Here is a 275,072-nt window from a genome sequence, read left to right as displayed (position 1 = left end):
GATTTTTTGCATTTAATCGATCGTTGTTCCCCATTGATAGCATAGCAGCAGCGCACAGGGGAATCTTACCGACGAGGCTAATTTAAAAAATTATAAATACGACCTATTACAAGTCTTTACGTGTGTATTAACTAGGTAGTTGAGCAAATGAAAGTGATCTGATATAAAATAACAATTTTTCGTCAAAAACCGAATTAATGTTTTTATAGTAAACACCAATGTTTGTTTTTTGTACCGGTGGTAAATAGTGTACAACAGTCTATGAAGTCTCCATTATAAATTTCTATAGGTTGTCTTCTGTTTGTAAAAGGATGTAGAATAATGGCAATAGTGGTGAACCCTTTATAAGACAACTCTGTTCCTGCAAAACTTCATTATACTATTGCAATGGTTCAAAACATTACAGCTTTTTTCCACATAAGCTTTAATCTTGTGTGTGGTGAAATTTTGTAGCATGTGAAAAATGCCTGACTGGTATTGTAATCTGGGAACTATGGATGAAAGCATAAGATGCTACCACTCTACCACAGAGGCTAAGGTTATTTTTGATTTAAGTCATTACCTCCCTGCTTTGAACCATAAAGAAAAAAAATTGTTACTGATTCTTAAACCAGCTACTCCTGAATGTACTACTAGTAATACCTTTATTACCAGTTGTTGACTACGGCTTTTCTTTATTTTAATAGGTTAACATGTATCAATAGTTATAAAACAAACATATTAAATTGAAATTAACAGTTATTAATTATGAAAATTCTTTTGGATTATTTTGAGAATGAACAATCAAATGGGTTTTAAATAATTTTTTTTTTTTAATTATTGATATGGTTACAGAAGTAATAAAATTATCGATATAGTTACAGAAGTAACAGGTATACAATCATTACTCTTACAAGTTTGGGAGAAATTGACAATGAATGAATCTTCTGCTATTCTCTTCTTTATTACAAGAGGTTTTGACAATGTTTCACAAAATAATGATTCAAAAGTTGCATAACTATAAAAGGGGCAATGGACAAGATTTGATGGCTAGAACTACATGCACCATATTCGAATGATAGGAAAATGATTTTAATTGTAAATAATAAACTTTTGTGCCTTAATGACTTTTGGTAATAAAAAAAGTTAATTTAGGGTATTTTTAAATAGATTAAATTGGCAAACTTTTATAAAAAGTTTAATAAACTCTGTTATTTAATTGGAACATCGACAATTGAATATATAAAAATAAATACAAAAATGTTTTTAAGAAACTGTGTTTTATAGGGAAAAAACATTTATTGACTTATAATAATTAATTTATTGTGTGCTGATAATTGCCTATTATAACAGTTAACTACTGTGAACACTGTCAAAAATATCAGCAATCCAAGAGATTAAACAAAAAATACTACTTGCAAACCACAGAAGAGGAAGTTAACATTTCTAATTAAAGAGATATTGAGGTAGTATTTCTTTTTTTCATTTCATTGTACTAGTTCAGTAGATTAGATAATTATACTGAGCAATTAAACTAATGCATCATTACCATAAGAAAGACTATGGTAGCTAATGTACAACAAATTAATGTACTACCTTATGAAGAAATGCATCATACCACTGCCTCAAATCAAAATGGCAGCCCAACTTCTACAAAATTGAACTTTGGAAAGTAAAAAATCTCATTACACTCATACAATAGTTATTCTAATGCTTATTTTGAGTATGATATTTATTATTCTATAAAATATATAATTAATTTTCCCAAAATTTAACTACAGTACAACGGTTTTTGAAAAAAAAAAAAAATTTAAATGTGAAATTTTCATTACTCAAAATCCTAAATAAAATGTGCAATTCCATCTGTTTGCAATGTTGTCCATGAAATTCTGCAATGAACATAAAATTCTTATTTAGTACAACAACTCTTCATGAGACTTATCTTGCTCCATTATCTGCCTCCAAGCCAATCTAATTCCATTAACAAGTCATTCTTCAGAGTCTTGTCCACTTTTCTTTTTCTTTGTTGAAGTGCTTTCTTCCATATCCTTTTCAACAATATTGATTCTTCAATTATTACAATACACTCCCAACTAATTTATCAAGGTGATTTTACATACTTCACAGTATTTTCACCCTTCATCAGATCTTCCAGTTTTTTTTTTTTAAAAACCTTTGCAACTTTCCATCCATCATCCTCTAAAAACAGATCAAAATAGTTTTTTGATATCTTTCTTGCAAAAATGTTTAGATAATTTTCAACTATGTTCTGTTCTGAGAAAATCATACTTTATACCCACACGACAGGGCCTACAAAATTCTTATACTTTTCCATTTTATTTCTCTTATGGTTCTTAGAATTTTTGAAGATTTAAATGAATGTCTTTCTGGAAAACAATTTACTATTGGTACACTTTCTTGAATTGCATTTTATTTTGTGATTTACATTATGGGGAATGGTCAGGTATTTAAATCCTTTATTTCTTCATATTGCCATTCTCATATTCAAACAGAACTCTTGTAATCCTGAAGAGGATTATACTACATATTTATTCTTAACATCATCTGTACCAAGTACTACCATTCTTGGTTCATGTTCCATTCTTTAAAAACATTTTTAAAATGTATGTCTCTTCAATTATGGGAATATTATTTACTAATCATAAATCTGAAAATATTTGTAATGTGTAAAGAATCCCATGAAGAAATAGATGTACTTGTACATCTATTTCTTATTTATAAATTTTTATTTTTTATTTATAAAGAATATATTGTAAAAGAAAAAACTAAAGAAAAAATTTAAATAAACATACATCTAAAAAGTTTTATTTTCTTGTAATTGTTCAGAAATGTTTTTCAAAATTTGTTCTAAAATGTTAATTAATACCATACAGTACATTTCTGTGGACTCTAAATATGAAGAAAATTTACAGCATTAAGCATAACTTGACTAAAAAAAATTTTTATACTGTGTTTCAAAGCTGTATTTTGATATTATCCAACAATATTCTTATTTAACTCAATAATCAACTGTCAACAAAAATACTTTTTTTTTTTACAGCAATGAATTTCGTTACATGTCAACAGAAATTAAAAATGTTAACAAAAAATCTACTGAAAATTTAATTCTTAATAAACTTATAAAATAAACGTTAATAAAGAACTTATAAACGTAAATAAAGAAACAAAGGAGATTTAAAAAACCAACTGTTACTGAAAATGAAACAAGTAATGGAATGATGAAAACAGGTATAAATATTAATTTTAATCTATTGTTTCAGAAATCAGTGAACCATAGCAAGATCTATAGTAATAGTGGCTTTAGAGGAGGGGTAAAAATTTAATTTTTTCCCATTCTCTAAAGTAAGGTTTTATTAAAAAATCTGATATTTACACCACCATGACTTCCTTGTATGCCTATTAAATTACATATGCACATTTTTTTTTAAATTAAAAGTGCATAAAATTTTATTTCATTAATAACATTTGATATTTTTTCATAATTTTTTTTCTTTATTGTTATTATTGAATTTATTATTTATTGTAAAACTTTTTTTGGAGTCAGAGGGTTAATATATATTAACAAATCAATATATTTAATTTTAAAAAAAGTTAAAAAAAATATAAATGTATATGAAGTCAGATTCGAGCCGATGTGCCTTCCCCTACTAAGATGTAAATATTTCATTAATTAAAATCTTATTTGGTTATAACTCTGTAACCAATGAAAATAATATAATAATAATTGCCATATATAATAATTATAATTGCCATATAATATAATAATAAAATATATAATAATAATAATAATAATATAATAATAATTGCCATTTATGATATATATTTAGAAAACTCTAATGAGGGCTTATTACTGCAGTTAAGAAAAAGTCCAAAATCCAAATGTTTCGGATTTTGGGCTTTTTTTTGCAATAAAAAGTAGAGGTGCCCAACTAATTGTTACAACAGTTCTAAATCCAAAATTTAAACATCCTACAGCTAATCGTTTTTGAGTTATGCGATATACATACGTACAGACATCATGCCGAAGTCAAAATGGATTCAGGGATGCTGCAAATGAATATTGCCGTTGAAATCTGAAAATTGAAATTTTTCATGATCACAATACTTCCTTTACTTCATACAAGGAAGTAAAAATGCCAAGAAAATTGATAACATTTCCTTATATTCTGTTTTTTCTCTTCTTTATAATTTTACAACAAAAATAGCACAGATAAATGGCATTCTGAAACATTCTATTGTAAAACCCAGTATCAACACTATTTTGTGATTCATTTGAAAACAAATATTCCTGTGTAAAAAATGCTTGCAATAAAATCAATTCTTTTTATTAACTTCTTTGTACGAAGTAAAGGAAGTATTGTGTTTGTGAAAAATTTCGGTTTTCAGATTTCATCGGAAATATACATTTTGACCATACCTGAATCCATTTTGACTAGTTTCAGTGTGATGTCTGTATGTATGTATCTTACATAACTCAAAACGATTAGCTGTAGGATGTTGAAATTTTGGATTTAGGACTGTTGTTAATATCTAATTGTGTATCTCCCCTTTGGATTGCATTGACTGTACCAAAAGTGTCCAAAAAAGCACAAAATCCAATCTGGATATTGGACTTATTCTTAACTGTAGTAATAAACACTCATTGAGAGATTTTCAAATATATATCATAAGTGGTACTTATTTTCATTGGTTCCAGAGTTATAGCCAAATGAAATTTTAAAATATTTGAATCTTACAAGGTGACGGCACATCGTTTCAAATCCGACTTCAAATACATATATTTTTTTAACTTTCTTTTTTTAATTTAAATATATTGATTTGTTAATAATTATTAAACTCTAAATGTGAAAAAAATTTTACAGTAAAAAATAATTCAATAACAATAAAAAAACCAAAAAAATTTGAAGTTATTAGTGAAATAAAATTTTATTTTCATTAATATAATGAAAATGCTAAAAGGTGTAATTACTTGCACGAGTTTCGCTGATTACTGCACCCAAGGAAACAAAAAATCGTGAAATAAATTTTTTATTTTCCTTTTTCGCAGAAAAAAAAATTTACTATAAAATGGATTTGAATACCAGATTGCGGATACCAGTGTTCATTAGTGGTTGGGTTTCAATTAACCAAAACTCTCAGAAATGGTCAACCTGAGACTTTATAAGACTACACTTCACTTACACTCATATATTAATTTTATACTGCAAATATTATTAGTGAATTAATTGTTTATATTTTTAACTATTATAAACATTAATAATTGTTGGACATTAATGAAAAGTAGTAACTCAGAATTGACATTTCAATGGCTGCTTCGCACTACTGTGTGGGAGAGACGTTAGTGCTCCGATCTGGAATGAAAATTGCATTTACAGCAACAAATTTTTTTCAAAAAATCTGGCTAGAAACAAAACAAACATCAGCATCTCACCTATTGCAGAATTTTTGAGAAATTAAATACTCAAAGAAAATCTGGGTCAGTTGTTCATTCTTGACTCAAATTAAATTAGATGAGTTGAAGAATCGCTCTGAATAAACGGTTGACAACGAAGTAGTGAAGTAATTAAAACATGATTCTCGAAAGTGAGGACACACTGTTATTTTTCCCGTATTTAAAAATGCTTTCAGAGATTTGAAAACATGACCTCCACTTCCCAGTAGTATTATATTCACTATGCTGAAGAGAGCTCCATATCTACAACAAGAATATTTTCAAGATCATGAATATTTTAAGTAATGAAGTATAAACTTGCCCATTAATAACACTGATAGACAAAAACAAAAAGTTTTTAATGTTTCTCTAAGTGTGATACCGTTTCTTGAATTGCTTTTTTGCATACATTACAGATCTGCAAGTACAATTTTTCTATCACCCTTAGTTTTAAATGAATTATGCTTCAAAAAGAAATTAAGGGAAAATATAGTTAAAAATCTGTAAATTTATAATTCTGCATGGCCATTCCTGTGTTAGAATGATTTTGCTTATACTTTTCTTTTATAAACAGCTTCAGGCATATCCCGAATTAATGTCCAACAGTAAATCAGCTAGCATGTTAGTATTCCATTTCCCTTTATAGCAGCTTACCAACACCAAAATGTCTTGGTGAAAATGTTCACTGTGTTCGGCAGTTACGTAGCCGAGGTTGTCCGGGAAAAAATCCAGATGTGAATGGAGGAAATGTATTTTCACAGACATATTACTACTTTCCATAACTCTGTATGAAGTAAGAAGTTGATTGTGGAAATTGTCGGATTTTTGTTTGTCAAACAATTTTTTGCAAACGTCTTTAAATGAAGCCCAAGCTGCACTTTCTGCATTATTTAACATTGAGTTATATACATCATCTTTGACCAACTCACTTATTTGAGGATCAACAAATATTCCTTCACTTACATTCCGAAATTTCTGCCTGATGTACAAAAATCTGGGACTACCCTTCTTCACTGCCTTTACAAAATTTTTCATTAGTCCTATAGTTTGATATGGCGAGGGGGTAAAAATATTTTTTGGGTTCAACTAAGGGCTCATGAATAATATTTTTACCATTTGGAGTTAACTTGTCTCGTTTCTCCCACTCTTTGGTAACAATGTTTATCCTTAGTTTGGCTGTCCCATTCGCAAGAAAACAAATGTACATAGTACAACCTAACAAAATAGCTATAACTTTCAATCACCCCTATGTTTCAGCTATGTTTTTTATAATTTATTTTTTCAAGAACGTCTTTCTTCACATCATATGTCTCTTTGAAATTAATACCATAAGCGATTGATATCGAAGGATATTTGTTACAGTTTTGTAGTAGAACTACTTTTAAACTATACTTGGACAAATCTATGAAAAGGCGTCAGTCCTCAGGTTTATGAACTTGTCCTAAGTGCAACATAAGCTCCTCAAAATTTGTGCAATAAACCAAATTATTTTCATCAATGAAGTACCGAGAAAGTTTTTTTTGTTGGCTTCAAAAGCCTGAAATTTTTGTATTCTTTTTAAATAAATTTCAAACTTGCAGTCTTGATTCTAACAATTCGGCTTGATTTTTTTGTAAATTTAAATCCTTAACAAAGTCCTTTAATTCACCTTGTGATGATATAAGATGTGGCTCATTGGAAGATAATTCAAAATCAAAATTATTGTCTTCTTCAGTACTGCCTGATTCTTAATCGCCGATTTCAAAACATACATTCTCAGGAACTGGAATAATTTCACTGTAGGTACAGGCCTGATTGCAATGAAGGATATTTTACAGTATATTTAGATTTTTTAGAAATTCCAGATACAGTTGTTTAACAAAAGTAACAATCGGTTACATGATCCTTTGGTTCACGCCAAACTATGGGTACACCAAATGGCAAAGCCATTGGTGTACCTTTCAGCCATCTTCTTAAATATACAGCACAATTAGTGCATACTATATGAGGAGCCCACTTCTTATTTTGATCACAAATTTTACACTTAAAGTACAAATGATATATGATTTTTTAATTAATGGTGTAATGTTTTTTCTATTTGATTTTACAGTAAACTCAAAAAAAAAGGCATCCACATCATTTACACAATTTCAAGGCCTAATGACAGTGCACTGTTAATAAACTTAAGACATAAATAAGATTGAACAAAATTAATTCATTCCAAAATCCAGTTGTGTGTTTTGACCTGCACAGACATGATGAATGTTGTCCATGAAGGCTCACTCTTCAGTATTATATATTATGTCATAATATGTGACTATGATATGATTTAATTATTTGTCTAGTATTTTTTATTTATAACTTACAAATTATGTTAACAAAGTTAAACAATAAAAATTGAGCTAATAAAATACAATATAGGAGCTTAAAATGCTAACTATATGTTCAAAAATGAAAAAAAATCCTTTAATTAAAATTTAAACATTTTCAAATATGGTGAGTGATAGAAAGATTCTGAGATCATATTCGTTTTCACATCAAAAACAGATTAAAATCATATATCGCATGTTAGGAAACAAAAATTACGTTTATCAGTATAATTAAAAGTGAAGGTGAATTCGTAAGGAAAACGGTTCAACCAACTTCGACAAAAGGTATGTACGTTCGTTATTTTATGCCCCATTCATGTAACAGAGTAATAAATTCTCAATTGTTTTTAACAGAATTAATTAATATGGAACAGTTTCAAACAAAACCATTCACCTTGCAACAGTTTTGTCGATAAATTGGTATTTTTGGCTTATTGATATCAATAAAGTTAAAAGTTATATATTTTATAATTTGTATAACTTAGAACATAACAGTAAGCAATCAGCACGTATTGATTAAATGCCCGTCGGACGGTCTAGCGGTTAACACGTCATCGCAAATCAGCTGATTTCGAAGTTGAGAGTTCTAAGACATTCAAATCCTAGTAAAAGTAGTTACTTTTATACAGATTTGAATACTAGATCGTGGATACTGGTGTTCTTTGGTGGTTGGGTTTTCGGTTAACCACACATCTCAGGAACGGTCGACCTGAGAATGTACAAGACTACACTTCATTTACATTCATACATATCAGCCTCATTCTTCCTCTGAAGTAATACCTTATGTTGATTCCGGAGGCTAAACAGAAAAGAATTTACTATTTATAACTAAATTTTTAAATTTCGTAAGTATTTAAACTTACTGGCATAGCATTAGAAAACATTTTCTAGATATTTTCAAATTGTTTAATCAGAAATTTGATCGTTTTCGGAATTCCTCCCCTCCCCCAAAAAAAAACAAACAAGTTTTTAACCAATCGGCCAAAAATCAATGTATTTTTAATATCCAATAAGAATTAGGTGGGAATAAAAAGTCAATATTGATAGTTTTTCGTTTCTCATCTCCCAAAAGTTAGCAAGTTTTTCATCTGGAGATAACTGAAAATAGTAAGAAATATTGATATGAGTAACCATATCCAGGTTGGAGAAATAACCAGATTTAACCATTTATATTTATTTTATAAATGTAATCTAACCAAACTTAACCTACGCTCGCTAACCTTACTAATAATAGTAATATTTTGAATATTTAAATAATAAATTCAGTATAATTATTTATTATTTAAATATCAAAACACTGTTAATTAGTCGAAGTTAGTGATCGAAGCGAATGTAGATTAAGTTTGGTTGATTATATTTATAATTATAAACAATAATGTTTATATTTTTTATATGTAAAATGTTTAAAATGACCGCATTTAAAAGAGCATGTTAATGTGTTATTTCTCTAATCTTCTTTTTCCTGTTTAGCATCCGGAATCACCGTATGGTATTACTTCAGAGGAAGAATAAGGATGATATGTATGAATGTAAACGAAATGTAATCTTGTACAGTCTCAGTTCACATTCCAGAGAGTGTGGTTAATTGAAACCCAACCACCAAAGAACACCAGTATCCACGATATAATATGCAAATCCGCATATTTCTCCAGCCTCGTTATTGTTAATATCAATATTTCCTTCTATTGAAACATGCATATTCCCACCTAATTCTTATTGGAAATTAGAATACGAGGTCTGTTCAAGAAATACGTAGACTCTTCGAATTGCTCGGGGTCTAGTCAAATCCGCTTGGCGTTGCCATGTTCGTACAGATCAGCTGATTACTTTTTTTAAACATCATTATTGATTGCTTACCTACGGGGTTGTTTGTGAAGTGTGTTTTTTCGTTTGGCGGATTTTAGAATGAGTGTCTTGAACGAGCAAAGAGTTGCTGTGAAATTTTGTGTTAAAACTTTTGATATGCTCAAGACGGCTTACGGCGACGTTGCTATGAAGCGTGCGACAAGTGGCATGGACGTTTTAAAAATGGTCGTCAGTCGATTGAAGACGATGAGCGTACTGGATGTCCTTCCACGTCAACTGACGACTCGCACGTCGACAAAATAAAACACCCTAGTTCGAGCAAATTGACGTCTGACCATCAGAGTGCTTGCTGAAGAATGTGGGAAATCAATTGGATCATGTTACGAGAGTGGCGACTGGTTTTTTCATCATGACCACGCTCCAGCCCATTTAGCCCTCATAACTTGAGTTTTTGGCTAAACACTCGATCACTGTTCTTCTCTACCCACGACCTGGCCCTTGTGACTTGTTCTTGTTCCGCAAACTCAAAAGACCTTTGAAAGGAAGAAGATTTGAGATGATTCCCGAGATTGAGGCAAATGCGACGAAGGAACTTAAGAACAAAAGAAGCGTGGAAACACCGTTGGGATAAGTGTGTGCGTCGGGATAGGAGGGTGCTTTGAAGGGGACCCAGACAAGTAACTAATAAATAAAGTACATTTTGTTTTATGACGTTAGTCTACGTATTTTTTGAACAGACTTCGTACATCGATTTCTGGCCCAATGGTTAAAAATGAAGTGTTTATTCTGCGGGTGGGGGGAATTTCGAAAAAGAAGCTCATTCATTCTCATTAGTAATCCTGACGGTGGTTGAACAGAAACATAAAAAACCATCAAAGAACACCGGCATCCACGATTTAGTATTCAAATCCGTATAAAAGTTAGTCTTTACTAGGATTTGAACCTGAAAACTTACGACTTCGTAATCAGCTGATTTACGATGACTTGTTACCACTATACAAACCCGGTGGGGTATATTGGTCAATTATTTTATCTAAGAATAACTGTAAGATAGTAACAAAACTGAATTTAAAAAAAATTCTCTGTAGACGCTTTTTTTCTTTTACCTTTATCCTTTTTTTTACTTTTTACAACGCTTATCGTCCCGTTTTAATTTTTACTTTAATACTTCATATCAGTTGTATATAAATAAAAATTTTAACTACTAGCAGTAATGATTGGGTGATCTAATAATTAGCTCTTATTAATACTCAAACTGGAATTTTTTCCATTAGAGGAAAACATCTTGAATACTTTTATTTTTATAATTTGAATTAGATTTTGTTCTTGTTATTTAATTATTTTATAATAATGTGTATGTTTAGAAATTTTATTTAATGTACGATAAAATTCAATGTAGATTAACAAAAATTCTATAGTCATGGAGAGTAGGCAGGAAAACATTCAGACTAAAGGGGGAGCCGAAAAATCAACTTTCAATAAGAACACCTATATAATATGTAGTTCTGTTCAAGATGTAGAAAATGTATACAAGCAGTGTCCTCACTTCCTGCCGTCTTATTTACTGATGGTCTACCTCAAAATCTCTTGGCTACTCATTGTTAAGTTGTGAAGACAATCATATATAAGCACTTTAAGATAATTATTTTAAAGTACTAGAAAATTCCATAGCTAGCAGTTCAAAATTATTTGCTGGATTGATTGTCTAACTAAATATGGATAAAATCATTGTGTTGTACTTCTCAAGTATATGTAACATCATTAATAATGTAAATATACAATATTGTACTATAAATGTGAGATTTTTAAATTTCTTCTTGGATAAACTCATACATACTCAAGGAACAATGAAGGTGATTTTCTTTTCAACATCAAATCATACCGATTAGGTTCGCAGTGTTTTAATAAAACACTAAGCTTATAATCATTATTAAATATTTATGTACAGTTCAAACTGAAATGGAATACCATTTCTTGTGATTCATTCAAAAATGAATGAATTCTTGTGATATGAAAATGGGCAGTGGAGACCATTGTTTGGCACTGGTATAAGTTGATATTAGCAAATTAAAAATTTGACTTATCAACGCATTTATGTTTACAAACGTGCTTGTTTTCTGCTTAAAAAACAATCTGATGTGGACACCGCATGACTTCCTCCTTGTACTTATTAAATTACATATACACATTCTTTTAAAATGAAAAATACATAAAATTTTATTTCATTAACTTCTGATATTTTTTCAATTTCTTTTATTGAATTATTATTTATCGTACATTTTTTTTTACAATCAGAGGTTAATAATTAATATATTTAAATTAAAAAAAGGAGATTAAGTCTGATTTGAACCAATGTGTCTTTCCCTTGTAAGATCCAAATATTTCATTAATTACATTCTTATTTGGCTATAACTATGGAACCACTGAAAATTCACCACTTATGATATCGTTGAAAAGCTCTCAATGAGGGCTTATTACTACGGTTAAGAAAAAGTCCAAAATCAAATTGGACACTTTTTGTTCAATCGATTGCAATCCAAAGAGAAGATGCACAACTAGATGTTACTGCAGTCCTAAATCCAAAATTTCAACATCCAACTGCTAATCGCTTTTGAGTTATGCGAGATACTTACATAAATCACACAGAATCTAGTCAAATGGGTATTTCCGTTTATATCTGCAAACTGAAATTTTTGCGATCTCAATACTTCCTTTACTTCAAAAAAGGAAGTAAAAAGAAAGAATTACAGGATATAATTTTTTGATATATTCCTAAAAAAATTGCAATACCCACCTCTAGCAAACTAGACAACAGAATCGTTCCATTTAACTTGCACATTACTTTGACATACGTGAAAAAATACCTGACTGTTTTCATATCCATTTTTAGTCAATTATCGGCCCTTTTAAAAGATCTCTCCACAAATTTATTTAAAATAAAATTGAAGGATTTTCTTACTTATATAATCAGTTATAACTAATATTAATTTGTCAGTGAGTTTTTAAATAATACTTATATATATTTTTTAAATCCTGAATTAACTTCAGTTTTTTCTACATCAATGTGTACAAAAATTTGTACATTCTACTTCTCATTGTTATTATTAGAGCATATATCAGGGCTTAAATATTGTTAAAATCTTCCTAATTCTTATTTTTTTATGCATATTTACTATCTTTACACATTTACTTTATCATTATTCTTGTATTTATTATTTTAAGTATAAACATGAACTTAAATGTTTACGTAATGTAATGGTTTTTCTTTTCACAGAGATGAAAATGCTGTACCTCTATCTATTTGAACATCTTTCATGGCTCTCTGATGGTTCAACCTGTTTTTAATACAAGACCATGAAGTCATCTTTGTAGAATTTTTAATAATCTTCATGAGAATGGTTCACTTCTCAACGCTTATTTTTCATCTGAACGTCAACTGGTATATGGTGATGAAAGGTAAAAACCGTTCTTCAGGTGGTACAGTGTAATCCTGCAAGCATGTGAAAATTTCTACACCACTCAACATTCCACAAAATATAGTATGGAGGATGTTACATGCTCACAGACTGCATTGTTATCTTGTTCAGAAAGTTCAACACCTCCAGCTTGGTGATCATGCCAGACAACTGCAGTTTTGTCATTGGGTTAACAATAATTACAACTGAATTCTGTTCATACTATTTTTGGATGAAGCTAGTTTTATCTGTAATGGCATAAAATATGGAATTCAGATCAGTGATCTAAGAAAAGCTACATTCTGTACTTGAACCAAATTTTCTGTGAATGTTTGGTTTGGTACCATTGACAACCACCAATTAATCAGCTCTTTTATATTAGAACATGGTGTGTCAAAAGGGAAAATTATCTGAAATTTTTAAATGCATTTCTTACAGTGCTTGAAAATTTCCTATCGGTGAAATGAATTGAAATATACTATCAACTTGTTGAAGCAAAAAGACATTTCATGAATGAAATAAGACAATTCTTAGACGAAAAATTTACTTTAAATGGATTTACCAGAGAACTGGTAAATTGAGCAACTAGATCACCATTTACACTCTCAATGCTGCTGCCCTCGATCAAGGAATGCAAAGGTATTACAGTGTTCAAAAAGAGATGCAATCTTATGGGAAAATGAGTAAGTTACAATAGTTGTTGAAAGTGGCCTCCACTGGGCGATTCACATAATTAAATATGATGCTGCATGCTCTTAAAAACATGTAATGTTTGTTGAGGAATTGCAGCAATACATCGTTCTGCAATTTGGAAATGGTGAGGATAAGTTTTGTAAGCAGCAACCTTAAGGTATCCCCCAAAAAAAATCATGTGGAGATAAATCAGGAGACCAAACCCCTTCAAAATCATTTGTTTATGAAAACACTGATTTAATTAAGTCATAGTGTTGTTGGCTGTATGTGCCGTAGCACTGACCTGCTGAAACCACCACAAGTACTCTAGCTGGTCAACAGGTATAGTGTTTACAGACTGTTGCACCATCAATTTTGCAGCGCTCACTGTCACTGTGCTATGAAAGAAAGTCACAAAGATTTTCCTGTGACATTGCACACCAAACACCCACTTTTTGTCCATACAGCTGATGTGGATTTTCTTTAAACCAAATTATGTGAACTCTGTGCATTCACATATCCATCAACATGAAATTATGGCTTGTCAAATCGAAACCAATCATAAAGTTCTTCCCCATCTGGTGTTAGAGATGACATGAACTGACAGAAAGCTACACTTTTTCAGTGTCTGTAGATAACATGAATTCTATACAGATATATCTTTAAACACTTGTGTGGGCACTGCCAATGGAGAGACCAGGACTGGCTTGATAGGTTTCGCACAGACTTCTTGAAACTAACAGAATATGTAGCTTACACATCGATCAACTTTTCTGTTATTAGCACTTTTGGCTGCATCTGCCACATTCTTGGAACTTATACAGCCGCTTGATGGAGAACTTGTTTGGTGCAATTTAAGCATACTTTTTTGTGAAGGCATACTGGGTTTGGGCATAACTAGCACAATTAACGTATCAGGAGACAATGAATATTCTCTGCTGCATTGTGTAACCCATTTTTCCTCAATTAATCTGGCGACATTCTTCCATAAGGTTGCACTTTTTGAACATTCTGTATAGGTTGGTGAGAAAATCTAAGGAAACAAGTTGAAAATTGCATCATTGTCAATGGTGGAATTTTTTAAGTAAATTTAAGTATTTTAATTTTTTATTCTAATTTAATTAAGTATTTTAATTTATTCTAATAAAGAATGACAAGAATTAACAGAAAAATGTTATGAATTTGTAAAAATTCATAACATTTTTCTGTTAAGTTTGTTCTGTTTTGTTTTTAATAAGTTAATTTTTTTTTTGTTTTTCAAACATTTTATTACATAAATTTTCTCAGAATTAAGTTCTTTATAACTGTACTACAAATCTAAAAAAAATTTTCTGTGTTACGTTGGGTATTATGAAAATTATGGGAGATATAGTAGCGAGATTTGTTTTATTCAATTTTTCATTTCATATACCTAAGAAACCATTATATTATACTAGGAGTATATTATATTACATTATATTAGGAGTAAACTAGACTCCTAATATAATGTCTTAAAATTTTTTTGTACTTTTTATTGGAGGAACTGAAATCTGAATAAAGTTTTTCAGTAGTAATTGAATAGCAAATCAATCTCGGATATATATCTGTGTGAACTATTTTTCATATTTCAAGCTCTATAATCAATTCCCTTATTATCTCCCTTCCTCTTGAATCAACTGTATCCATGTTAAGATTCTTGAAATAATTATGTATATGTATTGTATTTTCTGTTTTCAACTTACTGTTAACTCTTCAAATTCAGCTGAAGATCAAAGGGCAACAACTATACTTAGTCTTAAAACTGCTATTGGATAAAATAATTATTTATTTATATATAAACATGTAACTGTCTTTGTGTAACTAACTATAGTCATAAACCTTGATTGTTAAAATTAAATCCTTACTTACCATCTTTTTAATTTCAAGATGCTACCTTCTCAGACATACTGGGTTCTGCAGAACCATCATTTTTATGGGATGCAGTTTACAGTTACATCAAGGCCTACAATGACCTGTTCCTTTACTTCCACTGTATGCACACGTACTAAATGTTAAAAGTTCATCTGAATAAACTCTAAATTGCTTATTTCTAAAGTATGTTGTTCTACACTTTCTTCTTTACATGTGACGACAAATGCAGCCATCAGTTACATGGCCTATCTCCCGCTATTGTCAGTATTTATAGAAAATGTAAAAAAATCACACTAATTCTTCACTAAGCATAACCAAACTGGTTGAATAATAATAAGATAGCTTTATAAATAAGTAGAATGGTGAAATTTTAATGTTACTCAACTCAACATTCTTTTGTACACATTCCCTTACCCCAAATATTTCAAATTATGAAGGTTTCAGTGAAAATCTTAAGCAATACTTTATATATTAAATAAGCTTATGCAGTATGCAAAAGAATTAAGTCATCTAAATACAATAGTGTTCAAAAGGCATGCCTAATCCATAAACTGTGATAGAGCCACTTTGATGCCATAATAGTAATAATGCACATGAAATGACATGATTTAAAATGTAGTAAAACTCTGATAAAATTAAGTGAGACTTAACTATTAACACAGGTCATAATTAGCAACAGCGATAATATGTACAATTACTGTTAACGTCTTGGGTAGATTTTAATCACATTATTAACTTCACTTATTAGTATTATTATTATGATGCTGAATTTTGGGTTTTGGTTATTTGGTACAAGCAAAGGTTTCAATGTTCAATATTCCTACAAAGAAACATACGAAAACCTCTTTTTGGAGAATTTTACCATGGGAACGAACACATGTTAGTAGAATTATTACAAGTTTAACATTTCATTACATTATCTCCCATTTCCTAAAAGGGCAGCTGTATTCTTTGATATCATTAATAAAACATTTCAATTCTGTTTTATCACTTTATTACTAGTCTCAGAATAGTGTAATTGAATAGAGATCGGTATACAATATAATAATTTAAACTATGCTGTTTTATTTATCTCTTTATTCATTGAAATTAATTTAACCAAATGTTTAAAATCATTAATTTAAATCTGCTCTTTTTAAATATAAGTATACATGAAATGATACGCAATTTTTGTTTACTTAAAATTTTTTAAATAATTACAGAATAATGTTTTTGTAAATATCACTATCATTAATTTTTTGTTTGTTAATTATAGTGTATAATTTTTAGACTACTAATAAGTTTTTGAAGAATGAATTTTACTATAATAAAAAAAACACACACACACATTTTTAAATATGAATAATTCTACAGAAAATGTACATTTTCAGGTTTCAATAGTTTATAACAAACTATACTTTCAAAATTTATAAAATTCATTGTAATAGTGATGTTTGTAACAGTAAATAATTATAACAAACTGCCAAGTTTCTCAGAGTACAGATGTTATTTATTACTAGGAAGGGAACCCTCATCCCAACCCCATAGGGGAAGACACCCGCCTAGTGATGTTCTGGTTGCCACACCCCACCCCGTTCCTTGACCTGATGGGCTTTAACAGGAGTCGTCTATCACCCTCTGACTTTTTACATCTCATAGTAATAAGCCTGGCCTCATTGGGATGCCACTGATGTAAATACCTCGGTAGACATTTACATTGGTGATTTATTAACTCAGCTTTTGCCTTCTCGCTGTAGGCCTCGTTCAGATCTTGAATGTCCTACATCAGTTCCCTCTGAACTAGCTAACAGAGTTCGTGAAAGCATGAACCCTGTGCCTAGTTCTACCTTATTGAGCCAATTTCTGTGTATGTCTCAAAATTCAAGGCAAATTTAAACACAAGATACCATCAAAAATGTTGCTCGCAACAATGGAATTTAGTCCTAGTTCCCGTTCTGAAAAGGGAACCCCCCTCAATCAAAATTCAAAAAAATATTTCATGAAATTTAAATAAAAAAGTTATTTAATTTTGTGTATGTTAAAATAAAATAAAATTCAGCCACAATATGTAAATTACAAAAACAATTGTCCCAAGATGGGAAAGGATCCCTTTTTGAAGTTTTAGAAAGGTTTCCTGCAAAAGTTGTATACAAGTTTACTTGCTTTAATTCTTGTTTTTATACATACATTTTTTTTTTCAATCTATAGTTCAAATAAAAAAAAGTTTTATCGATAGATAAGCAAATTTAATTTCTTGCTCTGTAATTTTTTATTTTTAATAAAGCGCATTCTACATGAATAAATGCAAAACAATTTATCTTCTTCAAAAAGGAAAGCAAAAAATATCAGAAGAAATAGTAGTTTGTACTTGATTTCGATGATGTAAGCTGGTAAGTCTAATTCAATAAATTCTCATTCAGACACGTTATATTGTTCATGCGTTAATTTCACACAAACACAAAATGTGAGTTTATGGGCAAACCAAACCACTGAAACAACACTCTTTATTATTTAGTTTTATATGTAATTATCATTTTACATTATTTTAGTTAATAGTAATTATTATTAAAGATGTAACTTATGTACAAAATAGACAGTACCTCAAGGTAGTGTATTAAGTGCCACCTTGTTTTCTGTAGCCATAAACAGCATTACAAATTGTGTACAGGCTCCTGTCTCATGTTCTCTATTTGTTGACGATTTTGTTATTTACATTGCGAGTTGTTCAACGCCCAACTGGTTTCACATTTTAATCCGACAAAACGAAATGTGTAGTCTTTTCTTGGCTACGGAACCCTTCTATTTCGCAGGTTTTTCTGAAGAGAGAGCTTGTTGCTATCTCTCCTTACATCAAGTTTCTAGGTTTGCTTTTTGATAACCGTCTTACTTGGGTCAAACATATAAAGGAATTGAGGACAAAATGTTCCAAACTTTTAGATATGATGCGGGTCCTTAGTAACACCAATTGGGGAGCCGGTCGGTCATGTATGTTACGTTTTTACTATTTCCTTGTTCGTTCCCGTTTAGATTATGGTTGTGTCGCCTACTCTTCAGCTCGTCAAACCGTGCTTAAAATGCTGAACGGTGTACATCATGCTTTTCTTCAGCTTGCCACAGGTGCGTTTAGATCAAGCCCATCGCAAGCTTACTTGTAGACTGTGGCGAGCCATCACTTTGGGATAGACGAGACCAGCTTTTGTTATCTTATTTTGCCTGTCTGAAAGGGCAGCCAAATCACCCGGCTTTTGACCCAGTTCTTAGGAATCCTAATTTAAGGAAGTATGAGAACCTTTCATGCTGTACTGCACCTGTCTGTACCCGTCTGCTGCAGCATATAAATGTTGATAACACTCCCTCGTTCTTTCTATCATGTTCGTGCTCATATCATATCCTCCATGGAGAATAAACCTTGTGAATTTTACATTTGACTTTACAACATACGATAAACAATCAAGGACATACGAGGATCACACACGAATACCTAATATCAGGAGAACTCCAACCCCTATGCACACGATGCAACTGCCGCATGACTGTGCACCACATTCTCGTGGACTGCATATGTTATGCGGCGTTGCGTCGTAAGTTTAATCTACTTAGAAACATCCGTGATATCTTGTACAATAATAACGAAATTTTGGACCGGATGTTTCTGTTTTTTCATAGTACCAGGTTATATCAAAAAATTTAATATTATCATATATATTTTTATGCTATAAGAGTTGATAATTTTTAACCTTTAGTTTTGATTCTGTCTTATTTTTATTATCCGAGAAGGGAGCCTTTTGCAACAACCCATCGGAATTAGTTAGGTTTTATATAGTTTCTTTATTTGATTATTTTAACTTTCATATTTTAAAGACTTCGTCTGCGGTATTAGTTTTGAGTTTAATTTTACTTTCTTGACTCTTAATTTAATAAATTTTTATTATATGTTTTAATAAAATTTACGCCTTATAAGTTTTATTATTTTGGAGTTATTTTACCCTTTTATTAATAAAATTCCGGGCGATGATAACGCCCAGGCGTTTTCGCCCACGAATAAAAAAAAAACAAAATAGACAGCACACGCTACGAATGATTGTATTACTCGCCTACCTAGGAAAAGTGTGATACAATAAAATTCTCTTTTTAATAACAGACAGGAGTAAAATAAATGAAATACGGAATTAGAATTCACTTCTATGGTACCTGTGACTGAATGTTTAAATCTGTTGGAACCATAAATCTATTTCTTATCCTGCGACTGAAGATTATGCAATAAAATAGGACAGATTCTTGTTGACTTAATAATGGTGTTACCTGATTAAAATTCTTTAACTATCCTCAAAATTCAATAAATATATTGCTAACAGATTTATTCACCACATCCTATGGTTCGTGAGATTTTAGTGAACAACGGTCCACCCACACACATTATATAACCTATGACAACTGTGCATGGCTTTACTTTACATTGGGTTCAGCTTTTTCAAACTTTCAAGTTATTTTAAGGGTTTATTTTTTCATATCTGTAACGTGCATTTCTTTCTATTTAAATTAATTTTACTTAGTTACTTGTTTATACATGGCCAAACCAATAGACAAAATGTATAAAGGACCCAGGTCCAGTACAGGAAAAAATAAAAAAAATATTTTTTTATTTTATCTAGATTATGATTATTTTTAAATATACAAATAAATATCATCATATAGTAATAGACAAAGTAATAAAATTGGATTAGTGCCAATGTCAAATCAAGGGGGCCGTGGCCTCTCCTTGAAGTAAACATGGTGTTATCTTTTAAGAAGATAAAAATAAGAATACCTTTTAAATGTGCAAAAACAATTTTTTTTTCATTTTAAGATCAAATAAAAATGAGAAGGCGGTCATTTTGTATTTTTTTGATGCCGAAAAGGGAATTTCTCGACAACCATTAAATTTCTGTTAGTACAAAACTTACATAATGGAACCCCAATTTAAATTTTGCCCAGGGCTCATAGAGGCTTAATCCAGTGCTGTGTAAATATATTCTGAGTGGTGAGGAATTGCTGCATAAATGTATATAAAACCTGTGTAAGTTACACCTTTTAGATATAAATTTGATACTTTTCTAGAACCATACAGGTTTTTTAATATATTTTTCGTAATAATCAGAAAGAAAACATTTTTAAATAGAAAAAAACCCTGTAAGACTGAAATTTAACAGACTTCCTTGTCACTAATACGTAGTCTTTCCATAGAAATTTACTTTATTACACTGAGTGACAATAAAACATTTTAACGTTTCTACATTAAAGATCTGTAAGTACAAATTTTCTATCACCCTTAGTTTTAAATGAATTATGCTTCAAAAAGAAATTAAGGGAAAATATAGTTAAAAATCTGTAAATTAATAATTCTGCATGGCCATTCCTGTGTTAGAATGATTTTGCTTATACTTCTCTTATATAAACAGCTTCAGGCATATCCCGAATTAATGTCCAACAGTAAATCGGCTAGCATGTTAGTATTACATTTCCCTTTATCGCAGCTTTCCAACACCAAAACGTCTTGGTGAAAATGTTCACTGTGTTCGGCAGTTACGTAGCCGAGGTTGTCCGGGAAAAAATCCAGATGTGAATGGAGGAAATGTATTTTCATAGACATATTACTTTCCATAACTCTGTCTGAAGTAAGAAGTTGAATGTGGTAATTGTCGGATTTTTGTTTGTTGAACAATTTTTTGCAAACTTCTTTAAATGAAGCCCAAGCTGCACTTTCTGCATTATTTAACAATGAGTTATATACATCATCTTTGACCAACTCACTTATTTGAGGATCAACAAATATTCCTTCACTACCGTTCCGAAATTTCTGCCTGATGTACAAAAATCTGGGACTATCCTTCTTCACTGCTTTTACAAAAAATTTCATTAGTCCTATAGTTTGATATGGCGAGGGGGTAAAAATTTTTTTGGGTTCAACTACGGGCTCATGAATAATATTTTTACCATTTGGAGTTAACTTGTCTCGTTTCTCCCACTCTTTGGTAACAATGTTTATCCTTAGCTTGGCTGTCCCATTCGCAAAAAATCAAATGTACATAGTACAACCTAACAAAATAGCTATAACTTTCAATCACCACATACGAGGTGCGACAATAAAGTAATGAGACTGATTTTTCTTTGCAAGATGTGGCAACCCTGCAGCTTGCGTAGGCACACCATATTTGACCTTGGTCTACAAGCTACTTCTAGTCCAAGCGGCACATGGATGCAACTGCTCAGTCGTGAGTTATGCTGTAATAAGTGAACACGTGTTTGTGTCTCTAGTTACAAAATTGAAAGCGCAAAATATTGCGCAACGGTGTGCCATTTCTTTTTGCGTTAAATTGGGTGAAAACGCGACGACAAAACTTATGGTAAGCTTCAGAAGGCTTTTGGAGAGGAGGTTTATGACAAGAGCTCAAGTTTTTCGGTGGCATAAAATTTTTTGTGAAGGCAGAACGAATATTGAAGATGAAGACCGCAGTGGACGACAGTCAACCTCACGGACAGATGTCAACTTGACCAGGGTGCGTGAAATCGTACGATCTGATTGAAGATTATTCGTGAAAATGATTGCAGAAGAACTCATCAATCGAGAAACGGTTCGTCTAATATTAACTGAAGATCTTGGTATGAGAAAGATTTGTGCAAAAATGGTCCCCAAAAATCTCACACAACAGCAAGAAACACGGAAAAATGTGGCAACCGATCTGTTAGAGCAAGCGGAAATCAATCCATTTGTTGAGCCGTGATGAAGGTTGGTTTTTTCAATACAATCCAGAGACAAAATGCCTAAGTTCGCAATGGTGATCAAAGGGATCACTCAGACCAAAAAAAGCTCGCATGTCAAAGTCAAAAGTGAAATGTATGCTTGTGTGCTTCTTTGATTCCAAGGGAATTGTTCATAAAGAGTGGGTGCCTCCTGGACAAACAGTTAACCAATATTTCTACAAAGAAATTTTAGAAAGACTTCGTAAACGAGTTCTTCGTGTCCGTGCCAACATTGCTGATAATTGGATTCTGCATCACGATAATGCGCCATCCCATACTGCTCTGTCAGTACTACCACAGCCACCTTATTCACCAGATGTCACTCCGTGCGACTTAGAGTCAAAATGGCGGTGAAGGACACCATTTTCAAACACAAGATGTCCAAAAAGCTGTGACGAGGGTCTTGGAGGATATTACAGAAGATGAGTTCCAGAAATGCTACCATCAATGGTAGAAGCGCTGGAATAAGTGTGTGCAATCAGAGGGGAACTACTTTGAAGGAGACAACACTAAACATGACTAAAACGCTAAGCAACATTTTTTTTCACATCAGTCTCATTACTTTATTGTCGCACCTCGTATGTTCCAGCTATGTTTTTAAAAGTTTTTATTTTACTCGCTTTAGCAATAATCAAATCTTGCAGCTGCTATATCTTTTTATCTATCGAATGAAAATCAATGAAATTTGGTACACGTATGTAACTTCGATGACAATACAGTACTACGGTGTCAGAATTTGATATGATCCACCCTCACGCTAAATTCTTTCATTTAGTTGAAAATTTTCATGTCTCATGAAATATTGTATGAAAATGATTGAAATTTGATACACGTATGTAACTTCGATGTGTAAAAATAAATATTTTTATTTTTTGGTCTTAAAAAATATTTTTTAAAAAAGCTTTTATTAACTAATATTAATAAAAAAAAGTAAACAAATTAAAAAAACCCTCTAGGAAACAAATTATTAAATTTTAAAATTAAAAGTAATGAAAATATTAGTTAAATAAAAGCGTGGCCTAGTTTTTATAACAATGTTTTCGAATAAGTAATTATAGACATTTGCTGTATTTTAAAATAATTTGTTTGTTTAGTATATGTATATACTTTATTTATCTGTAATAAAATAACTGAAGTTTTAATTCTTTAATGGTTCAAATTTGCACCGAGATGACCTTTAAGGGTTAATAAGATTAAAAATAAAAATTAAATTTAGAAATCATGCACAAACTTATTATATTCTGACGGTAAACTGAAAAATTATTAATTATTATCATTATAATTGTAATCGTAATTATGAATTCATTAAATAAAATGAAAGTTTTCCCAGAAAGAGTGCGTTCAATTTGGATTAGATTACAAGCAGAATTCGAAGATTAACTTCAACTATGTGAGAACATGTACAAAGAAAGCGAGTGGGTGTATTTTCCCAGATTGCTACTTGTAGCTAGTCAGTCTCAACTGGAGAGGTTCCTGCAGATCTTTCCGCCACCTTGCGTCGTTATTGAAAATTAATTGTTGTAAAAATAAATGTTGTTGTTTTAATTAAATTATAAAAACTGCACCATGCTTTTATTTAACTAAATATTTTCATTACTTTTAATTTTAAAAATTAATAATTATTACATTTATTTATTAGATATTTATATAATTTTTTTTCTTTTTAGTATATTTTTATATTTAATATATTATACTTTTTTGTTTAAAATTCTCAATTAGATTTAATTCTTATTTTTTACTTTTTAGAGGGTTTTTCTAATTTGTTTCCTTTTTTTATTAATGTTAATAATATTAGTTAAATAAAAGCTTTTTTAAAAAAACTTTTTTATGTGTATTCAAATATATTTTTGTAATTTTTTATAATTTATTTTTTCAAGAACGTCTTTCTTCACATCATTTGTCTCTTTGAAATTAATACCATAAGCGATTGATATCGAAGGATATTTATTACAGTTTTGTAGTAGAACTACTTTTAAACTATACTTGGACAAATCTATGAAAAGGCGTCAGTCCTCAGGTTTATGAACTTGTCCTAAGTGCAACATAAGCTCCTCAAAATTTGTGCAATAAACCAAATTATTTTCATCAATGAAGTACCGAGAAAGTTTTTTTTGTTGGCTTCAAAAGCCTGAAATTTTTGTATTCTTTTTAAATAAATTTCAAACTTGCAGTCTTGATTCTAACAATTCGGCTTGATTTTTTTGTAAATTTAAATCCTTAACAAAGTCCTTTAATTCACCTTGTGATGATATAAGATGTGGCTCATTGGAAGATAATTCAAAATCAAAATTATTGTCTTCTTCAGTACTGCCTGATTCTTAATCGCCGATTTCAAAACATACATTCTCAGGAACTGGAATAATTTCACTGTAGGTACAGGCCTGATTGCAATGAAGGATATTTTACAGTATATTTAGATTTTTTAGAAATTCCAGATACAGTTGTTTAACAAAAGTAACAATCGGTTACATGATCCTTTGGTTCACGCCAAACTATGGGTACACCAAATGGCAAAGCCATCGGTGTACCTTTCAGCCATCCTCTTAAATATAGAGAACAATTAGTGCATACTATATGAGGAGCCCAAGTCTTATCCTTATCACCAATTTTACACTGATAGTACAAATGATATATGATTTTTTAATTAAAGGCATTTTTTAACTAAAAAAAAGGCATCCACATCATTTACACAATTTCAAGGCATTCTGACAGTGCACTGTTAATAAACTTAAGACAGCAATAAGATTGAACAAAATTAATTCATTCCAAAATCCAGTTGTGTGTTTTGACCTGCACGGACATGATTAATCTTAATGTCATATGTGACTAGAATATGATTTAATTATTTGTCTAGTATTTTTTATTTATAGCTTACAAATTATGTTAACAAAGTTAAACAATAAAAAATGAGCTAATAAAATACAATATAGGAGCTTAAATGCTAACTATGTGTTTAAAAATGAAAAAAACTTTGTTAAAATTTAAAAAAAATCTGAGTTCACATTCGTTTTCCCATCAAAAAACAGATTAAAATCATGTATTACATGTTATATGAAATACAAATTTAGCTTGTCAGTGTTATTAATCTATTTCAATTAATTTAAAATAGACCAGTGAACAGGTCTTTTTATCGTGACAAAATTTTACCCGGTAAACGATTCGGTATATTTTGAAGTACATTTCGTAGATGAAAGCATATATGTTTTAAACTTGCAACTCTTTGTAACAATTGTTTAAACAATGCTTTTGTTTGTAAAATGCAAAAACCTGACAAAAAACTTTAGAAAATTGCAAAACCTGTAAAATGAGACCTTATGCAATTCCTGCAGAGAATCAGGAAAAACTACTAATAATGGTTACTTTTGTGAAAATTTCCAACTTTGTATTTGAAGTGGACCTTTGGGGAAAATATGGGTAATGTCTTATAAAATATGTGTGCAGAAGCTGGATTCTATCAGATTCATACTTTGGGCACAATAGACATTATACATTTTTCATGCCTTTTCCTGCAGCATTTATTCTATCTCATATGATTGCTTAAATGAAAATTTCATGATGGATTCAGAAACTAGAAGTTTAACTCCATTCGTTTAAATTCTGTTGAATTAGTTAAAAATTCATCCAAACCTCAAGGTGGTGGAAGTGATGGTATACTACAGCAGCGGAGAAGTGCAGCACTGCGCTCGTATCAAGCATATATCCCCCAAATGTTAATTACATTTTACTGAACTGTATAGCATGTAGGAAATTTTTATGATTAGATGATGCAAGTAAAAATGTTATCTATTATGCAGAATGTAAAAAATTTGATTAGAACTGTGTACATAATGTTTCACCTATCTAGCATCAAAAAGACAAATTTTTGAAGAATTAGCTCCTGTCAGAGCATGTTGTTATACCATTTTAACCATTAAATGAAGTTATATAATTATCAAAGTAATTCATAGTTTTAGTAAAAAATTATGATACGCAAGTACAAGCATACTGTAAAAATCAGACAGCAGAATGCCATGACCCAATTTGTAAATATTGTGAAAAAATTGTAATTCACAATAACAGGTAGCAATATTTGCTCTGAAAGAGTAAAGAGCAATGTATTAGAAGAGCTTACTTACTTCCTTGTGCAAATATACACAAAAAAAGTGATTTAACAATTATTGATGCTCATTAGTGTGTAGAAATTAAAATTAATAAACTAAAAACTCAATAGTTAGGACACAACATTTTTTGGAGAGACACTAAGAAGAAAAATATTATCAGAACGTCAAAATTATATTGATACATCAATTATAATTCGATTTATTGAACGTGTTTGTTTACACATAGAGAACAGACTTCCAGATGAAGAATTAAAAGATTAGCAAGCATATGACAATGAAACAATAATACAAAATTTTGCACAATTTGATTTTTTAATAATTTTTTTGTGGCCACAATTAATTTTTGTATGTACAACTATTAAAAAAATTAAAGGGACTTTGATGTGACCATGCTTCTTTGATTGTCATAAAAAAAGAATGGTCCAACATTGCAGATTATGAGTGCACACCACATTGTAACCTTCGGAAAATATGGTTTTTCATGCAACTGAAGTAGACTTACAGTGCTTCGATATAAATTTTTTGCTTATTTACACAGCTGTTTAGGTAAACATGATCTTCATATAACATAAATATATAGCAGATTAAGTTTTCATCACAATCCAAACACTGAAAAATTTCTTGACAAAAATTCATGCGAGCAACCAAATCAGCATCTTTTAATTCCTGAACAATATGAATTTTATAAGAAGAAAACTTAAGTCCTTATGTAAGATTCAACAGATTGTGTGAATATAGTTCAAAGATAAATATATCTCAAGTGTTAGCTTTTCAATAGATATAAATAAAATCTCATTCCTTTTTTATTCTTAGGGCAAATTTTTAGATCTGATTTGCAGCCCAAACTTCGGCTAATTATTATAACTCGCAAAATATTTTAACCAATTTGTTTTAAAATTTTAAGTAGACTCACTGATATTTTTTTTGTTGTAAATCAATCTACTTAAAAATTCTTATCTATAGAATACAACAAATTTTATTAAGTCCACTTCCATGGCATTTATACTCAAACCCAACTTTATATAATATTTAAAACATCATTATCTAGCTACCTACTTTTACAAGTTTCGGTCAAATAAAAATATTTTTATTTATTGTATAATTTCCCAGGAATTTCAGGTTTATTTAATCTGGTTCACTAGTGCTTTAGTGATGATGGTCTTCTCTAACATGCTTTCAATTTATCTATTCTTTGCTTATTGAAAAAATTTTAATTTCTTGAACCAAGATTATAAAATTTATTTTACTAAAACAATTTTTAGTTTAAGTTTTGTAATTTACACCAATTTGATGAAAAATAAAGAAAACTGTTGACGTATTACACAAGAATAAAATTTACCTTTTCCCTGCAAATTTCACTATATGTTCAATTTTTATCACTTAAAACAGTACAGTTTACTTGGAGATGAATATGAAATTAATTTTGGCATAATTATCTCCTCATTATTTTGCTATAAACTGTTGTTAATCAATAAAGCTCAATCAGTAACACATATAGTAATTATGATAATGATGGCATCTTCTTAATGGCAGTTTTGTTTTGCAAAATATTCTTGATGGTTGTAATATATGAAGAGATGAGTAATATAAGTGAACTTATATTATTTGAAAACTTTTCTACTTTTTAGCAAGAGTATTTCATCATAAAATATCCTTCAAAAATTAAATGCACTCATTAATATGAGTGGTGTTTGACAAAAGTTTATGTTATAACACAAATCACTCTTTTATCAGTTTTTACAATTAAGATTATCAGCTTAAAAAATTCATTTTATTAAGTACGATTAGCTAATTAAACATCTCTTGTATTCCTGATATGTGTTAAAACTATACAATTTTTGCACTATTTTATATATACATGAGATATCTTTTTCTTCACAATTTGTCTGTTCCATTGTTAACTGAAATTACAAGCTTCATAAGTACATTAATAGTGTGGTTAAAAAAGATGGTGTTGCGTAGAGGAAAAAAAATAGCCAAAATAACTGACAAATTAAAGCAAGACTAAAAAAAATAACCACAATATTCAAACTGACCGCCAGAAAAATTCTTTCATCTTCATTTTAAACATGCTTCTAGAAAAACATTGCATGGAAATTTATTGGTATAATTTCTATAAGTTTTCTTAAAACAAACTGCTGTTCATAAAATCAGAGAAAAAAATTTTAACATGATATAAAACTAAAACATTTTCCACTAAGTATTATAATTCAACACAGACAACCTTTTTTTGTAATCTATACTGATATATAATGTTAATAATATGCAATTAATGTAATTATTAATCAATAAATTAAGTTATCATCACATCTATTAATTTATATTGTGAAATCTAGGACACTTGATTTTAATATTTAGAGTCCTACTGTGATATAGAAAAATCAAAGGAACCGCCTCATTTTTTTATTTTAATAACTTAAGAAAACTGAAAATATTTACAAAAGGTAACTTCAGTGAGCATATTATATTATGGTAAAACAAGAGGCATTTGTTATGGTACAACTCTGTAATATTTATTATCAACAATATAAGTTATATATCTAAAATAAGACTTATAGGCCACATACTAAGGCATCCTGGAATAGTCGCTTTAATATTGGAAGGACAGGTAGAAGGAAAAAATTTTGTAGGCAGGCCACGTTTGGAATATGTAAAACAAATTGTTAGGGATGTAGGATGTAGAGGGTATACTGAAATGAAACGACTAGCACTAGATAGGGAATCTTGGAGAGCTGCATCAAACCAGTCAAATGACTGAAGACAAAAAAAAAAAAAAAAATCTAAAATAACACACTTATTTTTATCTAATACAATTTTTTATAGGCATTTCCCCATTCTGGAATTGCACTTTCGTAATAAAACTCCACTTCTATCTCTCTAAGAATCTTAAAGAATGCTGGCCGAATACCTTTTGCACTCCATGTTTTATTTCATGTTTAAAATATGATGACTATATACAACTGATCTTGCATATTTCAATACTATAAAAAAGCTCTTCCTCTTTTCAATATATTTGTAACAGTTGTGATGTGCTCTAAAAAACTAAGTTCTTCAATTTCATGATATGTAAGCTTTTCATTATCACCTGAACTGCGCTGCTTTTGACTACCTACTGAATGCAATTTTACTTACTGATTTAGTCATATTAAATAATGCATGACTGAATACTATTTTTCAAAAGTGTTTCCCAATAGGAGGGTGCAGTGCTTTTATAATTATATGTAGTATATGTGTTTCAACTAACTAGTAAAAACTTCTTAATGTAAGAAGGAGATAATTACTGGCTTTGCTTGTATTTTTGTAATGACAGTCAATCAGTATGTTTTACCATAATTTTTTTTTTTTAAAACTGAAAGCAATAGACAAAAAATATTTCATAATTATTGGATGAACTCATAGCCCGAATTAACATTTCAAACACAAGCACCAATTAGTATTCTTAAATTAATTTTAGAACTAACTTCCTGTAATTAGTGGCTAATTAGAGATTGAGTTGAAGCAAACCTTTTAGAAAAATTTTTTATAAAAACATGAACCATCAAATTTGAAGCAAAAAATTTGTTTTATCTTTGAACATAAATCATGATCAGAGACTAATATTATTACACTAAGATGAATTAAAAAATTTTAAGTTACTATCAATTTTATAAAATATCTTTTAAAACAATTCTCAACACTACGGCTTGTTTTGATAATGGCCAGAAAAGTTCTCAAAGAGAAAGTTTTCAATCTTTAATCTGTTGTAAGCAAGATATTTTATTACTGTTGCATTAAGGTAGTAAAAGGATGATTGTTTTGTATGTTGAAAAACATTAAAGAAATAGAAAAATAAAGATTAATTCAAAGACTTTTTAAGCAAAGTTTGTTTAAACATAAAAATATATATTATTAGTTTGTAGACATCCAAAGAGCACCTTCCATGTGGGGGGGGGGGGGGGGTTGGCAAAGAATGATCCACCTAGAGCCTCCTCTTGATCAATACACCCCATCAAAACTCTTGTGTTCTGCATCCCAAGATGTCAGTAAACATGCTGCATATCATTAACTACTCCTTTCCTGATACGTGTTATAATTGCTTAATAGTAACTCTGCACCAGTATTCTAGCACGCTGGTGTTCTTGATTCATTCTCACAAAATCTTTGTGTAATGCTTTCATCACTATCACTGGCACCCCTCAAGAAAGAGTGAGGACTCTGGCTGCAAACCATAAATCTAAGAAAAGAAGTTCTATAATAAATATATCCTTTCTCTTTTCTGTTTAGCCTCCAGAACCACTGAAAGATATTACCTCACAGGACAAAATGCATGAATGTAAATTAAGTGTAGTCTTGTACAGTCTCAGGTTGACCATTCCTGAGATGTGTGGTTAATTGATACCCAACCACCAAAGAACACCGGTCTCCACGATCTAGCATTCAAATGTGTATAAAAGTAACTGCCTTCACTACGATTTGAACCTTAGAACTCTAAACTTCAAAATCAGCTGATTTGCAATGGCAAATTAACCACTAGACCAGCCCAGTGGGCTAATAAATTTATCCTGGTGTGTCTTACACCAGGCAAACCGAGAAAAGCTGTCAATTTGGTGCCATTTAACTCTTAGAAGTAAAGAAGCTGGTTTGTGTTTCACTAATGTGATCAATATAAATTAATACATACATAAATGTAAAAATATGTTTATTTCCTAATTACATATTTTCAACAAAATTCATAAGAAAAATAGGGTATTTTTTTACTATATTTCAATGATGTAAACACCACAAAATAATATAATATATTTTATTGTATAAATTAAAAGTTCCACTTACCAACAGTTTTAAAAATATATATCCGAGTACTTTCAGAGGGTTACTTCATCATCAGGGATTTCCCATAAGAAGCTAATTCAAATTTATAATCATGTTTAGATTAAAAATTGTTACGTTGATAATAGTTGGTTATCAAAAAATAAAATAATTTGTAAGTCAATAAGAGTGTTAACGTCAAGTCTGTAAGATGTTTATGACTATTATGAGAGTTAATATTAAATGATACTAACCTATTAATAATTAATTATTATATAATTTGTTTATGAAGGATATCATTATCAAATTTGCCTTGGATCATTCATTAATTTATTATTATTCAAATATATATGAAATTTTTCTAAAATACTGGTTTCAAAATAATTATTAGTGTATTCTAATATTTTAATATATTCATTAGGGTTATAATTATATCCCGTTTCTAAAATGAGTTTAGCGAAATTAGATTTTTCTTTTATTTATTTAGATCTTATTTCTTGTCAACTGACTATTAAAATGTAACAATTTTTAATTTAAATATGATTATACATTTGAATTTGAATTAACATCTAATGGGAAATCCCTGATGATGGAGTAACGACTCCAAAAGTACTTGGATATACATTTTTAAAATTGTTGGTAAGTGGAACTTTAATTTATACAATTGCATTAATACCAACGGTGCTAAATGCTTAGTAGATTAAATACATTATAACTAAAAAAGAATGTTAATTTGCTTCAGATAGAATACTAAGAGGTAGTAGTTATAGATGATTTTTTTTTATACTCTTATATAGGCTGCATCAATGTACTTTGGTTACAGTATATTATTATGTAGTACTAACGTAAAAAAAAAAATTATCACTGAAATTGTATCTTATCAACAACTTTTTGGAAAAAAAAAATTCTTTTTATATATGGTTACAATAGATCTTTTATAAATTATTGTTAAGTTCAATTTATTAAATGAAAACTTATAGGAAATATGGAAAATTACACATAAAATATAAGCCTTTATTCCTAAGTTATTTTTTAGAAAATAACATGTTTTCTTCCAGTTTTCTGGTAATGAAATTTTAACATTCTATTTACTGTTACAGCATTTCACAAAGTATTTGTGTTTTAGTAAATTAAACAAATTTACACTGTTGTAATTAAACAAATATTTTTTATGGATGTATTTAATATGGTGGACATTAAAAAATTCTATTTCACCTCCCAATGTAGAGAATTTTTTTGCAATGAACTAAGTTTTTTAATTATATTATCTTCTAAAGATATTATAAAACATTGAAAACTGATTGCTCAAACAGATGAAGAACAAAGTACTTTTTATGAATAATTTGCATTTATTTTATGGAACCTTTTAAATAAACTGATTTAAGTTAGCGGAAAAGGGCAAAGTTTAGTTTGGTATAAAACATTTTTAAATCAGTATTTTGTACAATATAGGTAATATTATGTGATACAGTTGTATCTTATATAATGCATGTAGAATATTGTACTAGTATTAATTTTTATATTTTAATTTAATTACCATTAATTGATTTTAATAATATATTATGTCATTAATTAATAATGATAATTTTTATATAGGTAAAGATTACTTATAGGTGTTGAACAGTTTATAATCAAACTCATAAATAAATTAAACTAGATTAACAAAACCATTGGTGATTTGGAAATAAATTGCCCATTCTACACACACTTTCATATTATGTAATGAGGAGCAATTCATATTTCTTTTTATAAATATAAAATTATAAACTTATGCAACAAAAAACTGAACTAAATGTTTTAACATAATGTTTTTAAAAACTTACCACCAACATTTTATTGTATAGATTGATTTATCATAAAAGTAATATTTTTCAATTAATATAATTTCTGATCGGCATGGACATAAATACAGCAAAGTTACAAATGCTGTTACATTTTGTAATTTTTAGTTAATGATTTATTTTACTTTTTTTTTTTCAATTTCGATGGCCTCAGAGATGAAAGAAAATTGTTACAAATTTTTATTTTAGTGATCCTCATATTGAATGGGAAAAAATGTAATTTTAAAGGTTTTAATCAGACATCACAGCCTGGATAAGAAAAAAATTCCTGCTAAATAAAATCAGAAATCTTAATTTTATCTTCTAAATGAAAGTCATATTACATATAATACAGATTAAAGTTAAGTTAAGTTGATCAAAATTTACTACCGCTCTCTTATACTTCTTATCCTTTTATCTGAGATGATTAAGAGTTAAAGGAAAACTATATAAAATTACATAAAAATATTTTAAAGAAATTGACATGTGGTTATTAAAATAAAACATATAGACTGAGATAGAAATTAATTTCATTGGTAAAAAAAAAATCTTTAGAAAAAACTTCTTTAACCAGAAAATTGCTAAAATAATAATAGTGTTTATTACAATAATAAAAATAAAAAAATAAAATTTTGAAAATAAAGTTTTCTTTTTACCAAAGTAATAGACTATATTTCTGACAAAAAAACCGATAGAACAAAACAGGACAGCAATAAAAACTAGAAACAAATGTCTACTAAAGAAATAAAGTGTAATACATAATTCAGTTTCCTAACGTTATATGAACAAGAACAAAATTTAATATCTATTGTATAGATTGCAGATAAGACGTAAAAAAATGAAAGTTTAAATAATAAAACAAAATTAATGTAAAAAATAATTTATTAAGTACTTTCAAACAAAATTACTACAAAAGATAAATCACTAGGAAAGAATTCACAAAAAATCAAATTTCACTGAAATGTAAACACAAGATAAACATACCTCATGAAAAATACCTGGGAGAAGACCTACAGAACTCCAGTACAAACTGACTGCAACTAGTAATAATACATACACAGAAACAATAATATGTTAAAACCATAAAAAAGAGGTTTCTTATCTAATGTACACACAATTTCTGGTTTAACCTGTTAAGAAATAAAAGTAATGCTCACACTAATCACAATAATGAAATAAGCAAACAGAAATAAAATAAATATATATTGATCAATAAAAATGATAACCTTGTAGACAAACATAATAAATACTAATATAAAATAATGATCTGTTTTACCTTAAAAATGTAAGGATTAAAAATTACTGCAATCTACTTGTAGATCTAACACTAACAAACAGACTTTAATTATCATCAACACAAATTTAAGCAAAGATAAAGTATTTAAAGACTTCAAACCAGAGAAGACTTACTCTAAAAAAAAAAGGAATGGTAGACCAACCCAGAAAAGGTGACGTACATATAAATTTTGTATTAAAAAAATACATAAAGATCTTTTCAAAAAGAATTGATGGCAAGTGATAAAAGTATATGAGGTAATACCAAGTGAGCATAAATGCCTAATATACACACTAGGTATTACATACTTAAAGAGTGCAAGAAGGTCTTTGCAACGTAAGAGTATGTCACTTGTCCAGCAGCCATTGCATGTTACTGTAATGTGACCTTGTTACCTCTTATATCTTGTGCACAATTATTAAATGTGTTATAACACATTACTGTATCAGGTTCTACAAAGCTTGGCGATACCTACAGCAAAACAATTTATAAGATTAAGCAGCTTTCAGGAACAAAGCTATATATGTGACACAAATTAATGGATATTAAACGATTTTCAAAATGCCCACTGAGGAAAAGTGAAAGTGATGCAGACTGTTTTTAACTGATTTCTGTGAAGCTGAGCAACACAAATGCTGGAAAGCCAAACTGTCAACAAACAGAACTATCTGAAGGTTCTGAGTTATCTTTGTGATACAGTTTTATGCAAGAAATGAATTATGTGTACCATGCAAATGCAGTTGCATCATGATAATGGACTCATCTAATCCATAATCTCTAGTCAAGCACAGATCCTTCTGATTTTTGACTGTTCCTTAAACTGAAGATGCCACTAAAAGGGCATCAGCCCATTTCATAAGAAAACTACAGAAATTTTCTTTTTGTTTGGCTTTTTCTGGGTGAAAAGCGCTTCAGCGCTTGTGTTTTTTAAAAAAAGAAGTAAATGTTAAAATTCTACAATTGAAAACAAAAACATCTTTAACAACAATTAAAATATATGTTAAAATGAAAAAACCTGTAGCGCATGCTAAGATTAAAATAAAAATACAAAAATATATCATAATATGATTAAGATAATAAAATTACCATATGCTTTATGGCAAATGGCATAAATAGCTGTAACACAGTAATTCAAATACATGATCATAAAGTTGTGCAACCCAAATTTTTCTGCTTTGTAGAAATTACAGTTAAATTTGTGAAAGATATTTGAATTACGGTAATTTTTTATGTGACAGAATAGTGCGTGGTAGCAGTGTTAGGTCACGCCTCTGGGACAGTGGACGTGACACCAAGCAGTTTGATTAGTCCAAGCAGCCATGATTTTACGCAGTAACAATGCATCTTTATTGTTGTGAGTTACTGTGAATCAAAATCATACGCGAAGTGTCAAAATGAAATGCTTTTCCAGATGCTAATAATGTGCCAAACAAATCTAGTATATGTTGTTTATTTCGTTTTCGGGATACAAGTAGTGTGCATAACCAGCGTACCGGCTGTCCAAGTGTTTTAATTAACAACAGTCTGCAAACGATAAATGAAACACTTCTTCGTTCTCAAAAAAAGTCTCTTAGAAAAGTTTCTAACCAGACTGGGCTATCTTACAGAAGTGTTTATAATCATAAGGCTACTGAAGTTCTAAAATTACATCCGTACCAGATTAAAGTAAGACATAAGCTCCAAGAACCAACCAGATAAGGAGAAAAGAATGCAGTATTGTCGGTGGTTAGAAGTTCATTTGAAATGGCATATCTGTTAAGAAACAAGGTTTTTTCAGTGATGAAGCTTGATGTTTTCATCATAACAGTCAAAATAACTGTTAGAAGTGTGTCATCATTACCCAGGACTACTTTTAAAGAGGCTAGAATTGGTAAGCTACTTTTTTCACATCTTATAGTTGATACTTTTTGAACAGGTCTCATAAAGTTCCACAAATTTGCATTCAGGACGATAAGAACACTTACCCTACATTGATCTTCAGTAGATATTCCTTTATTTCTTTAACATACAAAATTATTAAAATTCTATGACAGCCTAGAAACAATTTTTTGAATTATGATTTATTGAAAGATAAATTCTACTTTTTTATAAATTAATTTTTGTACTGAAAAAAAATTTATACTGACAATTTATTGAATCGTATCCTTCAGCACTACATGTTTAATGTGCAAATAATGCTAGATTTACATCAACAGAGGATCAAATTTATCTGAGATATACTCAGAGATACAATACATGAATGTAGTTGAAAAAAGTTTAGTCAAAATGGTTCTAAATTTTATTATTATACGTTAACATTAATTTTGATCTGCAAATTTATATGACTACAGTGGCAGTTTTTTAAGAGTATCTTCAAAAATTTTTATTTATAAATTCATAGATAATTACAATTTATTTTTTCATCATCATATAATTATTACAACTTAGTACACTGCTTTCAAATGTACAGAGTTTAGATATAAAAACATGACCCGTATAATCTCAGTGCAGATTACTATTCTAGTGTTTGAATCCTGGTCAGGTCTGGCATTTTTTATGTACTAAAATTCATCCCAGCACACAAAAAAAAATCTTTACTTCATTCTGTTTACTATATGGCTTGTGTATTATAAGTTAGGTACGGAGAAATTATAACATTTTTAATTGTTATTACTACAGGGAAAATCTAACTAAGAATGTATACATGTGGCATACATTCAAACTGTGCAATTTACATGAAATGACAGTGAAGAAACCAACTTTTTTTAGTTTCAAAACAGGTTTTTATAAAAATTTTTAAAATTCTACCAGCTTTAATTGTCTGAAATTTTTCACTAAAATGCATCTTATACCAGTAAATCTATAAACTAGAAAAGGGTCTTTCATAAAAATGAATTTTTAAGGAATCTAGTTAAATTTTCTGCACGTCGCATTCTGAATGAGTAATACCAAAAAATTAGTTCTCATCAAGGCATGACCTATTGGTAAATATTACACAACTGTTTTATATACATTTCAATCTTGTAAACTGCTGTCTGGGTTATTCATTCTGCAAGTTTCATTAATGCAGGTTCTATTATTCAAGCATAATCTTGTACAAACATAAAAACAGTTACAAACTGAGATGAGCTAACATGGTAACATGCACAAATTGAAATAATCAATTATTGTGATTACCTTTCACCAATCATCAATTCTGTTTTATCTCAAATTTTTGTGAAAAATGCGATGAGAAAATAATGCGCATTTTTGGAAATTTTATGTACATTATCATTTTAAAGAACTCTATAAAAAATGATGTTACTTGCCTTACTGTGATAAAAATAAAGTAATAAGATTTCTATATCCGATAAATTTAATACATAAAAAGTTTTCTCAGTAAAAAATATCTGTAGTAGGGAATAAAAGTTTTGATTTTATATTAGTCTTTGTCTGTTAATAAAGTATGAAATTCTATAAAATTTCTTTAATCTATTGTAGAATATTATTTGTTACAAATTAGTGATTTACTTTTACTACAATTTGGTTAGTTACTAATATTATTATACATAAAATAACAATGTGAAAGTGTGACACTCTTTGTTTAAAAAAATAGTAGTCTGTACAAACTTAGACAAGTTCAACATTTACAATGGTAGAATTATTAAGACTGGTCCAGAAGTTTTAAATGAACATTGGTACAAACAAATGGAGAATCATATTAAGGAATAATACTGAAATGATTTTTCATACATGTGCCTGAGATCATGTTTAGTGTCTACACTTTTTTAAACCTTAGGAGTAAGAGACTCAGTATTATTATTTACTGGATCATTACTTGATGAAATAATGTATATAATGAAGGGACTTCATAGTAAAAGAAAATTAAGAGAAATCAGGTATTTCAAACTACTGTAAAACTACTTTATCTGGTTTCCATTCATTTAGATTTCAAGATTACTCGGGAAAACCTTTTGAAGTATTAAATTTTAAATATTTATTTTTACAAATAATGTGATTTAATTATTCACCATAAATAGATGAATAAAGGTTATCAAAATATTTCAATTGAGTTATATTTATATGCACTTGGTTATAATGGGTATTAGTATTATTGTTGATGTGTATAATTATAAACATCATTAAATAATATGCCTATACGTTACAAATTATAATAATTTATTAATGGCCTAGTCATTTTACATGTTTTCATAGAATAGCTGTCATTTTTTTTTTTTTTGCATTGTTGGCTAATATTAATATTAAATATTAGGGTTTACTTTCCATTTTTAATAAACGCTTGAATTCAATTCGTGATGTGCTCCAGTATGAATGGTACAGTTGTTTCCTTCTACAATGTGTGACATGTTAGTTAATGTTTTGTGTGTATTAATGAATTCATGTTTTTTTTTTGTGAACTTATTTCAATGGTAGAATTTTAATAGTTAAGAATAAAAAGCTCCATAGTCAAGCTCATGAAATAGTTAATAATGTATACAATTTTATGAACGAAGAAGCTATAAAGTTAGGAAAGTTGAAGATTACAAACATTTAATAAGTATTCACAAATGTGAAGAAAGAACCATTGCAGCTTCTGGGATTTCAAGATCACAAATTCAAAATCAAAAGAAAAGCAGGATCTTCTTAAATGCAAATCACAGTCATGCTTATTCAGCACACTAAATAAGTATTAACGTTCAAACCAGTTAGCAGGTAAGAAAGTTTCGATCAAGGCTCTGTAAGAAGAACAGTTAATGAGTTTCATGCAAAACATAATGAACTGCCTGCATTAAATAAATTATTTGAAGAACTTCAACAGAGTGTTCAATTTAAAGGTTCTAGAATTATACTAGCAGCTATACTGAAAGCATTAAGGTTTAAGTGATGTAAACTGATAATAGGAAACCTTTGATTGAGAAAGATGACATCTGGTGAAAAAGTATATAATTTTGAAGAAAAATGACCGATATTTTAATGTCTCGTTCAATGACAAAATTGTGTTCACATGATAGTGGTGCAGGAGTAAACTGCAGATTAATAAAGGTGATCAGTTAATCATAATTCACGCTGGAGAAGAAATGGGGTTCATTCCAAATGCAAGGTTAACTTGGAAAACAAGTTCAACAATAGCGACCATCACAACAGCATCAACAACAATTTCATGAAGAACCATCTGAAAAATTAATTCCAGGTCTTCTCTGCTCGGTCAGTGGTTGTTATCAATAATGCGCCATACCACAATTCACTTCCAGAAAAGCCTCTGAATTCCAATGATAGCAAAAATGGCACGATTAAATGGTTAGAAAAGAACAATATTTCATTTAATAAAGTATAATTAAAACCACACTTGTATAATTAAATCACATAGGGATTCAAAAATAAAGTGCCATTTTGATGAACTATTAAAAAAACACAGGGATCAGGTTCTACAACTTCCACTTTACCACCCCAATTTAAATTGATCAAGATGGTATAGTTTGCTCTGAAAAGATACATTAGTAGTAATAAAACAACATTTTTAATGTTGGATATTAAAAAATTAGCTGAGGTAAAAATGAATGAAATGAATAAAAATGATTGGAAACCATATAGTGAAATGTGTAAAAAAAAAGTTCAGGTTTGGTAGTAACGCAGCTCACTCAACCTCCTCCAAGATAAGCTTTTTATTTTCATTGTATGTACTGTACTTACTTTTAATTTCTAATAAGAAATTATTCATCGGTTTTAATTGGGTCTTTTTACACATTATAAAGTCACCATAATCAGCAGAATTAAAAATGTTACATTATTTCCTTAATGTAATTATTCTTTACATTTTGATTTTTTTTAGTTTAACCATGTTTTCATTAATATAGCTGAAAATACTTCTATTGATTATATATTTTGTGCATATTCTTGATTTTTTTACTATACTTTTTATAACATTGTATTATAGTTATAAACAAAAAACTAGTTTTTGTTTCTAACAGAATGATAAAGAAAAATCATTAAAAAATAGTTTTGCAGATTTATGAGTGATAATATGTTGTATTAAACTGAAAAAAAAGGTAAAAAAAAAATTAATACTTAGGTGGCAAAAGTTTTTGTAAAATTAATTATTTTTATTTTACTAGCAAGGGACAAAAACCATTATGAGGCAAAAACTTCAGGTTTATTCTATCCTGCTAACACAGCATTTATCTTCTGAATTGTTCTGGTCTCCACTACCCACATGCCCTTTCAAGAAACATGAATTTAGTCAATTATTCTATTTCCTTTCTTGAGAAATATACCTCTACTTGAGACTTGTTCTTCTTGTTGAGAGACTTGAGAGAGAGAGAGAGAGAGAGAGAGAGACTTGTTCTTCCACATTTCAGGTCGTTTTTTTCTTATTTTTTTAAGGAGTTGAGCAAGGACCTCAAGGTAGTAATGCTGATTAATAGTTTAACCTTCAGGAACTAAGTGACTTCAGTGAACCCATTATTGAAAGGGCGATCCAGGCAAACATCATCTTCAACATCTTCTCAGCCATCTTGGAAATGCTTAAAACACTCAAAAACCTGCGCACGTGATAAACATTCACTGCCATATACTTTTTTTTTTAATACAAGATAAATTTCAGTAGCAGTTTTTCCAAGTTTCATACAAAATTTCATGACAAAGATCTAATAAAACATTAATCATTTTTTCAGCAAAACAAAAAAAAAATAGATGTTATCCAAACGAAGGCCACGGCCAGAATAATATGTCTACAGAAACTGAAGTGACAACAATCGGAAGAGAAGGCTTCATGCTACATAGCTATCAGTGGTATGAATTTTGTACATACACAGTTCTTCTGTAGCAGCATTAGTCTTGTTATTTAATAGCCACACCTCATATGTAAATTGTTATTGGTGGAAAGCCTTAATGTTCGGAAAGTTTTTATGAAAGTTAAGCCATAACATCTATGTCCACCAATTCGTATGTGCAATTATGCAAGTGTATAAGCTCATATACAAAAAGGCAGAAAAAATACATAGTTTTCCCTTTAAAAATCTCTATTAAAAATGACTGGAACACAGCACAGTTTTCTAATGACCTCAATATCTTTGAAATTTCTTTATCAAAATCATTTGGGTACAAAAGTTTCCATCTGCACACTGCTTTCCACCATGAGTTATTTACAGTCAACGGAAGTATTAGTACTACGTTCAATAATTTTTATCTGTTGACTTAATAAAAAAAAGGCCCCTTTTCTTTGTCTAATAGTCAATAAGTTTAGGACTTTAGTTTAAAAATCACAGAGCTCCAGATGAGGAGTCAAAATACAAGTAATTTTTAACCAAATTAAATGTTTATTTTTGAAAAAATAATGGGCAAAAATGCAAACAAAATTTGTTATATAAACATCATAACCGTGAATAAGAAAAACATATTAAAAAGTAAATAATGTTGCATTGTCAAAACAATGGGCATTTATATGTAAACTGGAATGCACTGTTTGTTTTTATTTTAATATATAGGTTAACATTATGTTTTATCTTCAGATCATAAAGAGAAACAATAAAGCTTCAATTTCCTGCTAAAGAATCATAAGTTTCAAATTAATCTCAAACAGTGACTGCAAAGAAATATTGATTTCATAAAATTTATTAACACCTGAAACTGGCTCAACATATCTCCCACTATGGCTTGAAATTATACCAGATTTTTTTCCAGTTACGCAGAACCTAGCAGGAATATATGTAATTTCCTTGGTTGTATGTAATTGGACATAAGCTCTTTTTATAGCACAAAGATATTTTTTTTAACATAATAAATACAATGCAACTGAGCAGACATATCATTTAGTGGGAAAGCATTTAAAAATTGAAAAAAGGAAATGAAAATTTAGGACCTATGTAGAAAGTGCATCACATCCAGACAATATTTAACCATGGTCAACATACAGTGACTGCTGAAAAGTAGTTACAAAAAAATTACAGCTGAGGAACAAAAAGCAGTACTTATTTATTGACTGTAATTACATGACTAAAATTTTGAGGGGAGACTTTATGAGGTTTTGAAATCTCAAACTCCAAACTCCAAAGAGAGCAGAGTTAAATACCTTACAAAATGAAATCATTGAGATTTTAGGAAATGAAATGAGTTGCCACTAAAAATGATGCTAAGAAACTCTTTACAGTCATTTGTGTTTGCTCAAGTTACATTTGATGCTGAAATCTAGTCATAAAAGTTTTAGAACAAAAAGAATACTATGAAATGGGGGTCATCAATTATGAATTTATGACATAAACATAGCAAAAACTATGTTTATGTGCATCATTGAGAATGCAGTCTCCAAATCTTATTGGTAATATTACAAAGAACAAACAACCATTCGCAAAGATGGTCATACTGTTGGTCATTAATAAATAACATTTTCAAAAATATGTATTAATAATGAAAACACTAGGAAGGAACTAGCAGAAAGTGTATGAAGAAGCCAGTGAACTACTAAGTATTTATATATTTTTTTATTATGGGAGGAGATATTATTGAATTTCCAGATATCCCAAAGAAATGTTTCCAAGAGTAAATTATGATATCTGGACTTTATAAATATCTGAACACATCACTGATAATTCTGTAGGAATTAACCATTTTATCCACTGTTTAAAAAGTGTACTGCTAAGATTTACAAGCTTGTCTGAAGACTTATCTTTATCAATTTTGATCTTGTAGGGCTAAAGCTGAATTATATGCTAGGACTGACAATTCACTAGTGGATGTAATTGACTACAAGAGTTTATTTGTAGTGTTCACTAAAAGAAGAAATATCTTTGGATCCAAGTACGACTAATGCATTAAAATGTTTTGATATCTAATCTTTAATGGAGTTTTTACTTTGGCAATAAAGATACTGATGTTTAATACATATAACTAAAATAACATTGCTCTCTATCTTTGAAATCTTTTTATTTTGAATACCGATCTTGTACTAGAGGGTAAATAGAATAAATTACTTATATTAAAGATGTAACAATAGAAGTTTACATTTTAAATAAAACTGCTACAGATTGTATAACAAAAGACAAAAATGTATTTAAATCAAAATAAGATTATAGACTGACCTATCTTTTCATATAAAATTCATTTGATTATTTACGAAGTATCATAATTTCTATTCTCTACCACCACGATAAAATGTGTAAGTCTGTGAAACCCATGGGATATGTCAACTGTTACAGGGAAATTCTCTGGTAATACAAATGCTAGTAAGTATTTAAAAATTATAAAGATCTTAATAACATTAAGATTAAATATTGTTAAAACTGAAGACCTGTTCTCCAATCAAGCAGAATAAATTCTGATAAAATGTATAAATCACAAAAAACATATTCACGAGAATTTACAAAGTAAGGAAGTACTTACAGTATTGCTTCTGGAAAATAAGCGACTTCTTTTCAGGTTTCATCAGCAATATGATATACTTAGAAAATTACAGTTATGATAACAATGTAAGTATAATTTAGATTGGTTTTTTCATAGTTAACTATGTGAAAGATTTTTAAATGATTGCCTTTAAAAGCAGTTTTATTTGTTAAAAATGCTCTATAACATGAAGAGCAAATATTCCATGGCTAAAGGACTACTAGAAAGAATTAAATATGACTACAAAAAGAAAAGGATATTTTTAAGATCTATAAACATTAACTCATTTAGATAATTGTAATATACAACAATGAAAAAAATATGACTGAATAAATCTAGGTAACAAATAGTTGAAATAATTGAACTCAATGCGATGAAAATGTAAGAAAAAAAAATTTGCTTATAGAACTATTCCAGATTCTTCAAAAAAGAAAAGGTTGCTCTCTGGAGTAGACAACATTGATTAAATTCTTGGCTTCTAAATGGTAATGATTATAAAATTTTCACAAAAAATGAAAATAATTGTTATAAAGACCAAAAGAATATAACCTAAGTGATGAGGACAGTAAAATCAAGGTAGAAAATTGTAACATGGAAGTAGCCAACCGATCGTTAAAATACTTACTTAATATCCTTTTATACAAAACAAACCATTTTAAATAAAAACTTTTAATATTCACAGCTAAAATAGTGATCCACTTGTAACTTTTTATTTTTTGAACAATCTAACCTACTAAAAAAATTATTTTATTTTTTTGTTAATCTGAATGTTTTTTTAAGTTATTTACATGTTTATTCAGACGATTTGATAATGTAGCAGATGTGCATTGTTTTCCTTTCTTTCATGGAAATGAGTGCAATATTAAGACATGCTTTAACTGATTGCATTAAACACAGGAATTAACATACAATAAACCATGCACAATTAACATTAAACTTTAGAATTTTCAATCTCATGTGGTAAACTACAAATCAAAACTTAACTGGTAATTATAATAATAAAAAGAGTAAAAATACTTACTTGAATAATTTGGAGAACATTATCAAGACAAGTCAATGAATGGATGGAAACTGATACAAAATCTACACAATATCTAAATGCAATATAAAACACAGCACAATAACATTAAAATAGAAATATGTGGCAAGGTTATCTGTACAAGCTGACTGAATATTTTTCACAAAAACAATCTTTTAAACAACCTATTTATCTTAAGTTTAGTAAAAAAAAAAACTACTCATTCAAAAGATTTAAAGGATCAGTTTCAGATTTTAAATCTGAAACTGATAAAATGCTACTCCATCTGCATGCTAATTGTGTTTAAGTTTGGAAATCCCCTCTCTCAATCCCATAACCAAACAAAATTCAGGGTTTTAACTGCCTTTAAAAAAGAGGTTGAAATATATCTGTACTATATACACAGTAACAACAGTCTAGTTGAGTATGAAGTGAAAGATAAAAATTAAGTACAGCTAAAAAACACTTGGAATAATGGTGTTTTCCACAAAAACCATAATCAGAGAAACTAAATTTAATCATAAAATCAGGAAAAATACATTAAAAAAAATCCTTAAATCTGTGGCAGACTCAGATACATGAGGTAGAAAAACGTTACCTACGATCTGAGTTATGATTCTTAATATTTTATTTACTGGAGCCAGTATCTGCTTATGTAGAACAATGTAAAATAATTCAATTTCAAAGACCAGTTATCACTCTTCAGTTTTAATAATCACATCATTTCAATCATAATAAAAACGATCTTCAAATTAACTTAGCACCAAACCTAATGTCTACAATCTAAAAATTCTTTAATGGTAATTGTCAAGTAGTATTTTATTACAATTTTTTTTCTCTTACCATGGACAATAAATACAAAAGTACAAATACCCAAAGGAATGTTTGGGGCTGATTAAAAAAATAAAAAATAAAAGTGAAAATTAATCACTGTTACAGACTTCATTAATATGATTATGTGTGTGTTATATATTACAAATATATTAATGTAATATTACAAGTATATATTTATGTATATGATAGATAATTTGAATATTTTGTAAATGTTTCTTGAGCATTTCCTGTAATATTTTATTTGAGTAAGATTGGAAATATTGGTGAGGTAGATTTAAAAAAAAAATACTATAGGCTTTATTGTCGTTTTGCTAGTTTCTTTAATTTTTATTACAATTCCAATAAAAAATATACTGGAATTTGGAATGGATAAATATGGAGGAAGTGTGTATGAGAGGGAATGTGGTGAGTGTAATGGAGGAAAGATGGTCCATGGATCAAGGCAGGTGGAGACATTTTATAGAAGGCCCCCAACCTGAGGAAAGTTGGATTAAAGGCAACTCATCAAGTGATGACACTGTAATTTGAAAAATCATTCAAATGTGAAAAAAACAACTGAAAACTAAAATTGTTTAAACTGGTTTTGTAATTATAAATTTGCTGGTCATTTTAAATGTTTTTATTAAAAAAAAAAAAAAAAAATCTGATTAATATGCAGAACCTCAGACACAAACTATGTATATACTCTTTGTATTCATATACGACTGTACTTTCTAGCATACACCAGAGCTTAGTAGAATATCCAAGCATAAAAAGAGAATTTGAAGAGTTTTCTACAATATAATATTTTTGGTAAAGACAATGAAAACTACAAACATAAAATAATTTTACATAATTAACCAGTGTTTTATTCATAAATTTAAATATTAAAATGCCACCAAACACTACTTTCTGAAGGGTAGAAACTTATTGATAAAAACTATATCATTATATTTATTGAATCATCTCAATGACCAATTAAAATGGTGTATATTCTAGCAGTGATGAAGAATGAGTAAACATTAGTAATAATATTACATATCTTTTGCAAATAGCAATTCTTATGCTTTATTACTTACTGAGAAAGTTGCCAGATTGGATATGTAAGTTGGTATGACTTTCTTCTGATAATCACTAAAATGATGGTAATAATGTTTATTACCTGCTTTCAAAAATTCATTATATTCACCAGGAGGACATTTTTTGTAAGACTAGGATCATGAAATATCTAATTAACTAATGTTAAAGAGAAATATTGTTATTTGTTATTTTAAAAATGTCTTCTGCATTGATTGATAGTTAAGAGCTTGAAAAAAAAAACCAAAGAAACTTTGAAAGCATTTCAGCTTAACAATACTCTGTATTGGCAGCTTTAGTATTTCACTAAAGCTGTGAATACAGGTAACAAATAAAAATTACCAGAAATGGCTTGAAAATATTTAACTCAGTTTTATTTTTACATATTTGCTAAAATAAAAATGTTTGTTAAAAACAACAAAATTTTTCCCAAGTAAACAAAATTAATTTTTGAAAAAAGTCCAATAAAAAACCAATAGTAGGGATTGTTTCATTTTCGCTTTTCAGTTTTAGAACACATTATTAAACTACAAAAAATGAGAAAGCTGTTTTGGGTGTTAATAAAAATTATACTTTTCAGACAAATTACTTTTATTAATAAGTTTCATGCTTCGTTTCACAATGTCCTCCATTGACAAATTTATACTGTTATTTTGAATAAGAAATTACAAAACTCTAGAAAATTAAAAAAAATAAATAGTACAAAAAATTTACTTCAGTACAGACATAAAAAATAAGCTTCGCTGTAAATTAAATCCATTTAAATTAATGAGCATATAACAAAGTCATTCTATACTTCTTCCTTACTATACAGATTGGAACCAGATTCAAAATTTGTAATGTAATATAATAATGACAAAATATTAATCAGTATTTGTGTTAACTCTTAAAAGTATTAAAGGTATCGAAATCTACAGAATAAATGTTATAGAGCCCAGGAACTGCCTTCAGTTAGAAATAGTAATGAACAAATAAGAACTGATTGATTTTAATTATAAACAATGACAATGTAGTCAATAGATAAAAATATGATTCTAAAGGAAACAGCAGAATCAACAGAGCTATAGAGAATTGCCAAATTCAATTAGATTATCTTTGGCAGATTACAGGTAGTTTTAAAAAAAAATATCTTCAATCTTTCTTATATATAGATTTCATTCTTAATAACCGATCAGCACTTACTGATTGATGCAATTGATAAAAATTAGGTAGGGATCTTACTTTAAGCCAAATTCCCAACGCATACTGATCTTGTGCAATTTATATTTTATGTAATACTTAAAAGGGTTTTTTTCACTTTAGATTTTGGATTATTTAGATCCAATCTATTTCATTTATATAATCAACAACCTGCTTGGATCACTCTGACATAATAGTCTTATCTTGAATTACTTGAAATAATCTGCAAAAATTAAATTTGGGTCATTCTTCACAAACAAATGAAATAAGAGCAGTACCTAAATTTATTTGATTCTGTGATTGTAAACTTTAGGAAGTTCAAATATAAATGGAAGCTTTTTAAAGGGTTCTTTCCTTGTAAAGAAAATTCTAAAAAATACAGCTGTTGGGTGATGTGTGCTATTCTCATTCTTCCAAAACATTCAGAAAATAGAAGGACTTTTATTTATTTCAATCATTATGATATTTTTAATGAGGGGTTTAACTATTATTAAAATTCTCCAGTTAAATAAAAATTTACCCTTCGGCAAAATTTTTTTTTATAAAGAAAAATCAATCTAGGCAAAGTGCAAAACTTCAAATTCTAGGACCAGAGGTTTGGAACATATTATGAGAGAGTGAATGAATAAATAGCATTGAATGTTTTTAACAACATATACAATTATACTAAAAGCACTGATGTTACTGCTCTTTTTATTTTCTAAGTGCTTCCTGTTGTAACACTTTATCAATTTAATAATAATAATTAAAAAAAAAATACAATTTTATCCTGTCAAGAATCGGCAAAAACTGAATTCTGCTACTATTAATATGTTAGCTGTTAGTAGAATTAGACACTACTTAGTCGTTTAAAAATCAACTGATGCTTACAATTTTAAACAGTAGATTTAAATTAAATCTGTAACTGGCAGATATATCTGTAAGTTATATATCTAATTTAGAAATTTGAATGCTTCCGTTTGTTATTAAAAGTATATGCAATTATTGAAGTGTAAATGATCAATTTTTACTGTTATTCAATTTTTAAAGAATTACATTATTTCCGAAGTTAATTTATTACAGATATTATGTTCTCTACATCTTATCTATTATTTTATTTTATGGACAAACTTGTATAATAATCTGTCTTCTATGTGGTATACAAAATACTTCTAACAAGAATACTTATGTAGTCAGTAATGCCTACTTGTAGTATATCAGTTAAAGAAAAAAAATTTGTTTTATAGAAAATTTTCACTTTTGTTACAAGTTAACAATCACATTATTCCTTATTAAAAAATGTATGCACTTAAGTTTTTATGTATATTTAATATCCCTTTAATCTGAATTTTAATATTACGATACAAACAAATTCTTTATTTATTTAACAAAATTTTAATATATTTTACTTCAGATTCTGAACTTTGAATTATTTCTTAAAATATTTGATTAAAATTTTAAGTTTTTAATGCCCTTTTATTTATAATTAACTTAAGATTCAAAGTTTTTATTCATGAAATTTTACAGATTTGTAAATTGCAAAAATAAAATGAAAATCTAAAGTAGTTAAGACTTTCATGAAATTTATGTGTGTAATAAATATACACAGTATACAGCCATTTGTTGTACACATTTGGTTTAAATGTGAATGAGAAACTTCTGATTCAATACACCTTTTTAAGTATTGCCTACAATAATCATGATTAGTATTTTTAAAATTTAAAAAATATGTGAAAGTAAAAAAAAAAAAACTTCTTTTAAGTTACAGCATTATGGAAAATAACGATTAGATTTAATGGTACAATGTAAAAAAAAAACTCAAATTAATTATGTAAAATAAAAAATTTGAATTTGATGCAAAAGATTGTATTATGGAATTTTCTTCAGTGATACTGTTTTCCTACAATAAACCAAAACTGCTCTGCTTTCTCATATCTGTTTTGGATTTACTTAATAAATTAATTATGTAAGAACAGACCAATAAATTAAATAATCAGGTTCAATATATGAACTTGGAGATATTTTTCAGTCTATTTTCTGTCTCTTGTCATGAATGGTTATCATATTACCCTTAATTATATATTAAATTTTTTTTTTTAATATACATCGACCATATGTTCAGGAAGTTTCTGCCAAGCTAGGCACAGTCCTCAGATCAAAATAATGAAACAAGTTCATATAAACATAGATTTTAAAACCCTTTATTTTTAAGTTATGGCTAGTGAAAGATTTTTTCCCAATTTGTACTAATGTAATACAAAAATCTTATAGTTACAAATTAATGACTAACATTAGCAATTTTATATGCAATCTCAAATGACAAATTGAAAAAATGCATCTCAGAACTATAACTACAGCATTTTTTAAGAACATTGTACAACTAAAAAAAAACCTTTTTAGGTTTTGTATAAATTTACTTCATTAAATTGCCAATGACCAAATAAAACTAAGACAAAATTTAGAGGATTTAATTTGAAACATTTTGTATTACAAACAAAAAGTTTAGGTACAACTTTTCTCAAAATAACCTTATAACAAAACTAAAATTATATTTTTATTTTTCTTATGAATATCTCTGAAGCCTCCATAAATCTTATGCAGATTTCTGAATTTGGGCCCTGCAGGCATCCATTTCCCTTGTTTGTGATGTGTGGTTTTGAAACCCAACTACTAAACACCAGTGTCCACGATCTTAACATTCAAATAAAAGCAACTAAACATTTATTAGGATTCAAACCTGAGAACTCAAATAAATTGTAATGTTATTAATTATACATATATTGTTTTCAATGTAAATGTATTAAACAAAATTATATAAATTTTCTCTACTTAAATTCTCCACAAATTCTGTTCTGAAGCTTTATTTGGTTGTTGACAATTTTACAAAATAAATTTTTGCCGGAAAAGACTGTTTTTGCTCTTTTATTTTAGCTTTCACAATTTTCTCAGCTACTATTACAATTCTAAGAACCATTAATTTCAATTTTTCATGTGCACATAAAATCATTAATTTTGATCAAATAACTTGCTTTGAAATTTTAGTACAATATTATTTAACCATTAGAACAGATATCCGGGCAAAATCTTTTGCTAGCCACAACTTGGAAACAAAAAATTTCTAGACCTATGTTTATATTGTTTTTTTAAAATAATTATTTTGATGAGAAGAATATAGTTACTTATCAGTAAAGCTGTGTGTAATGTATATACATACATAAAATTTGGATAGAAATGCATAACAGTATTGAGGGAATTTCTAAACCTGTAGCTTAGCAGCATCGCTGTTTGGTAGTGCAATAGGTAGCATCTTTGAGTTAATTTTGCTGTGCAGGGTTGAACCGTGTGTCTCCAATTTAATCTGTTGTGGCTACTCAACAAGAAATCTGCAGTTTAAATCAAATGTCAAGTTTGGTTCTTCACACAAACTTCAAGCTACTCAAAGTTTAGAATTACTTATAATATAAAACACGCTGCAGGAGTGAAACTGTCTGAAACACTTGCAGGAGGAAGAGTTAGATTTTTATTTTTACAAAATTCATGTAACCCCATACAAGAAAAAATTACTAAGAAAACAAAGTTGAAAACTGTACACTTTTACCTATTTGTTTCAAAATTAAGTCCGATAGGATGAAGCAAATTGTCATTTTGATGTTCAGTTAGTAGAAAGAATTGCTGCTAGCTAGCAGTTGAAAATCTGTTTCACCAGTGGCTTTAGCATGGTCCAAAGTTAATTGTTTGGCATGCTTGTTGAAAACTTGCATAAAAAAGCAATATATCTTACAAGATCATGAACAATACTAAATGATGATCACTTACAAATTTAAAACATTCTGGACCGCAAAATTAATGCTGGTGGCTAACTAAGAGAACTGTGGTTCCAGAAAGATGAGGCTATACTCCACACGGTCCAAATGAGGATGATCATTGTGTAGCTTGTTTACAGGTCATGTCAATTCACAATTAATCAAGCGAACTGGTAACTTTACTCTACTGATTTCTTTCTGAAGGAATAGTTAAAAATGTACTGCATAGAGTGCAAAGCCTGATTAAATCAATAAATGTTATAATCATTTCATATTTATTTAAAATTATCTTAAACAATGTAGGACTCAAGAGATTGATAACATTCCACATGAACTTGCTTGTTGTGATGAGTTTTAAAATTTGACCAGTATAATTTACATGGCATTAATATTTTATGAATGGAAAGCAGTGGTTTTTCTTTATTCTATTTTTAAAAGTGTCAGGTGTTTTTGCTCAATCTATATTTTATTGAATCCCATATATATATATATATATATATATATATATATATAAGATGCAGTTCAAAAGTTTAGGACTGATAAGTTATAAATAGCAATTGGCTATTACCGATTGGTTTGCACATGCACAGTAGCTTTAAGTGGTCTGTTGGGCATATAACCACAACATTGCCATTAGTTAATTGTTATTTGCCTTTGTGAGATTGTGTTTTAAAACGAGTGCAATAACAAATTGGACCAATTGTGAAGTTTGACCAGCGATCAGATTTCTAAAGGCAAGAGGACATGATGATGAAACACATGGGCCTATCACATAAATGAAATAATGGTGTTGTAGTTTAATAAGGAAGGCCGTATAAATGTTCAAGAACAGTGAAGTGGCAGGCCTGCCTAGTGTCTGGAATGATGATCTCAAACATGTGAACGCAAAAGTGAGAGAAAATTATCACACTTTAAGATTAGTAATCATTCTCTAGAATTTTCAGAAGCTTCTAAGACAACAATGTTGAGAATCATGAGCGACACTCTACACCATAGTAAATTGTATACAAAATGTTAACTAGTGTTCACAAACATCATAGAATGACATCTGCACACATGCTTACCTCAACCACTTTAACTATGACAGAGATGATTTTTTTCTCATATCATCACTGGTGATGAAACGTGGATGTTATACATCAGTGATGAGATGAAACAATCCATGCCAGTGACATCTTTCTAACTTGCCTAAACAGAAAAAAATCAAACAAGCTGTCTTAGAGGAAAATCATGGGCTCTAATCTGGGATTGATTTCATGGAACCTGGAACAACCATCACATCACAAGTCTATAGTGAAAAACTTTATAAACTGTCATGCCATTAAAAATTGATGACGGGGAATGCAGAGATCAGAAATTTTTTTTTTTTTTTTAATGATAATGCACGTCCACACACAGCTGCATACAGAAGAGAAACAATTTAAATATTTGGAAGGCAGATTTTTTTATCATCCCATTACAGTCCTAATCTCATGTCCAGCATCTACCATCTCTTCCTATACCTCAAAAACTAGCTAGTGATTAGATTCGAGGAAAGTGAAGGGTAAAAAATATTGATGCAAAAGTGGCAACAATCCCAAGCATCAGAAATGGATTTGAAGAAGCTTGTTTCATGATATCAAAATTGTGATTATGTAGAAAAATGAAATAAACATGTAGGTATTTGAAACCAATAAATTTCTTTTTTTTTTCCAATTGTTCTCATATTGTTACCGATTGGCCCTTACTTCGGAACTGCTCTCGTATTATTTTATTAACTATGTATGTGGGAGGACGGACAAGATCTTCTAATTTCTTTGTGCTATAAAAATCAAATGCAACAGAAATTAATAAGTCCATAAATTAATAATTTAAAACTATACATTCCAAGTCTTCCAGACCTAATGATTTCATGTAACACACATTCCAAAAGTCCTTTGGCTATGATTTAGTTTTTTCTCTAGATACCTTTCCTTTATTTTTATCATATACCAAGATGCAGATTTCGCAGACTTATGTTCCTGCAAAATGGTTTGCTTTTCTCAGGAAAGTTTCCGTACAACTACTTTTACTTAAATAACGATAAAATTTAAAATGCAAAAAAATAATACTTTTTCAGATGTTTAATGAAAACTTTTTATAATTCTACAGCATATTAAGGGGTTAGACAAATCTCTGGTAGTCAACTTCTAAAAATAAGTATTTAATTTTACTTAGTTTACCTGTATTAATTTTACTTTTGATGTACATTTGTAAAGTTTACTTAATTTTGTTTTTAAAATTTATTCATTTTATTAATTTATTTTTGTTCTTTCCTCTATTTCACAAATAAATGCGGTAGTATATAATTTCCATGCCATGTCATTTTGATAAACATATGCTGGTAACGTATACATTGTGTATTCAGGGTGCCTTGAGAAAATGGTTTCACGTCAGATCAAAATGTGGCTATATTTTTTTATGATCTTTTCACAAGTTTCTACAATATTTTATGGCATTTGGCAAAATTTTACGGTTTTACATGCAATTTGACTTGATATTCAGAAATAGATGAATACTTACACTGGTGTGTTACTGTTGATGATATCTCAGCCACTGGTCTTGTTTGAGACAAAGGAACAGTTCAGTGGGCAAGGAATAAGATTCCAAACAAAGCATCACTATCTGTAGGAAAAGTTATGCCCTTTATGTTTAAGGATGCAGTGTAATAATTGTTTAGAAAAGGAATTGGGGACTTGACATTTTTTACATTCCTTTTTACAACTGTAAAAAGTGAACAAAATAAATATTAAAATCTTCTTTACTACACGTTTCTGATTTTAATAACTATTTTCTCTACTAGGAGTTAGTTACATAAATGTACATTTTGTTTCATAATTTTTTTCAGAAATTTTTAAACATAATTTTGATATGATTAAAGCACTTCATTGTACATTTTATTCAGCAAATGCAGGAAGTTTTAATCTTCATTAATTTTAGATAAAATGTTTGACATACTTTACTAAGGATTGGATATTCTGTACTCACAAAAGAAATAAAACAAAGAAAAGCTTGACAGATAAAGGAAATTCACATATTAGCTACCTAATCACATCAAGGCATGTCTTTGAAATGGGAATTATATTCTTAAGCTAGATGAAACAGTTTATCTCAGAGATTACAAACAAATTTTAATATGTGTGTAATTAATAGTAAAAAAATTAAAACGACCAACAAAATTACAAACTGAACTTTTGATGCCTTGATATACAGAATGTAAAATGTGATGTCAGCAGTAACAGTATCAAAATTTGTTAACAAATCAGCCATCAATTTTTTTCCTTTTCTTACAACCAAATGAAGTGTAATCATCACCACCACAACTGATGTATAATAAACACAAATATAAGTTGTTACTAAATTTACTATTACCAATATTCTATTAATTTACAATTATAAATTTAAACAAAGGAGGGGCAGAGATTAAATATTTTTTCAAAAAAGATATTTAAGAAATGCATATGAACTGTACAATCATGTTATTTTTGAATGGGGATTAGGAGGCATGAGAGGTTAAACTGGTTAACATTCCCTACCAATCAAAACAATTTAGAATTAAATTTGAATTTGAATCATGGGTACAGAAGAGTTGCTTCTCTTACCTGAATTAAGCTGGAGAATGGGGATGATCTAGAAAATGGAATTAAGTTTTAGAATAATTGTGGTAATGTGGGGGTTGGTTACCCAATGACTGTATAGATATATTAACTTAATAAATAAATGTATTAAGAATTCAGCTAGTAACAAATTAATACTAATATGTCATAACATCAACAAGTAACTGAACCTGTAACATCATTATAAATTTTCTTAACTGTCATCAGTGTAATTGATTAAAAGAGAGTAAAGAAACAAATAAATAGTTTAACTTGAAATTTAATGTTCATTAAAGTATAATTTTGGATAATACTTTTAAAAGAACATCTCTTTTTAAAGTGAAATTCTCAGATTTTATAAAACTAATTAAGACATTTTTTGTTAAAATTATATAATTTATTATTAAAAGTAAACAATTGTAAAATTTAAAGAAAAATAATTTAAGATCACGTTACAATTCACAATTTCAGATTCAGTTTATGGATAATTCTTCTTAACAACAGGATACAAGATTTTACAGAATTCATTTAATTGTAAGAACATATGGCGGCTTTTTATATCCCAGGATTCCATATGATAATGTAATTCCCAGAAACATACAATAAAGCAAATTAGTTCAAACACAGAAAATTTCAATGTTGTGTCTTTCTTTCTTTTTCCTGTTTAGCCTCCGGTAACTACCGTTTAGATAATACTTCAGAGGATGATATGTATGAGTGTGAATGAAGTGTAGTCTTGTACATTCTCAGTTCGACCATACCTGAGATGTGTGGTTAATTGAAACCCAACCACCAAAAAACACCGGTATCCACGATCTAGTATTCAAGTCCGTGTAAATCAATGTTGTGTCTACACTGCTTGATCACACCCATTCTAAGTTGTCTCTGCAATGTGAAGTTATTTAGGAATTTTCATGTTATAGTGTGTTTTGTGACAGTTTATTTCATTTTTTATTGCAAAATTATATTTTCATATTTTTGCAGGTCTTTAACATACGAGGTGTAAAGTAACAAGAATTTTTGTTTTTTGGAAAGAATTTTATTTATTTGTCAACATTATTATCCCCTTCAAAGTAGTCCCCATTAGATATTATACACTTACGCCAGCACTTTTCCAATCCCCAAAACACTTCTGGAACTCTATCTTTGAAATAGTGTTTAGCTCTTTTAGTTATTTGCTTTTAATCTCATCTATGCTTGTAAAACTAAAGCCCTTTAAGCTTCTTTTTATTTTGGGGAATAGAAAGAAGTAAAACAGGGCCATGTCTGGTGAATACGGCAGCTGGGGTATCATTAGTGTTGTTTTGGGTAAAAATTGATGAGCAACAATGAAGTGTGAGCAGGCACATTACCGTGGTGCAAAAGCCATGAATTGTTTCGTCACACCTCTAGTTGTTTTTTCAGATTGCTTCATGCAAATAGCGTTGAACTTATAGGTAATACTCGCTATTGATTGTCTGACCTAGTGCAAGAACTCATGATGCACTATGCCATTAAAATCTAAAAACACATTAAGCATCACCTTCACATTCAACTGTACTTGTCGAGCTTTTTTCTGGTCTTGGTGATCCAGAATGCCTCCACTGGGCGATTGCGCCTTAGTTTTGACATCATACCTGTAAACCCGTCTCATCACCTGTTACAACATGTTTCAGTAGTTCTGCATCATTGTTGACTTCATTTAGCAACTGCTGAGCAACCTCCATTCGCCGCTGTTTTTGCTTGAAATTCAACAATTTTGTAACAAATTTTGCTGTCACACGTTTCATACTAAAAACATTTGAAAAAATTTTATGGCATGAGCCAATTGATATCCCAATATAATCAGTGACTTCTCTGATTGTGACTCGGCCATCATTCAAAACCATTTCTTTCACTTTTTCCATGTTTTCATTGATTGTTGATGTGCTGGTGTGCTCATCATCTTCAATGTTTTTATGAGCTTGGAAATGCTTATACCACTCGTAAACCATTGCTTTACTCATAGAAGATTCACCAAAAACAATATTTAAAATTTTTAAAACATTGCTACACTTTATTCCATTCTTATAACAAAATTTAATACAAATTCTCTGATCCATTATTTATACAAATAAAGAATCGCTGATCGTACCAAAACATGTGTTATCCTTTTGAAAACTGGCAACAGACTAACCATGCAATATAGCTAAAAATGTACAGATACTTTTCAGACATGTCTACCAATATAACAAAAATATCCTGAGAATCTGACTAATGCAACCTGCTAAATTTCAAAATTCCTGTTAGTTTTTAAACACACCTCAAAGAACAATTTAAAAAACTAGTTCCTTTTCATTTCAAAGGAAAGGCAAACGTGTCTGTAAGAAAATAACTACTCCATTACAGAATCAGTTATTAGTGAGAAAAAGTAAGCTGGATTCAAAAGTATCTCCTGATTTAATTGAGAATTAGTAGTCAGTGGAACAAATTTTCATGTTACAACTTTTAGATGCAGACTTCTTGCAACAGGATGGTAAGCTCATCGGCCAGCTAAACAGCAGCATTTACCACCAGCAATGAGGAAAAAAAGGCTGAAGCACACAAGAGCCCTTAACTGCTAACTGGACAAAAGAAGAGTGGACAAATGTTTATGTTTTCTAGTGAGTCACATTTTTATGTTCAGGGGCAAAGGGTTCCATACATTAGAAAAGCATCAGATGAAAATACATCACCAGCTTATATCTAACTATTACCTAAACATCCCAGAAAATATTTGGGGCCCTTGTTCATTACTTCCAGTAGATAGATAGAAGCTATGTTGAAAAGTGATGGATGTATCAAAGATTCATGAGAATGTTATGACAAAACTTCAAAACAAATTCCCACAAAGCAACAGTGTTTTAACAGGATCTGAAGCCTTACTTCAGATCTTGTTAAAACATATCTTGTCTAAAGTGGATAACATTTTCAAAGAATGAAATATTTAGCTCCTGTGGTCAGGAAACTACCCAGACTTAAACCCAATTTAAAATATTTGGGCAATAATTCAAAACACTTTCTCAAAAATGAATTGTACCACAAAAATTGACTTCATTAAAATATCGATATGGTTTCAAGATAAAATCAAAAAATGTTAAGTATACTTGTTAAATCAATGACAGATTGTGCTTGTGATTAAGAATAAAGGAGAATGTATTAATTCATAGATATTATAATCTATAAAGATCTGATTTAAAAAAAAATAAAATTACTTTTTATTAAATAACATCTGCATTAGGATTAATTTTCATGCTAGTGTAATAGTTATTTTACATACTATTAACCATGCATTCTACATTGCATAATGGTAATCAAGAAAGTGCTAAAAAAATCAAAATCTACAAAATATGTTGTTTCAGTGGGGGATTTATAAAATATAACTTCTTTCAAAAGGATACCCACATCTTTAATGATTAGAAGAGTAAATTAATTCTTGATTTCTCCTGATACAGTTACCTATACAACCTCGTTTACCTCCCTACTCTTAAAATTAATCTTATGCAGATCCCATTTTTGTCCTCCCTGACCTTATCTTCTTTGATCACTCTCTCTCTCTGTTTTCAGGATATCAAAATAATGCTTATAATATTCATTTCCTCTTTATGCACCATACTTTCCATTTTGCAGGTTTTCCCAAATTAACTTGTTCTTTATATTAACAAACTCCTATTCATAAAAAGGTAAGTGAACATGAATATTTAGACATATGAATAATTTTATTGAAATATTTAAGATGTACCTACATAGCAACACCACTTTCCACATTCAGTATAAGTACCATTCAGTTTATCTTGAAGATCAAGTAAATTTTAATAAAAAAATTAATTTCTCCTATCCCAAACTTGAGCTCCATAAGAGGCAACTGCCCTATTTACTGAAATATAAACAACCTGTTTTACTGGCAAATGCACCTCACTCATCATTCATATTTCATTTCTGCCATATGTTAATAACATATTTTCTTCCCAATACTCAGTTCCTAAAATTTTTTCATTTACAATGATGATGTAAAAGTTATATTGAGTACTTTACTACCTCTACTTGGGTCCTATCATAATACCTGTTCACACTAATCTATAATTACCTCTCGTTTTCTAAACACTTTCATCTTAGATCTTGAGAACATTTATTGTATTCACAATAAATTTTAGAAGTTATTTATCACTCAACCTATAAAGTACCTTATTATCTGCCAAAATTACTATCGTCATCTACATAAAGGAATTGATCCTGATGTCCCCTACAAATAAACCCTACCACCAATATCATGTACAGAAACCCCTGGGGTTAATCCCAACTAATAAAAATCGTGGATGTTCAGAACACAAAATTTGGATTATTGAGAGTTAAACTTAAAAGTACAGGATAAGGTATCGGTATCAAGGCGACTTTTTGGAAATAAGCACTAAAACTTTCTTTTAATAAACAAACAACACTTTTATTACAGATTGATATTTACATTGTAAAAATGCATTTATATTATTTCTTTAAAAAGTCTGTGATTATTGTCTGTTTCATTGATGTTAGTGATATTTCTAATGACTTTTCTTATTTTTAGCAAATATAAGTAGGAATTGTGTGGTGGAAGTTGGTCTCTGTTGCCCACTGAATACAACTGATAAATAATTTACAGCTTCTTCATGCTTTATGCTCTTCGCTCCTACTTCATCATTGTCATCTAGCCATTGTTGTACTGCTTCAATAATGTCATCATTGGATTTAAGTTGGAAACATTCTTTGGTGTCTACATTAATCCAACTTGCAATATATTCTTTTGTTATTTCCAGTTCAAGATTAACAGTTCTAGTCACATATACCATGCTTTCTATTTGTTAACTTAGACAAGTGCCTACATTTTCATTATCTTTTATCATAAAAGGTGAATGTTTTTTCCATGATTCTTAAATTAAAGCCTTGTCATTGAAATTCCAAGCAGCAGCAAGAGAAATCACAACATTTATCAGATTAATTACTTTTAAGCACACTACTATGTAATCATTTTGAGAAATGACTTGGGAAAGGTCTTTTTTTATTTAATTTTGAGTGGATCATGTTTTGGTCCACTGGTTGTAAAATGGCTGTAGTTTCAACTGCTCTACATCCAGATTTCCTGGACAATTATCAATTAATAATGGTTTCTCTTCTACATTTATAGATTTCAAGTAATTTTTCAAAGACAGTACAAAAACGCTGTGAAACCATTTGTAAAATATGTCAACATTCATTCAATCATTTACCTGATTTCTGTATTCAACTGGCAATAAAAAATCTTTAACGTCGTTGAATTTTTAACTTTACCTATTACAGAAAGCTGTAATTTATGATTACCAGAAATGTTAGTGTATGGCATCAATTTAATACATTCTTCTGTTATTTTTCAACCTGTAGCAGAAGTTTCAGCTCTATGAGCAAATGTTTTGAGGCAGACTCGCCACAGCAAACCACTCTAATCTGCGACATAAATTTGTTCTTCTGTCAATTGTACTTCTTCAACAATTTTTTTGAGTTTATTTTAAAATGGCTCGACAACACTAGGATTGGAAGAATGTTTTTCACCTGAAATCGATAGACAAAATATTGCCATATCCTTTTTTAAATCCTTACAACCAGACACTACTGGCTTTAAATTGCTAGTCTGGGCAGAGTTTGGTTTGAAAAAGTTACTTCAAATTTTATGATTTCTCCGAAGGCAGTAGTACGACATTATCTTTTCTTTAAAAACTGTAACTACATGGCCTCATCTACTGCAGTCAAGTCACCAAATTTCAGTGTTTGCCGTTTGCTAGGTCCCGATTCAGTTGGACAAGTATAACAGAACTTTTTTTCTTAGTTTTTTTATATCGCCAATAGTTGAGTTATAAATGTTAAATTCAACTGCTACTTTAGTTGACGACTGTCCTTTTTCAAGACATTCAAGAATTCTAGACTTACCGGAAAGTGATAAAGTAACGTGCTTTCTTTTTGAAGCCATTTTAAAATTTAATTAAAAGTATGGTAAAAATCATAATTATGTACTTACATAATTATGTCTAGTTAAAATGAAGTAAGTCACGCAATTTCAGTACATATTGCACAATAAAAATGTTAAATTTAATTTTAAAAAAACCACTCAATTTATACGAAAAATAGCACATCAAACTGATTAACAGAAGATTTAAAAAAAATCTGTGCTTCTTTTCAGTTTAGCAGGCTGCTGAAATCACATTGAAGCAAGATAATTATTTTTATCTGCTACGGTACGAAATGTGATTCTAGAGAGGGAGTATTTGTTACTGTAATGTGCTATAAATAAACAAGTCACAACAATAAAGAAAAACTAGTCAAAAACTCAATGTAGAGGGACGTTTTAAAATGCATAGCAATCTTATGGCTTCTTGTAGATTTGGAAAATACCAATATAAAATTAATTTTTTTTTGCACTTTCTCGTTACGAGTTTGGATTATTCAGGGGCTTCTGTATTATCAGAGAAAACAGCAATGGAGACATCAATTATCCTTGTTTTACTATATCAAAACTATCATTAAACTCTTCCCCTTACACTAAAATACTGAAACAGTATTTTTATACAACCCTTTTATGTTGAGTTTAACTTAGGTTTATTCCAGTTACAGTAAAAAATTTATTAATACCCAACTCATACATTGTAAAAAAAATGAAAATGAATTTCATTGTCACAGGTAGCCTTGAAATTTATGTAAAAATAATTTTTTATTTTTCTGGTAAATGTTACTGCCTAAAATGAAAATATAATCTATAAGATTATAATATAATCTGAAGCTTAATTCCTTCTGAAGGTTGCTGATTCTCCCCAATAATTTTTCTATTCCTCTACCATGTAACTTATTTCTGCAATAAAATTGCAACAAAAATTGTTGAAAAAGAGTTTGTGAAAGAAATTCCCCTGTAATTATTAATGTCTTCTTCAATACCCTGGCCAATCTTATGAGAATGTTTCCCAGAATATTAAAAGAATTTACAAGAAATTTTTAGTACAGTGTTGGATTTTTAGTTACACAAAACAAATCGTCTTTCTAATTCAATTGATTTTAACCTGCACATTATTACTATTTCTAAACACATTACGCATTGTAAATATTTGGCTACTAAACTTGACATGACTCACATCACACAATCACTGACATCTGAAATGATATTAATATTACTCTCACTAAATTATATAAACATATTTGCATTTCATTTCAGTTTCAATGAAGCAGTACGTTTCTTTTCTGTAGAAGATTTTTTTTTAAAATGGCAACAAGCTTCAGTGTTATTTTGTTCATTTCAACACATATTCAATATTTTCTTTGAAGATCATCTTGCAAGGGTTAAGAAAACTTAAGAACTAGTTCAATAATGAAAATAAATCCTCCAATATTTGTAAATTATAGAATATTGAAACAATCAGGTTGCTGCATGAAAGATCTTTGACTGAAGAATTAAAAAATTGGGGTTATTCAATAAATCAAATATGACTGGACTAACTGCAACCATCTGCCAAAAATATTCTGCTATTGTTAATGGATGACAACATGACAAACACTATTTTTAACGGATGACAATCACGAGTAACATAGCATGATTTCATTTCTCATAATGCATAAATCTGCAAAATTTTCATTATTAGACAATTAAAAATTTAACAGTCTTCACAAGATCCCTCCACCCATCTGAATAACTTGTGTATACCAAAAACCTTTGAGATCATTTTGTTCCAGCAACAGTCAATGCACTGGGTCACAGGAAACTACTGGACGATTTACTTTTCTCTACAACTTCTTAAACATGATTCAACAACACCATGACCACCATCCCATATAATTCAAGGAATTTAACAATTTTATAAAGAAATCTTTCCTGGGCTTCTGTCAATCTACTTGTGACTATCTCTAAAAGTTTTTATCAAGGAAGCTAGCAAAAAAACTAGCAGTGAAAGAACTCTAAGCCAGTACTGAAGATAATTTGTGGCAATTCCAGTTAAACAGCAAAATGGCAATAGACCATGTATGAAATGGGGGAAGCCCCAAGGTGTTCTAATTTTCACATCAAAAAGGTATGCAGGCATAAATGGCATTTTTGGTTTTAAAATAGGGTATAAATGAATAACTATAAATTAGCTTAGCTTTACAATTAACAAAATCCTATTTCCCTATTGGATCTGTATGATCTTCCCATTCCAACAAAACAGTGCCATCAGATATTTATAATTTTTTTTGTTAAAAATGAATAAAAGACAATTTTTTTACTAATTGAATCAAACTTTAAATATTACAGAAAGTTTATTTTTAAATGTCAGAATATTTTCAGCTACGTAGGACTCTTTATCAATAATTACTAACTCTGCTGTTGACCATTATTCCTAGTTATCTAGGAAATTCAAACTGTTTAGGATATAAATTTAATTATTAGATCAAAAAGTTAATGTAAAGAGGTTGGTTTACTAAAATTTATTTTTTAATGCTATTAACTGTATGACATAAGTGATTTTCTGTATATATGAATTCTTAACTGTTGTAAATTTATACAATCTAGATATTATATATTTTCCTGTTTCAAAACACCACTAACAATAGCTTTTACTGGTAAAAACTATTGTTAGAAAAAATGTACAAACAGAATAAAAGCAACCGTCACTAATAAAAACTACCACTGGATACCTTTTGATGTGAATAAAAAATACACACATTTAATTTCACATTACATTCAGTTTGAACTACAAAACAATTTTATAATCATAATATTTCATAAAGCTGTGAAAATAATAGTAAAATGAAAGGGGATTAAAAGGGAAAAAGATATGAAAATTCTTTCTTCTTCAAACATTTGGTGGCTTTGACTTTTGCCTTCTCTAGAAAGGGTACTACTACAAATTACTGAACTGCTTACAGATCACTAGAAATCCCCCTAGTACTAAAAAACATTTTCTGATATCTGGTTGTGGTTGTTTCACAATACTGCCTCTATCTTTTCATGAAAAAAATTGAAAGAGACAAAGTATCTACAGTGAAAGCTGTTGAGGATTTATCTGTTGTTTTTTATCAAGGACCTATAATAAAAGGAGATAACCATTCTCAACTTAAAGAGGAAGTGGTGAGTTTGTACTAACTAGGAACCAAAGCCTCTGTAGAAAAAGCACTTTCCGTACTTAATTTATTGCTTACAGAGAAAGCATTGATAACCATCAAATGCATTAAATCTCTCTTGAATATTCAAATAAATTACTTAAAGAGACACATTGAAATGTACGAAAAATAAAGAATAAAACACCAACAAGTTACCTGCAACAGAGAAATATGATCGGAGTAAATCATCAACCAGCATCAGGAACTAAGAAAACTAATTAGAATTGCTGAAGAGACATATTTATGTTACTTTGGCAAAGACTTTTAACTAATATTTTTTATGTGTCATAGTTAGTTATTATTATTCAATACACAACACATTTAACATAAAAAAAAATTGTGAATTTATAAAACGTTTATAATTTTTTTGAAATTTTGTGAAGGCATATATAAAAGACTAAATTGGTTACTAAATTTGTTGTATTTATTACATAATATTTTCAAATTTGGATATGCATAGACAAACAGAAAGTGTGATTTATTTTATAATTAGCTATTAAGGAAATAAGTTATGTGGTGTTTTATGGGGCAAGAGATTTATATACGGTAATGTATTTAACAATCCAATGCTGCATAGGCAGTTTTCAGTGCCATACTGATACCTTAAAAAGTACAATGGTGAAGAAGATTTGAAGTCTGAACTACAGAAGTGGGATTTAGAGTACGAGTTTAAATGTCACATTGAATAATATTTTTCAATGATTACTTGTTGGTAATTACCATTAATTGTGGACAATTACTTCTATTATGTACATTGCATTTGCTACACATTACATTAATATCTTGAGAGAAGTAAACTGTTTCAAACAAATACATAAAATGGAAGGAGGTAAATATATATTTATCATGAAACCTAAAACTGTAATTTTAAATTTTCCTTTACGATTCCAATAACTACTCACGTGTGGGAATGAATAAACTTTATAATTTTTCAAATGATGAAAACTTTTGCTGATGCGAATTTGGGTACAATTTTGAGTCTACTCTGAACCCACCCTTAACACATTTTGCAGTAATTCAACTTTTCTTCGATATTGGAATGGGCAGTGTTGATATTTGCACTACAAATTTCAACTACTTCCTTTTATGGGTCGGTCCTTGCAAATAAGATCATTAATGTGACTGAAAAACGCTAGTCAAACTTCCCCTTCCAATAATATGAAAATTGATACTTTTTTATCAGATATAAAAATTTCATCAGCATAGTTTTTCCATGGCATACATTTCAAGTGGAGCCGATATTTTGAAATAAACAAGAGGTTATAAAAATTAAAATTTGAAAATTCTTTTCAAAAAGCTGATTTTTTTATATGTCAGGGGTGCCAACTTGAATTTTAGTTTATCCAATTAAATAATTTTTCCTATTGCCATTTGCTTATTTAATTACTGAATGACCCTTGTATAAATATACAATAGTAATGCAAAAAATACAAAATATCAAGTAGAATTGTTTAATTAAAAATAAAAAGTAAATTATTCTATATTAAAAAAATTATGGTGGGCATATAAAATATAAAAGCATTATTATAATTACATTTTTGTCAAAGTTATAGGCGAAAATAAAATAAAGAAGCAAAACCCTGTTTCATAAGTAGATTTGTTTTGCTGACACATCTGTTGCTGCATAAACTAGTTCTTAATGAAATAATGTAAAACTTAACATTTTTTAATTTGGTATATATCCATCTTCTTCTTAGTTACAAAACAAAGATTTCAACAGCTCTTAACTTAAAAATTTTTAATTAAATTGCTTCTTTAATTTGAAAAGAATGGTTTGGCCTTGAACATAAAATATATTGGTCCTACAAATTTTATGAGATACAATTATGTAAAAAAAAAACCAATGAAGAAAATATGAGTAGTGAAGTAAATAATTAAATAGCTACAGATTGTGAAAAAATTAATTCTCTTTAGGATGTAGTTTACATATTTATAAATATTCAATGAAGTAAGCACTCACTGCAATACACAATTAATTAAGCAGTCCAGTTTATAAATACTTCATATATTACAGCTTTAAAATAACAATGAGCCATTTCCTACACTTTTGTCACATCCTTCCACTAACAACTACCATCCATCAAAACGAGCCTACGTAGATAGAATTATACCTATTAATTCTTCTTAATGACCACCAGGATACTAATACATCACTTATCTGATTTAACTTTTTTGCAGTTTATCTCGTTAGAACACTTTTAAACAAAATTAAAGACTACAGTACTGTACAGACATATAGTACTGCTTATAGTACTTATGCTGTCAAAGAGTTTATCTGTTTCTGCATTAATTATGTTAGCAATGTGATTAATCTGAAATCCAATGTTTATTTTTTACCGATGATCAGCAACATTAAAGAACTTTTAAAAGCTCATAAAAGGATTCAAGTAATTGGTTAGCACCTAGTTTACCTTTCATTGTGAACTTAGTTTTGGTGTGCTGTGATCTCATCAGTTAGTAATTTAATATAGCATGTAGCATACACATGTATGTACTTTTTTTGTTATTTTCTTTACATTATTCATTAATTTAGTATTCATCTATGATTATTTTTATCTTTATGTCTGTGTGCATACATTATGGGTGGTTTAAATGGAACTTTCGCTCACCAAAAAGACAATGAAATTGACCAAGATGATGTTCTTTTAACAATGACAGTACCAGACAAGTAGTGATAGTGACTTAGATCAAAATGAAGACAATGAATCGGATATTGAACTTAACCCAGTATAGTGTAATGAGACCAGTGGCTTAGAAAAACCCCATTTACGAAAGAGAATAAAATTCTTTTTCATTTGGTGCAAATGAACTACTGATTAAATATTTGAATATTTCATATTATGTTTCTTGAAAGCATTAAAAAAATTATAATGCTCACAAATTGTATCCAAAGGCTCAAAATCATATTTGACATAGTTTAAAGAATTTACAGCAGATGAACTGAAAACACATTTTTATTGCATATTGGAACAATAAGGACGAACCATCTTTAAGAATATTGGAAGACTATTTAATTAGCCATGTTTTTTCAGTAGAAGAGTCATGAACAAATCCTTTTATTATGAAGTGTCAACATTCCATAAAAAATTAAAGATGTCACAAATTTTGTTCATTAAATAAGACCATTGATAGATCACTTTAACAATACATTGCACAAGATTAAGATTTACTCTCCTATCAGAGAACTTGCTATTGATGAGATGATGATTTTATGGAAAGTACAGTTGGTGATAACTACTACAAATAAAAAAAAAACTATAGGATAAAAATTATCTGTTGCTGGGGAAGGATCGTATAAAAAAAAGGATCATTTACAGAATTGCATAGATTGTGGTCATTCTTCTTTACGGACAACTTCTACAACTGCTTCTGCCTTGTGTCCAAATTACTGTCAAAAGAAATTTATTGCACTGATACTTGTGTGCTGATTGAAAACAGAACCTGCCCACAATGATTGGTGCAAACCTTAAGAAGGGCACAATATGCTAACAGAACTAATTGGTAAGTGGAAGGATAAGAGAACAGTTTTATAACAACAAAAATGAAACATTTGTAAATTAGTACCATAAAGAACGACAGAAACCATTTCTCAGAGTAAAGTATAACATCCTTGAGAAGAATGATGCTGATAATGGAAATCAGTTACTTTCTTACTATCTGTGGGAATGTAAAATGCTTAATGGTACAAAAAAAAATTTAATTCACATTCTTTAGATATTTGAAGTATGTAGGGAGTACTAGTCAGTAGCCAGTTAGTTATGAATTCAAATGATATATGAAGAATATCATTCTATGCAGGGAATGTCTATATAAACAAAAGGCAGTTAAATTATTTTTAAATTTAACACTTGTAAAGACAAACCAGGGTTATACCCTGGCAAATGTTTCAACAGTTGTTATCAAAACATGTAACAGTATTGTAAAAGGTGGTCAGTCAGGTTGTAGTTTTAAAAATAATATTTTTCTTTTTATTTTTGTAAAAGGTGGTCCGGTCAGGTTGTAGTTTTAAAAATAATATTTTTCTTTTTAACTTTTCTAATTATTAATATGAAACATAAATTATGAACTAAATAACAGTGTTTATGAGCAAATTCGGGTTATATAATAATAATAATAAAAATTTTGGCTAAAAATATTCCAAAGCATAATTTTGAGCATATGGCATAGGTTATCACGCATAAAGATAAATTATTTAAAAACCTATAAACATTTTTTGTATTTATTCTTACATTATATTACAGCATTATTGCATAATAGTATAATTTTAATTAGCAGCATATCTGTTAAGTACTTATCTTATTAATTATAAACAATTTATAATCATTTTTATTGTATACTAGCAGACCTGGCAGTGCTTCACTATTGCTAGATTTGGGTGTATATATATAGATTAAATGAACACAACTGAAAGTTTGATAAATCATTAAATAATGAACATTATGGAACTTCACAAAATTTAACCTTTCACTTTATAAAAGTCAGAATGTAAATAAATCCAATTGTCAAAACAGCACTACCTGTTATTAAGTCCAATAGACTTAATTCAAACTACTCTCTTGACACATTAGTAGATTCAAAATACCCTTAAACTTTCTATTGGTCAGATCAAGGATTTCAATGTGGACAATTTTGCAAAAACCCGCATGTAAATCAGTCCAATAGTGTTTTAATCTAATGCAGACACACATATAAACATTGCCTCTTTATATATATATATATATATAGAAAAAAGTCTGGCACCACCTAGCATTTCTGGGCATTGGATAGGTAGAAGAGGGGCAGTTGAGTGGCCGGCAAGATCTGCTCTTACACCACTGGAGTTTTTTTTTGGGTCATTTAAAATCAATGATTTATAAAGAAATTTGTGCTAACATACAAGAGTTGGAAAATAAAATTGTAAGAGCATGTAGGGATGTAACTGAACAAACTTTAATAAAAATAATATGTGAATTTCAAAAAAGACTATTACTGTTTACAGGAAAATGGGAATCATTTTGAACAATTTTTTTATTGATTTATTTTATTGAGGTAAAAAAAAAGTGTTTTGTATATTATTTCTTATAGACTTATTAAAAAACTTAAAAATCATTAAAAACCTTCAGAACAAAATTAAATAATGGATGATTTAAGTTTTATTTTTTCATTTATGAAAATTAATTCATAATTTATGAATTAATTTTTATTTACTTATTTAATCATTATGTTTATCTGGTAATAAATTTTTGAACATGTTACCAGTAAAGAAGTAGATACCTCATTATTGGTTTTTCGTTAGTTTAACTGATGTTATAATGTTGAGTTTACTGGTACATTTTTTCAATGCTGGAGAAACCTAACCCCCATATTTTTAACAAGAACAGACAATTTCAGACCTAATGTTTTGGGTCAGTAATACTGTATCCCAACATAACCTAAAAAAAAACCATATTTTTTTCATAACTTCAATACCAGAGAACCAATTTTTATTTTATTTGTATTAAATTACTTCTCATTCAAAGAACCTTCCAATGAGATGTCAAAACCTATAGTCTCATATGGTTGTTCGCACCTACCGAGCAAAGGGGTGGGCAAATTTTAATTTTATTTTCACAAAATTTCATTATTTTTTTCAGGTTGTCAAGTAATGTAATTAAATGTTACCATTGCCATTTAAGATTTTTTGTTGGAATAGGTGTAGCAGAGAACGCGGATTCCACCCCTTTAAAAATAATTTTAAAAAATTCCCCACTGAGAATGGTATACATGCCTGCAAACAGTATGATGCGACTGATAGCTGAATAATAAATATTTTATTCTTGATACTACATAAATATGAGAGCTGTCCAGAAAGTAACTTACATTTAGAAATAAAAAACCAACCAAATAAAAAAAAGAAATTTTATTATATACATTTGAAAGGGACAATGTTAAACTATTTTTCTACATAGTTTCAATTTAAATTGAGGCACTTAGCGTAACTGTTCACAAGCTTTTCAATTCCTTCTCTGTACAAATTTTCTGCCTTACATTTTTGGCACCCATCTTATTTATACAAAACTTGTGATAGCCAAGCCTCCACAATCATTTCATGCAGTAAACTTCATGAAATTTGGGGGAAATGAAACGAGAGTTCCGTAGTCATATTGCGGTCATTTTCATGAATTTTATTGTTGATTTTCTTCATCAGTTAATCAATCACAAGGCTAGGCTGTCCACTGTGGTCCTCATCATGAACATCAGTATGGCCATTTTTAAACTGAATGCACCACTGCCTCACTCTAACTTCACCCATTCTTCCACCACCAAAGTTGCCAATGAATTTCAATTGGTTTGAGGTTTTTTTGCCAGTAAAAACTTGATCACTGAACGCATGTCAAAACTAATAGGATTTTCTATTGAAGCGCATATTTCAATATTTCACAATGAACAAAGTAGAAAAATCACAGTCCACAAGCTACTACAGCATGATGCGTACTGAGTGTAGAAATGTTTTAATGCCAAGATGGTGGCCCTATCCCCATCCATCTGTGTGCTAGAGACAAATGTAAGTAACTTTCTGGACCACCTCATAATAAACACAAATTCATAAACCTCCGACAGTAACTGAGAAATATCTTGACTCTTAGAAAAACATATTTAGGCTTAAATTACAGGGAACATTCAATAATTAAAGAGACATTGATATAGAAATGAAACAGTTTGCAAGAGTTTTGTATTTTCATGACATTAGGTTGGCATTACTGGGATGAGCTGAGAACAGCTGACAGATAAAAATTGTTTTGTTTATAACCTCAATGTTGCATTTAACAATGGCGTGTCCGCGTGAAGTTTCCACATTCAATGATATTTTTATAAATGGATATTATTAATATCCACAACTGTGCATATTTTTATAAGTGGGTAGAACAGTTAAAAAACGGTCAAACCTCAGTGACTGACGAGCAACGACCTGGCCGGTCAGTTGAAGTGTCAACTCCTTCGCTTAAAACCCGCACTGACATTATTGGTGAAGACCAATGTATTACAGTTGAACAAACGGCAAAGTGTTGGCACAGTTCATAACATTATTAGTAACAAGAAGCTTAAGTACAGCAAAACAAGTACAAGGTGAGTCCTGAAAGAGTTAACTCAAGTGTGTACAGACTTGAAAAAACACTATGAAAGGGAAGGTGACTGTTTTCTTAACAGGATTTTTAACGTGTGATGAAACTAGGGTTCACCATTTTGAACCAGAGTCCAAAAGAAAAAGCATGGAATGTAAGTGCACCAGCTAACCTATCCGAAAGAAATTCAGAATGCAAGCATCAGCAGAAAAAGTCATGTTGACCATCTTTTGGGATGCCCAAGGTTTGTGATTATTTGGAAAATCAGTGTACAATAAACAGTATCTACTACTCAGACATGCTAATGATAAAAGTAAAGCCAGCAATGAGAGAAAAACATCTCGTATCTCAAAGAAAAGCCATGATATTGTTACACGACAATGCTCACCCTCACACCGCCCAGCTGAGCCAAGAAACCATTGGAAAAATGGGTTGGGAGATACTATCACATCCTTCTTAGAATCCAGATTTGGCTCCCTCAGATTTTCATTTTCTCCACTCAAGGAGGCATTACATGGAAAAAAAGTTCAGCAACAAGAAGGTCAAAATATTTTTGGGAAAGAGAATCAAACAAGAAAACACTTCTTTGCATCAGATATACTAATAAAAAAAAACTAGTTCATCGTTGGGACAAGTGTATTAATATTGGTGGGGATTATGTTGAAAAGTAGTAGTCTCATTTTGTAAAAATACCCATTTCTTTATATATAAATTTGTCTCTTTACTGAATGTCAGTCATAGTATATTATTAATGCAGTAATAAACTGATCATCGCTTGAGTTACAATTTTAGGATATCCCACTAATGACATGAATGTGTACAAATTTCCAATATGACAGAGAACTAGCAATTGATTACTAATATTAGCAAAAATATATTACATATCTTTATGCTATTGAAAAAAAAAGTAATACATTAAATTACATGTTAAAAATTATATCAAAACTGGCTGAAGAAATGGTTAAAAGGCATTATTATATGCATTTGTTTAGTGAACTGTATTCAAGTTACTATTATTTGGAAGGTAACTACCATAGAAAAAAATATGTAAATTGTTTAGGGTAGTATTCACTAATAAAATGAAAGAAAGTTCTCATATGCTTGGAAAAATCTTTTATTTTTAAATGATAGCTATAACTACCAAACTGTTTTTGAACATAAAAATCATTAATTCTGAAGTTAAAATTGGCATAAATTTATCTCAATCACTAGTATGCTAAAATTAGGAATACATTTTTAGTTCAGCTTTAACTCTGAAAGTAGTAAGAGTTAAAAAAGAAAAATTGGATGTCAATGGAATTTAGAAAAAATTACAATTAGGAAAGCAGTAATAAGGGAGAATTTTGGCTCTTATATTATTCAGAAAAAATGTAGAAGGCAACATTGGAAATGAACTCCAGGTGGATATGAAAGATGCCATAAAAATAAACAATTCATAAAAGAAAAGAGAAGTCATGCATTTCTTTCTTCTTTTAATGATTGAGAAATTCAGGGACAGAAGAAACTGCACAAACGGATAGGATGAACTTAATGAGGCTCAAGAAAAAATTAAATAATGAATTAAGAAAAGTATCTCAAAAAATAATGGAGAATGCCTCATAGACAAGTACTCAGTAAGAAGATTAAAAAAAAAAGGCAGCATGAATTCATGTTATCAAAAAATGGTAACACAGAACAAGTAGCAGAGAAAAGGCATTAGTACTACCAATAGAGATAGCAAATTGCAAAAAGTAAAAGGTATTTACAAGGTAAACAGAATATATGAAGGAATTACATCAGTCTAACAGATTTCAAATCATCTCACCCCATAGATCAGAATGATATGAAGGAATGAGAGCAGCAAATCTACATTAACTACTAACTATATATTTTTTGATGGAATTTTACATAAATAAGAAAAAAGGTTGGCTCCAATGTTGTGCATAGCATTCTTTTATGAAAGTCTGTTTTCACAAAAGAATAGCTAGAAAACTTAATTTTTTGCACTTGTGAAAAAACAAAGGTAAATAAGTTTATTTTCAATATAAATAATTACGTTAGACGTTTATCTGTCTGCACTAACAAACTTTGTAGAGGTATTATTTTAACTCACGTTAAGGTAAAGATTGATAAGGTATTATACTGAATTTTTTCTTCATTGATAAATTTACTTTCAGCATAAAGTAGTGAAAAGGATTAGCGTTTTTGTCGCAGTTAAATAGTTACCTGATTTTTTTTAAATAGACAAAATATTGTTTAGATAAGTACAACACCAATCATTTCACTGCAGATATTAATTCATTTTTGGTAATCGTAATGGTCACACTAAACAAGGTATTGAAGAACTGTCAGCAATTTCTTAACTTAAAGATTCCTAATAAACAATTATTAACAAAGATTCACAGGTAACTACAAGAAAAACCATATTTTACAGCAACATCAAAATGTGGAAGAAATGATCATAAACAGATTTTGCTTTTGATGTAATATCTCTACATCAAATTTAAAAATTTAAACTTCTATATATTAACAGAATTAATTTTATCTACATGTTGACAAGTCCAAATATTATAAATACTGAACTAACAAAATGAAGGTCTGTTTCAGTTTTCATCCTCAACCTGTTCAATATTTTTAAGGTGAATAAATTTATGAATAGACACGTCATTGACTTATAGAAAACAGTTATACCTTGAAAATTCTCTTTCCAGTATATCATGTTACAAGTAAAGATATGAATGAGAACAATCTTCTCTTAACCATTGAAACTGATCTCCAATGTCATTTTTCAATAACAGCAATGTAATATAGTAGGCAATGCACTTATGGACTTCTTATGATCAGTAGACCACACACATAGCCAGTGAGATCCTTTGGTATTATAAATCATTTAGATCTCTCTTTGTGGGGACTAATGAAAATGTTAGTGTATGCCTGAGTCAAATAATGAATTTTTACAAAGGACCGCTTTACTGCCAAAAAAATTAAGAATGTTGGAGAATGCCATCTCATCTGTAACTTTCTAAGTTGAAATATTCATTCAGACAGTCTGTAAAAATGTTCAACAACTGATATAAAAATGTTAACTTATACTTTTATAAATACCCTAACTTATACACATTTTTTTCTTCTTAATGTAGATTAATTCCTGTGTTTTTATTGGTTTTTTGTTGAGGAATCAGCCTCAGCATCTTAATTTTTTTTTATGCGGGAAAAATAAAAACAAGTGTAGATCTTCTGGGTGGCCAGTACATTGTTTAACAAGATAAACCACCTTTGTTTACTATAGAATGTCTAAGAAATACAATCATGAAAATAAAATTAAAACACGCATTGTAGTTTATTATTTAAGAGCCTATTAAAAACTGATAAAAAGATGGTAAATTATTTTTACAATGCATGCAGATTTGGGGACTACTTAATTATTATTATCTTGATTAGAAATAGAACAAAGAATTGCTAAATTTGTCTTATATAAGTGAAAACTTATGAATAACTTTCTATGTTCAGGAAGTAAATTATACTGGAAAGTACTGCTTCTACAAAGTATTTTATAAATTTGAAGTCTGAGAACAAATTACTTTTTATTATTATTATTATTATTATTATGTTTGTATATGATTTGCCAATAAATAGTTACACATGAAACTTTCTTTTTTATCTCAAGCTCTCTGAAAAGAGAATAGATTAACTAAATGTGTAAGAGAATGATTAACATAACAGAATTATCAAGAATTTATTTCTAAAACTGAATCTCTATTTACAGTCTTTTCAGTAAAATAATACTGGAAATTTAGGATTAACCAACCAACTCCTGTACACTAAATTTATTGTTATAGTCTCTAATTAATACTATTTTAAAATCATAAAAATAATACAAACTCTTCCATGTACAACTGTAAAGTTAAAATTCTTTAACTAGACTGGCTCTGTAGTTTCAAGCATAGTATTAGTATTCATTAAAGGGTCAAGTAATCTCTCTACCATAATACAGCAGAATTAGACAGCTATTCAAAGACACATACCATTACATATCATTAGTTAAAACTGTAAGTTATAATAATATGAAGATATTTTATAGCAGAAGTATACAAATATTACTTAATTTTATTTTATTTCAGTGGAATTATTAGATGCTAGGACTTACATATTATATTTCTACTTAAAAGAAAAAAAGGAAGAAAACTATAAATTTATACATTCAAATAAGGGACAACTGTTTGTGTTAGTAGCCAGACAAAGATGCTAAGCTATTAATGCAGAGAGGATTAATAATGCCCACTTTCTTATTCTTAATGGTGGTCAAGTCTCACCAGGGAAAAAGTTAAACGAAGATAATCAAATGGATGAGCGATGGAGTGATCTATTAATTCAGATGAGCATTTTTCATTCAAAACTTTGATGGAATACCCAAATCAAGTCTCTAAACCCAGAGGCGAACAGTATGAATTCACCTGAATTGAATCTGTTAATTAATGGCATAAATCAAAGTTTTGCTAAATATTAAATAATTCTGTAATGATTTGACAGATCTTACTACCTCCTAATAACAAGTCTATAAATTTAGAAAAAACTATTACAGACCTGGGATTCCTCTTTTCATTTATTCTTAACATTTTGCCTTTGGCTGAAAAATATAACAACCAATGTCTACATTTATACCAGATAAAGCAAAACTCAAAAAGTTAAAATCGAATATGTTAATTCCAAAAATGAAAATAACACATTAAAAATTGATGGTTATCATGTGATCAATAATTAATCACCTTTGCTTTACAAGTAGACTTGCGCAAAGTAAACATCTTTTGGATGTTTGTAGTAGAATATGGACTATGTATATATCTTCTTACTCCAAAATTTATCAATTTCAGTTTATTTTGAAATTTTAAAAAGTAAAAAACAGCTAAGCTATAAATAGTATAGACTAATATCTTTCATTGTCCATTAGCATTTTCAGTATAAAATAAAAAAATAAAGGTTTGAATGTCAAATAGAGAAAATACTTAAATTATTTAGAGGTAGGATAAATGACCAGTGAAAACTGTAAGGAAAGTTTTTGACATATTATACAATTTCCACAAATTAGAAAAAAAAAATCACAAAAATATAAGCGTTTGGGTAAAAATAATTCTCAATGAACTTTGTAACCTATCCTAGCATAAATCGCCAAAAACACATTCTTTTGGTACAATGTAAATATAAAAGCGATTTTTCAGTTGATAAAGACCTTAACCATCACTGTTATCCAACACTTCTAAACTTACTAGTAATTAAAGTTTACAAGTTTTATGAAAAACAGTTCTCAATAATAAAATATAATCAGATTTCTTGACGTATAATTGATCTAACTTGGTCAGTTAAGACTCTCTATTTCATATTTTAATAAAGAGTAAAAATCTCTAAATAAACGTTACTTACTGAAAATTTCTTTCGCACTGAACTTTTGCAATCTGGGTTCATACTGAAATTTCACATAATTGTGATCCAATTTCCTAGTATCTGACTTGCTAAAACAGGAATTACACACTCAGCACTTCTATGAGTTATTCAATAATAAATCTAATAACAGTAACAGTTAGAACTATTGATGACTTCCCAACTAGAAAAAAACGGGTCAAAACACAAGTTGTCCAACAATATACTAAAATAAGTTTGCTTAAATTAAATTTTATAGAAAAAATTTCAATAAATTAAAAAAAAATAAATACTTCTCTGAAATGATGATTAACACTAAAATGTCAACAAATGTTAAAATTTTGATAACTAGATGATCACTCAAAAACTACATGAAAGAAAAACATTCCACACATAACAATGGCACATGAGCTTTTACTCAACAGAATATTGATAACCACCAATTTTTGTGTAAAAAAAAAAATACAGGGCCCAGAAGTCAAAAAAGGCATTTTTATACTTGCAATTTTTTTAAATTTTAATCCAAACAATGGTTGGCTATTTTTAGAAAAGTCTAAAATATTACATCAAGATTACTTGTTTGCACATTGTTGTGAAAAAAATTACTTATTTAACAATATATATATAACCTCTTTTGGCCATTTTTTTACACCACTCTCCATGCTGCAGATAGATTTCTTATAGACTATATTATAGCAAAAATAAACAAACATCTCAACGTTACCCATATAGCAACTTTGGTAACAGAATAATGTGGGTGATTAAGGGGGGGTGTTTCAGTTTCCTCATGCAGACACCATAATTATATACAATAATGTGTATGTCTAGTAATAAATAAAAAATTAAGTGGTTTTTTAAATTTATTTAATGAGATAAATTCTAATGATAGTCAAAAAACAACTAAAGTAAAATCTTGTTAACTACTTTACTGTATTATAAATTTTATGAAAATGAATTATTTCCTGCCATACCTACATAATGTAAAAAAATGTTGATAGGTTAAAATGATTATCACAAATGTTAAAAACTTATGTCTATCAAGATACATAATAGTTAATAAATGTATAAAATTGGGAACAATGGTAATTTAAAGAAATTTTATTATGGCCTCATTAAATAATTGTCAACCGGTGATGAGAACAAATGAATTATGTTATGATTATGCTAATTTCTGATGTTCATTTTATAATGTTTACAGATTCATAACATTATTCATAACTAAAAACGGTTCTCATAACTCATTTCAACAGACCTCATAACAACTTAATTCAACAATACATAATTTAAAGCGATACTTTTTCCATTTATTCTTTACAAGGATTTACATTTTCAAAAATAAAAAACTTGTGCCACCGGTCAGAACTACTTACAGATAAGGCGGATGACCACAACAAACATGGAAATGATGAAGTAAACAGTAGATCTATGTTAAAAATATAAACCAAATTACTGCAATCTTTGGGAATTTGTATTTTTACAGTGTGAGCAGCATAAGAAGCAAGCAGCACTTCTAATACTATATAGATACTAAAAAAAGAAAAAAAAAATACAGGTAGTTATCAAATAAATGAATACTAAACAGTGTAATTTAATTATCATTAAAATAAGAATGTCAATTACATAAACAACCTAATATGGAATAAAACACAAGCAAACTAATTATGGTGAAAATAAATACAAAAGAACAATGCTAACACCATAAGTAAATAAATAATTTCAACTGCTTCTGTTTTTAACCTAAAAACAGTGAACAGTAAATAAAATTACTGATTAGGCATGAAAAACATTAAACATATGTAAATTACTATTTAACTGAAAAAATAATTAAAACAAAATATTTATGAAAAAAATTAAAACATTCATAAATGGTATCAAATAAATTATGAAATTAGGCCCTTTTAACACTATAAAAAAAATCATACACTAGAAAATAAGTAACTAAGAACACTTACCTGACAATTGGATGAGAAAAGCTTAAAGTTCAATTATAGACATATTACAAGAGAAATAAATATTTCTTTCTAATTCACAAATTACATGATAATGTATTGTCCAATATTTCGCTACAATCAGCACTGAATCACAATACTTTTCTTTTTTTCTGAGCATATTTCAATAAAAGAAATTACTGGAATGATTATATATAGCTCTCACTAAATTTGTTATTTCAATGATTTAATACCCCAAAACTACATAAAAAAAGTAACATTGCACAGAGACCATATTAAACAGAACACAATAAATAGAAAATAGCAGACACGAATACAAATAGTACAATATGAATATACAAAAATAAAATAATGAACATAATATGCATCTTAATTTCAGTTTCAGTAAAATAAAACAACATAATTTGAATAACAATACCATAAACAAATTAACTCAACAAAAAATAATATGTAAATGTATACAATAAAAGAAATGAGTAAAAATTGAAATAATAAAAATAAACATGTATTCCTTAGATCAAAGTTAATCCAAATGATCTTCAGATAAGCTGCAATGGGCAAGTGGAGTAGAAAACTGTTATTAAGCTAAAAATTATTGCACTGGCTTTCACTACTTTCCACATACCATCAATTTCAAACAAATTGTAACATTCACAAAATAAATGTATAAAAACTATTTCGATGAATGTATGAATACTTCATTCAACATTTAAAATACATAAAGACACAAAAAATGAACTCCTTATATTATATGAATATATACAACTACATACACATGAATAAAATTCCATGTAAAATAAAATTTAGTAAATAGGAAAAATTAGTTCAAAATTTAGAAACTGATAATCCAAACATTACATACAATTTACATACATAAAATATTACATAATTTAGATTATTTTGGTATAATATTGTATTAACCAAAGCCATTACTAATTTATAACAAGCAACAGAAATGGCCATAACAATTTGACAGGCTTAGGTTCTAGTGATGTTACTGTAAAATTTAGACAATTAAAAACTTATGGTTCTTCCTTACATAAGAATAATGCATTCTAATTTATAATCAAGAAGTCAGTTTTGTTAAACTCATATCAATACTTCATGATTTATTACAGACAAAAACTTTCTAGACTTTTAACTTTCAATAACTTCAATCATTTTTTTATTTGTAAAATCAGAAATAAAAATTCAAAATTTTTTCAATACAAAAATCAATGGATACTTTTAAACAAAGATTGAATATAAACATTAATTTCACTTCTACTATAGAAATATTCTTAATCTTTTTCGTATATTTATCACCGAAGTCTAACATTCCCAACCATTAACAAAACACTTACAGCTAACATCGAAATAAAGTTGACTCAATTGAAACTCGCAATATAAGATAAACAGAATTCTTGCTTAAGTTCATGGCACCCAGTGACAAATTTAAGAAATAGGTACATGAAAATAATTAATTTGTTAGAATAGAATACTTTTACAATGCTGGCTTCTCTTATTTTTTTCTTTATTTAAAACAAGGTCTTTATATACTTAAAATTTCGGGTTTAAGCTGACTGAACTTTAAGTGCATAATAATTAGTAAAATTTCTACGGACACCATAAGATAGTTTTGAATTAACCAGATAAAAAAATTTGTAATAAATCTGATACCAAAAAAAAATTCATAAATTTCAAGACTAGGAACACTATAACAAGTGACAAATGAAAAACAAACTGTTTGCAACTAATTTATCTACATATACATTATGTCCTACTTCTGAAAATGGTAAATTATATATTGCTCCATGAGTCTAGCTAAACAGTTTGGGTGCTGTTATTCAGATCAGACCATTCAACTTAGATAGGGGCATTTAACATACTGCCAAAAAACCACAACAGTTTGCAGTCTCACAAAAACACTTGACGCATGTGAACAATTTTTTGGTCTCTCACAAATTTAATTCATATGTAAATGTAAGAAAAGTAATTCAATGCTGTAAGCATTTTCAACAGAAACTAGCTAAATCTATATAAAATTTCTCTCTGATGAAGCTATTCTAAGTAATAAAAAACTGGCTGGCAAAAGTCAAGATAAATACCTTTTACAATAAATACCTCTCTATAGAAAAGGTTTTGTAAAATTATCTCAAATATGCTACACACAATTCAAAGGTGAAACGGATAAAAATTCTGTTGAGTAGAATATCATATCTGAATAAGATGTAGATTAATTTAATCATATAATGACTGAGAAAATTGGGTACAAAACTACTATTATTTAAAACAAGGGATTCCCATTCAGAAGACTTCTGTTGGTTACCTCTTGGCAGATTTACACACTTCATCATATTTTATTGAACATAGAAATTATTCTCAAAATCTCTCTGAAGAAACTGTACTTTTCCTTAATCATATACAATTCTTACAAGTAGACATAGCTAAGTAAAAAATTACAAAATATAAAAACCTACCAGTGGCTTTAATTGCATTGAATTAAACAACCATTTCTAAATTAGACACAATGAACAAATTTGTATATATCATGTTACAAAAGAAGTCGAAAATAACTGCTATGTAAAATGTATTCAATAAAATTACAAAGTTAATCCTATTCTGCTTTATTATTTAAATCAATATGTAGCATTACAGTATATATCTTTGAGAATGAGTATGAGGCTTAAAAACTCTATAACAAAAAAAAAGCATAATGGTAAAAAATTGCAGGTGGTCTTAATTTCTTCTGAATCTGTTCACTGTTAACCTATTTCATTAATGAAATTTATATTTAAAAACTGAAGGAAATCTTCTTATTCCTGTATACTTTTTAACTTGACACAAGAGCAACCTGTGACGAAACACAAAAACCATATGTCCTATTAACTAAAATTTTCTAGGTGTCCTGCTCAGTTTGGGCATTTTAACAAATGGGTTTTCAGTTAATGGCCATTTTCAAAGGAATTTTAGGGAGAAAAAGTACTACTTGAAGCAAAAACTAGATTATGTACTTCATAAAAAAATATTCAGAGATAATTTCATTGCAAGTTACTATTACCACTGCCTGCTCTGGTGCAAAATAAATAATTAGATATTAATTATTAAATATAATTAAATTTATAATATAGTAATGGTTGTTTTTCATCAAATTTACATTCCCTCACTTAATTAACACTACAGGTTTTATGTATATATACACAGTAGAGCTTGCAAATAAATCCAACAGTTATTATTTAATAAAAAGTAATTTTATTTAGAAAAAAAATCAATCTGTACAATTTGTGAATATCTAGTAATTATGTCCTCCTTTATTCTTAATCACTTTGTATACACAATTTGGCACAGATTAACATGGAGTGCTACGTATGTTTTGATTTCTTCATCTGGAAACCATACTGATCTATATTTTTGTTTTGACGAGGTCAATTTTTATGATCCAATTCATCTTGTTACTATTGCCCAAAGATTTTCAATGGTTTTAAGTCTGGGGAGTTGCATGGCACCAATCTTGTTGGACACAGCTGCCTTGTTGAAATTTTTGTCATAACACTTTCCTTGAATCTTAATATATATCCATCAATTTTCAACATACCATCTACTGGAAGTAATGAACACAAGCCTTCAAATGTGAAACAACCCCCAAAACATTTTTTTCTGGGGATGTTTAAACTGATTGTTGGATATGAGTCTGTGATGTATTTTCATCTGATGCTTTTCTACACATGAAACCTTTTGCTCTTGAACATAAAAAGTGACTCATCAAAAAACCATAACATTTTTCCAGTCTTCTTTAATCCAGTGAGCAAGTGCTTTGGCCCACAAGTTTTTTTTTGCACATCACTGGTGTTAAAAGCTGCTTTTAGCTACTTGACAATCTTGCAGTCCAGCTGCAAGTATTCACCATTTAACATGTAAATCTATTTTCTACTGATTACTAATTCTCGATTTAAGTCTAAAGCAGATAATTTTAGATCAAGTTTACTTTTTCACAATAATAATCAATCCTGTTGTAGTAGTTTTCCACTGTGCCTATTCCAACATCACACTCAGAAAACTATTTGTTGTGTCATATGCTCAGAAAGAGAAATAATTTTTTAACACTTTCTCAGAATTGTGACCATTATTTATATATAATTATTGCAAATAAACATTTATATATTCAAGATAAACAAAACAAAAAATGTGATTTTCTAATAAAAAATGAAATAAACTTTCACAAAACACTTAAAAGAAAATTGTTAAATAACCAAAGAACAGTAACCTCTATTACACAGAGAACTTAAAGAATGACTGTGGTCAAACAGTATAGCCACAACATACAAATAAAACAAAATATTCCTTGTGTTCAGATAAATTTGCATACTACTGTATATATACAGAAAAATTCTTCCATAAACAGCAATTTCACGAAAAGTGGCCAATAACAAAAAAAACTTTATCTAAAAACATTCAATTTTGCAAAGACAATGAGAAAATATTTTTCATCAATAAGTTAAAAAGCAGTCAAAAGATTCATGTTCTTTTATCTAAAAGAAAATTTTCTCTAATTAAATGACATTGAATAAATAAAAAAAAAATGAATGGGAGGCAATATTTTCCCCTCTCACTATTAAGCAAGTTATAAACTTCAAACACAAAATACAGCATGTCAAATGTAATTTCAATTTATTATTATTTAGAAAGATTTAGCCACTAATCGTAACCAAATATTCTGAAGTTGCAGTATGCATACCATTTTCCCAGTAAGGATAAACTTTCTTTGAGATGGTTTAACCAATAGATACTGTACATTTATAATAAATGTACAGTATTATAAATACTGTATATGCAGGCGCATCTGCCTGCGTGTATTAGCAATACCTAATATTGCTGATTTCTACTTCTTGTGAAATGGGTTTTTTGTTACTTTTTTCTTCTAAAGTTTATTGTTTAACAAAAATTTCTGAGTTACAATTAAATCCTTTACTACTTTCCATAATTTTAAAACATACAATTTGAGCATATAAATACACATAGTGCCCTCTGAATCAAAATATTTATACAACTTGGGTAATTGTGCAAGAGTGATCATCTAAATGGATATGTCAATATTTATTGATGTATCCAAGCTGAGTTCATTTTTCATTCTGCATATGTGAATTAAAAATGTAGTGTGTTCCGACTAAACAGAATTTTTAAGTACTTATATTCTCATTTGTTCATACTATTAAAATATCTACAAATGTAACACTAGTGAAACTATCTTTTGAAGATCACATCATTAATAATTCTTTAAGTTTATAAGTAAATTACCCTATTATCACATTTTATTTGGCTGTATGAGTATTTTACATGAATCACATCTGAATAAAAATCAGTTACATAATATTTACTTTTAGAATATTTGTTTTGCTCCTACATCAAATACTTGAAATTAATTAATATTTACGACTTCTAGGACCAGTGTCCTGGTAAACTCTACATTAATGCACACTACTGGACTTACTAATATTCTTTTTCTTTTTCCTGTTTAGCCTCCGAGAATTACTGTTTAAGTATTATACTTCAAAGGATGAAATGTACGAGTGTAAATGAAGTGTAGTCTTATACAGTCTCAGTTCGACCATTCCTGAGATGTGTGATTAATTGAAACCCAACCATCAACGAACATCAGTATCCACAATCTAGTATTCAAAATCCGTATAAAAAAAGTAAGTGCCTTTACTAGAACCTGAACACTGTCACCGTCTACTTCCAAATCAGCTGATTGGGCAAGATGCATTCACCACCAGACCAATTCGGTGAGTGCACTTACTAATGCTACAGATAGGAAATTCAGACATTTCTGTTTTTTTTATTTAATGTTGTTTTAATCTTTACAGTGCATTCAGACGATAACTATGAACTTATGAATAAATAAGTTTACATCAGATTTAGGGCCCATGTTAAGTCATGTATTAGATTAATAATTTTGCTACTTAGGTTTTTTCTTTGTGAAAATGTAAAAATTTTAAAGAATAGAAAGAGAAATTGGATTAAAAAATAACATCACAAAAAAAGTTAAGATACTGATATCTTAACTTTTATATCAATCATAAAAAGTTAAGTAAAAGTTTGTTTAGAGCTTTCAATTGAGGATATAAAGATGTGAAATTATAAAGCTGAATAACAAAAAAACTGCAAAAAGAACTGGATGTAGATTACAATTTTCATACTAGATCCTATAATTAACAAAGCACTACCTTGACAATGTTGCACAATAAAATTGTTTACATCAAAGAAAATATCCCTACTATTTTAACTACATATAATCAATAATAACAACTAACATACTATGAAATCTGTCTACCTAATTTTATCTAACAAGATTATTTCTTTAATATTTCAACATTTTTTTTCTTAATTTTCATCTGGTTTAATATTTCTATAATATTTTTAAAAAATGACTACTAAAAAAAATGATGTTCATTCAATAATTTTATAACTTTCCGATTCCTTTTAATTGATATATCTTACTATCTGAAGAATGTATATATAAAAAGTTTACACAGTTACACTTAAAATTTTTGGTTTGATAATTATCTAAAACATTGTATGAGTATCATATATAATTATCAATAATAAACTACTACTATTGTTAAATTATCATAAAAGAAAGGTTAATTTTAGATATACTACATTTGAGCTAACAAAAAATAGACCTCGGTAACAGACACTGTTCTACATTTTTGGATGACAAGCTTTAATAAAGTTTGCAAATGATAGGTAGCAATAATTTCACAATTGTTTTCTCAACCATCACACACTTATTATTAAAATTATTTAATGCCTATTACTGCTGAAAAATACTTCTTTTTTGCCTTAATCATATCAGCCTCTCTTTAACCATAATTATTATTGTTAATTCATTGGTGTACTAAAAAGTAATACATTTTTTAATGAGAGCATTCTTTTACACAGATGTGCTTTCAGAATTTTTAATTGTAAATTTTTTTGTGATCGTGTTAAAAAAATAAAGAAGTATTTTATGGGCAGAATTTAGTTATTTATTATAAAGTTTTTAGTGTTTTAGGGAAATCTAATTGCCAAATAACTTTTATTATCATTATTACTTTTTAAAATGAAACTCTAATAGATAAAATGAAGCCATTTGATTTTTTTTATACGATTTATACAGAAAAAAAAATTAGTTTTGTAAAGACCAATTTATATTCCTTTTTCCTTCTACTCAAAGTAACATATTACTATAAAACATTTTACTTTCTACAATATTTATAATATACCGTTTAAGAAAAAAATCACTATATAAAATTTATTTAAGTATAGAACTCAACAAAGGGGCCAAAATCAGGCCAATATTACAATTTCAATGATGATGCTTTTCATAACATCATTATTAACAGGCTTTATCTTAAAGCACATTAAAATATAGTCACAAAAAATAGTATTTTTATAGTTTTGCTTTTGCAATTATCTTAACTAGAAAAAAAAAGGCTGATATTTTTTCAAGCTGCAGTCGCTACCAAACCAGCAATTGGACAGTGATAATGTACACTTTATATTTTTCAAACTTCTAAAATTCTCTAGGTGATGCAAGGTAACTTTAAGCATACGGACCTAGGACTGTTGCTTTTGTAAACGGGCACAATATGATTAGTAGAGCACCCAGAGAGACTGTTAAAATTGAGAAAAACTGAATGAGAATATATTTATACTTTTAATTCTTCACTAATTATATGAGATTATTCATTTTTACATTGAAAACCGTGAATTTAAATGATCTTTAGTTCAGTTGATAGCAATGAGATAAGAACTGTCATATATCAGACTGACGACTCTATAGATAGTTATTTTTCAGAATTATAGGAAGATTGCAAATTAGTTGTAAGATTAAATGTACTATAATTTCTACAACTGCAATAATTAATTAGCCACATTTCAGATCTGACATTATTAATACTTACCCAGATAGTGTATTTGAATTATGATCTCTATTTACTTTTCTTTACACAATTATTAAACCATTCCACAAACTATGAAGTTAATTCATTTTAAAAGGTTCATTAAAACCTGAGTATCATGTTATAACACTAAAACAGGATTAGTGATTTTTTTGGCATGAATTTGCTTTTAATTTTCTTAAGGCAAATCAAAACTAAATTATACTACACAAACCTGTAGAAAAAATAACCATACTTACTACTATACACACCTTCCTCAACAGACAATAGGCAAAAGAAATAAATCAGCTGTCACAAACTAGATTCAAGACAAAATTTATAGCACACCCTTGTCATCAAGAATTCTTTTAATGTATGTAAAAACATGGTGATCAGATACATGACTAATAGGTGTTAATTCTGGTTTTAGGTTAACTGAAAAATTATTAATAGGATTTGCAATTGTACACTGTAATTCGAATGAAGGTTTTTACTGATAACCAGATACCAACATTTGAACACATTAAATAAGCTTAGCTATTGCAAAATAATCTAAGTAAATTAAAAATGAACAGCCACTGAATTTACTAGTTTTATGAGAGAAACCACCACCAATGAGCAAAATATTTGCTTAACAAATGAATGCATTAATCTTCAAAAGTTGCACATTGATGTCAAAGACTTCCATTTGTTCCAAATAATAACAATTTTATAGATACAAACCTCCCTACTACCAACATGAAAAAAAAATCTGATCACTAAAAACAGTCAAACTGGATTTAAAATCCTACAACAGTCCTTATCAGGTTTTGTCTGTTAGCTACGTATCAGCACTTATTGCGAGAGATCCTAGGTAGTCTACTAAATCCTACAACAGAGATTTTAGTAATTTAGCAGTTTTAACATTTCAGGGGGCAATCAATCAAACAAAATCTTCTTAAACAAGATTAATGTCCCTGAACAAAGAAAAGTAAATTCCTGATTATCTGAACTAGTACTGTGCATATACAGGCCTACGTAATACTGTACATATTAGATTCTGAATGATGCTTTATTGCTCCTTATTTAACAAATAAAGCTATAAATTAATAGTGTTTCCTTTTTATTTTCAGAAATAATGATATGACATAGGTCACCAGACAATCTGTACTGTGTTTATAATTTGCGTATGCTTAATTTTTATGACTCCCTCTATGAATCATGAGACCTTGCCAATGGTTCGGGGACTTGAGTGCTCAGTGATACAGAGTAGCTGATTGAAGGTACAACCATATACGAAAGGTATTTGCAGAGAGCCAGACTAAGGAATGATTCCTGAAAGAGAGCAGCAGCTCTTTCAGTAGTTGTTAAGGGTGTAGGTCAGGAGGACTTAAACAGCCACATCAACATCATTCAAACTTCTGAGTACTGCGCAGCTGAAAGCAATAGAAAACTACAGCTGCTTTTTTCCAAGAAAATGTGACTCTGTGCATTTTCCTGTAGTAAAGATGAAGGTGCCTTCCTTGGTAAAATATTCTAGAGGTAAACTAGTACCCTATTCGGATCTCTGGGTGCGGACTACTAAGGAAGGGGTCACCAAAAAATAACTTTCTACGAGTCAAAGCAAATGTTAGTCTAAAAAAGATTGGTAGATTAGAAAATTTAAAGAGGGAAATGGATAGATTAAATGTAGATGTAGTAGGAATTAGCGAGGTTTGGTGAGAAGAGGAAAACGCTTTTGGTCAGGTGATTTTAGAAATGAACTCGATTCAAATAAAGGGAAGGCAGGAGAAAATTTCATAATCAACAAGAAGATAAAGAAGAGAGTAGAGTATTTCAAAATGCATAGTGGTAGAATCATTGTAATGAGGACAAAATCGAAACTTAGCTGACTATTGTTAACGTGTATAAGCCTGTAAGTGCCCGTGATGATGAGGTAGTGTACGTACAAAGAAATTGATGAAGCAATTAAACACATAAAAGAGGATGAAAATTTAACAATAGTTGGAGATTAAAATGGAAGCAAGGAAATATTGTAGGTGAATATGGGCTGACAAAAGGATTGAAAGAGGGGACTTACTTATAAATTTTGCACTAAGTATAATTTAGCAATTACCAACATTCAATTTAAAAATCAAAATAGAATATACACATGGAAAAAGCCAGGTGATACTGCAAGGTATCAGATATTTTATATCATCGTTAAGCAAAGATTTAGAAATCAACTCTACTGCAAAGCTTACCCTAGAGCAGACATGGGTAGCGACCATAATTTAGTGATAATGAAATGTAGATTGGGGTATAAAAACCTGAAGAAAAGGTGTCAGATGAATATGTGGAATTTAGAAACTTGAGGAAGAGGAGGTAAAGAAGATTTTTGAGGAGGACATTGCAAGAGGTCTGAGTAAAAAAGATAAAGTAGAAAATGTTAAAAAAGAAATTCTTAAATCAGCAGAAGTGAGCTTAGGCAGAACAAAGAGAACTGGTAGAAAACCTTGGATTTTAGAAGATATATTGCAGCTGATGGATGAATGGAGAAAATATAATGTTAGTGATGAAGAAAGTAAAAGGAACCATCAACAATCAACAAAAATACTATAAACAGGAAGTGCAAACTAGCGAAAGAAGAGTGGATTAAAGAAAAGTGTTCAGAAATGGAAAGAAAATTGATCATTGGTAAAATAGATTGGTGCATACAAGAAAGTTACTTTTTAATCTTTACATAGAAGTAGCAGTAAATGGTGTTAAAGAACAATTCAGATCTAAAGTAACAGTACAAAGTGAAAAGAAAGATGCTACAATTTGCTGATGCTGTAGTAAAAAAGATTTAGAAGAAATAATGGATGGCATGGATGAAGTCCTATGCATGAACTACCCCATGAAAATAAACAAGAACAAAATGAAAGTAATGACATGTAGTAGAAGTAATGTAGAAGAATTTTGTTATTTGGGAAGTAGAAGTACTGAAAATGGACAAAAATGTTGAATACCACAGGTGAAATGAGCCGTTTCTTTCAGAAATATAATTTGTTTATATCAAAAATTAATTTAAACTTCAGGAAAACATTTTTGAAAGTATTTGTACGGAGCGCATAGCTTTATATGCAAGTGAAACTTGGGACGATCAGAGTATTTGAGAAAAAAAGATTAGAAGCTATAGGAGTATGGTCGTATAGGAGAATGTTAAAAATCACATGGGTGGATAATGACAAATGATGAGGTGTTGTGGCAAAATGATGAAGAAAGAAGCATTTGGAAAAATATAGTTAAAAGAAGAGACTTATAGGCCACATACTAAGGCATCCTGGAATAGTCGCTTTAATATTGGAAGGACAGGTAGAAGGAAAAAATTGTGTAGGCAGGCCACATTTGGAATATGTAAAACAAATTGTTAGGGATGTAGGATGTAGAGGGTATACTGAAATGAAACGACTAGCACTAGATAGGGAATCTTGGAGAGCTGCATCAAACCAGTCAAATGACTGGACAAAAAAAAAATCATGAAAAAATAGTGTTAGGACAGGTTTTAATAAACAAATTCTGTTTAAATTATTTCTGCTAATAAACATTCTGTAATAGGAAATGGAATATGATAAGATATAGGTTTTTTTTGTTTGACAATTCATAAGTTCATTATAGTCAGTCATATTGCCTAGTCTGCTAGTAACTTCTTGTCCATGATATTAATGATAAAATTTGTGCACGTTTTTTTACTTACATCATATATACACAGTGTACAGGTCACAAGGTTATGCGTTGTTCTGTTAATGGTGTATGATTTCAGTAGTTTAGGTTTTAAATTTAACATGACATTTTTGTTTGTTTATTATCTTAATGCATGTGATAAAGAAAACATTTTCAATACTCAAAACTGTATGTTGTTGAGTTGTTTTAATTTTTTTTATTTAAAATGTCTAACAAAACAGAGGAAACGTGTTGTCCTTACTTTAGCCGAAAAATATAAAATTATTGAAAGCCTAGATCATTGGGCATTGTCAAAGTATAATTGAATACAGGGTATGAAAAAGTACCACTTCAGGTATAAAATCTAACAGGGAAAAAATAAAAGCGGTTTTCCTAAAAAAATGGATTCACAAAATAAAAAAAAACGTCTCAAAACCCGTAAAACTTAAAAAACCACTACTGGAAATGTGAATCTAGAAGGTCTGCAGGAGTTCCAATTCAGGGTACTGAACTAAAGCGAGCTCCTGAGAGGCTTGCAGAGCACCACTTGTCAATAGAAATTTTAAGGTGACCAACAGATGGCTGTGGTGTTTCTGAAACACCATGAAATCAGCCACGTTAAAGTGCAGACAAAGAAAGCGTAGCTCCATTTTGGGAAAAACTTCAAAAGGAAGGGTACAAGGAATCACATGTATACAATGGCGATAATACAGGCTTATTCTGGAAAACTTTTCCCAGACACTCAGGCTTTTAAAAATGAATAACGCACATCCTGTAACGAAAAACTGAAGCAAAGGCTCTCAGCTCTTTTGTGAGCGAATTCGGCAGGTAGCCACCAACTAATACCAGCGATTGTTGGAAAATCAAAAAATATCATAAAAACTTTAAGATCTTATTTTGGCGAATAAAATGTCCATTCATTACTCTGCACCAACAAACACATCCTTTACATAAAGGAGTTTTTAGTCTTGGTTTCATACAAGGTTTGTATCCAAAGTATATAGGTTCCAAACAGAAGATTTGATAATTGCTAAGGAAGACATAAAAACACTACTCTTCCTAGATAATTGCCCAGTTTACCCGGACCCATTAGAAAATCGTGATGGGAAGATTAAGTATATACTTGCCACCTAATGGATCAGGAAGGATAGAGGCTACAATACAGTCATACTGAAAGAAATACTTAGATGAGGTACAGGTTATTTTGGAAGATGGTAATGAAATTATTAATGATACCTGTGGTGAGCGGACACTGAAAAACACTGATTTGTACAACATAAGATCTGCAGTTTATAACTTTTTAGAGGCCTGTAAAACCTAGAACTCTTCAGAATATTTGGAAAAACTGCTTGTCAATACAAAAATGGAATAATTTTCAACTAGAAGTGGAGGACTTTTATGGGATTTTAAAGGCTGAGAAGAATGTGACTGAAGATGATGTTAGAGACTGGCTTGAGAGTGACGAAGGTGATCCCAGAATGTAAGTGTGCTTAGTGAAAAGGAGATAGCAGATGAAATGACAGCAATTCAAGAAAATAAAAAAAATTGCAATACTGAGAGCGACGAAAGTGATAAGGAATAAAATGTCAAATGATTGGGTCGATGACATTCTTGATTTTATCATAGAATCAAATAATTCATTTCACGAATTCTATGACCACATTAGCTCTCTTCATTCTGTTGTTATAGAAAAACAAAAAGGCAGTGAAACAGAAGAAATTTAATGATTTCAAAATTCCTATTTCAAGTAGAGGGCTGGTAGGTAATGATGTGTCGACATCTTTGGGAAGAACAGCTAATAATAAAAAACGTGGATGTGATGATCTAGTGATCAGGTGTTGCATCAAAGGATAGATGATAGCAATTAGCAAGATGTAAAAATTTTCTATATAAATTTGTTGGTTCTAGAATTTGAACTTGCAAAGTTCAGTACAGTAACTTTTTTTTAATTTTGTAACTAATTGAACTTGTTGACAAATTGAATTTTAAGGTTAGGTTATAAAATTGTAAACATGAGAAAGTTTGTTTTTTTGTTCTATTAATAAATAGTTACTTAGAATTATGAAATTATGTACAGTACCATTATTTCTTATTTTCAACTACTCTTTGGTGTCTCTTATGGTAAGACAAAATAGAGTAGAAGCTTTATTTGATTGAAATTTTTGTAGTCAAAAGGCTTCTGTATCCATTTACAGTCCTAGATGTACAGTATTACTGTACTGTGTTCCCCTTCACAATCCACTTTTCTAAAACCAATTTTCCTTTAATAAACGCTTCTTTCGGAGATTTTCTGACCAGTATAGTACTTTATTTTAGAAGGTTTTAAAAATTTCTCCATTATGGGAACTTTTCAGTAACCAAACCGGTTTCCACCCTCCACTTGGTTCTGATAATCAAGATTTTACTGAATCTACAATCAATAGATGTATTTATTAAAATAAAAATGTTGTTTTAATATATATTTAACATGACTATAAAAAGAATTATATTTATTTTTTCAATGTGGTACAAAGCTGTACAATTTTTTGCATCAAAGGTTACAATTCAAGTATAGATAATAACAATCAACTGAAGAAAACAATATCCTGATTTAACTTGTCTCTTAAGCAATTACAACCAAAGGAATTTCTGATTTAGCTGAAATTTTACAAGGTTCCTTGCTATTACACAGAATGATTGTGTGTGTATCTATTGTATATTAATACACACACACACACACACGGTGCAGTTAAAAAGTGAGGGATGGTGTTATAAATAGCGATTGGTAACACTGATTAGTTTGTACAGGTGCAGTAGCTGTAAATGGTCTATTGGGCATATATCAGAGACACTGCCATTAGTTTACTGTTGTTTGCCTTTCTGAGATAGTGTGTTAAAATGTGTGTAATAATAACAAATCCCACCAATTGTGGCTTACAGTCCTAAGGGTTCAAATTCTAGTAAGAGAGTTGTTTTTATATGGATTTGATTGCTAGACAGTGGTTGCTAGAGTACTTGGTAGCAGATGTTCAATTAACCACACATCTCAGGAATGCTCGGTCTGAGTCTGTACAACACTATACCTCAATTAAAAGTCACACATATTATCCTCATCTCAATTGGCTGTAGGAGGTTGCTTATTGTTCGTAGTTTAAAGACCGCTAATTACACAATAGGGAATTTTTTTTTTAAATCTACTTCAAAACAACAGCTGCTATCTATCTTAGATGAGGGAGAAGTTCAGTGAAGAAAATTTCCGTCACCAAGCTTACAAGACTGAACATATGTTCTTGTCTACACTCCTGATACTACAGACATCTTGCATGAATTTCACTCTGTTTCTCAGCAGCTACACATAAGATACTACACTCATTCATATTAAACTCTTTAAAAGACTATTCTATTTTTCTACATCATTCAATAATTTTTTGTTTTTCCTTCTACTGCCTTATTAAAAAATGGATGTAACAGAGGAATTATCTCCTCAAGAATCATATCACTTTTTCAACAGACATTTGACTGATAAAGAATAATTACAATATTACTAATACAGTAAGAACATTTCTTGCATTAGCTAATCTTCCACAACCTATTACAATCAAATTTTATACAATAAAATAATTTTACTTTGTTAATATTTAATTAAAATGTTGCATTTATTTACCTCATTGTTACAAAAGATATTCAAAATAACCATCCTGGGCATTGATGCACTTTTGTGCTCAACTGATCCTATTAAGAGTCGTCTGATGCATAACATTGTTATCAATTGCAGTGATTTCTCGTTGAATGTTCACCTTCAGTTCATCAATATTCTGGGGATTAGATACATAAACTCGCTCCTTTAAGTAGCACCAAAGGAAAAAATTCCAAGTAGACAACTCTTGAGAATGTGGAGGCCACTGTTCTCTCCATATGCTCATTCATTTGTGAAAGCTGGATGAATGCGATTCAGTGAAATGTTCGATGTCTAAACATATGGCTCAGTCTTGTTAGAAGAAGCTGTATTCTTTTTCATTATCAGTTAATTGCGCATAGAATTCTTAGAAAATTGTGAGGTAAATTTGTGTATAGACAATCCAGTCAAAAAAATATTGGTCCCACTACACGATTACTAGAAACAGCACATCAAATAACAATTTTCTCATCATGAAGTGGACGCTCAAATATCTTGTGAGGACTCCTTGCTATATATTACCTGGTGTTCAGTGAATTAACATGGTCGGATAAATGAAACCATGCCTCATCTGAGATGAAGTACAACATTGGGTCTATCTGTCCACCAACAATGTTTTCGAGAAACCAGTTACGATAACCAAGTCGTTTTGGTTTATGTCTCCTTCAGTTGTTACACAGAATGGTTTCAATTTTATTTCACAAAGAGTTTTAAAAGAGATGTGTATTTAACACCAGATTGTTGGGATAACGTGTAGTTATTTTTTTGGACTGGCAGTAATTCTCCTTTCAATATCGGCAATGACCTGTGGAGTACTAATGGAATGTTGCCTATTTCGTTTTGCATTTAAAACTGAACCTTTGTATGCAATTTTTTAACTAAATCGTGTATGCTACTCTTCACTGTGATACAAGCAATCGGAAATTATTCTGCAAATACCTGATGTAATTCTTCAAAAGATCCAGAATGAATATAGGCATCAACTACAGCTATCCTCTCCTGGATTGAACAAAGCATTTTCACAAACATAACTGCACTGCAACAAAACATATACTGCAGATACGTAACCACCTGACAAATGGCAGCAACAATCAGTAGTAACATACACATCCAGTAGTCGTAGTGGTATGAGCTAGTTGTATGAAAGTCTTTCATAAATAGTGTTGGGTAGCAATTTCATTATGGGTTTGGTTTTATTTTGCACACCCTTTATATTACAGTGACTAAGGGATTCAGCTCAGTTATAGACTGCAGATTCTAATAAATGGTTAATTTTGTCTTTAAAGTTATTGATACTTTATTTTCATACCTTGGTAATGACCACATAGTAGAAATGGCTATACTGTCCTACCATCTCTTATTTAAGTTTATATGAATTAGAAATAGAGTAATTTAATCTAATATCGATAATAATATATTTTTATGTAATCCACCTTCTATTGTCATAATGAAACGTGATAAGTATGTGCAAAGATAAAGAATCAGAAAATGAAAATTATATACTCTGAAAAACATGAGTACAAAAAAAATGTCAAATGTTGCAGAATAAATATTTAACTAGAAATAATCAGTGGATCAAAAAATTTAGAAAGTAATGTGAAAATTGTAAGTCAAGTTACAAAAAAAATAACCATATTATACTCGCAGATTTAAAAACTGATTTAATTACCCCTACGTTAGATCAGAAGGATTCATAACATCATTGTGATATAAATGGTAGCTGTACACTTATGTACTGTGTTATTCCCAGTTAATTACAGATTTAATTTTAATGATTAGCAATGCAATGTGCTAAAAGGAACTGTTTTATCTTCTAACATTAGACATACTTACAACGCTTTAAAAAAAATGAATTACATCATAAGTACCCAACCAAGATTCATAAGTCTAATAATTTTTTTTTGAACAGTAATCTTGTGTTACTTGTTAGTTTAATTCATTATTTTATTTTTGTATAATTTGAAATGTTATGACAAAGAAAAATGCAGACTACTAAAGATTTGAAGCAGTAAATAAATTTTAGATTCAGATAATGGACTAGAAATAATTTTGTTAAATTTATCATATGTCACAAATGGATGCACTTTCATTGATTGTTTTGTTGATAATGAACATTTGTTTCTGCATGAAATCTTATTAAAGGGATTTAATTTTTCTATAACTTTGGGAGGTAACTGCATTTCAAGCATGAGATTCTGCAAACAAAATATGTATAAAGTAAAACTCTAAAAATTAGAATATGAAAGAAATTGAGATAAAGCAAGTTTCTTTCTGAAAAAAAAAAAGCATATTTGAGAACATTTTTCTTCTCTAATAAATGAACATGCACCATGCGCAAAATGTTAATCAAATACTGAATAAGTAGAGAACAAAATATAGAATTTCTAAGCATCTCATATAATTAAAAAAAATTGTTATATTCCATACAACAGAGGATGTAAGCTTTGTGAAATTTTATCAAACATTTTTATGTCCAATAAACACCATTTTTCTACTGAAATTTACAAAATAACTCATTAGAAAATAAAACAAGTTTTATTTTTCCTTTAACCACTGAGCATTAGATTTTCTTTAAAGGATAAATCCTGGTTAGTTGTTAAATGTTTCACACAGATGTTACCATGACACCAAATGTCACTGGTTAAACTCTACATTTTGATAAGTGTGCTGTAATGTAAAATACATCTATCAGTTTAGAAAAGATAAAGTTCTTAATTTTGTTCAAATTTTTTTTAAATATCAGAGCTACATAATATCTATATTTCAGATCCATCAAAGATAAGCAGTAAGCAGTGGTAATACTACTAGATAATTTTTCATGGAGATGAGAGTCCCATAACTTAAAAATTATCAGAAAAAAAGTTTATCTTTTTTTAAGTCTGCTGAAGAAAACAAAAATTTGAATTACCAAGTGGAACTGATGACCTCAAACATAGATCAGCAACAAAGAAAACGAGAAATTCTATAAAAAAATACTGAAGAGAATCAAATACAAGACCTAGAATGCATATGGAATGGGCATATGCTTAATCACAGGTTGTTTATTGGTATAAATGGTGTACAAGAATGATGGCATGAAATCAAGTTATTGGATGGATACTAACATACTGGAAATAATAAAAATTGACAACAAAAAATAATAAAATAGACAAAGATAAACAGAAAATAATAAAAAATTGACTAACTATTTGGACATATGTAAACCAACTTAAGTTTGACCAAAATTGTAAATTTATTCTTACAACTGATTTTCTTGGATGTTTTTCTATAATCTAAACAGAATAATACACATAAAAAGGATTAACTGTTTATCATATTTTTTCATAAATTAATCTTCCCAAAGCATACACATCATAGCTGATTAAAATTTTATAAAAATTCCCCTAAAATACAATGCGAGAACATACATAAAGATTTTGTGATGAAAAAATTTATTTGTCATTTTAGGATTGCTTATTAATTATATCTAATCAGCTCTGTTATCAACCTTTTGTAAGAATTTAATTACATAAATTAGAGTCAATCAACAAATTATATTTGCTGTCACTAGATAAGCAGTAATGGCAAAATAACATAAATTAAATACAGTAAAAAAATTATCACATTCAACTGGTGAGGGGAAAATATTAAAAGAAAATCAGAGTTACAATAAAATGTATGTTAAATATATACTTTTAAAAGAGTGGGTTGATTCCAGGAAAATTAACAAAAATAACTTACCAGACTATAATTCTCAAAAGCCAACCAATAAGTTTTGTTGTTTTAAATTACAAAGATCAGAACTAACTTTATGATTGCTTATATGGAAACACTTAGGTGGCAAGTGGCACGCACATACCCATCTCAGATACTAATTATCTACCAATACTATCTTCTAACCATTAAACTTTTAGTTTTTATAATATGCATTATTTTTAGCATTTCAAAAATATTTTTGTTTCTTAACAGTTAGGAAAACTTTTTCAACAGACTAAATTTTCACTATATGTCAAGATTACTTATTTCAGTTACCTAATTTAATTTCAGTGCTGATTTCACAGTTTACTCGTCCCAACATGTTTATCTATAAAGGAAGATTCTAAATCAAATATTTAAATCCTCAGTCATCAAAAGAAAAAATATATATATATATATATTAAATGCAATTTAAAAAATATGCTTCACACAATCTTTATTAATATAATGAATAATCAAGGCTGATTATCACATTTTGAAAAGTAAAAATGAAAATGCACAGTGCTGATGTTAATCGCATTAAAATTGACACATTTCATTTCAGAATAAGGTTTGCATAGGCTTGTCTGACAATGTGAAATTCAGCTGTTATTTTAGCCTTTTTACAACAGGGAAAGGTAAATTAATTGTTTGCTTTAAGATGACTAAATTCTTTCTTTCAATCTATAAGAATAGCTGCCAATTAATGGGGACAATCATCTATCAAACTAGTTAAGACTATATTCATGATCGTATATTATGCCAAACACCTAATTACTATTTTTATATGTTTTTCTCTCTATTAATACAAAATTGCAAGAAAAAAAAAATGTATATAATTATTTCAAATATACTGTTAACTTTCAAACCACTTAATTTCTCAAAATTTGGTTATATTAAAAGCTTCATAAACTGTCTATTAAAGCTAGTTTTTTATGTTCATCAACACATGACCAATATTCGTAAAACATATAATTAAAAAAGTAATTGTGTGGAGAAAAATTACATAAACAATAATGAAACATGTTCATATACACACTAATAACTAGTAAATCCAGCAGCCTAATGGAATGTATGAATATAACCACACTCTTGCACTAGCTACATAAACACGCACAACATACACTCACCATATATACACAAATGCAAGTGCTTGAGTATGCTTGCACACATCAAAATAAAACCAATAACTGTGTAAAAATTCATTTTACTCATGTACAGACTGTGCTAAAATATTTAAACAAATTTAAATCTGCACACACCAACAATGAATCCTGAAAGTAAAACAGAGGGTAACAGGAATTCTGGGAATTTATAACAGATGATATAAACAAACACAAGAGAACAATTTTAATACATTTCTATACTATTGTTTTTTTTTTTTTAATTAAGAAATTTTTTCATTTAATTCATTAAAGTACATTATAATAATTAATACTACAATACAAACTAAGATAATTATCATATGTTAAAATGTAATATAAACTGTTAACATCTAAAATACAACTTAACTTATAAACCTCTGAAACTAATATAAATTTTGTAGTCCAAGTAAGGAAAAAATAAAATAAAAAGGCCTTAAAATAAAAATTGTTAAATAAAATGAATTAATGACAATATCTATTAGTTTCAAAGGCAATTTAAAATAATAAAATTTTCCCCTGAATACAAACTGGAAAACAGTACAGAAGAAAATCATTTAGTTATTACCTCACTGTATGAAAACTTAGTTGCGACGAATGCCAAATACTGTATCACACACCACATATTTACCACCATCAATAGTCTTATATTTTCCTTAAATTATCGCAATTATGAAGTGTGTACATAAAATAGGTGTGTTTAATTTCATCTTTCAACTGCACTCACCTTTGCTTTAAACGAGGAGGAGAGAACATAATTATTCAAAAATCACAGGCACATTCATAATTTATAACCATAGTGTATAACAATACTAGTAGTTCTAGTAATAGTAGTAGTAGTAGCAGCAATAATAATAATAATAATAATAATAACACAAACAAAAAATTATAATATAATGTGACATAATATAAAAACAAAATGTATAACAATATTATCAGATTATCAATAAAAAAGAAATCGACAATAATATTAAACAGAATTATTACTACTGCATAGATTACACAAAACTGAAATTTTTTAATTACACAAATATTGTACTAATAGATAGGATGAAAAATGAAGTAACAATCGTAACAGCCACTCACACATGGTCAAAGAGTAATAATGAATTAATTATAAGTGAAAAATTAATCATCATAACATAATACTATTTATATATACAAAGAAGAATATAAGGAAAAAATCAGAATGCATAAATATACTTTTAAAATAATAATAACAATAGTAATTAAATGAAAAAAAAAATATACAATATAACATTAGTCATCATAATACAAAATCAATATAAATTAAATTTTACTGGTGTAGTTTGTGACAAAAAGGAAAATATGCACAATTCACATGATAATATGATGAAAGGTATGTGCAGGACTACAAGAAGGAATAATAAAACAAGGGAAGAAGCAATGATCAGAGGTTATTATAACAAGCAAAGGTAATTATGCCGATACATACATATGTATGTAAATTGCCCATTAATGTTTCAATCATCTATAAATAAAAAGGCATTTTATCACCGCAATAAAAAGTTACCAATGTTACCTACAAAATATTACCATCTGGTAACATGGGTTGAAACTGAATTCATGAAACAATCATAGGCAAAGTTATAAATGGAAGCCAAAACATAAACAAAAAAAATAAATAAATAAAAAAGACATCATGTTCTAACATCAAGAACCTATCTGCACTGCAAATAATCAATCCATCGTGCAGAACTCACAGCGAACAGTAGTGAAGATAAACAGCAAAAGAATGTTGAACACAACAGCTTCTCCATCTGAAAGTACACACAAAACACAAACACGAAAATTTGGTAAAACAGGTAATTTATTATAATATTAGCCTTTCAGATTAATTTATCGAATATAAGCTAAATAAAATATTTATTGTTTTACATTTTATATATATGTATATATAGACAGTGGCTGCGAATACTTCAAGTAATGTAAATTTATTTCATGTAATCAACAGCTTTATCAGACATGATCAATTCTCATTAGAAGAAAGATCATTTTTCAATACAGGTTGTAACAAACAGAACAGACGAGAGCTTTACTTGATGTCCTTGTTCACTGCTGTAATACACACTGGTACGATGGGTGACATAGTATTCCTTGAACATACCCTTTATTCTGAAATTAAACACCTTTTTACAAGTATATTACAAATATAAAAGTAAAAAACAAAATCCATAACATGAATTTATTGAAAAATTTATTTTAATTAGTATAGCCCCATAAAACAAAGCTCCCTAAAATGTCAATACAAAAAAAAATTGATTGTATTTTATGAAGATAAGAGAATGATTCCTTGTCATCAGCAGACACTGTCATATATATTGATTTACACTTAAAATTAAAAGAAAAAAGAGAAAAACAAATACAGCAGAAAGAATTCTAAATTTACATCTCACACTCTTGTAAGACATAAAGACATATTAAAAAAACTATAAATATAAATGTTGTATAAAAATAATGGATGAAAGTTACTGATGTTACCAACAGCAAAATAATCTTTGACCATATTTCAACACCAATCATATTAATTAATGAATCCTGCAATATAAATATAATTTACCAAAATTATACTTTATACAAAAGATTTGCTATTTCATTCAGTCATTCAAATAATTATTGATCTGATAAAAATGCAATTTTAAGGCATATCTCAGAAAATTTAAAACTGTATATCCAGTGTTGTCTTAAATAAACATAAATTTTATTTTATTTAATTGAGATGAAACAACACTACTATTCCTACAGCTTAACATCAGAAATGCATAACATGGAAAAATTGTCATGTAGTATGCAGCAAATGAATGTGTACACATCAACACACAGAGTAATTAAATGATAATCACTATAAGGAGGATGAACTTACATATTTTTTACTGGCTGTCTGACTGTGCAGCATTAGGATGATAAGCTGGGTAATTGGGATAACCGGCAGGTGCAGGATACTGAGGCTGCCCAGGTTGTGCAGGAGGTTGAGGTGTTGCACCATAAAAACCAGCAGCTTGATATCCATACTGTGGTTGTGTGTAAGGATTTGGTCCGGCTGCTGGCTGAGGCCCTCCTGGACCAGGATTTGGTCCTCCTGCAGCCGCTCCAGAAGCTGGTCCACCCGCACCAGCTGCACCTGCTGCTGCAGCTGCTGCCTGCTGTAAATCACAAAATAATTCAATGCTAAATTCAAACCTACTTATGAACAGATGAAAGATGTCTTTTACTTTATTCTTATTCAATGCTTAAGCAAGAGAATTGGGAATAAAATTTACATAGGATGCGTTGAAAATATCACTCCTGATTAATATGATTTTAATTGTTTTTAAAGAAACAAAGATTACAAAATAATAAAATGCAGTTACATTCGAAAGAAAATTTATTCATTAAAGACGTATAAATTTTGTATTGAATGTTATCAATTTGTTATGACTTGGAGGTTTATTAATTATTATGCAACTTCAGTATTTAATCATTTTGAATGATATTTTTCTTAAGTTTTTGTTAAAATGTTGAGAACCTGAAACCAAAATGAGCATAACAAAATTTACTATGTAAAAGGTAGTTAGTTCATTTTTCTACAAAGAAAAAATCAGAAAACTATTAGCTAAAGGGTTATAAAGGAGCTGAAAAAGATAAAGTAGGTGAAAAATCAACTGCAGGAAAATTTTAAAGTGAATTATTGTATTACATTATCAAATATATTTATTTTTATAGGGGGATGGGCAACCGAATGAGCCATTATTTTCAAAAATGTGGTAGGATAAATGCATAAAATTTTCACTGTATTTAAAATTTGGCTCGTTGAGTTTTTTTTTAAGCATTTCTTAAGTGTTTTAAATTGATTTGCTAAATTCTAAAATTACTAATTTTCATTTTTTTTTGAAGGCAATATAATTTCAATACATTGATGAAATTTTACCTTGTATAAATATAACACTGTCAAATTTCTTACAAATTCAGTGTAATAAATTTTTTAAATGGAGTGAATAGATTTTTTTTTCATAATTGGCTTGGCGGGGATAGGCTCAATATTTCAAAATTCTTTTTATGTATTAAAGTAAATAAAGTCATCACTAATAAAAACGTTACTCCCTAAAAGGAATCTGACAACATTAAATACATTGTAAACCACATTAATACTGAAAAACGACCAAATTTGTAATGCACCCAACACAGTAAGTTCATTCTCAGTAATTTTTATCTTCAAAATAAGTGATCAGGAAATTTAGTTAAATTCAAAACTAATTATACACATATTTCAAAAGCATATAATATTGGAATATTATCATTCAAATTTCAAGCTTTTACTATTCCAAAAGTTATAGAAAGTAAGATATAAATGCTATGCGTTTCTTTGTAAATTTATAATTTAAAAAATGGCCAAGAGGTAAATTATCAAATACATATTTATGTATTTATGATAAACTTTAAGTTTTTATATTATTTAGATTAATATTCTGTACACAATATTATTTTGAGTGTTTATTAAAATAAAAATATACTAATTTTCATTTTTAAATCCAATTGCCTAATTCATAACATTATATGTATTTTTAACACATAATAATTATAGAAACAACCTATTAATTAAAAAGTTTGTTGTTATTGGAAATGAGTTATCAGGAGCTACCTATTCAGATCATAATTACAGCATTAATATATCTTTTTACTGTTCAGCTGTATAGCAGATGGTAGGTATAAGTGTTTTTTTCTTAAAATAAAATTATGATTTGTGTAATTTGAATGCCTGTTTCAAATTGGTATTCTTACTGAACTTGCTAATATTATTATTTCAATTACTTTTACTACTATTTTATTATTTGCATAATTTAAAGTTAGAAATCAAAGAAAAAATAAATCTGATACGTTTATTTGCATGTTAGTGATGACTATATTTGATGATTGGGGCAAAATTTCATAAATAAAGTGTCATTTAAAAAGATACAAATTTGTTAACTTGAGTGCAAAGGTATTTCAAAAAATATAACTCACAATGTAAAAACCAAATATACAGAGGAAAATAATACAGATATTCAACTATATGTTATCTGAAAATCTTCTGAACATAAAAATCATTGCAATAAAATTAAATACACTTACAACATTAATTTACAAAAAAAGTTACACTATGCAATAGCAGTTACTTTTATTGTTAAGAATGCATTTTTATTTTTAACCATCAGCCTTACAAAACTTGATTTACTTTCCAAAAATATTTACTAGCCATTTTTTCCATAGTTTTACACTACTTACACAATCATGTTTTGTATATTATTCCTTAAGTTCAGGCTATTTTTGGAGCTAAGTGAGAGATATTAGTATTTAGGATGGACATTTAAAATTAAAAATTGTATGTAGTGTAATATATCAGAAGCACATTCTTCAAGCACACAATTTCTTTGGCTTCTGTTGGGAATTCAATGTTGGAACAGTGTATCACTGGATCTTTTATAACTTACTTATAGACTAACAAGAACACCATATTAATAATAAAATCAGTCTTTGAACAGCTCATCCTTTTTTTGTACAAGACTTAATTCACAATTTTAGTATCACTTTGTTCTCACAGCAGCACCACCATTACAAAAATTGCGCTGGCACAATTTCCAAGTAATATTTTTATTTTTGTCTTTATATGTTGCTTAAAAATTTATTTTACAAAATGTGACATGTTTTTATTTTTAAGTGTCAGGCTTATCATGGTTATTTGTTTTTTCTCCTTCTCCCCTGTTAAAAAATTTAAATAGTTTCACACTAAAAAAATATTGACAAAAAACAAATTTTCAAATTTACTTAATTTTATACTGATATTTAATATACTTTTTGTTTTCAATAGATTTCAAAATATTAATGATTACATTGAGCTCCTATTTATCCACAACTTATAAAACTAAATTAGAATAAAGTACACTAAGAAATAAAAAATAACTTTTTTCTATTTGCGAGAGTAATAAATTAAAAGTAACAAATAACAAAACAAAATGTGTTACATTTATACCTTAGATTTCATCTGGGCCTCAATGACTTCAGCCTCCTTTATCTTGCCAATGGATCTATAATATTCAGCCCATTGTGCACTATAATCAGGTTGTCCATTTTGTGCAGCTGCCACACCAGGCTGTCCTTGAGCTGCTGCTGCTGGTACGCCAGGCTGAGCACCTTGAGCAGCAGGTTGTACAGCACCAGGAGTAGCAACCATTCCCTGTACATAATCACAATGTTATGTTAACTTCAAATCACCAGATTTAAAAAAAATCATTAAGGAAATTAATTACTTATCAATATGACTAAAAAATATGATACATACTAGTAAGGAAATAACAAAAATTATCATAGTATGTTTGGTGCAAATTGAGTCTTCTGTCACTTCAGCCCTGATAAAAGTTGCATCTTAATAAATCATTTGTAATTAACAATAAGGAATTTGTAAGGAAGTTTTTTTTATTCCTGCTTCATATTTTTGTTTCAGACATCAGAATATATCTGGAAAAAATAAATCACTGGAAGTTAAAAAAAATGAAGAAGGTGCAAGTGTTGCAAGATTACACCAAATGTGAATTTCTAACTCCCCAGACTACTATGCGACTGATTTTTGCGATTATTTATTGTATAGTAAAAACTATGCTGCTTAAGAAATAATTCTAGAAATCTGAGACATAACAATTATAGGTTTTATTAAACATTTCTCTTTTTTTTTAATGGCCATTAATCCACAATAACAATATTTCTCACACTTAACAGCATCATTTTTTGCATCTAAAGAATTTTTAACCTAATGATGCACAGCCACAACAGCTACAAGAAAAGTTTACACCCCCATAAAGAAAATAAAGACCATGATTTTGAGAAAAATAATTCGGAGCCCTTTAACAACAAAATACTCATTTAATTCCTTACAGGTAAGCGTTTATTAATGTGCAGCAACAACATGTGTCACCAAATTTATGGAAAAGGTCACACACTATATTCAAATTAATGGCTATGTATTAGGCATTAATCTATATGTTTATTTAATGTTGACAGATTAGTTAGTAAATGGCATTGGAGAGGCACTTCTTACAGAATAAGGTTCATATTTGCATGTGGGTAACAGTGGTGATCTTTATGCAGAGGAAAATACATACATACACAGAAAACTAAATATAACTGATGAAAGCTTCAAAAGTTTTTGCCACTTCAATGGTTTGATTATTTACTTACTGGACAAAGCACTGATACACTTACAGCTAATACTGGCTTGAAAATTCTTATGTAAAAAATTTGTTATTTTACCCATTCTAGAAACATATTCAGATAAATAAATGCCTAGAAAAATAATTTTATCATCTATAATATTTACTATCTTGTCTCTGATAAGATTATACATTCTATGAACAGATAATGTGATGCTCCTGTCTTTTGTTCTTAAGCAATTAAGAGCCCTGAAATTACAAGAAAAGATATTTTTTCTAACCAGTTTATACTTAAACCCGATCCTAGTCCCTAACAAAATAATAGTCTTTTTTTATTCAAAGTGCTAGAAGATGCTCCAAAATAAGTTTTTAAAACAAGCAGAATCTTATACACAGAAAAAATGAAGGATTAAGAGCGGCTTATATCGCACAGTTTTAATGTTCACAACATCCAATAATGTGTAAAACTAATATTAAATGTGTTAATAACTATTGCAAAAAAGTAGTATTGAAATATTAAATACATTGTAAGTTTAATACGAGTGTTATAACCTCCCCAAGGAACAGATATCTAGTAACTAAAGATATCAGTAAGTACATGACTTTTTTATATAGTCTAACAGGAAAATGAGTAACATAATGAAATGCTGTTTACCAAGTAGATGTGTACACAGCATAAGAAGGTAGTACTCACTTGCAGAAAGACCAAAGATTTCTTTCAGATTAGTATTCTCTTACAAGGAAAATAGTCCAAGTCAGAATAAAATAATGAGAAAAATTAATTAAAACTTACCAGATATTACCACACTAATATTAAAAATTATGTTCACCATCTATTGGGGATCTAAATGCAAAAAGTTTTAACGACGATCAAAATGCAAAAACTTTTAACGACATCTACTTTCTTATTCTCAACTAATACATTAATTAGTGTAATTCAGATTAATCATGTAAATTTGTTTAATAAGAAACTAGCATTAAATTCAGAACAGATATTATCTGTTGCAGCAAGTATAACAGAAAGCTCACTATTCAAAACTCAAAAATTTGTTTGATCATAAAAAAAAAATTTAACTCTTTACTCTATTGAAAGTAATTAAAAGAAATTTACCTTATTTGCTTTTGCCTGCTGTTCAATAAGATCAGCTTCTCTATGCATGCCAACAGATCTATAATATTCAGCCCACTGTGCACTGTAGTCAGGTTGACCTGTCTGGGGATTAACTTGAATCTGACTATTTTGAGCAGCGAACACTACGCAAAAAAAAATACAACTATAATTACAATAATGCTTAATAAAATCAGTAACTATTTATTTCAATTAGTGGCGTTACATCAATTCTATGTGTGAAAGCCAATTTATAGAGAGCAATTTTTTCCAATTTGCATCCATAATGCACAAATAACACCAGCATACTATCAATACTAAAAAAAATAAAATAAAAAATTAATCTACTGTTATTCAGCCTGATATTATTATTTTGTTAAAATTAGTTTCCAAAATAAAAATTTTTTAAATAATTTATAATAGCATTAGTGATTTTTACTAGTTTTGTTTTTTCATATATAAAATTTCAGTGACAGGAAAAAACATAATATTAGGACAAATTTATTTCAGCCTTCCTAATGAGTAACCATGCAGCTAAGCTGGAATTCTATAATTCTATTTAGTAACAGAGTACAGAACTTACAACTTAATGTTAAATATCTTGTAAAATTTGTGAATTTGAAATCTACGTCTCAAATGCATTCATGAATGGGTTGTTTAGATGTGTAGCATACAATGTCACAACTAAACTGCGTAGAACTTCAGATGAGATTCAATCTCTATGCCCGGTGCTGACAGTATCATCTTTGCTGAAATCATTCTCACCAGCATATATAAATTGTACCAACTTCATTTACATGAGGAAGCCGCTGAAGCGGTATGATTTTCTAACATTTTACAAATTCTTTTTAACAATCTTCATATCCTAAAACTAAATAAAACGTATCAATATTATTAATGTTTTCATCTCTTCATCTTCAGTTATTATTATAATTTTTTGTTTCCTCTTCAATAATCCATAAATTTTTCTACGCAAAGTAAATCCCATGTAACAAATTTAAGATTGGGTTTTATCCCATATCACTGCCTCTGATTTTTAGGAGAGGCTACATTATTTCCACGACCTTTGTCATCATTATGTTTTAGATATAAAGTTTGTTTACATCTGAATTAAGTTATTATTATTATTAAACTCTCCAAGTTCTTGAAAAAGTGTATTAAAATCAGCAATTGATTTATTCATTTAAAATCTTTACAAACAGCTTGTCTTAACAATTTAAAGCAATTACTACTTATTTCAAATACAATTTTTATAAAATCACTACTTGCAGTACCAACTGCTGTTATTCATGGGCATTTTAATTTACTTGCCTTAATAATCAAGAGCCCATCAACAAGATTCATTCTGCAATGCAGGATTAATTCCAAAATCAATAATCTAATCCTGCACTGCTGGCAGCCTATTTCACAAGTTTTATTTCATCATCTTTAAGTTCTTAACTGAAGTTTCTTTTAATATAATACAGTATAAAATTTCTTAATTTAATCAAACAAAAATAATTTTCTAATTCTGCTAATATTTTTCTTTGCATCATATTTAATCGAATTCCAACTTGTCCACTAAACAAAAATTTTATTCTGAATTTTAAATTATTCCAATATAAAAATTATAAGTATTGTAATTACAAGTAATAACAATAAACAAAATAAAAGATTGGCAAAAAAAAGCACTATAATTAAAAAATTAAAAGAATGAGGCAGAAATATGATATTAGACCATTACAGAAAAAAACATATATCACAGAAAAAATACATACATATAATCTAGTGGCAGTTAAGTTATAAGGAGTCAAATACAACGTTTTCTTACATTATAAAACTAAAAAATTTGAATTTTTAGTTTAAAATATATTACATTTAAGATGCACTCTACAAAAATGTATAATGTATTGCCTTAGAAATTTGAATCCATTATTAAAAAAAGTAGTGAAAAATACACAATTATAATACAATTTAGTATTTATATGAAATAAACTGGAGTGGGTTAAATACCATATAAATACAATTCAATTAAGTGGAGCAGCTTTTGAAGCCGACAAAAAGAACTTTCTCAGTACTTTATTAATGAAAATAATTTGGTTTATTGCACAAATATTGATGAGCTTATGTTGTACTTAGGACAAGTTCATAAACCTGAGGACTAGCATCTTTTCATAGATTCATCCAAGTATAATTTAAAAGTGGTTCTACTACACAACGGGTAACAAATATCCTTCTATACCAATCGCTTATGGTATTAATTTAAATTAGACATACAATGTGATGAAAGACGTTCTTGAAAAAATACATTATAAAAAACATAGTTGGAACATATATGGCAATTTGAAAGTATAAAGTGAAAAAAGTAGAGCAGAGCCATTCTAGCATGCTTTTTCCTTTTAAAGCCATGCATCTACTTTCCACAAGCACCTTGCTATAACTGCTTGGCTACAAAAATACTTTTCCTTTTTTGTGGAAGAAAAAATTTTTATGAATTTTCTCTCCAAAACAGTATTAACTAAACCAACAACAATAAATAAAAGTAACTTAATCCCATAAAACATATAAATATTTTTCAATTACATATGTTTAATTGTTCAATATGATTTTCTTTTTACAATTCTACAGTTTAATCAACATAAAATTATTCATTTAACAAAGAATACTATATTACTGTTGTGAATATCAGGCGGCCATTCAAAAAGTACTTCAAAACTGTCTACCAGATTTAGTTGAGGTCTCATTTTATAGAAAAATTTACAAAGTTTGTTCCCAACACTCACTTTGGTTCAATGTGGCTTCCATTTCATAATGCGACATACATCCCACCGGAAGTCAATTTCATTCCAGATTGTAGCCAGCAAATTGGGTGTGACCTCTGCAGTTGCAGAGTTAATTTGAGTCTTAGCTCTAATTTGTCTTAGCTCAGCAAGATCAGCAACCAAAGGTTGCTGATCCAATTTTTAATGAAACCCCACAAGAAAAAATAGCGGGGTCAAATATAGGGAGTGAGCTGACCACAACCATTCCAGTGACCTGGGAATCAAGTATCAAAAAAATCTCACACTTTTAGGCATAAGTAAAGTGGTAGCCAGTCTTGCTGATAGTAAAGGGGTCTATGTTAGCCATCATCATGTAACTGAATAATTAGAAAATTTTGAAGTATGTCCAGATAAACTATATCATTTACGATTGCCTCGTGGAAGAATGGGTACAATCTTTTTTTGCTGACACAAAAAACATTGACCTTGAGCTATCATGAATGTGCTGCAATGTTTCAAAAGGGTTTTCACTATCCCTTAATTAATAGTTATGGGTATTCATCTTGGGCCACTGATGTAAAATGTTCACTCATCACTAAAAAATTACATTGTCTAAATATGTATTCATCTGCAATCCTATCAGTCATTTCCATACTAAACTGCATCTGAGCAATTTTATTGTTATCTGTAATGTGTTGAACCACGGTTAGTTTGTACGGCTTCCAGTGCAATCATTTATGTAATACACCCGTCATTTGTGGAATTCCAGTCCCATGTAGAGTTGATTTCTTTGGACTACATGCAAAGCTTTCTCAGAGTTGTTTCATAGCAACTTCAGGGACGCGTGGGCATCCTGGTGAGTTTGCATCTTTAACAGAACTACCTATCTCAACAAAGGCTTGGTGCCAAAGTAAATGTATGCCTACTAGGAGGCTATCTAGTATATTCTCTATGAAAATTACATTGAACTGCAGTTGCTTACTGTAAATCATGAAACCATAACATACAGTGAGCACCTTCTGCACCAGTAAATGTATTCATTTTTAACAACACAGGTGGCCAAATTCAATTCTAATCAACTATGTAAATCTAAACTCAATATGTTTTGCTACAAAATGAGATCTCAATTGAGTCTAAGTTATCTAAATAAATTTTAATATTCTTTTAAATCTGTGGTCTTTTTGAATCAGCCAGTACTAGTACTAAATTGTTTTTTACAAACTTTGATCAGGATGGGGTCCCTGAGGATTAGCCCAAGGCTGCTGGAAGCCAGCTGGTCCTGCACCCCAGTTCTGTGGTGCAAAATGCTGTTGAGGTCCTGGTCCACCTGGACCACCAGGAACACCACCCATTGGAAACTGTGTCGGTGGTCCACCATTTGTTCCTGCTGCCATACCTAACTTCTCTGCTATAAGTCTCTTGGCTTGCTCAATCTGATCAGGATTTCCACGTATAACAAATATCTTTTCATTTGGATTTGACTGTGGCCTTCGATCCAATTCACAATGTGCACCAGTTTGCTGATTTATCTGTTTAATAGTCTCTCCACCTAAACAATGAAACAACACAGAACCAAACATAAAACTGTACATACATTAGTAAAATAATAAACATGTGTAAAGATAAAAAAAATGAAGTAAATTTTTTAAGCACACTGGCACACTTTGTGTATCAAAAAAATAATATTTATAAATTATTCTGATCCTACTATCCAGCTGGTTTAAAAAAAATATGGGATTGCAATTCAGTAAAAACAAGTAAGAAAAAAGAATAAGAAGCTTATTTATAATCATTTACTTCAATTAAATCATATGAACATAACTTCATTCTAAAAAAAAATGTATGAATATTTTTTATGATTGTCAATCATGAAGATTTGTTAATATGAAATGGAACATTAAATTCTTCACTGCAAAGAGTAAAATTATTTTTTTAATAAATATAACTTTTTAATATTAATTAACACATTTTAATCTACGAAAATCATAAAATTAATCATTTTTAATTTCACTTTTCAACTTAAAAAGAGGCCCATCACTCATTAAATGCATATTTTTGTTAAAATAATATGCATGCTGGTGAGAGATGGGTAAAATAATGTGGAAGATGTTGGTACAAGTGGAGCTGGAATGGGGAAGACGGCTGTTTATTGCTTGCAGATTTGAATACTGCTAGTCTTTGTCTAGCATTGGCTATTGAAAAAGGTTGTGTAATCGTGTGTTGTATGTTAAAATGTAGACAACTAATGAAAAATGTGTATTTTTGATGAAATTCTCATGTTGTATGCCTGTGAAAGTTCTGGGAGAAGTGCTGGACACAGGTAATTTTGTAAGCAGCAGTTTCAAAATGTTCTCATAAATCTTGACAGAGACTAAGCCAGGAAAAGAGCATTTCACTATGCTTACACTGCAGTGAAGAGAAGAATGCTGAAATGTTACCCACACCGAATGCAAGTTTTCTATGTGTTAACCAATGCTGATTATGCTAAAAATTCACTGTCAGCGGTTCAAGAATTTTATTAGAGGCAACACTGGCATTTTAGATAGTATTTTTCACAAATGAAGTATGGTTTCATTTTAGTGGGCATGTTAATAGTCAAGAGTTACTGGACCTGGGGTACTGAAAACCCTCACATTTTCTTTGAATCTCACCCACACCCACAAAAAACAGGAGTACGGTGTACAGTTTCAAGGTGATGAATAGGACCCTTGTTTTTTTTTTTGTTGAAAAAACTGAATTCTGTTGTCTACCAAGAAATTCAGTTCATAGCCTTATTTAAAGAGCATGAGCATGACTGCTGGTTACAACAGGACAACACCACTTGCCAGACAGCTTGTACAATTATAGAGATGTTATAGGATTTTTTCAGTGGAAGAATCATTTCTAAAGGACTATGGCCACAAAGATCCCCTTATCTGACCAGTCCAGGCTTCTTTTTGTGGAGTTACTAATAAGAGGAATTCACACAACCTGCATGAATTAAAACAAACATTACCAATGCAACACAGGAAATAAACAGTGTACAGCTAATAAGAGTAGCCAAGAACACGGTCAAATGTATTTACAAGTGCATAAAAGTGAGCGGACATAATTTTTAACACCTTCTGTAAATAATTATATAAGTGTTCCAATAAACTATTATTTATAAACTAAACTAAGTGATGGGGCTTCCTTCAAGTTGAAATGTTAAATGACTGTAGTCCTCCTCAACTGAATGCATTTGAAAAAGCACATAAATTTATTTCTAAAATATTGGTAGTATCTCATTCTTCAATGTTTACTACCTAAGTTTTAAATGAAAAATTTAGATTTTGTGAAAAAATGAAGAATTTTGGAACTTTATTTACTTGCAAAAATTATATCTGAATTAGATATGAATCACTTATCAAAAACAATTGAGAGAGCAATTACAATTATAGGCAAAAACTAAATATCAATTTGACATTTGCCAAATGATAAAGGGTGCACATATCAAAGTTTATTGGTTATGTAACAAACTTTAGATGAGAATTTGACATTAAAAATGGAACAATATGACTGTCAGTACTGTAGTTTTTATTTAAATCATGCCTTAAACTTAACCATTCTTTTATGATGAACTCATATTATAAAGATTTTATGAAGTCAAGCTATAATAGTTATAATTCTGTAAGGGGTAATCAATATTAAGCTAATCAAAATCCCCGATAATGGATTTTAAATCCCCACCATCTTCATGAAAAAACGCTGTACTGGAATAAAATACACTAAAGCAGAAACAGTAAAAGCAATTCTGTCATGAAAAAACATCCACTTAATAAAAGAATGAGTGAAGTTTGGACTTACATGTTTTAATGAATTTAAATTATTCAATTTATTAATTACAATTATTAGTAGAAAGAAAATGAAAATGTTAATTTATGAAGGAATTAAGTCCAAATTTTATTTTGAAAATTGAAGGAAAATGACATAAAATTATGAACCGCTCAAAAACAAATTTAAATGGATAGAAAAAGACTCTTTTAGTCAATAATTAAAAATTGGTTTCTCGTATGATTTTCAACCTGCTGATCCATGGAATCTTTAAAAACTTAGATATTATATTTCAGGAAAATGTAAATATGAAGCAAAACCTAAATTTAAAAGGTTATTCAAAAAATTTCTAATTGCAACCTATTCTACTATCAAAATTTCCTTAGATTCAAATATTTGGGATGGTACTAATTTGCTACCATGATCATGTTGGGAACGAGTAGGCTTTAATAATTCTCAAGGGTAAATACTGCTACTGATGCTGCTTTTCAGAAAAAGAACCTTGCATAAATTCTGAGGGCACTGTTCTGTAGAACTTGAACTTTGCCAGTCTGGCAATGTTCAAAGCCAAAAACAGGAGGTTTGGGTATGTAAAATGTATGCAACAAGAACAGGTGGTGATAAATGTTGTCTCATTTTTAACATCTTCCGATTACTGTAATACTTGAGTACACGAACAAGACTCTCTTTCTGTTATTCCCAATATTATTAAATATATTTTGTACAAACCTCTTCCTATTATAACACCACACTTAGCAGCTGGTACTGTAAATGTAGCTTCTGCTTTGTCTCCTCTATCACCTCTTGGTCCATTATTCTCCCAATTTCGATTTCTATCAAAGTCTCTGCCTCCTCCATTGCCACCCATTCTGTCAAAACCTCCTCCTGGACGGCCACCTCTTCCACGACCAGATTCATTATCCCTTCTCTGGAAAATGTAACACTCAGAAATTAACAAAATTACAAATAAAAATACTAGTTATACTGGAAAAAACCCAGCCTTAAAAAACACACAATTAATTTATATAACTTCTCCACGCATGGAAAATAAAACACAGTAATATTAATTTTAGCTAGTAACAAAAGTAAACTTAAAAGAGACTCACCTGCATTTCTTTCTCTGCAATAAGCTCGTACACCAATGCTTTTGCATGCTAAATAAAAAAATTAAAAACAAATATCAGAAAAACCTTTAACATAAATTAAGCAATATTATTAATAAATGGCTAATAGTACATTTTACATCTACCTGTTTAAAAATGTAACAATACTTGGAGTGATTTTGTAACTTAATAAAACCACACAAAAATTCAAAACTTTTACAGCTATGATTAACTATTTTTGTTTTTAATTGTTAATGGTTGCAATTACATCATATTTTCAAGGGACTGGCAGGAATTAAACATTTCTAAGAGACTTTATCAGTTAGTTGCTGCTGGGTTTAGTTCAATGTAACCCCTATGTTTAATTAAATGTAAATACTGCTGTTACAGTACGAACTCTTATGAGAAAGAAGTTATAAAAATAATAAATTTCTAGGTATAGTAATAAACTAATGTAAATCTAACAGTAAACATACCTTAATACTGAATTAAGGCTTGCTTACTTTAAGTAAAAGTGAGACAGTACTAAGTTATTTGTATTACAGATACCCTCTATTCTTAAGTTTCACTCTCTAAAGCAGTTTGAATTGGTTAGCACAATGTTGTATATCAATAGCAGAGGTCCCAATGTTCAAATCAAAATTTCTAGGAGCCATGGCATGCTATATCCTACCATGATTGGCATTTTTATTATACAACAAACCGATAATACTGATGAAAAGGTTACAAACACACATTTCATTGGCAAATGAGGTTATAGCAAAATTTCTGACAAAATAATAAATAAAAATTAATTTAACTGATAGATTTAATAAAATTATACCCTGCAGGAAAATGAAAAACTATGTTATAGAAAGCTTATTTTAACTCCGATTTATAAAATGTCATTCAATTTGTTCAAATTAAAAATCAATAATTTTATAAAAAATTAAATCGGTGAATAATAAGATTGTTGAGTTGTTTTATCCACAGAATGATTTAGAAGTAAAGGGAAATAATTTGGAACTGATTCTACAGCTTGAAATATGGAAAAAAGTTCTTACAAATGTGTCAGAATTACTTTGTTATAAATACAGCTAGCGAAAAAGTTCACCCAGATTTCAGTTCCAGCAGTAAAATGTGGTCATAATAAAATTTTTCAGTCGTTAACGGGTAAATTTGATTATTTCTTATGTTTTATGACCAGAAAAATTGAATAAAACAAATTTCATAGCTGTATCTTTTCCATAATGAAGAATGTTTTCCCATTCATGATCATTTACCAGCTGACGTTCAGATGAAACACGAGTGGCTGCTGGGAAGTGTACCATTCTCACGAAGATTACAAAAACTACATAACTTGATTTGCAAAAATAATTAAACACAATCAAAATTATGTCAAAAAAACCTAAACCACCTAATGTTACAACCACTATAAATTTTGACTAAAAAAAAAATAGGCTCACAGGGCTTAAGTTGGTTACTTTATTTGTATTATATACTTTTTATTTTATAAATTTTGTATTATATACTTTTTATTTTATAAATTTTGTATTACGTCAACAGACAATTTTAAAATGCGAGGTACATGGATTTATTTGGAGAAGACTGATAGCGGATAATCATGGCATAATTTAATTCTTATTGTACATTCTTGCTAAAAATAAAATTTTATCATAGTATGACATTATGCTCGCAATGGGAACAAACTTTTCCCACAGAAAACATTATATTAGTGTGCGTACACGCACTCACATAGACTTAAGTAATTCTCAGGAATGGTGGTGGGGGTTAGACTGGGAGACCATTGAGACGTAGTTTGTGTTCAGATTCATCGGTGTGAGCTTGAGTGCAGTGACTTTGTTCGGAAAACTGTTCAGGAGGTTTGCAATTTATGTTTTATTCTGGATACAGGTATGAGAAACTATTATTAAAGGCCTCTCTGCAAAAATACTTCAATAGATCCATTACAATATTACTAATCTGTCGACTATTTAATAAAGAACTATTAAAAATGTTATTTGTTATAATGATAAATTATGTTCAAAATTATAACTAGAATTAATTTTGGATTGACCAATTCCGTATTAGTATATGTATTAATGAGATGATTTGTGAAATTCTGATATGCAAATATCAAACAAAGTTTAAGTAGATAAATAATAAGGGTTCTATGAGTTTCAAGTAGTTTAATAATGGGTGTTCCAAGTCAAATATCCACTAAGCAAAAGAGTTTGTTTTATATGTTCTTTTTGTGAATTTATTAATGATTTATCTTATACATAGTACTAAAGAGTGTGATATCTTAAAGACAGCTGACCAGCTCATCACACTTAATAAATTGTCAACAAAAAAAATTAGAATGACAATAGGCAAGGAATCTGGACAAAATTAAATTGACTAGTAATGTCCCTGAAAAATCTAACCACAACTGTCAATGTTCATTTTCATCAACTACCTGTCAAAACTAACATGCTAAACTGTGCACAAAATGCCTGTATATATTTTGAACATATCAATATGAATACCTGAAAGTAAAACAAAAGCATTATTTGCTACCTTGAAGGAGAGTTCTCATTTGTTAGAGTTTTATTTGTTAGTCTTCACATAGGATAGTTTTCAAACTTCTCATATTGCAGATTACTACATGATTTCTAGAAAGAACCTCTTTTCTCAATTTTGCCACAACTCCTAAAGATTAGGAGATAATGTACACTAACAATTTAAAAATTTTTAAATCCAATTTCAAATAAAATATTACTATTAAAGAAATAATCTATTGAACAGTGTGCAATTATAAGGTTTATGACTTTTAATAGTCTTTTCTAAAATGTATTTTTTTTTATATCTATTTTGATACAAGGAAGAGTGAGTGTGATACCATATAGTAATTAATAAATAATAAATTTACTATAAAATGAAGTAAAATATCATAAACTTCTTTAATTAAAGCGCAACTAACTATATAAGTCAACAGATTGTTTTTAAAATTTAAAAAAAAATTTCATATCAACTTTTAAATAGAAAAAAAATGACTTTTGTTTTTTATAATCAAAATATCTTCAGGCATATAATATAGTTATTCCTATATTATTAATCACATGGACAGTTAATAAATAAATTGTTAATAGTAAATAAAATATTTATTAACTAGCATACTCTGTCGTGACTTCGCCCACAATATAGATGTAACTTCACTCGCAATACTTTTTAATAGAAAAATTATTTTTTTATAAATAAAAAATATTTAATCAATATTATATTTAGATTTTCATTAAATCCTGATAACACAAAATGAACACTACACAAAATGTTTTATGAAAAATACTGAAGGAATATATGATAAACAATGAATTGTTGCCCAAAACTTAAATAAAAGAAAACAAAAAAAGGAGGATAAGAAAACTGAACAATTTTTGTAACACCAATCCATTTTATGAATGAATTAAAATAGTTCAATAAAAATAAACAAAAAATTTATTACAATCCTAAATCTAACATCCCCATCATGGCTTCGTCTGTACTCTATGGTTACTTGTGCACCACAATCAGAAGGTCATGGCTCACTTTACTCTCACTTCCTGTTTTCTCCTGTTCCCCTTTCCTTCTCCCGCTTCTCTTTCCCTTACTTCCTTTTCCCCTTAATCTTTCACCATTTCCCTTTTTCAATTTTTCCCTTTTCTCTTCTTCATCAGTTTTCTATGAATTTCGGTATAGGTTCATTTTGCCACTAAGCAGAAATCATAGTAAAATTCTTTGTTATTCCTAATTTAAAAAAGCCTTTTATGGACACATGTTTATTATGAACTTTTTTCATTATTTTAAACAAAGAAATACAGCTGTAAAATTTAATGGGATTCTTCTAGAGCACTCACACACTCATTCTGTTGTTCTGCACGCGCACACCATGTATTAATATTACTTATTTGACAGATGTAATGAATTACTTCATTTCCATGCTTTACCTATGCTTTTTATCTCAACCAATTTTTTTGCATCTGATCTTCAATTATTTGCTTCACATATAATTTTTTAATTCCATTTTAATTAATTTATTTATTTTAAATTTAATTTAATATTATTTCATTTAATTTTAATTAAATTTATTTACTTCTCTTTCTTTACTTACTTTACTTTACTTTTATTTATACTTTTACTTTTTTTTTACTTTTACTTTTTTACTTTACTTTTATTTATTTACTTCTCTTTCTTTTTTCTCTTTTCCCTTTCCATTTTCTTTTCCTTGTTTTCACCTTTTTCTTTTTTAATTTTTTCCTATTTCACTTTCTCACCCTTCTTTCCTTTTACCTTTTTTCAATATTTTCCTATTTCACTTTCTCACCCTTCTTCCCCGCACGTAAATTGATCCAGTAGTTTTTTAGTCTACAAAGGATACAGATATCAGAAACACTGCAACGGAATCGTAAAATATTTAGTATAGCGAATGTTGCTTTTATGTCTTAACAGATAGCGCTGTTAACATAGATTTGAACCCCTTAAAATCAAAATTTCGCAAAATCCTTTCTTAATGCACGCCTACTTAAAGATAGTGTTTTTGAAATGCTACACTGACCTGTTGACTCATAAAATATCATATGACTTCTTGTTTCTTAAAATTATATAAATGATCGGTAGGAAGAAGCAACACCAACAAATAAGAGCCAGAAGAAATAAACAATAAATAACAACGTTAATAATAAATTTAAATTAAACTTATTAATAAATTTTACTACCGTAATCCATTCATTCAATATAGATTGATCTTAAAACACACATATTTTTAACACAAATAAATTGTTACTGAAAATATTATCGATTTTTCATTTGAACCCCTTAAAATCAAAATTTTGCAAAATCCTTTCTTAGTGCATGCGTACTTAAAAATACGAAGGTACCCTGAAAATTTCAAGTCTCTACCTATAATAATTTTGGCTGTACATTGATTATGAGTCAGTCAGTCAGGACATTCTGTTTTTTATATATAGATTTTCTTTATTACATAAACACAAATATAAAGATTTTATTGTAACTAATTTTATAACATCCACTTTTAAAACACAATATTTATTTGGTATCAAAGGTAATCCTATCACATCATAACAAAAGACCCCAAAAGCAAACCTGATTTATTTAATGAAGATTTAAATGGAATTAATAGTTTTATGTTCAGTACTCTTGACTAAGTTTAACTGTTATTCAACATTTTGTGTACACTTGTACAAAATTAGATTAATTAATCAGATTAGGATGCAAACAGTTAACATCTTATATTTTTGTACGAGAAAGTTTATTATTATTAGGTGCATATGCAGCATCTGATCCTAATATTACCATGAGAAAAATAAATCACTGTATTCTACTACACATAGTGTCTCATAAAGAAACTTTCAGGACATGTTCTACTGGTAAAAATAATGAAAAAAATGTATAAAAACATGGGTCTGGAAATGCTTTGTTTTCGAGTTTATGGCTAGCGAAAAATTTCACCTGGACTATAGCGCTTATAATAAAAAGAAGCCCTACTGTAATTTTTGGAACCCAAATTAAGGAGTTAAGTAGGTGGTTTCTAATGTAATTTGAGCTGAGAAATGGTATATTAAAACAGGTCCCAAAAGCTGTAACTCCAGTAGTTTTCATGATAGCCAATGTAAAACACAAAATTCAGTATCAAAAAACAAATTTCTTTAGGTTTGTAGTATAATAGCTTTATTAAATGACTAATAAAATGTGGAATATTTAACAAAACTTTTAGAGAATTTAAATCTAGGAAGATTAATATTAGTCAATAAAAAGTAAATTAATTGGTTTTTTATTGAAGCAAAACAAATAATAAGACAGAAAATCATATTATTCTGTATCTAATATACATTATTCTTAAAAAAGCAAAACAAAAAATAAAATACATGAAATTATAAATGGTAACAAAATAACAAACTGTAGCTACAATAATTATTTGAAATTCCCTGCTTCACAATGAACATAGCACTCTGCCTGATGTAAAGTATTTCTAGTGGCAATCTGTATCATCTTGGATCCTTTCCATAAATAATGCCACAACAAATATTGTGAAATTTATGTTTGAAACTAGTTTCCACAGTACCATGTGGATTGTCTTTGCTCTATACATGACTATTTTTAGAATTGAAGACTCAGTTTCTCGTAAGAGTGGTTTCATCAGTAAATGAAATTCAATTTACCTTATTGGTGTTTTCTAGAAGCCAATGGCCAAAGTTTACCCATGGGCGGTAATCTGTTGGCTGCAAATTTTGAACCTTCTGCAGGCAGAAAGGATAAAGATTTTCTTTCTGTAGGATACATCACACTTTATTTTTTGACAAACTAGTGCAACATGAAATTCACCTTGTACTAGTGCCTGGACTACACTGAATCACATTGGAAATGACTCTTACATTCGATATTCACTGAAGAATGTTTATTAGGTATAAGAAGAATAATAAGATTTTGTGTCAATTTTTCATCTGTTTTGCTTCAATAAAAACCAATTTTAAAAGTTTTTATTTACTTTATATTGGCTGCATTTACATTAATATCCTCACAATTAAATTCTCTACAAGTTTTGTTACTTACTAAATCTTCCACATTTATTAGTCATTTAACAAAGCTATTGTACTACTAAATTAAAAATAACTTGTTTTTTGACACCAAATTTTGTGTTTTACATCAGATATCTTAAAAAGTAGTGGAGTTAGTTCTGGGATCTGTTTTATCCTATTTCCCAGCTCAAATTGCAAAAGACACCACCAACTTTACTCCCAAAAATTACACTAAGGATTCTTTTTATTATAAGATCTGAAATTCGGGTAAAATCTTTCGCTAGCTGTAACTCAAAAACAAAGTGTTTCCAGACCTATGTTTATATAACTTCTGTCATTATTTTCACCAGTAGAACATGTGCTAAAAGTTTCTCCATTTCTTCGTGGGACACCTGTATATAAAATTATACAACACCTATTTTATTCTTTTGTTAAATATTATTTCTAAATCTTTCCAATAATCTTACTTTAAAAATTTATTTTATAAATTGAATAAAGAAATTTAACTAACTTTGCTTATCTACATCATATATTATTTAAACAAGTACACTCACAAATATTTCTACTTTATAATCTATTTTATAATATTTAATACTAGATTCTTGGGGTCTGTTTTTAATGTAACAATCACTTTTAAATTTATATACTTTTTGCCATAATTAAAAAAAAGAAAAAGTTATGTTTAAACTTACCTCAACCTTTTGGGGGTCCCCAGTAATCCTCAATGGCTTTTCATTTTCTTGAGAAGGACCATCTTGAATAACCACCATTTTTGCGCCAGATTTTTCTTGCAGCTGCTTTATTGTTTCACCTCCTTTACCAATAATTAAACCAACTTTTGGTCCAGGTACCATGATTTCAACCTGTAGCCACAAAGAAATCAAGACTGTTTTGTTGGTTTTGATGGTTTATACTATGTATTTATATAACTCACTAGAATTTTTTAATTTACATTCACAAAAGGTTACCATAAAAGATAAATTCTATAGTTGGGAAGGAAACAAGAAAATTATGGCTTGTCTATTTTCTACCATATCCAGGATAGGAGGAAGCATTAGTTTACTGAAAGGCCAGGTCATAATTTTAAACAATGACTGCAGCATTGTTCAATGTTTAACAATGACTTCTAAGAACAATAGATATTATGCTAAGCTTTGACAAGGTGAAAATTAAAATCAAATTTGATTCATTTCAACTTTCTATTATGTATCAAGAACTATCTCAATTACACATCTCAAAATAATAAAAGAATGCACAAGAACTGCTTGCACAAGTATTTAAATGCTTTGAAGAGATTTTAATAATAATATTCAGCTGAAATTTATTGCTTTATTTATAGATGATTTGGTATTTACATTTGAAATTAATTACTCCTGATTTTCCCTTTTTTTTTTTAAATTTTTATTAATTAAAATAACCACAGACTGAAAAGGAACAATAGATAACATTTCTGCTGTTTGTTGGCATTGAATAAATATTTTTTTATTCAATGCTAATAATAAAATACCCTCAAAAAAGTTGTATTTTTGCTTGTTTTTTTTTTTTTAATATTATTTTTGCTTTATTTCACAGTTGTCAGTTTTTACTCATTGAAAGTAAGGGGAGGATTTTGTCTGTATAATATTATTAATAACTTTCATTGTTGTATAAGATGCATATTTGAAATCTGCCTTAAGTGAAAGGGCTATTTTCAAGCAACACAGAACTCTACCTGCTGCTACAAGATGTAATTAAAATAGTCACAATGTTTTACTTTGGCGAACATATACACTGGTGCTGCAATTGGCTAAAGTAGGTAGGTAAGTAACTAACTGGCTAGAAGTTACACATTCCATTAATAATGATTGTAAACATTATCAATTGCTGGCTCAAAGGCCTTTTAAATGGTACATCCATTAATAAAAACATGTGATAAAATCACAATAGATTGTAAAAACTACATGTAGGAAGCACGGGCAAATGCACTAAGCAAGCAATCCATTGTTAAAATTGAAGGGTCAAACAAAATCATAGAGATTGACGAGAGTTGGTCATACTCCATAGAGAAAGAATAATACTGGTGTACATACTTCCACAGCAATGGATATTCAGTGGCGTTTCATAAAACCAACAAGTGTTTTGTAGTGATGGTACCCAACCACTCACAAGCCCTGTTTGGTGTGATAAAAAATAACAATGCCAAGAGAACAGAAATATATTCTGACTACTGGAAAGCATACTGCACAACAATTTGGAAAAAGCAAGATGTGCACACTTCAAACTTAATCATATGTACACTTTTATTGACTCAAAGAGCCCCAAACTCAAATGTTGAACATTTGGAGCAGTAAAATGACGTGAAACAAGTGACAGTGCAGCAAGGTAAAGAATCATTTGGTGAAGTAATTCTTGGCTGAATTCATATAAAATAGTGAAGTATGAAACAAAGATGACTGCGTCTCAGCCATACTTAGGAGCTCTCAAATTATTTTGGCCAATTAACAGTAACAATGATATAATCGAAGTTTATTAGAGGAAAAGTTGTGTGGCCCTCAATTATTACATAACTTCTGATTAATTTTTTTGTGTTGATACATACATTATTAATTGGATAATTAAATAACTGAATAACAGAAATTCCTTACAAAAACTTGCAGCCTGACGAATAATACAAACTAAACTACAAGGTAAGTAATTACCTCTTAATAATTTTTCATACAGTAATGAAAATAAAATTGTTAATTATATCCAATAATAATGTTAATTGTACAGGGTGTTCAACTTATGAGACGCCATCACTCAGTACTTTATAATTTTTTTTTCAGCCTCTTAAGTTCAACATCCTGTATCTTTTAACTATTTTTTTTTTTTAAATCTGAATGTTAAGAATTATTCTATTATCTATCATAATTCTTCATATTTTATAACTATTATTACAATTACTTTTACTGGTCTGGAATGTTTTTTACTGGTGTGAAATTGTAACAAAGCATGTTATTAGTAAACCAGGGAAATAATATTTATGAAACTTATACCAAACAAATTACATAATTTGTACTTCTAGATATGAATATAAATGAAGTGGTTTCTTTGAAGCATTTCATTAATTAATTTTTTTTAAATAAATACTTACTTGTCGTCTTATTTATACAAATGTTAATCTCTTAACTTTCTATTTTATCATGTTACCTATTAATAAATTATTAATGCATATGAAACAGTATTTTAAGGCAAATTAGAAATGCAAGACTTAAATAAAAACCAATTAAAGATATAGTTAAATTTATTAAAGTAAAGCTAGATTTTGAAGTACAAAGCATAAATATCAAATCATTGCCCGCATAGACTGGCTAGTGTTCAACAATCGGCCCAAATGCTCTAACGTAACTAATTCTAAGCAGCCCATGCTTAATTTCTACCTAGTATAACCCGTGGTTGATTCAACATACTATAGTTTTAATATCAATAATCATTAAATGATAATGGGAAACTTTTATAACAATAAGTGTAAACACACGAGGCATATTTTTTATATACGGGCCATTTTGATATAGAATTTGAAATAAGCGAAATTGGAAAAATTTTATTATAAGAAAATAAACTTACATATATAAAATATCTTTCTAGATATTCACCATTCACTGCAATATATTTTTGATATCGGGTTACCATCCCAACCCTGCAAAGGAAGACACCAGCCTAGTGACGTTCTGGTCACACCCCCCCCCTGCTTGATATCGGCTTACCAGCTTCATTCTCCTGCCTATGATTTAAACCAATTAATTACTTATCCGTTTTGCAATTCCTCATCCTTCACATGTCTGTAATGCAAGCCATTGTTTTACACAGGAGAAAAAGGTAATCACTCTGTGCAAGATCTGGATTGTAAGGTGGATGTTCAAATATTTTTCAACGCAATTGTTCAGTGGTTTTGTTTATCATGTGAGGTTGTGTGTTATTGTGCAGAATCAAATTCCAGTCGGTTAGCTTCCACACACATTTTGTTTTGAACTGAAGGTTTAATTTTTGTTAAGTGTTTTACAGTATGTATTGGCATTAACAGTTCTTCCACATTTAAGAAATTCAATCAGCAATATCCCTTCAGCGTCCCAAAAAATTGTAGCCGTAAGCTTTTTTCACTGAACATTTTTGGTTAAATTTTTTGGGCTTCAAGAATGATGAATGCTGCCATTGCATTGATTACTATTTTGTCTCAACATGTGAATAAGGTATCAATGTTTCATTCCCAGGCTTGACGTATTTCCATAAATCATCACCTTCATTTTCCTTGTGTCTCAAAAATGTTTGAGTTGTAACTAGTGTTTCTGTCAACATTTTTAATACCCATCTGGAACACAACTTTCTGTAACCCAGTTTTTCAGTTAAAATGTCATAATTACCAATCATGAAAAAAAAGTAAATACAATCAATAATTGAGAAACCGTAATCCTTTTGTTTTCACAAATTTTGCATTCAAATTTTCAGTCAATTCATCTATTATGACAGTCAGCTGACCACTATTACATTCTTTGTCACAAACATTCGTTCTTCCTCCATGAAAAAAAATGACAAACCATTGGCGAAATTTGCTTTCACACATAAACTGGGTCTTAGGTCAACCACCAGGTACAGCTGAACTATATAATAATGGGTCTGTAAACACTGACATTCTCTATGAATATCAGCAGTAAATTTTTCCCCCAATAGATAATGAATTTTGATCACACTTCATAACTTATTGGATTATTTATTGTAGGATTACTGTCAGCCAGGCTATACACAGCAACTAACGCAAATAACATTAACCTATTGTTGTAAAAGTATGATCGTTGATATAAATAAACATGCTACACTAGCTCCATAAATTTCTGCACCATCTAATGGCGACAAAACAAAAACAACCCTTACTTAAAAGACATGTCTTGTAAATCAAAATCTTGGGAATAAACATATGAAAGATAGACTTAAATTTTAATCACAGTATGACAAATGTTGTAAAGAGTAAACTAATCCATGTCTGCCTCACAATTTTAATGAGACTAATAAATTTGTTTACTTTTAGAGAAACGTTTAAAAACATCCTTAAATTTTCATTAACGAACCAGATTACTCCTTTCTTATAACATTGGCCAGTATAACTGCTGATGATTAATAAAATGTTTTTAGAAATGTAAACAAAACATAAGCAAAAAAAAACAACGAATGTTGGATGACCCCCAACACTGCTTTTACAATTGGGTGAAAAATAAGCCTTGCCTACCTAGTTCATTGGATTCGGCACTTTCCAGAGTTATAAGAAATGCATTTAACAAATTATAATTTCTTTTGCTATGACTATTCTTTTTTTAAAATTATTTTTATCACAAGGACGATATAAAAATTGAATTCGTGGAAAAGTTATTTCAAAATCAATTAAAAATTCTTTCCAGTCTTCATCTCTCTTATTTAGTTAGACCATATTTTGTTCATCTTAGTGGTAAAATCTTTACTACTAAATAATTTTTTACTGATATGTTCACAGAAAGAAAATTGTTTTATAAACTAGTTTAGAGGTCATGTAAAAATAAACCTTGTAAATTTTAGTGATCTTTAATGGAAAGCAAAAGTTTCCTAAGAGAGCTTCAATGGAGCACAAAAAATTGTAATTTAAATTTTTTATAGCAATATTACTAAACACAATCATATACTGAAGCGACTTGGATCAATCAGAAACACTAAATCTGCGATGTACATATATAAGTACATCATTGTAAAATTTTGTTGCAAACCCAGTTTTTAAAACACACTACTGCAGAGGCATTCTGTAGAAAATTAATAAAAAAAAATGTTTATGAGAATATAACCTTAACTTACTCTCCAAGACTGAGAAGGGTATGGTTTGGGGGCTGGACTGAATGTGATCAGTGGCAATTGGCACTAATCTTGTAGGATTAGATCTAGGTTAATTATAATTGTAGTGGTAATGATTTGTATTTAATGTAATGTGGGAATTGTTTCCAACAATTATCCTGTGACAGGAAGGTGACTTTAGATATGTATTTATTTCTTTTTCTATTATAAATTATGTGTTATTCTTTTATTTGGTATTTGATAAAGTGTGGTTTTAATGTGTATTAGTCAGGTAATACGGTTGTATGTTATGCTGATGTAATTTAGAACGAAGAAAACTAATTTCCTGCAGGCGCTATGCTGTGTGTTGACATACTACTATATTATGTTGGTATTGTTAACAATTTGTTTTGGTTTTCTACGGGTAATGAATCTTGAGTATTGGAAATGCCAGTTTTAGAACTGTTTAATTAATCTGGTTTCTTCATTTGTTCTCTTGTAAATTATGTATTGTATGAAATTGTATTTACTAAACTGTGGAAACATTAGTAGATTATTCAGGTAATATTGTGATATTGTATGGTGATGTAATCTAGAAAGTAAAACACTAATTTACAAACGGGCTCTTTGGTATATGTTACTTTACTATCATACTATATTGGTCTTTGTATTATTATTTGTGTTAGGTTACAATTATTATGGTTTAATTTATCTTGACTTTTTTATGTTTTAAAATTGTTCATGTAATTGCAGTATGGGTATTCAAGCCTTGTTTCAGAGGATTATGAACAAGTAACTCCTTAAATGAGTGAGCGATCTGGCGAGGAAGGATTTATGATTTATTCTTATGTGTAATTAGGTACTTTGTGACTCGGAGAAAAAAAACAACCAATTAGAGGACTTCAAAAAAATCAGGAAAACAGGACGAAGCATGGTGAAATCTAGGGCCAGGCAGGCAGCCTCCTTGCCTAGGACATCCTGGCTCGCCCACATGCAGGAGAGTCGAGAGTGTTTCTGATGATGGCATGGAGGAGCTCCCCTAATGGTATGAGGGTGTGCTGAAGTGAAGAACATGGAAAATACATGCCTGAAACCTAGTAGGTTAGGGTTGGGAAGGGCAGCTCCCATGAGGAGGGGATTTCAGCTATCCATAAGCAGAAGTCAGAATGTTCCTACAATCCAGGGGAGACCCTGATGGGCGGCCTCTGGGAAAGGCCAAGTCAGGGTGGGGTAATCTGCTACGACTTGGGAGCAATTCAGGTAATGCCAAGAGACAGATACTGGTTGTTCCTGGAGTGTAAAAAAACAAAAAAAAAAAAAACAGTAACTTACTCAAAACATTTTAATGGCACATGCACCTTAAAAAAGAGAAAAGGTTAGCGACAAGAAGACAAATGCAATGATTGTCTGACAGCTAGCACAGACAACATTACTACTGCCAAAAGAAATTTTCTATTTAACAGCAGAGCTAGGCATTTTTAATTTCAAAGATGTGAAAATGATTTGCCTTGAATTCCTTGTAATGAGAGCACAGAGAATAAACTATTTTCAAATATTAATTACACTTGCCACATTTATTGGATATAACTGAAAGAACAAAAACTTTCTTGATAGTAACATAATTGACATCTGGTGTAGTTATACAAACGTGAACATCTGTTACCAAATATTAGGTAACAGATAAATATCATTCATTTGATGATTTGCTCCACTCTATTTTATACTCCTGATGTTTTCTTTTTCCTTGATTATGGATACGACAAAAGTAACTGATTATTGTGGCTCAATCAATAACAATGGTATATCAGTATTTGGCACAAAATCAGGCCATGACAAGACTCCATCATACATTCTTCTTTGTACTCAATGTCTTCAGCTTGAATTATCATCCTTAAACTACTGTTACTCCCAAAGCAAACTTTGGCTAGTTGGGTGGGTCACAGATGGCAGACAGTAAACTATAGATTAACTTGAATAAAGTTTTATTAAATAAGTAATCTTATAAATAATAAACCGTTCTAAATTTCTCTTCCTTTTGCATTAAACATGAAATCTCTTTGGGAAAAATGTTCCAGTTCACAATCAGATCAATGGATGAATACTACTGAAGAAATTATCAAAAGATTTATGATACTGTTTGATTCAACAGTTTGAACTTTTAATACAAGTGCTTGTTTAGATAATTTTAAGTGAACAGAAAGAAGTTCTGCCGGCAAGAAGTTCATTTGGCAGAAACATGCCCACTTAGAAGTGGGCATGTTTCTGCCAAATGAAAACAAACTGTTAGTTTGAAAAACAGGTTAAATGATTATTCTGTCAATGTTCATGACTCAGTTTTCCATTACATTGCTAAACTGTTTGTTTTTGCATTTAAAAACACAAGTGTCATTTTAATATTTCTCAATACACTGGCTGCAAGCTAAGTTAACATCAGTGAATACCATATATCATTTTATCAAAAGGTTTAAGTTTAATTTCCCTTTTATTCTACTCTTTTAATATTACAGTACTTTCATGAATAAGATTTACTTGGTTTTCCAAACCATTCGATCTTAGCAGTTACCTTACAAAATTTGTAATATTGATAAAACAACAGTTAGCTGGGCAAATGACCTGTTCTCAGCAAACAGCTCTTGTTGATTCAACATATTTGCTGCAGTATTATTTGATGAAAAAAAAAAATAGTTTGTACTGAAGAGAAACAAGTTCAGTCGAACTTTTTGATATATTTTGACAAAAACTTAATTGGAATTAGAAAAAATGGCTACTCGAATCACATTATAAACTAAGTTTCTTTTCAAAAATAATCTAATTTGACAAAGAATTTTATATAAGTATAAATAGGATATATTTTGAATGTAAATAAGATAATTAAGTTTAAATGAGATAAGTATAGTAAAGTCGAGTACATTAAAATGAATTAACAAACTAAATACACATTCAGAATTTCAAATCATTATACTCCACATCACGAATCATTATGTCATTCCACCATTATTTCTACTTCTTCTATCTTTTGAAAAGTTACGTATTAATATAATAGCAACTATCATAAACAATTCAATTATTGAATAATTTCAATTTTCAAATTTGTTAGTTGGGAATTTCCACATTGGATTTCCTCAGGAGTACCCAGTTCTTATTCTTTTACAACCAAAAAATCGTAATATATCAAGAATGTGCTACGTAAATCTCTTTCACTGTTGTAACAATACTACAAATATTTTTATAGTTATTTTATTCAAGTATATAAGTGTTTATTTAAAATTTTAAGAATTATTAATCAGTTACAACATAATTTTATAAGAAATATGTCATTTGTAAAATGTGAGAATATTATTTTCAGACAGATCATTAATTATCATATATTTACATAGTAGGAATTACTGAGATATATAGACAGCAGGGTTTTATAAATCAAAAACAGAAATTCAATATGAATAAAAAGAAATTTAAAATTAAAACTACCTTAATATAAAAAAATCATTTTAAACAAAAATTTAAAGCTGCAGTCTACAAAATAATTTTCAATTACAGGCCAACATCTTCAAGAGAAGATGAAGACAAAGTAGACATAAAGAAACAAATGAAAATAATCAGGAAATCAAAAAGTGAGAAAGGAATATTATGCAAAGTATTGCCATCACCCATTTCAAAACATAAAAATAAATGAATGAGTCAAGAAAAACAAAAGTTATCAAGTAACTAGTTAAATTATATTAGATTATTCTAAATTGGTTAGTAAAGTTTAAAAAAAATTAAAGAGAACACTGAGAACGTCAATGGAATATAAACTAAAAAGATTATTATATGAAATTAAAAATCAGAAAACCAATACGGTTCATCCCTGGAAGTAACCATAAAGCAGATTCAGTTTCAGTATTCAGTAGAAACAAACAAATAAAAGCAAATGATTTAGGAAAAAAGTTAAAAATTGTTAGTAACAAGTCAGATATGAGATTTGATGATAGAATAGAAATTGTAAACACAATAGATTAGGGAAAAAATCTCATTAAGATATATTAAATAAAATTAATGTAAATGCAAAATAGCATAAGACTAAATAAAGGAAAGATGTAACAGTTCAGAATAGAAAATAACATAAGGAAACCAGTGTTAACAGAATAATTAAATTCTTTGAGAATTATAGCAAACTATAACAATTAACCAAGTCAAGTGACAGATCATTGTTAGGAATAGAAGAGAGAGCTAGTAGAAAATAAATACAGAAAGACTATACAGAATGAAAAAATTAGAGAAACTAAAACACAGTGATAATGATTTCAGGAAACTATAGAACAATCTAATTTTAACAAAGCTCTTTAAAATTTTAAGAAAGAATTATAACACACTTTCTAAAACACTATAAAAGCAATGAATAACACTATACTAATTAATTCAACAATAAGCAAATTTATTAAATAGTGAAGTACATCTGATTTCAATAAAACCACAAATTTTTCTACAAATGAAAGAAGCAGATAAATAAATGTGAGAAATCGCTCTACTAGAAGTTTAACATCTCTCGTTTCCAAATCACAGACTACAGAAATTTATTGAAGAATAAAACAGAAGTGGATGTAAGCTAAAGACCAATGTGGTTACAGAAAATTTACAGGGACATAAAAATTCTAGTTCTCAACTTAATTTTAGAACACAGGTTGAAGAAATACAAACTTTTAAAGGACAATAATAAATTTTGAAAAAAATTGAAAATGTAGGATAAATAGAATCTAGAAAAAACTCTGCATGTAAATACTGAGAAAGAAAAGTTACTTATAATTTACACAAGAATCAAGTAATAGCAATAGGAATAGAAAATTAGGAAAGGCTAACTGGAGTAGAGAAAGGAACTTCAGTTTCAGAGTCAAATAAAGCATCTATCCCACTACTTTAATTTGCACAGTCAAGAAATAAAAAAAAGCGGTAAGCCGTAAGGTAATAGTGCGGGACAAAGTAAAAAAAAAAAATTGAAGATTCACCAACATTATTTTGGATGAAACCAGGAAAAATGAACTATCGGAGAATTTAACAAGTTTGTTAGTTAAGCAGAAGCTATTAGAAATGAACAAAATAATGAAGATATGAAAGAAAAATTTGAAGAGCAGGAAAGCTTTAATATAGAAATATCAGCTCACCAACATAGATTTAGCAATCTGAAAGAATATTAATATGCATTGATCTTCATGAAAATAAAAAAAATACCATACTAATGAGAGACCAGGTTCCCTGACCCCAAGTGTAAGGCAAGACTGGCGGACCAACCTTGTTCTTACCATTCAGGGTTAATGAAATGTTTCCATAATCAACACTAAACTAAGATTTAATGAAATGGATAGTTGAGAACACCGGATAAAAGAGGTATATTGAGGCTATGAGAATGACAGATTGTAAAAAGAAATGCATCGAATCAATCTACATGCTAAAGAAGGAAAAAAAAATTGCCAAGTTTACAGTATCTAATATAATATAGCTTTCTTATTTTGGGACATATGGGCAGCTGCTGAACCTATAGCTTGGATCACTTAGTGAAAATGACTATAATCTAACAAAAGAAATACAAGTAGTTAATTAATTTCTAAGTTAATTAATTATAAACATAATTCTATCAGTATGCCATGCAGTTAGAGTTAAATCTTTATCTAACAAAAACAGCTAGTTTTTTTTATGATAGGTTACTCGTAACATGTTAATTAAAAACATATACTGACATGAGATAAATTGTTTACACTAACAGTGCTTCCACCAGTGCCACCAGCACCACCACTTCCGCCTGTATTGCCTGCCACTGGTCCTCCTACAAGACCTAATTCATCAAGTCTTGCCCCACCAGTACCTTCAGTCCTACTGCGTTGTGTAACAATGGCACCGATCAACTCTTTGGCCCGACTGAAACAGATCAACCACCTTATATTAACTCCCTCCATAAAATAAACATTATAAGACAATATCTGGGATTACTTGTAGTAGTGCATATATTGTACTAAGGAAAAAACTACAATATATTTAAATCCTGCTAGAATTTGGGGAAGAACTTTTCTCCAAAAATAATACTGACTGGTGAAGATATTTTTAGCAGTTCAGCAGTTTTTACAGCACCCCAATTAATGTTTTTATTACTTAGACATCAAATAAAAAATGAACATATACTAAATGGTCAATGATAGCTTTGAGTTTTCATTAGCCTTAATATTTTCATTTATATTCTACGTTAAACGAAACTTTCATTGAAAATACAATTTGAGAATTAAAAAGATATGAATTAATTAAATTCACAGAAATAACTTTAGTTTCTCTAGAACAAAAAGATGATCTAAAGTAAAAAGTTGACTACAATTTTCTATAAAATATTCCATGTAATTACTTCAACTCATTTCACAATAAAATGAATAGAAAAGAACACTATAAAAAAACCAAATTCTATAAATAAAAAAGGTACTGTCTACACTTTCGAATAAAGAAATTAGTAAATGAAAAAAAAACAACTGTATGAATACTTCATGTACTCTATGTTTACTAATATTATGTAATCGCTATCTTTCATTTAATCTCCAGCTCCTTCCCAAACATTAATAAACAGTTTTTGCTAATAATTCCCACTCTCAAAGATTGCAGGTATTTTTAATAGTAAACTGTTGTTTTCTATTTAATTCTTACAGATGTTAAATTTCATCTATTTATTCTAAGTCTAATTGCAGTGTACCAATAAAATTTTAAAATTATCTCTAATAATTTCCATTAGAATTACAATCTGCTTAGTTAACACTAACTGCTTCTGAAATCAGGTGATGCTAATTAATAAAATGTTTGTATAAGTAATTTTACAATCTGATAATATATCCTGTTTGGAAATAATTGGTTAAGAAAAGTGCTGTAATAATAAGATGCTCTATATGTTCTTAAATATTAATCTTAAGAAATTTCATATCATATCTACTTAAATAAATGTATTAAAACATTTATTCACATACTAACCTTATTGCTTGTGCATTGCCAGTGAGGGTACAAACTCTCTCAGGTGCCCCACCGCTATCAGGTGCCATCTGTATCTTACATCCTGACTCTGACTGCAACCTGCTTATCTGCTCACCTCCACGGCCAATAACTGCAACAAATAATATTAAACATGAAATTTCCCAAAAACATTAACTTTTTTAATGGCATGAGATATATTAACATTGGAACTGAAATAATACATATTTTAATGGCTTTAAAAATACATTTTTCCAAAAAAATTCATTTTCATATTTTTTTAAAATAAATAAGTCCAAAATCTTTTGAGCATTAAGATTTTTTAAGACCATAACTGAGCTTTAAAAATCAATTAAATTAATATTTAATTACCCTAATACAATTAAAATACCTATCATTTCTATTTCCAAGAAAAAATTTTCTTTTGATTTCAGCAATATCCCATCATGTAAAAATGCCTGTTCTATTTTAATTAATTTAATGAAACTGTGAACAATATAAAACACTAATCAACTTTTTTAATTTGATAACTTTGTTTTAGCTAAATAATAAAACTTTTAATGTGAATGAACAAGAATCTAAATAATCGATACTTACTGAGCCCAACCATTTTATCAGGAACTTTGATGTCTTCATTAGTTACAGGGCCACCAGCTATTTGCAATCCTGGCACTCCCAGGCCCTGTATCCCTGCCGCCGCTGCGGCTGCCACCCTCGCCGCCACTGCAGCTGCCTGAGCGGCTGCCGCCGCAGCAGCTGAGCTAGAACCTGCTCCTCCTGCAGCACCCGCACCCGCACTATCACCACCCGGTAGGACTCCTGTACCACTAGCTACCTTCTTACTTTCTGGCTCTGCCAACAAAACATCAACATTCACTACAACTCCCAAGACAACAGGGTAGCCCGATGATAAATAAATCTCAATGTCAAACGCAGTACTGCATTAAGCTTAGGCCTAAACAGAGTGAAATATACAAAATGAAATGTCCCCCGCCCGATTCTCAACTCCAATAATATTAACTACTCTTTCTAGAAATAAGCCGAAATTTTTCCATTAGGCCATTTGCCATGAGTTATGAAAAATTAGGAGATTAGATGAATGGACTTCCTACCTAGATAAATCTATCTGATATTGTGAAATTTTATACCTTGTCCTCATACTAAATGCAAAAGCATAATATATCTAACAAATGATAGGGTAAAAATCATGATACCAGAAACAGAATAAAATTCTAACTATTTCAAAATATGCAATCCAGCGACTTGTTTGTATAACAAATATATAATATATTAATGAAGACTGCACAAAGTTCATAGTAATAAATTATGAAAAATTATTAAATTTGCACTATAATATTAATTTGTTAAATAAAACTATGAAAAAAATTCTATTGTCACAACTGTCAAAAATAGTTGATAATAGAATCCAATGAATAAAAGTTCAAGGAGCCATAAAAATCTTTTAATCAATGATTATAATTAATTTTTTTTAAAGTTATTACAAAAAAAATTATTTGATATTTTATAATTCTAAAAAATAAAACTGCATAACAAAGTAGAATGTAGTAAAAATTAAATTTACAAATGGGATGAAAGAAACAAAAGGGCCAGTGGTCAGTTTACAATGTTGTTTATTGATGCCCTTTTGCAGGGTGGAAAGAGGGAGTCCTCTAAATCCAAATGCAGCTTCCAACTTAGCTCTCAAGTTCGAGTGTCATTTTTTTAACTTTTTTTTTTTTGTTAAAAATTGTTTTAATTTAGATTCTTACAAATTTATAAAAAAAAATCATTTTAGTATAAAAAAAAAAATAATCATTAAGAAAAAACCCAACATGGAGACTTCAACCAAAATCTCTTGATTTTAAAACTGGAATCCTCACCACTTGGCTGCTGTTACTGCTTAGATATACAAATAAGTAACTTCAATCAATCAAACATTTTTAAATGGAGTTTACTCAGAAATGGCCAGATTAGCTGCCATTTTGGAAAGAGAGGCAAGCACCTCTCCTACTACTCTGCAAAAGGGAACTATCAATAAGCTCCATCAGAAGCCGACTGCCTGCTCTTATAAGCTGCTAAAACGTGGCTAGTGGCCCTCTAACTCTGCCTTATGATCTTTGACATCAGAACATCAAACCCATGGTGAAGTTGAAACTAAAAAACTCACATTTAATGAAATCAGATGTGGACAGAAAGATGACATGGGGGTCAACCCATTAGTGTCTCAAAAAAACATAAGCTGGTTGCTTGACCAAAAAAATTTAAACTTACTCACTTGTTTCCTACATGTTTCAGGACATTAAAATTATTCTTTCTAAATTTTTTATCTAGGCAGTTTACCTGTGGCAGCCATTTTTGTTACGGTGCACACACCTATTTTTGTGATTGTAGGGGTTTACAGGAAAAATCATAAAAACCTACTGGTCCTGGAAGGATGAAGCAAAAAGCGATTTAATTAAGCATATTTTTTCAAGATAAAAGATTGGTCTAATGGTTTATTTATCATTCTTCTTTCAATTAAAAAATTAACAATAAAGTAAGAATTATTTTTTTATATGTAGGTATATATTTGTTGTTTTACCATAAATTATACTAATGGTGATATATATACTTACCCCTAAATTTTTAAGTATTTTAGAAAACTAATTTTTTTTTAAAAATTCAAATTTTGGCTTCAAATAACTTTGATAGGCTGGTGATAAAAATCTCAAATTTTCAGTGTTTTTGTAGATTTTTATGGCACATAAAAAAGTTTCTTGTTTATTGTACTGATAAAAAAATTATAGCCTCTCAAAAATCATGAAAAACCTGTTAAAAGTGACTCCATTTTGACTCACTAAATAAGTGCTCCAAGGAGGTTCTTGTCTTTTTTGCACTTTACATTTTTGTATATTTTTTTACTTAGCCCCTACGTTGTTGAACATGATGTTTTCAATATTTTTAAAATAGTTTTTTTTTTCATTATTACTGATAGATCGTAATTTAATGTGATAAATACAAGTAACCTAATACGATTTTAATTCAAAAATGCTTGTAAAACTTATCCAAACTGAGTTTTCAATGAATAGCCAGCCTACATCGTTTTTCAAGATTTATTTTTATAGTTTATTTTTATAGACACTACTGAAGAAAAAAATTGTAGCAAGATTTTAATTATTCTTCAATGAAATAGCCTGTTTTTGTAGCAATGAGATTGTTATTATTTAGTGTGATTAACCAACAACTGTGATAACTCTTCTGATAATTCTCTTGAAATTGTGCATGAACCCGTCACTGTAGTTAGTTCAAGTGATGTCAACTTTCTCAGGACTTTGCAGTTCAGTACCTATACTTTGTCTTGTTGAGATTTTTGAAATGATGTACGTGGTCCAGATGAGTGGAAAAATGAACCTGCACATCGTAATTTTCGAGGATAATATCTATCACTTCCTATCCACCATTGATTGTCATACACACAAGCAGTACTCTTTTTCCTTTAAGTGAAAGTGGTATAATACTTGACACACGATGGTCTTCACAGTCCTTGGAATCCGAGGTAAAGTAACATCTTACAATACTTTCTGATACAGGAACATACTTGTGGTAACTTCTAGTAGCAACAACTCTTTCACAGCAGTCAAAACGTTTTTTAGAGTTTCTGAAATCTTAACTAACTCATCTAATTTAATAAAAAAATGCTTGTGATTACAAAATGAATACATTTCATCAATGTTTAGTATCTGACTGTTTAATGTCCTTTGCAGGCTTGCCTTTGCCACCTCTCGTTTTGTTGTTCCTTCCACACCATCACAGGCGTTTTCCCCATGGGATGATCCAAAGAAGTGCCATTTGGCTTTAAGGCCGAAATCTTTTTGGTGATGCACAAATCAGCAAAATTCTTTTTATTTTTACACCAACTTGAAGCACTATCAGTAAAATAGATGTTCAGATGTACTTCCTTGATATGATATGTTAAAGGTTTTTGAAAGCAATATAATTTTGCTGTATTAAGCTTCAAGTGATCACTTAAAATACAGACACTTTTGTGTTGTAATATATAAATTTTCCTTGAGGTAGAACACAAAATGGTGAACTATGGCTTTGCTGTTGACCCAATGGAAGCTTTGTATCTTATTTTGAACAAGAAATGAAAAGTTTTCTGCAAATTTGTCAAAACCAAACATTCTTCTTCACCTAATTCTCATTTTTTTCTTTGTGAAAAAGTGACCTTGAGATTTTGACACGAAATGGTGAGCTTCAGCTTTTTCACAAATGATTTGAAAAACTCATCTTGGTCAGAAGAACAGTAATCATCTCTGTCCTATCAGCTGTTACACACTGTTTGTACATACATTACTATACCTGGCAACACATCATACTCTTTGGAAAAGTTGAGCAGGTCTGCTTACCTGGACATTTAGTGCTCACTTTCATCATACAGCTGTAGTTATCCTTGTCACAAACAAAGATATCTACTACGTCCTTATATTTGGGACCTTAATCCTATCAACATTAAGTTTGGGACCATCAATCATGAGTTTGATGTTCTGGTAGTAGAGGCAGACACAAACTGTATGAGACTTGGGTGGACCAGCCAAGATATACCATTTTGGAAAGAGCTTGCGGAACTTTGATGTTCCAATTTTTTCCTCAGGGTTTTCACTTTTAAAGGAGACATACAATTTATTTAAGTTTATCAAAACAAGGTGCTTTTGCTTATGCACTTTGACACAATCAACACACGTACTAACACAATCCTTTTTACCAGGACAAGCCTGCAATTATTGACAACACAATCCTTTTTACCAGGACAAGCCTGCAATTATTGACGTCTTCATAAAGTAAAACAAGTTGTTTAATTGTGTCGTTACTAATTCCTCTTTTATCTTTTACCTAACTACAGTAGAAAGTCTTGCTCATTAACTAATTCTCTAGTAAGTATAACCAAATCCTCAGACACATTTAACTCTGATTTTATTTTAGATCTGGTTCAAGATTGGGAAGGTTAACTGATAATTTTAATCTTATCGTTTTTAGAAGCAAGAACACATTTTTCTTTTAGTTTGAAAATAAGATAATCATATTCACTGAAGAAGATTGAGCTGGATTTTCATTTTCAGAAACTTTTGAGACAAAACACAATTCAAGATCTTTTATAATTTTTCAGATATCTTATATATTTTAAATTTTAATGCTGATTGCCTTTGATCCATGCTTAATTTTTTTTTCTAATTTTGATGGAAGTGATACACCCAAAATGTTACAAGCAGCATCTGCAATTGTTCAATATTGTAATGTGGAGCAATGTATTGCTCTTTGTTTTCGCATTCATATAGTTCTTTCTTCTGCTGAGAAAAATACTTTTGAAAGTTAAAACAGAGAATTTCCAGGAACTAAATTTAAATTTACAAAAATATGTACTTAAGAGCTTGCTCTAATGTTATTTGTCTTTTTTCTTAACTTTTTTTACGAGCTCTCAAAGGGTCACAAAACTGTCCATACACATGACTGAAGTTTGACAAAAACCTTTTTTATATTTACAAACAATAGTGGCATCTGAATTAACACATTAAAAAATAAGTTGGTTTTCATCACGAAATTAACAAATTTTAATGAGTTCTTTTGGTACTGTACCATACACTGTTTTTTTGACATTCTTCAGTCACATCAATTCCTATGAAACATTGTTCTTCCATTGTTTTATGATTATAAAATTTGCAATATATTAAATAAAATTTATTTATTTAATAAACACTTCCAAACACAGGATGAAAATTCGAGACACTCTGGAAAAATTGGAACAATTCACTGACTAATGTCAGACTGACCATTCTGTAACTGCAAAGCTAAGTGAAGCAACAGGCATAAATGAGCATGTTGCAAAATGAATTCTCCTGACAACTGGAAATAACTCCAAGTGCCTGTTACAACATGAACACCGCAGTTGAATGGTTCAAACAAGTCTATTTCAACTGTAGTAATATGTATAAAACTATTCAAGTGCAAAGAAGACAAGAAACCCCCCACTTATTTAGCAAGTAAAAATGATAATAGCTTTTAACAGGTTTTTTATGATTTTTAAGAGGTTATAAGTTTTTTATTAGTGTAATACACAAAAACGTTTCTACTTGCCATAAACATCTACAAAAACACTGAAGTGTGCAAATTTGAGATTTTTATCATCAGCCCCATCAGAGTTATTTGTAATGAAAATTTGAATTTTTTTAAAATTAGTTTTCAAAAATTCATAAAAATTTAGGGTAAGTATATTACCATTAATATTATTTTTGGTAAAATTACTAACATATGCCTACATATAAAAAAAAATAATTCAAACTGTGTTTGCCATCCCTGCCTCTTAAAAAAAATTACCAAAGTGAAATTTCACATTTTTCATGTTCAATTTTATTGGTTATTTTCTCATAGAAAGAAGAGAGGTAGATAAATAAACCACTAGATCAATCTTTTACCTTGAGAAAATATGATTTAATTGCTTTTTGTTTCATCCTTCCAGGACCAATAGGTTTTTAGTTATGATTTTTTCTGTAAAACCTTACAATCACAAAAATAGGTGTGTGCACTGTAACAAAAATGGCCACCACAGATAAACTGTTTAAATAAAAAATTTAAAATGAATAGTTTTAAGATTCTGAGACATGTAGGAAACAAGTGGGTAAGTTTCCATTTTTTTTTTTTTAATTGGTCAAGCAACGACCCTAGGCTCACTTTGAATGGAATGACCCAGAAAAATAAAATGAGACCTCTCTTGGAATTTTAAGTAGCTAAGAAAAGTTTTAATGCCATAAATTCATCAGCATAGAAACATAGTACTATCAGAGTAGATAGGTCATAGTGGCTCAGTTAATTTATTTCATCATGTACACTAACTTTCAGATGCATCTTGATGAGCAATTTTAAATGCTGAAGTTTTTCTCTTCAATAGTCTAATTTTTAGTACCTAAAAAATCCACAAGTGCAACATTGACACCAGTTGGACTATTAATTAACAAAACTAATTCAATTATGAAATGAGTAAAAATATACTCTAGAAATTATTAAGAAAAAATTATTTATTAAACATAGGTTGTCTATGAAATCTGTTAAGTAGATAAAAGATGCTTAAATACACTTAACTTTCTTTGAAGAAAGTGAAAAAATCTATTAAAATTGTTTGTCTCCATACAGTTTTAAAAACCGTTTGCTAGCATAACCAATTTAACACTACTATTAAACAACATACAGTTTATCAGTAATTAATCAGAAACTAAAAGCAACTTACACTAACGCACTGCCTTAGATTTCATCTAGAAGCAAAGTTAACGGTACATGATATGCATGTTAAAGTTATTTCATACCAAACAGTAATTAAAAAAGGCCAGGATTAAATAAAAGGAACAAATTTTAGAAAATAAAGAGTGCTTTCATTCTCATTTAAAAGGAGTGTTTATCACGCAAGAGAAAACTTAAGAGATTAATTACTGTACATAACCAGTAAAAATCACAAACATTTACTTCATTCTCATGACAAAATTTATAATCACTGATATAAGTTTATTAAAATCTGGTAACTTTTGTGTAAGGAGATAACATACTACAAATAAAATTATCTAATTCTGTGTTCTATCATTTCAGTTCCTTATATCTCATGATTTACTAACAACTACACAATTAAAATAATTAACATAATCATCACTAAAAGTAATACTTGCAAAGAAAAATTATATTAATTTATCAATCTAAAAATATATATATATATATATATATACAGCAATAATAAACATTAATTGACTATAATCAATTCAAACTGACACTTATTGTAATATTTTTTTGGTATACCAAAAGCAGAGAGTTATGACCAGTCATAGAAAATAAAACAATTTTGTGGCACATTAACTGTATCTCTTATTAGTTACTACTAATGAGTGTACTGGTCTACACAGTTCAACGACAGTTTAGAATAACAGTATAATGATGTACTGCAGGCCTATTCTATCACACATTCTATCACTTAAAATGATAAAGTCACTTATTACTCTCCAACTCATCCTTCTACCTCCCGAACTGAATTTAATCCAAGAGTAAATATGATTTTCTTGCTGACACTCAGCACTTCCTTAATGCAGCCAGATCAGGGGAAAAGAGAAACATTCAAAGATCCTTCTCAATTACTTTTTTTGACTCATGACTGGTCAACAGCATAACGATGAAAAGCACTAAAAGCAGAGTGCTTATTTAAAACCCATGATTACAACTATTTTCACTGTTTTGGGTCAGTACTTTGAGTATATTTTTAAATAAATTTATAAATCAAAGCAAGGATTATAGGTGAAAAAGGTTTTAGGAAATTTGCCATATAAAGCAGTGCAAAGTTCAATGTCCAGTCTTGATGCTGATGCTGTTGGATAAATTTCACAGTAAGTTGTAACTTTAGCTATAAGTTTAAATTTGCAAGTTGGTGCTAAAGACATGACTGAATTGTTAAAACTCGCATAATCGCAAGCTTATTTTCAATGTCTTGCTAGAAATGAAAATACAATGCACACTTGAAAAATAAACCAAGTTTGAGTTATTCCACAAAATAAAAAGCAGTTATTCCCAAAAAGCAATTGATTACGGGCCCCAAAGTTACTGAAAAACTTTGGCTCTTTCAAACAAGAATAAAAATCTTAAAATTGTTCTTATGAGAAGCAAGTAACATAAACAAAAGTAGGAAAAGATGTTAAACATGAAATGAAAAAAATAGGTTGTAATTTAGTTGGAGATTCCTTCTTAAACTCTGAGCTCCACTTTTGACAGATCAACAGTGTAAAACAGAAAGGCACTTAAACCAGAGCAGTAGTGTCTTGGCCGTTCATCCTGAGGTTCCGGGTTTGAATCCCAGTCAGGCATGGCATTTTCCCATGCACAAAAATCATCATTCATCTCATATTCTGAAGAAATACATAACAGTGGTCCCGGAGGTTAAAAGCAAACAATGAATCCTTATTTCAAATCCAAGACTACAATTATTTCAACTGTTTTGGGTCATTACTTTTTTCCTCAAAAGTATAAAAGTTCTTGCAAGAAAATCCTTTGTAAAGTATATTTTAAATAAAATAAAACTGGCATTCTCAAGTTTTTTTGGATAACTTTTTTTCTTATATTATAGTTTAAAACTCTCATAAGGTAAATAATTACCCGCAACAAAATCTTAAATAAAATTTTAAGTAAAGCAATACTTTTGTTTTTAAATAAAATATCACATGCTTAAACTGATTACAATCAAATTATTTAATTGCCAGCCATCATGGAACCAATTACAACCTTAAGGTGCAGATATATATGTGCACGCATGCACTAGCACATGCAGATGTGTACACAATCATATATCATTCACTTTTAATGGTGTAATATTCGTAATTAAGGTATCTGTGAAAGCCCTTATTTATTGTAGAACAAGCTAACAACAGGTAATCAATGGAATTTCTTCTTCCCAACCTTTTAAAATCACTTTAGTTTACTTTGATAACACCTTTATACAGGAGTATCACAATATTCTTCAGGAACTTTCATAAACTATTCTACTAGTGAAAAAAATGGAAAATTTCACATAAACATATGATCTAAAATGCTTCATTTATGAGTTACAGCGTAAAAGATTTATCTAGGATTTCAGCAATGCCGGTGAAATGAGATCTTACTGAACATTTAGGACACTTATTTAGGGGTTAGAATTAGTGATTTCTTATGGCTTTTGACCTGAGAAATCAAATAAAATATGTCGCAGAACCATATCTGCAATAGGTTTTTGAGAAATCTAGGAAGTAAAAACGAATAAAAAGGTCAAAAATCCTGTTTCTTATGTTTTGTGTAAACATAAGAAACACTGGTTTAACAAAGTAAAAATACATACTTTGTTAAACGGGTAAGGTAAGTTGAATAAAATAAAGAAAAGTTAGAAAAATTTGAATTTTATTTAGAAACAGTACATTTACTGCATTTGTCAATAATGTACTTATTTAATGTTAACAAAAACCAAATTCTTTTTGGCGATTTGAAAAATTTGTAAAAACAAAATTTACTGTTAAAAAATTAAAATAATGGAAATTATACAATTGTAAAAAAAATTACCCAAGTAATTTAAAAATTACTTGCGTAATTTTTTTTTTATTAATAACAGAAATACAAGAAATTATTTTTTCGAAGTTGGCAATAAAATAACAACAGCTGATCAACACTGCCCAATAATGTACATATTGGGCACTGTGAACTTTGCTGTCTTTAGAATGGGTTTTCTGTGAATTTTAGTTTGACCGTGATCAGTTGGCCATTGAAGTAATGCCATACTCCTTTATAACAGAGGAATACACTGATATATTTATTTTGGGTGTTGTATAATGGTAATACTACAGCTGCTGCAGGAGAATATGAAATATGTTTCCCAAATCACAGGAGTCTAGGTCTCAAAACAATTATCACAACTTTTTTCAATCTTCAGTAAACAGATTCACTACCTAGTATTCCAACCAGCTATGAACAATCTGTACAACACGATGCTGTTATTGATAAAATTATTATCGATGCAGTTCAGGCGTCAGTACACAATGTCTTTCTTAACGGAATGAAGTTTTGCATTCCATTGTTTGGAGGCTACTTAAACAAAATATATTTTATCCTTATCATAAATTGCCCGTTCAACATCTACACTAAGGAGACAGTCCGCTCTGCTTGGAGTTCTGCAACTGGTAAGATACAAACTGACACTTCTACAAACACATTTTGTTTACAGAGGCAAATTCCACTTGAGATGGCGTCAACAACTTATGCAATGAGCATACATGGGCAGAAGTAAATCGTCGTTAAATGGCAGAAAACAATTTTCAACACAGACTTAGTATCAATGCATGATGAAGCCTAGTACTGAGACGCAATGTATACTTCCAGCATGATGGTACAACTCCTCTCTTCTCTTGTGCCATTTCCACTCGCTTAAATCATTTTTCCAGAGAAATAGATCAATCATGGAGGCCCAAATTCCTGGTCACCTAGAGCACCTTTAGATTTTTGCATCTGGGGATGGATGAAAAATATTGTATGCAAAACAAAAATCATTCTCAGGAAGAATTGTCTGTATTATGGATGCAGCTGAGCAACTTAAGGACAGCCCTGAAGAACTAAAAAGACCAACAAAAGGAGTACAGAAGCATGCCAAGAAATGAGTTGAAAATGGTGGGCATATTTTTGAACACTTATTACAAACTGGTATGATGTGCACTTTGGTCTAGAGTGCAGTTTCTAAAATTTAATTTTTCTAACCTATCTTTCTTTTATTCATCTCATCATCTTACACAATTTTGTTCAAAACCAAATTCTCGATGTGAATTAAAATCTTTGTGTTTATTACCCATTTTAACAAAGTTATTGTATGTCAAACATAAAATGACAGTTACCCCAATTTATTGGTTTTTCACCCCCAGATTTCTCAAAAACTACTACAGATATGGTTCTGGGACCTATTTTATTCGATTTTTCAGGTCAAACAACCATAAATCACCAATTATGACTCTTAATTAAAATCTCAAAAATTTCAATATGACCTCGTTTCATACGGGTAACTGAAATCAAAGCGAAATCACTATCTATAACTTGCAAATGAGGCATTTTAGAGCTTATGTTTGTGAACTTTTTTCATTATTTTCATTAGTAGAATAGGTTATGAAAATCCTAGAACTGTGGTTGAACTCCACCACAGTTAAAAAACCTATCATATCACTTTCACTTTGCATCTCACTAGTTTCATTTCTTCAGTTTTGGGAAAGATAGTGACTTCCAGTGTGAATGTATCTGGGTCAAAGCCATACAGTCAAAATCTATCACCAGTTATCACAGTCTTATCACAAAAATCAGTATCACCATCGGTATACTCCACCATGTTTGGTGCAACGCCAAAATAAATTTATTTCTAGTTAAATGAAAATAGCTTTGGTACAAATTTTCCAACCATTCTGTGCACGCCAAAATCATTAATTGTGTACAAAACATTGCTAATCCTTATTTTCAAATTTCTGGGATGGTCAAATGACTTTACATTAAATTGTGCACAATAACACTTTGATTTTGGCTTGTTAACAGCTTACTAAAACAGTGGTCACTTTTAACTGAAGTTCACGCAATTTGAAAATAGTTATACCATTCTTTAATTTTTATAACCTCCGTTGCTTCGTTCCGAAAAGCTTACAAATTTTTTTTGCTTTAGACAAAAAAAGAAGCATCTCTTACATAGCACACACAACAGATACCAGATAACAATGATGTGGTAAGATATTAAAAACAAATACACACATGCGCACTAGTAGTAGTGATTTATTTTATCAGGTTTTACTGCTTTAACATATTTAATTATGTTTAAATAAAAAGAAATGGTTAGATACTTTTTAAAGAGACCTTGTATGCAATAAACTGAAGGAACAGGAAAATTGGAAACAGAAACTTAAAAACTGCAGTTACATTTCTTAATTTGAAATAAATACTGTTCAAATCAATTTCAATCGACTATACCAAATATGCTACAATGGAGATTTTTTTGCAGTTAATAAAACCTTTTTATACAACATATTTTCGAGATCTATCTTACCAAAATACTTGGAAGGATTTTAGGGTCCAGCACAGTTTCAAATATGAAATAATCTAGCTAAGCCAAAAATATATAATGGCATGGTTAATTGTTACGTAAGAATATTTCTTGATAACTAGATTGAGATCATTGAATTTCTAATAGTCTATTATTATAGTTAAAAATTTATTCTAGTAAAACTAAGTTGCTAAAATAAAACTAAAACAATAGCTATCTTTATTACATTCAAGTTACTGGAAATACTACATTTGTATTTTGAAATTATGTACTTTAACAAATAAAGGAGCCTGTAATCTCATTAATAAAATTTGAGAACTTTCTGTAAAGTTCCCTGGCTAATTTCTCTATCAACAATAAACCTTTAATAACTATAAATGTTTTAGATCACAACACTTAATTAGAAAACTGATTTAAAGGCTAGTTTAAGACACCAAATTAACAAAAGGAGTAAAAGGAAAATGGAAGACAAAAAGCACATCTACAGTAAGCATAAATAAATAGGTGCAGTTGTTCAGAATGAAATCTCCAAACAAGAAGAAATAAATTTAAAAAAGTTAGATTAAACTGAACAATGCAAAGGACTATTAAAACTTCAAAATGGAAAGATTCTATATAATAGGAGTAAAAGACGAAAAGAATTAATTCTGCAGTTGCACTGACAAAGAACAAAAAGCCACTGATGTCAGCACTGGTGAAGCAGAGGCAACAATGTTTATAAAGTAGATTAGTAGTGTTTAAGTAGTGTGTTAAGTAGTAGATTTTAATCTTAAAAGTTTAGTCATGAATTTAATGATGGGAAATCTGAACCAATTTCTGCTGAAGCAAGAGATGAACATTTAATTAAAGAAACAAATTAATACACACTCACATCAGGTACAAATACGCATCGTTTATTGGGTATGCGTGTAAATTTTATTTTTCAAAATAGAATGTAAAACTACACGAATACACTTAAGAATCCTCAATTCATAAAAACAAAATATGCCTACTACATGGGAAAAAAAATAGAACTTTAGTTATTGCTTTTATTTTATTAAGCAAGGTAAATGGATTCAGTATGAAAGTCTTCCTCAATAATTTGGAAATTTTAGCGTACTTGATATATTTAATAATATGATTTAACAAATTTTGACAAATTAACTTTATCAGTTCTTAAATATATCTATAAGAAGAAAAAAGACTGAAAACAAAGCTCTTCTGGACATGCATTTAATAAAATGTTTTCTTTCTATATTTTTGTCTAAGGAACCCAATCCAAATGTACAGCTGTGAAAACTCACTTAACAGTACATATTTTTTTTTGTTTCTCAGAAACCAAACAAAACTGATAAAAAATTAATCACTTCATAATTTATGGCAGAAAAATTACAATACTATACCAGTTTTAACAATATAACATCTAATCAATAACTAAACTGAAAATCTTAAGTTTTTTATTAATAATTCCCGCGAAGTAAGTATAACTTCTGTAATAATCCAATGTTACATAAATCTACTTACGCTTCACTTTAATACAAAAGCAATGTTCCACTTTGATATACCACCAGTTAGACAAAGGAACATGTTTAAGAGCTCTTACTTGTACCAGTTTCTCAAAAATATAAAATTACCAAGAACTAGATCTTATTTGTAATTTACACAGCTTTTGTTTGTGTTAAAAAATGTCCACCCATACAGTCACTGATCACAGAGTAGTTGTTTACAACTATTTCAGAACTATGGTTAGATTGAGATTTTCCATATGTGCAAAGTGTATTCAATCTTGTTTTAAAAATGTATTTGTAAGAGTAAAGATTCATTTAAAATATTGGTGCACGATTCTGAATAGCTGAAGAAAAATGAAATGTGGCCCTCAAGTTAGAAATATTAAAGATTTCAGATAGTTGTGACCTTACAGTTCATGTAGCAGTTGGCTAAGGCTATATTATCTATGAATCCTTTTTAGTTTATCTACTCTTACTTGTAATCTTTAATCAATGTTTTACTTGTTATTTGTTCAGAGGATCTTCAATAACTTATGAGAGAAATTTTAACCTACAACTACCCATTTTTTTACTATTTAAACATTGACTGAAAACGTTTACCGTCTTGATTGTGTGAGTGTGTGCTAATCTACTCATAACAAATGAATTTAACTGTACTTTTACCACTCACGTGTAACTTTTGACAACCAGGAAAGTATAATAACATTTCTTACAAAAAGCTACTAAAAACAAGTCCAGAAAAAAAAATTACTACACATGCCATAGTTTAGCAGTGGTAAAATTGCATCAACTCAATTGCAACTCAATGCTACCATATAAGTCATGTCAACAGTACTGAAGATATGCTGTATGTAAAGAGTGATCGTAAGTTGTGCAACCCAAATTTTTCTGCTATGTAGGAATGACAATTAAATTTGTAAAAGATATTTTAATTACAGTAATTTTTTGTCTGACAGAATAGTGTATGGTAGCACTGCTAGATCACACCCCTCCGAGCAACAGTGGGCATAGCACCAAGCAGTTTTTATAGTCTGAGCACCAATGTCTTTTATGCAAGAACAATGTGTCTTTATTGTTGTGAGTTACTATGAATCAAAATCGTACGCGAAGTGTCAAGAAGATTTTTTAAATGCTTTTCCAGTTGCTAATGTTCCAAACAAATCCACTATATGTTGTTTAATCGTTTTCAGGACACAGGAAGTTTGTGCATGACTATAGTGTACCGGCTACCCAAGTGTTTTAACTGACAACAGTCTACAGACAATAAATGAAATACTTCTTGGTTCTCCAAAAAAAAGTCTCTTTGAAAACTTTCTAACCAGATTGGGCTATCTTATAGTAGTGTTCATAAGGCTACTAAGTTCTAAAATTACATCCATACTAAATTAACGTTAAGTCATCAGCTCCAAGAACCACATAAGGAGAAAAGAATGCAGTATTGTTATATGCAGTATATTCATTTGAAATGACATATCAGTTCTAGACAAGGTTTTTTCAGTGATGAAGCTTGGTTTCACCTGAGAGGATATGTTAACAGTCAAAATTACAGAATATAGTCTTCAGAGAACCCACTTGTGTTCTATGAACAGTCATTGCATTTGCAAAAAATTGGGGTGTGGTGGAGAATTGTCAGGGGCCTATTTTTGAACAGTATCAAGAAATAATCATGCAGTTTATAGCTTTACTACATGTTGATGAACATGATTGCTGGCTACACACGGCGAACAGTAATATGCAATTTCTTCAATGACCAAATAATTTCTCGTAGACTAAGGCCTTCTTATTCACTGGATCTGAGTCCTCTCGATTTTAATTTGTGGGGCTTTTGAAAGATAATGTGTACTCAAACAACCTGCATACACTTTATGAACTTAAACAAAATATTGAGGACTGTATCAAATTTCACTGCTGCTACACTGAAAAAGATCGCATTACAATATAAGAAAACATGTTGATGCATGCATTGAAAATCATGGCGGACATTTCCAGAACTTAATATAAACTTGTAAGTAATACTTTTGTAAATGTTAATATTATTTTGTAAATTAATAAAGGCTTTCTAAAAAACAATTTGTTATCATTTGGGTTGCAGGACTTGACCAATCAACCATTATATCTAAAATATAATTTTCAAACTGCTGTCCTAATAATTTGTAAAATTAACAGTAACTACTACCTCTACTGAAACTAGAGCAGTTACAATACCAGCTGCGAATCAAAGGTAATAGTTTATAGCTTAACTTTTTTAATGCAAACCGAGTTCAGTTAAATTTTAAATACTGGTTCAGCTATCATTTGTAGAACAAACGTTTGATGATAACTGACACAAAATTATAAAACTTACTTTATACAAAACTTCACTTAAAGAATGAATTAACATACTGCAGTGATAATTAATATATCAAATGTAAGTTAAAAAAAATACATAAACCAATCAAATATATAACATATTGTTATAAATAAATGTAGAAATATTTTACTATTATTTGTGTATGTGTGTGTATCAAATAAATGGTTTGTTAAGTTTATCATTACCTGTACCGTCTTCTAATGGCCTCTTCTGTCCTGATTCGGTAGATGCACCTGTTCCTGCAGCACTGGCAGCTGCACCAGTTGGATTGATCTTAGCAGCAATCTATGAAACAAAACAAAACTGAATAAATTTTAAATGAATATCCGAATTGCATCAGAATATCAGCAAAATAGGATGAAAATGCAATTAAGAATCAATACCTAGAGTTCACTAACCCTGCAAAACAGTTGAACAAATAAGCTAACATTTTATGATTAACAATTTTCATAGTATTAAAAACTAATAAAAGAAAAACGTTAAACCACAGAAATACTGGTGAATCCTCAAGCAGCATCTGACAATACTCTGTACTATACGTTTTTTTTTAAATTTAAGACTAAATCTCAAACAAAAAATTAACAGTACAACACAGATTTTAATATAACACAGATAAGTGTTCTATGAATAAAACACGTGTTCAAAAGAGTTACAAATGATTCCACGAAGGCTGCGAAGATGTTTATGATGATAAGTGTCCTGAAGATCCTAGCACATCAACAACCGATAACATCAAAAACATGAAGAATGACAACAGGTCATACAGTCAATAAGGAATACTAAATGGAAGTTCAAAGCCGCTTGCATGAAGCAATCCGAAGAAAACAATCTGAAGGATTTGAAGTAATAAAGAACAACTCATGGCAATTGCCATGATAATGCATCAACTCACACTTCACTGCTTGTTCATGAATTTTTGGCCAAAAACACTGCTATGATGCCTGTCTGTATTCTTTGGACAAGGCCCCTTGTGACTTCTTCCTATTCCCCAAGCTGAAAAGAACCATGAAATGACGTTTTGCGAACACTGAAGAAAAGACAAAATCAATGAAGAAGCTGAACACCATAGCAAAAATTGCGTACCACAGATGCTTTGAAAATGGAAAAAAGCACTGGTACAAATGTATTATATCTGAAGAAGAGTACTTTGAATGTGACAAAATCAATATTGATGAATAAATAAAGATTTTTTAAGAAAAAATAAAATTCTGCATATTTTTGGATAACTGGATAACATCTATTTCAAAACTTCAATATCAGCTAATCCTTCCCTATGTAATGTAGAGTACGTAAATAAAATTTCACAAAACATGAGGATGTAAAAAATGAAATACAAACACTTGAGCGAATTCACTTTGGTTAAGTAACAGCATATCAATAAGAACTGACATCAGTGTCATTCTACTCATCAGTATCCCAACTCCTGTAGGGGAAATACTTGCCTTGTGACACTTCCGGTCGCCACCCATACCCCTGATGGCTTTAACTGGAGTCAAATCTTTCATGCTCATAAACTTTTTACATCTCATAATAACAAGCCACTGATGTAAATGCCTCGATAGACATTTACATCAGTGATTTATAAACTCAGCGTTTGCCTTCGCTGCAGGCCTCATCCAGACATCTTGAATGTTCTACATCATTGCCCTCTGAACTATCTAACCAAGTTTGCGAAAGCATGAACCCCGCACCTAGTTCAAAATTTTATAGAACCAATTTGTGTGTAAATATCTCTAAATTTGAAGCAATTGAATAACATACCACCAAAAATGTTATTCGCAACAACAAAATTTATTCCCAGTTCCCTTAGTGAACTCAACTTCTCTCTACTCATCAGCAGCAACAATTAACACAGAATACTGCTTTGCGACAACCAGAAAAAAAATTATTTTAAATTTGAACACTGCCACGATTCTCATATTTTACTCCAAAATGAAAACCTAAATGACAATACGGAAAGTCAGCTCACTTTCTTAAAGTGGTGATCCAAAATGTAGGAAGTAATTAAGAGCAAACAATTTTTTTATTTCAAATAACAATTTCAATAAACAAAACTGTACAAATAATTTTTTTTTTATAAAACCCACCTAAAACATCTGTTATCATACCAGAAATTAAAGGCATAAAATAAGGTAAAATATCAGTGACCAAGCCACACTTAATAAACCAGTTTTCATTTGTAAATAAATTTTTTAAAAATTAGAGGAAGTTTCACTACAAGATGTTATCACTTATTAAATGACTGCAGTGTTTGATGCAGTTTATTTTTTAACTTTATACTTAGTAATTTACCAACAATTCTTTTTTTTCAGTACAGTTTTTGCATGACAATGGTTTTTATGAATTTTTCACTGAGATTTTGTGAATAAATTAATGCAACTATGAAAACATAGAAATTTTGTATTAAGTATATGACTTAATATTAAAACTGTATTAACTAGATAAAAATTTCTTTTGTTATCTAAAACTAAAACAGTTACAGTAACTTGAAGATAAAATTAAACACAATAATTAAAAATCATATTATATATACATAGAAAAATTAACATCCATATGTACTTTTGAATGTAACAATATTAACATAAAACTCAGCAACTGAAGGTTAATCTAAATAATTCCCACAGCACAGAATTTATTGGATTTTAAAGAAGGTATAGGTAGCTATAACTTTATCTAGATACCTAGTCACAGAAGTAGCTTGACTTTTTTAAGTCATACTCTTTAGTATGTGATGTATTTTGTGGTGTAATTTCCACTTTGTAATATTTTAAGTCTCTGACTAAACCACATTCTGTAGGAGAAAGCTGCTTGGTTCCAAGTAAAATTTAAAAACAAAGCTTTTGGCATTACAATTACTAAAACTGAGCCATCTGTTCCCACATATCAGCAACAAATTACAAAATTTTATTGTTTCACACTCTCCATAGATTGGATATAATTTTTGCAACAAAACATTTGGCTCTTTCATTAATTTATTACCACCTAAAAATTTGTACTGCTATATATTTACTCATTTATACTGTATTTATGTGATAATTAAATAGATTAAGAATTAGGTTAATACATGAAGGTTAGTTAAGTCAAGGTTAAAGTTAGGTTAGGCAGCAACATAACGAACGATTCTGTGTACTGAACTTCATATGACATCAACATAACATAACCTCTCTCTTTTTCTGTTTAGCCTCTGGAATCACCATAAGGAATTACATCAGAGAATATGTATGTATATAAACAAAGTGTAGTCTTGTCTCGGCCAACCATTCCTGGGATGTGTGGTTAATTGAAAGCCAACCATCAAAGAACACTGGTATCTACGATCTAGTATTCAAATCTGTATAAAAGTAACTGCCTTTACTAGGATTTGAATCTTAGAACTATCGGACTTTTAAATCAGCTAATTAGCAATAACGAGTTCACCACTACACCAACCCCAGTGGGTTATATAACTTCTTCTTTTTTTTTTATACCACCGTTAGGTATATATGAAAAATGTAGCATGTGAAAATGCCATGCCTGACCGGGATTCATACCCAGGACCTCCAGAGGTGAAAGGCCAAGATGCTACCACTCGTACCACGGAGGCCAGCTACAAAACATACCTTTTTTTTCTGTTTAGCCTCTGGTAATTACCTTTCAGATAATACTTCAAAGAATGAGGATGATATGTAAGAGTGTAAATGAAGTGTAGTCTTACACAGTCTTAGTTCGACCATTCCTGAGATGTGTGGTTAATTGAAACCCAACCACCAAAGAACACCGGTATCCACGATCTAGTATTCAAATCCGTGTAAAAATAACAGAGGCATAACATAACCTAACCAAACATAACTCAACACAATGTTTCACTTGCTGAACTCGTCTACCTACTATACAAATATTATCAAACTTATTAACAACAAAAGTGAACTAAATAAGAGAATGGTACTGAATTAAATAGTGATATTTAAAATGGTAGTGAATTAACAGAAAAGAACCAAAGATTTTAATAAAATGCTTAAATTTTATAAGTCATAAAAGTCAAATTTTAAAATTATTCCATCAACACAAACATGTCATCACATAGAAAACAATGCTAATGGATATAACAATTCAGTAATTAATTCATTCTTTTACATAAGTATAACCACAACAAAAATACATCATAACTACACATAAAAAACATAACATATAAAAAAGGAATCTGCAAAAATAGCTTGTAAAAAAAGTTGGGTACAATAAAACTTTCAGAAAATAAATTGAGCAATCTCACAAAGAACACAATTTCTAAAAAAAAATCTTCAAGAATATAAAAATAAAATGGCACAAAGTTCTACAAGAGGTAACGGACGATATTGGCACTTTCAGATCTAACCTAAATAATGTGTAAATAATATTGAAGTACTCCATCATTTTTTCTTACAGTAAAGGGGTGGAAATAGCTTTTGTTTTTTAGATCATGAAATTTTCCTGCAAAATTTGTTAAATAGTAGATACTTTTCAAGAAGTTGTTTGCAACTGTTAAGGTGATCTGTAAGTCAGTTAGTTGTTAGATGGCTGTACTGCAAAACTATAAAATAAATAAAATTATAAAAATAGTCTAGCCAAACTTAGGTATTCAGATATCAAGTTTATTTTTATTAGCTAAGTGATGAATTTTATTATTATTATTAAAGAAATAGTTTATTTTTATTAGCTAAGCAATAGCAATATTCAAGTCGCACTAAATAAGTACAAGCTATTTAGGTATTCAGATATGAAGTTTATCTTTACTAGCTAAGTGATAACAATAGACTTTCAGTGGCGCCATCTAACAACTAATGACTGTAGATCGCCTTATCAATTGCAGGCATCTTCTTTAAAAGTACCAAATAGGCTTCTGATTTGTAATCATGAGAAAAAAATAAGTTGTAGAGGCCAAATATGATGACAATCAATAATGAATGACTAGTCACTAATGCATACAATTGAATTTATCCGGAGAAAAAAAAATTCAAAATAACATGAAAATGAAAAGTTGACAGTACAACATTCTAACAAATTAATCTAATAAGGACTAAGGGTACTAAATCTGAAACAACACAGTAAACTGGGTTTTTTCCTATTATTTCAATGAAGGATAATTTTTTAAAAAATTGCCTATGATAATTGGTTTTCTCTTTAATCAAAAACTGTAGGCAACACAAAATTTTATAAACATTACAGATAGTTTTAGACCTAAAACATTATAACTACAGAAAAAACTGACAGTTGAAATTGATTAAAGTATGTCCAAATTCTTTCCCAACTAGGCATACACTAATTCATGATTATATATGTTTTCACTAATTACCTTGTAAACAAGGACATTGAAAGTAGTTGATTTGAGTAAAAATCCAAGAGTCAAGAATGTAAAATAAAGGTACATACAATCATATATGAACTAAATACATGTTGATTTGCAAATGATCAGCACTGTGACTAAATACAATGATCCTAATATGTAGTTCAACCTCAAAAATTAATGTTCAACAATGGGCTATATATCCTTGTAACTAAACCAGAACGGGTAAAAATATATGAACTGTCAGGATCTGATCAAACTTTTTTAAACAGATTTTACAGCAAACATAATAAATCCTGCATAATATTTATCTGAAGAACCTGATGTGTGAAAAAGAATCAACACATTTGGGAGATATAAGGAAAATTCTGGGATTTGCATCACTTCAATTTTAATAAAATAAACTTAATGAAGTAGCCAGGTGGCAATTAGAGAAACATGGAATACGCCAAAGATTATGATTTAACAAATTTTCAGATCAGAATAAAAAACAATTTTGGAAATTAAAATTGTACATCTAAAATAGCAAAGTCTGAAGTGGTGTTTAACGAAAATACATCCTTTATTGACAAACAATATTATACTTTTTTTTTAAATCCAATTAAAAGTTTGAGATGAAGGAAAATAGCAATGTAGTTAATTCCTTCATTCATGTGAAATATTTGTTAAATTCCTCCACCAGTTATTTTTCTTTTTTAATAGAAAATGATTACATAAAACGAAATATTAATAATGTAAACACTACATAAAAATTAATAGCACAAGGGGGGATTGGAAGCATGTGATAATTCCTTAGTTCTAAGTTAACATTTACGAGTTCAGGTACTAGCAACATCGCTGCACTCGCCTCACAAATTGCACAAACGTTAACACCCGATATGTAAAACTTGACAATACAAAGACTGCTATTTATTTCCTATGCCTATCACACTAATTGCGCTAAAATTAATATTATTAAGCTTTCCAGGAGTGCGTTTTCGAGGTTACATTTCAACTAGCGATTTTACATCGTTTACAAAGTCTATACAAGCTATGCAGCCTACCCACTAACCACAACGCTTGAAACAAGCTTATTAAGTATATACTACAACATAGCACTTAGTAAAAACTATACAAGAAATTGGCAAATTAATTTAGTTTAACAATGCTACTACAAACAACTACATTTTTTAAAACTGTAAAGCAAGACTGCTTCCCTATGGCGGTAAAACATCCAAGCTTACTAAGGATCAATGAAGCCGCAACCAGTCATAAACTCTACTCTCGATAAATTAAGCTTAATAAAAACATACCTGTCTAGCACGCTGAAGGGCAGCTGCAAAAGCTGTACTCTGATTGAAATTCTGAGGCGGAGCAACCGCTGAATAATCACTCATTGTGTACCATGAAGCAAGATGAATAAAATGGCTGCTGACAAAACGAACACGGAAGACGGATATTAACACTGCTAGAAGTCAAAAGCGGAAACACATATTGGAAGAACAGATACAAAGGAAATCAACTGAGGCACTAAATGTTTACCTTTTTACTGTTCTTTCAAAATAGTTTAATTTTAAATTAATGAAAATAATAAATATAAAAATAGATTTTAAACTATTAGAATAAATTTATACGTATTTCTTTATCCATATCAAATATAGAATAACTTGAGAAAGCGCTACTTTGATTTTTATAAGTAATAAGTTCCGTACGTTCGTTGTTTTACCCGATTAACTCTTTCTGAGTTATCGTTGTGAATGAAGTGCTCAAGTTTGCTCTACTGGTTATAATTACATTACATGATATTTATATTGTGGTTACAGACATTTGATTTTAATAATCTGACTTTTTGATACTTCAAAGTACAGTTTCGCGGAATTTTCAACCACTCAGGGAAATGCTGGACATCTCGTGGAAAGTGATTGGAGAATGTATACTCATTATTTGCAATGATTGGTCATAGGATCAGACTTTAAAAAACAAGAAGCGAGTGGCCTTACCCGCCAAACCCTTAGCTACTTAGTAAATGAAAATAACATTTTAATATGTCCTTATTCTTCGTTAATTCATCGTAAGTAATTTTCAGAATTGTGCACCTTACTTAACATTTAACCTCAAAATTACTTTTTTTACATTAATCCTTCACGAAAATAAAAGCTTAATATTGTAATCAAAAGTTAAATAATTATTCCAAAAAATTGTATTTACAATTAGTGTAACCGTTTGCAAATTTTACACATTTTCAGATCGATTTTTAGACGTATTTCACAAAGTGTTTAACTCTGGAGTTACCCCATCATTTGTTGAAATGTATTTAATTGTGATTACTGGCACCATACAACTTCTGATTATTGGAAGAGTTGTGTGATGATTTTCAGGTACTTTTAACATTCTGATTACTTTTTTCAATATCAATTATTTTTTTCATAATGTATAATTGCAATTATACAATTCTCTACCAAAATTAGTAATTATTTTATTTATTACAGCAGCTGGTATACTGCCTTAATGTAGAAAATATTCTGATTATTCCTTGGAAGATTGCAATTATCAAAGCTTTTTTTGGAAACAGAATTTTTAAAGTATTATTACATAGTAACATTTAAAATAACTAATAGATCCAGTCTTATCTGAAGTTGGACCCATGCATCTCATTAAGAGTTGACTTGATACTCAGGTCAACTACAGATATTATTACAATCACTACCAAAATATGAATTTTGTTAAACAAGATAATTTTGATGTTAAGCCATTTGTGAAAAAGCTACACATAGTTCTTTACATTATGAAAAATAACTGTTGTCATGAAAAATATGCTATAGTTGAATTGTTTGTTAAACAATGTTTTTTTTTTATTGTGTAGTTTTTTTCTGTTGTGTCGTTATTCCAAATTAAAGTAAAAAATCTCTCACCTTGCATCTAATTTAAAAGCTTAACAATCCAAAGTTGCTTAATTAAAAAAATATGAGTGTATGGATGAATCACACAGTCATGAAAAAAATAATGTAATGTAGAAAAAATGTCGATGTGGACCCAAATATTGAATAAATTGCATAATTTATTTAATCTTTGAAAATAATGTAATATGAAAAATTATTTTTTTTTTATTTACTGGGTCTAACCAAAAGAAATGCTGATTTACCAGATAGGATGAAAATACGAGTTTAAAAATGCATCACCATATCAGTGATGAAGTAAAATTTAAATGCTTGTCATATTATCAAGTATGCAATGAATGGCATTTCCACAATAGAAATGAAATGGGATTCCATTTATCAAGTAGTTTACGTTATGATACTATCTTTGTAAAATGTTTGAATCTTCATGAAAAAATTGTTTTAATATGACTATTATTGCAAACAGTTAACATGCAACACTTTCCAAGCTTTGCTTACAGAAAGTATTATTATGCTTAGTTCAGTAAATTGAAATAAATAATCACATTTAATCATAACTTTCATTTCAAAAACAAAGGTTGTTTATGAAAAATAATCAAGAAAATTAATTTCATTGTAATTCAATAAATCAATAAACTGTTAATGCAAATTGTACTTAAAATAAAGTTAAATTGAATCATTGAAAACTTTGAGAAATACTTTGACACTTATTTCATTATATCCACAAAAAAAATGTATAAAATGCTAAATTAATTTGAACTTGCTCTTGAAATCTTTGAAAATAAATTTACAGAAGGTATATCACACTTTGATAGTGGACAATTATGCTAGTGGATTTTCATATCTAAATTAATTAAGAATAATAAAAGGAGATGCTTCATTTTTTATTTTAATGTTTGTATCCTAAAATTAAATTTTTATTTTATTTTACTTTCGTCCTACAATATAGTAATTTTTTAGTTCTTATCTTAATCAATTCAAAAGTAACAGTTCAGCCATTTCAAAATACTCATCTTCCTGTACAACTATCATCCTTTGAAGAAATTTTATCACTATGAGTTTTCAGATTAATAAATCATCAGTGTGTATTCTTCAGCTTTCATAAACTCCAATTTCTTTCATATGATAAAAATTATTCTATCCAACTCAATAGTGCAACTGACAAAATCTTTCCCATGCACAACAATTTTACATCTTTAGTATTGAATGTAATATTATGGTCTGCAACCCAGTCCTTTATATAAGTCCATATAAGTTTGATGGGATTCAAATCCAATCAGCACTATATTAAGTGTCCTTTCTTCTCTAATAGTTTATCTATGATATCATGATATGATGATCATTTGTTTTATTTTTTCTGATCTCAACCAAATTAATCAATTCACTGTTTAACCTGTTTTCTCTGAATTGATTTTTTTATTTCTCAACTATAACTAAATTTATTTCTTCACAAGTTAAAAGTAGTATCTTTCAAATGTTCCTGATTATGTTAGAGGGCATTATCTATAATCAAAACATTTTGAGGAGGAAGATTTGGTATTAATTTATTGCTCAGTCACTTGAAAAACATATTGCAGTACATCTTATTGTTATAATCCCCACTAGATTGGCAACTAATCCAATGACAGTGTTCTTTTATGTTTTTTCTGTAGAGTTCTATTAAAATATATCTGTCCACTTGTTTCAAACTAAATAGATTTCTTTCATTTATTATTTTTTAATAGCATCATCAGTTCTCTCAAAGCTTTACCAGTTGTTACTATTATTTATTTTTTTTGGATCGCTTATAAATCCATTTTAAGACCTTTTTAATCAAGTCCATTATATTGTAAATCTCATAAATATTAAATTTGAGTTGCAAAAAAATTTCCATTTGCAGACTTACAACTACAGATACAAAAAATTACAATTTTTCTCACTTTTATCACAGCTAATTCCATAATCCCTTTTAAACTGAACTTCCAGAATGACAGGTTTGACTTAAGCTGTTGTTTTATCTACAAAAATTGATACTCCTACCTCTTATTTTATTCATTCTGGAATACTCTGTAGCATAGTTTGAATTAAAAGGTTGAATTATAGCAATAGTATTATTTTTGTTCATTGTTAATTTGATATTGGTACTAATAAAAATTGTACTCAATCTACTGATTACAATTTTTAAGTCATATTATTTTTAATTAAAAGCTGGACTTACCTGCAAATATATTAAACAGAACATAACAGTATATTCACAGCAGGAAAAATGTATGAATTCAACATATCTAAACAGAATGAAATTTAAAAACTAAATTTGATAAAAGCAATATATCAAATGAACAAACACTGTAAACATGAAATATTGTATTTGGTCACTTGCAAGTTTCTTAATTGCTTTAGGATGAGCTCTATCTATGTACAATACCACTGAGGAAAGGAATAGATTATGTTTTCAAAAATTCCTGATAAGCTTTTAAAATTTCAATTAAGTGAATAGAAAAAGAAGAGTCTCAATAAAAGTGAATATTTTTATTAGTCTAAGTTTATTAGTATTAAATATAAAAGGTTTATATATATAATATATATGAATGTATATTTGGGGAAAAATTAATTTTTAATTTTATTATATTCAACGCAGATTGTTGCAATGATTGATAATTCAATGGTCAAAATGAGTATCTAGTTACAGGTTTTTATTCTATGGAAATAGTTGTTTTATGTTCAGGAAATAGTGTTTAAGTTGTTTAATATTTACTTGGCTGAGTATATGGTGTCTAAATTTGAGATGCATACTTTTAAAAGAAAATATATTAGTCACTATATAATTAAAAAATACTTTAGTTTGAAATACTACACCTGAGTCATTTAAGGAGGTTTTTTTTGTTTTAGAAAGCCATTTTTTTTTTTTTTTTTTTATATGTAGATGATAGAATTTCATTTTTCATTATACTTTTGTGAAGTTTTAGATTCATTCATAACGTAATAAAAAGAGTTTCTGAGTGGCATTTGTCACGTTAAGATTTATCCTATAACAAAAACCATTTACATGAGTTGGAACTCTGGCACTATTCTTGCTAATGTGTTAGTCAACAGATCACAGCAATAATACTTTTAAGAAGCTCGTCTGGAACTTGTTCATATCAATAATTAAATTTTTAAAAATTTGTCAGTTGGAAACTTTCATTCCAGGGGTTGGTATACTTAACCCACCAGGTTGGTCTACTGGTGAATGCGTCTTCTCAAATCAGCTGATTTGGAAGTCAAGAGTTCCAGCATTCAAGTCCTAGTAAAGTTATTTATTTTTACATGGATTTGAATACTAGATTGTGGATACTGGTGTTCTTTGTTGGTTGGGTTTCAATTAACCACACATCTCAGGAATAGTTGAACTGAGACTGTACAAAGACTACACTTCATTTACACTCATACATATCATCCTCATTCTTTCTCTGAAGTGTTATCTGAAAGGTAATTACCGGAGGCTAAACAGGAAAAAGAAAAAAAAGAAAAGGGGTTGGTATACTTGAATCATCTAGATCATTTCATTGATAATCACACCCAGGATTCTTAAGATATTCAAACATAAAATTAACTGTAAAAAATGGTAATAAAACCAATTAATAGGAAAGCTAAAAAGTATGAAGTTGCCCTTTTTAAATTTTAATTTGGTGAATTTGGTATCAAAATTAAAAACAAAACCACTACCAATTTTTGGTCCCAACTTTGGAAAGGTAAATTAAAATAAGAATTGAAAAATATGATTTATTTACTTTTTATGAAATTTTTTTATATCAGTTTAATTGTACGTTTAATGACTTCTTATTTTTATGAGATTGAAAAATAAATGCTGCATAAAAGAAAAAAAACATTCCTAAGAAATGCAAAAATGACGAACCCGTGTCTTGATAAAAATAACAGAAAATTATTGAGAAACAGGTGCCTGCTATCTATAGAGCTGTAGCACTCTGGAATACTGGAATAACTTAATTTAAAAGTTATACATTTGTCTGTAAGAAATTTCTACCATCACCTTGGGAACTTCTCATACAAAATGAAAAAGAATCTTTGGAACACACACATATATATAATTATTTATTTATTTATTATTATATGAAATATAAACCACCAAAACTCAGTAATTAGATAAGTTAGACTTACCATTTTAATTTCCAATGATCAATTTTGCAGGATCCTGCATCTTCAGTTGGTATTGAATTCTATAATTAATTTAAATATAATGTTTTATAAGTAGTGAATTTGTAATTTATCTGAATTGTTTTGTATTTATAAATTTTGAAATTTATTATTAGCAGATTTTGCATATACTTTCATAATAAATTTCAAAATTTATAAACAGAAAATAATTTCAAAAGTTATAAAACAGTATGTTTTAATGTAATTATAAAATTCAATACCAACAGAAGATGTGGGATCCTGCAAAAATCAGTTATTGGAATTAATACGGTGATAATTTTTCTAATTAATTTTTTTTTTTTTGGATAGTAATTTTTCTAATTACTATGTTTTGGTGGTTATAGTTCATATAATGTAAAATTTTATAAACACAGTGGTCAATATGTAAATGAATTATTTGAATTTTCATGAAATATATATGTATAATAATTTTTCTAAAAGCTATCTTTTCAAGACCCATATCATCACTGTACAAATAATTATATATAACTCAATTTGATTCACCCAAGTATAGAATTAAATAAAGTAAAATGACACACTGTATTTTTTCATAATGTCTACAGTAGTACTTTCGTGACAACCCCCATCATCAGTTTAATTCTTCTTTATAAAATATTTATTACCAAATTACATATTAAATTCAAAATGATAATTGAAATATGTAATACATAAAAATTGATTATATAAAATTTCAAAATTAAATTAAGATTAAAAGTTAAAAAATTTTCAAATTTATAATTTTTAAAAAGAAATATAAAACAATGTTAAAAATTATTACTAATTAAAATTACTGAAAATTAAAATTACATATATAAAAATATGACGTCAATTATGATAAAATAAAATTAAGTAGGATAACTACAAAGTATACTACTGTTTTGCCAGCCAGTACTATACTCTCTATTTTGTTTTTCTTGTATTTAATTTTATTTTGTCATAATTGACATCATATTTTTATATATGTAACTTTTAATTTTAATTAGAATTAATTGTTAACATTTTTTATATTTCTTTTTAAAAATAACAAATTTGAAAATGTTTAATTTTTAGTCATAAATATGTAATTTGGTAATAAACAATTTATAAAGAAGAATTACAACTGATGATGTGAGTTGTCACGAAAGTACTGTTGTAGACATATGAAAAAATAAGGTGTCATTTTATTTTATTTAATTGTGTACTTGGGTGGATCAAATTGAGTTATATACAGTGTGTGTGTGTGATATGCGAGGTTGTATCACAAAGTTCTCCTGGGACTTTCATACCCTATTCTACTGGCCAAATTAATGGAAATAATTCATATAAATATATATCTTAAAATGATTCGTTTGCGAATTAAGGCTAGTGAAATATTTTGCCCAGATTTCAGCTATACCGGTGAAATGAAATGGTACTGATATTTTTAGGACTTTAATTAAGGGGCATAATTAGAGATTTCTTGTGGTTTTTGACCTGAAAAATCAAATAAAATAGATCCCAGAACTGTATCTGCAATAGTTTTTGAGAAATCTTGAGTTTTATATACAATATATTTCATCCATCCCCAGACACAAAATCTAGATCAGGTGATCTTGGAGGACATGAGTGTGGACCTCCATGACTTATCCATTTCTCAGAGAAATGATGATTTAAGTGAACAGAAATGGCACAAGAGAAGAGAGGAGGTGCGCCATCACATCCTGCTGAAAGTATACGTTACAACTCGGCGCTAGAGGAACATCTTCAAGCAGCTGTGGCAATTCTTGAAGAAAGTGGAAGTAGGCCTCAGCATTTAAGCGGCCAGGTAATATGAATGCTCCAAATAGTTGATTGTGAAGAAGGCTGTACCATACATTAACATTAAATCGTTATTGAAAATTGCCTTCCGCTTTCATGACAATTTAATTCCATGCATGCTTATTGTGTAAGTTGTTGACGCCATCTCCAGTGAAATTTACCTCTTCAGTAAACAAAACATACTTGTAGAGTTGTAGATTTATATTCCACCAGTTCCAGAACTCCATGTGAAGCGAACCGTCTCCTGGGCGTGGATGTTGAACTGGATATTTATAAGGAGAAAACTTGTTTAAGTGTCCTCCAAACCTTCATTGATTGTGAAACTTCAACCCGCTTAGAAAGAAGTAGTGTACTGATGCCTGAACTGCATTGAACTTCATAGATAATAATTTCATTAATAACAGCGTCATGTTGGGCAGATTGCTTATAGCTGGTACAAATACTAGGTAGTGAACCTGTTTCCCAAGATAGCAAATAATCACACTAATTGTTTTGGGTTATGTGAATCCTACGATTCAGAAAATGTATTTCATATACTAATGCAGCAGCTGTAGTATTACCGTTACACACACCCAAAATGAATACCATATCAGCGTATTCCACTGTTATAAATAAGTATGGCATTATTTCAATGCCAAACTGATCACATTCAAACTAAAATTCACAGAAAACCTTTGCTAACGATAGCAAAGTTCACAGTACCAGATATATTGTGTAATGGTACCTTATAGAATGATTTAAACACTAATACACTATTGTGCATTGTTGATCAGGTGTTATTTTATTGCCAACTTTCAAAAAATAATTTTTCAAATAATTTATTGTATTTCGGTCATTAATAAAAAAATATTATCTTAAGCAATTCTGTTTTTACAGATTTTTCACATCACAAAAAAGAATTTGGTTTTTGTTAACATTAAATAAGTAATTTTCTGACAAATGTAATAATATACTATTTCTAAATAAAATTCAAATTTCTCTTACTTTTCTTTGTTTTATTTAACTTATCTTACACCATTTTGTTCAGAATTAAATTCTCTAAAAGTTTTATGGATGTCAAATATATGTATATAAGAAAAAAAAAACAGAAAAAAACCAGGTTTTTTTACCCAAATTTATTGGTATTAACCCCAGGATTTCTGCAAAACCATAAGAAATCAATAATTCTGCCCCTTAATTAACTTCCTAAAAATTTTTGTATGTCCTCATATCACCGAAGTGCCTTATGAAATGCAAGTGAAATCTTTCTTTAGCCATAACTCACAAACAAAGAATGTTAGAACATATGTTTTATCAACTTTTTCCATTATTTTCACTAATAGAATAGCTCTGTATATATGAAAGTTGAATTGAGAACCTACTTTTTTAAGTAATTAAAAATTAAAATCATCTGTGATTAATAAAAATTTTCTTAATAAGCTATTGCATTTTATAAATAAAAATATAGCAATGCCAAACTCTAAACTGAAAGATGTACTTTTTCTTTATCATAAAGTTATATAAGATTGGACTGTAGTAACTCCATCTTCAAAGATGGAGTGAGCCACTGAGAGAAGAAGTGCATTATATTTCTGAAGGAATCGGGAAGCATATTTTAAAGTATTTAGTATGTGAAGCATAGTTATTTTATAATAGCTTACTCATTTCATTATATAAAAAATAGGAGCTATGCTGAATTATTATTGAAATGAACTAAGAAACAAGAAAACACTCAAAAATCTTTTATGTACACGTAAAATTGAAATTAACAATCAAAATGGTCATCTAGTTTTAGATTTTAAATAAGAAATCTTTAACAGTTATTTTAATTAAACACTTTTTGAGCATTCTCCTGTTTTAAATTCATTTACTTATACAGAAGATGTATGTTGAAAACATATGGTATAATAATGTTATTTTCATTGTTTTATGCTTTAAATTTGAATTGTCTGACTTTTAATTGATGTTAGATTGCAGTTCAACACTCAATATTAAGCATTTGTTTTTTTTTTTTCAAAAAATCCGTTAGAATGTGTGTGTCTGTGTAAAATTTAACCATAATGGCAAAATTACAAACTATAATATTTGACTGTTCTTCTTCAGAAACATTAGGTTAATGTCATGATCAAAGAAAATCTTTCTCTATTGTTATTTTTGCTTGAAGTTATAAAAAACTTTTTGATAAAGATATCTGTTATAAGTTTTTTATACCCCATTTTAATAAAGTTCCTTTTAAGTGAGCAAAATAATCTTTTTTCTCTCATAGTAAAGTTTTAGCATTGAATTAAAATATTTTTTAATTAGTTAAAGCCATTGAATTTTTTACAGAACGCGAAATGAAAAGAGGTTCTCAATTTGATTTAAATGTCAGTATATACATGATAATTTCATCAACCATATACATTTCTTCATTTATTGATCTTTAATATAACTTTCAGGAAATGAGTAATTGATGTTCAGATTTCATACACATACATGTTATGTTCATGTCACAGTTAAATAAAAAAATTAAATGTAAGGGAGTTGGGGGAAAGTAATGGCTTATTTATGTTGAAGTAATTTCTTTTTATGTTTAAAATAATTTTTCCTACAAAAAATTATTTTATTTTATCAATAATAATATGAATTATATAAAATGAAAATACAATTTTATAAAAAAAATAATTGTTTAGTGATGTTTACAGATTAAATTTAATTTTTCCTAAAAATAAACTTTTGTTTAGAGAAAATGATGTTGAAGTGGAAACACCAGCTAATGGAAGCAATGGCAGTTCAAATCAGCAGCTTTCTGAAGCTCACCAGGCACTGGCAGCATTTTGGCCTCGTGTTACTGAAGAAATTCGCAAGATTGGACAAGTTAGAGTAAGTTAAAATTGCTGTTATTACAATGCATAAGTATGTTAAGCATTTTTTCTCTACTATTGAGACCTGAGGTGTGTATTTTACATGCTTTTAATCATATTTATTTTAACCAATGCATTAGTATGTGTAAAGTAACATTTCAAAGAAAATAATCACTTGGGCCAGATTATTTAGAAGGGAGCATATTTAGTTAACAGTTAGTAATTAGAAGTAGAATGATAACTCATTTCTTTACATGAGAGCTTTTTATAATTGTTAACTCTCTCCTAGATATTTATTTTTTTTAAAAAGCATGCTCCTACTATTGTTTAGTATTGTATAATGTGTAAAACATAAATCTTAACATTTTTGAAAATTACTTTTCAAAATCAGAAGTAATAAAAAATTGTAATAAAGATATGGTAAAGATAGATAAGATTGATTGTGAAATTCTATTCTATGTTTGGTAAAGAACTCACACTTTTCATCTGATTTCTCTTTGATGCATGTATGCATCAACAATTTTCTTTTAAGTCATAACTCACAAATTATATCATTTACTAGTTTAAAATCAATGACCAGGTAGTTCCCTGAACTGTTTAAAGACTATGAATTTAATTCCAATTATTTGTTTCTTCTTGTGGCAACTATCACAAATGAGACAATCACAACCTACTTGTGAGACATTCCATCACTGATCCATTTCACTTCCTAATAGCACTGACAAACATAATTTTGTTCCCTAACATGCGATACATTATTTTAATCTGTTTTTTGATGTTGAAAATGAATATGAACTCAGAATATTTCCATCGCCCACCATTTTTGAAAAATTTTTAAATTTTAATTACAGGATTTTTTCATTTTTCAACATATAGTTAACATTTTAAGCTCCTATGTTGCATTTTGTTAGCTCATTTTTTATTGTTTAACTTTGTTAACATAATCTGTAAGCTGTAAATAAACAATACTAGACACAGAATTAGATCATATCATAGTCACATATTATGACATCATAACTAATACTGAAGAGTGAGCCTTCATGGACAAGATTAATCATGTCTGTGCAGGACAAAACATGTAGCTGAAACACAACTGTGTTGTTTGTATTAAGCACTGGATTTAGGAATGAATTAATTTTGTTCAGTATTATTGCTGTCTTAAATTTGTTAACAGTGCACTGTCACAATGCTTCAAAATTGTGTAAATGTTGTGGATGTCTTTTCTTATGTATAGGTGAGTTTACCGTAAAATCAAATATAAAAGACATTACATCTTTAATTAAAAAAGCATATCATTTGTACTATCAGTGTAAAATTGGTAATCAGGATAAGACATGGGCTCCTCATATAGTATGCACTAATTGTTCTGTATATTTAAGAGGACGACTGAAAGGTACACTGAAGGCTTTGCCATTTGGTGTACCTATGGTGTGGCATGAACCAAAGGATCATGTAACCGATAGTTATTTTTGTTTAACAACTGTATCTGGAATTTCCAAAATGTCTAAACATATAGTAAAATATCCTTCATTGCAATCTGCAATCAGACCTGTACCTCATAATGAAATTATTCCAGTTCCTGTGAATGTATGTTTCAAAAGCAGCGATGAAAAATCAGGCAGTACTGAAGAATACAACTATGATTTTGATTTTGAATTATCTTCCAATAAGCCACATCTTATATCAAGTTCATAAACCTGAGGACTGGCACCTTTTCTTAGATTCGCCCAAGTATAGTTTAAAAGTGGTTCTACTATACAACAATAAGAAATATCCTTCAATACCAATCACTTATAGTATTAATTTGAAAGAGACATACGATGTGATGAAAGACATTCTTGAAAAAATAAATTATAAAAACATAGCTGGAACATATGTGATGATTGAAAGTTATAGCTATTTTGTTAGGCACGCAGTTAGGCTATACTAAGTACATGTGGTTTGTTTGCGAATGGGACAGCTAAGCTAGGGATAAACATTATGTTACCAAAAAATGGAAGAAATGAGACAACTTAACTCCAAATGGGAAGAATATTATTCATGAGCCCTTTAGTTGAACACAAAAAAATATTTTTACCCCCTCTCCATATAAAGCTAGGACTAATGAAAAATTTTGTGTAAGTAATGAAGAAGGATAGTCCCGGATTTTTGAACATCAGGCAGAAATTTCCGAATCTAAGTAAAGAAAAATTAAAGAAGGAATATTTGTTGGTCCTCAAATAAGAGAGTTGGTCAAAGATGATGTATTTAACTAAATGTTAAATAATGTAGAAAGTGCAGCTTGCTTCATTTAAAGATGCTTGCAAAAATTTTCTTGGCAAACAAAAATCTGACAATTACAATGATATTGTTAATCAACTTCTTACTTCATACAGAGCTATGGGATGATGTAATATGTCTTTGGGATTTTTTCCTGGACAACCTCGAACATATAAGTGATGAACACGGTGAACATTTCCACCAAATAACTGTTGGACATTAATTCAGGATGTGCCTGAGGCTATTTATAAAAGGAAAGCATCAGCAAAATAATTCTAACAGGTATGGCCATGAAAAATTATAACTTTTACAGATTTTAACTATATTTTCTCTTAATTTTTTTTGAAGCATAATTTATTTAAAACTAACGGTGATAGAAAAATTGTATTTACCGATCTGTAATTTACACAAAAAAGCAATTTAAGAAATGATCTCATTTAGAGAATCATTAAATTTTTTTTTTGTCTCTTCGTGTAGTTGTAACACTGGGTTACATTTTTTCATTGTCGCATAAATTGTTGTAAGACATCATTTTTGTGTAAGATTCTTACATTTCAAGAGAAGAGTTTATGTCATCTGTTTTCCTGACTAATTTTCCAATTTGATTTTGTTTGTTAATCATCCTTAACTCTTCTCCAATCCAAATTTTTATATTTATTTTCATAACAGCCTACTTTACAGTATAGCATCATCAACCCCTATGCCAACCCCCTACTTTACAGTATAGCATCATCAACCCCTACGCCAACCCCCATTCAGAAGGGATTCTCAAGAACCTCTTCTGTCAGGTCATTTAAACAAGCCATGATTTGAATAACAACCTAGTAAAAATAGATTACTGTACCTTAGTTGACAACATTAATTTTAAGGTGCAGAGCACTCGCATTTCACTTTTCTCTGTATAAGGCTAGGATTGCTGGTTTATGGGCATTCATTTACTGGCTCATGATGTACTACAATGATGTATTCATACATCATTGCTCCCACTATTACTCAACCAACATTTAATAATAATATAATTCCCTTCTTTATAATCCTGATGGTGACAGGTTACTACTTTCTGAGTTGTTCCAGATGTTATCAAATTGTAGGACATGATCATTTGGCATAAAAATAAGGATGTTTTATGTGTAATGTAATGTATAACGTACAATTGTAACGTGTAATGTACATGTGCAGTAAGCTTTTTGGCAAGTTTATTTCTAACTAGTGAATATTTACTGACTTTGATGTCACTCAGCTACTTAATAATGGTTGATACCCTTAATTATACTCGGTATTAACACTCTTAACTGAAGAATATTCAATAAGATTATAATTAAGTAGTTGAAAGTACAGTGATATATTTCCAAAATGTGATTTCTTTAACTGAATCTCATCAGATGAACTCAGTTTTCATGAAACAAAATGCTACATCATTTGTTCCTGGACATAATCCGTATTCTGTGTACTGATGTCTACAGATTTCAAAAAAACAGAATCAACAATATATTTTGTTGAAACTGATAAGTATCCTATCACTTATAACGGTAGTCTTCTGAGACCTTGTAATTCGGTTAAAAATTCTGTTGGTAGTAGCTGTTTTTTTCTTTTTTTACGCTTATGCAAGTTATATGTCAGCGATATCTACAGTTCATTGAGTGTTATATTTGCTTCTGCTTCCTAGTAATTAAAAAATCAATTTTCTCTTATAACTTTTTTTATTTTTCTAATGTGTATGTTGTAATTTGTTCAACTAGTGAACAGTAAGCAATCCCCAGCTCAGCCCAATGAGATGAGGATGATATGTACACAGTATGTCTGAAAAGTTCCCAACTAAATTATATAAATACAGATTTAAAGATAAACGAATTTACTCACAGAAGCTCTCTACATTGAATACTTCTCTAATTATGCACTCGTGCCTGTAGAGCCCATCAAACGCTGTGGAGAAATCACTTCATGGGAACGTCTTCAACTGTTCGGTGCAAGTCCTTTGGATGGCCGGAATATTGTCGAAAAAGCGACCTTTCATCTTCAACTTGAGTTTTGGGAACAGGAAATAGTCTGCTGGAGCCAAATCGGGTGAATAGGACGGGTGGGTTAAGACAAGGATTTGATTTGCGGTGTAATGTGTAATAACGTGTTAAAACTGTTGCCATGTGTGCTGGGGCATTGTCATGCAAGAGTCCAACTGCTCGGATCCCGGTACTCGGGCTGGATTCGACGAATGCGACGCATCAGGCGTTTCATTACTTCCAAATAGAATTTAGAATTCACGTTTTGACCAGTTGGGACAAATTCATGATGAGTCAGTCCCTTTGAGTCAAAGAATGCAATCAACATCGTTTTCACTTGATTTTTGCTGCCTGACTTTTGCTGGTCTTTGTGCTCCAGGATTCAATCAAGCAGCGGATTGACGCTTCGTTTGCGGATCATATATGAAGCACCAGATTTCATCCCCATTTACAATTGTGTGCAAAAATTCGGGTCGTTATCAGCAATTTCAACGAAGTCTTGAGTGCAAGAAAGACGCAAATATTTTTGTTCTTCGGTCAAGAAGTGTGGAACGAAACGAGAGCACACCTTTTAGCGTTCATTTTTTCTGTTAGAATTGTACGTACCGCGTCTTTACCGATAAGTTCTTCTGCTATGGCCTGGAGGGTAAAATGAGGTTGTTTGAGCAGGAGAGCACGCACTTTGAAACGTTTTCGTTGTGAATAGTCGTTGACGGCCTCCCGCTTCGTGCTTCGTTGTCCAACGACTCTACCGTCTTTAAACCGCTTCCATCACGTGTATGTTGTAGTGTGAGATGCGGCTTCATTACCGAATGCTTGCTGTATCATAGAATAAGTTTCAACGAAAGATTTTTGAAGTTGAACACAAAATTTTATCTCGCTTCTCTGTTCCATGTCGCGGGAGGTGTTAATTGTTAAGCTGTCGCAGTATCGGTGACTGCACTGCCGAAGGGCATTAGACACCATGCAGCCGTGAGGTGTAGCGGCATCTCGACGACGGTATATTGTGGTGAATGTCACGCGGGACTCTGCGATGGAGCTGAATGGGAGTAGGCGATCAATTCGCCTCTCCCTGGTAGACCAGACCAGAGTCCGTAATTAACCTAAGTCAGGGGTTTATTAAGCGTACGTTGAGTTTACTAAGGGAACTAGGACTAAATTTCGTTGTTGCGACCAACATTTTTTGGTGGTTATTGTGTTTATTTGCCTCAAATTACGAGACATTCACGAAATTGGCTCATAACAAGTAGAACTAGGCGCGGGGTTCGCGGTTCCGCGAGCTCGATTAACTAGTTCAGAGGGAGACGATGTAGGACATTCAAGATGTCCGGATGATGGCTTCAGCGAAGGCAATAAGCTGAGTTATTAAATCACCGATGCAAATGTCTACAGAGTCATTTGCATCAGTGGCATTCCAACAAGGCCAGGCTTATTACTATAAGATGTAAAAGTCAAAGGGCAATAGACAACTCCCGTTAAAGCCCAACAGGGTAGTAAAGGGGGGGGGGGCTGGAATGTCCGGAATGTTACTAGGCGGTTGTCTTCCCCTACAGGGTTGGGATGCACAAGGTCACATGAACTCAAGTATGCGGCCGAATGTAACTCAAGACAGGAGTGATGATACATATGAAATTTTGTACACATACTCATCAGATATCATACTCTATAGTTCTTTGGTTGTCCGAGAGATACTTGTATTGGCTACAGAAATTTAGTTCTGCAACTTTTCAGACCTACTGTGTACTGTGTAAATGAGATGTAGTTTTGTGTAGACTCAAGCTGACCATTCCTGAGACATTTGGTTAGTTACCAAATGTTACCACCAAATTACATTAGTATTTACTGTCTTTCATTAAAGTCTACATAAAAGCTACTAACTTTTACTAGAATTTGAACCTCAAAACCTTCGACTTTAAAAATCAACTGTTAGAATTAATAAGTTAGAACTGTTTAAAATAAGTTAGAATTAGAAATATTAATTCTAATCGTTTTCTGATGTGCTCACTAAACTTTAGATGAGGGGTTAAAAGAAGCTGAAATCTAACAAAATCATTAGCAATATCATTTGCAGAAAATGTGATTGTTTTACAAGAAGTTATTTCTTTTGGTTCATATAGATAGTTTTCTTCAGGGATTGTGTGTATTTGTCCACCATTCCTACCTTTAAATGATGAAAATTACATTTGACCACACCTAAAATACACTGTAACTACTGCTAAGAAATATCCCCAGAAAGCAGAGATCAATACTTTCAATAGATATTATTATTAAATATAGCCTGAGCTTTCCTCTTTGCTTGTAACATCAATTTAAATTGTAAATATTCTGAAAGAACTAATTATAATCAATGTTATATATACACAAAATAGGCAGTGATATCTACCTTTATATCTTAAAAGATGAATAAAGCATAGGTATTAAAGAAGACAATTTTTAATAACCAACTAAACTAGATTTGTATTGAAATTACTTCACAACATTTCAGCCATCTTCAGTGAATGGTACAGCAATTTTTAGCTACAGCATCAGGTAATGCTGCAGCTGAAGGCTTTTTTGGCTTTACAAAACTACTTTTGTAATCTTTCCGGATATTTATCTGGTAGTTGTTTTCATGTTGTAGGAAAATACTTTTTCCTGTTAAAATTTTTATGGTAAAAAAAAAAATATATAAATATATGATTCCAATACTGGATAGCAGAATTTGCATGTTCATCCATAATAAATTTCAAAATTTTCAAAAAAAAATTTTGATAAATTAACATAAATAAATGAGTTCTAACATTATTGTAGAATTTAATAACTGAAGATGTGGGATTCCATGAAAATTGATTCTTTGAATTAATATGGTGCCTAGCATGCAGATGGGTGGGGATAGAGCTGCCATCTTGGGGTCAAAATGTTTCTACACTCAGTATGCATCAGGCTGTCGTAGTGTGTGGACTGTGATTTTTCTATTTTGTTCGTTGTGAATTATTGAAATGTGCGCTTCAGCAGTTCAACAGAAAATCGTGCGAGTTGTGAGGTGCATTCAGTGATTAGGTTTTTACTGGCAAAAAACCTCAGACCAATTGAAATTCATCTGCAACTTTGTGAGGTGTATGAAGATGAGTAATGAGTGAAGGTGGAGTGAGGCAGTGGTGCATTCAGTTTAAAAATCGTCACACCAATGTTCATAATGAGCACCACAGTGATTGGCCTAGCCTTGTAACTGATGAACTGATGATGAAAATCAACAATAAAATTTGTGAAAATCGCCGTATTTGATTACGAAACTCTCGTTTCATTTCTCCCAAATTTCACGAAGTTTACTGCATGAAATTGTATCGGGGAAGCTTGGTTTTCACAAGTTTTGTGAAAGATGGTTGCCAAAAATCTAAGGTGACAGATTTCTACAGAGAAGGAATTGAAAAGCTTGTGCATCTTTATGATAAGTGCCTTAATTTAAATGGTGACTGTAGAAAAATAGTTTTAAGATTGTCCCTTTCAAATGTATTCAATAAAATTTCTTTTTTTTATTTGGTTGGTTTTTTATTTCAAAACATAAGTTACTTTCTGCACAGCCCTTGTGTGTGTGTGTGTGTGTGTGTGTGTGTGTGTGTGTATGTATTTATATATATCTATATATATATATATAAAACCACTAAATGTTTTATGATGTTTATTTTATTATATATTTTTATAATTATTTGAAATTAATTCTTTTAGATTCATATTATTCTTCTGTTCTGTAAAATTACATTTAAATTCTATTAAATAAAGTACCTTGTACAGAATATTGAGATTAGACATATCTTACCTTAATTTTTTATAAAAGTACTTTTGTGGGATCCTGCATCCTCAGTCATAATTGAAATAATTCTGTTATTGCTTAATACAAATTTAAAAATATTCTAATGATGATAATTGTGTTTTAATTGATGCAAGTGCTGTTGTCTGTTGCAGTTTTTATAAGAACATCTTCCTCAAACACTGTCTGATGGTGTATGAAATTGAAATTTTGATTGTATTTTTATATGTAACATTTTTCTAATATATTTCATTCTATGTCATCTTTAGTAATTTCTAATGTTTCTAAATTACCAAATTTAGAAATATTAGAAGTTACAGCAAGATTAAAGGCACAAAGTGGAGCAGCTCAGGATACTGCAGGGCTAAAGCACAAGATTGCTTAATTGAAAAGAAAAATTCTAGAAGCTAAAAGATGTTAATACAGGTCGTTCCTCCAAAATTTACACTACAGAAGAGATGGGACAACTGTGTATAAATTTTTGTCTAGATTAATAATGGAAAAAGCACATTCAATAACCCTATGAAAGATGGAGATAAGCTCCTCACTACTGACCAGCAAATAGCGGACCATTCTTAGTAAACAGTACATGAAGATTAGCAATTTCACACCCAGTTGTAATAATAATAAGACCCTAGCCATTCAAATCTCATAAACATGCTTAAATGAAGAAGAATCAGCTCTATTTAATAATGAACTTAGTTTGGCTGAAATGAAGGCAGTGCTAAAAAGAAAAAACATGGAAAGAGCGCTGGACCAAATAATGTAATGCCTGAATTGCTCACCCATCTAGGCAGTTTAGCAAAATAAGTGGTGGTTTGGTTCCTCAACAAGGTATGGTCATCTTATGTACCATGTGAATGGAGAAAAGCTGAGGTCATTCCTATTCTGAAGAAAGAGAAACCTGCTGATTGCATGGAAAACTTCCAACTTATAGCACTTACCAGTCAGTGTCTTTTGCAAATTGCTTGAACAGATGGCACTGAGGAGATAACAAACTTATTTGGAAAAGCATAGGTTTATCTCACACAAACAAGCGGGATTTAGATGATATCAAAGTACCATAGAAAAAGTAATTTAACTTACACAAAACACTAAAGATGGATATCATCGCAAACAAAGTTCACTCGCTGTTTTCATGGATTTCAAAACTGCCTTTGATAGGATTTGGAGGAAGAGATTTCTCGAAAAGCTGTTAAAAAAGTTGTGCAGGGCAAATTGTTTGAGTATATTTCATCATACTTAGGCCATAGGCTTGCTCATGTCAGCTATAGACAAGGAACATCCAAATTCAGGATTAAGGGCATTAAAAGCTTACCTCAATAAAGCTCTTGAGAAGCTCCAGCAATGGGCTGAAGGAAATGAGATGTGTGTCAATGTCTTGAAAACTGAATTTTAGCTCTTCTCCCTCCCAACCAAGGAACATCATATAATTCTGACTTATGCTCAAGAGAAAGTAAAACGAACAAATTCAGCAATAAACGTTGGGTTAGTCCTAGACAACAGATTGAGTTGGGCAAAGTATACAGACCATCTGGTAGAAAAATGTGAAAAGTGTCTTGATCTGTTAAGGAGAATCACTGGTATTGTCTATAGCATATAAAAGTTATCTGAGACCTGTTCTCGAGTACAGAAGTGAACTGCTCATTATAGCATCGGAGTCCACTATCCAAAAAATTGAAAAAGTACAAAATTAGGCCCTCATTGTTGTTATTACAGGAAACCCAAAATCAACTCCAACTACGGCTATGCAGTTGCAAATGTGTGTAGAACCCATCAAAAGAAATGAGATTGCAGCACTTACAATGAGCAAGAAATGGGCAGCATTTGGTTATTGGTTGCTGGAAGAACTGTAAACCTGCCGCCACAAGACTTAAAACCCAGGTCACATTCATGAATAAATTGACTCAATTAGAGAAGATAAAGGACTTGCCACTGGTACTAGAGAAAATTTTGTTAAGATTCTACCAAGGATACCTACAAATCAGCAGATACCAACTTACAGCTCTTGCATAAACAATAAAAAAGATCAAACCGCAGAAAGTTATTATCCTGATTGATTTGCAAGCTACCATAATTGCTAATTTTGATGCTTCCTGTTCTTCTATAAATCAATTTAATATGTGTCAGGAATCGATTGAGGAGTTGATTTTAGAAGGCATACAAGTTGTTTTACAGTGGATACTGGCACACTGTGGGTTGTTGGTCAATGAAAAAGCTGATCAATTAGCTAAAGAAAGTGCTAGAAAGGAACAGCCCTATAATCCAGAATACCTTTTGTGATGGCAAAAAAATTAATCCAATCATCAATCATTGAAGTGGTGGAGCAGGAATGGCGGCTTGAGTTAAAGGAAAAGCAGTGGACATCATTACTTGATGAAAAGGAACAAGTGCCAGTAGATCTTCCAAGGGGTGAGAACATTGCACAGATTCAAATGAAGACGGGGCACGGCTATCTCCAGAGTCACCTCCATCACATTGGAGTCGTCAAATCAGCAACATCCCCACCATGTTGACAAAGGTCTGACAGCCCTGCATCTGTCACTGTCCTGAATTACAGGACGTTAGAACCACAGCAAAGAGTGAGGGTGAAGTGTATTGGGCTGCTAGACGTCGCATGGCCGAAATGGCCCAAGATAATCAAGGCCATGGTTTAAAAAAAAATATATTTCTAAATTTGTGTTAATATCAGAAATAGGATATTTATTGCTTATTAAATGGTCTGCCACATTAGATAAATTTAATTTATTATTTTTGTCATTTCTATAATTTTCAAGAAATCAAGTTTTAAAGGATCTATATATTTTTCCTATATAAATACCATCACACTTATCTTTATAAATTCCATATAGATTGTTTATTTTATTATTATTTTTGTTATTTAAATATTTTATTATGTGATTATTAGGTTTGTATGCTGGTTTAAATATTTAATTATTTTAAGTTTTAGTAATGTTTTCAATGATATTAGTGTGTGAATACTTTATGTGTAGTTTTCACTCTTTTGTGTCCCTATGTATTGGTTTAAGGTACTTATTTTGTTATTGTGTTTTGATAATTGTTTTTTATATATATTATTAATTTTAAAGTATTAACATATCCATTTTCAACCACTAAATGTTTTATGATGTTTACTTCATTATTTAAATAAGATATGTTTTATCTCAATATTCTGTACTAAGTGGTTTATTTGTTGGATTTTAAAATGTATATGTAATATATATAATTTTTTTTCTTTTTTTTAGTTTTACTGTAATTATTAATATGAATTATCTTAAAGCTTATATTTCCTGAAAGAAATATGGCTTGAACTGATATTTATATATATAATAATTGAGCTATATATGTATAAAATCAGGGCGGTAAGAGAATTGTTGTCACACTTTTTAGATAAGAAAATGTTTATCTGTAATATTGTACGTTTATGAATGACTATTTATTGGTTTGAAAATTGTGTAAATTACAGTGGAACCTCTCTGTTAACCAAAAGTGTGACTAATGAAAAGTGGTCATTTCAGACTGATGTCACTGTATAGAAAACACACATATATTCTATTATTATTAAAGAATGAAATTTTAAAACAAAAACTGTGCTATTCTTATAATTTCATGATTAAAACTTCAAATTTTGCTTCATTAATAGCAAATCAATATAGTGTCCAAAAAAAGTATACTAATGGTTGTGCAAAGCACAGAATTCCCATCATTTAAATCAAGAAAAGTTGTCATGTCAAGCAGTTGTTCGTGTCATACAAGTAGACATATTAACAAATTCTATTGTTTCTCCTTTACAATAAATATGATTTACAAAAACAATTAATTTTTCTTTACTGCTTAATTTTGCCCTTTATTATACCAGTTTTCAGGTGTTTTAATTAAATTATATTTATAAAGATTATTACTGTAATGAATGTAATATATGTAATGTATATATATATATATATATATATATATATATATATATATATATATAGTCAGATCATCAATTATCTGAATATCCATTAACCAAACAATCTATTATCCAAACTCAATTTTATTACATAATTTAACATGAAATATGTAGCTGTAGAATAACATTTTTGCTTCCATTGATAAACAGTCTGTCCCATCGAAAGTCTATGAGTCATCAATGACACCATTTAACATCAGCAGCAGTAGCATACCACACCAGTGTTTGTTTAGTTTGCACATGTTAGTAAGCAGTTACATTATGTACTTTATTCATTTGTTGCAGGCTTTTCGAAGAGTTTTTATGCTGCCTTTGACTTTTAAACTTTTAGTGCTTTCTACTTTTTAATTGTTGTACTTATTAATAATTTAGCTGTTTAACAATGTCTTCAAAAGGAAACAGAGTAGTCAATAGTAGCTGTCAATAAATGATTAACTACAAATGAATTCAAGTTGTCTGGAGAAAGCAGAAATAACTAGATCAATAGCTTCTGAAGATAACGTTTGTAAATCACTGATATTAAAAAAAGTGAACTTATGCTAACTAAATGTAGCAATAAACTAAAATCTTTGGATGGTATACTTCCAGAAAAATTATGAAAACAGCTGAAATTGACAAGTTAGATTGTACAGTTTACCCTTGGTTTCTGCATCAAAGAAGAAGGATAATCTATATCAGGACCTGTTATTTGTGAGTAGGCACTTATAATGAATGAAAAACTTGGAGGCAGTCCACACTTTAAAGGTACGACAGGCTGGTTGAAAAAATTCAAATCGAGACATGGTATACATCAACTAGCTGTTTCAGGTGAAAAAGTTTCTGCTAATTTTGAAAGTGCCGATAACTTTAAGAAACAATTTTTACTTATTATAAAAGAAAAACGGTATAACATTGAATGAATTTACAGTTCTGATGAGAACGGTCTTAACTATAGAGCTCTTCCAAAAAGAATGTTAGTGTCCAGAAATGAAAAATCTGCTTCTGGGTTCAAAGTAAATAAAGAACATGTTACAATTATGATTTGCACAAGTGCAAGTGGTTTCCTCAGATTAAAATTAACTATTGTAGGAAAATCCAAAAAACCTAGATGTTTCAAAAATGTTAATATGAATAATTTTCTGTTAATTATCCCAAACAAATGCTTGGATAGACATTGAAATTGCTGCTATTGGACAAACCTCCTGCACATTCATTGGTTCATTAGTGATTCATTGGTGATTCATTATCCTCAGTTTAAGATATTGATGTTATGTTCATCCCATTGAACACAACCAGTTACCACAACTGTTGGATCAAAATGTTATAGAAACATTCAAATGGCTACATCAGAAACTTTTTCTCCAGAACATATTATTTAGTGAAAATGAGTAAGAAATCAAACAATTAATAAAAAAAATTCAATTTGAAGGAAAGTGTGTATATCGCAGATGCCTAGGACAGTGTAAAAACTGAAACGTGCATGTGTAGGGAAGAGTTTTAAATTGAAACGTTAAATGAGGAAAATAAGTCTTTATTGAACATCAAGAAACAGATATTGAAATTGTTCATCAGTTATACAGGAGATTCCTCAATTTGAGAAAACAAAGAAGAGGTTAATGAATGGTTAAAAGTGGATGAAGCTGATTCTGGTTTTCCGCTAAAAACCACGACAAAGATAGTTATGGCATTAAATGAATGTAACAAAAACAAAACAGATTCTTCTGATGAAGAGAATGCTACAAATATAATACCAACTGAAGGGAGAAAAAGCTTTTGACACTATGGAGATAGTTTTAAAGTGGACCAAAAAAGAAGATGAGGTAGATTGTATTCAGCTTACTAATCTTTAAAGGCTTCAGTTTCTAGCAGCGAGAAAACAGGGTGTTGGTTTGAAGCAGACAGTGATAGATAAATTCTGAAAAAAGTGTGAAAACCCTACTGTATGTTTCAAATTTTATGTAATTTTTTAAATTAACCTTACAGAGCAGTAATAACATTACGATATAAAGTAACATATATTAAATAATGCCATATTATAGTTTGTACTGTATGTATTTTTTATTTAAACGTTTTAATGTTGGCGTATTTATAACAGTATCATATATTCAAAAAAAAAAAATTAAAATAAAAACTTTTAATTTTGAACAAGGAAATAATGTTTTTAATTTACTGTATTATATTATTAGAAATATCGATTATCTGAAGTGACCCTGGTCCCAAGAGGTTTGGATAATCAGTGCTTTACTGTATTATCAATAATAAATGTAACAAAAAATATCACTTAAAACTTTTTTTTTTAAATATTCATATTAGCGCTTCCATGGTGCACACTGCTTAATCAGATGTATAAACTTAAAAATTTTAAGAAGATGGATTTCTTCTTAGCAAGATTATTATTGAGCGATAAATTGAAGAAAATTTTCATGATAATAGTATATATACTACCGTCTATTGGATGAATTTTACGGTTTTTGAATCAATTCTTCATTTTCAAACTTTACCTGCTAATTTATAATATTAATATCACTGTCTTATTATATTTATTTTTCAAGAGACTGTGTTTTTAATTTATTACTTCTTATTTCTAATATTTTTATGTCTTTGCAAATTTGAAAATGTATGTTTCTTACATTTTATGTGATCTGCATAGTTTGATTTTTGTTTATTATAAATAGATAATAAAATAATAAATAATGTTTATTTTAAGTGTTCCCTAAAACTTTATTTAGTTGTTCTATTTGTCATACCTACATAGAATTTATTACAATCCTTATTACCACAATTAATTTCTACTTACTCCTGGTTTATCATAAATGTTTTTTTCAGCTGATTTATTATTAGTAATTAGTTTTTTTTTTAATTTCTTGTTATTAATTTTAGAAGCTATTTTATAAAAGTTTGTGAAAATTTTGAAGAAGTGAAATATATTATTATTACTTCCTTGTACGAAGTAAAGGAAGTATTGTGATCATGAAAAATTTCAGATTTCAATGGAAATATCCATTTTGACCATCCCTGAATCTATTTTGATTAGTTTCGTCATGACGTCTGTATATACGTATATATGTACATATGTATCTCATAACTCAAAAACGATTAGCCGTAGGATATTGAAATTTTGGATTTCTATAACTAGATGTTGTAACATCTAGTTGTGCACCTTGCTTTTTGATTGCAATCGATTGAACCAAAAGTGTCCAAAAAAGTCCAAAATCCACATTTTTTTGGATTTTGGACTTTTCTTAACTGCAATAATAAGAATTCATTGAGAGCTTTTCAACTATATATTATAAGTGATACTTATTTTCATTGCTACTAGTCATAGCCAAATTAAATTTTAATAAATGAAATATTTGGATCTTAGAAGAAGGCATATTGGTTCAAATCAGACTTAATCTCCTTTTTTTTTAACTTTTTTTTAAAAGTAACTATATTTATTTATTAATCATTATTAACCCGTGATTGTAAAAAAAATTAGAATAATTAATAATTCAATAATAACAATAAAAAAAAATATGAAAAAAAACTTAAGTTATTAATGAAATAAAATTTTATATACTTTTAAAAATATGTATATGTAATTTAATAGGCATTATTTAATATTTTTATATGTAATAGATTTGGTGAAACAACTGATTATTTAATATCAATTGAAAATTGTAATTTAGAATTGTATTATTTTTGGATTTTCTAGTTTAAATTCTGGAATTTCTGTTTAATTTTATCTACATTAAAGTTAAATACAGATTGACTGATAAATAGACCCTCACAAGAACATCTACACTGAGGCATACATGCCTGATCTTTAATAAATTGCAAAAAATTGTTATCTTTTACATTACATTAATTGTTATCTTTTACATTGTTTATTACTCCTCTGATATTGTCAGACAATACTCTCCCTAAGTCGGAGTTGATCATCATTTCGTTTATTTGTTTTTTGTTGCCAACCATTTAATTGCTCTTTAGTTTGATATAATTCTTCTCATCTTAATTTGTGTACACGTTTTCAAATTTTCTTCTGTCTCTTTATATTCATCATCCTCTTAATCTTTGCTTGGTCTTAATGTTTTCTTCCTCTTTAAATTTATCATCTTCTCTTAATCTTTTTATTCTTTCTTTGGTTTTAACATTTTCTTCCTCTTTATATTTATCATCTTCTCTTAATGCTAAAGGGACTTTTACTGTATTCTAATATTTCATGTAAGATTGTTGAATTAATAATTTTATACAAATTTGATGTTAATAAAAACTAATATTTCAGCAATTGTGTAACTGTCCACTTTATTAAAGAATTGGAGGAATGTATCTCACTTTCAAATGAAATAAGTGTAAATGAAGTGCAGCAAAAAATGTGTATATGTAATTTAATAGGCATACAAGGAAGTTATGTGGTGTCCACATCAGATTTTTTTACGTTGTATGTAGAAAAATTTTATTATCGTTTACTAAAAGAGTAGAAAATGTTTTTTCACTGTTGTATTTGTATATTAATCTATTTATTAAATTATTGATATGTTTATTGTATCCATTTTTACCATATGTTTTTGCTATATGTTTCATTAAATTTAATTCATTTTTAATATTATATTATTATCATTGTACTGTAATGCTCTGCTTATCATATTATTGTATGTGGCAATTTTTTGATGAAGTGGATGGATGGAGAGGTTATTTAAAATTGTTATTGGTAAAATTGGTTTCCTGTTTACTCCTAATTTTAATTTTACTTTATCACTTAATATACAGTTCTACAAACTCTGCCTTTCTTCCTCTAATGTGTTTACATTTTACAAGACCCTTCCTCCATCATCAGATTAACTAAGCCTCAATGTATATATATATCAGTGTAGTTCATCTCATTATAAGATTCTACAAAATTCTCTCTTCTATTCATCCTGAGAATTCTCCATTTCAAATTTTATCAATCTGTTTCATTTTTAACATCCTCCATCATATTTCAAAGGCATTTATTTTTATTTTTGGTTTTTCTGTTGCCCATGTTATTATGCCTTATAGAGCTACATTCCACACAAGTACTTTCGAGAAATTCTTTACGATTCTTAAATTTTTACATGATACTAGTAAATTTTTTTTCAGTATGAAATTTGTTTGCTTGTGCCAATTTTGTGTCCACATTACTTTATCCCATCCTTTTAATTTTACTACCTTAGTAATAAAATTCTCTCACTTATGTTATATTGTGTTCCCATATCTTAATTAATTTCTTATTATTCATCTTCTTGTTACATTTCTTTTGTTTTACCCTTATTTATTTTCAGATTGAATTTCTCTCCTAGCAATAAGTCTAAGACATTTAGTGTTTATTCTGTCTCATCTTTGGTTTCTGCCAAAAGAAAAATGTCAGCAAATTTTAACATTATTTTTTCACCCCTGACAGTTCTCACTCTTAAATTTTTCTTTAATTCACTCTTGAGTTGTTTCTTCTAATTACAAGTTAAAAAGTAATGGACATACTTTTATTTGCCTCACAGTTTACTGAATCAGAGCTTGTTTTCTTCATTCTCAACCCTTATAACTGCTACTTGATGTTTGACAGATTGTGTTCTTTCTCAATGTTTCAGTTCAGTATTCCTTAAAATGTTAGAAATGTTTTATTCTACATTATAAAATGATTTCTCCAGTTCTGCTAGTGCCATATAGAGGGTTTTTTCTTCATAAGTGTGCCTTCTAAAATCAATTTGAGCACTAGAATGATACCTCTTTTATCTATGATCTTACTAAAACCAAACTAGTTTTCATCTAATACACAACTCCTATAAGCCTGTAACTATCCTAGTAATTATTTTCAGTGCATGAGAATTAAAATAATGGTATTTAATTTTCCCATTTGTCTGCTTCCACCTTTTTTAGTATAACAGATTCTTTTTTTGAATTTTTGGGGGAGATTTCTCCATCTCATAAATTTTTCATACATTCGTGTAATGTTATTTATTCCTACGTCTCCAAAACAAAATAGTGATTCTGATGGTGTATCATTAACTCATATTGCTTTATTCTTGTTAATTCTTTCATAGCTTTATTAAATTCAGATCATAATACAATCTCCTCTGAAATCATCGTTCAATGATACACATATAATTATTTGTAATTTCTTTCTCTTCCTCTACTATTTTCTCTTATCCTCCTTCTACTTCTTCTCTGCCTAACCATTATATAATCTATGTGATATCTTCCTATACCTTGTGGTCTCACCTATGTATAACTTCTTCTTTTATTATTTTTAGATTGGTTATTTGCAATTATTAGTCTATACTTAAAACAAAATAAAAAAAATTCAGCACCATACATATTAAAAATTTGAAATTCTATAATTTGTGCTTTGATTTCTTTTACCTAGTTCATGATCCCCAGCTAATTTCCCTTTGTGACCCTCTCTACTTTGGAAACCCAGACTTCCATTGCTGTTAAATTATTATCTCTGTTACATATTTTATTAGATCATGTATATTATCTTCTTCATGTATATTATATGTTTATACGTGGTTCCCACAGGCAGTAAAAGTGAGGAAATATAAACTTAGTCAGAAAAAGTAAGTAATTTTTAGAAAAAAAATCAGGAAAAGTCAGAAAAAATTCAGAGAAGTGCATTTTTATTACCAAATTAAGTTTAATAATGTTAGTTATTAAGTTATTTTTAAGTAACACCAAAATCTATTCAATATACTTTCCCAGCGTCGGGAAGTGGCAACCTCATCGCCCAGCACATTGCAGCTACATGCTGCAAGCAGCCATTAATATGTCCTGTTCTTACTTGCATTCCCTAATCATTTGTTCTATATTGAAGAAGGAATATTCCAAATTGCAGTTAATTTTTTCACTGGTGAAATTTTTAAAAAAATTTACGATTAGAAAATTTAAAGGGTGTTAACTGTTTTGTTGAAATTTCTCTCAAACCACCATGAATTTTTTTTGTATTTTAGGTATTTGATTGCTTTTAAATTGCATCTAAAAAGATTCTATTTATTGACCAGTGGTTAGGTATAACCTTACACCAAGAATTCAGTTGATTGAGAAGAGGTAGAGATATGTATCATGCTTTTTGTGATGTGTGTAAAAAACATTTTATTTCTTGCTACGTACATCCAACATCATCTGACATCGACAGCACGGTGCATCTCGTACAATTTCACAGCCATTTGTAGAAGTTTCTTGCACTTTAAAATAGTCAATCCATGTTCCAGTTTGATCGAAGGCCTTCAGACATTCAATCAGATCTTGCTTTGATTGGTTATCTTTGCTGTAACTGTATTCAAAGATTATATGTTTAATTGTTTCCACAGCATCACCACATCTTAACATATTGGAGATTCAGTTAGATAAAAACTGTATAAATATTGTTGCGTAATTATATGACCAATTTTGATTCTGGCTGTGAACGTCTGTACTTTTCTTGTCATTCCTTTTTACATCATTAGATTGTTTGATTCTTTCTGTATGTTATAGAGTGTTCTGCTCGTAAAGTTGGATTTCCACCTTTCCACCCAAAGTTTTTTGAAGATTCTTCTGCCTTGGTTCAAACCTGTTGTCATTATTTCCATCCTCTCTGGCTTTGGTTCTAAGCTTGATGCAATTGCAGTAAATTTATTTGCCACTTCGTTGCTACACCAGTGTCCTGTAATCCACTGGAAGCTTATGTTTTTGTTTATTTTGTGAAGCAGGTCATGTATTTACTTAATATAGCAGAAAAAAGGTGAAAGCTTTAGTTAAAGAATGTGTACAGGGATGTTTTCAAGTCGGCCAAAATGCATATGTCACCCTGAGGCATATCACAGCATATCTGGAACGCCGCAAGTATAGCCATCAATTAAGTTTCAAGACTAGATGAAGACAAAAAGGGACCACATATTGCATATTTAGGTCTGGAATGTAGACCCTGGTGCCTGATAGACAATCATCAGCTCTAAATGAGCCATCAGTGTAAATGTGAAGAAAATTTTTAAATTTTAATTTTATCATTTCTATAGAGCTCTGTCTTAAAAATTCATGTTCTCCTGCTTTGCTAGTTGGTCTGGAAGGTCAGTGTTTGTGTTAGATCTGGTCCAGGAGTATGGAGGGATAGTATGTACTGGTGGAATATTCTCTAGATCTGTTCTAAGGAGTTCCTTCATAAGTGCATAAAAGGAGAAGCAAAAGGACTGTCTACATGCTCTTCCATTAGATTGAAGTTGTCTCATGGGGTGAGTGTATGGGTACAGCTCGTGTTTCAGGATTTTTATCCAGGTTTTTCTTTTAATGAACAACATCAATGGCTCAGTATTGAGTTCAATCTCCATTGCTTCGATGGAAGTAGTCTTGGGGCATTGAAGGCAAGCTCTCATGGCTGAATTTTGCACTGTCTCAAGTTTTTTAAGTGTGCACTGCCCCACACCTCGCAGCCATAAGTGATTTTGGGTCTTATATACTGTATGAACAGTTGTCTTATATTTTCTATGTCACCACCCCATGATTTCCTGCTCACCATTTTCAGTAGATTAAGTCTGCCTTGTATCTGTTCAAGCACAGTTTCAGAATTCTCTTCCAGAGGAGTTTTTCATCCATAGTTATACCTAAAATTCTTGGATTGCTATTACATGTCATTTTTATGTTGCTTAACATTAGAGTTGGACAGAAATTTTTTAGTTTATATTTTCTTGTAAACACTGTGTATGCTGACTTTGAAGTTGATACCTTGAGTTGCCACCTGCCAGCCCATAAACAAACCCTGTCCACGGCATTCTGCATTGTTTCCACCACTACATATTCATTTTTATGCTTAACCCATAATGTAATGTCATCTGCATAAACTGACAGATTGGTATCAAATGGTAAACTTGATTCCAGATCATGCAACATTATGTTGAAAAGAGTCGGACTAAAACAGTCCAAAACAAACAAACATTTTGGACTGGGCAATACAGGTTGAAAGCTAGTGAATTCACACAGTAAAGGAAAGCAGGATGATGAAATAATTAAGATAAGGAATTCTCAGCCTTTACTGAAAACCTTTTATCTCCCAGTGGTACTTCAACTCAGCAGACTAAAACTTTGATCAGCAAATATGAGAACGGTTATTGTGATACATCTGTGTGTTCTTTGCTTGCATCTTCTGGTCAGAGTAATAGCATTTCAGCAGAAAATGATATATTTGAATCTTTGCCTTAATTTATGTGAAATGACAACACAATAACTTCTTTTTGTTATAAAGATGATGTTTCTAAGGTGAGATTATGTGGGTTTTCAATGTACAAAATAAATTATCCTTAAGTTCATGTAAAGATGTTGGTGCAACTTTTAAAATTATGTTTCCTGAGAGTTGTATAGCATCAAAATTCCAGCTTGTAGCTACTAGTTGTTCTTATGTCATCAATCATGGCCTTTCATCATATTTTGATGGCTCTCTGCAAAATCAGTTGTGTTCTTGTGTTATCTATGTGGTACACTTTGATGAAGCATTAAATAAAATTGTACAGAGGGGTCAAATGTACTTATTTGTGTAATTTTTTGATACAGAAACAAAGTACGAACAAGGTACTTTTTTAGTAAATATATAGTATTATAAAAGTATATTTTTGGGAAAGTCCACTGTTTAACATCTTTTCAATGGATTTATAGAAGGTATCTCCTATCTAAATAAAAACAAAATATTACAAATATCTATGGATGAACCAAATATGAATTTAAGCTTTTTAAAAATGTTCAGTGATTAGCTGTTAGAGGAATAGCCTGAAGGAGAGTGTTTGGTGAATACATTGGTGTTTGCAATTTACGTGCTGTAAATGGAGCCATGAAAATGAGAGGTTGAATCTGTCAAATTAAATATTTATAACTTTTTAAGAGATCTTTACTTCTTGTTTAATGATAGCCCAGCACGAAATTCTGAATTTACCTCAATCACAGGAAATAATAAATCTCCTGTAAAATACATGTCTAGATGGTTAGAAAATGTGAAAAATGCTTAGAACAAGCCTTGCTTGTTATGGATGACGTAAAGAAATTTATTGACAAATTAAAGAAACTTCAATCTAAGTTTTACACCATTCTTGTTGAACATTATAAAGACAAATTCCAAAAATGTAAACTGGCATTTTCAAATTGACTTCATCTGACTGTGAACCCTTTTTAAAGGAGTTTCAGAGCCCAGATCCTCTTGCTCCTGATTTATTAAAAACAGTTCATAGCTATATAATTAAATCGAGTAATATAGCTGCTGTAAACACTTCTTTGAAACTTACTTCAATTGATCTTACTGACTTAAAAAATTTATGTGAATTAAGGAAAATTGATCTTGGATTTCAAACTACTAAATATCTGAAAGAAATAAAAACATCAGAAAGTGTTGAATTGAGGTTTCGTAAAGAGTGCCAAACTTTATTAGTTAAACTTATCATAAAGCTTGTTGAACAAAGTCCTTTAGATATCAGGTTGTAAGAGTTCTATCATCATTAGATCGTGTTGTGATCCTTCATGAGCCTGAAATTGGTTACGATAAAATTAAGCGTTTATTGGAAGCATTGTATGAAGCTAAATAGCTTTACTGAAAATAGAGCCGAAAAAGTTAAGAAATATTCAAAGCAATATTCTCTGCTATTCATGAATGCTAAAGGAACTCTGAATAGCGAGTTCAAAATATTTTCACCAGCTACTAAAGATGATGACAATAAAGAATTGAAAGATAAAAGAAAGTTGGATAAATTTTTTAATCTATTTTAACAAAAAATACAAAATATGAAGTAGACCTGTGGGAAATAGTAAAACTATGCGTAATTTTTTCATGTGGAAACACAACATTCAAAGGTGGCTCTTCTTGTTGAGAATTTGCAGGAAGAGACAATAATTAATCGATGAAAAGCGTTTGATGCAGTTGTAGATGTAAGGGACAAGGAGAATGTTTTCATTACTCAAAAAAGTGCATTGAGAAGCTCAGAAGATAATATGAAGAATGTCTTGTAGAAAAAAGAAAAACCTCTCAAGAAGAACAGAATAGAACTCTGAAAAGGAAAATGCAAGCAGAAATTAAAAAAACTGGAGGAAAAAAGGAAAAATATGAGAGCTACAACCTTGACGGAAGAACAGATAGCCGTCAAAATTAAACTTTTAGAAAAAGGCAAACCATTAGGAACCTAATGATATTGAAGAAAAGTTGCCATATGTTTTACATGTACATGCTTTAGTTAGTTTTTATTCTTATCTGTTACTTTTAGTTACCATGATATTCATTTTTATGCAAGAAACTTATTGTTTTTTTTTTTTAACTTGGGAATGTAATTTACTGAAACAATTTATCACAAAAAAAATTGCCTAATTTAATTGTATATTGTAAAAAAATCATTAAAAAATAAACTTTAAAAATGAATAAATAATAAAAAATGTATGAATTGGATAGTTATGGTGATAGTGGAAACTATAAAAAAGTAAAGTATATATTTATTTTCCAGAGTAAACAGCTGTAGGATAACATTGTAAAAAAGTCAAGAAATTTTTACTAAATTGGTCAGGAAAAACGATCGTAAAATTCAACGGGAACCCTGATATATATATATATATATATATATATATATATATATACATACATACATATACAAGGTCATTCACGAGAACCGGATGTTTTTGAAGTGGGTTGTACTCGGGCGATCGTGGTGGAAGGGGCACGTGGCTGGTATCTAACGTTTCCTTTGCTCGTAGCATTTACATTTTAGTCGTTGAGATGGAGCCGTGGGTGCTAGACCAACGCCTGTACGCGTATGACAGTTTTGTGCGAAATGACGAATCCGTAACTGTTGTTTAGCGAGATTTTCGCCGTCAGTTTAATATCCATCGTAATGCAAGTGTCCCTTCTCGTAACACAATATTGCGATGGGTAAACAACCTTTGAACAAGTGGTTTAATATTGAAGAAAACACCACCGGGTCCTCGACGAATTGCTAGCACATCGAACGAGTAAGGAAAGCCATTGTCAGAAGCCCATGCTGCTCTATTCAGAGGCATTCAGCAGCGCTTCAAATGAGCACAAGTACGGTAAGACGAATTCTCCATACAGACCTGCATTCCATCCTTACAAGATAGCCGTCGTGCAGCAGTTAAACGAGCAAGATTTCACGCAGCGATTACAATTTTGTCGACAAATGCTTACCATTTTTGAAGAAAATGAAAATTTGTTATTGTAAATGAGTGACGAACCCCATTTTCATCTGAATGACTTCGTCAACAAATAGAATTGCCGGTATTGGGCAGAAAGAAACCCACATCAGCTTCAGGAGAGACCACTTCATAGCCCAAATGTGACTGTCTGGTGTGCAATAGGAAAGGTCGATGTTATTGGACCATATTTTTTTGAAGAAAATGACGCTGCCGTAACTATAACAGCTGATCGTTACATTGCGTTATGTTGAATACGTTTTTCATCCGTGAGTTACGAAACCAGGGAATCGATTTTCAAAATGTGTTATTCCAGCAGGATGGAGCTACAGCGCACACAGCGAGGGCAACGATGGCTGTTCTCCGTAACTTGTTTCCGGGACGGATCGTTTCCAGATTCGGCGACATTCCTTGGCCCTCTCGGTTCCCCGACTTGAGTAGTTGTGATTTTTTTCTGTGGGGGTTTCTGAAATCGCGTGTGTACGGCAATAAACCGCGTACATTGGAGGACCTAAAGATCGCAATTCGTCATCACGTCACCCAGATTGATGTAGACATGCTGCAAAGAATTGAGGCCAGTTACCGTGAAAGGTTACAACAATGTATTGCCCAAAATGGACATTACTTGCCGGACATAATTTTTCGTTCACGAGTAAGTAACAAATGCTTTGATTTAACAAGTGTTTCATTACCAATAAAACTTTTTTAAAGTAAATATTCAATTTTTTATGATTATTTTAAAAACATCCGGTTCCCGTGAATGACCCTGTATATATATATATTTAATTTCTATTGAATAATCCAGCTAGTACAGAATATTGAGATAAGACACATCTTACCTTAATTTTTCATGAAACTATTGCTGGATCCTGTATCCTCAGTCTTGATTGAAATAATTCCATTACTGCGTAATAAAAATATAGTGTTGTATTTGTAGTGTTATAATATAAAGTGTTAATATAAAAATCCCATTATATATTGGTCCTATGAAAGTACTGTGTATGTAGAAGATTGGTGCTGATTAATTTAATAAATTAAGTCTGTAGTTGCGATTATAATTGTTTTTATTGTGAATTGTAAGTATTATTCATATACATGTGAATCCTTATATTAGTTATTGTATTTATAAATGTAATGATAAGTTATTAAAGTAATGATTGAAATAATTCTTGAAGATTGTAGTAGACTAGTCGGAGGCTGGAACAGAACTCTCCAAATGAAGTGATGAGCTTGCTTATATACTGTATATGAAGCTACTGAATCATCAAGAGCCAAGTGCATCCGAAAGAAACCGTATGAATTGTGAAGAGCCGAATTAATCTGACCAAAACTGAAGATCTTTAAATTTAAAAGTCCTATATTAATTGAAAATTAAAGTTCCAACATTTAGACAGGAGCAACAAAAAAAGTGACCATTTATAAGAGTATTTAAAAATTAAATAACCTTGAGTCCTAACAAGTTCTTTCATGGTAAAATTAAGCTAAGACACATCTTATCCTGTTCAGTACAACATGGTTTATGTTAATAAAATCTAATAAATATATGTGTGTAAACAAGGTCAGTCAAAAATTTGGAAGATTTTTTTACGTATGATTTAAAAATTTTATGCTGCAAATGACTTCCTTCTATACTGATACTTGCATGTGCTTTTGTTCCCACCATTTTGAAAATTAGTCTAACCAACATTTCTAAAATTAAACCAGAAGAAATTTGCAGTTATTTCTACCTGATTCTGTACACATTTTTTTCTCTTTCTCTTCATTTTCTGATGGAAGTGGTTAGGATAAAGTTCTATATCTTGCTTGGGCTGGAATCAGCATGTGTGGATAACACATTTAAAATTTTAATTTTTTGTATAACTTCAGGTAGTTTCTTTTAAATAATAGCAATAATAATAAATTTATGTATTTTTATTATAATTGTCAAAAACTTTGTTAAACATATATTACAAACTTGAAAAACCTAAGTAATAGTTACTAAACAAAAAACATTTTATAATGTTTATAAAAAATTTTTATTGGAGATTTAATGCCAATTACTTAAATGAAAAAAGGAATTGATTTCTATACTTTTCTAACTAATAAAATTTTAACATTAATCTTAAATCTGTTTAAAGACTTAAAAGATTGGATAATGTGTAATAATTCATATTTTCTACTTCATTTATTTATAGAGAGGAGAGGCAAATAATAATATGCAAAAAGAATTTGTTTTTATGTTTTCAGCTGGACATAAAGACCCAGGCTCTTCCTCTTGCTCGGATTAAGAAAATTATGAAATTGGATGAAGATGTCAAAATGATAAGTGCTGAAGCTCCAATGCTCTTTTCTAAAGCAGCAGAACTATTTATCCACGAACTAACCTTACGTGCATGGGTGCATACAGAAGATAACAAGCGAAGAACATTACAGAGAAATGATATTGCAATGGCAATTACAAAATATGATCAGTTTGACTTTCTTATCGATATTGTTCCACGTGATGAAGTTAAACCTCCTAGCAGTCGTGGTTCATCAGATTCTAGAACATCCATGAATCCCGATCAGGTATGATGAATGATGATGATAATTATAATAATAATGCATGCATTAAAAATTATATATCTCAATCTTGACTTAATGCTATTTCACAGATAACTTGAACCACCTACTGCGTCTGTTCTTATTAATGTCTGGAACTAATTAAATTTATTTTACTGAATAATAAAGTGCAACAAAGGTCTACTAGAAAAAAAAGAAAGTAAAATTATAAGAAATATTTTATGTCCTAAATTTCAAAATAATTTGGTAAAATTAATTTAGAATAACAGACATTTTACTAAAATTGAAAAATTGACAGACACAATTAGGAAAAGACGAATCGCATATTTCTCCCATTTATTTAAAATGAATAACAGTAGATAGACTAAATTTTTTATTTTCTCGAAAGTAAAAAAAAAACTAAAGGCAGATGGTTCACACAAGGCCAAGACCTAAAAGAACTGAAGAGGATACGTTTGATTATTTCTTTATTATTTTTGTTGTTTTCTTTTTGTTTTAATTATGTTGGGTTTATTTATGGCTTTTTTTATGTTGTTCTGGGTTTGGAGTTTATTTTATTATAATTGCTGGTTGGTCATCAAATTCTGTTTATTCTTTATTGGATTGTATACATAAAATTTCTCAAAGAATTTCTTATGAAGTTGTTTTTTTTTTTTAATTTTTTGTTTTATTTTGTATTGTGAGTCTCTTAATTTGGGCGACTTATATTATTTTCAGTTGGATGTTTGGTTTTTTATTTTATATTTATTTCTTGTATTTTGGCTGAAACTAATTGTTCTCCTTTTGATTTTTCTGAGGGTGAGTCAGAATTGGTTTCTGGATTTAATGTTGACTATAAATCTTTTAGCTTTTCTTTATTTATTTTCTGAGTATAGTGTTGTTTCCTTACTTCTGAAGAGATTATAAGAGAAAGAGAATATTAAAAGATGAAAATGAAACGTTCCAAGAAGCGCTAAAATGGATGAACAACAGAGCCGAACTTTCTGAAGAACGAAGGAAAAAGATATCAGAAAGAATGGAAGAGGTACTAGGCAGATAGAAAAACAAAAAAAAAGAAACAAACACAAATAAGTAAATGATCTCACGTGTTCCAAGATCAACTATTTGGAAAAAATGCAACTGTTAAAATACTGAATAGTACATAATAATTATGTAAGAGCTGTGTTTATTATTTCAACTATTTATTTTTCATTTATACAGTGGCAACCATTACAAAAAAAGTATTTACAAAAATTTGTTTGTTTAGGTAATAAAAAATATTTTTCAGATAGTATTAAGTGGAAAGATTAAAAATCAAATTTACTTATTTAAAATTTAAAATATTTTTTTATCGAATTGCTCAACTCAAAAATATATTTAAATATATTATAATATATTTATAGCGTTTTATTTTCTTATAATGTTTTTATATAAGTAATCTTACTTTGTTCTTCATATCTTTGCAATCTTTTAAAAAGTGGCAGTGATAGTATGCCTAGGAGTTGAGTAGTGGATATGGTTGAAAAAAGCATGCATTGTCAGTACTCCCAAAATACAAAAGGCATTTAGTGATTTTTTGGCAGTTTTTTATGGTGTTTTTTGGCTAGTTTTCTTGTCTAGTATGCTCGGATATTGTGGCACAGTTTGGTGAAATTCAATCGACGGGTTTCAGAGTTATTAACAATTTTCTGGAACTGTTTTTTTTTTTTTTTTTGGTTTGGCAGTGCTATTGTTAAACTTTGTTATTTAACTTTTAGTGGTGTTTTTTTTAATGTTATTGATGGTAATAGTGCCTACATGTATAGATGAAGACGTTAAGGCTTAATTAAGTGTAATATAATTTGTATTTTATTATCCACCATTTTGCTAATATAACCTAAAAGAGTAGTTTGTGAAATTATTTTAAATCTTTTGAGTGCTCAGGTGAGTGACATCATCATTATGTCACTACAAGTCGTAAACGACTTAGAAAATTTTTTGTTTCTACTGAGAGGCATCTCTAAATCTTTTTCTAAGTTATTGAAGAGATGTAAGAGAGTTCTTCTTTGGTGAATAACTCCACTTATATGGACCCAAACCAGGAACGGTTTGGGCGTGAGTTGGGAGGTTTTCCTTCCCATTGCACTCCCCAACATTTTTGACTCCTTTTTTGGACTGATAACAAGGAGGAGACAGGGGACATACTGTCCATCAGGAGAGACGGTAGGAAGTCCCTGCATATGAAAGTGAGGGCTAACAAAGAAGAGGCTGTATAGGTTCAGAAGAAAATGTCAAGCAAACTGGAGGGTGTGATTATCACAAGGGGGTTGTGGAGGAGGGGCCTCATTATCGTTAAGAACCTTGAGGAGGAAGTGACAGAGGTGGAGCTCCTAAACTCCATCAGTGAGACCGTTAAGGACAGTGAAAAAATGGTGGATATGAAGGTGACCTCTCTACGCTTGGCCTTTGGAGGCACAAAGAAAGCCACATTCGCTATGTCAGCATCGTCGACAGCAGCGTTGGCGGCTAGGAGAAGAATCTGGGAAGAATGGATCCACCGTAGGGATTCATTCCATTTCATGGCCCTGACAGGTCGGTCATGTGTCATAAATGTAGTGAAGAGGGACACCAGGCCAAAGTGGCAAGGTCATGGTGAAATGTTTCAGAAGTGGTGAAGTTGGGCATTGGAACAAGTAGTAGTGCACTTTGCAACAAGAGAAATGCCTATATTCCAGCAGTTAAATACAAACAGGAACATGGCATCACATGACGTGCTCATGGAACTGGGAAAGAGGAAGGGCACAGACCTTCTGCTGGTGTCTGAGCCTAACCTGAGGAAGGTGGAGGAAGATGGCTGAGCAGTGGACATGCTGAGGAATGCGGCGATCTGTGGGGGCGGTATGCCAATCCTAACCACAGTCGGAGAGGAAGGGGGAGCACCCAGATGTTGTGATCTTCTCCATGTATATTTCGCTGAACCCTGGCTTGGACGAATATTAACAGTGCTTGGCTGATCTGGCCAGTGTAATTCACCCTCTTTGGAAAGACGTAGTCATGGACGGGGATTTAAACGCAAATAATGTAACATGGGGAATCCATGTTACGCATTAGAGAGGGCAGATCCTGGAGGAGTACATAGTTAAGTTGTGTCTGGTGGTGCTCAGTAATGGAACAGAGTCTACACTGGTGAGGTACAATGGATGCTCGTTTGTGGACATCACGCTTGTCTTGCTGGGGTTGACGGAGAAGACGTGGAGGTGGGAGGTGCTCGTGGAAGAGGAGTCGTTGAGCAACCATCTCTTTATTTGGTTTGAGGTAGGGGACAGTGGACCATGTAGAGTGGAGGTTGACAGCAGGAAATTATGCTCGAAAAAGGATCTGGCCAGGCTCAAGAAGTTGGTGAAAGAGCGCCTCAGTCACCTGGAAAACGTTTCCCCAGCTATCTGACGAAGGTGGTAGCAAAGGTAGCAGAAGAGTCACTGGCCCATAGAAGTCTGCATAGAAAGAAGGTATATTGGTAGACTGCTGAGGTGGTGGAGGCAAGACGGTGCTGTATTAGGGCCAGGAGACAGCTACAGCAAGCCAAGAGAAAGGGCCATTGTGAGGACGTTCTCTCATATAGAAAGGATATGGCCAAAAAAAGAAGAGCTTACAGGAGTGAAATTTTGGATGGCAAGAAAAGGAAGTGGAGGGAACTTCTGGACAGCTTGGAAGACAACATATGGGGTGGTGGGTGGTGCCTTCCGAATCATGACTGGTAGATTCAGTAAGGCATTACCCATCCTTGCAGAGGAGTTTCTTTAGGAACCAAATTGATTTCTTGTTCTTGAACCAAATTGATGTGTTGAGACCGGTCCATCTATATAGAGATAGCCGCAGTGGACATTCCTGTGATCACAATGGGTGAGCGCGACAGTTGGTAAAGAGGCTAACAGTGAAAAAACGTCCCAGCCTTGATGGAATTACTAATGAAGTTGTGGCTGCAACGATTGAAGTCGCAGCGAACCAAGTATTGGCGGCCTTCAACTGAATCGTTCTGGATGGTTGTTTGCCATCAAAATGGAAGGAGACCAGTGTGGTCCTGCTGAGTAAAAGTGGGGAAGTAGTTGGAGGGTCAGCCGAATACCAACCTCTTTGTCTTTTGAGCTGCCTCAGCAAGCTCTTTGAGAGGCTGTTGATGGAGCGGCTCCAAGATGAGGTCAAACAGAAGGGAGGTTTCAGTGAACATCAATACGAGTTCAGGCAAGGGTGGACAATGGAGGACACCATAGCTAGGGTGATGGGGATTGTTCATTGTTGTTGCAGCGGGTTCTTAGAGGATGAGATGATGGATGTCAAGAACACATTCAACTCATTGCTGTTCAGGTGCATCATGGATGAGTTGATACGGAGAGATGTCAGCTCATATCCACGCAGAGGGGTGATGGTTATGGCCAAGATGGAGTACTGGTGGTGTACTGCAAGGTTCAGTAATTGGACCGACCCTGTGCAGCCTAGCATATGATGGTGTCCTCAGGCTGAGGTTTGCGAAGGGAATCTTGGTGACCAGCTTCATCGATCACATCTCAATGGTAATAGTTGCTAGAACAAAAGAGGTTGCTGAGCAGCAAAGTGGTTGTTTGGAGGCTGGAGGGGCTGCAGCACCGACTGGCAATCGATGTTGCTCGGGCCTACTAGATGGTCTCTACAGAGGCAGTTCTGGTGATTGCCTTGCTCCCCCCATGGAACTTCTGGCAGAAGAACAGGTCAGAAGGAGAGAAGGAGTGACGAAGGGCATGGCCAGGAAGGAGTGACAGACCGCTGGCAGGAGAAATGGGCCTCTGGATGAGGAGGCTGATTCCAGACATCAGACCTTGGCTCAAGTGTGAGCACAGGAACTCACGTATGAGCTAACCCATTTCCTATCGGGGTATGGTAGCTTTAACAGCTACTTATGCGGCAGGAGGAGGTAGTTGTCTGAGAGCTGTCAGTACTGTCGAGAACAGGACTCCTCAGAACATATTGTCTTCCACTGCCCAAGGTGTAAGGAAGACAGGAGGTTGATGCTGATATGGTTGAGGGAGGTTACAGCAGACAAGATAGTAGAGGCGATGCTCCATGGTGAGTGAAACTAGAAAATTATCAGCGAGGTGATGGGGAGCATCATCCAGAAAAAGACGCTGGAAGAAGTGGAAGATGGATGAGGGGTTGTTAGCATTAGGGCAGGGCAGACAGTTCCATTCAGGAGGGGTAGGATGCTTTGGTCTCTCACCTTCAATGATTGGACAGGGACTCCTGGGGTCTTTAGGTGGGCAAAAGAAAAGGCTGAGACCCGGTCTCTAGGGGTAATGCTGTCAGGTACAGCACAGCCAAGTCTGGCATGGCCACCCAGGAGATTAGAGGCACTGACACTCCCCCTCTAGGCCATGTTATACAGAAATGTGGGTCCAACCTTGAGGGGAAGGGAGTAAGAAAAAAAAAGCCCATGCCTAAAAATTTTTTTAAATTTTAACTGTTGCATAAAACAGTTAGTTTGCTAACTTTAAATTTATGTATTATTTTTTTCTTAATCTGATGATATTGGTAAAGGAATTTTATTTGAAGTGTTGTTTTGACAAACATACTGTACAGTGCTTAAATATATATTTCTCTTACTATAATTTTTAATATATTTATTTCACATAGCAATATGTTAAGTTTGATTATTTATTATAGTGATGAAATGTGGAATTTTCACCTCTTCCTATACCCAATACGTGTGAGTAGGTGAATAATTATATTTTTAATATTATAAATTTCTGTTAAAAAATCAACAATCTATGTTTATTAATATAAATAAAATAATAAATTTAAATATACTTATCTCATCAGAATTAATAATAATAATAATAAAAAGATAGAAATTAAAATTTTTTTTGTAGAAAATATTGAAATATACGAGGGTTATTTTCTTTTCAAGGCCCAATCAGTCGCGATATAAAAACCTGCACAAAAATTGGATGAACCTTTGCGCATATGTGTTGCGCAGCATCTCTTCATTTAGTTCTGAACACGCAGCTAGCATGTAAACGTGTCTACAACAATAGCATCTCCCGCCAAGTGTGAAGTGCGTGCGGTAATTCAATTTCTTCAGGCTGAGGGGTGTAATGCAGCTGAAATTCATTGACGAATAAGCAATGTGTACGGTGAAACTTCAATGAGTGACAGCAAAATGCGACAATTGTGCAGTAACTTTAAAGCAGGATGTACAGAGATGTTCATGATGCAGGCGATCAGGGAAGGAAGCGAGTGTCAACCGATTATCTCGTTGAGCGAGTGGATGAGGCAATTCGAGAAAATCGTCGATTCACAATTTCTGTATTGAGTGATTCATTTCCTGAAATTTCAAGGTCAGCTCATTACACCATTGTGAGTGAGAGACTTCAGTAACGCAAACTGTGTGCGAGATGGGTTCCCAAGATGCTGTCCGACCATCACAAATCAATGTGAATGGACGCCTCCCTAACGTTTCTCCAGTTCTATCACAATGAAGGAGAAGATTTTTTGAACAAAATTGTCACAGGGGGATTGAGACATGGGTCCATTTCGAAACTGAAGAAACAAAAGAACAATCCAAACAGTGGATGCATTCTCATTCTCCCAGCAAACCAAAGAAGTTGAAGCTAACCTTCTCCAACAGAAAGTGTATGGCTACTTTGTTCTGGGACCGGAATGGAGTTCTCTTGGTGGAATTCATGGAACGTGGCATGACCATCACTGCAACCTCATACTGCGTGACTCTTCAACGTCTACGAAGGGCAATTCAGAATAAGCGGAGAGGAATGTTGTCATCAGGCATTGTCTTTCCCCATGACAATGCTTGGCCGCACACTGCAGCTATAACAAAGAAGCTCCTGCAGCGTTTTCGTTTGGAAGTGTTTGATCACCCACCATCAGCCCGGACTTGGCTCCAATTGAAAAAAATTACTTATTTTTACTTAAATATCACAGTTAGTAATAAAGTTTTAGAATTTTTTCTATAAAAAAGACATTTAATGATCTATATAATTGAGATAAAGTAGTATTTTGTTTAAATTTTACTAAAGCGTTTAAATACCAATATTATATAGTATAATAGTAATAAAGAAGTATAATGTTATGAGAAAGAAATTAAGAGCAGTTGAAATTATAAATTCTGCTTTTAATGAGAAATACTTTAGTAACAGGAAATGATGTGTTAAAAAATGAATTAACACTCAGACATCAGAGTGTTTTAACATGGCAGAAGGAGGCACTCTTTAGAGCTCAGTCCCATTTTATTTTTGATTTAAGTAAATGAGCTAAAGAGAAATTTAGTGTAATATGTATGCAGATGAAACATTGAACTATTAAGCTAAAAGTTTACATTACCTTGTTAAAATTGGCATATAGATTTCCATAACCGATAAATATCTAAATGCATTTTTTTTTAATAAAGAAAAAACAGGTTTTATTGAATTTCAGAATAAATGTATTAATCAAGAGCTAAACAAATGATTCAGAAAAGATATATGCTAATAGAAAATATTAATTATAAATTTTTTAGTGTTATAGTTGACATATATTTGTCATCGGTTTTAATCCATGACTGTATGTTCGTGGTTTCAGATAAAACAGTAAACTACTCCAATTAGAGGCAGTCCTTTGTGTGAGTTGATACTTGCATGAGTTTCTGTTTGTTCCCAGTTTTCCCATTTTTTCTCTTTGTTCCACATTTCTAATGCTTCTATTCCTTCTTCTCAGGCAAATGGATGTCAGGTCAGCCACCCTGTTACCACCTGCAGCACATTTTGTTAGCCAGCAGGATAACCACTTATTTATTGGAGCTTATCATGGGATTGTCTGCCTGTTCAAGGACTCTGTTTCAAAAAAAATTAAATGCACCATTTTATTGTCGTTTCATTATGTTACATTATGTAACGTCATCATGCTATAATTATCAAAGAAGTTTTGAAATTCATAAAACTGTCATTAAAATTGTTTAACAGGAAACAAATAATTGTTTACACAGGCTTTCATATCACTAGCTTTGTTGAAAGTTCCATGTTAGTAATTCATATGAAACTGTTAATGTGTGAAAGAAGATATATTCACATTCATAATACTTGCTATAAGAACAATATTCATATTTAATAACGCAATTTAAATAGTTCAAGAACCTATCACCCATGAGTGCTAAGTTGAACCAAAAACTTCCCAAATAAAGTATTATAGAATTAAAAAAGCATTCAGAAGATCATTAAAGACTTTTTAAACTTTATTCAGTAAATGAAGCTTTTCCTCATAAAACCAGACTTGCTACATTAGTTTGTATGTTATATATATTACAGTATATACATATAAATTATATTATTAAAATAATAAAAAAGTTTTAATAAAATATAATGTAATTTATATTTTAAAAAATTTTAATTAAAAATTTTTTTATGTATTTCAATATATACAGTAATCATTTAAAAAATTATCACATTTATTATTCAACAGCTATCAGTCACATCATAGAGGAACCTTTTTAAAAATATTTTCGAAGCGGTAGAATGCACCCCCTGCTACACCTACCCCAACTAAAAAATCTTAAATGGCAATGATAACATTTAATTATATTAATTGACAACCTCAAATAAAATAATGAATTTTTGGTGAAAAGAAAATTAAAATCTGCCCACCGTTTCACTTGTAGATGCAAAAAACCATTTGGAGTAGTACTTTTTTAAATTTCATCCAACAGAAAAAACCTCTAAAATTACATGATATTACTTATTAAACCATTTGAAATAATCATAATCTATGGATTAAAACTGTGAAAATTATTTTTTAAATTACCAACACAAAATTTCACCCTTAAATGTTTTCTAAATTTTCAAGGTTGAAAACTTACTTTTTTTAAATGAGATGATGTAGCTTGTGAAATCACATTGGAAGGCCCTTTGAATGACAATTAATTTGGTATAAATAACATAAGAATTGGTTCACTGGTATTGAAGTTATAATTAGAAATGTTGTATTTTTAGGTTATGTTGGGATATAGTGTTACTGACCCAAAGCATTAGGTCTGAAATCATCCGTTCTTGTTAAAAATATGGCTTTTAGTTTTCTCCAGCATTGAAAAAAGGTACCAGTAAACACAGCATTATAACACCAGTTTAACATAGGACAAACCAATAATAATGTACCTACTTCTTTGCTAGCAACATGTTGAAAAATTGATTACCTTGTTATAACAGGTTACCATTTTCTGCCAGTTATAGAAATCTTAGTTTGTATGGTAAATTTTTGAAGTTATTTTCTTTCATATTGTATGTAATTAGTGGCAAAAAGTATTTATTGTATTTATTTCATCATCATGTTTTATTTAAACTGTAGTGTTCATTAGTTAAAATTGGTATTTGGTTTGGGTTATTGCTCTATATTTGGCCTTTCATTTTTGTGTTTAGTAAATTTGTCTCGCTTAAATGACTTACATTCTGGAAGAAAGCACCAAACTAATTTTTACATATATAGAACAGAATGAATGTGCTAGAAGAACTGCCCAAGTGTTTAATGAACGGCATCCAAATAAAATGTTTCACACTCTTACATTGTAAAACTTGTAAAAAAATTCCAAGAAATGCGATCTGTCATGAATAAGAAACATGTAGGGCAAAAGGTTTTAGATGAATTAACTTTGGTTGAGATCTTTGGAAATGTAGTAGCAAATCCTCAGAGCTCAATTCGTAAAATATCTCGTGAAACTGAGGTTTCTTATGGTTCTGTTTCCACTACATTAAAATTGAATAAATTTTTTTCTGTATAAAATGTAACTGCATCATGAACTTGAATGAGAATGATGCTGAAAGAAGGATTGAACTCTGTGAAGAAATGATTCAATTAATAGATGCCAATCCAATGTTTATGAAAAAAAAATTTTTTCTGACTAATTCACCTTCTTATTAAAACATAACTGCCAATACTGGAGCGATATAAATACTCATGTTTTCAATGTTGGAAACACACAGCATCCTGAAAAAATAAATGTTTGGGTCGGGATTTACAGTGATAACATAATCGGTCCAGTATTTATTGATGGGAATTTGACAGTTGAAAAGTATTTGCAGTTTCTGGATGAAGTTATTCACCCACTAATAGTCCATGCCTTAGAAAATCTGTTTGATGATAATGGAAACATGTTACTTAATGAAGACATGTTTCACTTTCAGCAAGATGGAGCACCTGCTCACTATTCACTTCCAGTTCGACTATGATTAGACCGAATGTTTCCTGGGCATTGGATAGGTAGAAGAGGAGCAGTTGAGTGGCCGGCAAGACCTGCTGATCTTCTACCACTGGAATTTTTTTTTTTTGTGGGGTCATTTAAAATCAGTAATTTGTAAATAAATTTTTGCTAACATACAAGAGTTGGAAAATAAAATTGTAAGAGCATGTAGATATATATCTGAAGAAACTTTAATGAAAATAAGATGTCAATTTCAAAAAAAGACTATTATTGTTTACAGGAAAATGGGAATAATTTTGAACAAATGATTTAAAAATTGATACTTTTATTTTATTGAGGTAATACAAAATGTGTTTCATATATTATTTCCTAAGGACTCTTATCATTAAAAAAATGTCATAACGAAATTAAATAAGGAATGATTTAAGCTTTATTTTTTCATTTATGAATTAATGAAAATTAATTCATAATTTATGAATTAGTTTTTATTTAATTATTTAATCATTAAGTTTACCTGGTAATACATTTTTCAACACGTTACCAGTAAAGTAAGTACCTTATTATTGGTTTTTCGTATGATAAACTGATGTTATAATGCTTTGTTTACTGGTATGTTTTTTCAATGCTGGAGAAGCCTAAAACCCATGTTTTTAACCAGAACGAACAATTTCAGACCTAATGCTTTGGGTCAGTAACACTGTACCCAACACAACCTAAAAAAACAACATTTCTAATTATAACTTCAATACCAGTCAACCAATTTTTATTTGATTTGTGCCAAATTACTTGTCATTCAAAGGGCCTTCCAATGAGCTGTCACAAACTACATCTCATTAAAAAAAAATAAGTTTTCAACTCTTGAAAATTTAGAAAACATTTAAGGGTGAAATTTTGTGTTGGTAATTTAAAAAATAATTTTTACAGTTTTAATCGATACATTATGATTATTTCAAATGGTTTAAGAAGTAATATCATGTAATTTTAGAGTTTTTTCTGTTGTATGAAATTTAAAAAAGTACTACCCCAAATTATTTTTTGCACCTACTGAGCAAAGGGGTGAGTGGATTTACATCTTCTTTTCACTAAAATTAATTTTTTTCAGGCTGTGAATTAATGTAATTAAAAGTTACCATTGCCATTTAAGATTTTTGAGTTGGGGTAGGTGTAGTAGAGAGAGGGTGGGTTCCACCTGTTTGAAAATAATTTTAAAAAGATTCCCCCTGAGAATGGTGTACATGCTTGCGAACAGAAATACGATCTGACTGATAGCTGTTGAATAATAAATGTGGTTACTTTTTTAATGATTACCCAGTGTATTGTGTAATATATTGCAATTATGTTACTGATATTATGCTTGGTGTATTTAATTATAATAACTGTATGGTAAAATAATAGTCTTACATGTTATTCTTAAGTTTGTTTGACGAGGTATTCCATTTTATTTCGACAAATGATCATTGCATCATCACTATTTTTGATTTTGATGATATTTGTTAACTCCCCACCTTGCAGTGGCTAAAAAATATTTTTTTATATTTAAAAAATTTTTTTTTAGTAATAGACTATTTTCTAACTTGCCAACAGGTAAAAATAGCCATTTTCGTTGTTTATTCCATGAGCTGTAGCATTCGTATTTTACATCGTACAGAGGGTGAAAAAGGGCTTTTTGGAAAGAGTAAAAATGGAACTTCATCTTAGTGTACTCATTTCATTTTGTTACATAACCAAATCTTGTAATGCTTATTGAAATTATGTTTACAAATTGTTTTTTTTTCAAATTATGGGCCCAAAATAAATAGTGAAGGGCTTAGGGTAACAGGCCTGTTTTTTACCTTTTAATTCTTAGGTATTAGTAATACTTATAAAAAAAAATTGGAGTGTTACACAATGTCCTTCATTAAAAAATATGGCTACCAAATTGTAAGATTTTGCAAATTTCTCATTTTTAAGGCCCAAAAACCACATATGGGAGAAGTGGCCAAAATCTGAAATGTTTACAGAAGTAATTAATTTTTATTAAAACCATATAAAATTTATTTTGTTACTCAAAGTGGTTGACGAGTAATGAAGTCAACAAAACTGCTAAAATCACCGCTCCTTCTAATCGTAAACAATGTATCCAAAAGTACTGATGTTAAACACTGTTTCTTCTAACCTTAAACAATATATTCAAAAGTACTGACGTTATGTATTTTGTTCTGATTATAAAAATTATAACTAAACTCATTAGAATGAATAAATTGATAATTAATCAATAGTTAATTACAGAATGATAAATAATAATTACAAAATGATGGACAATTCAATTACATTAACAAGTTATTCAATTCACTTTAACCTTATTTTACTCCTGCTAATGAAAGTTATGAATAAATTGTGCACTTTTTGATAACAAACTTTACTAACATAACTTAGTGCTCCTGCCATTTTTTTATTGGATAGAAATGATAAGTTCTTATCCATCTTTGGTGTAATGTTGTGTCCTATTCCAGTAGTTGATAGAATAAGCTCTGAAGGTGGGATAATCTTTAAAATATTGTCCAGTTGAACCCATGTTTGATTATCTCAATGATTTCTTGAATGAAGTGAATTTATTCATAAATTTTTGATCAGTGATATGACTGGACTTCATCCTGAATCACAAAAGGGACATTTTGAGAGAAGTCTCCATTACAGTACATTCACCCTCCAACAAGTTTTCCTTTTTAATGTTGAGGAATTAGCTTATTTCTTTGCAACAAAATGATGCGTTTTTAGATTATTTAAATTTTCAGTAAGTTTATCTAAATACTCTTGAAATGAAAGAATTTGAGTAGTTAGTTCACAACGGTCAACAGAAACCCACACTATTTGAAGATAATTTCAGAATCAAAATCATCCCATCTCTCTTGCAGTAATCTGAGCACGTCATTAGTGCCTGGACATTTTTCACATTGTGACAGCATGCACATTTCATTTTCTATATCGTATACCATGGTTGAAAGAATAATAATTCTAAAAATTCCATTTTTAGAACAGATAATATGAGTTTTACACTTAGGTGGGTGACACACACACACACACACACACACACACACACACACACAAACAAACAAACAGAGTGGGCCCACCAGCCAGAACACAGAATTTAGGTCTTAAATCAGCAAATTTTGAAAAAAACAATTTTTAAATTATGTTTTTGTTTTTGAAGGCTGTATACAATTTTTTTTAAATTATATAAGATAAGCCTTGTTTTAATGTTAATTTTCTTCCTATCAGCTTGTCTTACAGCGACAGAATCCTTCTTGTTTGGCATCATTCAGCTGTGCTCATCATTCTGGTAAAAATCTTGGACACATTTAATACAATTTTCATCAATTACATGACTGGGTTTCTTTTTGTCAATTTGTGGCAATATTCCACTTGTTTTAACTAATTGTTTGGATTGATGGGCTAAATACTGACTAACACTAAACTCATTTTGCATTTTTTGAATTCTCCAGCTGCTTTGTAATAAACTTAAAATATTATTTTTTTCCTGGGTTGATGTAACTGTTTCCATTTTATCTTTTATTTTAATGATTAATTCTTCATATTCCCTACCTAAATCAGCATAATAATGTGGTAATAAACTGATTTCTTCTGTAGAAATATTTAAATCAAAGGAATTGTTTAATTTACTGGTAACGGATTGCTATTTTTGTAACTTTATTTTTTTAAATTTGTTCCTTTGCACTGCTCGATAATTTTTGAACCTTAATGGGGGAAATGCCAAGTGCTGAACAAGCTTTATTCACTGATTCTACTATTAACACATTAAGGCTGAAATATATCCTGCCATTCCAGTTAGCTTTCTGTATCATCTTGTGATTTTTGTATTTTGTTTAAGCAATTTGTTCACAGTGCTCTGCCTGGAATTAATATTAAATTTGGATTGCTTGTTGAAAGTGTCAAAGATATTTCCTGAAGAGATTTCTTAACGGTTTAGTGTGACAGCTAAATGAGTCAGAGCAACTTTTCCCATTTATATGAAAATATTTATCGAAATATTATGTTTTATGAAAAGTACAGATATTTTTTGTTTCAGTATATCCACTTCTTAAAGATATCAATGTTATTTGTTGTTCAGTAAACTCTAAAATATTGTGCAATACTGAAGATTTATTGTAAGTCAATTTGACAGTGTGAATGCCAATTGAACACTCCATAATCTGTTTTTATAAAATGCAAGGGTTCTTACAATAACACTACAGTTAATATAAATTATAAAGCTACCAATTGCATCTCACTTTGTCGTATCCCAGTTTCTCTACAGCTAAAATAACAATTTCTCTAATTAATAAAATAAAAAATAAAAAATATTTCATAAAAGAGAAGTTCACTCCAAATAAAATTACTTTATAAGTAAGTGTACATTACCTAACCACAGTATTAACAATACAGTATATCACATTGAAATCAAAACAGTAACTGAGCCTTCTACAATGTTTACATTTAGGATTATGCAAATATTTATTTCCATTCGTGTCTGTCACTTTCGTGTTTAAAAATGAGTTTGTATGTATGAGTCATACTGTAAGTAACTATAATATAATAAATTATTATTATTATTATTCTCTTGGGCAAGCCCAGTAAAAAGCATCCTGGCCGGCCCAAAGGCAAGGCGCAGGAGCTATAACTATTGTTCTGACATGCGTTGTATATGGGGACATGAACTATTGAATACTATGGGTGAGATATATGAATGAAAGACAAAATACCAGACATGAAAATTTATGAACTGTCAGATGTTAATGGCTATTGTCCCCCGCCTGCAGCTTCACCTGATCGTCCCCCTCAATAACAGGTATTATCTTATCGCTCGAGCTTGTGACGTACCGACGGACCAAGCGGCATGTATCCAACAACACAGCCTTCTGCATTGGTCGGAACAGATTTGCTGGTACTCCAATGGATCTTAATGAATCATGCAGAGAACGTGGAATCTCTCCCATCGCACCCAAAACCACCGGGACTACCATTACACTCTACTAGTCCCAAATCTCCTTGACTTGATCTGCAAGATCCCTATACTTCACTATCTTTTCCGTTTACTTCCTCACTATGTTGGTGGACAATGGGATTGTGACATCAATCAGGAAGGTGATCTTCACCTGCTTCTTGGTCAGAACGATGTCTGGCCTATTATGCTCCACTGTCCTGTCCGTCAGAACAGTACGATCATAGTACAGTTTATACCGTTCGTCTTCTAATACAGACTGAGGAGTATACTTAAAATACGGGACTAAAACGGCAAGGAAACCTAGGTCCAAAGCGAGCCTCTGATGAAGCATCTTCGCCATGTTGTTATGTCGGACTGTATATTCCCTTGGAGCTAAAAACTGACACCCGCTAACATGTTCGATGGACTCGTTGGTCGATCCTCAAAGACGGCACAGGTCAATGGTTACAGCAGGATCCATAACGACATGCTTTCTGTAGCTGAGTGTGCTGCCGATCCTATCCTGTATAGCAAATACAAGGCCCTCTGTCTTGGTAAACAACTCGGCATACTCCAGCCTGGCCACAGACACATCTCGGCTTCATCCATAAACGCCGCATAGTACCTCCCATGAAACTCCCTCGAACGCCACCTATCCATCACACTGATCTCGGAGAAGGTATCCTCAATGGGCTGGAATTTCTCATCACTGAGGCGCAGTGGGGTTAGACTATTGTCACTTTTTACTACAACCCCGTGTAGCAAGCTGGACTGACTCTTCTTTAGGAAGTACTTCCAGAGATTCAGTATCTGTTTTGCATGAACCTCCCGTAAATCTACAACGCCTCTTCCTCCTCTATTCCTGGACAGGTGAAATCGCTCGACGGAGCTTCGTGGGTGATGGGAGTGGTGTCGCGTGAACGATACACGCATCATTCTATTAAGCCCTTCAAGATCTGTCCGTGTTCAATTTATCACGCCAAAGCTATAGGAAACCAACGGAACAGTAAATATGTTGATGGCCTTTACCTTATTAGAGCCACTCAACTGGGAACTCATGATGGCTCTTACTCTACTCTTGAATTGAAGCCAGATGTAAGGGCCTCTTTTGCTCGACTATGGCTAATTCCAATATCCTGCAGGAAACCAAGGTACTTATATCTCTCACCACGCTGCATTGTACTCATGAGTGCAGGAGCATTCATTTGCAGCATATCACACGCCTCAGTCTGCGACCATTTTCCTCTCTTCATGGTATTAACCCTACACTTGTCAAGACCAAAACTCATGCATATGTCGACACTGAACTTCTCGACTACTTTTACAAGTTGCCGGACCCCTTTTTCAGTGCCAGAAATAAGCTTAATATCATCCATATACATGAGGTGGCTGAAACTGTACTGCCCAAGAGCAAAACTCTTTTTGGACTTCTGTAAGATGGAAGACAAAGGGTTAAACGCTAAGCAAAACCACAGAGCACTCAAGGAATCGCCCTGAAAAATGCCTCGATTGATCTGTGTTACCCTGACCTTAATGGGGTTCTTATCTGGAATAATCAACAAAAGATTTGTGCACCACTTACCCATAACGACACTCAGGCACTCAACGACAACAGGATCGACTTTGTACAGACGTAAGACCTCATCCAGGAATGCAGAACCTAGTTAAAGGACTTCCTGTAATCTATGTAAGCAGTATATAGGCTACCCTGACTCTTCTTTGGCGTTACAGAGATAATGCTATCAATCACTAGCTGCTCTTTGCAGCCCCTACTACCCTGACGACACCCTTTCTGTTCCTCGGCTAAGATCTGATGCCTCTCAAGATGCTTATTGATTTTGGCAATGAGGACAGAAGAAAAAAACTTATATATTGTAGGGAGACAGGTAATAGGTCTGTACTTGGACAGGTCTGCTGTCGCAGGAGAAGATTTCGGGATCAGCTAGGTCATCCCCTGGGTGAAAAAAGTCGGCATTTGACTTGTATCTCGCAAGATGGCAGAGTAAAATTATGCAAGACGCTTGTAAACAGAAAAAAGCGCTTGTACCAAAAGTTATGCACTCCATCAATCCCAGGCGCCTTCCAATTATAATAAGGCCCACTATGTTCCTCGTGCCGTGATTAACCCTCAGCCTCAGTATACACTGTCTGGCCGACAGATCCATACCACCATACAGCATCTTGTTCTCTGCAAATTGATCGGAGAGTGGATTGTCGGCTCTTATTGCTTCTTCTACAGTACTTTCATCTGAAGATGGGCTTGAAAACAACCCTAACTCCAGAAACATTAGCTCAGATTAACGCCACCACATCCACAGGAACCCTATTAGACGTAAAAAGGGATCTGCGCTGATCCAGGATATTTTGGACAGACTTACATCGTAGCTCAGGGAACTTCTCAACCATCGCTTGATGCAGCGGAACACTATACAGTTTCAGTACAGAGCTATTTCAAGAATTAAATTTTAACACCTATTATTATGTAGCAAATAATATTAGAAGTTTAGTCAAATTTATAAATTTTGTTTATAGTATAATAGCTGAATCACTATTCTCTGGAATACATTTGTAAATATTAATACTTCTTTTTAATGTTATCAGGTTCATTATTACTTCCAGCTGGCACAACAACATCAGGCAGCATTGCAACAAAATAACAACAATAGTGGAGGAACAACACAGGCTTCTAGTAATCCTCAGCCAGCTCAGACAATACAAGTTATACAACCAACAACTGGCCAGATACAAGCAGTAACTGTACAGAGCCAGCCCGATCAGGTATATATTTGGGGTTTTTATTTTTACATAATATTTTGTATTACCAGATTAGGTATGAATTTATGAAGGACTTGTTTTTAGCATTTGAGGAAATTGTGATGTTTGATTTCCTAAATTGTTTTTAATTATTATCACCTTAGAGAAAAGAAAATGTCATTTTCTTACATGAATTTTTTATTTGAATAGTGATTAATGATTTAAAAAGTAATAATTAATGATTTAAAAAGTGTTGCCATAAATAATATGAGGTAGCTACAGAAAGTTCCCAAAATAAGAGATCTGTATATTGCTCTGATCAGCATTATAAATTATTACTATTATTTTTATATTGAAAGTTATTCTGTTTAAGAACATGCTTTTGTCGACTGTTGCTTTTGTTAAGACTGCAATTTGACCCTGTATTCTCTCTTAGAGTAATTAATCCCTAAAGAACACCATCCACAGTTTTCTCATCACTGTTGTCTTCTGTATCAGAAATCTTCTCTCATTCAAGTCAGCATTACTTATTAGAAGTAGTTTGAATATCATATCACCAACTGGTTTCTGTAAAGTAATCAAAAATATTGCAGAAATATCAGGGAAAAAGGTCAATAAATTAATACTTTTAAACTACAAATACTTCTGTTAAGCAAATAAACCTGTCAATACAGTTATTAGCAAACGCTTACTTAATTTATTGTTTCTTTAAGGCATTAACAAAATTCTGAATAATATAAAATTAGAAATTCTCTTTGATAAAATGCGTTTAAAAGATTACGAAATTAAGATCTGTCGTACACTGCCAAGAGTAAAATATAACTTTAAAATATAGCTTTAGTACGACAGATAGTAAAAACTGATGAGTTAAAAGTGAAGATAGAATAGTAAATGTGATTAGCTGTTGAGTTTGGCTTGTCGTCACTTAGCAGAAAAATAATCGTTTAGCAAATCTAATAATGCTGTTGTAGCCATATATACTCTCCTTAAAACAGTTAAAATTAAATTAAATCTCTAACGTTATTTTATTTTATTTTGTTTGCATTCTGTTACTCGATATAATGAGATGAATGATTATCAATATTGTCATTACTGTTGTAATTAGTTTTAATACTGTTAGTTATTTTGAGGTTGTATTTTTGCAGACGATTTTATCTTACCATCGCATCATCATGATGCTCAGTATGAGTTAAGTATCTTCAAGTATGAATTGAATGACCGTTAAAAGTCAGTTGTTCCCTCACCTGATTTTGATTACTGTACCGCACGTACATGCAAGACAATTTGAGGTTACTTGAAGGATAAGGACTGGATATTTTGCGATCACGATCTGAGAATTGTTTTAAATAAAAAATGAAAAAAGCTTGAGAATATAAGAAAGGAAGCGAAAAGAAACTACGCCATTATCAAGAATTGGTATTTTTAAAACAAAAAAGCTTGCAAACATACAACTCTTTCTATAAGCAATTAGCAAACACCATTCCTAATAATGAGATCACCATGATCCGTATGGCATTGCATCTCAGTTATGATATTTTCATCAATCTGATAAATAGAAATTTTACAATGCGTTCTAGATCGCTAACCCGTTGATAGGTACGGCAATAACATTCATATTAACAATTTGTATGTTATTTTGTATGAGGTTGTGTCTAAGACTTTGAAAAACGAGTACCAAAGAATTATTCTTCTTCAAGTGGCATCTCCTTTCGGGAGGTTTGCAATCATGATCGCTATTTTCAACTTTGTGTAGGCAGCCGGGAACAGTTCAGTAGACGTTGTGCCGAGCCATTCCCTCAGAATGCGCACACCCAAACCGTCGTTGAAGCCACGTGCCTTTAACTTTTAGAGAAAAAATTCTCTATTTTTAAAGATTGTGTATTCCCTCCCAAAAAAAATTTATAAAACACTCTCCTCACCATTTCTCACATATCCTGATAGTCCCCGACGGGGAGTCTTATTCTTTAAGACTTTGGGGGTTGGCGTCCCCACGGGCCTAGCCTCCGCAGCTTTCCTTCCCACTATACAATGAGCTGCGGAACACTTTACCTTATACACATATACTACACCAAGAACACTACATAAATTACAACATACACACATACACAATTACACAACAACCTACACTGATATTTCTTACATTTACACTCGGTGGTGTTGCGACATCTTACGAAACGCAACCGTAACCCAAGGTGGGAACAAATCGTGCCGATGGGTGAATGGCTCTACGTAGTGAGTCTCGAACGATGTCCTCTGGGCACCAGGGCGAACCCAGTTGTATTTAGCTCTAGCTCCAGTACGCGTGCGCTCTGCTGGAGTAGTCCATTCTTCGTAGGTACTCGTGGGACCAAAATTTCAGTTCTAACAATAAACACAATGATGGTTGGTGGTCCATCTGAAAAAACCACCAAATACAGTCTTGTGAAGAGACCTCGGTAGCTTTGTCTGATGAGGATAAAAGTCCTACTGAAGAGAACCACAACTTGTTAGAATCGAAATATAAAAATATTAGATTCGTTGTTCTCAGAAATAGTCAGGAAGGTGGCTCCCTTCAAAAGGTTTCACCTTTCTTAATAAACAAAACCATAACAAGTGCAAGTGGCTCCCCGAAGAATATCAGGAAATTACGTGACGGATCGATTCTGATCGAAACATTCAACGATGAACAGAGTCGATCTATCTTACGTCTCCGTAATATGGGTGGTATAAATATAAGTGCAGAATGCCACAAAACGTTAAATACGAGCCGGGGTGTAATTTTTTGTAGAGACCTTTTAGATATAGATATAGAATGTTAGAGGTATTCGGTCCCGCATTGAAGATATTAGAGTACTAGCGCACGCACATGATCCACTAATCATGTGTTTCCAAGAAACTCACCTTCTACAACATGACCCAATAACACTCAGAGGATACTTCTGTGAGAGATACGACTGCCTAGTAGACAGTAGGGAGAGTGGTGGAGTGGCTATCTTCATGAAGAATGGGGTGTCGGCTACAAGAATTCAACTAACAACTGTCATTCCTGCTATTGCAGTAAAGGTCTCTATCCCCTTCAAATTGCATATCTGCAACCTGTATCTCTCACCGAACACTGAGTTCAGTGCTCTAGATGTCTCAAATCTCCTCACGCAAATACCATCTACATCGTTAATAGTAGGAGACTTCAATGCCCATCATATTTCCTGGGGCTCAATCTTCTGCTCCACTCGAGGAAATATGATAAACAGAGTGAGACAAGACTTGGACCTTTGTCTACTGAATAATGGATCACACACATTCATGTCCTTATCATCTGGTACTGTATCTAACATTGATCTCTCCATATGCTCGCCAAATTTACTCCCTCATTTTAATTGGTCTGTTTGTGATGACTTTCACGGCAGTGATCACAGACCAATTATTATTGGTTTTGATGTAGACTGCGAGATTAAAAGAAGGCCACGGAGATGGATTGTTGAAAAGGCGGATTGGAATGGATACCATAAAGCTTTCCAATTGCAGTATGACGATGATGCGAACATCCTTGACCAGTATTCCTCTTTTACGTCCATGATACTTGAGAATGCCAACTGATATATCCCACAAACATCGGGTAATCCTAGACGTCCTTTCGTTTCATGGTGGAACGATGATTGCAAATATGCTATTAGGAATCGACGGCAGGCACTACGCAAATCTAATCATAGGCCTACAGCTGAACATCTAAATTTATACCGCAGGACTAGAGCGGTGTGCCGTCGGGTATTCTTGAACGGTAAGAGGAATTCATGGACGAAATACGTGAGCACTATCTCACGCACTACTCCCACGTCTACTGTGTGGAAAAAAATTCGTGCAATTTTCGGATCACCGAAACAATCTATTCTCGGTCTTATTGATGAAGGAGAACTCCTTTCATCACCTTCGGCTGTGGCAAATAGTCTAGCAAAATCTTTCCGCTCGGTGTCTCTCACCTCATCATATAATAACGATTTTCAAAGGTACAAGATACAGATAGAAGTATTATCGTTAAACATTGGTGATTCGGTTGGTGAATTAAACACCCCATTCGTATTTAAGGAATTGTTACATGCACTTAAAAACTCACGGGACACTTCCCCTGGACTGGACAACATTCGCCTTTCCATGCTCTCACACCTTCCTAATTCGGCACTACAACAAGTTTTGAATATTTTCAACGGTTTATTCTCTGAACAAGTCTTCCCACCCGGCTGGTCAGAAGCATTTATTATACCAATACTAAAACCTGGTAAAGACCAAACCAACCCCTCAAGCTACCGCCCTATTTCATTAACAAGCGTTTTGTGTAAAATAATGAAGAGAATGGTAAACCGCAGACTTACATGGTACTTGGAGAAACATGGCTTTCTATCTCCAGAACAGTGTGGTTTTCGACAAGGATGATCTTCCATTGACCATTTAGTGTCACTAGAAACAGCCATACAAAACGCTTTCCTCAATCGCCAACACCTCGTCGCTATCTTCTTTGATATAAAAAAGGCGTATGACACAGCCTGGCGACGTGGTATTCTTAACACTCTTAAAGAATGGGGAATCAAGGGCAATATGCTTGCTTTTATCCGGGGATTCTTAAATCACCGAACGGCTCTTGTTCGTGTGGATGATTCGCTCTCAGATAGTGTCATCTTGGAGAATGGAGTGCCTCAAGGTAGTGTATTAAGTGCCACCTTATTTTCCATAAGGAAAATACTGTTTATAGCCATACTGTTTATAGCCATAAACAGTATTACCAAATGTGTGCAGGCTCCTGTCTCATGCTCTCTATTTGCTGATGATTTTGCTATTTACATTGCAAGCCGTTCAACACCCACAGCAGAGAGACTACTGCAGAACATTATATCTCACCTTGAAGCTTGGTCCAGGATTACTGGTTTCACATTTTCAGCTGAAAAAACAAAATGTGTAGTTTTTTCTCGGCTATGAAACCCTTCTATTCCGCAAGTTTTTCTGAATGGAGAGATTATTACTATCTCTACTTATGTCAAGTTTTTAGGTTTATTTTTTGATAGCCGTCTTGGGTCAAACATTTAAAAGAATTAAAAACAAAATGTTCCAAACTTCTAGATATGATGCGAGTCCTTACTAACAACAACTGGGGAGCCGATAGGTCATGTATGATACGTTTTTACTATTCCTTTGTTCGCTCCCGTTTAGATTATGGTTGTGTCGCCTACTCTTCAGCTCGTCAATTCGTGCTTAAAATGCTGGATAGTGTACATCATGCTTTCCTTTGGCTTGCCACAGGCGCGTTTAGATCAAGTCCTGTCGCAAGCTTACTTGTAGACTGTGGTGAACCATCACTTTGGGATAGACGAGATTATCTTATTTTGCTTGTCTCAGAGGACAGCCAAATCACTCGGCTCTTGACTCAGTCTTTAGAAATCCTAATCTAGGAAAGTATGAGGACAATCCACGTCGTACTGCACCTGTAGGTGTCTGTACCCGGCGTCTGCTGCACCATATAAATGTTGACACACCGTCATTCTTTCCTACGTACCCTTGCTCATATCCTCCATGGAGAATAAACCTTATAAATTTTAATTTTGACCTTACGACATACAATAAACAATCAACACTACCTATTGTCTTTCAGCAAATGTTTCAGTGTGTTTTCTCCAAGATGAAACCAGACGCGGTTGTATACACTGATGGATCGAAACAAAACGATACAGTTGGCTGTGCATTTGTTGTCAATGAAAGAACTTATATGTTTGGTCTACCCGGTATTACGAGTGTGTTTACCGCTGAACTATACGCTATAAATAAGGCTCTAAACATCATTAACCCTAAATATAGAAAATTTCTTATTTGCAGTGACTTGTGTAGTGCTCTCCAAGCCTTAAAAAACTTTTATTCCAAACAACCTATCGTCATTGAAATTTACAACGCAATCGCTGAGTTGAATAATCGCAACACAGAAGTAAGATTTTACTGGGTCCCTAGCCACATAGGGATTCCAGGTAATGAACATGCAGATTCCGCTGCCAAAGAACCATGTAACCAGCCTCCTTTCACCACCCGAGTTGCTACTTCTGATTTCATTAACTATGTAAAACAATCACTAAGAGCAAGGTGGCAAGGTGACTGGACGGCTACCGTTGATAATAAACTCCGTCAGATTAAAGATTCTGTATTACCATCGGACTCCTCATACAGAAAACCCCGGCGTGAGGAAGTAGTTCTCTGTCGATTGCGGATAGGACACATGAGTACCTGTTGACAAGAGGACAAGCACCTCTATGCGCACGATGCAACTGCCGCGTGACTGTGCGCCACATACTCGTGGACTGCATATGTTATGCGGCATTGCGTCGTAAATTTAAACTACCCAGAAACATCTGTGGTATCTTGTGTAATGATAAAGAGGTTTTAAACCGGATGTTTCTGTTTTTGCGTAGTATAGGGTTAATACAAAAAATTTAACATAAAAAAAATTTAATTACTTTAATCCTATGTATTGTTTTTGTTATCCGAGTAGCGAGCCTTTTACACTCCCTATCGGAATTTATCAAATTTTATATATATATATATATATATATATATATTAATATTTTTTTTTTTTTATGTTTTACAAATTCGTCTGTGATATTAGTTGTAAGATTTTTGTGATATTAGTTGTAAGACTTTAAACATAATAGTTTTAAGTTTTATCTCCTTTTTTAGTTGTAAGTTTTATTTATTTTTAATATGTTAGTTTTTAACGTAGTTTTAAGTTACATGTTAGTGTTTTTGTTATCCGAGAATGGGCCTTTTACACCCATTCCGGATTTTGTTTCCTGTGATAGTAGTTTTAAGTTTTAATTTTATCTAACAGCTTTAATTACTTTTATTTATTTATTTTCCGGGCGATGATAACGTTCAACCGTTTTTCGCCCTAAAAAAAAAAAAAGAAAGAAATCTTCTGCTGCTTTTTTTGTCAGCAATAATATCTGAGTCCTTATATCTTGTTTCTTTCAAAATTGATTTCTAGAGATGATTCAAGTAAAAATCACAGAGAGATTTAAGAGAGGATAAATTAGGAGAGTGTGGTAGATGCTCCAGATGTTACACTATGTAATGAAAGGATACTGCACAGTTGGCTTGGTAACTGATGTGCTGACACAAAATCATACAAAACATTGCAATTGTTTATTTTTAATTTTTCAGGATTATATTTTTCCTTCTTTACCGATTGATCTTCTGGAATGAATTAATTTTGAGCAATTCTCTGTGATTAAATGGTTTCTGGCATAACGTTTCCTTCCCTTTTGTCTGAACTTATATTAAACACCACATCTCATCTCCTATAATTTATTGTGCATAAAGTTTTATAATATTGACCCTTAATGATTTGAAAAGTGGTTTGACCAAAATTATATGAATTAGCTTCAAAAAGTTCCCAAAATACATTTATTTTACAAAAAATATGTTCATTAAAAAGATAGGCATTTCCTGAGTCCTTGATCAGCTATAGTACTGCACTTGTTATTAATGTTTCTTTTTAAGATACTGATAGCATTTTTTGATTAGACTTACAAAACGCATTTTCATCATTGCAGAAGATGGGCACCTGCTACAAACATAATTGACATTAATAACTCACAGAAATGCTTGTGCCACCAATAAATTTATTTTATTAAATATTTTTTCATAACTTTCCTGTTCTATATTTTTTCAAGAAGTGATAGTGAATTTTGATATTTGTATGTTACAAAATGGACAAATTTTGAACTGCAATGATGACATGTAGATATAATTCAGTCTTTTAGCTGATGCTATAGTTCAGCAGAACTAGAATGTAATCTCATGAATGATACCAGTTTATAAATAATAATTTCCTTTTCATCATTATTATTTCAAATAAAAGGCAATCCTGGTTCTGAAAATATTTTAAAGCAATTTTTAAAAAGAGATGTTTAGGAAATATACATTATGTTGCAATATAAAGAAAAAAGGTGATTACTCAAATAGTAGATAAAATGATCAAATAGAGGTTAAAATTATTTTTCCAGGTTCTGTTAAAAAGTCAGTAAATATTTTTCTTATATATCCAAAACAATTCCTCCAAGGGAGATTCTGCAGCCAAAAAAGACTGTGGTTTTCCCCAGTATTGTGTGATAACAGAAATTGTTTTGTTTTTATAATTCTATTTTTATTATTTTAAAAAATCAACAAAAATTTGAAATCCTGTGAAAATAAGTTTTATTGTGTACACATTTTCACTGAATGTACTTCATTTTTCTCAAGGCTCTCAAGTTTTTTCTCAATACACACACACACACACACACATTGGCCCATCTAGCCAGAACTAGACCCTCGAGCTCAGGCGAATCCCAGAGCCAACTCAGGGGCTCCTTGGGGCCTACCCCAAAGCCGCAGATCTTGCTTTGCTGGCCATTCCCAATTTGCAGGGGAACCAGCACCCTGAACACCCACACAACTTGCTTAGGTTGCTATTTCCATCTACCCAGAAGGCTCCACCCCCTGGACCCCCACACTGTGTGTTATCCTCATGGTGTAAAAATAATACTGATAAATAACAATTATAGTATTCAGGGTTTACAGAAACCTGAAAAAAAACTAAATTACAATAACATAGAATAACAGTAACCACGGTAACTAAAGTACACACAGCTTTGACGATAAAAAATTCATAACTTATTTCTTTGCCATGGCGGCAGAAATTTAATAATGAAGTAAAAGGATAATTCTATTTTTTCCTTATCTTTAATGTCTTTAATTCATAACTTCATTCTCCTTGGGGGCGAAGAAGTAATTAATATTTTTAATATCTTAACCTTCAAGGGGGCTAGGGTCTCAGTCTGGCTTAAAAGCTTTCTTGGGATAACATGAATGTATCCTGTAAATTTGAAAGTAATCGGCTGGTTGGTGCGATAACAAACAATAAACTTTATACATACCTATATATAATTTCCAAATAACTCTTACCTGATAGATCAAGAATATACATGATGGATGTAAAAGATAGCCTTCAATGTATTAACAAATACCCTGTTTGAATTTTGAAAATTGGATGACTGTTTGCAGAGATATTATAAAATGTCCCCATTGCATATACTAAAACAGCATCCCAGGAGCACCCTGTTTGTTACTAATTTATGGTAATGATTGAACTAGCCTCAAGAGTTCTTCAAATTCAAGTTCTTGAATTGAACTTCACAAGAGTGAATTTTCAATTCATCGTCAACCTGGAGAAGACCAGGAAAAAGAAGAAGATGGAAGAAGACTGAAGAAGTTTCCTGGCCACCTCAATGTGGGACCTCCTGGTGGATGCCAACATCCCCGCTGCAGCAGCAGGCCTGGCCAGCCCGTCGAGGGAGCCGCTGGACGCACGCAAATGCTACCTTTCTGTTCCAGCTCGTCGGGCTTCAATTGCCCTGGCCGACAGACTCAGCAGCAGTAGCCGGCCCAGTGTGGGATTGCTTGGGGAGAAATGCCTCGGCCACGCTGGTGAAGGACAACCAACGCCGACCTCTGACACTGCAGGGCTCTGGAGGCCACCACTGCCACACTGTAGTGTGGACCCAACTGCCGCTGAAGGGGAAGCCCGGTCTGACGTCAATGGATGAGCCGCAACTCCCCGACTTTGCTGGAGACCAGCTTCTGGACCCAACAGCTCTTCTCAGAGCTAACACAAAAATGGCCCTTTTCAGGGCTACCATAAGGTTAGTAATTGCAATGAGCTGTCAAAGCCAATCGACAACAAAAACAACCCTTTTCAGAGCTACAATAAAGTTAGTTAGTGCCACGTACTGTCGAAGCCATTTGGCGACTATATATATATATATATATATATATATATATATATATATATATATATAGATAGGACAATGCTATCACTCAGAAAAAGTAATCGTAATGGTGATGTGAGCATATAAATTTTCAGTGAAAAGACAGTTTTCAACAGCATGGATGGTGTTAATAAAACCCTCAGAAAAATAATGTAGAATAGAATAGTTGCGACATATTAGCTTACCTAATTGACTTATGTTATTCTAATCATCTTTCTTATCTATCACTGAGTCTTATTATAATATATTTTTATTTGTTTGCAGGCCTCATCAACAGCAACACAAAATGTAGCTGCTAATGTCACAAATAATCAACCTCAAGTGATACAAATTCAAGGTCCTACCCATAATACAAATGCTGCTACTGCAGGTGTTCAGTTGTTCCAGCAAATTGTAACACCAAATGGTGAAGTGCAACAAATTCCAGTATGTATCTCTGAATTTTTTTATAAAAAATCTTATTTTAATCTAAAAGTATATTAAACAACTATAGTTTTTTTTTTTTTTTAACATAAAGATTTTATTTATTTCATTTGATTATATTACAACATAAATTTGTTTACCTTCAGTAACCACTAATACTACAGATCCGATTTCAAAAATTCTTTACCATTACTGTTTCAAACTAGCTTTCTTTCTCATTAAAAATCAAGATTCTAATCATTCTATCCAACCCCCTCTCCCTCTCTGTGAATTTAACTATTTTTCTACACATTATGCTAATATAATTAAACATTAATCATTTTGGAGTCTAAATAATGTCTTAGAACTACATACAGCTGACCTGCTGTCTAGTTATACAGTTTATACCTGTTTAAACTCACTTTATTGTATTCCACTTCTGTTTTGCCATTATTAAAAAGCAAGAATATTTTCAATACATTTTGAAAAGTATTCAAACTTCAATGCTAGTTTTAATTTTTGTATTATATGCCAAAAATTATAAATTAGCTCTGAGAAATGTTGACTTTCCTGTGCACTTTCATATTTGATGACGATGACATGAGAATATTCAAAAATGACATGTATACTTGTACATATTAATAACTTTTATACTATTTGAAATCAGTCATATATAAAAACTAAAAAAACATACTTGGATATTCTCATTAATTAGTAGTAAGATTTATAACTGTTATTTGAATTTCTTCTCTATAGTCTTAGTTTTCAGTAGAAATCAGAATTTTCAGAAGTATATTTTTAATTGAGCATTCAATTTTTTCAACATTTACCTGAAACCCAAAAAAAAATTTTTTATTTATAAACCAGGAAAAAATGTGTTGAAATTTTTAAGTTTAAAAATTACAAACATTATGTATTTTCATAAAATGAACACTTGATAGATAAAATTAAGTAAAGTAGTATAATTAACTATTTACTTACATTTTAATATCCTCTTGAGCATGGTACATTTTGTTGTACTGACACATACCCTTGAGCATTCATAGCAAGTATTGTTCCTAATAATTTTTCTCAAACACTAAGTACATTATCAGAGGTAAAGCTTTGTTCAGTAAAAAAGTCCTTTATTCTTTTGTGAAAAATTTACGTAATTAAAAAAATAAACAAAATTTAAATTGGTGAAGCAGGTATAATTGTAAAAATTGGTATTACTTTAAGCTTGCACCATGACTGAGTAAAAAGGACTGAATTTGTACACGACATATATATGTCACCTAAGCAAATTTCATTACTATTACTGGAAAGAGATAGTTGATAAATTCTTAAGGCGGTAAACTTCTTTAACCCTCCAGCATGAGTAAAATTGAAATATTTCAATATTCAAATCGGTCTATTTCAGAACATGTTATATTTTCATGGACAAGTAGAAAGAAACCATAGTAGTGTCTAAAGCTTCAATACTCTTCATCCATTCAAGTTCTCTGTGCTGCTGTAAACAAAAATTGAAATGTGTTAAACAGACCATTCTTTTATAAAAATAAACGTGTTCTATTTTCATATTTTATTAAAAAAACTTAATTATGGTATCAAGTTCAGGTTCTTAAATTTCCTTCCCCACTTCAGTTAAGAAAAATTAAAAAATAACTATATTCTGCTTTTTTTTCAAAACATTATGTGAAAGAAATATAATCTCCTTTAAAGAAAATTAAGAATTTACTTTGAATTTATGGTAAGAAGTTTCATATCCTCTTGCCCATTGGTTACATTAATTAAACTGATTTACAATATTAAAACCTTCTTTTTTTTAACCACTTATTCTGTGAAATCTTTTTGTCACAAAGTGCTTAATTAATAAATAAAACTGATGAGGTATATTATAGTCCACTTTATTAATACTTAAACTAATAGGAATGAAACTATATAAATAATAAATGATTTTAGTAGAGAATAAATAACATTATTTAAGGCATTAACCAAAGGGTATTTGAGTATAGTTTATTTGTTAAACAGCTGTAAAGATAAATTGAGGTTTATTAAATTAGTATTGTTTAAATCTGTCAGTATAAATATAAATAGATTTGTTGAGTCTTTTAGATTGTGTTAGCTAGTGTATTAAAAATTACAGTGGAGCATTTTAAGGTCTTTTCTAAAAGGCCTATTATGTTAAGTATTATGTTGTATAATATAAAAATAATTTAAATTTTGTTCATATAATCCAGTTAGGCGTAAATGATAATGGCAGTACACCGATAATAATGCAACTTCTGAGATATCTGATGAGAAACCAGCTGAATTTGCTATTAATTGTTTGACCTTTCAGAATACTATTGAGTTTATGTAACAACTGAAATGCGGATCTAAGATTAAAAAGTATTTAAAGAAAAACAGCAGTAATTAATGTCTTTAGGAAGGTGATTACAGGATACCTTGGAGCTGGCCCGAAGGTATCCTGGGTAGTTAAACACAGGGAATACTTGTTTCACAAGATGAACGTGTTCATCACAACAACGTGTTCATCACAACAACAATAAACATGAAGGAACAAGCAGTAGTGATTAAAACTTGTAGGACTATTTAACCTTTTTAAGACCATTTTGGACCATTTTAAGACTTGTAACAATTTTAACACTATTAAAAGTAATTTCTTCAGTGATCATCTGGTTATTGATGAAACAATAGTAGTGCCTACTGCGTAAAAATTCAACTAAGACATCAGAGTTTAGAGTCTTATAGAATTTCCAGAGTTGAAGGATAATGGAGCTAAATTTATACAAACTGACATTTTTATTCCTCAAAAAAGCCCTAAAACCTAGTGTTTTAACTGATAGTGATGAATATATACTTTTAGATTTTCATGGAAAATGGCATCTTTTAATATCAAACAGTTACAAAGGATTAGGATTAGGATTAGGATTTATTTAAAATGTTTGATTAAAGATCTGGTTGTATTTTTATGATGTTGTTCCTTGGTTTCGTTAATCTGTATTCTCTTGCGTGTGTGAAGTGGATGTGTTAACATTTTCTAAAATTTGTCATCTAGAATTAAAAAATCCAATGAAGTTTGTAAAGGTAGGAAACCTCTTATTTGATGTATCTAAAGGTGGGAAACCTCTCATTTGACAACCTTTCTTTCACAATCTTGAGGTGTTATAATCCAATTTAGATGTTGGAAATTGGACTAATACAAATTTATATGTATTAACAAGAAGTTGCATTGCTTTTAAGAGAGTTCACTTTTGAGGAAATTTCATTAATAAATTTGGAAAAAAGTATCTATAGATTCTTTTTTTATAGAATCTGATTTTAAAATGTGTTCAGAATTGGTAAATGTAATTATATATATTTATTGTCAAACCGTACCTTTAATAATTATAAAGAAGCAAGATAATTTTTATTTGTTATTGAAGGTCTTTAATGATAGCTAGAGCTTCATTTTTCAAAGAAGAAAGTATATAGTGTAGTTTTTGAATGTTAGTTAACTAATTTCTCTATTTTGATCTAAATCAATAAATATTTTAAAATAGTGTAGCCACTAACACATTACCTCCAAATACCGATATATTGATGGGTTGTAGTTGAGTTTTTTTTAATGTTATATTTGAATTAATTTCTTTATTACATGATTTTTGATCATTATTAGTATCATTTATTAAATGCTGTAATTTCCGTTCTGTAACACACAAGTCTTGTTCAACTTTTTCATGATCTAAAAATAAAGCATCATCAAATTCTATTTCAAGTTTTGATTGAATGATGTCATATTTGTCTTGCAATTAAGAAGATTCCTTAACTTAATTTGTAAGTCAATTGTATCATCTTGTTAAATAAAGTTGCAAATTCTCATTATAGAAGAAGCCTTTACTGACCCTCTTTGGCTAATTAATTGTTCCCCATCCAAAATAATAATAATCTAAAGTATTAAAATGTGGAATGAATTAAATTATACTACAATAATAATGATATAATGTAAAGTAAATTAAGAAAGGTGTTATGTAAATGTTGTAGATTTTCATGCTGTGAGTCCCTTTTAAGCAGTAGATTGATAAATATGAAGATTCTTGAATGATTTTTTCAAATTGTAGATATATTGGCAGTTTTGGTAGATTAAAAAGTCTGGAATTTTTTAAAATGTTGATTATGACGTATATCTGCAGTCAGAAGACCAATAAAAATGTGTATGTGTAGAAAATTGGTGCTGATTCTTTGAATAAATTAAGTCATTGTGATCTTGTGATTTTAATTATTTTTATTGTAATTGTAAATATATTCATATGGCATATATAACATTATTAACTTTATGTAAATTTATTGTATGTAATATCATGTAATGAGACTTGTAGTAGACTCGTAGAAGATTGAAATAGGACTGTCCAAATGAAGTGATGAGCTTGGTTGTATAATGTGTATGGAGCCATTGAATCATCAGGAGCCGAGTGAATCTGAACGGCGCCCTGTGATGGTAAAGTCCCAAGTGATGCTGAGAGGAGCTGAGTAAACTGTGAAGAGCTGCTGAATCGTCAGGAGCCAATTAATGCTAACAGGAGCCAAATCCATCTGAAATGAGCTGTGTGAACTGAGAAGAGCTGAGTGAATTCGACTGAAGCCGAAGATCTTTAAATTTAAAAGTCTTATATTAAATGAAAATTAAAGTGCCAACATTTAAACAGGAGCAACAAAAAAAGTGAACATTTATATGAGAATTTAAAAATTAAATAAGTCATTTAAATAACCCTGAGTCTTAACAGCTGCTGTGATTACTGGATTAATAATATCTACTTATAATCTGCAACAGGTTACTTCTCTACATGCTTTTTCTTATGTTCTAAATACCATTTCAAATTAGGTGTGAACTTCAAGAATGAACATTACCCTAATAAATGAAGTGATATAACAAGTGTAAAATTAAAAACTCCCGATGTTAAAAAAATGATTTAAAAAATTAAAAAGAATAATACAATTAAAAATTTTTAAAGTTTATGACATTTGTGGTCCAAAACCTTCAAGAAACATGACAAATAATTTTGTGAAAGAATCAAGTTCATAGCTAAAACAAGTACAGAAAAAATCATGAACACGGTGAAATACATAACCTCCACTTTTTTCGCTTCGCTTTGCTTTGGTCAGGGGGTTAAAAAATAAACTCAGCAATTCAAAAAACAGGTAAGGAATGCTGTTACAGAATTTAAACTTGCATCAACTAGCTAATGAACAATATACCAGACTTGGTTTACATCTCAACAGAAGGAAGCTATTGGTGGGCATAAATAATACTACAAACAAGGAAAGTTGCTGATTCATTAAGTCTTAGTGTAATCTAAATCATAATCTACAATCTTTTGCAATTTATTTAATCAGGTTCATTCAAACAGAAACTGCGATTAAGATATTTTAATTACAGTAGAACAAGACTTTAGGCACTTTATGAATAAGAACCTTTGAAGTCATAATTAGCTACCTATCAAAACAGCATCTTAGCAGGATAAAACTGCAAGAAGTCATCAGGATCAAACTAATATCGCTTACAATTAAATATATCCTTTATAAGCGCTTTAAACATTCATGTCAATGACATACATCCCATCAATTTGATCTTGATCGTTGATTAAATGTAATATTTTCCATCTAATATGCTAAAACTTAAAAAAAGGTTGTGGCATTTGTGTTATGCATTACCATGATGTTCCTTTATATAAATTTGTCTGTAAAATTCCCAAACAATTAAAATTGTGTGACAGGTAGCTCCTAATGGAAAGTGTGTGTGATATGCTGCAACCTAGGGTAACATAAGGTAGCAGCCCAGTGAAAACTGCAATGTAATTATTTTATTTAGTCATTGTATTAATTATGCCTGTTCATATTACAACTGTTACATTGCCAATCAATTTTTATTGAATTTAAAATGAGTGATTTTCATTAGCAATGAATTAATGTGAAATTATATGTTAAAACTGAAAAAATCCTTTATGGAAGGAAACATTTGAAATGTTACAAATACCTTACAGAGCTGAGGCTTTAAGCCGAGCTCTCAAATGTATAAGTGGTGGAAATGTTTGAAAGGTGGTCGAACTTCAACTGATGTTGATCTCTTGTTCAGACCAACTGTCAACAGTCAGTATTCAAAACTGATGAAATTGTTGCAAACCTTAAGGAATTCATTTGCTAAACTGTTAGTCAGGTGTGCAAAAGTATGCATTTAAAAAACCTTATGCTATAAAACTAGCTTGCTAAATTTAGGCATGAGTTGCATTGCAGCCAATTTTCTGTGTTGCGTTTTAACTGACAAACAAACATAGAATTTAGTTGATGTGAGTCAAGAGCTTTTGTATTCAGCTAACAAAACTTTAAAAATTATGAATTTTGAAGATGAGGCATGAGTATGCAATCATGAAATCTCAATGTAAAACGGGCTGTACGTTAATAGCAGAATAGTGAACTGTAGTATACATAAAATAATTACACACTGATTGATAACTAAATGTACTATATTTATAAGATTATAATATTTAAACTATATTACTATGATGCAGAGGCCGTACTGGCGTGCATGTATACTCTAAGACTGTCCAACTCCGACTGATTAGTATAACAAAATATTCTTAATACTAAAGCTGCCCATAGGCAGCGCTGAGTGTCTTCTTTTTTCTGTTTAGCCTCCGGTAACTACCGTTTAGATAATTCTTCAGAGGATGAATGAGGATGATATGTATGAGTGTAAATGAAGTGTAGTCTTGTACATTCTCAGTTCGACCATTCCTGAGATGTGTGGTTAATTGAAACCCAACCACCAAAGAACACCAGATCTAGTATTCAAATCTGTGTAAAAATAACTGGCTTTACTAGGACTTGAAACTGACTAGGTTGTAACTCTCGACTTCCAAATCAGCTGATTTGGGAAGACGCGTTAACCACTAGTCCAACCTGGTGGGTTAGCGTTGAGTGTCTGGTTTTAACCCAAACATACTCCCCGCACATTGATCTTTGATCAATATTAATTACATTGTCTCAGTTTATTGGCAATGGCACAAGTTTAGTAGTAGGTCTCTTGAAAAACGTGCTGCCTACCTTCAACTGAACTACGCGTACTAGACCACCTTTTCCTGGGAATACACTGTCTATTACAGCCATGTTCCAAAATTGAGGTGGTAAGTTGTCTTCTTTCACTAGCACTACTAGACCTGGTCCAAGATTTTCAGAGGGTGACTTCCACTTGCTGCGCTGCTGCAAACCATGGAGATAATCGTGAGACCATCGTGACCAAAGACTCTGTCGTATCTTCTGAAGCTGCTGCCATCTGGAAAGCTTGTTAAGTTTTATATCTAACAAATTGGGTTCAGGTAGTGCTATTATAGGATTACCAATAAGAAAATGTCCAGGTGTCAAGTAAGATGGATCGCTAGGGTCATCAGATAAAGTAGAAATAGGTCTAGAATTGAGGATAGCTTCTATATCGGATAAAAGGGTAGAAAATTCTTTGAAAGTTAGATAAGTTTTACCTATGACTCTTTTGAGATGGTATTTCATTGACTTCACAGCTGCTTCCCACAGGCCTCCAAAATGAGGTGAATTAGCTGGTATGAAGTGCCATTTGAGCCGTGACTTGGCAGCGTAATTTTCAATGTCTGTATTAAATTCTTTATCATGAAAGAGTTTCCTCAGTGAATTTAACTCGTTGTTGGCTCCAACAAAATTGGTGCCGTTGTCACTATACAAGTTGGGGACGTGACCTCTTCTTGCAGTGAAACGCCTTAAGGCTGCGAGGAAGGCTTGTGATGTAAGATTACTGACTAGCTCTATGTGAATAGCATGAGTTGCAAGACCTACAAAAATTGCAACATAACATTTGGTTGTTATTTTACTTCTTGGATTCCCATACTTGATTTGAAATGGTCCTGCATAGTCTACTCCTGAGTTAAGAAATGGACGACTAATCTCTACTCTGTGTTTGGGCAGCTGACCCATTAATTGATTAGCCGAGGCTGCCTTAAATAGAAAACATGTTACACAGTTATGAATAACACTTCTAATTATTCTTCGAGCTCGTGGTATCCAATATTTGAGTCTTAGTGAAGCTAACAATAATTGAGGTGCAGCATGCAATAGCCTCAAATGTTCAGCCTTGATGATCAACATCGTAAGATGGTGTTTTGGTGGCAAAATAACCTGATGTTTAATATCATATGCAATATCAGCATTATTCAACCTTCATCCAACTCGAATTATGTTACGATCATCGAGAAAAGGATGAAGTTTAAGAAGCTCACTTTTTTTAGGAACGGTAGAAGTTGATAGAAGGTCATTAATTTCTTGACAATATACTTGTTGCTGAACCATCCAGATGCATGTTTGTAATGAATCTTGAATGTCTGCAGTATTAAGATTTCCTTTTTTCTTCTTTTTATTACGACAATTATAAATAAATCTCTTGCATAGGGCAACTACTCGTGTTAATCTAGAAATACTTGAAAACTTACAAACTAAATCGTCATTTGGTGGAAAAATACATGTCAAACTAGTTTCCGTTTGTCGTACTTCTGGAATATCTTGAACATCATAATTGTCTGAATTAGGCCAAGAACTGGAGGGTAAATACAACCAGCTTGGTCCACACCACCAGATGCCTTTATCTAAACTCTCTGGATTGGAACCTCTGGAAATGAGATCAGCAGGATTGTCTGACGAAGCAACATGTTTCCAGTCATTGATGTCTGTTAGATCTTGAATCTGCGAAACTCGATTCGCAACGAACGTTTTCCACTTCGATGCAGGAGCTGAGATCCATGCCAAGCAGATTTTGGAATACGTCCAAAGATGAACCCTTTCAATCAACAAATTCAGGATTGGTAATGTTTTTCGTAACAATTTTGACAACAGGAAAGCGCCACACAACTCTAACCGTGGTATGCTGACAGTTTTAACTGGTGCGACACGAGATTTCGAGCAAAGTAGTTGAACTAAAATCTCCCCCTCAGAATTGACAGAACGCAAATACAGACAAGCACCAAATGCATGTTGTGATGCATCGCAGGAACCATGAACTTCAATATCTATAGGATTATTGATAATAACTCTTCTATTTATTTTAATATCATCAATTAAAGAAAGTTGACACCAAAACATGCCATTTCTGGAGCAATGATGATGGTAAGTAATCATCCCAACCAATACCACTAAGCCACAATCATTGCAAAAATATTTTGTAAGAGATTACAATAGGACTGATTAAACCAATTGGATCATAAATGGAAGTTACTGTAGACGCTACTTCTGTTTTTGTTACTACGTATTTAAATGGTGGAATTTTGCAAGAAATAGCAAACACATCTGGTTGAGGAAACCACTTAAAGCCTAAAGTTTGAATGCTATCTTTTTCTCAAGCTGAATTGATGTTTTTGTATTTACAAGTTCTTGAGGTAATGAATTTAAAAGTGATTTATGATTAGAACTCCATTTTCTCAGCTGAAATCCACCAGACCTTAACAACTCTATTAACTCTGATTGGATTGCCAGAGCTGTGTTGTTGTCATTAGCTCCAGAAACTAAATCATCCACGTAGAAATCACGACATAAAATTCTGGCTGCAGTTGGGTATGTATGTGTTTCTTCTCCTGCTAGATGTTGTAGGGACCTTGTAGCCAAAAATGGAGCTGAGGCAGTGCCATAAGTAACCGTTTGAAACGCATAGCATTGAATTTGATCAGTTGGTGAATCCTGCCAAAGAATGCGTTGTAAACTGCAATCGTCTGGATGAATTTTAATTTGGCGGTACATTTTCTCAATGTCTGCTGTAAACGCAAAGGCATGGGTTCTAAATCTTACCATAATCGAAAATAAGTCTTGCTGTACAGTAGGACCAACCATTAGGATGTCATTAAGAGAAGTTCCCGTGGATGTTTTAGCTGAACCATCAAAAACTACCCGAAGTTTAGTTGTGGTACTATTTTGCTTAAAAACGGCATGATGAGGAAGGTAGAACTGTTGTTTACAATCATTAACTTGAAGAGGTACTTCATGTGACCGAGTTCCTTATATTCTTGAAGAAAATTTGAGTATTCCAGACGAAGTGAATGATTCCTTTGAAGCCTTTTCTCTAACGCTTGAAATCGCAAACTTGCTTGATCGAATGAGTCTCCTAAAGGTAAATGATCTGGCTTTAGAGGAAGTGTGACGATAAGACGACCTGAAGAATCTCGGGTTCCGATAATACTGTTCACACTCGTCTTGTTCCTTAGCCTTGGGTAGAACAACCAACTCTTCTAATTCCCAAAATTGTTTGAGCTGTTGTTGAAGTTGATCATTTGTTAATGTTAAACATGTGGTTTGAGGACTTGAAGTGGTATTTTCTGATGGATATTTTCCTGATAGATTCCATCCTAATTCAGTTTCAACGATAACTGGAAACCTACCTGGTCTTACCCTTTTATCACATTTCATAATTTCGAAATTACTAAACTTCGAACACTTGTATAAAGTGTAAGGTTGATTGCAACATTTACATACTTTGGAATTAGTAGCAACATATGAGTTAGAATGTCGAACAGGTTTATATTTTTGCCGTTCATACACTGTTTTTTGTTTATTACTGCTTGAAGATGCTAAAGCCTCCAAGGCTTGACATTTATTTTCCAAAAATTCAAAAAGATCTTTGAGATATGGAAAATCTTGTGTAGAATTTTTTAATTCCTATTCTCGTTTGGTTTTTGCATCTAATCTATCTATATACAGTTGACTTAAAATTACTTCATGAATTGGTGTTTGAATATTTAGAACATTGAGAGCATTAAAATTACTAATCGCCGTATTGATGAACTGACGCAGTTCGTTGGCGTCTTCCTTACTAACTAACTTAATATTAATTATTTCTCTAGCATGAGCCGATGCAATCAATCTCTTGTTTTCGTATCGGTCTTGTAATAATTTCCAAGCAACCGGGTAATTAGCATCAGTAACAGTTAAGTTTTTTATTAATTGAGCTGCTTCATGTGTCAGTGTAGAATTCAGATAGTAGAATTTCTGAATTGGACTAACGTCTTTATTGTCATGAACCAATACCTTGAATGCATCTGCATAAGGCATCCAATTTCCGTTAAAACGAGGTAATTTTACTGAAGGTTTATTTTCGTTAATGCAAGAGTGGTGTGAGTTGAAGTGCTGGGTTTCTGAAACTGATGTTTCCTTTAAATATTCTTCCATTTGTGCCCTAATTTAATAATAATTGTCTTCAAAATCTAACCTATCTTCTAAATGCGTATCGTAATCTTTCTTGTCCTGTACTTCTAGCAAACTCTGTATTTTATTAACATTATGTAAAATATTTGGCATTGCATCATATCTAACTTTAATATTACTTTTTTGTGTCTCATTATTACATTTAACGAGACATTTTTTATGCCTGTTAATTGGGCCTTACGTACTCCAAGTTGTTTTTTCAAAGCTGTAATTTCTACTTCAAGAGACATAATGATAATTCTTATAGATATAACTATTAACGTAAATTAAAGATTTATAGGAAAATAAGAAATTAATAATTATTAAAAATATAGACGATATGGATGGAATTAATCAGTAAGAAATAATAATGTGAATGATAAAGGAATCAAATGACGGAATATAAATGTAAGTCTATATCATAGATAGGAACGTAAATAAGGAGGTGATTATTCCCAATTTGTATTACTTATCTGCAACAATTAAGATAAGCGACGGGCAGCAGCTTGCCTGGCTTGAAGGTCATGACGAAATGGCTGTTTACTTAGCACTAAGGTCGATCTCTGCATTCCAAGTCGAATTGTAATTACTGTATTATACATGGATATTAACCGCACTTCTTATAGATATTATTACGCAACTATATATACTATATATTACGAACTATATTATACTATGTATTACGATATATTAAACGCCAACTATGTTTTGCACACAATAAAAAATATACGGTTCGGACGACCAATCTGCTCACAATAAAAAATATCCGGCCCGGAGGACCATATGTAACGGGGATCATTGTAATATAGTGTATTCTAGACGGAGTTGGACAGTCTTAGAGTAAGCATGCACGCCAGTACGGCCTCTGCATTATATAACATAGTTTATTATTGTTAATCTTATAAATATAGTATATTTAGTTATCAATCAGTGTGTAATTATTTTATGTATACTACAGTCCATTATTCTGCTACAACGTACAGCCCGTTTCATTGGTCACCCAAACACTCGATCATTTTAACCCAAACACTCGATCATTACAATGATTTGGGTTTCCCATTACCAAAAATAGCAACACGTGCAGTCAAATGTTGAAATCGTGCTGACAGTCTTTTTAACAGAGAGAGCATTATTTACCTTGATTTTTTTCCAGAAGGCAAGACATTAAGTAAGGAGTAATGAAACATCTTCATAAGCTATCCAAAAAACAAAGACGTAAAGCTTGAAGTAAAGTCAATAAGTCTTATTGTAAGTCTATGCTGACTATATGCCTGCACATAATTACCATTAATCTGTCAGTTTTTGTTGAGACATGAGACAACAGCCAATCCACATCTTGCTTATTCACCTGATATACCATTAGTGGACATTTTTGTATTTTTTAAATTAAAAATTGAAATTCAAAGGTCAACATTTTCAACAATTAACTCAATGAGGGAAAATTTACTAGCCAAAGTGCGCAATGTCTCGAATGAAGCACTCCAGAATTGTTTTGAAAGATGGAAGAAATGCTGATAGCAAATCTGAAATCATTAAGATTTTTACATGACAGTTACTACCTCCTGTTTATTTTCCAAAGTGCTGACATCAATAGCCGCTGCTATGGAATCTCTTTTGATAAAATTTACTTTAAGAAGTGCTAAAACATTAATATTATTACTATTATTTTTTTAAGTATACGTTCCCAAGAAATATCATATTGGTGGTGAAAAATAAGCTTTGGGTAGGAAATTGTTGAGCATCTCTGCTAAACCTCCTTGAATAAGGGTATAAGCCACTAAACAATTCTGTTTTAAGAACAGGGCTATTTAACATTTATGAAGAAGTTTTTACAGAACTAAAGTTCATTTGTAAAAGTCACATCCTCATTTATTCTTGGATCACTTTTGCTTATTGCTTTGCCAGGCCCCTAGTTTTGGTACAGTATTATTCTTTCACTTGCTTATTAGTGATTTCAAAATACTTTTTCAGCAGACATAAACAACAGGTTTGTTCTGCAGTATGTTCCTATTTTTGAGCCATTTATACCTTTCCCTCTGTACACTATTCAATAGGAAATGAGTCTGAAAGAATAGAATTATATGAATACTTTATTCATATAATCAGTTTTGAAACCACATAACTCATTCAGTTCATAATGGAAGAAAAATAAATATTCTTTTACTTTTATTTTAGTATGTTAGCAAACAAGATAATATTGTTTCCTATTGTTGAAGAAATTCAGAAGTTTGAAAATTGATTAATAAATGTTTATTATTTTTGTTTATGAGCATTTAGCAAAATGGTTTAAATACTTTTTTCTCATATTAATAAAGAAGTAAAGAAATTCTGGATAAAGTTTTGGTACATTTAGAGATTTTACCATAAAACCTGAAGTATGATGCTTGAGAGGCTATAAATAAAAACATCTTTCAATTAAAAAAATTCCATCAAAACTAAATTACATACTGATGGCCATAAAATTATCAGTACTGCAAATTTATAAGCATTGTAGATTAATCTGTCCTGTTAATGCCATATAATATGAATAATTCAGAATGGGAAAACTAATTGGCTGAGAATATCATAAAAGAAGTATATTACAAAATATAATCTATTATAAATTTTAATAAAATAATCATGAATATTTATTTCATAATTGAGAATTATAAATTCCCTTCGCTTAAATAATAATAATAAGAAGAAGAAAACAAACTAGTAAAAAACCTGCATTAGAAAACACAAATGAATTAATATACAATAAACTTAATCATTTCAAAAGCTATGATTATCTTTATATTAATATCATTGTAAAATGCCATTCTTTTTTAATTGTAATGGTTACATTGAAATTATATTATTAAATTAATCTTTTATTTTGAAGTAATACATGTAAATATTTGGAAATTGTATTTTTACTTTTTTAAGATTTTTTAACCTATTTATTCCCACTGCCACAATATTGGAGCGGCTGATATTTTATTTTTTTAATAACAGCTTATAATTTTCGGTGGGAATTTTTTTGCTTCTTTTGTTTCAGTTGAAACGGGTAACACTTCTTCTTTGCTAGTTATTGTCAATCTATGAAATTAAGTGCGATTCATAATAAGTTTTTTAACCTTAGTTTTGGCCATCATGTCATCAAGATAAATGTAAGTATTTTTTACTGTTAAAATAGTTATAAATTTCAGCATTGTAACATAATATTTTTAAAATTTTAGATTTAAAATAATGAGTCTAATAAGTTTTTGTAGACTCATTATTTTAAGCTATAGATTTAATTTTAGGATCAAACATCAGATACACTTTTGTTCAAAGCATAATAGTTTTCACTGCCACAAAATTGGGATGCTGGGAATGAAAGCCATAGAAGGTTTACACAAAACAAATATTTTTGATTAGGTATAAATAATTCCTGTAGAAATAGAATAATGAGCATGCACATCATAACAATTGGAAAATCAATTTAAATTTTAATCCTTGTTGAACACCAAATAAAATTTTAAGCTGGGGCTACTGGTATGTGGGTATGGTTATAATGCACACTAGCAGATGGAGTAGAATAATTTTTTTTTAGTTAATCATCAATTAAGATAAGGAAATTATAAATGATTACAAATGCCAAAATATTGCTTCAAAATTGATAAATTTTGATCAATTTGAATTTTTATCTTCATGCATATAGTTTAATTGTGATCGACCTAATTTTCATCCTTCTCATTGATTTCAGACTAACAGTGGATGGATGATATACCTATGACTCTGGAGGAAGGTATCATTGCTATTAATGTTTTTATTGGCCCACCTGAAAACTATTTAATTTGTGACAACAATTATGAAGGGGAAATTTCTGTCAGGGATATTAACTACCTTGTATGCTTCAGCTGAACTAAGAGCAAAACACTTGACAAAGATGAAGATATTACAGATTATGTTGTAGATAGTAACATGCTAGTTAATGAAGCTAATCAAGTTGTCAAAAAAGCCAAAGAACAATCATCTTCAATTCAAATGGAAACGTTAGCAAAAATGAAAAAAGAATGAGAAGTTCGGAAAACTTGACTTGAAACCTCAAAGTGAGCTTAATTGCAGATACCAGATTTGCTTGAGGATTTTTACTCTTGTAATTATTTGAAAGGTTTTTTAATAATGAGGTTAGAAACTTACTTGATATGAGAAATAAATTTGCTATTCATAAAGGTAATGAAAAATCAGAAGAACAGTTAATCAGATGGAAATGTTCATTATTATTATTATTATTCTCAGTGCACAGTTCTGTGCAATAGTACTGAATCTGTTGGCAAACATGTGAAAGTAAAGCAAGCCTGTGTGTAAAGGAATGTCTCATAATACATTTGAAAATATACTAAAATATCTTTATATACATGATAACAGTAATCTAGATGCAGTAGACAAATTTACAAAAGTTTATCCTCTTTGGGATTTAATGACTAAAAAATGGTTGTTAGCTTTTCCCCAAGATGCTTAGCTTTGTGTCAATGATTCATTGAGGCTAGTCAATGATACAAACAACATTTACAAGGAGTTAAAAAATTTGTTTAGTGCGGGAGATTATGGTATATCATTCAGAACAAATTGTATCAAGGTCCAAGAACAGTCAACACTCATTCTCGTTTTGTTGTTACTAGATCCATAATGGTTGATCTGGTGCAAAAAATATTATACAGCTATTGCTATAGCATTTATGTTGATAATTTATTTACATCAGTAAAGTTAATCAGAGTGGCTAAGAAAGTATGGACTATTGCACTGGAACACTGAGGAAGGAGCATAACAAAATAAAACTAACAAGTTTTATTATCAGGTAACTGAAAATAAAAAAATGGTTTAACTTTAGTGCACCATCAATAATATAGTTACTATTGCATCAGATTTCAAAATTTGTCCATATAATTGGCAAGGCAAGAGAATAAAATGATAAGGAGAAGAAATAAATTGAATTACAGCAACCTACATGCATTGTCAACAATATCTTCACGGACAGATTAAGTATACTTCATGAGAATATAGGTAAATATCACATAAAAAGTACAGAGTGTCTCATATAAAACGTAACCCAACCTTGTATTGGTAGGTATTGAAATAATAAAAAGGCATGTGTAAATGTAAGTGTAATTTTTATTATTACCATCCATTACCTTACATTTAGAGTAAATGTTGGAACTGGCCGCCATCTTCTTGAATACAAGCTTCGATTCTTTTTACAAAGTTTCTTGCAACTATTTTCAAAGTTTGTGGCTGGATATTTAATACAGCTTGTTCAATATTGACTTTCAATCGTTCAAGTGTTCGTGGTTTGTTGCTGTAGGCTTTTTCTTTGAGGTAACCCCGTAGAAAAAAATCCGCCGCATTCAAATCTGGAGATCTTGGTGGCCACAAGCCTCGACCGATAACACAATTACCAAAGAATTCCTCGACGAAATCAGAAGTTGAACCTGCGTAGTGCGATGTCGCACCGTCATGTTGTAGCCGGCAGTGTCTGTCTTACTCTTCCAAGAGTGCGATGAACAGAAATAAAATATCCTGATATCGTTCTGCATTAATGGTGTACTCGAAAAAAATAGGACCGATTATTTTCTTCCGCGAAATCGCGCACCACACGCCCAACTTCTGCGTGTGTAATTGTTTTTCGTGATAAACGTGGGGATTTTCAGCGCTCCAAATTCTACTGTTTTGGCTGTTTATAGCCGTCCAAATGAAACCGTGCTTCATCTGTGAAAAATAACGAATCCATAACATTAATTCGCTCACGCAGAAATCGACGGAACCGTTGACAATATTGTAGCCGTTTTTCTTTGTCGGGCTCAAGAATTGGATAAACCGTTTGAATGCGATAAGGTCGTAATTGTAATCGTTTGGTCGTCCGATGAACAGTCGATTTAGACAAATTAATTTCAGCAGACAAACGTCTGATCGATTTATTTGGCGAGGAGAGTAATCGGTATTTGATTTCAGTGACTGTATCTGTATTCAACACTGACGCAGATCTTTTGTGTTCCTTGTTATTAACAGAACCGGTCTCTCTAAATTTTGCGACTAACCTTAATACTGATGTTTTGTTAGGAGCTGGTTTATCTGGGTACTTATGGCGAAACAAATCTTGCACTGCAACCGCTGATTTCGTACTGAAGTACGACTCGACAATGAAAACACGTTCATCTAGCGAAAACACCATCTTGTCTCTGAAAATACACTGAACGTTATGATTGCATTGTTGTTACTATCGGTAGTGTTCTACTGCGTCGCCGCGATGTTCAGATGTAAGGCGAGTCCATTTCAGTAGCGAGTAAGGGAGTAATTTGATGGGTTGCGTTTTATATAGGTCGCTGTATATGAATGATGAAGTGATCTTACCAGCTCATTGCTTTTCCTGTAAAAGCATCAATAAATAGTACATAAATCGTGTATTCCTTAAATCCAAAAAGAAGACTTGTTGCATTTTACCAGATATGTTCCACAAATGTACTTGCTGAAATACTCCATAAGAAATAATTCAAGTCTCCTCCAAAAATCCTTAAAAATCAGCTAACAGAGACGTTATGTTAAATTAGTTAAAAAGAGAAGACATTCCAAGTTCATGCATTACACAATTTTTATGTAAGAAGCACTACTCAAATTAGGCATATAAATGCAATAAGATTTCTACAAAATGTGTCATAAGTGTAAAGTAGGATGTTACACAAATTGTTTTGTCAAGTTTCATTTGTAAATCTCTTTCTTTATATTTTATTTATAGCTATATATATTTTTTTAATTTTCATTATTATTTACTATATTTATTTTTTATTGTGATGTACAAATTATTGTATTTATACAACATACTAAATTTATTTTCCTCAAATTGTGTTTTAGTAGATTAAATTTTAAATAAGAATTGTTATCAGTAATTTTTTTTAATTTTTAATATTTGTAAGAGTATTTTATGTTACAGTTTTTGTATTTTTGTTACAGTTTTATACGTTATCATTATTTATTATAGTATATTGTAAATGTGTAAAAACATATGTTTTCATTATAAAATTTACTTTTTAGTCAACTGAAAATCCTTGCCTGCTGTTTCTACTGCCTTTAATGGGACATCTTGTTAACAAAACCCATCCATAAAACAAATAAACCCATCTGTTCCTAGTACCTTATTATTGGACAACACTTTAATCAGTTGACTGCAGCTAATTTACAGTCTTTCACTAACATTTGTTGTATTTATGTGTATACTAAAAGGAAATAAATTAAAATTAAAAAAACTGAATTGTGGGAATCTATTAATAACTATTTAAAAAGAAACTGATTTCTTTTTGTAACTTAGTTATATAACATTCATTGATTCAAAAGGTTTTTGATGGTGTAGAATGTGTTAGTTTGCTTATTTATTTCTATCATTTTAATTTTAATAAATATTTTAACTGTTAATGTGCATTAAAATTTTTAACTACAGAGACAGACCAGAAACAAATAGTTTCTTAGTTGTAGCACTCAAACTTATAGAAAGTAATTTGCTTGTATACAACTGCACATTTTAAAAAGAATTAAAATGATGTTTGTATTTCTTAGTTTCAGTTATCTCCGCAGCAGTTACAAATGATACGAATGCAAGTCCAGGGTGGGCACAATCAGCCAATCATAATTCAGGCTGCAGCTCCAGCACAAGCACAGTTAATTCAGGTAAAAAGAGATATGACAGACAGACCAAACATCTTTTTATTTATTTGTTTTTCATTTTCAGTAAAAGGTTTTTCTGTTCTGTCCTTTTTTTTTGTCTTCAGTCATTTGATTGGTTTGATGCAGCTCTCCAAGATTCCCTATCTAGTGCTAGTCGTTTCATTTCAGTAATACCCTCTACATCCTACAATCTTAACAATTTGTTTTACATATTCCAAACATGGCCTGCCTACACAATTTTTCCCTTCTCCCTGTCCTTCCAATATTAAAGCGAATATTCCAGGATGCCTTAGTATGTGGCTTATAAGTCTGTCTCTTCTTTTAACTATATTTTTCCAAATGCTTCTTTCTTCATCTATTTGCCGCAATACCTATTCATTTGTCACTTTATCCTCCCATCTGATTTTTAACATTCTCCTAGAGCACCACATTTCAAAAGCTTCTAATCTTTTCTTCTCAGATACTCCGATTGTCCAAGTTTCACTTCCATATAAAGCGACACTCCAAACATACACTTTCAAAAATCTTTTTCTGACATTTAAATTAATTTTTGATGTAAACAAATTATATTTCTTACTGAAGGCTCGTTTAGCTTGTGCTATTCGGCATTTTATATCGCTCCTGCTTCGTCCATCTTTAGTAATTCTACTTCCCAAATAACAAAATTCTTCTACCTTCATAATCTTTTCTCCTCCTATTTTCACATTCAGTGGTCCATCTTTGTTATTTCTACTACATTCCAGTACTTTTGTTTTGTTCTTGTTTATTTTCATGCGATAGTTCTTGCATAGGACTTCATCTATGCCGTTCATTGTTTCTTCTAAATCCTTTTTACTCTTGGCTAGAACTACTATATCATCAGCAAATCGTAGCATCTTTATCTTTTCACCTTGTACTGTTACTCTGAATCTAAATTGTTCTTTAACATCATTAACTGCTAGTTCCATGTAAAGATTAAAAAGTAACGGAGATAGGGAACATCCTTGTCGGACTCCCTTTCTTATTACGGCTTCTTTCTTATGTTCTTCAATTGTTACTGTTGCTGTTTGGTTCCTGTACATGTTAGCAATTGTTCTTCTATCTCATTATTTGAACCCTAATTTTTTTAAAATGCTGAACATTTTATTCCAGTCTACATTATCGAATGCCTTTTCTAGGTCTATAAATGCCAAATATGTTGGTTTGTTTTTCTTTAAGCTTCCTTCTACTATTAATCTGAGGCCTAAAATTGCTTCCCTTGTCCCTATACTTTTCCTGAAACCAAATTGGTCTTCTTCTAACACTTCCTCCACTCTCCTCTCAATTCTTCTGTATAGAATTCTAGTTAAGATTTTTGATGCATTTAGTTTTATAAAATAATAATGCACCCTTAAGTGAAACTGGAAGAATAGCTTTGTTGATGATGAATACAGGTACAGTGAGTGAGATTATAAAAAACTTTACAAAATACTTGGTAAGGTCTAAATTTCTTGTATTAAAAACAGCTGTTATTTAATTTTTACAATTTCATAACATTTCTCTGAAGTTTTATTCTGTTTTGTTTTTAATAATAAAAGTTGATTTTCTTTGTGTTTCATATACTTCATTGCATAAATTTTCTTAGAATTAAATTCTCAGTAAGTTTTGATAATAAAATTTATACATTTATTATTCATTTAACAAAGTTAACCTAAAGAAAATGTGTTTTTCATCACTTAATTTCTCTATTTTATCTAGGTTATCATTAAAACTGGAAGATACAGTTCTACGACTTGTTTTATTTAGTTTTTTAGGCTAAAAAACAAAAGAAACCGTCAGTTTATGTGATGCTTAAAAATTTCAGTATACCACATTTCCCCTGGGAAACTGAAATCCAGGTGAAACTTTTCACTAGTCATAACTCAATAACAAAGTGTTTTCAGATCTGTTTGTATGAATGTTTTTCCTTATTTAAAACTCTAGAATCATTTCCCAAATCAATTCCTTCTCATGAATGACTCTGTATACTTTAATATTCTGTTTATCTTAGTTCGTATATGAAAATATTACTCCATATACTTGCAGTTGTGCATTGAAATTTCTTTTAATAATGATACAAATAATTTTAATCATACTTTTATCTGGAAAGTCTCTGGTTTGAAACTCCATCAAAGGTGTTTTTAATATATTTCCAAAATGTCCATTCGATATTCTCAAAAACTAGTTTTAAGCTTATTAGTGAATTTAATTGTAATAAAAACTTTTTTTATATTGAATCCAAAAAAATTAAAATTAATTTTAAAAAAATTGTACTCCCCCAATACAATTTTTGAAACCTATTATTTTTAAAGTTGGCATCAAACTCAACAATTTTGTAGTTTGAATCTCCTGCGCTCATAATTTTATAACCCATATACAGTGTACTTGTAATTCATTTAAAATCTGGCGCCAGTTTCAAAGAATTTATTTTAAGGAACTTAGGAAAAATTATTTTTTCCTTTTCAGTGCAGTTTGTTTTTAAGATTTATTTTATTTTTTATATTTTGGAGTCGGTTTAATGGTTTTTTAAGTTATTTTACTTTTTTTACTTTTGTGACTTTGTTGAAGCTGAAACACACCTACAGCACAATTGTTCATAAGAGAAGAGTATGTTTTCTGAAACAGACCAAGATCAGTTTCTGCCAATTATTTTTTTTCTATTTGTCTAAAGCAATTAAACAGTGGAATGGGGCCACTGTTAACAACTCATCTATCGTTAACAGAAGAATCATCAAAATCGAATCTTCTGATTAAAAGTCATGCCCAGACAAACATAAAAAATATAAATGAGTTGAATTGATATCTTCCTCCTTTTTGAAGTCAGTTAAAAATTATGGAAATTTTAGTAGTGCATGTTGAACATAGTATCTTTCTTTAAGCTGTACTGTTATAATACACAAATTACAAGGCACTAAACTTTATAAAGGCAAAATTGTTTATTCAAAAGACCAAGTGTATGTTGTTCTAAGTCAAGTAAAGAACTTAGAAGGTTTAGCTTTGTGTGATTTGGACTATAGCAAAATACCAAATAAACCATATCACTCCAAATGTTTTCCTACTATGCCAGCACCTCGTTGCTATGTTCAAAAAGACATTCAGAAAGGCATTCAACATGGCTTGGTGACATGGTATTCTACGCACTCTCAAAGAATGGGCAGTCAAGGAAAATATGCTTGCTTTTATTAGGGATTTCTTAAATGACTGAACTTTCCGTGTCCATATTGGGGATTCTCTCTCAGGTAGCGTCATCCTGGAGAACCACAAGGAAGTGTATGGAGTGTATTAAGTGCCACTTTATTTTCTATAGCCATCAACAGTATTGCTAAATATGTGCAGGTGCCTGTTTCATGATCTTTGTTTGTTAAATATAATAATAATATTGCCATGTACATGGCAAAATAATATAATTTTGCTGTGTATATTGCATTCCGTTCAACAGCCACAGCTAAGAGACTACTTCAGAACACTATATCTTGCCTTGAAGCTTGGTCCAAGGTTACCAGCTTCACATTTTCACCTGAGAAAACAAAATGAGTACTCTTTTCTCACCTGCGAACCCCTTTATTCTTTGAGCCTAGTTGATTGAGGGTCCCGGTTGGCTCTACAGCCGGGACCCTTACTCGTTTCCGTGCTGCGACTGTTTATTTGGCAGTCCCTGTGGAAATGGCACTTCAGGCAGTAAAGACACCATGGTACCAAGCTGCTTCTACGTCGAGTTGCTTTGTCATTTGTTCTAGCAATGGAAGTATCCAGTTGAACCTCACCTACTCAATCCAGCGAGCTCTGCCCACAACTAACATGAATTTTGTGAGTACTCTTTAACATTGGAGCTTGGATCTCCTGTTCATCTGCTTCAATGATGATGGCCCGATGCAGCAGGTCGTCAGTATAATGGATGGTTGCCACTTGCAGCGAAAGTCGAATCTGGGGTTTGAGCTACACCAGCAATATTGGTAGGAAGGCAACTTCACTATCAGGAGCTAGTCAGTGAATGAGTTCCCTCTTCTGCAACAGGAAAAGCTCCGCCGATTCATCAGCTCCTGGCATTTGTCTATAAAGTTGAGACCAAAGCTTGGCAGTAGTCTGTGGGCGATTATATTGATGCCGAAATCAGCCAATGAACTCTGACCAATCAAGGACAGAGCCTCTCCTTTCAGCTGTCCTTTGGCGTACTCGATCCATTGCTCAACAGGCATCCTCTGTTCTTGTAGCTGAGTTTGTAGATGAGAAAGAAACAGTTCTGGGTTCTCATGTATTAGGCTGCTGAAGGTTGCTGTTATTACCAGGGGAAATGCTGCATGGATGCCTGCAACCAGGCAGTCAGTGTTGTTGGGCGCCTTGTGTATTGGTCTGTCAGCTAACATGTGGTCAGCAGAGGCATAGCTAAATCCAGTCTTCTTGTCCAGAGGATCTTCACCCCTCGTTGGGTGCCACTTGTCACCAAATGGCTTTGACAGCACGGGCACTTTATAACCTTGTGGTAGCCCTGAAAAGTGCGGTTTTTTCACCAGTTTGCTTCAATGGCTCGTTGTAATTTCTAAACTTGTGATAGCCCTGAAAAGGGCCATTTTAACGCAAAAGGGCTTGTGCTAGCGCATACTTTACTGTGCTCCCACTGACATCTGAGCTGCTACCATTGCTGTCCACTGATATTAAGTTAGGTATATATGCGGTAACAATATATATATTTATTTCACTTTCTTGTGGGCACGATAACTGCTGTCATTTTGTCCCAGTTACTTTCAAATTGATACATAAAATATAACGACCCAAAATCTCGGTCGAGTTGTTAATGGGCAAAATCAGACCATGGGGGGGCTTTTTAGAAAAAATAAATTATTGCTATAACTTTCTTATTGAGTAAAATAATAATCCATTTAAAGATACTGTTATTCTTTGGATAAGGGCTTAAAACTTTAGTAAAGTAAAGTAAAAGTAAAGTCTTTTGATATCACTAACCATTGGCCCATGGGGTGGAAAAAATGGGATTTCGAAGATAAAAAAATAATGCCTCCCTTAATAGGCACAGTATCGAATCTGTTTAAAGTGGCCATTAGTCCTCTAAACATTACCTAAAACTTTTGTCAGAAACAATTTTTGATATGACCAACCCTTATGACAAGGGATGACCAAAATATTGCTGGAATTGTAAGAAGATGGGTTTAAACATGCATGAAGCTATTGTATGCTACATATGTGAAACTTTTTTCACATGCAATCATTGTCATATTGAGTAAATTTGAAGTTTTTCTTAACTTTAAAGTGGAAATCTTTTTTATCCCCTATTTAGAACCAGTGAAATCTATCTTTGCTTTCTGGCATGCCAAAAGGGAATTTTTTTTATTCTGCTGTACTTGCAATGTTTTTCTCTTCATTAATTTTTACCTATTTCATATTTGATTTTTTTTAAAAACAATTAATTTTCTACTTTAGTAAATCAGTACATTACTTATTTTTTTGAAAAAAAAAATTTTCTCATTTAGTTAATCATTACGTTATTATTATTATTTTCCTGGTTGTAGCTGTATTGCTACTGTATCAGAGCACAGCTATAAAGGGGAAGTGTAACTATCAGCCAAAATTTTGGGGATCATGGTCGTTACAAATGTCAAAGTTTCAAGATCCCCTTTGCTGAAAAAACATTAAAAAAATAATAATATTTCCTGAAGATGTAGCTACATTATGTTGTGTATTGGCATGTATTTTAATTAATATCTCCTAACTGGCTCAACATAAATTGTTCGAAAATGGCTCAAAAAAGTTCTACTTAGTGAAATCTTGATTATAATTAAAACTGAGAGAAATTTTGCAATTTTTAATTTTTTGTATAGTGGTCATAGAAAACTGAGCATAGAAAAATGAATTCAAAGAAATTACTTATTAAGCTATTTAAATTCGAAGGTTTTAAGTCGATACTATTAAGAGTTGGGGGATATTCAACATTATTTCAAATGTTAACAGTTTTTCTCATATCCATAAAACCCATATATATATATATATATATATATATACTATCTTTGGTCTGATTTTCAATCCCATCCCAAGGAGACACCACATATTTTTTTTTTTAATATATTTATTTTTTTTTTAGCCTTGTTGAATAACATTGAACCAAATCTTATTGAAGCAAATAATTATTCTGGTAAATGAACTTTTAAGCCCCCCAAAAACAGTGAACTGAAAAATTCACTTGAAATATAAATTTTTGTAAAGTTTAATTTTCATGAATAAAAATCTAACTGTACTGCATAAATGTAGTCGACATGGGAATTTAAAAAAAAAAAAAACATTGGTCTTTTGAAACTTGATTTAAGAATTAAAAAAAGATTGAATTTTGTATAATTTTTGATACTTTATCTGTTTTTCAAGTTGCAGCTTTTATTAAAAATATTATATGAATTAGTAGTCGATTAAGGGGGTCAAATAGACTCAGATTTTTTTACGGGAAATTTTTTTATATATTTTTCACAACAGTATTCTAAATAATGCATAATTAACACATTAATACTGAAAAAACTTTTATGGCATGTTTGAAAAAATCTATCAAGGATTAATCCAGGAAAGTTATGCAACCCTTTTCCAGCATTTTTTGTGTTTGTGATGAATTGGATTGAGGTAGTCATAAATTGTATCATATGACCTAATAGATTGTGGCCTAATAAATGCCAGTATGGCATCATTCTGCTACTGTCCTTTTTTAATCACAAATAAAAATATAATAGTTTATTTCCCAATTTGTTTGTACTACTCTTTTGTGAAAGAGAATAAGTTTTATTCTGGTTTGTACCATGTTTAAATAATAATTTCTGTTTAATTGTAATAACATTTACTTCATAATCATTTTATTTAGAATACTTTCTATTCTTCTCAAATGTATATTTTCATAAAACTTTAAATGAAATTTTTTTATGTATTTTCTATAACTTAATATATCAACTTGGTTTAAAACATATTTTTTTTTTTTTAAGTTTTGCAGTTCGGGGTCCATGTGAAACAACATTTTGCATTCATTTCTCTTTCTTCTGGGCGTTCTTTTCCTGGTCTTCCAATAAAATTCTTTCACTTTGTTTTTGCCTTCTGATTTCTGACTAGATGTTGTTGGTTTCTTTTTTTCTCTTTCTCGTTAAAACACTTTAAATTTTGTACCAGTTTTCTGAACATTATTCTATATTGTACTATACCTCATAGGTCTTTTTGAACTACTGAGGTTCATTGATTTCTATTCTTTTACTTGTAAATGAGGTCGAAAATCGGTTTTGTGAGCCTGTCATCATTCATTCTCATAAGCTGGCCAAAGATTTTCTGTACTTTTCTGATGGAATCTATTATATTTGTAAATATAATATATTATAATTATGTAAATATATATATTTATATTATGCAAATATAATATATTCATTATATTTGTAAAATGTTTTATTATATCTTGAACATTTATTTGTTTTTATCTATTTTTTATTATTGGTCCTAGGATTTTCTCAAGATTTTTCGTTCTTTTTTTTTATTGTAATTATTTCACCTTGTTTCAAACTGAAGATGAATTTTGATGCGTACAAGCCTTCTGGTTTGATTACAGTAATATAATGTCTAATTTTGGCTTTTATTTAAATGTACTTTCTGCTATAAATACTTTTGTTAGTTGGTAGTCCAGTTCCATTTTTCTTGTTATTGTTTTATCAGCTTATTTATCTAAACCATTAATGAAGATTATTTCTTCCAGATATCTATATTTATTGTTAATTTTTCTGTAACTTTTATTTAGGGACTTGGGGGGGGGAATCTTTGATGTTGGCTGTGAATTCTGTCTTTTTGGAGGAAGCTTTTAGCCCTACCTTCTCACCAATTTCTTTTAGATAATGTATACTACTGCTATCTTGAGATTTTCCGAGAAAATTACAGAATCATTAGCAAAAGCTAGGCAATTAATTACAACTCCTTTCAGTTTCAGACCGAATTTTATTTGCTGGTGTGTTCAAATTTCTTTCATCTTTTCCCCATTCCTTTATTTCTTTTTTTTTTATTATTTCTCTATATTTTTTTATCAAATAGATTTTTTGTAAAATTTCTTTCTAGATTTGTCAATAATATTGATTTACATATGTCACTTAATTTTCAAAATTCTGTTATTTTTATTAGTTTTACTTTATGTTTTTTTTTAATCTTATTAAAATATAAAATTTAATCTTTTATTTAAATGTACTTTCTGCTATAAATACTTTTGTTAGTTGGTAGTCCAGTTCCATTTTTCTTGTTATTGTTTTATCAGCTTATTTATCTAAACCATTAATGAAGATTATTTCTTCCAGATATCTATATTTATTGTTAATTTTTCTGTAACTTTTATTTAGGGACTTGGGGGGAATCTTTGATGTTGGTTGTGAATTCTGTCTTTTTGGAGGAAGCTTTTAGCCCTACCTTCTCACCAATTTCTTTTAGATAATTTACTTGTACTACTGCTATCTTGAGATTTTCCGAGAAAATTACAGAATCATTAGCAAAAGCTAGGCAATTAATTACAACTCCTTTCAGTTTCAGACCGAATTTTATTTGCTGGTGTGTTCAAATTTCTTTCATCTTTTCCCCATTCCTTTATTTCTTTTTTTTTTATTATTTCTCTATATTTTTTTATCAAATAGATTTTTTGTAAAATTTCTTTCTAGATTTGTCAATAATATTGATTTACATGTCACTTAATTTTCAAAATTCTGTTATTTTTATTAGTTTTACTTTATGTTTTTTTTTAATCTTATATTACTACTGTAGTGTAACTAGAGGTTTAAGAGTCAGGCATTCAGTATCCATATAGTTCCGACCATTGACTTTATATCTAAAATTTTAAGTTAATGTCATTTTATCTAATATATTCTAGAATAAATGTAAATAGATTATTGAGACAAGTTTATATTTATACCAAAGGAAAGCTGCAAAACTATACCATCTCATGTTTCAAATATGCTTACTAGGGTAGTTTACAGGCATGTAGAATGTGTTATAAAAGCTGTATTACATGATGACCCAGTTTAGTTTTTAGAATGAACATAGGTTTAAAAGGTTGGCCATTCAGGCTTTCAAGATTAATTTTAGTAAGCAGCTTTATGAAGAATAAATCCACCTGCATGGGATTTGTAAATGTAGAGAATCATTTGATAATGTAAGATGGAATAAATATTTAAAATTAAAAAAAAAAATCACTAAAATTCGAGGAGAGAAGAATTATTTACAGTCTATACCAGTGATTCTCAAACTGCGCTGTGGCCTCTTCATAGGGGCACCGCAAAATATTGTAAAAACTTCATAATTAATTGAATCAAAACATTTACATTTGGCCTAACTAAACAAATAACAAAGTGAAATGCCAAAAATATCTAGATTTTTTGTGTGGTTTGTTTTTACTTGACCATATTTATATAAAAGTAAATTCACCGGTACAGAATATTCTAACGAACACGAGCCGACAATGCTGTGCCTTCTCTATCGCACCATGCGATCGTGCTAGACTCGTCGAGGTACATAGAGCCTTCGCAACAGCCTTCCAGACTGTTCTGGAAGATCTTGCGGAAAGCATATAAGCGGGCATTGCTGGCTCGATTCAGTCAGTCGGTTTATAATTTAAGTCTAATGAATTAAACTCAGTGCTTCACATAAATAAACAGTGATATAAATTAGTTTATGTAGTATAGTTAGTGTTATATTACTTCTTGTTTGTTGTCTTTGATAAATAATTTTGTGATTTTTTGCTCTTGTATCTTTAATGATGGACCGATTTTTGAACAGTAATACATTTAATAGTGCAGTTAAAGAAAGTATGTCTTCAACCAGTGGTCCAACTGTGAAGAAACGAAAATATCATGAATATGATGATGGTAATTTAGAGTTTGGTTTTATGTCAATAGTAATTAATGGTGAAAAGAAACCACAATGTGAATTGTGTATGAAATTTTTGGCAGCGAAGAGTATGCTTCCAAGTAAATTGAAGCGCCATTTAGAAGCTAATCACCACATCATGATTGGCAAACCTTGTGATTTTTTTGCCAGGAAGTTAAAAAACTTTTTTTAAGACTGCATCAATACCAAACAACCCTTTGCTAGAATAAGGTGGCTTACAGAATCGCGAAATATAAAAAACCTCATACCCTTGCAGAAGAACTTATACTACCAGTTGCTGTAGATATGGTGAACATCATGGTTATTGAGTCCGCTGGAAAGCTGCTTTTAAAAGTGCCTTTGTCCAATAACACAATTAGTCGGAGAATGCAACATGTGGCAGAGAATATCAATGATCAATTAATTGAAAAAATTAAAGGAGTGGAATTTGGATTGCAGCTAGATGATGCTATAGATAATAATAAGGATGCTCATTTGATACGCTTCATACGGTTTATAGATGGTAATATAATATTAAAGAAGACTTCTGTTTGGAAAAATATCATTGCAGGAGTGAAAGCTCAGGATGTTTTCAGATTCTTGATACATTCATACCTGAAAATAATTTGAATTGGCCTAAGTCCGGTGATGTCTGTACTGATGGAGCTTTCTCCTTGTCTGGTTGCTGTGGAGGATTACAGACACTTATTTGAAGGAAATCACCAAGTGCACTGTGAACCCATTGCATTATTCAGGCACTTGCGTCAAAGCATCTGAGTCCTGCACTGAATCAGATGTTAGAATGTGTGGTGAATGTGGTAAATTTTACAAAATCTTATCCATTGAAAGCAAGGTTTTTTAAAAAACTGTGTGAGGATGTAGGAGCCGAACACTCGTCTTTGTTGTACTATAATAGTGCACGATGGCTCTCTCATGGTAATGTTTTATCACGCACCTTTGAATTGCAACAAGAAATTTTTATTTTCCTTAAAGAGGAAGGATACAAAGAGAAGATTTTGCTGATGCTGATTTTATAATAAAACTGACATATTTATGCAACATTTTTAAAAAGCTGAATTCCCTTAAACTCTCTCTGCAGGGAAAAACATGCACCTTTTGAAGTCAATGAAAAAAATATCAACTGTTATATAAAAACTCCAACTATGGAGAAGAAAATTGAATGAAGATGCAGGCAAAAATGGTTTTTTGATATTGCAGCAATTTTTAATGTCAAATGAACTTGATCTTTCTCAAGATATAAAACCATGTTTGAAGGACACTTATCACGGTTAAGTATCTGGTTTTAGAAATACTTTCAAAATGAAAATTTCGATAGGTTTGCATGGATTCTAGATCCATTTAACATTAGTGCTCTCTCTGAATTTACTTCTGCAGAAGAACAGAATCTTATCAAGTTATCTTGCAACAACAGTTTGAAAGCATAATTTGACAGCATGGTATTGATAGAATATTGGATTTCAATAAAAGATGAATATCCCCTTGTAAGTCATAAGACTCAGAGAATTTTAATTCTATTTTCAACATCATATTTGTGCGAAGCTGGGTTTTCAGCAGTCGCTGTAATAAAAAGCAAGTATAGAGCAAAAATCAACGTGGAAAAGGAAATGAGAGTGGCCATTGTCCATTTTAATTCCATGATTTGAGAAAATGTGCAATGGTTTTCAGTCTCATTTATCACATAAATTATTAATTTAATGTTAATAAAGTAAAAAAAAAAAAATGTTAAATAATGAAGATACACAAGTTTTATTTATTTTTATCTCTTACTTACGAGTAGTCATACTTTTACTTAGGGTAGGACGCCATGGAAAAATTTTAATTGAAAAAGGGTGCCACGACTTGGAAAAGTTTGAGAACTACTGGTCTATGCTATACCCAGACTGCAGTTGTAAGAATAAAAGATGAAGAAAGGCAAGCTGTGGTTCTAAAAGAAGTGAGATAATATAGTTTATACCACTTCCATTGCAGTTTGTGCTTTGGAAAAAGCAATACAGAAATTGAATGACTAGTTTGTGAGTGGAATAACTATCCAAGGTGAAAAAATAGACATTAAGATTTGTTGATGACATTGTTCTTTTGACAGAAATGTAAGATTACTTAGAAGAAATTCTGAATGGCATGTAAATTTGAAATGAAGATGTCTGTCTTTAGATGAATAGGAGACAAGATAATTTGTTTGACTTATTGAGACAAACAATTACCTTTTTTTTTTGTTTTGTTAACGATGAGTCTGAGAAATGCCATTTATGTACCCCCACACAAGTGGGGGCATCTCGGACTCGCACATAGGTTAAAATCCTATGTGTACCTGCACCCCACCAACTAAAACTTCTCTCTCCCCCTGGCTCCCACCCTTACTGGTATAGCTTAAGCAAGCATTATGTCTGGAAAGATGCAGTAACATACCCATACACTCATTCATATACCATGTATACTCAATAATGCATACGTTACTCACAAAATGAACAGTATAGTATACTACATCAAACAAAATAAGACTAAAGATTGTGCACCAAGAACATGTACTCAGATTAATACGTATTCAGTAAGCATCTAATCATGTACAACAGATTCACGCCATCATACATACACAGTAATGTATATGTCAGTTATAGTAAATAAATTGTTAAACTAAAAGATAAGGAAATGTACACCAAAATATAGACAGGTTCAAAGTATACCGTAATACTTTTTCAATACGCAACTATCACAGTCAGCAGACTCTTCAGTATACAAGATGATCATATAACAAAGTAACCTAACAAATTAATTGTCAATACATATCATACAATGCACAGAATGCAATCAAATCAATAAAATCATAATTGTAGGTACAAAATCAACCAGAGTCAGAGTACAAATATAATCATACCATAAGAGATCAAATAATACAAGTACACATTATAGTAAAAAGAATATATTAAAGTGAAAGCATCAGTCAGAACATACATTACACAATTATAATTTTTTTTTTAATACAATATAATACAATACAAATTTCACAATTACTAAAATTTACAAGTAATCATCCAGTAATGACCAGTTCCTCGTCATGCACAACTGCTTAATTCATTCTGCTACAGCCACCATCAGGCACAAAGACAGAGTGCCCTCATCCTTATTGCACCCAGGCGACCTCCACAGGTTTGGGGGCCTCCTATGTTCTCAAACATGGACCTGTCCACCCATGCACCCTCCAGCGCCATGCTCCGTTTCTGTTGCCCTCATATGCATGTAGCATTCACATCCCTGTCTTGAAAAAGTCTTCCACTGCCCTCCATTGTGCCCCATCCTGCATGAGGATCCCTTGTGTCTCAAAACGTGTGATCTATGTTAAATTTTTCAAGCATCTCATTCCTTTTATTGGTGAATCTTGGGCATGCATAGAATACATGAACAGGGGTCTCTTCCATGTCAGATTTGCGGCAGGTATCCACATAGTCAAGCCTAAACCTGTATAGGTAAGATCTAAAACCTCCATGATCCACCAGGAACTATGTTATTTCATTTCCAGCAAGTTGTGTTTTCGATTACACCAATTTTTAACATTGGCTATAAGTCGATGGGTCCATTTGCCCTTTGTAATCTGGTCCCACCGCTCCTGCCACATATCTATCATCTCATCTTGAAGTTTCTGTTTTCATTCTTTTCTTTTCTGCTGCAGACAGTGGTCTAAGTTCCAGGAGCATGCAGCGCTTTATGATTTATAAATCTATAGGCAGGAGTCTGGCTAGGACCTCTACTGCTTCTCATGATACCATCCTACAGGCCGATGCCACCTGGAGGCAATACCTCGTATGGACAGACTCAAGTTTACCTCTGTATTTGGTGTACTATAATAAGCCTGATCACAGCTGGACACCATACAAAAAGTTTGAATACACCAACCAGTCAACAGCTTTCTCCTCTGTAAAGATGGTCCCCCTTTATTCAACAGAAGGCAAGCAATCAGTTTCCTCGATCTTTCAGCTCTTTCACATGCCTGGAGTGCATGGACCCCAAACCTCAGCCTAGAATCCACCCATAAACCCAGGTATTTGATCGCTGGTTGTGATACTACCTGTTTTCTGTCCAGGATCACCCTCATTGTTGGTCTTCTTTTAGTGGTAGTAACTACGACCAGTTCTGTCTTCTCCGGTGCCAGAACAAGTCCATCGCCATCCATCCAATCCTGATGTTCTTGTATGACTTTTGTACTTTTTTGCCAGAATCCCGTCGAATGTCTGCCTTAACAACCAGTGCGAGGTCATCAGCATAGCCTACCAAGGTCACTACCAGCGGGAGCGTGACACTGAAGACAGTGTTGTATGTAGCCGTCCAGAGCGTTGGTCCAAGAACTGACCCCTACAGAACACCTCTATTACTGTTTCTATCAATTATCCCACCCTGCACCTGCATATGAGCCTGCAGTTGGTGAGATAAGATTTCACCATCCAGCACAGATAATTTGTTAATCCCAACTCCTCTAAAGATATTAGTATTGTTGGGTGCAGGATGGAATTAAATGCATTCCTAATATCCAAGGTGGCAAGAACGCAGATCTTTCCACCTCTTTCTCTCATCATCTCTTCAGCGATCCGGCAGACGCCCGTAACTGCATCAAGGGCGGACCTACCCCTGTGAAAACCAAACTGGTTTACAGAGATTCCGCCCTGTGTCTCCAGTGCCGCTGCGATCCTGGCTTGGAGCATTCTTTTGAGTACTTTAGCCAGTGCATCATTCATGGCCAGCAGCCGATATGACAAGGGAAGTGCCGGATCCTTTCCACGTTTTGGCAAAACAAACTATAACTCGGTTATAGTTTGTTCACTTAAAACATGATCAATGTTTTGATCACAATTGATCATGTTTTGAGACATCATATTAAACATGTTTAGTTTAATTATATAATATGAGCGTGTTCAGAAAGTTCTCAGCCTGAAAAAGAAAGCACAAGATTTTTAAAAAAAATATTTTTTTTCGACAAAACCTTGCAGTGCAATACATGTAGCCCACTTTTTTTGCCATTGTCATTTAAATAGGAATATAAATTTTGTATGTTAATAATAAATAACAATTAGTTACCACCATTATTTCTACCACAATCATTAATTTAAACTCTATGCTGTACAAATGCTATATATTTTTTTTATATTTTGTAGTAAAACAATTTTTTTAATGCAGTTAAAAAAGTAACATTTTGGCTGCAGACACATTTAGTTTATCTTTTTTTATTAAACTTTTTTTAATATTTTTATTGGTTATTCTTTTTTAAAACCCATGAGAATGGGTTATGGAGATAAGAAGGTTTAAATTAATTGTACCCCTACATAGCAAAATTTGAAAACATTGTGACAGGTAAATATGCATATATTACATTGGCAATACTGATACAGCTATACTAACAATTCTCTACTGGCAATTAGTTGTGCTTGTGCTGTAAATGAGGTTGTTGAATGGGATAAAGGATTTAAAGTCAGACCATTAATACAAGCGGTTAACAACTTTTTCTCCTAGTTTGATGTTTTTGATCGGAAATTATCTGTTGACAAGATGATTATTAAATAATTTGGGTGCAATCATTTGAAGCAGTTTATTCATGGCATACCTGTGCGGTTCAGCTAAATATTTTGGGCGTTGTGTGGTGCAAATAGCTACTGCTACAGCTTTGATTTGTATTGTGGGAAAAATTTGGTTCCAATGATGATATTGCTCTGCGCACATGAATTGTTGAATCCCTTCTTGTTGTAGTAGAAGATCCATTGAGTCATGAAATATTTTTTGATAATTACTAGTTTTAAATTATTAAAATAAATTTTTGAAGTTAGTTTTCGAGCAACTGGTACAATTAGAGAAAATTGTTTAAAACAGTGTCCATTGGTAAATAGCAAAGATTTTAAGATGCAAGAAAGAGGTTTTTTGATTTTTGTTCTGATGAAAAAAATAGTATATTTGTGGTACAATGGCATGACAATAGCATTATTACTATGGCAACCAACTGTGATTCTGTTGAACCATTAGCTCATTGGCATCAGTAAATAAATACTACAAAGAACTAAAAAAGAAGGTGTTAGTGCTTATTTGAAATCATCCAACTCCAGGCAGGTCGTCCAGTAATTGTTGCACGTGCTCAGATATCAAGTCCTTTTGATGATTCAAGATTCTATAAAAAAGAGTACTTGCTATTTAAAAGAGGTAAACCAAGAAGTTACCACATGAAAAACTGCAAATCAAAACCACTGACACGCTGCAAAAAAGTGTAACTTTGTACAAAATGTTTTGGACCATACCGTTCTAAATAAATTAAATAAAACACTGTTTTAAATTGCTTATGAAAAATGTAACTTTAGTTAAATAAGATTTTATTATTTGAACAAAATTATTATGCATTTTTACAATTTCAGTTTTTAAGAAAAACTACTAATAAAAGTTTTTGTGCTTCATTCTTAAAAATATTTATTTAAAAAATTATTCAAGTATTATATGTAATAACAAAAAAATATTATTGAAAAATATTTTACAGTATTTACCACTGTCTTATATTTAGGACAATGCAATTTTTTCAAAATTACACTATTACTTATCACTCCTATTTACATGATGAGCATTTTTTGGACTTCAGGATTAAAAATATTGAATTATAATGAACTTACCACTAATTTAGGACTGTGGCAAGGCAGCTACATAAATTTTTACTTATTTGATGAAAAAAATAATTTGGTAAAAAATAGGTTATACTAGCAACTTTTCAACTCTAGTAACCTCAATGTAATGCAATTTGTCCAACTCTAAAATAAGCGGTATCTCAGTGTTGAAGTGAATCTTTATCCAGAGAGCCATAGGTTTAGGAAGAGGAAGTAATTGCTAAGAGTGAAATCCAGCAAATATGATGCATATGAACACTAAAATGGGTTATAGAGCTTTGCCGTAACTACCAAAGACATCTGTGCAGGGGTATTATCATGGTGAAAGAGCACTTTCTTTGTGGCCAGATATGGATGTTTAGTTTGAATAGCACTTCAATCAATCAAGTAGTGAAGTGTAATACCCCTTGGTGATTGTCCTGCCTTTTTCCAGGTCACCTATGAGCACCATACCACAAGAATCATAAAAAATAGCCATGACATTTTTTGCATACAGAACCATTTTTGCTATCTGTAGTGCATCTTTACCTGCTTCCATTAGTTGTTTCTGATTGTAATGATGATTCCATGTGTAATTTTCTGTAATAAAATATTGAAGTAACTCAACAGAATCGCAGTTAAATAAGTCTAAACACCCTTCAAATGCATTTTTAGAAAACGTTAAACCAAATTTTAAAATGAAATATTGTGATAATTAAAATAAATGATATCAGTTGACCTTGCCATTTAATTTGTAGTCGTGTTGCAAATTATTAGTTATTTTGTATTACTTTTATTAGTTAATGTGTTATTAATATTTTAAAGGCTGTTATTATTAGTGTTTGGGTTATTAATTCTGACATTAACTATTTAAAGTTTGTTGTTGAATGTAATTCTAGAGGAAATACAAAATAAAAAAGTTACTGCAGGACATATCATTATTACAACTGTGATTTTTCTGTTTTTGCAACTTTGATTTTGCTTATAACTCAAAAATTAAGTTGATCCACACTTCTCGACATACTACTTTAACCAGATCCATAGTATCCCTCACTTTTGACGTTAATATCACTCTGTATTTGATTTCTTCCTTAAGTTATTTTGATGATGATAGTGATAATGATAATAATAATGAGAAACTGGCCTACATTTTTGACACTTTTAATCCATGCCACATCTAAATGTAACCCACTCAACGTGTTCATTTTCTCTAAAATGAAAGCTCATTATATTATATCTTTAAAATGAGTTAAGTGTCTAATAATCACTCTTTCAGTTACTGAATGAATTAGCAATATCGGAGCAAAAACCTTCAGTATTTTAATGTGAAATCAATACCATTGTTTCATCAGCGCATAAAAATCATTTAATTGCATGCAAGAATTAGGGAGATCATTAATTGAAATTAAGAAATATAAAGGAGCATAATACTATCCCTGGGATACCTGTTATTCTTTCCTGATTGGAGTATTAGAAAGACTAAGTTAAGCCAGTATAAATTCCTACAGTCTTTAGTTTAAGACCAGGAGGAGGTTACCATTATACTAGATTGTGGATACCGGTGTTTTGTTGAATTTGGGTTTCAGTTAACCACACATCTCAGGATTGATTGACCTGAGACTGTACAAGACCATTTCATTTACATTCATATATATCCTCTGAAGTAATACCTTACACTGGTTCCAGAAGCTAAACTGAAAAAAGAGAGGAGGTTACTGTACCTGAGTATAGAAGAAAATAGTTAAATTTGTACTTCCAGGTTTTTAATAATTTTCTCGACAAAACGATTTATTTATTAAGAAATTAATTAAGTGGTGGTACGGTTGTATATTTGTAATAGTTTGTGATAACAAAAAATATATGTTAGTTACACTTAGTATTTGTTTAAATATTGTCAGTTGGATTTAAGAACAGTCAACACTGTCAGGAAAATTTATCATGAATGGTTAACATGCATGCTGAAGAAGGATTTATTTGCTATTTATCTATTTTAATTTGTTCCACTTTTTTCATCCCATATTTATTCTTTTGGTCATCTATTGATCTAAGGAAATTTACTGAAAATTGTACTTGTACGTCAAAACTTAACAGAACATTTGTTGAGTTTGTCTTACATCACTGGAAAGTGTTTGGCAACTTTAAAAAAGTTTTGAAGACAATATTCATGGTAACTAGTGGGGAGTATGGAGCGTTATGTAAAGCATAATCAAGATATGTTCAGAAATTTTCAAATGATGATAAGAAATTAAAGAAAGATACAAATTAAGAAGAAGAAAGGAAAAACAAGTTAGTGAATTTTATGTAAAATAATTTAATACTTGAAGGCCTGAAGTATGAAAAATGTCAGCGTTTTCTGTGATAAAAATTTTTGTGTACAGGATTGCTTTTTTAAATTGCTTGGACCAAATAACACCCATTGTTATATATATCTTAGGTGATTGGAGATTGAACAGGATGACACCAAAATTGAAAGATATTGAAATTTATTTGCAAGGAATTTAGCCCTGAAAAACATACATGAAGGTTTAAGATTAAGTAGAGTAATAAAATAGATTAAGAAGAAGCTGGAGTTTTAAAACTTCTGCTGGTAGTAGGCAAACTGAAGATGGATGGATTGGCTCTTTCCTTTGATGAGAAGATTGAATTGAAAGCCAAGAAGGAAGATGGTGTTCATAAATTGAAAGAATTGTTCAGAGATAAAAAGGACATTTTTAAGGCCGTTAAGATAAAATGTCATTGGCTTTCAAGGTAGATGTAAGATTTTTTACCATTTATTAAAAAATATAATGTCTTCACTTAGTGTAAAGAGTCTTTCTGAATTTTATTCCAGTCATCAGAAAAAAGAGAACAATTGTGGGATGTAAAATTAAAAATATAAATAAATAAAATGATTTATTCATAAACTTCTGAGAAGGCAGGAAGAATTGATATTGATCACTAATTTTCATGAATATGTTTTTGACAGTTTTTAAAACGTTGGATTATTTTCAGAAATTGTATTAAACAATTAGTTAAGATTCCTTTTCAGAAGGTCTTAATAATAATCTCAAAATATCACGTAGACATCTTTAAAATCTTAGTGATCATTTCAAATACTCTAGTCAGTTTTATTTTTTTATATATCTGATTTCTGACAAGATCTTCTCCCTGGAAATCAGAGTTCCAGATAAGTGCTTTGCTTGGCTAAAGGGACAGAAAAAGAAAGAATATCCATAATATCTCTGTGCAAAAAGTCAAGAATCAGATTTAAAGATGATGTGATAGACATTGAAAAAATATTGACAAAGTAGGCAGCACTTTCACTAGAAATAAGTTTACCATTAACTAGAATTTTTATTGTTTCTGTTAGAACCCATATATTCTTCCTTCTCATCATGTATAAAATTCCATGTTTTGGAATTGGAACATAGTAACAATGTGACTTTATTGTTATTAGCCTTTTTGTCTCATTTTTCAAATGCTATTTCTAAGGAGCATGTACAGTTTTCATAATACTTAAAATAAATAAATAATTCAGGACTCTTGCTATGTTTATTCTAGGCATAAAAGATTTTCAAACTGCTAAATGAAATTTAAAGACCTGCTACCTTAACTATTTCTCATGTTTTGACTGCTAATACATGACCTCTTTAAATGAGTTAATATGAGACATATTTTTAATTAAGATCCATTTTGAAATAACAAAACTGAAAAATATGAACAACTTTATTCTTATGCATACAAACTACATTTATCTACTACTTTTCTGCATAGCCATCTTCAACTTGAATACATTTTTCATACCATTTCAGTAGCTTCTTCATTCCCTCTTCAGTAAATTCTGCTATCAATGATTTAAGCCGTGTAGTAACATCATTTTTCGATTTGTCATCATCAAACCTTTGTTATGCAAGCTGCTGTTAGGGTGAAAAAAAGAAAATAATCACTGGGAGCTAAGTTAGGGCTATAGTGGACGATTAAAGATTTTTTAACAAAGTTTTTCCAGTCGTCTGATTTGCTGTTTGTGGCCAGGCATTGTAAAAAACAAAATCTCATAAGATAGCACCCACATACTTTTAAGATACTACCAATGCATTGACTGCTGCTTGAATAAGAAATCCCGGTTTTTACGTCTGGTAACAATGTGATCACAGAATTCGTCAACTTCATTTTCATAATGCTGCAAAAATTAATGCGCTGCAGTAGGACATTTTAAGTTGTGTCTGTTGGTTAACATCTTCAACGCCCATCTGGTACAGTTTTTATAGCCCAATTTTTCAGTCAGAACTTGATAAATCAAAGATCGTGAAACATCAAAGACAATTGTGACAGTGAAGCACCGGTTTTCTCAAATTTTTCAATCATATCATCCTGCTATCTTGAAAATCTGGTTTCTTAAAACGTAACTCGGCTCTTATAATAAGAATTTACTGCTGGAGTCCTTTTTCTCTAGTTTTTCTTAAAATCTACACATTTCAAACTTTGTCAACCCTCTTAATTTATAATATTCTTCTATAACACTGTTCAAAGCCTCATTTATTAACTTCCTGTTGTCATATATATTAGATTCCATATTAATATCTTAAAACTTTTGTTTCTAATTCCTAACCTACGTGGCGAAGCAGTAGCCTCTCTACCTTTTATTTGAAAGTTTTTGGGTTCAAATCCTAACTGTGCACTTTTTAATACACTATAAATATTCATATTGTAATCAAATGCATGACCTTTAAGCTTATGTGGTAAATTAATCATAAAGAATCAGTTACATTCCAACATACTCTTATCCTTGTGCTTTCAGTATTTTGTTTACACCAACTGCACAGCTCTTGAGTTGAGAAGAGGTGTAGCATTCAACATATGTTGCGTAGTAGTAGATTAATAATAATTACATAAAATTGCAAAAGACAAACTCTTAGAATTGTACAAAATTTAAATGTTTTCAGAAAATTCTCTGTATGATATTAGTCTCACTTTGATCGTAGATAATATTCATTAAAATTAACTTGCACTGGGTTACAGCTTAGCATTTGACAATTTGAACTAATCTAAAATGAAACACATTCATGAATGTAATTTTTGTTTTAAAAATTTACTAAGGAATAATCATGTATCATCAAAAGAAATTCTTTAAACCCCTTATATGTATGTAACAATAATTTTTGTGTGATTTGATGTTCATATTGAAATTTGACTGTTCTGTTTTAGACATGTTGACATGTACAAAAGTTATGAAATAATTTCTTTGTATTCTATTTTACAGGTTACAGGACAGCAAAATGCTGGTCAGGGGCCAGTGTTTCTGTCACAAGCAACAGCAACAACTACTACTGGCAATAACTCAGGAGATGGAGATTGATGTGAACTGAAAAAGTAACTGCAAAAAATGATTTTAGTATGAAGAAATTCATGAGCAAATTCGAGCATGCGCATGTGCATATGTGTGTGTGTATGGGTTGGTGGGTGGAGTAATGAAATCCTCATATCAAATACTTATATTCATATAATTCATTATAATATCATTAATTTATGTTAGTAGCAGCCTTTTTAAAAATATATTTTATGAGACATGATGATAACAAAATTACTCATTCCATAAATAATTAAGAAATATTTTACAAACATGCTCAGAATGCTTGTGGTATTTGAGAAATATTTATAGTTTTTTTTTAGATTTCAAAACTGGTTTTGTATGTAATTCAATAAAAGGAGTATCAACTTAATTATTTGGTTCTTCTTAATATGAAATTGCTGTTTTAAGCATTTTTGTATTAGAAATACAAATTAACCTTGGAGTTTTGATCTGCATTGACTCTTTTCACATGATCAGCACATCCCTGTCATAAGATAATAATTGTGTACTTAAATTTTTTAACTACCTTTTTGTGATCAATAGTTTAGTTACATCATTATGATTTTTGTGTAATAAGGATAACATCAAATTAAGAACTGGTTTTAAGTACATAAAAAAAATTAATAATTCTGTGGTGAAAAAAATATTTATTTTTATTTATATATACTGTTATATTATCATTATAGTATTATCTGTTATATTGAAATCATCTGAATGCAGTGGTATAACCAGGATTTCATATTGACAGAATATATATATCTTATAAGTAAAAATACAAACATTTAAATAAAGAGAAAACTTTTTATGACAAGTTATCACAACTTGCCATAAAAAGTTATTACAACAAGTGTTTTGTTATTAGACATCTAAAATTAAAAACAAAATCATGAAAACAATAAAGGTGATACAATCTTACAACCAAAGAGGAGGAGGGTGTTCTTATTAGGTTTGTGGGTGTAAAGTTTTCTGGATCTATAATAAGGAATGGATTTATGTTAATTATTATTGTAAATAGTATTAATGCAATTATTATTTCTATAATGTCTTTAATTGTGAAATATTACAGTATAATATTTAAAGATAGATGGTTAGAAAAATAAATTCTTTTTCTTTCAAATTAGGCCTGTAGAAAATTTTTTCTGATTTTCTCTTCATTTGTTTGCATGGGATGGATTTGAATGTAAAATTTTTATCATCTGTAACAAATCTTGATCTCAAGAATAATTTCACATTCAAAAAAAAAAAATTGTGCTGATATATTTAACACTTATAGGAAAATTGACCAGTAAACAAAAAATTTATTTTTGAAATTTAACCTTTTTTTAAGGATTGAAATGCAGAAAAAGCATTTTTTCTGGCAAGAAAGCTGTTATTAGTTCTTTTTAAAGAACAGATAAAGTGTATAAAAATATTGAATTTTTGTAGTGCAACCATTTGGATGTGTACAAAACCCATGGGTTTTGGGGACAATGAAGAAGTTATACTTCCACACAATTCATGACCCACATATATCTGTTGGTTATTGTAGCAGTAAAACCAGTCTTATGCCATCACATCCCACCACATCACCAATACTGTACCTTCAACTACAGCCACTTCTCATCCTTTCCGTACATGGACCTACATTTTGTACAAATAAAAACAAAAATGTAATCATGGCATATTTTATTTCCAAAGTACAATAATAAAATGTAAATTTTATTTTTACACATTGTGTATAATATTATATACAGGTAATTCATGAAATATCACCAATCCTTTCTGAGCTCATTCTACTAGCAAAAATAATGAAAAACGTTCATATAAACATGGATTCGGAAACACTCTGTTAGCGAGTGAGTCACTGCTAGCGAAAGATTTCATCCTGATTCCTAGGCAGAGAGTGAAACAAATTAATACTAAAATTCTAGGAATCTGAATTAAGGGATAAAGTTGAAGATTTCTTGTGTTTTTGACCTGAAAAATTGAATAAAACCGGTTCCAGAACCATATATCCACTAGTTTTCATAATATCTGACATAAAAAAGAAAGATTTGTTGTCTAAAAACACATTTTTTTACATTTGTAATAAAAACTTTGTTAAATAACAAATAAATTTATAAGATGTATTATCAAAACTTTTAGAGAATTTAATTCTGTGTAAATTTATGTAAAATAGCCCAACAAAAAAATGAATACAAGTTCAAGAATTTGATTTTGTTACTAACACACTTACCGTATGAAAATGATGGGATTACACATACAAATCATGTTTGCTTTTCTACAGAGTGCAATGATATAAATAGTAGTGTTGTGTTAAAAGATTAAAATAAGATAAAAAAACCAGAACTAATGTTATTCAGACAAGAAAGTTTGTGTATCTTTTTTGAGTTCACTGTTAAATTGAAAAGTTGAGAAATTATGATTTGTAACAGAAATCAGTTGGTGAACAATGCATTTTGTGTCATGTCATCAGTACATTGCAAGTTCTGCATTACTGCTGTGAATTGTTATGCTGTACTGGTAAAAATTAAATTAGTTTAATTAAGTTTATGTGTCTTTATTTAATTGGTGTCACATTGCCTTTGTTATTTATGACTGAGGAATTGCCAATATGGTATTTATCTTGGGAGTGTGTGATGAAAATACAACTTCTGCTGTTGCTGCAGAATGTAAAAAATGTTTACCTAACTGCATAGTTCCAAATCCTGAAACAATTAGTTAAACATTCCATACTCTATGAGAACACTTCCAGCATTAGTACTAACCATGACTGTTATGCCCATCATGATTTCGATATTGATGAAACCATTAATGAGGCTATTCAACACAGTATGGGTGTTAGTACGCATTGTCTTCCCTGCGGTTTGGAGTTTTGCAGTTTATGTAATGTGTGGAGGACAACAAGCAGAATCCTTACAATAATCGAGTACAAATTCTTTAGCCAAGAGATTCTCCTCTTAGTTTTCAGTATTACAACTGGTTGAATAAGAGCCATTATATCATGATTATACAGTATATCATATACCTGTTGACTATACAGGTTCATTTATTTACTGACAAGACTCAGTTTATTCAGGACAGTATCATTAACCTTTGCAATGAACACACTTTGGCAGAAGTCAATGCACACAAGACAATAGTACGTAATTTTGAATACTAATTTAGTGTCATTGTGTGGTGTGATCTAGCTTACGATCAGCTAACTGGACCATTCATTCACCCAAGATGTCTAAATTCCGAGATTTACTTGGAATTCCTTACGGAACAATTACTGCTGGTATTAGAAGATGTGTCATTAGCATCAAGATACCACATGTACTTTCAACATGATGGTGTGCCTCCCCATTTCTCATGTGCCATATCGACATACTAAATGAACAATTTCCAGAGTAATAGATTGGCAGCAGCAGGCCACCAAGATCACCTATACTGTTACACTTACAGTAACGGTAGGATCACCTACCATTACATTTTTGTGTGTGGGTTTGGATGAAAATTACTGTGTACAAGAGAAATTCATACACACAAAGAGTGTATGAATTTACAGAAGCTGACACACAAATTTAGGAAATTCGTGTAGAATTGCTTAAAGTAACTCTAGCAATATAAAAGCTTGCAGCCAGATGTGCCGTATCATACTACAGATAACCTGGCGCACCTCCGCCTCAGTGATATCAGATTGTTAAGTCAGTCTCGAAAATCGGGACTCCCGCCTGACACACCGGCGGTATGAAAGTGTCATCCAGGAGAAAATCAGCAAAATATTAAGGACACGGTCCTTATCGATTACCACACCCTCACGGGTTGACAAAGCTGACAGGAAGACATCTTTCCTGGCAAGGGCTCCATACACAACGCCCCAATTCCCTTGCTCCTGAACGAAGGAGCACCAGGAATTACACTTGGAGGATCTAATGCTATGAAAATACTTATTAGCCCTCGCTCTCCGTTAATCTGCAGTTAGAGCCGCACGCCAATCGGGATCACCCTCTTGTTGCACAGCCCTTCTGAGTCGATTCACAGACTGTTTCATTGCTTACAGATTCTGAGACCACCAACCAAATATACGTTTCCGGTCAGTGCCTCAAGGAATGGCGGCTTCAGCCGCCGCCACCACCGCACAAATGAAATTTTCTGCTAGGACATCTAATCGCAAGCCGACAAGGTCTCGAGAAAAAATCTCCAGTCTTGACTTCAACAAAGAGGAGAATTTCAGCCAGTCAGCTTTCCTATGCAGGAAGCACCCCCGGTAAACATGAAAGTGTCCCTCATGGCCATCGCAGCGTGAGGATGAGCCTCACAGTTCATCCGCTATTTCAAAAAGTATTAACCAATGATCGCTAGAACAGCCGTTGACCAGTCAAGGACCCTGCCAGGGGCGTCCCTACCAATGGTGATGTCAATATTTGTACCTGAAAAGGTCCTTCATCCGTTAACCGTACCGACATAAGTGGCCAACTGGTTTGCAACATTAAAGATTCAAAATTGTGCCGCGCGATGTAACTATCAATTAAGCCACTGCCATGATCAGTGATCCCACTACTGTGCCAGAAAAGTGACTTCGCATTAACATCAGCACCAATAAGGGTTGGACCATTACCCACAATACGAAGCGTGCTATCCCATCTCGATAGATGTTCCTTGGTGGGATCCCTGTATTGGAAGCATTAACTAACAACTGTAAGGTTCTGTCTGCGAATGGCAAGTCTGACCACAACATGATGCGCATCAGAAACCTGCCATATAGACACTATCAAGCAACTTCCTGCACAGAATAGCATACAGGTATGCCCTACACAAAACTTTTTCCAGCTGTGAAATCCTGGCAGATCACCTCTAATTACATATGGGTGCTGCAGAAGGACAACGTCAAGGCTCCATCTCTCTACTAGCTCACCTAACTCAACTTGAACTACATAAGCACCCTGCGTAATTAGTTGACCGAACCTAACCATTTAAGTAATTTAAGCACAACGCTACGGCCCTTACATAACAACCACACTCCTTACTAACTGGGTGCTCATGGTTCTTGTGCAACCTCTTACAGTTAGCACGCTTGTAACCCCCCTTGCCACAAAGGGCACACACCAAGGCAAACTTACAAAAATTTAGCCCTGTGACCATATCTGCAGCACTTGAAACATTATTTTGGTCATCCACGTACTCTTTTATCTGACAGGACCCTAAATCGATAGTCTGCCTGCAGACGTAAATTTTTGAAAGAGACCAGAACCTACTTCATAGACTACATGATATTTCTGGGTGTCATGCCTACCCGTTTTAATGACCAACCTGCAGTTCCGCCGGAAGGCGGCTTCGTCCAAATCAGTGTTCTGCTCCCTAATGAGGGGCAAGACATCTTCTTCATCGGTAAGGTTATGGTCAATATCATAGACTATAATGCGGGGCCTACACGTTCTCTTCGAATCTATTCTTACATTCAATTGCTTAACTGCCATGGAATCTCTAATTGCCTGAATTGTCTCTATATCATCCATTACCACAACTAATCCCTTGCTGGCCTCTTTGATGTTCCTGATTTTAAGACCTTTCCGGTCACCCTGAAGTGCAACCCCTTTCTTCAGCTGACTGCTGGATACAGTTGAGCCCTCTGCTCTGCTCACAAATGCAACCTCAAGTTTCTTGGAGTGACTGGTTTCACGTCCGCCCCTAACCACCTCAGCATACCTACACGGTTGCATTGGGGTCAGGGCTGCTTTATTAACTGCAGTTACTTTCTTAGGCTTTGAGACAAGATTTCCAAAACCCTCAACGAGAGCTGTGAAAGCCACTCAGAATTCGAGACGAGACAATAATCTCTTGGTAGCTGCACTGGTACACTTGGGGATTGCTAGATAGGAAAAGAAGCCATCTAGTTCCGCCAAAACATCATGGGCCAATGGGGCAGAGCTGTCCCTAGCTTGCAATATCTCTTTAATGAATGGGTTCATACCCTCCCAAGTGGTCACCCTTATATCCACTTCTGAACTATCATTGTCAGAGCCAGTATTTGAGGAGGTCAAAGGAAAAAGCTCCAACCCCCTCCTCTGGCTAGGCTTCTTACCTATCTCTCTAAAATTGGTCATGGTCGGAGATTCCCTGACCTAACAGTATACAAACAAAATGCTCGCTATATTCCTTCAATCCAGATATATTGGGCACAAGCCCTCAAGCATGATCACCCGCAGCGATCCATGGGCAGCTGGAGACCTTTATATTCTCCTACCACTCTTTGCACCTCTTCACCACTACTGGAATAATATGCGAAATCAAAGAAAATTTTTCTGGACCTTTCAAGGGCATGATTCAAGTCATTTGCATAATCTTTTTTTAATTTTCAATTTGTCACTAATAGGGCAAGCGTCGGATCGTGGTTTTCCAAACTAAATATTAAAGTTACTTCTGAACACTTCATCGTAATACTTGTATGTAATTTGTCATATGCATTGCATAACTTTATTAATATTTTCAGTTTTCTGGTTCAAATTTTTCCAAATACAAAGAGTGCATTTTTTTAACAGATAACTCTGGTGACAGAATCGTTTCTGACAGGCTTTTCTTGAGTTACAAGATTGAAAAGATTGTATGTGAGTTTTGATCTGATCTACTACTACTTCTGGCTTTTTATTTCCTCTTGAACCCTGAGATTTCCCATTACTTTCTGTTGGAGGAGTGCTTCCAATTATTTTATATGCAGTTTATCTTTCTACTCTGGCTTTTTTTATTCCATGTAAGTCACAAAATGCAGCCTTGCATACATTAAATCTTTTACCATCTAGGTTAATAAAGTATTTAAAATGATTATTTTGTTTTTCCGGAATTACAACATTTTTCAGATCACAATTCATAACTAGATCAAGACATTGTCTATGTACCTTAAATAATTTTATAAGACCAGATAAATAAGAATCTTGTAAATTTTTCTTAATCAAAAATTTTTTAACATTATCGTTTTTATTAATAATGTAAACTTAATTAAACATTTAGTCTACACATTTACGTTCAGGCGTAAATTTACCTTTTTTAAAAAAATAAGCTCTCCCACTATTATGATTATATTTTCTAGTACTCCAATTTTTATAATTTTTTTCCATTTCTTTGTTTTGTTAATCACACTCTTCATTACTGCTACAACTATTTTCATTATCACTGACATGGAAATTCAGATCACAGTCTGAATCATCACTAAATAACTTATTATACATATTAAAAAAATAGAACCAACTTATTTTATATAATACACTTATCTTATACTCACTGTATAACTTTATATAGTACTGTATTACTGTATAGTAGAACTTACTTCCAATTATCACCCAATTATTTTAGGTTAACTGACATAATACATCCTGATCCCCTATAGGAAGAGACTCTCCAACCACCCTCTTTGTACCTAGCCCTGATGGGATTTACCAGAAGTCATCTCATAAACTTCGGCATATGACATCGTTTCAAGCAAGACTGAAAACTATAGTCATCGAAAGAATTGAATCACATACCTATCCGAAAGGTAAAGAGATTTCACATACGACACAAACGCAGAAAAACACCAAAACAAAAACATGAAAATAAAATGAATAACAAAACAACCAATATAACAGTAACAAGAAATAGTAACAAAACAAAGTATGCAGGAAAAATCCAAACAGTACCCTAGATTACGTCCGCAATCCATTCCCTAGCCAAATGGTGCAGAAATTCCGCAACCACTGACCACTCAGCCTCGTCCTTCCAGTTTTGACTGATGTCAACTGTTGCTCCGATGGTATCCAGTCGACAAATTACTGTGGTGTGTTCTAGATTGTATTTGGTACACTCGTACAACACATGGAAGGCATTATCCGGTACCCCATACTGCAGACACAGACCCGAATCCAGCCAGTCTATCCCTGAAGGCCCCATTACCAGTAAGAAACTTGAGTTATGTACTTATTCGGAAAAACCCATGAGGCACCCCGCAAGTTTTTTATGTCTGGGAAGAGATCATGCGTATATCGCTACCAGTAGTTTCATCCTATCTAGGCTGCCATATATCATAACCATGTTGCTAGATTTCCTGAATCTTTTTGGAAGTCAACTCACTCAAATTCCTAGCAACATACCGTTCCTGTCTCTCAAGAGCTAGAATATCAATTAGTTTCACTCTCACAATCACCAGGAAGATCTCCCATGAAACCACTTGGTAACTACCTGTTACTGTTAACAATAATAGTCATTGGGCCCTCAATAATATATCTCTGTAACTGTGGAATTTCATCGTATCCATTCAGACTGGCACAGCATACAACATAATTGCTTCACACACCCCCATGTACAGGATGTTCGGGGTCCTAAAATTGAGACCCCAATCTGGATTGACCAAATGTTGGATCCCAAAAAAGCACAAGCCTTTTCTACAAGGTATTGAAATGGCCTCTTGAAATGAAATTTCTCATTAAGATCCAGCCTGAGGTACTTCTGAATCTGAGTGTACTTTATTCAATGATCTGACATCGATACTCCAACTCGCCGACTCTGCCAAATTGCCTTTGAGAAGCATTATTGTGGTCTTCTCTGGGCTGAAAGTAATCTTGTGTTGATGAGCCCACAGCTCAAGCACCTTGCATGCATGAGTGGCCCTGAGCTCAACCTCCCTCCACGAGCATCCTTCAACCAGAGCAGGAGCCCATCGTCCACAAGACACTCTCTGGCCAACCTCAGCCATATATGAACAATCTGTCGCTAACAGATATATAAAAAAAAAATTTTTTTTAATCCAAAAATTCCATCTGAGGACAAATATTTTTCTCCTATTATTTTTCTTTAATCATATAGAGGTCATATTCTAATCATAGTAAGATATCAGAAATCCACCTCAAATAAAATCACTTCCATACTGAAAGTACTGCACAATAAAAACTTACATTTTCAATTTTTTTCTTGGAGATAAAGACAAATTGACTCTTTCCATTATTGGGTTCTTGTGAAAGTGCAAAATAAATGTAAAAATAATTGTTTTAATGTATACTGTTTAAACAGAAAAGTTTCCCCATTTGATTTATCTTACAGCAACAGTACATTTATTTATCTGTTTTATTTTCCATTGCATGACTTCCCAAAAAGGATTTAAAAAAAATGTAATTTAATTATAATCTTTGTGTCTGATAATTACTAAATAGTGGACAGGAATCAGGTGTTATTCAATTAAATATTTTGAGATATTTTGCTGTGATGGGTTGTCAGGTAATTAATTGCCTGACATAACCTCAATATCAACAAAATAATGCCCTTCATCTTACACATTTACACACACTTCATCTATTTCATCAAAATCAGAATCATTCAGTTTATATATCAGAAATATCCTGACGAGGCACCATAAACAATAAAAAGGAAGAAATGAACACGGTTAACAAAATACCAAATGCACACTAAGACTGGAACAATAGATAGATGTTGGCTTGGATATAAAAGCCTTATTTCTCTATTTCATTTAACAGTTTAAAATTTTTAATTATATCTGTTGATAACAGTTATAAGATTACACAGTACAAAACCTGTAAACATACAAGTATACTGGGTAAAATTAAAACTGAAATTATAAATACAAGTATATGAGGCATAGCATCATAATTATTGAGCATTCCGGCCAGAGGGTTCATTTCAGGCTGAGTTCACACATCTAGCTTGACATCAATTGTTCTCATTACCTGTTTAATGGTTTTTAAATTCTTAAATACAATCTAACATAGAAAGGCAATGACAGCTCACTTGTACCGTACTTTTTATGCACTTCATAAGCAAGCCTACACAGGAATATGACAATCCATTCCTTATTCTCACACAAGTTTTCATCTTGCATGATGAATTAATAAATCGTTTACAAAAGTTTATCTCAAAAATATTTTAAGACATTAAGTAATAGTGGTGAAAAGAAATATATAATCAAATGTCGTTTTAGTCCTTAATTATTAACATGTCTCTGGCAACTAACACATGTAATGTAATAAAACTTATCAATAGAATTGCCTTTGGAAGAAAAAGTACAGAAATAAAATAAACTTCAATTCTTTCTTGCAGTAGATAAGAGTCATACGATGTAGAATAAGGGATAAAATCTTCTGAGACTACTATTAAAAACTTGAATTTTTTACAAAGTTCTAACTGATAAGTAATTCTGCCTATTAAATTTGAAATCCGCACAAAAGAATTTAAAAAAATTTATGACTGAAAGGTGATGATAAAGATTTTTTTAAACTAAAATCTGTACTCTAAAATAGGAAGTGGTATAGAAAAATACAACATACACTGACACAATCAATGGATTATTTAATTAAATAGATTAACAGATATTTTGCTGTGATGGGTTGTCAGGTAATTGCCAGTCCCATAACCTCAACGACAACAAAGTAATGCGCTTCATCTTCAACATTCACATAATCATGACAACAAGCAGAACTGCTTATTAATTAACTGCTTTATTTATTAATTATTTATTTTGGTTATAAAATATAAATATTAAACCTTTACTGTAGAAACAAGGATATCTATCATCCAAGCTGCTGAATTGACTTTTTGATAAGTTTGCGCTCTACATTCTTACACAGTTGTATTACTGATAATTATGACAATTACAGTAAATTTTAGCGCAAAATTTAAAAATTGCTATTTTAATAGTAAAATAGCATGATATATATATATATATTTTGCAAAAATTGAAAAAGCACCAGTTAATTTTTTAAAACTAAAATCTGTACTCTACAATAGTAAATGGTATAGAAAAATACAACATACACTGAAATTATCATTATATTTCACTAATTACAATATATATTTAAATGGTTTCAATTTTAAATACAGTACATATTTATATATTTACAGTTTATATATATATATATATATATATATATATATATATATATATATATATATATATATATATATATATATATATATATATATATATATATATATATATATATATATATATATATATATATATATATATATATATATATATATATATATATATATATATATATATATATATATATATATATATATATTTAAATATCTTTTTTACTTAACTTCTAATTTAATACTACATTTAAAACTTATCATATACCCTTATTAATAAATATTGTTTAATGATAAATATACAATAAACTGTGTTTTATATGTTAGAAGTGGCAGTGTTTGTGGCTATTTTTTTATTAATAATAAAAAATCTATATATACTAATATATATATATATATATATATTACATTTTAATTAATTATATACTGATTTAACTAAAGAGGCACCTTGAAACTTTTGAACATTCGGTTTTTTACAGGAATAGATAATAATAATACTAAGGTGAATGTTAACTATAAAATACTGAACAAAGATGATGAACACAATATTTGTTTTATTAAACTAAAAAAAAATCATGATGACTGATCCATCATTAATATTAATAGAGTGTGTGTTCACATAAATGTATTTTATAATTATAATTTGCTTATATGTATGCACAGTAATATAAACGTTTAAAAATAAAAGAAAATCGGTAATAAAAATTAAATTTATAAATAAATTATCACTTTAATTAACTTCACTAACTAGCAAACATTTATAACTAATAATATACTGCATAAGGCAGATAGTAATAGTAATAAATAATAATTATTTAAATAACTATAAATTTTAATGAAAATATTTCATCTTTTCAATGAAATTATTGCATAAATCATTTTTAATGAGATCAATTATATAATACAATTAACATACTACTACTACTACTAATAATAATAATGATGAAAATTACAGTAGAAATAGTAACAATAAAAATGGTGAAGATAAATTACAATAAAGTGCTGAATTCTTTCATACTCATGACATGCCCACAGTAACTAATATTGAAATAAAGTAACAAATTTTGTCTTAATGAACTGTTTCCTGAGACAGATATCAAATTTATGGAATAAATAAAAAAAATATAAATATTAAACCTTCCTTGTAGCAACAAGTATATCTATCAAAAGTCGCAGAATTGATTTTTTAATAAGTTGGTGCTCTATATTCTTACAGAACTGTATTACTGATAATTCTCACATAATTTACTACAGTAAATTTTACTGCAAAATTTAAAAATTGCTATTTTTATAGAGAGCAATATGATTTATCTGAATGTGCTAAACTCTCTGATGCTTGAGTTATGAAATTTAATTTCACATGAATTTCTAATTCACACTTTTTATTTATTTGTATATGTTTCATTATGATGTTATGTCACAGTATATATTACATAT

The 275,072-nt window shown here is 30.7% G+C and overlaps 2 protein-coding genes across 5 annotated transcripts; one reads left to right on the top strand and one right to left on the bottom strand.

Moving 5' to 3' along the window:
• Positions 1-98,993: 98,993 nt before the first annotated feature.
• On the bottom strand, positions 98,994-157,196 carry Psi (P-element somatic inhibitor). Of its 3 annotated transcripts, none has more exons than XM_075377679.1 (13): positions 157,037-157,196; positions 150,631-150,730; positions 134,617-134,871; positions 134,023-134,152; positions 132,759-132,936; positions 121,932-122,102; positions 114,710-114,757; positions 114,333-114,531; positions 111,034-111,360; positions 107,074-107,216; positions 104,789-104,992; positions 101,666-101,945; positions 98,994-100,562 (listed from the first exon to the last, which is right to left on the bottom strand). In XM_075377679.1, exons 1-12 carry the CDS (start codon positions 157,118-157,120, stop codon positions 101,673-101,675), a joined length of 2,112 nt encoding a protein of 703 aa, XP_075233794.1. In that variant the 5' UTR covers positions 157,121-157,196; the 3' UTR covers positions 98,994-100,562; positions 101,666-101,672. The 3 variants fall into 3 exon arrangements, with proteins under 3 accessions (XP_075233794.1, XP_075233799.1, XP_075233809.1); XM_075377684.1 differs by having other exon boundaries at positions 132,783-132,936; XM_075377694.1 differs by lacking the exon at positions 134,617-134,871.
• A 229-nt stretch (positions 157,197-157,425) lies between these two features.
• Nf-YC (nuclear factor Y-box C) lies at positions 157,426-265,314 on the top strand. Of its 2 annotated transcripts, none has more exons than XR_012758062.1 (7): positions 157,426-157,794; positions 167,272-167,410; positions 193,727-194,047; positions 211,771-211,947; positions 222,003-222,164; positions 236,365-236,476; positions 240,897-241,007. XR_012758062.1 is itself a non-coding variant. In XM_075377668.1 (7 exons), exons 1-7 carry the CDS (start codon positions 157,769-157,771, stop codon positions 262,821-262,823), a joined length of 1,032 nt encoding a protein of 343 aa, XP_075233783.1. In that variant the 5' UTR covers positions 157,426-157,768; the 3' UTR covers positions 262,824-265,314. The 2 variants fall into 2 exon arrangements, 1 of the variants encoding a protein (XP_075233783.1); XM_075377668.1 differs by lacking the exon at positions 236,365-236,476 and adding an exon at positions 262,728-265,314.
• The last annotated feature ends 9,758 nt before the right edge of the window (positions 265,315-275,072 follow it).

The sequence above is a fragment of the Lycorma delicatula genome, chromosome 1 (genome assembly GCF_047948215.1).
Source record: "Lycorma delicatula isolate Av1 chromosome 1, ASM4794821v1, whole genome shotgun sequence".
NCBI lineage: Eukaryota > Metazoa > Arthropoda > Insecta > Hemiptera > Fulgoridae > Lycorma > Lycorma delicatula.
This window is presented reverse-complemented; position numbering and strand designations above follow the sequence as displayed.

Bases quoted from the DNA above. Each gene is read 5' to 3' on its own strand.
- Psi (XM_075377679.1), bottom strand. From the start codon at position 157,120: ATGAGTGATTATTCAGCGGTTGCTCCGCCTCAGAATTTCAATCAGAGT. The intron at 111,361-114,332 runs GTTTGTACAAAA...TTCATTGTTTAG, and splicing joins TGGTGTTATAATAGGAAGAG to GTGGAGAGACTATTAAACAG. The intron at 107,217-111,033 runs GTTTGTAAAAAA...TTTTTTGCGTAG, and splicing joins GGGACCCCATCCTGATCAAA to TGTTCGCTGCTCAAAATAGT.
- Nf-YC (XM_075377668.1), top strand. From the start codon at position 157,769: ATGTCCTTATTCTTCGTTAATTCATC. The intron at 194,048-211,770 runs GTATGATGAATG...TAATGTTATCAG, and splicing joins CATCCATGAATCCCGATCAG to GTTCATTATTACTTCCAGCT. The intron at 222,165-240,896 runs GTATGTATCTCT...TGTATTTCTTAG, and splicing joins GTGAAGTGCAACAAATTCCA to TTTCAGTTATCTCCGCAGCA.